General features: G+C 43.9%; 1 protein-coding gene and 1 long non-coding RNA gene across 5 annotated transcripts; one reads left to right on the forward strand and one right to left on the reverse strand.

Moving 5' to 3' along the window:
- Positions 1 to 50,055: 50,055 nt before the first annotated feature.
- Khdrbs3 (KH RNA binding domain containing, signal transduction associated 3) lies at positions 50,056 to 228,354 on the reverse strand. Of its 4 annotated transcripts, XR_009227193.1 has the most exons (11): positions 228,199 to 228,354; positions 177,761 to 177,879; positions 147,293 to 147,409; positions 141,076 to 141,222; positions 128,613 to 128,752; positions 122,208 to 122,403; positions 101,809 to 101,891; positions 60,769 to 60,827; positions 58,850 to 58,999; positions 57,407 to 57,464; positions 50,056 to 51,283 (listed from the first exon to the last, which is right to left on the reverse strand). XR_009227193.1 is itself a non-coding variant. In XM_046449199.2 (9 exons), exons 1-9 carry the CDS (start codon positions 228,284 to 228,286, stop codon positions 58,908 to 58,910), a joined length of 1,041 nt encoding a protein of 346 aa, XP_046305155.1. In that variant the 5' UTR covers positions 228,287 to 228,354; the 3' UTR covers positions 58,388 to 58,907. The 4 variants fall into 4 exon arrangements, 3 of the variants coding, with proteins under 3 accessions (XP_046305155.1, XP_046305156.1, XP_058436851.1); XM_046449199.2 differs by lacking the exons at positions 50,056 to 51,283; positions 57,407 to 57,464 and having other exon boundaries at positions 58,388 to 58,999; XM_046449200.2 differs by lacking the exons at positions 50,056 to 51,283; positions 57,407 to 57,464; positions 228,199 to 228,354 and adding an exon at positions 227,794 to 227,877 and having other exon boundaries at positions 58,388 to 58,999.
- Positions 228,355 to 238,186: 9,832 nt separating this feature from the next.
- LOC124095700 (uncharacterized) lies at positions 238,187 to 242,942 on the forward strand. The gene is made up of 3 exons (XR_006852581.2): positions 238,187 to 238,363; positions 240,151 to 240,223; positions 241,742 to 242,942. It is a non-coding gene; the product is annotated as an uncharacterized LOC124095700 (long non-coding RNA).
- The last annotated feature ends 45,416 nt before the right edge of the window (positions 242,943 to 288,358 follow it).

Genomic DNA, 288,358 nt, shown 5'->3' on the forward strand with positions numbered 1-288,358 from the left:
CCCTGCCAGGAGTTCAGATGCTGAGAGGCAAAGCTTCTGTTTTTAGGTGTGGTTTTGAGAAGAGCTTTTAGGACATTGTTTTAAGAATCTTTTCTGGGAAAACTCACTCCCAGAGAAAATGCCTTTCCTCAGAGTGGGAGAAGTACGGGGGCGGGGGGTGGGTAAATGGACTCTGATCTCATCAGCCTCGTGGGCCACCTCTGGGTGGCCTCTTATCCCCCAGTCCTTATTAAGAATGTTCTCCGCCCTGCACCCGGATGCTGCACTGTGGCCACCAAAGGGATGTCACCTCTGCCCTTTGCTTTCCCAGTGGAAACCAGAAAGCAAGACCCTGAGGCAGAGCTGGATGGAGGGTTCAGGCTGGGGCTGGGTGATTGGCTAGAATGAGAGGCTTGCATGGAGACCCCACAGGAGGACAAAGCAGGGGCAGGCGAGCAGGTGTTGATGAGGCGCACGCCCACTCTAATGCGCTGGATTGTGGCCCTGAGAAGACACTTCTGAGTCCCAGCTCCAGGGTTCCTGTGAATGTGACCTTATTTTGAAATAGGGGTTTTGCCTGTAAAATTAGGTTAAGGATCTCAAGATGAGATCTATTAGGTTTAAGGTAGACCATAATCCAATGACATTTGTCCTTATAAAAGAAAGGAAAGGGGAATTTGAGACACAGGGAGGAGGCCACGTGAAGACAGAGGCAGAAGCGATGGGGATGGGTCTACAAGCCGAGGGACACCAAGAATTGCTGGCAGCTGGGGGAGAAGCATGGTGCGGATTCTGCCTTAGCCTCTGCCTTGCCTTGACTTTGGACTTCTGCCTTCCCCAGCTGTGAGAGAATGGATTCCTGCTATTTTAAGCCACCTCGTGTGGGATCCATTGCCTCTGCCTTAGGAAACCTACACCCCCCCCAAGGCCTGGAGCCAGATGCACCCCAGGTCTGCATCAGGCTCTGCTGGCTCCCCTGGGAGAGGAATAAAAGCAAATACCCCTCCCATCCACTCCTTCAGAGAGGAATGAAGGGGGTTGGCCCTTCAGTACTACATTCCATGCAGTTCCTTGACTGCATGACCAGGACACAGCACACACACACACACACACACACACACACACACACCCCTGGCAGGTCCAGGTGATGCAGGAGTGCCACATGGGGCTCAGGAGCCTGCCCTTTTGCTCCTATCTGCTCAGACACAGCATCTTCTGTTGTGACAATAGGACCCAGACTCAGCTCCCCAGCCTGTGAGCTGGAAGCCTTCTATCCTGGCTCCGCGGGCCCCTCTAGAGTTTGTGAAGAAAGGGACTCAGGACTCAGCCCTGGTCCACAGCTGGGAGGACACAGCACTGTGTAGGCTTGGCCTCCAGCTCGGGCCGCAGGGCAACCCTGGACATCCCCTCCTGCTTCCCCAGGCTGCTTAGCTCAAGCAAATCCAACGCCTGCAGGGACAGACACTGGATCCAGGCCTCTGCTCAGCCTGGGTGCCCACACCACATGCTGTACCTCACTGGAGCTTCAAGGTCCCTGGAGAGGCAGGCGGGAGACAAGAGCTGGCCAGGAAGAGGCACGTCTGCTTGTTCAATGCCCCAAAATGAGAGTTGCTTCCCCCTGTGCCTGGTGCCCTTCCTCTTCCTCCTCTTCAGTTTTCTCTGCCTTCCTTTGCACATCACCAGCCCCTGAGTGTGCAGCTCAGCTCGTCCTTGTGTGACCTCTGCACCCCTCAGCTGGCTTCAGTGCCCCCCTGCATTGTTCCTGCTGACAAGTGAACTCAGCTCAGAGAGGCTGAGTCCCTTAGCCAAAGGCACACAGCCAATTTGGGGGGATTAAGACCAGCTGCTGTGCCCCACAAGACATGGTCTGCGCCTCTCCTGCTCGTGTTCTGGTGTGAAAAGGAGGAGCCATAGAGGTGCACGGAGAACAAGTCCAGGTGACTTGTCAGAGGGCTGAGAGCTCAGCTGAGTCCAAACCTTCTGCAGCTGGAGGTGAGATGCCACATGTGCCGGACACAGGGACACCGACCTGCCTGTCAGAGGGCAGGATGGAGCCTTGAGGTCCCTCTAAAGCAGGGATTGCAAACTAGGGCCAGCAAGCCCACATGACACCGTGCATAGTTTCACGGGACAAGCAGGTCTGCTGGATTACAGATAGCTGTGGCTGCTGCCCTGATTCTATGGCTGAGCCATGTAGTTGCAGCAGGGCCTTATGACCCAGCCTTCAAACCTGAAACACTTTTTATCTGGCCTTTTACAGAAAAATGTTTGCAGCTCCTGGTTTAGAATAAAAGCAAATACCCCTCCCATCCATTCCTTCAGATAGGAACTCCTACGGCCTGTCCACCCTCAGGCGAAAGTATGTCCCCTGCCTATTACCCTCAGGCAGGAACACCTCCCCAAGCCTGTCACCCTCAGGCAGGGCTCACACAATCCAGGCTTAAGAGAACTCATCAGAGGTCTTCCTGCTCTAGCCCAGTGGGGGCCTACCAGCAGACCAGGCACGTGTGTCTGTCCTTTCCAGGATGAGGCAGGTCATGGGGCATCCAGTGACCTTGTCAGCTCCGCCCATCTCTGTGTCTCTGCCTGCCCACCCTCCTCCAAGACACTGACTTTTCCCCTGGGAGCCCTGTGCCCTAGGATGGGGTGCTCCTATTGGCCAGAGCTCTAGCATAGTAGCTCCCCTTTTTTAGGCCAGAGAGGCTAAGTGAAGGTCAGCTGAAAGCCACACCTTGCAGATTTATCCAGGCCACGCAAAGTGCCAGTGAACACTGCCGCAGTCTGGCTGGGCACAATCAGGAGCCACTTGTCAAAAGAAACTAACTTTATTTTTAGAACCACACACGCCAAACAAAACAGCCTCTCAGGAAAAACCCTCAGAGCCTCAACTGCCACCACCGGCTTTCCCCAAGCCTCTCTCTCCCACACAAGCTTCTCTCCACCTCCCACAATCCTCCTGCTCTTGAGGCCCATTGGCTGGGTCACGTGGGCGGAGCCAAAAAAAGTCCCCCAATGAGCAGCTCCGTGGTCTGAAAGGGCAGGGAAACAGCCCAATGAGCATCACCGCAGAGGAGCCAATCAGCTAGATGTTGCTGGGGCCGCTGTGAGCCAATCATCAGCCGGCAGCTGGAAGTTTGCTGGCAGCTGGAAGTTTGCTGGGGCCCCTTCGGCTGTGGCTCTCAACAGAACACTGTGCCAGGCACATCCGCAAGCATTTTTCTCAGAAGCAGGGTGATCGGCACCACCTTGGTGAGCACCGCTGCACCAACAGCCATCATTCTTTCATCTCACAGGTGACTTCTGAACACACACCATGTGCCAGGAAGCACAGTCAGGATGTGGTGAGTCCCCATGGAGCTCACAGGCTCAGGGGGAAGCCTTGAACAACCATCCCAGACAGAAAACCAGAACACAAGGACAGTGTTGACTCAGTTTCAATTTCCCCCAAAGCACACCTGAGCTAGGACTCACGTGTACCGGATTGATTTGGAAGATGATCCCTTCCCAGAAAGCAGGGCAGGAGAATGGGGCAGGGAGGGAGGAAAGGCCAGTATAGGGAGGCCTCTACAGGGCTGCTGCTGACCCCCAGGGCTCAGTGCAGCTGGGACATCTGAGCAGTGGACAGAACAATCCCAGTGGTCAGGAGACCAGCATCACTCTGGCTGCACCCCACAGCGCCAGGGCACTCCTGGGCAATGACCTCAATCACAAGTCTCCACAACAAGACTGGGACCCGGCCCCTCTGAGCCAGCCCGTCAGCATGAGCCACACCCGTGACTGTGAATTGTCCCTAGACTGCAGCTGAATCAGAAGTGGTCCTGGCCATGTGATGGCGGCCCCACACCCACTGTGAAGGCAAAGGCAGAGGCAGTGAGGGAGCTGGTCTGCTCCAGCTGTGTCCAAGAAAGATGAGACTGTGGTCGAGTCACTGGGAGACACCTGAAAGAAGAGGAGGACATGAGCTGGAAAGAGAAGGAAGGGGAATGACCGGGCAAAGGCCACTAGGCAGGGGACTGCAGATGGGCTGGGCAAGATGCAGCCTGGATATGCAGCCGCCCCAAGCCAGTTACACCTGCACCTCCCAACCTGGAAGTCAAGAACTGGCCTGCTGGCCCTCCAGACAGAGGGAAGCAGGTATGTGGCCCCAGCTTCCTCCACCACGCACGCTGGGGTGACTCAGAAAGAGGGGACACCTTTGGCAAAAGTACCAAGCAGAGCAGTCATGATAGGGTGGCCTCTCCCAGGGGAGCTGTCATGCCAGTGATCATCATCCTGAAGTGAGTCCCAGGCCCAATTCTTTACCTCTCAGAGACTCTGAGAGCTACACACCATTCATCAACAGATTCCTCTTCTACAGAGAGTATTCTGTGGTTGCAACTAAGAACTTGCTTCAGAGCTTTGGAGACTACAGTAAGTCATCAGATACTGCCCTAAGAGCAATGCAGACCCGACAGCTCCATGCCAAGGGGTGGCAGGAGTGGCGGGTGCCCCTAGGGCTGCACGCAGGGTGCACAGCTGGAGTTGGAGCATGGAACTGGGGACGTGCTGGGAGTTTTGCTTTGGTGGCAGTTGTCATAGAGACAGGGAACTGACACAATGAAGGAAGGTCATGAGGTTTGCTGATGGATTGGAAATGGGGATGAGAAAGGAGGGGTCACCAGTGACGCTTTGGAGTCCGGCATGCATGGCAGGGCAGGAGGTGGCAGACAAGAGGAGTGACATCGGGAATCAGAATCAAGTCACAGAGGACTCGATTGCCTGGGGACTGTTGCCTGGAAGAGGGAGAAACAGGGAATCTGCATCTGCAGAGAAGGATTAAAGGAAGGAAAGAACCCAACCTCGTGGTCTTTGTGTCTCAAAGCACAGACCTCTGGCTCCTGTCTCTCCCTCCTTCCCTCCTGCCTCCTTTTCTACCCTTTCTTCCTTCCCCACATCATTTTATTACTTGTGTTTTACAGAGTTTTGAGTGACACAGTCCCCAGGCCTCATGTTCCCTTTTCTAAAAGCAGCAGATGGGTCAGTGGCAGCCTCTGTGAGGCCATGTGAGGAAAGACAGATGTCCAGACATGGCTCTGTGTGGCCAGCTGATTGGGGATTGGCATGGTTGGGGACAAACTCAGACAGCTCTGCAGCAGCCCCAGAGAGCCACCCAGGGAGTGGGCCTTGTGGGAGTCTTCCCATAGTAGAGGACATGTACTGAGGTGATGGTAAGTGGAACAGAGAGGCCACAAGTCCTCTGGAAACACTGGCATGTCCACAGGAGAGCAGTGATCTTCAAGCCTGGCTCAATCCACAGGCTTTTAGCCATAAAGTAAGAGCATGATAGACACGGATGCGTTCACAGTGTGCTGACCCACGAGTCCAAGTAAATCACTGTCTTGCTTAATTAACATTGGTCACCAGAGGAGAAAACTATAGAGGGTGAAATATAAAAATATATTCTCACACCCTGTGGGCAGGTTCAAACTGAGGTAGAAAGAAAGAAATGCAGCTCCTGTGTATCCAAAGCCACCGCAAATTAAAGCGATCAATCCGAGACAGTGATGAAAGCCAACTTACAAAGACTTCTAGCCAAGGTAGGTTTTGAACATGCCCCACATACACACATACCATGCACACGTCACATGCACACACACCACACACATACCATGCACACACACACACACACTCCCGTTGCCTATGTCCCTTCTGCTTCAGCAGGGCAAGGTGTGCCATGAAAACCTGGGTGAGAATCCTGGGGGTTGAAATGTTGCTTTTGACATTCCCGAGTCTTGTCCAAGTCACTGAATAAGGTGAGTCAATTTACTGATCTGTAGAATGGATATAATGATGACCGATCCCTGGCTGTACCAGGCAATTAAAAAAAAAACAATTTTGAACCCCCAATGGAAAATTATAAAGCTGCTATAAATACCAAATGCTTTTATCAATATTATCAATCAATTTCATTGAATTGAAGCCTGATAATTGCAATGGTAATAATAAAATAACTGTTAACACTTAAAGCCAATTTTTATAAGGACTAAAAGCCCCTGCTCATGCAGAACTGTTCAGAGGTAAAGTGATTGGATTGTGAGAGCTGTGTCCTCGTCAGTCCACCCCAGTTGGAATGGACTGACTGGGTGGTCACTGTGGACAGGTGAGGTATGGCTGGAGCAGGTGGGGCACTGAGGCTGCCCCTCCCCCTCTCTACTTCCTGAGACCACCAGGAGCTGAGCAGCCTCCCTCCACGGCGCCCTTCCTCCATGATCTGCCTCACCTGAGGGCCAGAGCGATGGAGGCAGCTGTCAAGGGACTAAAACTGTGAGCCCCAGATAAATTCTCCCTCCTCTAAGTTGTTTGTTGGGCCTTTGGTCATGGTGATGAGAAAGCTCCCTTTAATGCCTATAAAGCCCTATTTCAGTGGTAAAGCTAACAAGACTGCAAAGCATGTGAGATCAGGGCCTCCACACACCTTGTCCAAGTTGTGCACTGCCCAGTCCTGGGGGTACACGGACCACTGTCACCAACACAGCTTAGAACACTCTCTCAGCAGATGGCAGTGACCACTCTTCACAAGTGGTCAGCCCTTTCTTGGTCTCCAAAAGATGCTGCTTGAGCCATTGGAGGGGCTGGTCTAACTCCAACATAAAGCAGACCGCAGCCTTCCCTCCTGTGGCCCTCCCACGCTGTCCCCAGCAGGGCTGCCCTGTGCAGCAGCCTGGAGATGGGGACTGGGAGGAGGAGCTGGGTCTTCCTGCCCATCACCCCCACCATGGGCAGGGCAACACCAGATGCCATCGAGAGCCTTCCAGGTGGAGCTGGAGGACTACCATGTGGGGGCCATCAGTTGGTCAGCATTAGGGTGTGCAATCTGCTTCTTTCCCTCTCTGTAAAGTGGAGATGATGCAGCTTCCCCCTCCTGGGTCACGGAGTGCAGGACCATGCTCAGCACACTTTCTGGCATGTGCTCAGTAATCACTTGTTATTGTCACAGAGTGTGTGGCCCTGGCACCTGGCGATGAATAAGACAGGTAGCCATGCAGGAAGCCTAATCAGCAAAGATGGACCTCAGGTGCTGCAGGAGCTCTAGGAAGCCAGGTCAGCCCAGACCCAGGGTCCCCCGGACAAGCCAACCATGAGGTTGTGCTGGCTGCCAAGCTCTGCACGTTGGCACCCCTCAGAGTGGAACCCGCCTGCTCACCACGGGCCCCTCCAGGGCCATTGCAGCCCTGCCCCTCCACAGGCCTGTTCTCAGCATTCCCAGGACTCACTGTCCCCACACTCAGTGCCTCTCTGCCTGACCTTCTCACCATCTGTGCCTGGGGAGAACCACCTTTATCTCACCATGGTTTGGGAGCAAACGGGAACCACTTCAATCCTGGCCCCATCGCCTCCAGCTGGGGAGCTGCAGCACAGGCCTTCACCTCGGGGGACCCCACCCCACAGGGCTGAGAAATCGCAGGAGCAAAGGATTGCTGAAAAGCTCACCCCCAGCCCCTCGGAGCCCCAGTTCACCTGACACTCAGGGATGAGGAAATGGATTTTAGGAGTGTGAGAACTCTGCCTGGAACACGGCTAGTGCCGGTGCGCTGTCATCATCAGCATGTGATGTCATCGATCCTCCAGTCCCAGTCATCTCTCCTCTCCTTATTTGCTTCCCACGGGACTGCTTCTGTTCTAGAGTTTCTGAGCACCTACTTATGGCAGATCCTGAGATGTCTTTAGAATGAGGACAAGTGAGGTCTCAATCCTAGAGGAGGAAAAAACTCACAGGCAAATAACTGTCCTACGAGGTGGCCATCACTGTCAGCTCTCGCCCTAACCGTGCTGCCTAAAGAGCACCCTCAAACCCCCACGGATGGGCACCAGTTCCCCACCCTGGGCTCTGAGGAATGGCAGCCGCAGGGCAGCTGATCTACACTGGTGTGGCTGTGCCAGGCTCCGCTGCAGGATGGCCCCAGTCCACTCCATGCCTCTCGTCCTCCCTGAGCCAGCAACCTCCTGGGACAAGCTCTTCTTGGCAGATGGCCAGAGCTCAAGAGGCTGAGCCCAACAGGCAAGCGCCTTTCAGGACTTCACATGAGACTCATCTACTAACAGCCCAGAGGCCTAAGGTCACAGGTCAAGCCCAGACTCCAGCTGTAGGGATTACACGCAGGGCATCCACTTAGGTCCAGGCAGGCAGGTGGATGTGAAATGTGCATGTGCCAAGACTGAGCTTCCCCCAGGGGACTGTGGACTTCCATTCTGCATGCAGTGGAGGTGTGCGGCTTGGGTGCAGCCTGAGTCACACCTGTTATGATGTCATCATGGATCTGAGAAGGGAGCAGCAGGGAGCAGGACACTCGGACAGTTGACCCTCTGGGTGCTTCGTACTGGCCCTGGGAGTGAGCAGGAGTGAAGGAAGAGACAGATGAACTTGAGAAGCAGACTGGACTCCCTAATGCTGAGAGCTGGTCCCACATGTTTTCCAATAAATGAAAGTAACTCCCCGAGGTCACTTGATAGCATTGGTGAGATAGGTCAGGAGGGCGAAACGATTTTTCCAAGACTCCATTAGCGAGAATCAGACGACCACTGGGATGAGCTTTACCTTCCATTTCTCACTCGTGTGGGTTCCCCAAGCTCCCAAGGATGACCGCGCTGCAAATGCAAATTATTAGTTGCCATTTGAGAAGTCTTAATTATCTGGATCCATTGGAAACCGTGTCAGTTATTTGAAACCGAGAGGTCGATAACTCAGATCAATGCCGGACCATTAAGGCACCGCAGGCTCAATAGAAGCAGCCCCTGCTCCCCACTCAGAGCTCACGTGGTGCCCGAGGAGGCTTCGTTTTCTGAAAAGAGAACAGAAATCTCTTTAAGCTGGGCAGTGTGGTCACTGATGAGGCCAGCCGAGGCGGCCACAGCTGTCAGGAGAGCACAGAATTAGATTAAGATCTTTCATTTTAGGAGGTTGGAAAGTTTCTGCCTTTTGTCCCCTTTGGAAACGTGTTTATTTTCAAAGTGAGCCAAACCCCAGGGTCGTTTCATCGTCTCCCTGCAGCCCATGGGATTCCAGACAGCCTTGGCTGGGTGGAGAGCTGTGCCCAACCCTGGCACTGCCCTGGCTCTGCTGGGAGACCCCTGTGCATATTCAGCACCCCCGCCCCTTGGATGTCCTAGGGGGACTCAGACAAAGCACCCCTGAGCATACCCCTCCTCTGGTCTCCTCCACCTCAGTGAGCAGCAAACCCACCTGCCCAAGGGTTCTGTTGGCTCTTCCTCCAGAAGGTACCTGCAGCAGCCCTGCTCTCTGTGGCCTTTGCCCCCACACTGGTCCAGGTCTCAGCCCCTTCCTGCTGTCCATGCTTCTGTCTCTCCTTCAGAGAGCACGCTCTGCCCAGCAGCCACAGGGACACTGCTAAATACCCACTGAAGGTGGTGCTCTGAGCTGAGCTGTCTCCTGAAACGATGCTGAGGTCCCACTCGCACCTGTGAATGTGACCTTACTTGGCCTGCCACGCAGAGTTAAGATGAGGATAGGCCCTACCTCCAGTACACCTGGTGTCCCAGCCTAGGAGACACAGGTGCACAGAGGCTATCTGAAGACCCAGGCAGACTAAAGTGATGGGCCACCAGGGGTCCCAGAGCCTGCAGGTTCCTGCTGACACCTTGATCTCAGTCTTCCAGACCCCAGCCTCTGTGAGCATCAGTTCCCGTTGTTTTAAGTACCCGTCGGTGGCGACTTGTTACAGCAGCCCGAGAAGCTGAGACAGAGGGGAAAAGAACGACTTCCCTGGGAAAATGCAGGCGTTGCCCTATCCTTGAAGACACGAAGGCCAGCATCACCAGTGGCAGGTCTCACCGAAATCACGTCCTCTCCCATATGATGCAAGAAGAGCCCACGTCACCACTGCTTCCCCTGAACCCATGAGAAACCACTAGATAAACCCGAGTTGGGGACATTCTGTGGAATGCCTGACTGCTGCTTTTCAAAAGCACCAGGTTGTGGAAACCAAAGATGGCCCAGAAATTGCCAGAAACTGGAAGGACCGACAGAGGCATGATGAACAAACCAGTGTAGGGACAGAAGAGGGACATCAGTGGACAAGCTAGCCAGTTCTGAATGAAACCTGTAGTTGGTAAGAGAGTTGCATCAATGTCAGTTTTTCAGCTGGACAGATGGGCCGTGGCTATGTAGGACGTCCACAGGGAGAGCAGCCAGGGAAGGGCAGATGGAAGTCTGCACCGTCATTTCAACTTTTCCATAAACTTATTTCAAAATAAGTTGTTTTTCCCCAACATCAAAAGCTTCCTCTTGCACTGAGAATATGGCCAAAACTCCTAACCATGGCCCACATCTCCCCTGCCTCCTTTGTGCAGTTCCATGTACCCACCCGCAGTGCCACACGGAAGCCCTGTTCTCCAGACAGCGAGGCCGGTTCCCACATGAGGACCCCATGCTGTCTGATCCTTCCAACCCACGTGCTCACCCTCCAGATTTCAGGAGGACTGGTGCATTTCTCTTATTCAATCTGAATGCTTTTACCTGTATCAGCTCATTGTCCATTGCTCAGACAAAATTCCTGAAGCAGGATAATGTATAAAGAAAAGAAATTTTCAGCTCAGTTTTAGATATTCAAGAGTAGGGTGCTGATATCTTCTCAGCTCTGCTGAGGCCCTCCTTGGCTGTACCACATGGAGGAAGGAATCCTGTGGAAGCATGTGTGGGAGGAAGAGATGAGTAGTGAGACAGAAAACCAGAAAGGGCAAACAGTCTCATTCTCCTAACACCTTAGTCTCTCAAGAACTGACTAGCATCCCACAAGAACCATCTTCATCTCTCCCAAGGGCAGCAAACCCTGTGGCCTCAAAGTTTCCACCACCACAAAAGCATCATGCTTCCAACACTTGAGCCCCTGGGGGACACACTCAAGCCATATGCACACCACAGCACTGATTCCTGCACCACTCAGCCATTCTGTGCCCCATCAACCAATTTTAATTGTCTGGGTCATATGAGTTCCTGACTCCATGCTGGTGAACTCATCAATTATTCATCTCTCTTCCCTAGAACACAAACTTGATAGTGACAGGGATATTCTCTAACTGGTCCGCATTGGTCTCTCCATCAATGAGGAAGGTAGATGGTTCATAGTAGGGGAGCAACAAATAACATTCAAGTGGGTGAAAACATGAATGATTCTGGGGAGCCTATAGGCTCTCTGAGACCACATTCTCATCTGCAAAGAAAGGCAGTGAAGATTTTTACTTCCAGGACTTCTTTCATGACTGATCATACAAAACATGGCAAAACCCAAAGCACAGAGCCAGCACACCCTTGGCCTGCTCCTTTTGCCAGTCCAGACAGGAGACAGTCGGCTGAGGACAATAAGGAGAGCTGAGACCAATGATCTCAGAGCAAAGCAGACAGCCGAGGCTTCTCGTGCAGGTTTGGAGCAGTCCGGAGCCTGTGTAGAGAAAAACAGGGCTCTCCTGGAAGAGAAGCCCAGAAAATTGCCAAGGGGTCAGACAGAATGAGGAGACCCACGTGGAAGTGCCAATAATCAAGGACATGCTGACTCTAGCAGTGGTGTGGGTATCACTTACTCACTACCCACAATCGTGGGCTTCTAGTCACATTTTCATCCCAGGGCGCAGGGAGGAGGGTGTGAGAGAACAAGGGAGATTCCCCAGCAGAATCCGGTCCTGGGCAGGAGAACTTCAGGAACCCTATCGCAGGACTTCCGCTCTGTCTCCTTGGCTGAACCTAGTCACATGGCCCATCCTGACCCAGGGTAGCTGCAAAATGGAATCTCCTAACAGGCCATCACTCCCTTTAACAAAATGAGGATTTTATGATTCTGTTGTTAGGGAAGAACTGACATGCGTGAGTGACCAGCAGCCTCTGTCCCGGGCAGCTTCTGCCCAGGCAGATCTTGCCAGTTGCCATCCTGCCTCTGATGAGCAGGGCCAAAGATGACCAGGACCCCAGGCAGAAGGAAGAAATACACCAGGGCCAGGCAGGGCCTGAGCCGGGGAGAGGGGACCAGCACAGTAGTCCAGGGCCTAAGAGGGGCCATCATCTGGGCCGAAGAGGCCTGCGCAGGACCCCAGCGGGGCTGAGCTGCAGGCTGATGGACAGACAGACCTGTGTGGCAGCAGCGTGCTGGCTGAAACTGCTTATTAGAAAAGGGGACTAGGATTTATGTATGATGTGTCAAAATGCTTCCTACTGTCATGTACAACTAACTAGAACAAATTAGAAGAAGAATTGTAAAAAAAAAAAATGAGAGAAAAGGGGGCCAGGGAAACAGTAATCCTGAGCACAGGGGAGCCCCAACAGAGAGCTGGGTTCAGACACAGTGACCCCACAGCTAGAGGACGTGCATCCCATCAAGAGCTGGGGACAGCTCCAGCCCTAGGCCCAGCACAGGGGCAGAGTGGCCTGAGCCCGGAGAGCCACTGTTCCAGGGATAGAAAGCAGCGTGCTTTACACTCCAGCACTTTCAACCAGAGTTTCCTCCATTTTGAAATAAACTAACCATAAGCACAGCTGAGCCAGGCAAATGCCACTAAGTGCCCCGTTCCTAAAGGGAATCCGAGCATCAGAAACCTGGATGCCAAGAAATGCGTGGCTCAGACTCCTCCTGCTGCCCGCCTGCTCCGTCTTGGTCTGGCCCTGGTTTCTGTGTCCCAGGGCCATACCTACTGCCTCCCAGCTGCCCTTCCTGCCTCCTCCTCACCCACCAGGTGATCCTCCAACTGAGGCCCTAAAGTCAAGGGTACTGCAACTCCTGGGAGCTTGTCAGAGATGCTGAACCTGGAGCCAGATCCAGGGCATCTCCAGCTGAAACTCCACACTGTCCCCAGCTGTTTCAAATGCAGCTGGACTCGAGGAGCATGACCCTAACCCAGCCAACCACTCTGTCTCCACAGCCTCAAGGGATGGAGCCCAGACTCCTGCACAAGACCCCCAGCCCATGCACCTGCTCTCAGTAGCCCCTCCCTCCACTCCTCCTGACAGTGGGCTGCTGACCATTGCTGCCTGTCTGCACACTGGGGCCCTCATTCACTCAGCTGTATGGATTCTTTCCTCCCACAAAGATGCTCTGGGCTCAGAGTGGGATGTCCATCCTCACGGACCTTAGACTCTGCACGGGAAGACACACATTAATTGATTCATTATGCAAATGCTGTGAAGGTGTTCTGGGTGAGAAGAACACGCTTCCAGACCCCTTATCCCATGACAAACCTCTGCTGAGGAGGTGTGAGAGGAAGCAGGCAGAACAGACCCGGGCCAGGCAGAGGACGGCATGCACAAGGGACTGATGGAAAAAGTCAAGGAAGCACAGAGGGGTGTGGCCCGGGAGGCTCTCTTGGTCACCCTGTGAGGCCTCAGAGGCCACAGAAGAAATCCAGCCTGAGAGATTCAGTTGCTTCCCAGAAGCCCCACACCCAGTTTTCCCATCTTCAAAATGTTTGGACTGAGGTTTCTGAAATGCCTCTTTCCAGGAAAGTCCCCTGGCTCTCCACCCCTCACGGAGACGACTCCAAGTGCCCTGGGAGATATCGTTGGGTTTCCCTATGGTGTCTACAAAATAGCAGCCATTGCGCCTGTCACTTGGGTGAAAATATGGCCATATGTATGGAATTGATTTACTACCAGAGACAGGGGCATTAATCCAGCTGCAAATTCTCTCTGCTGGGACAAGAGGTGGTAAATTTCAGCTTGCTGGCTGCAGCTCTGATTCAGCATGAAATATGGTGCTTATGCTGTGTGTGTTTTAATAAAGGGAATTCTTCCTCAGATTCTTAATTGACAATCACATTTTCTCATCTAAAAACCGTAGCAGATGATGAGATCATAAAAACCTGAAGCAAAGAAATGCCTCTTCCCTGCCTTTATTGACACTTCAAAACACAAGAGTTAATTGAGTGAGCCCTTTCGCCTATAGTCAGGACATTCCTGTGTTTTTTTCTGTATCAGAAAGAAATTAACTCAGCCAGAATAATTTATTGAGCACTTATTATAAATCCAAGGTTGCTTTCTAAGAATGAATAATAATAATGATAGCCATTATTAGTAGTATGATTATTACCACTATAATTTATTCAATTCCTACAATGCCCAGGTCATGTCATTCAGCTTGCTCCTCTAAATTTTGAACCCTGAAGTCAGAGTATTATTATCCTCTACTTATTGATGGTGACCCCTGTGCTCAGAAGGGGTCAGTGGTTCATCATGATTACACAGTCAGATTTGAACCCAACTCTATGTTTTCTACTAGGTTCACATAAATTAGACAAATTTTAAATTTGACACATTGACTGATATGCTAAGGTGCCATGGTCCTGGTGGGAAGTCCTGGCCTCACCTCAGCTGGTTCTGCACCCACAAACCCACTACTGCTACCAGATTTCAGGGAAGATTTGGTAAAGCTTCTGCCTTAAGTCCCCTCTCTACCCTTGTCATGGTTAATTTTATGTGTCAGCTTGACTGGGTTAAGGGGTCCCCAGGTTGCTGCTGAAACATTTTTCTGAGTATGTCCATGGAGGTGTTTACTGAAGGACTCACACCTGGATCAGTAGACTCCACAAAGCAGCGCACCCTGGAGGCCACCCTGGAGGAAGGATCTTCTCAGGACAGTTTCAACCCACTTACCTCCTGGGGTGGCCATTGCCATGGATGGGACTTCACACGCCCTTGCTGCACCAGTGACAGGGATCACCTGCTCTTGCTTCAAGGCTTTCTCCTCTCCCAGAACTGTGGAGGGAGGTGGGCACACACCGTCAGTCCCCCCAGCCCCACCAGGAACAAATGTCAAGCTCTTCAAGGGGCCCCCTTACAGACCCTCTCACTAGGGTTGAGGGGAAGGGGAAGGAATCCCTCCTCTTCTTCCCTTTATTTTGGAAGGGGGTGGAAACACCACAGAATCCCCATTGCTGGCCAAAGGCTTGCGGGCACCCGCCTCCCTCCGTGTCTTCCCTGCCTCAGCTTCTCCTGCTTTATCGTCTCTGGAACCCTTAGGCAAGTCTGAGCTGAGGGTGCGGTGACAGGTTGAATTGTGTCCCCTGAAGGACACACTGACTTTGCACTGCTCAGAATCTCAGGACGTGGAAATAGGGTCTTTTCATAGGAAGTCAAGTTAGAATTGAATCATTGAGGCGGGTCTTAATCCAATATGACGGATGTCCTTACCAAGAGGATTCAGACACAAAAGAAAGAAGCCACATATGGGTGGGAGGGTGGAGGGAGGCATCCACAGGCCAAGGAATGCCAAGGACCGCCAGCAAGCCAGAGGGAGCTGGCGAGGAGCAAGGAAGGACCCTCCCAGGGCTCGGAGGCAGTTTGGTTTGGGACCTCTAACCTCCTGACCTGAGGTGTGGCCAGGTCCTTCTGTCATAAGCCACTCAGTTAGGGCACCTGCTGCACCAGCCCGGAAGCTGGTGGTGCCCGGAAGCTGGTGCAGGCCACAGAAGCAGTTTTAAGTGCCCTCCTCCTTAGCTCCGCGCATCTGATAACGTCATCTCTCTCTGGAATTTGGAAATGCCAGCCACCATTGGGATTCCAGACCGTTGGGACATTTTGTTATCTATCAATCCATTCAAAATAGATTTGTGTGCTGGATATTGAGATAGATGCTAGGACACACAGGGAACAAAGGACATAGTCTGTCCTTGTGAAGCTCATGATTTCTTAGGAAGGCAGACTCTGAACCATAAGTAAAGGGCCCCTCACCTAGTCCAGGGTTGGGGGACAGTTTGAAGTATGCAATGTCATTTCCTTCTTCCTCTGTCCTAGCATAGGGTGTCCAGCAGCTCATGGTCACCTCTGTTCAGGTAGAGACATCTACACCTGCCTGAAGTCCGGGGCTGGGAGCTGGCTGAGAGGAGAATGGAGTGGGGCCCCAGCCCAGGGACTCTGCTTCATTGGCTCAGGCTGTCATACAAATCTCACAGGTGGGTGGATTAAGCCCTGGAAGTTTATGTCTCACAGATCTGGGGACTGGAAATCTGAGATCAGGGAGCCAGTGTGGTCAGGACCTAGAGGATTTTACACGTGGCTGTGCTGTGCCTCATGTGGCAGAGGACGGAGAGGGGAAGAAGCCCTCCCAGCCCTGCATAAGGGCACGTCTCTCACCGAGAGGACTCTACCCCCAGACATTGTCTCCTCCCAATGGCACCATCTCCAAACACCAGCCTACAGGGAATAGGGCTTCCGCACAACTGGGGCACATTCAGTCCAGTGCAGTTCACTCTGAGACAGCCCCGTGGGGCCTCAGTCTCCGCAGCTCACCTACCCTAGCTTTCCAGTCCCGAGGGGGGGGCTCCCCCATACATGGCCCAAGTGCTGCCTAGCGGGGAAGACCACTCCCTGACATACACTCAGCTTTGGAGAAGGGGGAAACGGAGAGCAGGGACGGAGATGGGCAGGAGGCCAGTGGGGCCACAGCTCCTCTCTCTGAAACTTCTCAGGCAGAGATTGTCCACTCACCTGCCAAGAAGGATGTGCGGCTGGCTCTGTCACCCATTGGGTATGACAACAAAATAGTGACAGGTGCTGGCATAGGCAGGTGCCAGGCTTGGAAACGTGCTTGGGGACAGCCCTGGTGAGCGGAGATGCACAGGCCGCGGCTGGAAGCAGGGTCCTGGACAAAGCTTGGGGAGAAGGGAGTTGGTACCAACCACAGCCCCCCAGGCACTTGGCCCAGAGCATGAGCCATGCCAAGTTCATAAAGACTATATTGCATTCAATCCTCAGGCGATCAAGCAAGTCCATCATGTCCTAGGTGCCAGGGACACAGGACTGACGAAACCACCCGCCCAACAGAGCAGACACCCCAGAGGGTCACAATGTGTGGCCAACACACACAAGGCTGGCTTTTGAAGCCTGTTAGGCCGTGACATGGGGAAGTGCTGAGTGGCATGAGGGGACTTGAGGTGCTGGGGGCACAGGTGGCAGTATTGCACTGGGTTGGCGGCATCTCAGGGAAGGGGAGTTGGAGCTGCATGCATATGTGGGGGAAAGTGCTCCAGGCAGAGGAGACGCTAGTGAGGAGGAAATCATTTTCCCAATTCACAAATGAGCAGGCTGGTGCCGGGGACACAGAGCCACTTCTCCCATGTCTCACTAGCTCCTGAGTGGCAGAGCTGCTTGCTAAACATAGGAGAGCTCTGGCCTCCTCCTGAAACACCATGTCAGGGTCTCTGGGCTCCAAATTCACTCTTGTACCTCTAAAAGTTGTGATGCACTGTTCCATAGGACTAGGTGGCAGATGGCAGGAGATTCGTCCAGCCCAGGTCTGACTTACGAGCTGTGTCTGAGGTCACTTCACAGCTCAGCCTCCTCTCCCATGAAGTGTTGGGGGGGATGCCAGCGAGTGGAGCTGTCGTCCAGGGCAACCAGACAGCAAGGCAAGAACGGGGGTTGCAAAGAAAACGATGCCCACTGCTCTGCAGAGGAAGGACGTTGGACTATCAGAGGGGACAAATGTCCACAGCACACGGCATTACACAGTCCACAGTGTGAGCTCAGCAACTGTTAGCTTTCACCCAAGTTTTTTTTCTCTTCTTTCTTTTTTCTAATTTTTTTTGGGGGGCGGGGTACCAGGGATTCAGCCACCGAGTCACATCCCCAGCCCTGTTTTGTTTTTTATTTAGAGACAGAGTCTCACTGAGTTGCTTAGTGCCTCACCATTGCTGAGGCTGGCTTTGAACTCACGATCCTCCTGCCTCAGCCTCCTGAGCCACTGGGATTACAGGTTTGCACCACCGTACCCAGCCCCAAGTTTTTTTGTAAAAGTTCCATGATCAACACTGTCCCTGACAAGCCAGGACACTGTGGGGGATCCTGAACAGACCCCAGAGCCTGCCCCCACTTTCAGTACCACATTCCACAGATGCTGCTGATTTCAAAAAGGAGAGAGGGAGAGGAGCGAGAGGGAAACCCAGCCCCTCACTGCTTTCCCTCAGCAGCCAGCCCACGAGGAGAGAATCAAGCAATCCATCAAGGAGGAAATTAGGACACCGAAGTCGGGAATTGAAAATGAAACTGAGACTGACAAGAAAGCAGATGAAGTATGAAAAGAATCTCTCTTTTTTATGCATTTATACATGAGAACATCAAAACTATCACTTCTGAAAGAGGCCACATTTCCATTTGCACAGTAACTGCAGGACTAAAAGTCAGGGACGAAAGGTCACTAGGGCACCAATGATGTGACCTGAGCCCCTCTGCAGGTATGTCCATGTGCACGCATGCACACACACACACACACACACACAGAGTTATGGCCTGATTCCTGGGCTCCTCTGTGGCCCTCTGGTTTTCTGTTCCCACTCCTCATTGCATCCTCTGTGGGTTCTTCCAACACACAGGTCTGGCCTGTCTGTCTCAGGCCATCAGGCAGCTGTTAGCCTTCCATTGTCCCAAGGACAGTGTGTGGGACCTGCACTTGGCCTCCTCTCCAGCACCCTCCCCTGGCTTTTTTCTGCTCATCAGTGTGACCCACTCCAGCTCCCATCCTCCTCCCTCCCTCCTCTGTACCTTCCCTGTGCTGTCCTTCCTTCATTTACACAGCAAGCATTTATTGAGTGACCTCTGTGCACCTGGCCCAGGGGGGCCTGTTTGCGGGGAGCCTGGAGTGAGAAGCTGAAGCCCCGGCAGGGAGAGGAGGGCAGCCATGCATGGGAACAGGCTGGGGAGTCACAGCCACAGAGGCTCTGAGGGCGTCTGGGAGTGGCAACTGACATGGGGGAGGCTTTGCATGCAGAAGGGCTGATCCAATAGATGACATGTTTCAGGGTGGAAGCCAGAGTTCTCATAATCAGAGAAGGACTCACAAGCACAGGTGTGACAGCTAGCATAAGCCCTCTGTGGACTGGAAAGGGACACATCAGCACACATCTGACACACACAGTTAGAGACAGAAGCAAATTTACAAACATGCCACCACACTTCATCAACCCTGAGCACCCTGCACCCTGACTTGGCTTCTGGAACATTCTCTTTTCTTTGACAATTGACTGTCTCTAGGGCTGAGACAGAAAACACGTGTGCCAGAGACCAGGCAGTGATGGAAGGATGATAGGGACACGTCCAAAAGGCACAGAATCCTACATAAAGGGGCTTTCTGGCCAGGTCAGAGAGACCAGCACCTTCAGACCAGTGTTGACCACACGCCCCCAAATCTACACTCACCAATTGTTATGGGGCAGACTGCTCAGAAAATGTACCAAGTCCATTTTGTCCAAATTGGAGGGTCTTTATTGAGCTGGCCTGCCGGCAACTACTCCCCACAGAACCCTTAACTGTCTCTGCAAGAACAGCCCAGTGCCTGAGCATTTCAGGGTCTTTAAAGGCAAAAAATGCAAAACCCACATCTGGGTTGACATAGCTGCAAGCAAGCAGGAGTCCAGAAGCTGAATTGAGCAGTTAGTGAGACAATGCAGTGGGCACATTGGTATTTCCCATGGGACTTTCCAGGTTGGCATAGCAGCAAGCAAACAGAAGGAAAGTGGGTCAGAATGACCCTAGTTGAGTCTAAGTTACAGAATGGCTGCTAACATTGGAAAATCAATCTCTGACAGGGTACATTGCCCAAGAAACATGGGAACCAAAGAGAGAACACTTTTACATTGTATCAGAATTGCCATTTTGTGTTGCTAAACATACTATGCTAAGCAACTACTGATAGGTCCAGAGGCGGGGTGTTCCCATAGGAGAGGCATTTCTTATATGACTTGGAGTCTCAGGGTAAAATGGAGTCTGTTTGGTCATTGCCCATACAGCCTGGCCCATAACACAATGAACGAAAGAACTCACTGGGGCTTCTCCAGGAAAATCACGGTTTGCCTCTGCCCCTGCTTGCAAAGGGAAAGAGGTTTCACAGTGGAGCAGGCCATGCAGGACGCACGACTTTACTCAAAGGTGATGGGGGACACGTTGAAGCTCCCAACACAGCATTGCCTCAGGGATACTGCTGCCCAAAGTGCGTGGCCTAGGTGTGACCTTGGAGAAACACCAAGGAAACCTCAGGCCACAGAGAGGGGTATCCCACAGAAGGTATGCCCTGACACTCTGAAGAGTGACAAGGCCACCAATGTCTGGGAAAGAAGGAATCTCAAGAGACATGGCACTGAGGCAATGGGTGACCCCTTTTCTACCAGGATGTACTGGGATGATAACACCAAGGTGGGCACCAGGGCCATACCTGCTGATTTTGATGGGTGTGCCATGATTCTGCAGGGGAATGTCCTTGTTTGTAGGGAGTACATGCTCCAGTACTCACAGGTGGTGACTCTCATCTAGGACAGACCCCCACATGGTTCCAGAAGTACACCCTGGACTCTCAACCCTCTGTGAACTTGCAGGTGTTGATTGGAAGAAGCCTGAAGAGCTGCACCGTTGGGCTGGGCAGAGGGGTTGCAGGGAGGCTCCGGCAGAGCCTGGTGGGAGGTGAGGCCTGAAGTGCAGCTGGCAGTGTGACTGGGAAGTCTGAGATGCCACTGTGGGCCAGCTGCCCCTCAGCTTCCTAGGGCCCCAGGAAGGTACACCAGCTAGCTCCCTTTAGATCAGCCCCTTTCCTTACTCTGAGTCCCAGAGGCCCAAGGCCCGAGAAGGCCACCTGGTGAGTCATCAGGGACAGCATGGGCATGGCCACACCAAGGAGCCTTCTTCCATGGCCACACGGCTGCTCGCCTCCCTTACAGTGACTCCAGCCAGCCTCACATCCCCAGATCTCGTGTGCTTGGAGCTCTGGGATGCCCCCACACAACTTTCCACTTTCCCTTCCCTTCCTCTTTTCTTCCCTCCCTTCCTCCTTCCACTCCTCCCCACCCTTACGATTCATTCATTCATTCATGCCCCAAGTGGTCGTGCCAGGATTGCATTAGGTGCTGAGCCACAATGATGACCAGTGACCTCCCTGTCTTCAAGGCCCAGTGGGAAAGCTAGAGGCTAAAATGAATGCAAAGTAACCTTGAGAGCACCAGAGAGAGGGATGTGGAGACAAGAGGGCACATTATAGAGAATCGACTTGGTCAGGAAGGATAACAGCAGAACCCCAGAGGAGAGGAAGACTTCAATGAGTAAACTGAGCTCAGAGGATTTCAAGTGAAGGTTCCAAAGCCCTAAATATGAACTAGTCAGGAGCAGGCTGGGCTGCTATAACAAAAAGGCCCAGAGACACAGAAGTCAAGCAGGGATGTGTTTCTCTCTTGTACTGGAGGTGAGTGGTCCAAGGCAGTCATTGTTCAGCTCCACATAGAATTCCAGGGCCCAGAGACTGTCCCTCCTGTTGCTTTATCTTTTTTCCCACTATTGTCATCACTCCTCTGGTGGAAGATAGTTCACTCTGTCACACCTGAGTCCCAGCTGGAGGACAGAGATCTCAGAAGGCAAGCAATTTCCTTTTTTAAAGAAAACTGTGTACCCCAGTGGCCACACAGTTCGGTCATGCCCACTGGCTGTGCTTTGTCCTGTGGCCCATGGGAAATGAGGCTCAAGGTGGGGACCGTGGGGTTCTGTGAACCTAGTTGCTGGTCTGTTTCCAGGAGGCAGGAGGGAGGTTACACCGAGACAGGTGCTTCCTGCTAGGAGCCACCCTACCCTGCAGCCAGACCTGTCAGCAGAGGTAGCCCACATGGGGTTGGTGGCTGCTCTGAGTACAGGACTAGCAGGAGGGAAGAAGAGTGGCAGTGTGGCAGCAATGGAGACAGAGCTCCAGCCCCAGGTCACTGTGGAGTATAGGAACACCTGTCACCCACATCCTCCTTCCTCCACCCCTCCATGAAGAGACACCATGGGCTGGGAGCCAGACAGCCTGGGCTCCCACCCTTTTCAGGCCCTACCCACCCTGACCCTGGGTCAGGAACCTCATCTCTCTGTGACCAGTTTGGTCAAGGTGAGATAGGGCAGAAGCATCTCCCTCCCTGGTCTGCAGAGCACCACCTTCCATGACCCTGGGACACCATAGCAGCTGGTAAACATCATCCAAGCTGATAAACACCTGTGGGCCTGTCTGCTCACTGCAGCGAGCCTGGGGACCACGTCTGCCTCTTTCTACCATGAGCCCTACATTGTGTTTTTGCTTTTTAGTCAGTAATTTTTTTTTTGTCTGGTGGTCTCACCATCTCACCAAATCCTCCCCTTCCTCCCTGCCATTCACACAGGGCTTTATGCCCTGCTATGCAATGTGCTTCCCTGATCAATGGCACCAGCCTGGCTTGGAAGCTTGGTAGATAGATATGCAGCATCTCAGGCCTGCCCAGACCTCCTGGTTCAGAATCCTCATGGTGACAAGAGCCCTCTGATCATGGGCACGCTGACATTGGAGAAGCCTGCATACTTTACAGCTGCCCTCCCCTGTCACTTCATAAACACTCCCACTCCCAGGGGTAGCAGTTGTCATCACCATTTTAATGCTGGGAAAGAGTTAACTAAGTCCAAGGGGTGGAACAGGGACTCAGATCTGGGACTCCTGCCTGTCACCCAGGCCCCTGGCCCACCTTGGCCTGCCCTTCCCTCTTGGTGGTTCAGAAAGCTCTGCTGTGGACCCATCTGTGTCCCAATCCACCTCCTAGGGCCCCTGAGACTTACTTATCACTTTGGGTCATCTGGTTTCTACCTTAAACTAGGTCACCAGGGGAAACAGAGACATTAAAGAGGCCAGCAAGGAAATAATTGCCAGGCAGGGAGAATGGGTAATTGCCAGGTGACTGACGTGTGTGGAGAGCAGGGGCTATGGAGATTGGCTAATTGATCTTCTTGACACAGTTAAAAAACAACATCTCCACATGTAGCAATGATTGCCAGGGTTTTCCATGCCGAGGGGAAGCCAAATGAGGTGCACAAGTACATGGCGTCCTCCTCCACCCGCAGCGGTGCAGCAGGAGGCTCAGGAAAAGGCTCAGGTGCTTCATTCACCCTGTGAAAGTGCTTGCTCATTCCGAGTCCCACCTCTTTTCTATAAAATATGTTTAGTGATACACATGTCAGGTCCTTTGCCCATTTTTGACTGAATGGTTTTATTTTACTTTCATTTTTGCTATTGAGTTGCCTGAGTTCCTTATGAACTTTGCTCGTTGCAGCTTTTATCCCATAATAGCTAAGATATGGAAACAACCAAACATCCATTAACAAATGGTTAAGGGAACCATGGCGTATGTTCAACAGAATATCATTCATCACAAAGAAATAAAAAAAGAATACCCTGCCATTTGTGACAACACAGATGAACCTGGGCGACCTTGCATTAAGGGTAATGACGTTGACACAGAAAGATAGGATGGCGTTTGCAGGTGGAATCAGAAGTAGTGAGACCTATAGAGACAGAATAGGAAGGAGGGAGCCAGGGCTGGGGAGCAAGTTGGAGGATTCTGGTCAAAGGGTGTGAACTGGCCCTTGTGAGGTGAATAAGCTCTGAGATCAGGTGTGCAGCTCTGTGACCATAGTTGGTGACACTGTATTGTGTAAACACGTTTCTCTGGAAGAGTAGATTTTAAGGGTCTCACCAAAAACAAGGTACCTAGGCGAGCTCATGGACACATTAATAGTGATTAATTAGTAATTAGTGATTGATTGGTAATTAATCGCTTCACAATGTTTCCATAGATCTGAACACATTGTACACCTTAGGTATACATAGTTTTTTGGTCAATTTTATTGCAATAAAGCTGGAGATGTTTATAAATTAAAAATCACAAATATCATAGGAAAGTAGAAGCATCAGACTACAGGCTGTGGGCACTGCTGCAGGATGGGACGGCCCCTCCACTCCTCTGTGGCCCTCTGTCTGTTTGCTCATGAGCGGAGGTGATGAAGAGCACAGTGGGGGAGATGAGTCCAGCGAGGAATAGCTTGCTGATAGGGACCACGCAAGAGTCCAGCCTTCTCCATGAAGCCCCCCTGGCTTCTCACACACTAGCCCCACCCACCCACCATCTCTCTTCTGCTGCTGGGGGGCTGGCTGCATCCAGACCCAGGCTCACCATCACCATACCACTCACCTCCTCCTGCTGCCCAGTCCTTCTTGCTGTCCCTACTCCTGGGACATGACCTCCAGAGCACTCCCTGACAAAACTCCTGCATGCTCGTTTCCACTCTAGATCTGCTTCCTGCGAGAGCTGCCCTGCAGTCCCCACGTGTCTCCCTGAGATGCTGGGTCCTCCTTATGCCCACTGACTGTTGCCCCTCTCTCCTGGAGCTCCTGGCTGTGGCTCCCCTTCCTTGGGTGGTCCTGTACTCTTCTGACAGCCTCGTTAGCAAGCAGTTACGATTTATCAGAAGCCCTGCTAGTTTCAGTGAAAAAAAAAGCACAGATGTTGTTCTTGTCACCGTGAAGCTTTCAGATCAGCACAGGAAACAAACATTAATCAAGCACTCACACATAAAGTATCTTGGTTTGAATCATACGAAAATGCCAATATCAGGTCCACACTTTCATTTTGTTCAAGCTAAAAATCATAAATTATAATAAAGCCCCAATATTGACTTCCCCAGCATAAGCAAAAACCAATACTGACTTCACCCCATTCATTATGAACACAGGTGCCCAATGCTCAATCCCAAGTCCTACCTTATTTTGTTGTTGTTGTTGTTGTTTCACTTTTACCCTTGCCACTTTTTTAAAAATAAAGTCACATGTCCCCATGAACCTGAATGGAACATTGACTCTCTCTCCCTTTGCTTACCCACATCCCATATGTTGCATCCAACACTGAGATTAAAATTGAAAAGACAATTTGGAAATTCAAACCAGAGCTGAGCAAAAGAGGAAATAAATAAATCCCAAACGGTGCCCGGTGGCTCCTGCTGGTGGGACTTTCTCCTGACCCCAACAACTAGCTTTTGATGGCTTTCTCTCGGCCTGCCCCCACCCTGCTCCACCGTCAACCAGTTTAAGGATGACACAGGGGAACCCTTGCTGACAAAAGGAGGTGGGACTCTGTGGGGGCCAGTCCAGTGCCAAAGTAACTTTCTAACCAAGACAAGCGATTGCAAAGTTCTCAGGGGACCACCCATGGCAAGCTTGGGTGGGGAGACGTGGGCGTTCTCAGGATTTGTACCAAAACAGGCTGAATGAATGGACTAGGTGGCCGCTGATTGGCTGTGGAATTATCGGGAGAACAGCTTGTTCTCTTCCAGGATGGGCTTGTGCATCCTTGTCTGTGAACACTTTCCAAGTGTCTGCTAAAATTCAGGTACCCTCCAAGGCAGAGAGGCCTCAGAATCCAAAGGACTGAGCTCAGTGGAGCCTAAGAGGAGCTGATGATGTGTCCTAGACCTTATGTTCCTGTGGCGTGGGGCAGGTCCTAACATAGATGGAGACAGGGAACACAGGCTGGGCCTCTGCTGTGGTCTTTCCCCATAGCAGACCTGAGAGAGGGCTTCCCTCTTCGTGATTTCCCTTGAATGTGACTAAAACATTCATCATACCTCTGGTGAGATGGATGTCATGGAGCAAGAAGGAGCAAGGGGACTGAATCCCAATCCTGCCTGTGACCAGAATGACTGTCACCAAACCCCAAGAGAGACCTGCAGGGAGCTAGGGAAGCCACAGTTACTTTTACTTTTTTTCTTAGATGCATGCATCATGGCTTACTCACCCAATGAAGATTAAAAGATGGTACAGAAGAGACAACGATGGTAGGCAGTGAAACAGGAAAACTCAGGTGAGTCCCAGGAACAAATTGTTGGGCCAAAGAAGCCAGTGAAAGAAGGATACATCTAGGATGGTCACATTTATGTAAAGCTTTTAAAAGGCAAAATCAGGCCGTGTATAGTTGGGAGATATATGAACAAGTTATAGAAAGTACAGAGTCAAGGAAGGAGGTGTTTGTCGTGGGCACGTGGGCACATTCACACACTCATGATCAAAGCCTCCTCTGGGCGGGAGGCATATGGTGTGAACTGGACGGGCAGGCAAGGGCTTGGTAGCCAGGATCACTCCATCATGGGGCTGGGAAGGAGGAGGAGAATGAGCCACTCAAAACCACAATCAAAACTCCTAGTTCCCTTCTGTTCTAAGATTCTAAAATTCTCAAGCATGTCAGGAGTTATTGGAGCAAAACACACTGATCTTCCTTGGGATTAACTGGGAGTCCTCCACCCTCCTCCTGTGGCAGACAGACTTTCTAAGATGGCCAAGGTGCCTGCTTCTGTACACACCCTGAGGTTCTCCTAGTACCAAGCAAAACCGGGCTATTTCCAGTTTGCGACACGCCGTGCAATTGTGGGTATGATTGTCCTGGACTGCTCGTGTTGGCTTTGAAATGCTGTTCACAGGTTGGCATTAACCTGCTGGCCATCATATTTTTAACTTTTTAAAGTAAAACAAGGCCTTTGTGAAGGTCTGACTTAAGTAACTACAGAAATGTCAGAACTCAGTGAGTGCTTGGGCCTGGGTAGGTGACGTTATGCACATGCTTGGTCGTGTTTGTTCAGCACCTACCACTTGCTAGACACCATCAGGGCCGTGGGGAAATCTCAGGGATCCCAAAAGACAAGATTCTGCTCCTCTAAGAGCCAACGGGCAATGGGAGAGAGAGAAGTACCTCCAGAGTGAATACAGGACATTAAATGCCAGAGAAGGACTAGCACAAGGGACCCCAAGGCTCGAAATAGCCACAGTGGTGTGTGGGAGGGTTCACAGAGACCCAGTGGGAGGAGGTCTGGGGAAGGCTGTGAGGAATGCATTTAGAGGGGGCTTAGCTTTGGCAAAGGCCAGGAGGTGCAAAGATTTCAGTGTTCAGGGAACTACACGTATGCAGGTTGGTAGGCCTGAAACTCAAGGTAGTAGAAGACACCAGTGAGACCAGCCCAGGAAGAAGAGTCACCTATGAAATGCACTGTGGCTAAGTTAACTGTCTCCTAGAATAAGGGTCAGCAAACTTTTTCTGTAAAATAGTACACTAGTCCCCTCTTATCCACAGGGGATATGTCCCAAGACCTTAACAAAGGCCTGAAACTGCAGTCAGTCCTGAACCCTACATCCACAGCCATGCTCCTCTACATGACCATGTTTTTGTCAGCGATGGACCACACACACAATCGTGGTCCTTTAAGATTAGGTCACATGATGAAGTTGTAGCCGTCTTAGTTTATGTCATGTGTCCATGATGTTCTCACAAGGACAGATCACCTAATAACACTTCTCAGAACATATCCCTGTCATTAAGCAATGTGTGGCTATACTACGTTTTTTCTTATATTACACACTATGAAAAACTTTAATTTATACATTAGCCACAATAAGATATTAGCAATAGCTAATGATGAAAAAGAACAATTACAATGGTATATGTAATAAAATTGCCAGCATCACCTCTTTTAAACTGAGATATTCACTAAGTGATTACTGGGCAGATAGCATATACAGAGTGGATGCACTGGAGAAAGGGATGAGCCACATCCTGGATAGGATGGAATAGGATGGCGGAAGATTTCATCATGTTACTCAGAAAGGTGCACAATTCAGCACTTTAAGAATTGTTTATTTCTGGAATATTCCAATTAGTATTTTCAAACTGCTGTTACCACATGTAACTGAGACTGTGAAAGCAAAACTGGATAAAGGTGGACGACTGTAATATTTCAAGATAGTAAGTATTTTAGGTTTTGCAGCCCCCCAGGGCTTGGTCTCAGCCACCGAGCTGAGAAGGCAGATACTGACAGTACGTGGACAAACAGGTGTGGCTGTGGTGCCCACACACTCCAGCGGGCACAATGTGGACCAGCTCAAGGCAGGCCATTGCTTGCTGACCTCTGTTCTAGAAGAGTCAAATTGTTTGCGGGCTGTGTATTCTCTACGTGGCCCCAATTTGTGGCAATGAGAGGCCATTTACCTGAACATTCTGCAAGCAGCTCGAGATTTTACGGTGATTTTCAATTGTGATGAGTGCAATTACCCGAGGGCAACTCCACCTTGCCCGGCTGGACTTTCGTTGTCACAGGGACGACAGAGTCTCACTGGACAGAGCAGACCATCAGACGTTGGGGCCAGAGCAGTATAGGCACTGTCCAGTCTCATCTATTTTAAAGATGAGGAAATGGGGATCCAGACAGGTGAAAGGACATCCCTTAGGTGCTAGAACTGGCATGGCCCACACAAGGTGCCAACCAAGCTTGTGCTAGTAGAATGCCCACCTGGTGCCAGGGCCTGGGGTAGGCGCTGTAGAAACATCATTTCAACGCATATCCAAGGCATGGCCTCTCATCCAGCTAGTTCTCAGAGAGGGGACCTCAAGGGCACTCGGGGTTCTGAGACGGTATTGACCGTGTCATTGATCATCCTAGTTCTGACATTTCCTGGGGTGTGACCCTCCATAAGGCACTTAACCTCTCTCAGCCTGATGCCCTTCCTCTGTGACCTGGGGATAATGGTATCTGTCATGCACTCTTGCTCTGATAGTTAAAGAAGGTCATTGCACAGGTCTCTCCTGCTGGGCACAACACCCTGGAATCAGTCACCCAGAGATGGAGCCTGGCCATGGCCTTGCTGGCTCTCCAGCACCATGATAGTCACAGCACCTTCCATGCAGGATGGATTAACAACTGGAGATCATAGGAATCGTCCACTGTTAGTCGAGGCCTTCAGGAGCTCAAACTCCATCTTCGTCAAGTGATTTAAGAAGACTCTGTTCACCCATGAGATTCTTCAGAGCACATTCGATGAATGTCAGCCTGGCTCAGGAGTCCCCACATTTGACTGTTCTGTAAAATTGCACCCACAGGGGGTGCCTGTGTGGTGTGGGCCCCGGTGCCTGTCCATTGGTATCAGGCTGGAGCTCAGCCTCGAAGGACTTCACTCATCTCTCTTGGGCTAGCTTGGAGCAGCTCCTAGGTGCCTTCCATGTGCTGAGAGTTTTGCAAATATTATCCCCCATGGTCCTCATCGTCCGCTGAGGGTCAGTGTGGTGATTGAGTTTAGATGTCAACTTGGCTGGATTAAGGGACACTTAGATAGCTGGTAAAGCAACACTTGTGAGGGTGTCTTTGCAGCTATTTCCAGAAGAGATTGACGTGAGTTAGTGGTACCTGGGGAAGACCTGAATCCCACCAGACAATCTTCTGGGGGCCCAGAAGGAACAAAGACAGAAGAAGGAGAATTCTCGGTCTCTTTCTTTCTAAGTGGTGACTTCTCCTCTCCTGGTGGACTTCAGAACTCCAGCCTCTCCAGAGTTTGAGCTCTGGGATTCAGAACAGTGATCCCCAGCTTCCCAGGCCTCCAGGCTTGAACTAAAAGTTATGCCTCCCTGGTTCTGAGGCCTGTGGGCTTGGATGGAGCTGAGCTCCCAGCTTCCTTGGTTCTCATGCTCTGGATGGCCTCTCATGGGACTTCTCAGCCTCCACAATCTCATTAACAATTCCCCCCAAATCCCCTCTCATCCAGCTATCAGATCTATCTATAAAACCATCTTTTTTCTCTCTGCACCATTCTGTCCGATCAGAGAGGCCCAGCAACTTGCTCTATGTTATAATGAACACCACAGAGGCCAGCTTTGCAGGCAGGAAGCCGGACCCCAGACACAGGCCTCTTCCCAGAGGAACTCTCAGCTGAATGGGAGAAATAGACAGCTGAGGGGCTCCTGTCATCACAATGGAGCAAACTGGAACTGAGGAGAGACCCCGCTCCACCTGTGGGTTCAAGAGACCTTCCTGAAGCAGGAGGCCCTGGGCTAAACCCTAGAAAGAAAGGGGTTGGGCTGTTGCCTCATATCTGTGCTTCCATTGCCTCGTCCCTGCCATGTGCTGATAATACAACCTGCTTCAGGGGACTGTCACCATGACTAAATGCTCTGAGACCTCAGAAGGGTCAGCACATGCTCACTATTCCTGGAGAGTGGTGGCATAGTCAAATGAAGTAGGGCAGAGCCATGCGCCTGAGTAGGTGGTTCATCCTGCCTGGGAAAAAGGTATAAGCTGGGTTTCCAGCAGGCACTGGAGGAAGGGAGACCATTCCCACTCACAGGCACATCTATGGCAGTGTCCCAGAGCTCAAGTCTTTTCCCCTCCACCAGGGAACCATTGCTGACCAGCATGCCATGGCCATGTCTGTGCCTGACCACCACCCTGCCAGAGGCAGGTAGGTGCCTAGCTGCTGGATATGGAGTGACCCAGGGATCCTCCCCATCACTCAGAGTCGGAATCTTCACCTTAGGCTCTAGAAAGCCTCCCTTGTACAGATGCCCCGTGCAGGTGGGTCTCTGTGGTCAGCATCTCACTGAGCCTCAAGAACCTCCAGACCCCGCGCCGCCCCCAGCTCAGAGCTGCAGGCCTGGTCATCCTTCATCATTACTGCCTGGTTGTCCTGCCCTCGAGACCCTGCCCGGGAAGCTTCTGAACGGAGCCAGACTCTGACTCCTGGATCGATTCCACAGCCTTGCCTGTACTTTCTAATCAGAGCAACACTGCCTGACACCAAGTCCAACTCTCTTAAAACACCTGGGGCTTTCTGAAAGGTGTGCAGATGATGATGAATCGGGGCTTGGGCCCAGCCTAATCAAGCCCATGCGTCTTCATAACCTAGGAACGGAGCAGTGGCTGCAGAGAGATCGGGGCAGGAGCGTGGCTGTTCTGAGAGGCAGGTCCATCTGTTCTGCTCTGGGCTGAGCTCAGTCTGGAGTTTGGTGAGGAGTTTCCTGCACAGGCCCCATAACCAGCCAGGAGGGCGGGACCACTGGAGTGTTACAGGGAGGGGACCTGAGTGAGACTCTGGGCTCTCCTTTGCCAACTTTGAGACCATGGCTATCTTTCACATGAAAAGGGTGATAGAGATTGTGCTTAACCCATAAAAAAATCAGGATCGAGTGAGGAGTGAGGTAATCAAGGACAGCCCTTAGCTCAGCACCTGGCTGGCAGTCAGGACTGAACAAGTTTAATCTGAGAAAGAAAAAAAAAACAAGTGTAGTGCCCACACAGGCCTGTGGCACATGCCATCTCGAGTCCCATGTCCCCTGTTCAGGTGTCCATTTGAAAATAAACAACAGTAAAAATTGATGGCTGTGGTTATCATAGATCTTGTGCTTCCAACAAAATAATTATGATTGCCATGTTACATGTACACAAATGCTTATTGGTAAAGTCAACCTGAAGCCCTGACATGGTTCCTGGGGCACATGTGGGCACAGCCTGCATCTGGGAGGACTCATTCACCTGGCCACTGTGTGTGGGAAGAATCTCTGTCTGTGAGTTCCACTCCCAAGTTCATGCCAAGCGTCCAGCTGAGCTGCTGTGGAGGGCCCTGGGTGTGTGGCCTTGTTGCATTTCTGTTTGGGGGAGGCTAGAAGCCACTTTGTCACATAAGTACCAGCAGTTTGTCTCAGTGCCAAGCACTGCTGACCTTGTCTACTTCTGAGCGGGTGCCCAGCCCCACCACTCTGCTGCTATTTTGGAGAGGGGGCAGCTCTTCATGGGAACATGCTGAACTTATCTGTAGAAAAACCTGCAGGAATTGTCCTTTATTGGGCAAATTCTCATTTTTCTCTCCTCTCTAAGCTCCTTTAAAAAAATCCCAGGAGCCGACTTCAGTGTGAAGGTGGGAAAGGGAGCTGCCGTGGGTGTCAGCATAGTGCTGTGGCAGGTTTTGAGCCCTTTCCTCTTGCAAATGGTCATCCAGTCAGAGCTGGCAGAGCCCTGGTCCTTATTGGAAGTCCAGCCTTACTTTACAGGTGAGGAAACTGAGGCTTGGAGGTAAGGGAACTTCACGAATATCACACTTCTATTTAGCACCTGATATACCAGGCTCCTCGGCCCTTCTTTCTCTCTCCCTGTTTTCTCTCCCTCTGTTTGTGCTTAATGCGCACAAAGGTAACCCACTGACTACCAGTATCCATACCCATCTTCCAATGCTTTCAGAATCTTGATGCTGGATCTGCGGCCTCAGCATCCCCTGGGGTTTATCAGGCATGCGGATGCTCAGCTCCTCCCTGACCCACTAAATCTGAAGCTCTGGATGGCCCAGAAATCCCTGATTCCAAGCTCAGATAATGCTGCTGCAGCTAGACTTGAGAACCACTCCTGACAAGGGTTCTTGGGTTTCCACTGCAGCTGTGCCAGATGTGTGCCGGCACCTCTCTCGGCCTGTCTGCCTGGGGTGTGTTCAAAGTCCGCAGTGTGGAGGGGCTCAGGCTCCTGCAGCCAGGGGTACAGGAGCCCACTGCACATGCCCTCTCCATTGTGGGGTGCCATCTGCCAGCTTCACAGCAGCAGCTCAGGGACATGTCTGTACTGTTCTTTTTCTGTCCACAACTATTCGGCGGCAGACGTGCGATGGCCAAAGGTGCTGTGGACTTCTTCTGACCATGGGAATGGGAGCCATCTGCTGAAGTGCCAAGGGCTGCAGAGCAGAAAGTAGAAGATGCTGAGGTCCCTCCAATGTGGTGGGCTGCCGCACCACCAAGCACATTCTGGACACTGGAAACCCACTTCACCTTGGCTCTGCTGTGAAATGCTGGGAGTTCCCTGAACTCTATGTCTCCATTTCCTCATCTGCACCCCGGAGCTGTGAGCAGCTCCTTCCTCAGACAGTTGTTCTGAGGATTAAAACCAGTGATTAGACCTGGGATGCTCCTCCCCGGCTGGGCTTAGTTCGTGCCTGCAAGGGCTTGTCATTGAGACTGTCATGCCATCTCTGGACCAGAGACCCCCCAGGTCCAGAATAGGAGACAATAGAAGACTAGCTTGTCTAAATCGATTGCTCAGGGTTCTGCAAGGCTAACAGGAACAACATGTGTCCCCAGTTCTTAAAGGAGCCTATTCCAACTATGAAAGGACGATGGCAGCTCCTTCTCGAGTGCCTTCTGAGCTGTTTTGAAGTTTTGAAGTTACTGTTGTGTGTTCATCTTCCAGGAGGCGGGGCCCTGAGCTGTCTATTAAACTGGAGCTGACATGGCCTTCTGAGGTTGCAAGGCAGAGTGCAGTCAGCAGGGCAGGCTCCTTGTGGGCAGAAGCCTGTCCAGGTGCACAGTGGCCATCCTCCAATTGAGGGGCTGAAGAGAGATGGACAAGACACTAGCCTCACCAGAAGGACTGTGGGATGTGAGCTCCAAGGAGACAGGTTCAGGTTTCCTGCTGGTGACACTCAAAAGGCCTAGTCTAAAATATAGGGGGTGTGGGCAGAGAAACTGGGCCCTGTAGAGGAACTGGCATGGGCTGCCAATCTCTGGGCACCAGCAGCGGGGAAGGTGCGGCCAGTCTAGCCTGCAGAGGCTGGTGAGGGGAGGGAGCTGCAGGCATGTAGGAGGAGTTGAGCCAGGTAGGAGCAGGTGAAGGTAGAGGACAGTGGCCAGGAGGGAGAGGGGACCTGCATGCCCAGAGGGCCTCCCAATCAATGGACTCAACCAGGAGGCCTAGAGGTCATCTTTCCAGGGGGCATGCTGAGCCGAGGAGGGTGGGGAGTATCTCCGGGGCAGAAGGAGCAGAGCTAACCTATGCAGGATCAATGGGGCAAGACCCTCAGGGATGGATGGTTCTGTGGTTTGAGAAAAGCAAGTTCCCTGCCACTGGGGGTCTTGGTGCAGACTGGAGGGGCACACCAAAGGGTGCCACTTGGGGATTCCCAGCCCAGTAGGATGGATTATCAAGTTAATGGAATCATATAGGAGACTTTTGAAGATTCCAGATGGCTGGGCCTTAGCCCAGACCTACTGAATCGGTGCCTTCCAGGCAGAATCCAGGTCTGGGCCAGCTCCTGGGGTGCCAGGATGGAGCATTGGGCCAGAGACTGGGGTGAGCACAAGCCCTGCCCAGGGCCAGGAAGGTGGAGTTCCCAGTCTGCCATGCCAAGGCTTGGGAAGGGTCGTAGGCTTAGACCCCCACCTCTCTCCTTCAGAAAGAGGGTTCCCCACTCACCCCAAGCCATCAAGTGTGGAAGGAACCAGCCGAGTGTCTGGCACCAGGAGCAACACCTGCCCACCACTTCCCTAAACCGGCATCTCGGCTCAAACCTGCTCTGACCCTTACTCGCTGTGATCAGTGTACAGCGAGTACTGCCTACCCTCTCTGCCTCATTTTCTCATCCATTACTTGGCGGTGTGTAAGATCATCCAGCCTGCATACCGAAGGTCCCAAGATGTCATTCTGTAGAACGTTCAGACCGACACAGGGAGGGGTGACGGCTAGTGTTGCTGCTGCTGTCCCCACAGCCCCCTGGCCAGAAGGAGCACAGGCAGAACTCCACACACAAGGACAATCAAGGGCCTGCAGATACCAAACCTGGAACATATTTTGAGGATCAGAGGGAGACTGTTGCCTTCAAATCCTGGGATGATTGTCCAGTGGAAGGGATGAGCAAAGGTCACGGGGTGGGAGCAACAGGAAAGCAATTTGGGGGGCAAAATGAGATGCACTCATTTTCCTCCATCCTTGATTCTCCTTGTCCCCACCTTGCTTCAGCCACACACGTGAGGTGCAGGCCAACTCCTTGCCAAATGCACTCCCCACACTCCTACTGCCACAGCCCAGCAGAGGGAGGCAGAACCCAGAGAGCCCTTGCCCAGGTCAGCAAGGGCTGTTCAACTGTCCTGCCCGAGCTGCACAAGAGGGACCGAGTACCTCGGGGAGATGGTCGTCTCCCCATCCACAGACTACAAAAGGCCTCTGTGGTGCTGGTTTAGAGAGGGGACATGATGGCCACTCTGAGGGAGAGGCTATGGCTGGAGATGGACAGCGTTCCCTGCACCTTTCAGGTCCTCATCCTGTGATGGTAAGCAGCCCCGTGCCACAGGTCCGGAGAGCCCCTCTTATTCCTCGCCTTGGGGCCCTTCATCCCATCTTCATGGCTTTCTAGGGTCCCGTATCTTCCCTTGGCCACATGCCCAAGACCCACTGAAGGGCCATTCCTCAGGGGGCTTCTCCTCACACTCCCCACCCTTCCTCCTCCATACAACCAGACACCCATGCCCTCCCTCCTTGGCTCAGGATTAAAGCCTACACTTGGGAACAGCTCTCCAGTGGCCAGCGTGCCCAGGGGTGCTGGGAGGAGGAGCATCCACCAGGACCAAAGGCCTTAGGCACCCTCCACTCCCCACATGGCTCCACCAATCAAAGAGCCACTGGGACAAAAGAGCCATCTGCTCTTGCTCAGAGCCCTGTGGGTGACACTCCTGACACCATTCTCAATCACGGTAACAAGGTCAATAAATCTGCAACTTCGATATGAAAACTGCTGACAGTCACACATTCTCTGGGACATGTGTTCCCCACAGCCCTTTGTGGCAACAGCTGGGGACCGCTGGACCAAACTTTTCCCACGTTCTTCGTGAGCCCACCTTAAGCAACCCACGCTGCAGACAAGGACACCCTGCGGAGTGGAGAAGGAGGCGCCAGAGCTTGGGTCCCACCTGTCAGCTGCAGCCCAGGCGCCTGACTGCCTTCCCCTCCGGTTTCAGCTCCAGGCACCTTGCAGCTAAACGAGCAGCTCAGAGGCAGGGACAACTTCAGACCAAGTGCTGGGTGCATAGATATTTTTTCAGCTTTAAAGTGATCTTTATTTTGTGCAGGTTTTTTCCTGCTTCTTTTATATGTGTTTTAATATTGCAAGATTTCTCAAAGCCTTTCTAAGGGTAGACAGACTATAAATGATAAATGAATAAACACATAAATAAATAAGGATGATGTAAACATCTTTTCCAAAGAGATTTTTCATTCCTTCATGGTGTCAGGCCCTCAAGGCAAATGTTATGCTCATCTTCTGGCCCCAACCATGCCTCCCTCCCAGTTCATTGCTCACCCAGTGTGCAATAAGCACCTACTATGTGCTGGTGTGCCAGGCCCTGGGACACCCTGGTACCCAGAGATAGCAGGAGACAGGGGAGATGGGAGGGAGACTCTGCATCTGTGATGAAACCTCACCTGATGACGTTGGGGCCATCGGTGACCCCTGGACTGAGGGTTTAAGGATGTCCCATTTGGCAATAGTGACTTTCCAAGTTCAAAGCAAAGCCTATAGCATCTCCTGATTTCAAGCAGGGAAAGAACCTTCCAGAACAAATCTTCCAGAAAGTTGGTAGAACTGTATCTGAGAGAACATCAGAGAAGGGAGACCCTGTGGTCACAAGCCTGATGTGACCCACAAGCAGGAAGAGACCACAAGTGGGCTGGTCTAGTAGTTAGCCGACTGCTCTTTGCAGCCCGGGAGCCCAGCCTTCCCCAGAGTGGCCTGGTTTCACCAGTTGTTCACATTGGTCAGATTTTCTTAGGAGAAAATGTTAGAAAACTGCTGGCCTTGCACAGCTAGCACGAGAGGCAGGAATCCCTGCCCTGCCAGAGGGCACGTCTGGCTCCTGCTTAACTCCAAGGTGGTCAGGAATTGGTACAAAACCCTCAGCTTGCCCCATCCAAGCTCAGAGCTGATGGAGGACTCAGAAGCCAGTTGCATGGAGACCCTGATGGCTCCTTCTTTCACTTGCCTTCCTCCCGATAAAATACTATTTCAGCAGATTACTCCATTGAAAGATTACGTTGTCCAGCCTCCCTTGCAGTCAGGAGGTTGTTAAGTATTGGCCAAGAAGATCTAAATGAAAATACTATGCCAGACTTCTAAGGGGGTTGCAAGAGGAGCTGATTTTGCTGGGTGGGTACCACATTTGACCTTCACAATGCCAGCAAGCAATGTGGAAGCAACTTTAGCAGCCATCTGGGCCTGTGAGGGGACTTCCAAGATGAAATCCTGCATTTTAAGTGATACAGGGAGGCTAGGTGACTGAGGCCCTGTGGACACATGACACCAGTCCTATGGTATCTGACATATTTGTGGATATCCTTTATGAGAGAAACAAACTTCTATCAGTTTAGATCATAATTACTTGGGATTTTCTGCCACATGCAACTAAGTCTGTCCTTGTTGGTAGGCATGCTTAAAAGAACATGTGACTTTCTTAGGTATGTGGCTAAAAGAACTTGTCAACACTCTTGCCTTCCCCATGACCCACGTTCAGAGCTTGAGACAGCCACTTCTTGCAAGGACCGCTTGCTCTTCCAGATCACAGCTTCCCTTGCATCCTGACTAGAAAGGGAAGAAAAGACAGAGGGCTCCAGCTGAGAGTGCAAAAGGGACCCTTCTCCTGGGGTTCCAGGAGGACACTGTGTTCCACTGTGACTTGGGTCTGTTCCTGGTGAGGGACTGACTCATTTAGACCCTGGACAACCCTGACTGCAATAAGGCTGTTCATCATCTTGAGCTGGAGAATCTCGGTCCAGGGGGTGATGCCCAAGAGCTCCACCCAGATCTGCACAGAACCGTGCTCTCTCCTGTTAAAGGGTCTGAGGAGGCTTCAGAACCAAGGGAGAGCCTAGATCATAGGACTGTCCAGTTAAACACAGTGCATCCTACTAAATCTGAGTTTTAGATAAACCGTGAATAATGTTTTTATAAAATATGTCCCAAATATTGCAAAGGACATATTTATACTCAAAGACTTATTTGCTGCCTAGCTGAAATTCAAATTAAACTGGGCATCCTATATTTTTGTTTGCTAAATCTGGCAATCCTAGCCTGGAGGCCCTGGATTTCCACTCCCAGATGAGCTGTACTCGTTGTTGAGAAAGAGTGTGAGGCCAAGTGAAGGCAGAAGTGGCTTATCTGAGGCTTCCACCTGGGAGGCCCCCCTCTCCCTGCACTTACCCTCTGGGCTAATTCTACCTGGGCCTTGCTCAGCAATCCGTGGCCTCCACCAACCTTTCCCTGTGGACTCAAGCCCACAGGGGTCCCTGATGTGCTCCGTTGTTGCCTCCAGTGCATGAGTGCCCCTGACATCAGCCCTGACCCAGGGTGGGAGGGGAGAACTGGGCTGAGCTCATCAGTCTCCACTCTCCAGCAACAGTGATTGGCTGGGAACCTGGCATGTGACCCAGAGCTGCCCAATCGGAATGGACCGTGAAGTGGGCTGGTGAAGATGTCCAGATGGCACCCTGGAGGGACACAGCTGTCTTGAGGCCTTGGGGGGACAGCCATGTCAGGAATGGTGCCTGCCTCCAGGGACCAGATCCAAGACAAAAAGCTAGCTTTACTCTCTGCACTTTTCTGCTTACTTGAATCAATAATTCCCCTCTGGCTGCAAGCCAGCTTGTTCTGGGTTGTTCCAACACTTGCAAACAAAAGACAACTGACCGATACAAATCTAAAAAACTGGGGCCGAAACTGAAGGAGGCAAGAAAATCTGCCCCTCCCCACCATAGGCACCATGCTGGGGTTGTTGTCAGCCCCTAAAGACTCTGGCTCCCCTGCCTGGTTCGGGGCTGGCTCCCGGGTGCCTCCACTTCAGCCTTGCTGCAGCTCTCTCTGGTTCCACAGACCAGGAAAGAGCAGTGAGCGCACTCCCCAGCCCCGGCCTGTGTGCCAGGACATGGAGGTCCCCAGTCATGACAGCACCGTCCAAGCACCCTGGCCAGCCCGGAGCTGAAGTGGGACTGGAGCCGAGCAGTCCAGCTCTAGGGCCTGTGCTCACCCTCAGAAGGGGTCCGTGTTCGGGTGCCAGGGCTGGCTGGGACAGTAGCAGAGGCTGTTGGCTGGAAGAGGCAAAGAGAACCCACTCTAGAAGCTGGGTCACACCCTGGCCCCGACCCACACTTGCCTGGGAAGGAAGAGGCAGCTCACCCACCTCTCCTCATCCCAGTGTGCTCCCCTCCTCTGTTAGGAGCCTGACCACCGGCTTTCCCTGGGCCAGCAGCACACAGTATGGGGAAGAGGCCGAGGGCTGTCAGGAGCTAGGGCTGGTGAGTGCTTCATGCTGCCCATGCTCAGGAGAAGGGAAGGTGGGCAGTGAGTGGGCAGTACTACAGCCAGCCAGCTGTTTGACTGTCTTACAGCAGTGCCTATGGCAGTCCTTCCCAGGGATGAGGAGGCTGTGGTTTCTGGGTCTGGGGTCTCTTCCTGGGCTTTCTGACTGACTATTGCTGGACAAAGGGTCCCTCCATATTGTGGGGAACATGCACCGACTGCCTTGGGCTGGGGCTCTGGCAACCAAGGAAGTCGGGTAAAATGATAAAAATTCACCAACTTCTATGGGGTTCAGGAGAACCTGATGCCTCCCTGGCTTCTGTCCTCCAGCTTGCCCAGCAGACAACTTCCACATGGCCTGGGACAGTGGGACAGCAATGAGCCGCAGATTCTGATGAATGTTTCTCTGGCAGGCCTGCGCTAAGGGCCTTCCTGGAGCGCCTCTAAGACATGGGTCCCGTGCTGTCATGGCCCAGACTGAACCCCAAGGGCCCTTGGCTACCAGCAGGGTTCAGTTCTAACTCCTGGCAAGGTGGTGAGGTGCTCCTGGACTTCCTCCCCTTACCTTCTTACAACTGTGAGCCTCTGCCTGTGTGCACTGCGCCCCCCAAATCCCTTTCTCCACCTGACATGGCTCCTGCTGTGCCTCTAGCCTCCCTCTTCCTTGCTCACTCTCCTTAGAGAAGCTCAGGCTCAGACCTTGCCTCCAGGAAGCCTCCTAGGCCCTACCCTCCTGCCCTGCCCCAGGCTGGTGGGTCCTCCTGTGTTCTTCTCTGCACTTGGAAGGATATAACTTGTGAAGACCAAGCCTGACTGTCAGTCCTTTGTGCCTTGGCTGCCAGAACGCTCCGGGGCCCATTTAAGTGAGAGAAAGCACAAAAAGAAGTAAATTAAAATGATAAAAATCCACCAACTTCTATGAATTCAATTAAGTAACTAACAGGAACGCTACATTTCTCTGGAGAGGTCCAGAGATGGTATGTTTTCTTCACTCACAATGTAAAATGTTGTTAGTATTTAAGGGAAATGAAAAATAAATCACTCTGGCGTCTTCCTACCACTCACCTCCTGTTGAGTCTCCTCTTAAGCAAATTTAGGAATCACCATGAAATGCAAGTCAGGAAATCAACAGAGAGGTTGTGTAATGAACATCTGCCTTCCAGCTAGTTGGCAAAGCCAGGAAGTTTAAAGCAGGACAGACTAACTCCTGAACTTGAACTCTCCCTCTCACACCAAAGGACTGCCTAGGTGGTCTCAGATGGGTGTATTATCTTCCTATTGCTGCTATAACAAATCACCACATGCCTAGTGACTTAAAGAAAGTGATTGTGTCTTAAAGTTCTGCAGGCTAGACATTCATACGGGTCTCATTATCTAGGATCATGGTGTTGGTGGGTTCCGCTGCTTCCTGAGGCTCTGGGGCGGTTCGTTTCCTAGCCTTTTCCAGCTTCCAGGGGCTGACGCATGTCCTGGCTGTGGGCCCTTCCTTCATCACAGCACGCCACTGCAGCCCCGGATCTGCCCTTATGTCTCTGCTCTGCCTTGGACTCCATTGCCTTCCTCTTATGGTGACCCTTGTTTATAACCCTGGCCCACAAAGATAATCCCAAATGACTTCTCCATGGAAAAATCCTTAATTCACCTATATCTGCAAAATCCCTTTTGCTGTGAAAGCAAAATATTGCAGCTTCTAGAGATTATGACATGGACAACTTTAGGGGGCATTATTCTGTCTACGATGGCTTGTGTTCACCTGAAAGCAGATCCTAAGACAAGGACTGGGAAACACACAGTCGATGTGGGAGGTGTTGGCTGGATGTCTGGCCAGAGAAGCTGGGGGTGCACGAGGCAGGAGCAACGCAGAGACAAGGTGTGTTCACCAGCCGTGTCTGCTGGAGGCGCCTGGGCTCAGCTCTCTGGGTCCTTCTGAGAAACTGGATAATCATGCTTCTGAATTTTTGCAGCAAAAGGCAAGGGACATGATGAACTCTCCTAGCAGCTGCCATCCCTTCTTGGCTGAGAACTTCTCGTGGGGTATCCACCGCGGGCCCTCTGCTGAGCCTCAAAGCTCATGGTGTAAAGGGGTCATCTAAGGGATCTTCTGGGGACCTCAAGTGACTGAGGGATGTTAGGATGGGGTCCTTGAGGTGCCTGTTAGGTTGGTGCTGGGGTGACTGAGCCTGAAAATGCGCAGTTAGTGCTGGGAAAGGTGAGGGAGGGGAGCTGAAACTGCAGAGATGATGTGGAGAGGGGAACGAGCCCTGCCTGCTTCCCTGCCCCCCTGCCCCCTCCACACCCTTCTGCTGAGTGGTCCTGAGACTCCCAGAGTCCACAGGCAATCAATTTGGATGGGTTCATAGCAATCCCTCCAGTTTCCACAAGACGACTGGACTCGGGGTGGACCTGGCTCAGCCAGGCCTTTCGTAGAAGCCGTGCAGTGTCATTAACCACAGACCATGGAGGGCGCACTAATGAGCCCAGGTGCCGGAAAAGATAAACCAGGCAAGAAATCCTCATGAAGTCCTTTTCGCTCGCACTACGGTTGAAGTGGGTTGGTGGACACTCCTGGTAGCCATCCAGGCTCCCCCAGGCATGTGGCTTTGTCCTCCTGGCCTCTGCCAACTGACAGAGAGGAAAGGGGACTGAGATGGCACATCTTCCTGAAGTGCCTTGTCATAGGCACTTGTCACTGCCCCTCGCTGGCCATGGTGACAGGTTCCAGGGACAGGACACATAATGCAGCCCATCAGGAATAAGAGGGTCCAAGGAGGTGAAGCAGCACCCATCCCAGCCTGGGGCCAGGCAGTGGGGCCTCCAGTCTCCATTCACTCTCCCAGGGATCTTGGACTGGCCATTAACATCTCAGAGGGTTGGGTCCCTCAGGAATCAAGCATGACCACGTTCAGGCCACTAGGGCTACCATGGGTCACATCTAAGGCAGCAGGTGGCCAGCTCAGCACCTGCCCTCGGCAGGTGTCCAAGGAGACTAGGTCCCTTTCTGCTCCTCATGGATCTGTCCTGGTCTCTGTGTATCCTGCTGGGCTGGAAGTGACCAGTTTCTTTCCTCTTTTATGGCTACATTTACTGCGATTTTGACAAAACTGGGCAAATAGCTTTTGTGCAGAGACGTCTTCAAAATGGCCACAGGAAAGGAGACAGACCGGGGCTGCCACCCCACAACACTCCTCCATTAGCTGATTTTCTCCAACTCGACACTCAAGGCCAAGTTCTCCAGAGACAGGAGGCGGAGGCCCTGCTACCTCACCCACCCTCTGCCCCGCCTCTCCTCTGGTCCCCCAGGATGGCTCCGTCTATTTTTGTGAAGCGTCTATTTACAAAGCAGGTCACAAACAGAGCGCTGCCATCTAAAGATAGAAAGTCATTTCAGAGCAAACGTCCGCACTTGCCCTGCGGCTTCGAGGCTGCCTTGCCCCCTCCCTTGCTGCTTCTCTGCACTCCACTAGGTCTCTTCTGCCTCCACTGCCTACAGCTCGAGGGGACCCAGGGCCACTTTTCAGAGACAGGTCTGGACCACAGGGTAGTGCCTCCTGCCCTGGCCTGCGCACGTGAGGGCCCGTGCTTGCCTCGCCCAGGTTTCCTTTCCTTCCTTCCACACACCCTGCTGGGTCACTGCTAATATTCCAACTTTTCAGTTGAGAAGACTGAGGCTAGAGGGCCACGGGGCTGGCCCCAAATCACAGAGGCAGGATGTTAGAGCCAGTGGGGTGGCAGTGGCAGGCTCAACACATTATGGCACTCTGCGTCACATCCACCAGAGCATCAGGTCTGGAGTGAGGGGCCCCCTCCTCCTGCCCTGTCCTGTACAGCCAGTCCTGAGGTGCGGCCCAGTGGTTCCTGTACTGAGATGTGACTCCCACATACTAGCACCTGCAGGGCCCAGCTCTTAGCAGAAGCAGGTCTGAATGCCTGGGAGATGGCAGGTGGCCCATCCCGGATGCATGCCTGCCACCACACTGTGGCTCCAGGCCTCTGAAAGTTCCTAGTCCTCATCTTGCCTCTCTTCACAGTTTCCCGCCCAGTCTCTTCCCCACCAATAACACCTGAGCACCACCTGAGTTCTGGAGTGCCCCACTGCAGGCCCAGCTATTCACAGGTTCATGGTGAATCCTGGACCCAGGTGTAGGCAGTGCTCTGCGAGTGGTTCAAAGAACCATCCTGCTGTGGTGGTCAAAAGACTCTGGGGTGTGACTTCTTGCTAGTTGTCCCTCCACCTTTGTGCTACAAAACAGAAAGCATAGAGCAAGGCCTCACTGCTTGGGCCTAAGCAAATGGAAATACAAGTGTGGCCCAAAACTCCCAGGAAATTAGTGAATTAGGTTGGGTGGAGGGTAATAAAGGACAGCAGGGCACCTGCAAGATGCCAGCAGCAGACCAGCTCATGCGGAAAGCAGCCCGCCGGTGCAGATTATCTGCTTTATCAGGAGAAGACAGAAATCCAGTTGTTTGTGTGGGGTTTTGGGCAATCAGTGAAAATAAGCTAAAGCACACTGAGGGACAAAGGAAACAAGTCTTTCACATGTGGAAGGAGAAAAATAGGCACCTTGTTTAACACTGTTTAATGAAAAAGGAAACTTCTTTCTAAAGTAGCTACAATTCGACCTCAGTTGTTCGGTACAATAGATTGGTAGGAAAAGGCTCTGAGGGAAACAACTGTCCTGTAACACGGCTGCACCCCTTGGTTCAGACGGAGGCATTCAGGATGGAAGAAAACAGCTGGTTTCAACCAAGCCTGCGTGGTCCAAGGGGTGATGCCTGCAGCAGGTTTTCCAATTCGAAATAGCTGGTGGTGCCCACTGGGAATGCTGGACCCTTACGATCTGGAGTGTTCCCAGTGCAGCGCCCTGCCCAGGATTCAAAGTGGCTTCGCCCTGACCTTCACAGCCAGCACCGCATCCCCAGCATCCCCTCGCCGCGCCGCCCTGCCCTCCTCTCTTTTGAAGGCGTGTGCTCTGTGATCGTCTTTCCACAGCACTGAAAGCTTAAGTTCACAGGGGTGGCTCCTGCCCAAACAGGGAGTCAGGGGCAGCCCCTTGTCTGCACACTGTTCAGGTACAAAAATGAGTTTTCCCTGGGCTTGGACACTGGTCTCCCCTTGACCCTGTGGGAGGCTTCCTGGGGCATGGTTTTAGAAGTTGGGGTGGAAAGTTAATTAGCAGGTCAGTATTTGGTTTGAGATGGTCCTGGGTTTTGTTCAGCTGAAACATCCTATTAGACTAGAAATCTAAATGCTCTTTCTCTGATTTCTGGTTTGGGGAAAGAGTGTGTGTGTGTGTGTGTGTGTGTGTGTGTGATTTTCTGCTCCAGCTTCTGCCCTGCTGAGTCTGCCCAGCTCAGAGCAGGCGCTCCAGCAGCAGTTGGTGAACCGAGAAGCACAGTGGTGCCATCCCGTCTGTCCACACTGGCCATCTGAGAGTCTCTCCAGTGTTCTAGAGTCATTAGCAAGGCACGCCCCTTTTATAGATGAAAGAAATGAGCTCAGAGATGGAACTTCCACATTGCTTAGCTGATGCAGAATGAAAGTTGAAAACAACCTGGCTCTGCAGAACCAGGGGATAGAACAGAGAGGCAGAGAGGAAAGAGGGCTGAGATGGCACACTCAGTGTTGGAATCTAAGGCAGAAGAGCTCTTGGAGTGGCCAATGGCTCCTGTTGATTAGAGGAGCCTGGCAAACAGCAGAAGAGGAGGTAGGTATCCTGGGAAAAAGAAAGGCAGAAAGAGGGCCAGGCCCGGGGAGTAAGGGCTCACAGCCAGCAGGAGGAAAGATGGAGAGCAGCAAGGACTCCTACCAAAGCCCAGCAGAACGCGAGCCTCAGGGAAGGCTGGGAGTCACATGGTGTGCAGTGGCCAAGGCTGCCCCAGGCATACCAATGAAGGCAGGCGGTCATGGGGCAGACTCTGGGCTACACCTGCTGGAGGGGGGAAAGGCTGCTGAGCATCCCAGATCACAGAGGGAGGCAGGGTTCTGGGGACAGCGTTCAGCCCAGGAAGCCACCTTGCTGTGGAGGAGGCAGTACAGGGCGGGGGGCGGTGTGGGGGGTGCCTATGGGCTACTTCCACAGGAGAGGAGCATGGGATACAGAAAGCCACCTCTGAGGGATGCGGGGTTTTTTCCAAAAGGACAAGAGTCCTGGGCAAGCCAAAGGGATCCATGCACACGGTAGGGTGAGGAGGGAGACAGCCCCTCTGCAGAACGGCAGCCAGAGGCCCTCTGTCCACCCTGCCTCCTGGACAGACAGTGGCTTCCACAGCAGCCACCACAGCACCAGGGAGCATATCTCCCCTTCCAGCCCTGTGTGGGTGCTGGGTCTACAAAAACCCTGACTACAAAGACAGAGCTACTAAAATGTAAATGGCTCTTAGAAGTGGCTTTAGAGAAACCCCTGGCAGTGTGGCATTTATTTTATGTATGTACCTATTTTATTTCTCCACTCCTATTTGTCTATTATCCCCATAGATTCCAAACACAAATAATGCCTCCAAACAGATCAGACTTCCACTTCCCATGTCCGACAGCAGATGTCTGGCTTGGCTGGCAAGCTCACTACTTTGTCCTAAGCAGCCCCCGTGCTGGCTGTGGGCATGTGGGAGCTTGAAAGGGATTCAGAGCAGTCCAAGCATCACCCATCCCCAAAGCCTCAACGTTTTCTGTTCTAAAATGATCTGAATGATCCAGGGAACATAGGAATCATTTCTGTTGTCAAAATAGCTGCTTCTATTAAAAGAGTACTTCTTTGTGCTCTAAAAATGCATCTAGTCTGCATGGCTATTTTCACCCCAAAAGAGTGCACGGTGCTCCTCCTAGTCCCGGCTCCACCACCTCCGCAGCCAGCCCCAGGGCCTCTGGGGAGGGAGCTTCGCACGAGTCTGTTTTGCCTTCTTCAAGTTCAGGCCTACCCAGTGTGGTTCTAGGGAGATGCTCCTGCTTCACTGGGGTTTGGAAGGAGCTTATCAACACAAATCCCTTCTGCTTACACACCCTGCAGCCAGCTCTCCCTACCTGGGCCAGGGGAGGCACCTATGGGGCATACAGCCGACTCCAGGTGCTTGGCTGGGGCAGGGTGGACAAGCAAGGCAAGCACCTCAGGGCAGAGGAACAGCCCTCCAGTTGGTGGGGAGCAGGGAGGAAGGCGCACCTCTAAGGGTCCAAGGAATGCAGACTGCAGTGGACCCAGCATGTGTTGTGACAGGAGCAGGCTGTTTGCACAGGCGAGTCCAGCGGGCCTGGAATGCAGGTACCCAGGGGAGCAGCAGCGGGAGAGGGAGATGATCCAGAGGGAAGGGCCTGCAGGGCTGACTAGGGGGCTCGAACAGGACCCTGGAGGCAACTAGACAGCAGCAAAGGGGTGCGAGTGGTGAAGGATCGCTCCTCAGGTAGTTCACTCCATCGCAGGACGAAGGAAAGTACAGCCAGGTTGAGAGGGGCTGGGAACCGAGGAGCCTCAGCAAGGATGCTTCTGCAGCAGCCACCCGCAGAAAGGTCTGACCTCCCCCTGAAACACGAGGGGGAGGAGGTCATGATGGAAGACCCAGGGTCTGTGGAGCGGGGGACTGTGCAGGGGTGGGGTGGCTGCACTGAAGATGGGTGGGAGAAGAGGTGCCCTGAGGGTGGCAGAGCGAGAGCACTGAGGTCACCGCGTCAGGCCCCATCTGAAGGCCTGGCGTGTGAGCTGGGACATTGCAACGTCCCTAGGATGTGGCTCCACCACCCACATTTGTAGGTGAGGGCTCTAAGGCACAGAGGTATGGAGGACCCGCCTGCCCTCCAGGAAGAGCCCCCAGGGCCGTGCTTCTCCTGCTCCTGGCAGAAGTGAGGGAAGGCACTTCTGCAGCCAGGATGTGAAAGTCTGTGCCTTCTGCCTTGCATCCCCCACTCGTGGACTCGCTCTTAGACCAGTGGCTCTAGGGAGGCCACTGTCCTGCTGTGAGGACAGTCAGGTGGGTTGGATTTGGAGAAGCCCTCGAGGCAAGGTGTGGAGAGCTGTGGCAGCTGCCATGGGGGTGAGCTGTGTAGATGTACCCCGCCCTGGGCCAGCCAGTGACTGCAGCCCCACTGACAGCCTGACTCTGCCCCTGAGACTGACCAGGCCCAGGCCTTAAGGAAGTGGACGCGGTAACAAACCTTCATTCTCTTAACTGTGGAGGTCTGCCATCACTGTCACATGGCATCGGTGGCTCACACACCAGGCACTAGCCTTCATGGGACCAGTGACGCCAGATCTGCCCTGGGAAACGCTGTCACGGTGACCTCCAGGAGCTGAAGTGAGGAGCACAGTTTGAGGATGAGCATTTGAGGGCCAGGGCAGGACAGTGAGAGTGAGCGGCCGGGGGCTGGAGGGGCATTGATAATACACATTTGTTTAGGTGCTGTCTGTGGACAGGTGGGTGGGGACAGGTGGGCCGTCAGGGAAGCGGTCAGAAGCCCGGTGCGGGGCTGCCAGAACACTCGCACTGCAATTCACAGGGAGCAAGAGCGCAGGGGAGGGAGGAGCTGCGGGGCCTGCAAAGCACCCCTCTGCCAGAGCTCCTGCGTACTCAGGGCAGCCTGGCCACTCTGCAGAAGACTGGTCACGCTGAGGCCAGAATCCTTAGGCTGCAGTAAGGAGACAATCTCTTGGTGTGGTAGCAACAGTAATTCCACAACTTCACGAAGGCGTCACCTTGAACGTGGCTGTAGAGTCTGATATAGTTAAATAGACGCCGAAAAAAGTCTTCAGCTACTATTTTTGAAACCATTTGAGTCACTCGGATCCTTTAAGTCCAAATATTGGAGTAGTTATTTTCAGCCTGTGGAGACTGAAAACTGTTAATAAGAAGGAGAGAGGATGTCAAGGAGGAACCCTGGTGCTCTTGGACCGACCGAAATCAACTTAGCCAGGAAGCCGGGCTGCGACACGACTCAGAGGCTCTTTCCATAGTTTTCTTCTGGCTGAACAACTCCTCCTCACCCACCCTCAGCTGCAGGTGGTGGACTGTGTGTTCCTGCAGCTATTCAAAGAGCACTTGCCCGGGTGGAGGCCCTGAGCTGAGACCTGGGGATGCAGTTGCCTAAGGCAGTTTGTCTTGAAGGCTGCTGTGGCCCGGATGTCGATAGATATCCCTTCAAAACTCATTTCCTGGAGCCCAGTACTCAGGGAGACAGCAGCAAGAGGAGGACCCCCCTTGGTAGTGGGGTTCCTGTTATAATGAGATGCTAGAGGAGGTTCCCCTTCACCATGTGAGGACACAGAAGGGGCTGTTTAGGAAGCACAGAACCCCCAGACACCAAATCTGCAGTTCTCTTGATTCTGGACTTTGCAGTCTCCTGGAAGGTGAACAATAATAAATAAATTACCAGTGGATGATGATTCTGTTATCGTAGCACCAGAGGATGCACACAGACTGTGAAGGTCAGTGGTGGGACAGAGAAGAAAAACAAGAAACCAGTGATCAGCAGTGTGCATGATGGTGTGGGCCTGTGGCAGGCACAGGTCAGCGTGTGACTCCAACCCATGGATGTCCTCATGGGCTGGGTGTGGGTTAGAGCTTCTGGGGGTGTCATAAAGGATGGCATGAATTCCCTGGAAATTTGGAGTGTTCCAAGATAGTTATGGGGCTTTGGGTGGGTCTCAGGTACACAGAGACTGATTCCTCCAGCTTTGGGTGCATCCCTGCAGGGCTGGAGAGCCTTGGCCCCCCTCCACGTAACCGAGCAAGTTGTGAGTGTATCTTCATTCCGTGTGTGGCTTGTCCTGACTGGCTAAAAGGATGCATGTAAGAGGTACCTAGGAAGATTCAGTCTATGTGAAGAGCTATGCAGAGCTCCTGGGCCCCAAGGAATGTTCTGGCCAAGTGGAGAGGCAGGACTTTCATATCCACTTGGTGGCAATGACACCCACTGTGGTGGTAGTGAAGCTAGTGGGGAGCTGGGATGCAGGTGCTCCACTGCTGCCCTCTGGGGCTAGCTCAGGGAGGCCGAGTGGAGAGAGGATTTTTATCCACTAGTGCTCAGCTATACGCAGGCTACTAGGCCCTCACTGTGCCTGTGGAGTCAGGGCAGTATCAGCAGAGGCTCCTGAAGCCAGAGCAGCCCTGCTGAGCAGTAACGAAGCACCTCCTCACCAGCAACGGTGTCAAAAGAGCCCAGTGTGGAAGCAGAACCAGCTTCCCCCTAATCCACACCCCAACAGCAACAGGCTGCACCTCCTTTCCTTTGCTGAAGCAATGCCTGAGGAGACTAGCTAAAACAGGTTTCCCTTAAGGGCAAGGAGACCTGCTGGCACAGAGCATGCCCATCTGCTGGCCTCTGTCCCATGCACCGGCCTCCTGCCCCTCCCCTTGCTGTGTGGGCCCCACACTCAGTTCTGCAGCCTCCCCTAAAACTTTGCAGAGCAGGACCTTGGGAGAGCTGGCTGAACAACTCTTCTCAACCCCTTCTCCACTCTGCTCCAATCCTTCACTCTAGAGGTCAGTCAAGGCCACCAGCCATCTCAGTCCTTGCTCACTCCACCCACCTACTGCAGAGGATTACATCCTTCCCCCTAGACACCCTTCCCTCAGGAGCCTCCTCCCAGGGCACTCCCCTTGGTCCTGTCCTCACCCAGTGGCAACTCCTACTTGGTGTCCTGTTTTGGTTCCCCTTCATCTTACTGGCTTGGGAGTGCTGTAACATCCCAGGGGTGTGTTCTCTGATCTCCACACTCACAGTATAACTTCAAAGGACATCAACATTCTAATGCCTCTCGAACTTCTATCTCCCATTGAGAAATAACCCCCCAGATGTGTACCTCCCACTTAACGTATCACTGGCTCCCCATCATCTTTTCTGCTCAGGAAGAGGCAATTCTATATTTTCAGAGGCTCTGGAATAAAGCCTCTGCATCACCCTGGATTCCTACCCCTCTGGGCCACTTAACAGGTCTCTCCCCCTTGCTCCACTACAGCCTCTTCTCAGTGCCACTGCCAGTGATCCTGGGTCATGTTGCTCTTCTGTCTAGCTCCTCCATCCCTCAGCAGCGGCCACAAAAGCTCACAGAACCCTCAGAGCGCTGGGCTGCAGCCAGCATGCCTGTTCCCTTTTACTCTTCTTGGTCCCTGCTCACCCACCCCTCCTGCACCGGCTACTTTGCTGTTTCTCAAGCTCCTGAGCATGCTGCTACCTCAGGACCACAGCACTTGCCAGGGTCTGGACTCAGCTCGCTTCTCCACTCTTTAAGGTTCCTGCTAAAAATGTCACCTTATACCACCTCCGTTAGGTTTGTCCTGATGCTCTCCATGCCTTTGAGGCTGATGGCCTTTCCTACCACAGGCATGTACGTGTCTCCAGGAGGGACTCCCTCTGGGTGCTCAGTTTTCCCTCTCCTAAGCAAGACAGCCCCCAACAGAAGAGAGGTTCTTGAAAAATGTGTTTTTAATGAATGACGTCATGTGGGCAGTAAAATAAGGGGCCAAATCCAGGTATGAAGAGTGAGATGGAGGGAACAGACAGTTGGTGCACTGGCCCTTCAAGTCCAGGGGCTTTCTCATAGGCTGATACCATTTCAGTGACTGGGCAGGTGAAAAGGTGTCATTCACAACAGTCCACCCCTAAAGTTCCTATTCATTAAAAGTTAATCCAAGCAAAAGGGGCACTGTGTGCTCTCACAGCCCTCCTGAGCCAGCCCTCTCCGTCTGCTCACTGCAGGCAGCGACGGTGCCCCTTCCAACAGGCAGCCTTCCCAGGAGAAGAACTGCACCTCCAGCAAATCTCAGGGTGCAGACTGCAGGGGCAGCAAGCTGCTTTCTGGATGCATCACGAGACAACAAGAGAAAGACCATTCCAAGTGGTCCTGTGGTTAACCAACAGTAGCAACGTGGTTCACTGTAAAAGGGGAAGCCTTGAGGAGCCAGGTCTTTGAGGCAAGAAAGTGACAATGTACCAATGCGCAAGACTGTTCTCAAAATTCCAAGATCAGGCAGCATGTTGAGTGAGCCTCCAGCAAGGGAAATCAAGCTGATTCTCTGGGGTGCACTGAATTAAAATCACAACCCACCAGTGAACGCCCAAAGCGCATACAGAGTGACTCCATCCAGAGGGACTGCAACCTGTGTGTCCCTAACAAACCAGAGAGGCTTGGAAACTAGGCTCCTCTCTGTCCCCGCCACTCTGCTTCCTACCCCAGCCTCTGTAATTAACCTTTCATGTGACAGGAGATTTTGGCCAAATGCTTTCATATTTATTGGCTCATAACTGAGATGGACAAATGGTTTTCAAGTCCGGAGTCTGTGTGGCCTCCCGCCTTGGGCAGTGGGTGGCGGCTATTCACAGCTCTCCCGAGCGAACAAGAGGCTTTCTGTGTTTACATGAAAGCAGGAGAGACTTCCAAGGGCAGCCTTTATTAACTACTATACAAATCATTCTTTTCCTTTGGTTCTGAGGATTTCCTTTCCTTTTTTTAAAAAACAGCCCTTACAAATTAAAAAGCTTAGTATTTAGTTAAAAACATCTAACAGGACACATATTTGTGCAAAAATCATAATAAATCAGGACGATTTTCAAGTTTCCAAGTGGATTCCTTTACTGAGTAGGCACGGTGGTGAGTCGACTATTCCTAAACCGTCCAGAAACAGAAGGGAAGCTCCTGAAAGAGAGAAAACAAAATGTATTTGTATACGTTGAAAAACTACTAATAACTATATGCTGTCTAGAAACTGCAGAATTTAGGCAGAGCAATTAGGTAAGGAGAAATTTAACATTATTTCTGCTAAATTTGGGAAACAATGCAAAACAGAATCATTGGAATTAAGGGCACAGAACACATGTTCACAGTGAGTACCAGTGGGTGACCCACAGCAGGGTGATGAGCACACCACTCTCCACGTGACGCATGGGGCCTGACTTGGGACAGCAATGCCTGTCACACGGAAACTCAGATATTAAAGTATGAAATAAATTCTCCTGAGTCCACCTCGCAAGGTCCTCCCGTCACTGATATCTGTTAAGAGGCTAAACTTTCAGACATGTATAAAAAATCTTTCATTAACTGACACTGGAAGACTTATTTTGATGTACCATACAAAGCAAAATTCCATTATTTTGCAAACCAGGTGGCAATCAGAAGATCAGTCCCACACATGGAGAAGTGTCCCTGCTAGGCTTGCTTCCAGCCTGTTCCCAGACACCACACTGGGGGCTCACAGAAAGCTGGGCCCGCAGACACCTGTCGCAGTGTTCACGGCTCCCAGAACCAGCCCCTTCCTGTCTCTTCAGATGCACATCCCTCCCTCAATCTCCTGCACCTTGTAGTCCAGCAACTGTTTCCAGGTGCCAAGCACTGCCATTCCATATCTTGGTCACCACCCCACAGCCCCGCAGCCCGTCTGTCATGTCTAGTATTTTTCTCTTCCCTGGCTGCTGGAAAGATGGTAACTTCCAAAACACCATTCCGGTTTCATCTTGTCCTTCCTCAGACCAGGCCCATCCCCTTCCCCTGCACCATCTCTGCCTCATCTAGCCTTCTATTTCTGCAAAGATACCATGAACATCTTGGGTCCACACCAGAAAGCAGCACTACTGCTAGGAAGAATCAGATGTGAACTGATTAAATTTAAAGACTAAAACCTTAAAAAGTCAAACCCTTAGTATAGTAAATCTATTGATCCTTAATTAATCAATGGATATTTCTTGAAGGGCTTGTGGCTATGTTCTTTAAGGTTTATAAAATGTAACAGACTCCTTTGTGACCTTACTGAGGGAGGAAGGACAACTCACAGCTAGCAGCTCAAAATCAGGCAGTCCCCAATTGAGTGCTATCAGTCAGTAAATGCAGGCAGAGATAAGGGGCTATTTTGACTGAGGAGAGAGGGCAGACCTTTGAGAACCAGCAGGATTTAGATAAGCAGATATGAAGAAAAGGTGACAAAGATACTGTGGAGGGAAGTGCCAGTGGGGGTCTCCTCTGTGTCCTTCACCTGGTGCATCCAGAGCTCAGCAGGAAGCTGGCCACTACAGAGGCCAGCCCTTCCAACACCCCTGCTGAGCCCTGTGTGCTCACCCCTGGTGAACAGGCCCAGGAGAGACGTGGTCCTAGGAAGAGTGAAGACATGAACAGCCAGCTGAGGGTGTCTGGAGGTGAGTGGGGATTAAAAGCAATTTTCCTTGGTTTAAAACCTCTTCTGGAGGTTTTGAATTTCAAACACATGTATTACCTTAAAAAAAGGGCATATTTTGGTTTTCTCCTTTTTCTATTGAAAAAAATCAATGGTTACAGAAGTAAATATGTCATTTCCACTAAGAAAGCAAACTAATCCCAAGAAGTACCCACTATTAGTGCTTTAGGAATTTCAGTCCACTTTTTCACTCCTTCCCTCCTCCAGGAGCACCTGGTCAGCTCTTGCCTCTCTCTCTCTCTCTCTCTCTGTGTGTGTGTGTGTGTGTGTGTGATGCAAGGATTTGAAGGTCAAATTAAACAAGATGTGGTTGCTTCCTGTAGGAATAAGATAATCAAGTAGAGCGGAGGTCTAGTCCAGCACAACAACGCTGCCCTGTGTACCTCACGAGGCTCATCTCTCCATCTCCCTGTTTTGAGTGTCAGACACCAGAACTATTAGGTAGCAGACACACAGATCCTGCCAGTAGTGGTCAAATGTCACATGTATGATAGAACTTAATAACCTGTGACACAGTAAGGCCAAAGACGTCCCAGTCCATTTCTTTGCACCACAGGACACTGTGTCACCTCACAGAGTGACCTCCTTCACCACTTTGACTGCTGTTTCACTCTCTACTTACCAGTCACATGACAAGGTATGTTTATATTAGATTAGATTATATAAAAGTTTATGTTCTGATGAGGGGAGAAGAGGGAATGGAGCCAGTGACAGAATCCTTGGGGTTGAAGTCATACAGCTCTCTGAGGGTCCTTGATTAGGGACTCCATGTGGAGACAAGGGGCCAGGGAAGGGCTTCTGGGTGAGGGATATTTCAAGTTTCAATTGCAAGTGTGGATGGGCCAAATGACTAGCCAGACCCAGACAGGACAGGCAAGGCCCAGGATGCCTGGCACGGAGTGCTGTGCCGAGCCTTCCTTGGGGCAGGCCTGGGTCACAGGGAGGAGTCCTGGAGAGGCAGGCAGCAAGCGCACACAGGGCCTCCACCCAGAGCCCAGGTCTGTGAGCCACATCCTGAACACCACTGAGGCTCATCACATGAAGACCCAATGAACAACGTCGTCAGCAGTGCGTGCCAATCACTGAAACAGACAGCTGAGGTTCTCGACACAGGAGCTGATTCAGAATCAACTTCAACTGGATAGGGGTTTCCATTAGGTGAGGGAGGGTGAAATTCAGATTGGAAAATGACCCACAGCCTTTTCCAGTCAAAGTTAGAAACACTGAAGAAGAAACACATTAATTTATGTAAAATGATGGATTTATTCCTTTTTATTCCCCAAACACTGATCAGCTATATAAACAGTATATTTGCCTAGAAAGAAACATTTTATTATTTATATTCATCACATATATTCTATAAAGTGGCTTATATTGTGGTTAACTTTTGATTCTATAATTTTTCTTTAAATCATCAGTTCTATATGGGACCTGTCTCCATACAGTGACCAGCACATCTAACTTTGAGGTGAAATGAGGGAGTGAGACTTCTGAACTGTAACAATGGCCACAGGCTGTGTCAGTCAACTGCATGCTGCCATCAGGAATCACACTGGTCATGTGACCACGTCTTCTCCTCTCACAGACGTACTCCCTGGGAGGGTGGAAGAGTTAGGGCCCCTGCCTTTGTCTCTCAAGTCACTCACTGACAGGTGGGCTATAGGTCCACTAACCAAAGTGACTGATGGTTTGCACAACGTTATTTCTGGAAGGCACTCAGTCTAAGGGGGCACTGCCTCTGCCTGCAGGAATAGAGCAGGGCAAGCTTCAAGGCACAGTGAACACTACACAAGGCAACGGCCGCATGTTATTTATTAAGCTTCTTAGCAGGACCTGCGAGACCCTTCACTATGTGTCCCTTGCCGACCAAGTTATAGCATCTTACTGTCTCTATCTAGTATAACTGAAGTTCCCTAGATGACCATGTTTTAATTCCAAAAAAAAATTATGGAAAGCAACAAATTAAAGCAAACACCTTTATTTGTGCCAGGCATGTTTCTAATTTTCACAGCAATGCTGAAATAGGTGCCACCACTGTGCCCATTCTATGGGTGGGAAAATTGCAGTTCAGGGAGGTGGAGTCACCCAAGCTACAAAGCTAATGACTGACAGCTGGAATGTGAATGCTCCATGTGGTCATCTTCTCTTCATGGATTCTAATACCCTGCTTGGCACCTTCTAACCACCCTGCCTGGGGTATGCTTCCCTCTTCCATGCACCTACAGAGCACCAAATATGTACCCGGCACAGCCCTGTGGACGCCTCCCCTCCTACATGTTCCATGGCAGACTACGGCACCTTCAAGGACAGGAACCAGGACTTACTAACTGTACTCCTACTACCTGCAGCAGAGCAGAGACTCAGCAAATGTTCTCAGTGAGTGCTGACACACTGATCTGCTCAGAACTTCTTGAGTACAGACCAAACCTAAGTTAAACCAAAGACTCTCCATGAAGGAACCTGGGCAGCTGCAGGACAGGGGCAGAGAGGGTCGGTTATCAGTCATGATGTCAGCTGATGCAATGTGTGAGAGACTCCCAGGGATGCCAAGCTAACAGGAATGAAAGCACCTCCTCTTAAGAAGCCTTGAACAGGGGCCAGTGCAGCCAGACCCCACAGTGGAGCTCGAGGACTCTGGGTCAAGGCAGACAAATCTCAGCTCCCCTAGTCACCAGGTATGAGGGCTGTAAGAGTGATTTCAACTTTGAAGCTTACACCTGGGAAGGGAGGGCACTGGGCTGAGGATCCCTTCAGGTCGGGGTAGTTTCTATGAGCAAAGGAATAGGGTTTGTTAGTCCATCACCTCCATGAGGTCATGAAGAGAGGGTCCGATTTCTTGTACATCTATGTATTCCCAATGCCTCCTTTGCATCTGGTATTGAATTCATACTTAATAATTGCTGTCATATGATAAAAATGGATTTTGGGGGGGAAGCAATGGCAAGGAGAAGGAGACTTGGGAGGAATGCTATGTTCCCCTAGGGACCCGAGAGGACTGGCTCCCACAGAGGGTCTTCCTGTGGCAGAAATCAGGCAAGGCAAAGTCTTTTCTAAATCAGAGGAGACTGTCACAGGAAAGCAGGAGGGAGGGCTCCTACTCCACAGCGCTTGGGACCTTCCTGGGCTTACGACAGGCTGAGGAAGCTGGGAAGTCTTCTAAAAACTGAGAATAAGCACAAAGATGTATGATAACTCCCTGAATTAGCTCTGAAGACCATCTGGGCAATGGCCCTCTGCCTATCTCTAATTCCTGATTTAAGAAACTGACATTTATGGAACAACAGAGGTGGCAATAAGAGAGGATCAGATCAGTACTGGCTGGCTCAATGGGTGGAGGAAGGGCTCATGAGCCAAGGAATGAAGGTGGCCTCCAGAAGCTAGCATCGACTGGAGCCTCCAGAGGTAAGAACAGGGCACTGATGGTATTTTGATTGCAGTCAGGATTATATTTCTGACCCACAGATCTCTAAGATGTATTTTCACTGTACAAAACACCAAAAAAGATGCCTCCATTTGTTATTTGATAAAAGTCAATTCCTAAAGCAACATGAAGAACAATAAAGACTACCCATCCCGTGCTCAGGAGACGTGGCACAGGCTGCGTTCCCTTTCTGTGCAAGGAGAGAAGTCCAAACCCAACAAGGACAATGGACTGACTTCTTGTGGTCTAAGAGAATGATGAAGAGGATTATTTTCATTTGAAAGTTCATCTAATTGTTTCAGTTAAATTTGGCTGATATATTTCTCATTCATATCAAATATGTGAATCCCATCTGGCAAGTGAACTTCAGCTGCATCATTTCAAGTCACACAGCTCTCACATTATCACCTCACTTAGACGTATAAGGATGATGAGAGATGCAAGCACCCTTCCTACTGCGCTGATGTAGAATCTAGCAAGATTTGCCCAGAGTCACGCAGGAATCATAGAGCTCAAAAAGCAACACTTAGAAAGCAAAACTGTCAACAAGATCAGGGCCTGCACAGTGTTTTTGATGGTTCAGAGCCAAGCAAGAATATCTGACCAAACCAAATTAATAATCCCTTTCCTTTATCAACCTTTCCTTTACTATCTCTGGATTCTGTTGAAGAATTTTGAAATAATTTATGAAGCACCTTTTATAACACTCATTCTATGAAAGTGATATTTTGTTTTGCAAAATTCAGAAGCATAAAAAAATCAAAAAACTTTCACGAGACTAGGATAATTATTGTCAAAAACTTCCTGCAGACCTAATTTTTTTTTTTGCATGTGCGTATATATGTACAAAAATAAAATTGGGATCATATTATACACAAGGTTAGAAAAATAGTTTCTGTACCACTTAATAATATGGAAAACCTTTTCATGTTATTGGCCAGGCTACTATGTTTACTGAAGAAATTGATCCGAATATCTAAATACTGTGAGGGCCTGAGCCTCCAATCTCCATAGCTTACAACATAGCTTCCTGGGCCTGACTGGTTTAGATGCGGGCAGCTTCTTTTCTGGCCTGAAGAGTCAATCTGCTAGGTCACTGGTGTGGCAGTGGGAACCAGCATGGGGAAGACCGCCCTTCCCTACAGCTCGGGATCACGCTGCAAAGGACTCTTACCTCGGTTTGCTCCAGGTCATGACCGGTTCCTCTGATATTCCAAGGCAGCTGATATTTCCTAACAAAAGAAAAGATCTTTTTACTCAAAATAAAGAGAAGAAAACCTTTTGAAAATAAAAATTAACATTTTATATAATCTACAAACAAAAACTTAAGCCAAATGATTTAAAGAATAACTTTATAAATCTGTCAGTTTTAAGAATGCCCTCAACTACTAACCAAATAATGTATTACAATAACTAGTTATGAGGTTTTACATTTATTTAATAGGGAATAATTGGCCCCAATTAAACTGACTAAACTAAGGCTTTTTAGATTACTAAAACAAATTAAACTTTTTAAAATGAGAATTTAGGTGATCTTAAAGCCTTTCTAAAATGGATACTGAAACTTGCTAAGTTGTAATCTCCCTGGTTTTATTAGTTATATTAAGATAAATTAAGTGAGATTAAAATCTTATTTGATTTATTTACCTTTGAAAATGAAGACCGTTTAAGGGTTACACATCCTCAGCCTTGGCGAGTGGACCTCAATTAGTCCAGTCAGAATGTCTTTAAAAGCTTTGTGCTTATTGCTTCCAGCATGGAGCGAGGTGTTCATTAAGGAACCAAAAGTTTCATAAAAAATCCAAAGTTGCACTAGTGAAAAAACGCTCAACAAGATGAAAACTGATCACATCTTTTCCAGAAAATCCAGTAGTTATTTTAAAACCAGTTTTTAAACAAGATTTGGTTTTGCGTAGTTTTAACGTGCCACTCAAGCAGCTTGATACCATTTGGACTCTTTAAACAGCATTTAGATCTACGGTGAGCATATAATGGTACATTTAATTTTATACCATTTTTAAAGTAAGTTGTACAATATTTAGTGTGACCCTTTTATGACAAGCATTGTTAAAGGAATTCTTTCCCTGTTTACAACTATTTATGAAGGCCTTTTTAAATAAGAAAAACATAAAATTGTTAGCTCACACACACGAAATTTCTTTCAAAAGTTTATTTAGTATCAAGCAAGAGGAGACTTTGCTTAACACTACAGAACATTTCAAGACTTGAGTTACAAAAGAATACCACATTATTTGCACTTATAATTGGCTTCCCTTTTTACGCATGTTGGCAAGAGAAAAAAAAAAACTAGCATATGGCTAAAAGATAAAATAACTAAATTCTATGGAAACCTTTAAAATGAAAGGTGAGGCTTATGTTAAAAGAATGGATTAACATATTTAGTAAACCTATTTGTTTTAACACTAGTTAATCAAAGTTATTTTTTTTTCCTTTTGATGACCTATTTTTTCATATACAGACTGGAAATAACAAAATTTTACATGTCTTTTTTTTCCTGCCCAAGTTGATGTTTCAACAAAGTAGTTTTAAGTTCCATCCATTCATATTTTAAGCATTTGATTTATTTAAAAAGGGATTGTTCATAGAAAAAAATTACTTTGAACAGTATACAGGACGGGTGGAGATTGGCTATTTCACAACATCAGACAGTACAATCAGTATCTGCCATATGGCTGGTCTCTGTAGATGCCCTTCGCTGTCCTCGATGAAGGTGCCTTGTGTCTTGAGTTAGTCCACTCCTCTTGCCCTGTAATCGGGAAGATGAGTCACAATTAGTCACTGCCATGGACCTAGTGGCCTCATCTATCAGAATGTGACTTCGCCCCTAAACCAGTGGCAGATGTCACAATCAAGAGACACACTTCTGAGGCACCCATAGAAGCAGCCCCAGGGTCTCACCTTAGGAAAACCACACACACTGGAAAACGACCATCTCACTAGAAAAGAATCACCTGGGAAGGAAAACGGCTTGCACCTGATCTGCCAACCGCCTCGGCAACCACAACCACAGCTCACAAACCATGCAAGACTCAACTGCCCTTGGCCGAACACGGAGACATCTATGAGTGGGAAATGGAGGGGTGAGGATCACTGCAGCTTCTTCAAACAGTGACAATGAAGAGGGAGAACACAGATAATGTGTGAAAACAGAAGGAGAAAAAGCGGAGAATGAAATGGGAGCAGGAAGATTGAGGGAGAGAGAGGGAGTCTCGTTCCTCTCTGGCCCTTTCATAGAAAGACTAAAGGAAAGCTGCCCTGGTAGGAAGTAGGCCTCCAGAGGACCGCCTGGGCCCAGAACAGGCCCGACACCCACAAAACCCCACTCACTCGTGGATAACCAAAGACGTTCTATGATCTTTTCTCTTGGAAATAAACACCTGCTCCTCCTCGGGATTCTCAGCAAATTATCTACAGGCCTTTGGCATCAAACAGTTAACTTCCTGCTGCAACACACAGCAATTTAAAAGCCATGTGTCCACAGAGACCAATTTAAGAAGCTGTGAAAGAAAAATGCTTAAAATGACCTCTTCTTTTGATAGGAACATGCAATCAACGTCATTCCCGCTAGCTAACTCGCATCAATTTAAGTAGACAGCAGTCAGCAAGCTAATGTATTTCTCTTAAGTGTTTGTTACAAATAAGAAGGAAAAAAAGGAAAAGAAAGAAAGAAAAAGGAAAAAAAAAGAGGCCCAGATGCGGTCACCACAGCTCTGGGCAGGTGACACAACAAAACCTACTTCAAAAGGAACACTGGAAACGGCTTTTCATAACATCCATTAGCCAGGATCTTGACTCACCTGCACCGGTACAGCCTTCTCAGAGCTCGGCAGCCGAGAAAGCCCGGCTTCTCTGATCTCTTTGCCCTGCTACAAAGGCGCTTCTTACTATCATTTTGTTGCTGCCACCGATTCTCTTAATTAAACCTGTCATCTTTATGCACATTGAGTCTCAGGACAAGAATTCCCCAGCAGCTCTACTAGCTCCCACTGAATTAGAAGGACTTGAGTAGTTTGCCTACGAGCTTGATAACTCTCATCTCTCCTTCCTGGACCAGTGCTTTTGTAACCTTTAGGAACAACTCCCAGTGGGATTTTTTGAGGCCTTGAACTAGGAATGAATGAAAACATACAGATGGGGTGGGAGAGTTACTTTAGAGATGCAGCCTCAGCGGCTTCATTTCAAGAAGCAAAAGACACTTCCAAAAGACCCACAACACCAAATGTCCACAGTTCAGTTCACTACTCTATTAAACTGGATCAGCACGTGGCTATCGACCCTACAGAAATCTAAGCTCAGAATCTGAATTCATGCAACTTTCTGTAAGTCTTTAGTTCTCTTTAAATATTACATTTAAATGCTAAAGGAGCCTCTGAAAATAGATATGCACAGAGGAACTATGAGGAGGCTGTGGTTCCATAGTCAAGACAAGTACGGATTTTCGCCCGAGTTATGATCTCCAAGGTCTTTGATAGCTACCTGCCCTATCTCTATACTGCTACTCTGGCCCTTACTCACCATAGGAATCATAAGTCTCCTCACTGAGTCCGTGTCCATAATCATAGTAATCAGCACCACTGCACAAACAAAAGAAAACACAGTTAGCACAAAATGATTTGGCAGCTTTAAGTCATGTCCAATGAAGTATCCTAAAAACTAATAAAGACCAGGGCTGAGAAGTCAAAGAAATTCCCCCTGAGATGACAGTCCTAGGACAGAGCTTAGGATTATCAAAGGTACCTCTCTTAATTCCCAAATTTTAATATCCAATAAAAGTGTTTGGCATTTTAACTATAATATCTGGTCAATCAACACAGAGTGCATGCGAAACCAGAGGTGGTACTTGCCCTGGAAGTGTGGGGGTCTGCAGCAAATAGGCTGCCTGGGTTGTGTGGACAGCTCTGGTCCCCTGTGCTAGGTGCTGTGTGGGTGGGGCAGGCAGCCAGCACCTCTTATCTCCAACAGAAGAAAGCTCCAGTTTTTCTTTGACCCTTAGGTTCCTACTCTACAGCTTGGTGCTGTGTGAATTGTGGGCACTTCTCTTTGTAAGATATTACAAACAAGGACCAACATCAAATGTTTCATTTCATCAGTGCTATTACATTATCATCAGAATGGTGGACAAAAGGTGCCTGGTGTCAATGACTACGTGCAGTAGGGCAGCAACATGGCCATGAATCTGCCGTCACACAGGCTGAGGATCTGTTCCAAGTACAGGAAAATCTACGTTCTGATCTACGATGTCCTTGAGCTAGCAAGAGGGAGAGAGCCTGTTACCACTGCCATTCTGAATATGCAAAAACACGTACACAAAGCTGAAGTACCATAAGCATCTGGGTATCTGAGGAAGAGCTTCCAATCACATCCCCAGGCTCCACTCTTTTCTACTCAGTTTTGTAGGAAAACAATCATTTCTACCATTTCAGCTTCAAAATAACAAATAAGGAGTATTCAACATGGAAAGTAACCCAGTTGTTTCACACCTGGGACAGCTGGGATAGGAAGATGCACTCCCTGCCGACTTCTCCCTGGGCAGTGTGGGAGCACCCCAGCCCCAGACGACCTTCATCCATCTCACAGCTAGGATATTCCTCCCCTGGAAGGCTGGGCAGCCAGCCCAGGATCTCACGGAGAACAGGATACCAAGTCTACTTGATGACAAACACCCTGACCCTGGGTTGAACCTAACCTGCTGCTGCCTCATGCTCCCTTTCTCAGGTAAATGACTGATTTCCAGTTCCAACCACCATGTACGAGCCAGTGGGGATCAGTCCTCCCACATAATAGTCTTCTGCCAGCAGGACTCTTCTCCTGTCCTCCAGGCTGTCTCCTGCTTGGACTTCAGCCTACTGCTACCTGCAGAGAAGCCTCCCCGTCAGGGCTGGCCGGCGCCCATGACAGCATGCTTTCCCTCTTTCTCATCCCCCAAGCCTGCCACAGGCCCTTCCAGGCATGTGTGGAGGAATGGTGCACAGAGAAGGGGCTCTTCCTCCACTCCAACGTGCCCCGGACAGCTGCTTAGAGAAAGCAGTGCTGGGGCAAGTTCTGAAAGGCCAGGAGGGTTTAGGTGAAGAGAGGCCAAGGAGAAGGAAGGGACAGAGGCAGTGGCCACAAGGGCCGGCTAGGCAGAAGCAATAGTACGCACAGAAAGCAGAGGCTGGAAACAGGCTGAAGTATCTGTGTGTCTGAGTAGTTCCATCAAACAGAGCTAGTAAGTTGACAGAGTGCCTAGTCCTGAATAGTCCTAGTACAGTGTGCCTCCTCCAGGTACAGAGCACAGGGCACACCTTGTTATCCTGGTTTAACTGCATCCTTACAATTAAGTACACACAACGTAACACACTACAAAGTCCTATTTCTCCCTAACCAAAGCTTGCTGGAATGCGCCGTGTTAAGCGCCACTGGCTCTTTAATACTTCCCAGGCATGGAAGAGTCACCGCTACCGCTGATTATCATACTAAATGGCAATGTGCACTTTTTCCACAGAGCCACATGTAGCTACAGAATTTTTTAAAAAAAATGGTCTTTGAATTGAGGGTGGCATTCGCAGAAAATTCAGAAGCAAGGAGGGGAGTCTGAGAGGACCTGGACTGCACCACCACGCCCACCGCCTCTAGTGGACAGGCCCTCACTCCATCTACAAGCAGGGATTGGTCTGTGTGTGGAAAAATGACAGAGTGAATGAGGACATGAATGTGAGAGATATTTTTGAGGTCAAACTGCCAGGACTTGCTGACCAAATAAATATTAGGATGAAAAAGACTTCAAGGCTTTTTATTGCAACAGATGATCAAGTACAACGTCCTTAAATGAGAAAAGAATGATGGGGGACTGTGGGCTCGTAGCAGAATTCATTCATTAACTTCATAAGAACATCTGCTCTCACACACTCAGCCCTGAGGCTTAGGCACACAGCTCCCAAAGCTCGGGAGGGAGCCACTGCCTTGTGCTGGACCTGTGCCGGAGGGGACTGCTGTTCACTGTGGCGGACAACATATGAGATGTCCTACTGTCCTCTGCTCTGCCATGTCACTCTTCCAGAAGTTTCTTCTTTGCTCCTCTGGGGCTCAAATGGAGCTTCTCCTCATGCTCAGAGCAGAAGTCAGAGCCCAACAGTATCGCCTGATTACAGCAACTTGTATCAGTTCTCACTGCCCCAAATCCCTCCTCTCCCTTTCTGTGGTCCTAATTTTCTTTAGGGTTAGGAAACACAAGTGAGAAAAAAAGGTCTCACTAAAAAAAGAGCAGATAAAATTTTTCAGACATCTCTAGCAATTAGAGAAATGCCTATCAAAACTACTCTAAGATTTCACCTCACTCCCATCAGAGTGGCAATCATCAAGAATACAGGCAACAATAAAGTTGGTGAGGATGTGGGGAAAAAGGCACACTCATACTTTGCTGGTGGGACTGAAAATTGGTGCAAGCAGTATGGAAAGCAGTATGGAGATTCCTCAGAAAACTTGGAATGGAACCACTATTTGACCCAGCTATCCCACTCCTTGGGACTTAAAAACAGCATACTACAGGAACACAGCCACATCAATGTCTATAGCAGATCAATCCACAATAACTAGACTATGGAACCAACACAGGCATCCCTCAATAGATGAATGGATACAGAAAATATAGTGTATATACTCAATGGAATATTACTCAGCTTTGAAGAAGAGTGAAATTATGGCATTTGTAAATGGTTAAAGTTGGAGAACATCATGCTAAGTGAAATAAGCCAATCCCACAAAATCAGAGGCCAAATGTTTTCTCTAATATGCAGATGCTAATTGACAAATAGGGTAGGGGGTACCAGGGAAGAATAGCATTACCTTACATTAGGTAGGGGAAGTGATGTGAGGGGAGGGGAGGGGATGTGGGGATAGGAAAGAGTAGAATGAAGCAGACATTATGACTGTATGTATATATGTGACTGCATGACCAATATGGTTCTGCAACATGTACATTCAGAAAAAGAAGAAATTATATCCCACCTATGTATGATATATCAAAGTGCATAAATGCATTCTGCTGTCATGTATAACAAAAAATAAATAAAAAAGATAATCCAACAACAATATGGTTTTCCTACATAAGACACCATAGCTTTAAACACTAGGATGCTTTTATAGAGTATTTTTCTTGTCCTGAAAACAGAAATTCAGATTCTGTCCAGTCTTTTGATACAACGTTGATGGTAAATATCAGTCAAGACACCTGAGTCGAAGCTCCAGCCTCTGCAGGGCCACCTGGGGAAGGCGGCTCCTGCTCACCAGGTCCTGTGCGTACACATCCAGGTGAGGGGCCATCTAGATGCCCCCACCCTCTAACAGCTCCAGCATCCTGCATGGCTCACCCATAGCATCTGTTACTAAAGTAGTCAAATAACATCTAGTTTTGTTGAAAATAAATTGGCTCATGGTTTTTAGAAACCCAATACTAAATTAAAAAAAAGCTTGGTATTATTTCCAAAGGTCAGAATAACATAATGGCACCTCAGGCGAAGAAAACTGGTATTCTTGAGAATTTTATCTCTGTTGCAGATCTGAGAATAACCTTTTCATGAAGCTGAAAAGAACTTCCTTTACTAAGTTCTCAATTGTTTAACCTGAAATTACAAATGCACATTATTGAGATCAATAATCAGAAGGGTCTAACAATAACTTGTGGACATAACTAAGCCTCCTTTAATAAATGAAGTAAGCAGTAGTGAACATCTGCATACACTGGAAATTTGCCTGTGAAATGCTTTATCAGAGCTCAGCATAAAAAAAGTGGGGGAGGTGCAGCAGGCTTTCCGATGAACAGGAAGATAAAAGGTGGTGTAATTTGGTCTAGCAATGGTTCGGTGATAAGACAATCTTAGTTTTGACAAGTGAAAACTTGAAACTGACATTTGCTATCATTTCACCCAGTTTCTGATTATTTATTGCAAGACTGTCATCAAGCCAAGAAGCTGGGAGCAGCTGAGCCCCATTCTCCCACCTGTCAGTTCCATCTGAATTGCTTTCACAGCATTTCATTTCCTGCACCTCAAATGTCTATTAACCAAAGATGTGTCCTATTTCCCAAGGATAAGCTAAAAACCCAAGCTATGGCAAAGGAGAAAAAACTCTAAAAATCTCTCCATTAAAGGATATTACTTATAATAGTACTAATAGGTAACAAAAAGTGAGGCTGAATACTCCTCAACTCTATCAAAAGGGACTGAGGGGCAGCCCCTCCCTCAGGAGGTCAAGGGTGGCCTTCTCTTACATGTGCTATGGCCATACCCCAAGCTTTTCTTCCTCTTTCCACATAGATGACGTGATCAGGGGTCAAGGGAAGCCTGAGGGCTCAGCACGATTCCAGGCTGCAGTGGCTCTTGATTCCATCAACCTGAATTAAGAAACAGCCCTGAGCATTAGAAGATGATGTGTCCCTCTGATCCTCTCCTGCTAGGAGTCAGGTACAAGCTGTAGCACTGGGAATAAGCCCACATCTCCCGAGGCCTTGTCCCTCTATCTAGGGAGGAAGCAGGAAGACCACAAACTGAGCAAGACTCCAAGTAGCATGAAGCCCCTCCTCCCAAGATCACCCCTTCAGAAAGTCAGCAAGAAACTCCTGACAGTTACCTCCATCTACCCAACCTCTTGGCACCTGCCCACCAACTTCTACTTGAAAGCCAGTGGAACCAATCTCACCAGGCACCTCACTTCCATTCATGTCAGTTCAGGAAGCTCCAGACCATAATGTCACTTCACTGCAGCGTGCCTGCAGTTCTCCACATCCCCTGGCTATCCTTATCCTCTGCCCAACTCTGCAACTCCTTCTACCATGCCTCTGAAATTTATGGCTCATTAATGTCCAATCCTTACATTCTGTCTCTGAAATCTTCTTGGTCGACGTAAACTTGATTTACTTCTAGTTACCACTCTTCCTGGCAGCCCTTTCTAGGTCTCCGCCTCCCAAAACAAAAGTACCTCGGGGCCTAGAGGAGGGTGAGCAGTCTCCTCACTAAGCCCTCCCCTCCTCCCACCCAGGTACACCACCACCACTTCCAGAGCACCAAGACTCGTGCCTCCGGCGATACCTAACTGTCAATCTGCCAACAGCAGCACCATCCTGAGTCTAGAGGGTTTGGCATATGGCAGAAGATCCTTCCGGCAGGCAGGCCTCTTAACCCCAGGTTACTCTTCTTGTTCACTGATCTTGCTTCCTGTTTCCATCTGTTCCCATAGTATACCCTAGGATCATATCATCAACAAAAACTTGAATTTTCAATTTCATATATGTTACTTCCTGTGATTTTTCTTTTAGTTTCTAATATTATTTTGTTCTTTCAAATCCATTGCAATCATCCTTACTCCTCCCCTTAATCTTCCTATCCCTTGTCAAGGTAACCGATCCCTAGTGCTCAGGGCGCAGGACTACTTGGTAATTTTTAGACAGACAGGATGACTCCTTTTGACATGTGGCCTCCAGGACAGTCCAGCACTTGGCTTCCTTTCCTTGTCACTGGCTTCCTGAATCAGTCGATCTGCTCATTCCTCTTCTCCCTGGAGTCGGAGTGTCCCAGAGTTCAGACCCTGGAGCCTTTTCCTTCGTTATTCACAAAATAAATCCCTTGGTGGTGTTGTAACAAATCTTTTGACTTGAAATAAACCTAAACAGCACAAACTCCAAATGTGTGGCTTCTGTATTAGGTATTTTTCCTGAGCTTTACATTCATGTTCTAACTGCTTACTTAATATCTCAACTTCTAAGTCTAACAAACAGCTCAAATTTAACAAGGCCAAAATATACTGAGCCTCTGACCTTATCCCTAAGTCTGCTCCACTCAAGTCTTCTTACATTTCAGTTGACAACAAATTTATCTTGTGTGCTGAGGGCACCAAGTTTGCAGTCATTCTTATTACCAGCTGTTATCTTTGCCAGGAACACTTTAACCTGCAAATATATGCACGGCTAACTTCACCTTTCTCACCTGTGTTCCAAAGATGCTATTTCAGCAAGGTCTGCTTGGATGAAACAGTGCCCTACCCTGGTGATCCTGATCCACTGCATGTGCCTCCTTCCAAAGACACCATACATCCACGTATGATGTGTATTCTCTAAGGGAGGGGTTTGTGTCTGTTGTTTTCACAGATATACCTCAACTCCCTCAGAACAGCCTGGAGTACAACAGACACACTCAGTAAACACTTGTTTAGTACACTGACTGGAATACAACACAATTGTTGAAAAGCTATGCACCTGTCTCAATTTAGAAAAGACAAAATATTAGTGGGCCAAGTTGAACAAGGGGCATCTCCTTCTCCTCCAATTCTCAATGGAGTAAGATGGGAGGGCTGAAAGGCAGTAACTTTTGGAATGCTGCATAGACTTAAAATAAAAAAGCATAATGAAGTCCTGAGCTAAAGTTCCATCGTGTGTTCAGCAAATATTTCTGGGTTCTTACTATGTGCAAAAAATACTGTGTTGGAAAGTGCAGATGCAGAAACAAATATGGTGTTGATCTCTGGTATCAAGAATCCACTGAAGGTGTGCAAACACCCTTCAGCAGGACAGATGAAGGCATCAGCACAGAGGCATGCCCAGCACCCAGGTGTGCCTGGGGTCAGAGTCTGATTCTGCTGGGAGGCAGGAAGAAGGTATGAGGGAGGAAGATTTTTAACCAAGGTGACCAGAGTAGTTGAGCAAATGAAAGAGGAGGACAGCCATTGAGAGGTAAATGGGTCAGACTGCAAAGTGTCTTGTCGGCTGACACATAGAAGGCACTATTACTATATTAGTTAGTATATTACTAACTCGGCTGACACGTAGAAGGCACTAGTATATAGTTCACAATTATACCTATAGTTCATAATTATCACATCTTAATAATGCAAACATTTCATATGCAAGCATTTCATTTAACCTGAGGACAATTCTATTAAGTGGACATTATTCCAGCTCCTTTACACACAAGAAAACAAAGCCCTCAGAGGTTTGAGGACTCTCCATAGAAGAACTGTTGGGACCAAGGTCATAAGGACAGTCAGGCCTGTTTAACACCCAAACCAGGCTGCCTCCTCACTGGAATGTTAAGGAGTCAGAGGATTATCTTTTGTTTGTTTGTTTGATCCTGGGGATTTAACCCAGGGGTCCTCTACCACTGAGCCATCCCCATCCCTTTTTGAGATGGGGTCTTGCTAAGCCTCCCGAATGGCTGGGATCACAGGGGTGTGGCACCATGTCAGGTGCATTTATCCTCTTGACGAGAAAGCTGGGCAATCTGTTCCCAGCACTGGTCTCCTCTCACCTCCCCTGTCCTCCCCAGTATACCACCAGGTGGGAGATGCACCCACTGTAGTCCCGCCTCTTTTGGCATAAACTAATGCCCTTTCAATGTGATTGATAAACTCTCTTTCTTTAGTTTATGAATTTGTCTTTGCAAAAGTCCTCTCTCCTCCCTTAGTTAGCTTTGTGTTCCTGTTCTAGTAATCTAGTGGCTCCTGTCTGGAGTTCCGGCTCCGCCTTCCCCCTGCTCCTCTGCCCTGTCCCTCCCAGCTCTCCATCCACAGCCACGTATTGACTTCTGAATTCCCAAGTTCCCAACTGGTTGGGCCTTTATAGATGCTCTGTCTTCTCATCCATCTGGAGGATGGCTTCATTTGTAGTCTGTCATTTATTTCTGCTTTTAGAATCTTCTGTGAGATCTGTTCACTTGAGGTATCAATTTTTAAACGCTTTGTAAATTCTAGATATAGATTAATTCTTGCTCATGAGATTCTCATCTGCTTGTCTGTGGATGCTACCCCTTGTTTTAAATGCTTTTTCTGGTGGCTATGGTAAGGGACAGAGTACACCACTGGGTGGGAGATGTTAGTAACATGTCTGTATTTGGGGCTCCTGGTTCCCCCTCGAGGGCGGTGCCCTGTGAGGTTTGGCCTTGCGTGGCCACAGCTCTCCTCTGGGCACACTCTGCCTGCACTGCCCCAGAGGCAGCTCTTCACTGGCCAGGAGCAGGACGCCCCGGGGCCATGACACTGGGGTGTGGCCACCTGTGTGAAGCTGTCTTCCCTCAACCGTGGCTGTGGCTGTGGTTGCGGTTGCGGCACCCTCCTCCTGGAGAGGTTTCATCTGATTTTGCTTGCTCATAGATCTGGTTTTACCTGCTTCCCTTTTCTCAGGAATCTTTCACACTTTTCCCTGATACTCCACGAGATTTCAAGGAGGCTGGGTGGAGCATTCTCAGCCCTTTCCTGCAGCTCGTCACCCAGGAGTTCCGGCCTGGCAGTCCGTAGAGGTGGCTGCGCTTCCCAGGCACAGGGAGCAGCCCTCTGTCAGAAGATGCACCTGGGACCTCCACAACTGCAGCAGAGAAGTCAGTGATGGCTTCAGGGCTTCAAAGGACAGGCTGAGTTTTGCCAGGTGCTAAGGCAGTAGGTTGAAGTCAGTGTCCACTGACCATTCCCCAAACCCTGGGGCCCTGAAGGATTTTTCTACACCTGCTCTGCCTGTGCTCTGTGGAACGCCACAGCCTAGATGACAGCACATCTGCTACAGCGGGGTGTACTGAGTACTTTAAGCCCACTCCTGAGACTGAGAGATTCCATTCAAAGTAGGACTGCTCACAGACAATGCACCTGGTCATCTTAGAGCCTGGGATGGAGGGGTACAAGATTAATGTTTTCATGTCTGCTAACACTACATCCATTCTGCACCCAGGGATCAAGGAGTAATTTCAGCTTTCAAGTCTTATTGTTTAAGAAACTCACTTTATAAGGCTACCGTTCTGCCATAGAGATTTCTCTGATGAATTTGGGCAAAGTAAATTGAAAACCTGAAAAGGAGTTACCATTCTAATGCCATTAGGAACACCTGCGAGGAGGAGGTGACGATATCGACATTTTAATAGGGGTGGACGACTTTGAGGGGCTCAAGACTTCAGATGACCACTAACTACAAATGTAAAGAGAACCAGAATGAGAAGAGGGGCCTAGTGAGGCGGCTGAGTTGCTGCCTTCTCGTGACAAGACATAATGGACCAGGAGTAGCTTCTTATGGATAAAAAAGCAAAGGGAATGGTTTCCTGAATTCAGTCCTGGTGAAGATGCTCTGAACACAGCTGAAATGGCAACAAAGGACTTAGGATATCACATAAACTTAATTCACAGAGCAGCAGGAGAGTTTAGGAATATTAATTCCAATTTGGGAAGACATTCTACTATGGTTAGGCCATCAAACAGCATCATGTGATACAGAGCACTCTTTCAAGAAGAATTCAAGTCTTATCACTCAAGAAATCCATTTTGTAAGGCTATGGCTGCCACAGATAAGGTGCTGCTTCTTGTGGAGGCAAACTGCATGCTGTCTCGTTTGAAGAGACTGCCACAGCTACCCCGCCCCTCAGCAACCACCACCCTGGGCAGCCAGCAGCTTGCACCAGCTGAAAGATTATGACTTACTGATGGTTCAAAATGATTTTTTAGCAATAAAGTATTTTTAATTAAGGAATGTATGTTGCTTTTTTAGGCACGATGCTACTGCACACTGAATAGAGTACACTACAGTGTAAACATAACTTTTATATGCAACGGGAAACCAAAAGTCTGAGTGATCTGCTTTATTGAAGTATTCATGTTACTGGGATAGTATGGAACTAAATCCACAGTATCTCCAAGGTACGCCTACAACTGGAATATTTAAATATTTTTCTATTTGAAAGGTTTGTATTCCAATCTGGAGATCCCTGTCTTTATTAGGCACAGGCAGGGTGGTCTGAAGTTCCAGTTACAGAACTTTCAAACTGGCACTGAGAGCCTGGCTGTAACTGTGAGGTGCCACTTGGTTAGAACACCCATCATACAGGCTGCCAGGGGCAGGGTGGGAGAAGAAAACCTGTAAAATAATTATGCCATGTTTCTTAAGCTATGAAATAAGATTTGGTCAACGGCATATGTGAAAAGTAGGGTCTAAAACAATAAGGAATTATTTCTACTCTCTACTCAATTAATCAGAAATTAACAAAAATTCTAGTTCACTGCGGGACAGGACATGTAAAGGAATTCTCTGTATTTTCCTCTTTATTTTGCTGTGAATTGAAAATTCTACAAATGCAAAGTCTTTAAAAATTATAACTAAAAATATATCCCTCACTTTTTTCAGAAACAAAATAATTTTGAAATGACAGATGAGAAACACATCCTTTCCTCCTTTCTCATTTATAAATTAGTAACTGAAAAATGACAATGAATATATTTAAATAATTAATAGCCACCTTGTTTTGTAAAACTAAGGAGTATTAAAATCTGAATTTTATTGTAGCATTATTATTAGTTTTCCTGTATAAGTTTCTCTAAGGGAAGTATACTTGCCTCTTAGGTTTTATGATAAGAGAAAGTGTGCACTCATAGGGGGTCCCCCGTACCTGTGGGGGTGGGTTTTGAGGCTCCCACCAGATGCTTGGACTGCGGTTAGTTCCAAACCCTGTGGTATACCCTTTCTAGCTTAACTGACCACCATTATCATGACCTGTGGCCATCTCTCATACAGTTTGGGATGCAGCTGCAAAAGTAACAGGGATCTCTATCTCCGGGACAGTTTCATGGGTAGAAGGTACAGTCTTCCTGGGGTTCAGCAAGCTCAGCAGGTGCATTTCTTTCCTCATTACTTTTGAACTCTCACCTTTTCACTAAAAGGAGATGCTTTATGTCTTCTCTAGGGCATATCCGGCCTTCTCTAGGCAAGCATCACTACTCTCACATTTCAGGGTCATTTTCGGGTACCAAAAGGGTCACTGGGACACAAGGAGAGAGGATCTGATAACAGAGACAGCCACAAAGTGACATCAGCATGGACAGTGTGGAGGCACCAGGCAAAGGTGCAGGTGGAGACAGGGCTGCATGGCTGTCCCACACACAGCAGTGCACAATTTGAAATGCATAAATCGTTCTTTTATGCAATTTTTCATTCAAAATTTTCAGAGCATGGCTGATAGCAGGTAACTAAAAATACATAAAGACAAACTGTGTACACACACAAGCACACATATGTACATAGGCACACATATTATACCTCATGACTCTGAAGTAGATCTTATAATTCCCACTTCACAAATGAGAAAAGAGCGACCAGCCAGCACTCCCTGGCAGTGAGCTTCCTAACACCCAGGGAAAGGGAAGCACAGTCTGCTCTGCTCCACACGCCCTGTGGGGCTCTGGCGACAATGGCATGTGCTCTGCACCAGATATGCCTCATCCTCCGCGACACAGCACCTCGAGGCTCCGCATCTTATGGAGGCCACCTCTTAGCAGCCTGAGTCCCGAAACACATGTGCCCCTGCTGCCCAAATCAGTGTCTGCCTACTGCTACCTGATCACAGCTGCAAGATCTCACCATTATGTTGCCTTTCCCGGGTCTCATTCGAGACCTTTTCAAAACCTTCCCCAAAGCCGTCATCTGGGTAGGTGTGCTGCAGTATGACACCAGAAGCCTGGCGGAGGTGGTGGGGGGGACAGGAGGACACAGTGCTCTATGGGGGATAGCACCTGCTCTCACAGCACTTCCAGGACCCAAGTGCAGATACTGCATGGGCTCATGTGGTCCAGGCATTCCAAAGGGCCTATTTCAGCCAGTCCTCTGCCCCCTGGCACTTCAAACAGATGACTCTCCTTTCACATGCCATCTGTTTCAAATGGCTGTGGGAGGATCAGGTAAGACTATATAGGAAAGCATTTTATGAACAGAATCAATTATGATTATAGACACCCAGTAGAGCTAATGATTAAGAGCCTGGGATTTGGATTAAAGGTCAATTAGTTTGGAGTCCTCTTCTTCCCTTTTAAAGCAGTGTAATTTGGGTTGGCAGTTAAAACTTGAGTTCCATCTTCCAGAAGTGTCTCAGATATAAGTGGTGATCAATAAAAAAAGTAAAAGAAGAAATAAACAAATGAAGTATGCGGCTTATAGTTACTGCTTGATGAGTAATTCCTGTAGCTATGTCTTATGAGATAGGGTGATGAGGAATGAGTGATAATTCAATGAGTTCACATACACATAACACTTTCATTGGCCTGCCTTTTAATGCAAAATAAAAGACGGTTATTATTCTCAACTCTATTGTTAGTATTTTGCAAAACCCAATTTTAGATGTTAACAATCACTTCGTCCATAAAGTGTTTTAAATGTGGACACAGGTTGGCCAGAGAATTGGAGACTCATTGGCCTTTTACAATTCTTCTTTTCCTCCCTACTATAAATTGCTTCTAAATTTTACCTCAATGACAAAGTGCAGAACTTACTGGTACTTTGCTTCATTGAAGGGAAGAAATTCATCTTGAGAGGTCATGTGGCCCATCTGCTGGCCTTCAGGCTACACTGTCTTGAGTTCAGGGTCACGTGGAACTTGGGAGATTTAATACATTACGTGACAGTTATCCACTCTCTCTCATGAGTCATGTATTATGCTAAGTATTCCACACAAATTATCATTCATACTTAAAACAAATGTGCAATGTAGCTATTACATCTATTTATAAACACAGGTTGAAAAACTCCTTTCTACCACATAAGAAGAGAGAAACTCTCTCCTCTTACATTATCTTTTGTGAGATGATCATGGCAGGAACTTACCCACCCCCTCTTCATTCAATACTGTTCAACTGGTATTTGTAAAGTACCTACGAGGTGGCCTTGGGAGTGTGGTCTTTGTGATGAAACATGATGGGTCTTGTGTGCAAGTCAGCCCAGAGGAACCAGCGAATGGAATATGATGGTGCTGAGGACCTGGAATTCACGGAACCTAGAGGCCGGCTGCCTAGATCAGTTTTAGGGGACACGGAAAGGTTTCTTGGAGGAAGAGAAGTCTAAAATGACAACTAAAAGAAAAACCAAGGTGAAAAAGAAAAGCACTCAGTCTGATGTGGCAAAAAGAAATTAGCTAATAAGAGACAGAAAATGATTCTAAAGACGGCCGTGGAGTGAGGACAAAAGCCGACTCACTCTGACTTCCTACCAGAGATTCTTTCCACCTACCTCCTTTTCACTATCATCTAATTTAACAATCTGTAGCTATAATCTCAGACTAAGAGGAGATATGTCTGGGCAGTTTTCAAAAAGCCATATAATTCAGGAGGACAAAAGGAGATCATTGGAACTAATATATCTCATAATCAGGATCTAAGGAAAAAAATCAGAGAAACTTCTGAAGTTGGGAATGTTCTCCTGCTTATGTGGGTGTATACATGTGGGTGTATGTGTATGTAAAGATGCTGAACTATTTGTTTCAAAGAGGTGTGAATATCTTTCCTGTATGTACATTATATTTTAGTAAAATAAATTAAAAAAGCGACAACAACCCTATTTCATATGTAACAGGGGAGAACAAGCAACAGGCATTTGTTGCCTATTTAACAGGCACTTTCTCCTCCTTCCTACCAACAGATCCCTGACAAAATGGGGAGGGGTGCTAATGATAACACATTAATCCAGAACACTCTGTTTCTTAGCCCGTTTTGCAGACTAGGTAGTCAATGAGACATAGGAAAATTAAGGAGTGAACTTCCAGGAAATTTCCTAGCAGAAGATCAGGCATGGAGGAGGTGCGGCTTTCCACTCTTCCTCTTCCCTCCAACCTGAACTCCAACTCAGCCACGAGAGCACTAGCAGTGTGACTGAGATGAGCCTGAACAGAGAAGGGCAGGAGAGGCCGGGACCCTAAGATCCACCCAGAGTCGTCAAACTGGCCCAGAGCTGCTTATAATGCTGCAGAAAGGCTTCTGACTTGACTGATTTTAGGTTAACTCAGCATTTAACCCAGTCCTAAAAGACAAGATACTGCACTGTGAGCTAAGGGTGCTGGGTATCATTGTATTTTTCTGATGGAGACCTCTAACCATGCTTCCTTATTGGAACAAAAAATAGCTGTCCTGCTACTACTTCCCATCAAAAGGTTGCAATGGTTCTACATAATTGAAAAAAAAAAAAAAACTATGAATTTTTATTAGATTCCGAGAAAACCCAGAGTAAACAGAAAGGATTTTTTTGTATTTACAAAAACCTCCCTAGTGCACAATGTGCCTTTCTTCTTCCTCCAGTCACATGGTCACCCGTGCAAAGCAGTCTTGGGGTTGCTCGGCGTGTGGGCTTCACAGTGCCTGTCATGGTGTGGCCTGTGCTGCACACACCTGCCACGCCTACCTCCCTCCCTCGTACACTCAACCTTCGCCTAAGCAGGCTTCCCCATCTCACCGTGACCATCTGAGAAGACGGACGGGACAGAATTAGCAGTCACAGGGAGCAGGCCTTGGAGCCAAGCACACCTCAGCACATACTCTGGGCTACCTTAGGCAAAGCTGAGTCCACGTTCTCGTCTGCAAAACTGTTTTAAAATGACGTCTTTCTTAGGACTGCTGTCAGGCTTCAGTGAAATGGGGTGCTACATCTGCATATCCAGCTTGTATTCGAGAACAGCTATTGATGATGGCATTAAGAGTAGAGGTCCCCAGCAGGCTCATTTGATGCCACCCATTCCATTCTGCCAACATTCAGTATTGCCTAAAGAGTAAGGGCTCCCATTAGTGGCACTCGCCTAGCAAAATACAGCGAGAGCTTCCTTATGTTTACACAGTACTCTGCAATTTCACAGAATCCCAGGAAGGTGGGCAACATTCTGTCTACTCCATCAATTAAACAAGGTTTCACAGGGGTAACTGGCTTCTCAAGGTCACCCAACAAATAACAGAGCTGGGATTTAAGTCCAGACCTGGCTTTTGGTTCAAGCGTCATTATTTCTTCTGTGATTGTCTGTTAATTTCAATAATAAATCAATTTCTCAGAAACCCTATCCTAAATAAGATTTCTTATAAGGAAAGATATCCACTGATTATAACTGATTTTTTTCTGGCAAAGGATGATTTCATTGTCATTAGACACCACAATTAAGTTTACCAAGAATTTCTTGCACAAAGCATTGACACTGCATATTAGAATTTTCAGTTGGGACAATGACAAGATGTGATGGCACAGACGGGTCTTGTGGAAAGTCCTGAAGTTGGGAAAGGGACGGAGGAGGCTTGGATGTTGTTCTGAATGAGTTTCAGGAGAAATAAATACAACTCAAGTCCAAAAAGTATGAAAACATTTTGGGGGAGAGAAGGTCAAGCTTAACTGAGCCTGCGTACTTGTCTGTCTGGTTTGTTTCCCGAGTCCAACTGAGCTGGGTGCCGAGGAACCTAAGCTTGCAGGAACCTAAGCTTGCCACGCTGGAGTCTCTGGCTCTTCCAATAGCACCAGAAATGATCTGTTGGCGTTTTATGAGCTGTTTTGCAGCATTTCATCGAATCACTCATTAATCTTGAATTTGGTTTTATAGCCAATCCTTCCATCTGCTATACTGAAGTACCTTTTGGAGGAGATTTATGATAAATACAGGCAATTGATATTTGGTTTCAAGGTCATATTAAGAGATCATTGATTGTGATCTATAATATTTACATATGTGAAATAAGTCTGGAAGAAAGCCTCATGAATTTTTTATTTTTATTTTTTTAAAGAGACTGTCAGGATCCTCATAAGAAAATTTTAGGCAAGCAAATACTTTTCAGTATTTCTGTGGAATCTTGTGGCAAACTAACTTGTTCCAATTTGCGTATCTAATTATTCAGACCCACTCTTCAAATACACAGAATTAAAATAATTTTAACTTGACTACCTGTAGCATTGTATTTAAATTCCTCAAGAAATCCAGACAAGAATATCTACGGATATGAAGTAAAGCTCTGCCTCTCCATATTTACTAAGCATCTTCTGAGCTCTCTATCTGTCAGCACTGGGCCAGGCGTGGTGAACAGACTGGAAGGAGATGGACATCTATCAAAGACTCACTTCAATATAAAAATGTAGTGGTGAAGGGAAATTGTTTGGCATTATGAAACCATGATCATACAGGAAAAAATCGTTTTGGCTGCATTATGGAGAAGTGATAGGGAAGACTCAAGTGGAAGCAGGGTAGGCAGCCACTGGGCTCCTGGGGCTCAGAGCAGGATGGCGCGAGCTTCGACTGGCATGTGGTCCCGGGTACGGAGAGCACATTGGTTTATAAGAAGCAGACAATTGTGTGGACCTCTTGGGCATGGTGTTTAGGCCCACCACACAAATGGCCTCTGCTGATCCTTCTCTAGACACTGCTTGCACCTTCTTCTGAAGCATGCCAGGGTGATGACGTCTGTCACGTCAAGCCCTCCACAGGAACACTGCACACGCTGTCTGTGCCTCCTTCTGGTTTCTGGTTTGTCTGGTAAAATGGTCACTATCATTTGATAGTTTATCTATCTATATTAGAAGTACCACAGTGTCTGCATAACTGAGTTCTGTTAACCCTGGAAAGCAGCAGAGTATTCCCATTTTGCTCTTCTTTATTAAGATTGTGTTGGATATTCTAGGTCCTCTGAATTTCCAAATATTTTAGAACCAGCTTGTCATTTTCTAATCAACAATAACAGTACCACCACCATCAAAAAGCAGGCTGAAATCTGATTGGAAATATGATTTTACAGATAATTCAGCGGGAGAACTGATGTTTTAACAATATTGAATCTTCTAATCCAAAAACATGGGCTGTCTCCACTTAGCTGCCACACTGTTTTCCATATGCAATGTCTTAACAGTTGTCTGTCCAGAGGAGTTGCACTTTTTTTTGTTAAAATTATCCCTAGCAATCTTTATATTTTGTGAGTGGGATGTAAAACAGTATATCCACTTTGGAAAACAGCTGGGCACTTCTTAAAAAGGGAAATTCAAGTTTACCATTTGATCCAGCAATTCAAATTCCTAGTCATCTACAGGCATGTCCACACAGAGGCGTGCACAGACATTCACAGCAGCATTATGCAGTAAAAGCTAAGAAGCAGAGACAAGCCCGGTGCCCACTGTCCGAAAGTGGTACACCCCAAACAGAGTCACGCAGCAGTGCAGGCTCCGTGCTGCCGAGGGAATGAGCCCCAACGACCAGGCCAAATGGGACGCACCTCAAGCAAAAGACCCAAAGGTGTCCAGAAGAGGAGACTTCCAGAAACAAAGGGGGCTAAGCCTTGCTTAGGGCAGTGGCTAGGAAAAGGGAGCCAACAGGAGGGATGAAATGTCCCCAAAGGAAATCATGTAAGTCGCACAACTCTGTCATTCACTAAAGATCCCTAAAGATTTAATTTAAATGAATTTTATGGTATTTAAAAAAAAAAATCCTTAAGTACTTTATGTCTTTTAATGCTATTTACATGAACTCTTTCAAAGATTTTCTCCCAGGTATTAATTGCTAAAATATAGAAAAAACTGACTTTCATACTGACTGTGTATTTAGTGACTGTTAACTTGTTGCAGTAATTTTTCAGTAGATCCTTTAGGATTTTTTTTTTTTTTTTGAGGTGGGATCTTTTGTTGTTGTTGTTCTTTTCGGGACACATGACATTAGACTGTATTTGACATATTATATATACATGAAGTGTGAGTATTCCATTAGGATCCCATTCTTATGGTGAATTCTCAGTTCTGGGAACATAAGCACAGGGTCTCCTGCCCCCTTCTCTGCCTGTGCCTCTGGCTTCATCCTGCTCACCTTGCTGCACTGATTGTGTTTCTCAGAGTGATGCTTAACGTAGGTGGTACGGGCAAAGACTGCCTGCTCCCACTCCTAGCAGAAAGGCGCTCAATACTTTAGGCAAGTACGATACAAGCTGGACGTTTTTCATAGTTTCTGTATTTTCTTGTAGCTGCCTTTTATCAAGTGGAGAAAAAACTGCCCTATTAATCAGTTTGCTCAGATTTCTGATTGTTAATCTACATTGCTTTATCAAATGTTTTTCTCCTTCAAATGAGCATGTGATTACTTAATGTGGTGAACTGCATTAACTTTCTTGTAATGTAAACCTTTCATTAATGAGGCAAACTGTACCTGATAATGATGACTTATACTTGTCACACGTCACTGCATTGGATCTGATACTTTGGTGGAGTTCTGTGTCTGTGGCTGTCAGAGATACTGCTCTGGAGGTCTATGGCTGTCTCCTGGCCACTTCTGGGTCGTGACGGCCCTGTCAAGGAGTCAAGGAGTGTCTCCCTCCTCTATTTCATCAAGGACGGTGTGATGCTGCCGGCAGCCACCAACAAAGACGTCCGACCTGCAGTTTTCCTCAGCCAAAGGAGTCTTCTTTCTACTTCCACTTCATCCTGGATGTTAAATTGCGCAGGTTTTCCATTCCTTCTCATGAAGGTTTTCATGAACAATTGAAAGGAACTAACTGACATCTTCTCAGTTGACAGTTACACAGGCACAGAGATGTTCACAGCATTCTCTGTCACATCTACTTGGAAGAGGTATCTGCAGTGATGCTGACACTGATAATCTGAACGTTTTCTTTTTTTGATTAGTCTTATTCAATTTATCAATTATAATTGTGTGTTAAAATGAATCATGTGTTAAAATGAATTTTGCTTTAATGAATTTCTTTCCTGTTACTTTTCTATTTCATTAACTTCCAGTCCTATCTTTATTATCTTGTTTCTGCTACTGACTGGCTTAACTTGATCTGCCATGGAACTTAAGATGGAAAAGCAGACTCATGATCGTATGTCTCCCTCTTTCCCACTGAATGCTGAAATTTCCCTTCTAAGCAATGCGTGGCTGTATCCTACAGAGTCAGACATTTGTTCTTACACCACCACTCAGTAAGCAAAATACTTCCTAACTTTCCTTGAGATTAATTGTTTGACACATGGATCATTTAATAGTGCATTCCTTAAACATGAGATTTTCTACAAGTATCACTAATTTCAAATTTAGTCTGATGTAGTCAAAGATCATAGTCTGATTATTATTATTATTATGTGAAGTCTGTTCATTTCTTTAGTTTTTATCTAATAGTTTTTTTCCTGTTCTAGGATGTCCAAGGACACCACAGAGCTGATGGGAGCTCTGGAGGAAGACTTTAGAGAACGCAGCCCGTCCCTCAGAATACATCAGCAGAATGTCACCAAGGGGAAGTGCCAGTGCCGAGGTAAGCCTGCCCTGGCTGAGGTTCTGCTTGTCAGCCTTCTCCCCTGCAGAGATGTTAGCTTTTTCCTCTTTAAAATACTACATTCCTTGAAAAGAGAAATGCGCCAATTCCTCAAAGTGAGAAAAATTCAAAATAATTTCTCCAGCTGGGTGTGGGGCACATACCTGTGATCTCAGAAAGTCGGGAGGCTGAGACAGGAGGATCACAAGTTTGAGGCAAGATTCAGCCACTTAATGAGGCCCTAAGTAACTTAAAAAATTAAAAAAAACTCAGTAACAAAGTACTCCTGGGTTCAATCCCCAGTAACCCTCCAAAAAAACTTATGCAGGATACTCCTTGAGGGAATAAGTACATTATTTGGAATTCTTCTGCATGAGAGATTTGTCAGAACCCCTCTATTTATTTACTGAAGTGTTTATCTTTATCAGAATTTCATGGATATCTGTTTTGTAAACTGCATTATAATCAATAGGCCAGAATCTCCAAAAGACAGAAACCCCAAGTGCCATAATCCCAAATGTTGAAATCCTAAAAGATTAAAATCTCCAATGTCTGAATTCTCCCAAAGTCTAAAAAGTCTTAAGGATCAAAATCCCAAATCTACAATTGTGGAAAAAAAATTGAAAGTATTCTTTAAAAGACACTTATTTGCATTTTTATAGGAGGATTTGAGAAACAAATAAAAATTGACAAACACTGGGTTTACAGGAAGACAGGTGATGAGAACACACATATTTTTTGCAACACTCAACTACATTAACACTTGCATGGGTGTGATACGCATTAGCAGGTGAACCATAACCAGAATGAATAGGTAAAAAGCAAAATGTTGACACATCTCTCCATGGTTAGTAACACAGTTGGTAACAGAGCCTTATAACCGCAGTTACAGGTGGAGCACAAAGGGCACCCTAAGTCCCTCAAAAAGATGGAATAAAATGTGTGATGGGCCATCGCTGCAAATGCAGCTGCCCGAAATTCCACAAGTACAAACTACAAAAAGGACATCTCTTCGTTTTTGGAGGAGGTTTCCATGTTTCTATGTACGCCCACCGCACTCGCTCATGAAGGCAGCGCTGTCGCAGTGCACTTTCACAGAGCATGTTTGCAAACAGTGCAGAGAACGAATGAGAACTCTCTGAAAGTCCTTGTGGGATGGAAATGACGTGGAGATGAAGCACAGAGCACAGTGAGTTGCACGATCTAATGCTGACAACTCAAAACAGTGGGGAAAAGTAAAAAACAAAACTCTGTGGAGGAAAAAAAAAAAACATATGAAACGGTATCACAGGGATGGAGTATGGGTGCTGCACAGAGTGGGTCCCAGTATGGGTTTCATGGCCAGTAAGTATTTTTGAGGTACTGCATCATGATGAGTATTATTGGTTTTTTCTTTTTCTTTGAGGGCATGGCTTTCTTCAGAGAATACATTCATATTCTTTTTCTAGGTGGCATGCTCCTTTTGAAATTCTTCTAAAATTCAAACTGAACTGACACGAGCTCTTCCCACCTTCTGTGCTGAGCTTCTGGCCCAAATGCAGTCCCGTGCAGGCCTCAGTGTGTTGGGAACAATGCGAGACACTGCTGCGTGTTTCTCATTCCACTGTGCACATCACTAACTTGTCCACATAGAAACTGCAAGGGCTTCCTCAGCCAATACAGCTCCTGGAACTTCATCAGCTAGAACGTCAGTGCAGCAGATGATGACTCTCTGCTGAAAGCCCTGGGCTGAATGGACAAAACAGACTTAACCGGTAACACCTTGACACTCATTTTTAGATTGATCACACCTAATTCTAAATTCATCATTATAGTTTGGAGATTCAATTGAAACCCATTTTTGGGGGGAAAGTCCAGTAAATCTTCAAATAAACATTTACTGGGTATTTTTTCCAGTCATTAATATAAAAGTAAGAGAACAAGTTCTAGAGTTTTCAGAACCAACAAGTATGTGGTTTATATAATTTGGCAGTTATGAAGCGATATATCATGAGTGCTGAGAGTGAGGCATGGGAAATAACAGTGAAGTACAGAAGTTTTTCTATGTTGTAGCAAATATGAAAAGTCTGTGCTCTCAGACAGCCAGATCTCTAGCCAGGGTTAGTTCACCACCTAATGAGGAACCTACCTCAGCAAGTGTCGGTTTCGGAAGGTCTCCTAGCTGGGCTGAATTCCTATTATTCTCTCATCAAGCTCAGTGCTACCAACACACAACTGAATCAAACGGCCCCTGTCCTCCAAACAGAAAATGCTGGCCATTTCTACCCCTCTTACCCAGTCTTTCAATGGGAACGCAGTTGGTGGAATTCAGTTTCCAGGACTTTATCATTCAGGACTGTGCTTTTGTTGTGACGGTAACACTTGGGATCATGGTGCTCTGGACTGGTACTGATGATCAAGAACCGCTGCTGCTGTTGCTCCAGAGTTCTAGTTGTGGCCACTGGGACAACTAGAGTTGCATGATGCGGAGGTGACATGCTGTCAGCATTTGTTTCTTTCCTTAGCACTGATCTCTGCCACCAGGAGAGGCCTCAGGCTCATCTCGTCCATTCCCGACTCCCTGGGACCAGCCACCCTTTACTGACAGCAGGGTCAGAGGCCGCAGCCTGGGCTCCGGGTGCTTCCTTGTTATTTTGATCCTCAGATATCTGCTGAGACTCGTTTTCCTGCCCACTCGTTACCCACGTGATGAACACTCGACACACACTCCACTCTTCTTGAGTGCAGAGGTCTACTGCCATTAGGTCAAGGGACTCCTGGTGCCTTTCAACATCTCTATGCTTATGGTTTGTTATTTTATTTTCTCTGCTCACTTGTTGATCACTTCTATCAACCTCTGACAGAGAGGTCTTAAAATCAACTATCACTGTGAATTTGTCTATATTGCATTTTTTGCTCTTCCTCTTACTCAACTTTGTGGCTTGTTATAAGTACATACACATTTTATCAATCTGGTTTTAGTTACTAATAACACAATGCCACAGCCTGGGAGAGGGATAAATAAAGTTTATTTTGGCTCACAATTCTTTCCAAAACGAGGGGATACCACTGGATGGCATATGCCACGGCACCCAGCCAAGTATCTATCTTCTAAACAATACGTAGTTAGATGGTTCTTTCCTTTTATTCAGTTTGACAGAATCTGCTTTTCAATTTTGGTTTTTACTCCACTGATTACTGATACATTTTTATCCAAGTCTACTGTCTTAATATTAGATCTCTAAAGCTCTAAACTGCTCTGTCTTGTTCTATTTCTCTTTCTGTTCTTATTTTTTGCTGAGAGTAAGCTGAATAATTTTTTAGAATTTTATTTTTTATTTAATTTTTTTTTCAGTGCTGGGAATCAAACCCAGAGCCTCATGCACATCAAGTAAGGACTCAATCCCTGAGCCACATTCCCAGCTAGTATTTTATTTTTGTTTATTCTATTGACTTTTTTTAGTTATTCTCTATTTTTTTTCAGAGTTTACTCTAAAAGTTACAATGTGTACCTTTAACTTATTCTAACTTTAATACATGTTTATTATTATTATTTTTTGCTACTGAGGATTGAAGCCAGGGGCAGTCTTTCATTGGGCTAAATCCCTAACCCTTTTCATTTTTGGTTTTGAGACAGGGTCTCACTAAGTTGCCTAGGTTGGCACTGAACTTGTGATTCCCCTGCCTCTGCCTCCAGGGTTGCCAGGAATTCAGCCATGTGCCCTGCACCCAGCTTGTCTTCAATGCATGTTTAAATGCTACACAAACATGCAAGAATTTTCAACAGTATGCTGTCAATTACTCCATCTCTACTGCCTTACCCGGCCTTCCTCTTCCACATAAATCACTATCAATTTTACTTTCAACAGATAATAGTCTGTAGAGGTTGAAATATAAATAAATGCATATGAGCACTTCCTAAAAAGGTCTCATGTCTTCTGTCCTTACTTCACCAGGTGTTCTTCACCTGGGACGAGCCTCCACCTTGTGTCACTCCCTGGCACAGCAGGGCAGCTGGATGTGTACTTCCTTTCAACCTTTGATTCATTTTCTTCTTTGAAAGATATTTTTTCCACATAAAATTCTAAGATGACAAGTGTTTCTTTCATCACTTTAAAGATAACGTTCCAGTGTCTCCTGGCCTCAATGCTCTGAGACAGAGGCCCAATGTCCTTCTTATTACCCTTCTGCATGGAGCCATGGAGCACCTCTGCTTCCATTAGGTGCTCTCAGGGTTCTCTTTCTAGGTGTTTTTCTTTTAAAGCAGTTGGCATATATTGGGCCTCGGTATATATATATATATATATATATATATATATATATATATATATATATATATATATATATATATATATATTTTTTGTATTCGTTCTATTTAGGAATCTGAGATTTGTGAATTTGTTTTAATTTTGGAAAATGGTCATGTATTTCTTCTATTCCAAGATTTCTCCCTTCTTACCATGGGACTTCAACGACACAAGCTATGACTATTTTATATTGTCTCAAGGTGCTCACACACAGTGTTCCCTTTTCTCTTGTTGTATCTTTTTGGATAATTTCTGTTTGTCTGTTTTTTTTTTTTTCATTACTTCCTCTACTGCACACAATCTGCTAAGAAGTCCATATGCAATAATTATTCATCTCTGATATTATAATTTGTTAACCTCTAGCACTTGGCTCTTTTAAATTCATTTTTTATTAAACATTACAGTTATACATAGTAGTTGGGTTCATTTTGACAAAACCACATGTGTGGAATTTGAGTCCCATCCCCATTTCTTCTCCTTATTCTGATTTCTCTATCCATCTTCCTTTCACTCATTTATTTTTGAATGGTAATTTCCACATATTCATAAAATTCCCTGCAGTATATTCATATATGCATATTAAATGACTTCGCTGAATTCATTCCATATCTTCTCCTCTCTCCAGTCCCTCTTCCTTTTTCTTGGTCTCCTCCTACTATACTGGATCTTCCCTAACTTTGTGGTATCTGATCCCCCCATTCTTTCCCTTATTTTGCTCTAGCTTCCACATATGAGAAAAAACATTCAGCCCTTGATTTTCTAAGTCTGATTTGTTTTACATAGCATTATGTTCTCCATTTCTATCCATTTAGTGACAAATGCCATAATTTCATTCTTCTTCATAGCTGAATAAAACTCCATTGTGCGTACATACCACATTTTCTGAATCTTTTCACCTATTGGTGGCATTGGGGCTGATTCCAGAACTTGGTTATGGTGAATCATGCTGCCATAAACATTAAAGTGGCTGTATCACTACATAATGCTGATTTTCACTATTTGGATAAATACCAAGGAGCTGGGTCATATGATGGGTGGCTCCATTCCTAGCTTTGTGAGTAATCTCCATACCACTTTCCAAAGTGGTTTTACTAATTTGCAGTTCAACAAATAATGTATGAATCCACCTTGTCACCCACATCCTATTATTAGTTGTGTTCTTAATAACTGCCATTCTAACTGGAGTAAAATAAAATCTCAGTGTTGTTTTGATTTGCATTCTTCTGTTGCCAGAGATGTCAACTGTTTTTTCATGAATTTGTTGGCCATTTGTGTTTCTTCTTTTGAGAAATGTCTGTTTAGTTCTTATTGATTGGATTTTTTTGGTGTTTTTTGAGAGTTTTATACATTTTGGATATTAATTCCCTGCCAGAGGAGCAGGTGGCAAAGATTTCTCCCTTCTGTAGGCTCTCTTTCATGCTCTTGGCCACTTCCTCTGTGGTATGGGTTTTAATTTGATGGCATCCACTTCTTGATGCTTGACTTTTCTTGAGCTTCTGAAGTCTTGCTGAGGAAGCTGGTGCCTGCCCCAAGATGATGATGCGTTCACCCTACATTTTCTCCTGGCAACCCCAGGTTTCTGTTCTAATTACTAAGTCTTTGGCCATTTTATGTGTCATTTGTGCAGTGTTGAGAGAGCGGGATATAATTTCTTTCTTTGACTTATGGATTTCCAGTTTTCCCAACACCATCTTTTCTCCAACATATATTTTTGACTTTTGTCACCTATTAGGTTCATTTTTCAGAATTTCCATCTCAGCAATACTCCCATTTGTTCAGTCTGCCATTGTGTAATATCTTTGAACATATCCATTATATCAGTTTTTAAATTCTTGCTTGGAAATTCCAGTACCTAGGCTACCTCTATCTGGTTCTTTTACTCTTTTTAATTTAAAAAAAAATATTTTGGTACCAGGTATTGAGCCCTCATCCTCAGTCCTTTTTATTTTTTTATTTTGAGATGGGATCTCACTAACTTGCTTAGGGCCTCATTAAGTTGATGGCACTGGCTTTGAACTTGTGATCCTCCTGCCTCAGCCTCCCAAGCTGCAGGGATTACAAGTGGCAGCACCATGCCTAGATGTCTGGTTCTACTGATTATTTTCTCAATTGACTATTACATTTTCTTATCTCATAATTTTTATTGAATATCAAGTATCTTATGAAAAAGAACAGGGAATTTAAGAAGACATTTACACCTGCGAAGGATGTATCTCTTCTTCTGCCTGTTAGTTGTGTTATTTTCTATTTTGCGGGGGAGGGGGTACTGGGGATTGAATTCAGGGACACTCAATCACTGGGTGACATCCCCAGCCCTATTTTCTGTTTTATTTAGAGACAGGGTCTCATTGAGTTGCTTAGTGCCTCGCTTTTGTTGAGGCTGGCTGTGAACCTGCGATCCTCCTGCCCCAGCCTCCTGAGCTGCTGGGGTTGCTCAGGTGAGTGCCACTGCACCCCGCTATATTTTCTAGTTTTGCTATAACAAATTATAAAGTTTAGCAATTTAACACACATTACTCGTCTTCAGTTCTGTGGGTCAGAAGTCTGGCATGTGCCTCGCTGGATTACAGTGACTTTGTGGGCAGGGTTACATTCCTTTCTGGAGGCTAGAAGGAAGAACCTCTTTCTCTGCCCTCTCCAGCACCTCAGCCCGATTCTGTCCAGCCTGTGGTCATTCCCTCCATCTTCAAAGCCAACAGGATTGAATTTCTGTGGGCCTTTTTTCACAGCCACTTATCTTCTGACTCTCCTCTGCTGTCACAAGCCGCCAAGCCAGAGAGCCTGCCTGGATCCCGGCCTGTCATATCTGGACACCCACCCCCAGAAGACATAAGTAAAGAGTGCCCAAAGGAAAGCTGACGTTCATGTGGTTCATCTGACTGAGGAGAAGAAGCTGGGGTATTTCTCTCTGGGCCCTACAGAAGCAGAGGTTTCAATTTATAGAAAGAGAAGCCAGGTGAAATGTACTTGTAGATCCATTTAGCCAGAGAATGGCTTTTCCATGACCAGGGGCCAGTTTTGTATTTTCATACTCAGTATGAGGAATTTGGGGAGGTTTTTTCTTTTCACTTCCTCTTTCACTTTTATGATTACAAATGGCCTCTCATATATTCTAGGATAATCTGCCCAGTGTAGGTCCTTACTTAAACACATCTGTAAAGTACCATCTACAGTCAGGTGGCATATCCACCGATCTGGGAATCAGGGTGAGGACAACTTTGAGAGCCATTATGTGACCTACCACAGTTGGTTACAGGCCTAGAGCAGGTCAGTCGTCTTCAATGCCATAACTTTAAGTTCACACACTCTTCCAATCATGCTAGTATTAATGTCAAGTAGAAAATTATTATAACACATTCTTTAAAAGTTATTTTTTTTACTAAATATTGTTACAAAATTTATTCTAAAGGGAAACAAAAATTTCTACTCAGAAGACCTAAAATGATGAGTTCAAACAGAAGGAAATTGAAAATTTAAGGGTGACAGAATACTGCAGACATACTCCCATCAATGGGCTTTACAGGGACCACTGCGCCCACAGATGTCCCCTTCAGGAAATCTCTGAAACCTCCTTGAAATATTAAATCATCCTGTCCACGAAGCTGAACATGTCCAACATAATCACAACTGTCCGAATCAGAATTTAAGCTTCCTTAGGACAGGGATAGTTTTCCTATTTGTTTATCAATACTTCTTAAGCAACTAGGATAATTTTTGGTACATAGTAGGTATTCTGTAAGTTGCCAATTGAACCAATGAATGGAAGACACTATAGAAATGCCAATAATGTATATATTGTTTTTGGGAAAACAAATATTTAGCAACTATCTGCTAGGCTTTCTATATGTTCCCTCATTTATAAAGTACTTACTAGTCAAGAGGAATGGTTCTCAACCTTCACTGCCTATCAAAATTACTGTAGAGTTTAATAAACTCTACAGATAGCTTATCAAGATACAGCTTGAAAAATAAAAAGTACAGGATGTTTTAAAGGCTGCAAAAGTTTTCATGCAGTCACAAGAAGGACACCTGCTTTTCAACCTGCCATACTTCTCCCTGTAGCTTTCTACAGAGGCTTCAAGGACAAACGCAGATCCAGAAATTATCAATTCAACTGAAACACAATTGCCTTCCTCGTCAGTACTACACTAGGTGTGGGGGACAGAGAATTAAGTACAGGAGGCACCCTGTCACTGAGGGAATCTTTACTCAAAGAGGACACATTCTCAGCCATCTAGTAGGTCCTACTGAGAGTAGCAGCAAGTTCAGAGTAAAGACAGGCTTGTGCAACACGGTGGAGGGGATGTGAGGTGAGGAGAATCAGGAGGGGTTTTGGATGATGTAACTACCAACCCTAGGAACTACAGCTCTGCTGCAAGCAATCTGGCAAGGACTGAAATATACAGGAAAGCACAGTGGCCACTCTGCATACCACTCTGGGAAATTCTAAAAGCCATATTAACTTTTAAAATGGCATGTAAGCCAAGTGCAATAGCACATACCTGTAATCCCAGTGACTTGGAAGGTTGAGGCAGGGAGATCTCAAGTTCGAGGCTGATTTCAACAACTAAGGGAGACCCTCAGGAACTCAGTGAACCCTGTCTCCAAATAAAAAATTAAAAAAGCATGTAGCTTAGTAGTAATGCACCCTGGGTTCAGTTTCCAAGCACTTACTAAATAAATAAATAACAAATAAAAAGCGTATATGAGGAAAATAACAGGAGGGTCCATGAATTTTTTGTATTAGTAATATTGTTACACGGGATAACACCCCCAAGACTGCATGCCATTCTCCTTGCCCCTAACCCCCGTTTTTCAAATCACCACACATGTTTGCATCCTTTTACAGTCCAATTTTCCATGACCATACCGCAAATCATCCAAGGGGCAATCACTGTCTTAGAGAAGAGGCACAGTCTCCACTGGAGTTGTATTACCGTATGATATGTGCCAACTGTCTCCACATTCTGAATCTAAGACTTTTACCTAGGGGGGTTTTAGATGAAGATCTCAGAACTTGAATGACAGCTATTATAGCATCTACAGTATGTGAGGCCCCGTACTATAATTTTAAGGAGTTCTGTATATGAACTCCTTAAAATGCATGACAACCTATGATGCAGTCACTATTATCACCATGCCAGTTTACAACCCAGGCGAAGTGAGTTGCCCACAGTGACACTGTAGTCAGAAGGCTGACCTGTGATTCTGATCCAGGCAGACCAGCTCAGACAGGCCAAACTCTGCATTTTTATTAACTAAGCCTCGATTCAGCCATAACTCAGAGACTCTTTTATTTCTAATACTATGGCTAAGTTTTTCCAATACCTAAAATGCTTTATCAGGCTATATATCTACATGTATTCTTTGTGATTTTCACATTAAATGTCTCTAAAATTCAGCAATACCTAAGACTACATCCAATTAAAAAGACTGCAGCTGGATTTGAGAAATATTCCATTTTGCAAACTTTCTAATCAACAAGGATTCATCTTTATGTTGTATAGCACCCCTTCTAAGTGGTAAGGTTTAAGGAACACGGGGACATTTTGATGACTGATTCCTGACTTTATGTCTACTCTTTGATCCTTTATAGAACATTACACAAAAGCATTAGAGAAAGAAGTGACCAACATAAAAGTAGAAACCATTACTGCTTTTAAACACACAGCGGAGCATGATCAGTCAAGGTGGGTGCATCCGGCCACCGTCACTGCCGCTAAGCACCAAGCAACTGCCCAGCAGTTGCAGGTGAGTGATCCAAGACACCACTGATGCCTGTATGATGGGCCAGCCTCTGTTCTCAGCTGCTCAACCGTATTCTCTCATTTAAGCCTCACACACATCCTATGAGGTAATAGGCATGCTACTGTTCCCATAGTGTAGATGGGAAACTGAGGGTTAGTGAAATATCACAAGCACAGCTACTAACTGGAGAGGTCTGGTCTGCCTGACTCCTAAGTGCATGCATTTTCATCCTAACTCTTTATGTATAGCCGGGAGACTGAGCATCCTATCCTCATTTCTAGGAGATCAACTGGGTAAAAACACTGGGTACATATACTTTTGGATACTAACAAGAGAATAGCAAAAAATAAATGTACAACTTGGTGACATTAAAAAGTTGGAGGTAAAAATTTAACCATGATACTATATTGGTAACTAATGAGAAAAATGGGGATAGAATAACAGCTACTATTTGGATAGCCACTTATCAGTATGCAAAAAATTTCCACATCAATCATTTAATGTGATTGTTACAATTCCAAAGACATCTCCAATTCAACATGCCCGAGAGTTACTTTTCCCTAAATCGCATTACCCATTTTAATTGATTACATCACAATTTACTCAAAGGTAAATAAGAAAATAGATCCAACACCTATTTCTCTTGCCTTCAAATCTTCAAGAGCTCTTAAATGTACTCACTGTTAACACTCAGTGTAGTACTGTGAGTTCAGGTACTTCCGGTGGAAACACTGAGTCACAGGTTAGAGACATTTTTAAGGCCTCTGAGGTAAACTCGCACATTATCTTCCTGAAGAAATGTCCCTTCACAATGAAAAGTAAGAGGGGAAAATACACTCTGTACCATGTCAGAGCTATTTCAGTTTCTATAGCTGTGAGTTCAATAAAGGAGGTATGAACAGACTAAAACCTTCAAGCACTGGCATTCTCTATCATAGACCATCCCTCAAAAGTAACTTCAGGCTTTGACATCAAATCTATGCTTCCAACACATTTCAGGACTCTAAATAATTTATTATTACTGGGGACTGGATGCAAGGGTACTTTACCCCTGGGGATGTAGCTTTTTGATTTTTAATTTTGAGATAGGGCCTTGCCAAGCTGCCCAGGCTTTGTGATCTTCCTGCCTCAGTCTCCCAAGTGGCTGGGATCACAAGCACGTGCCATTGTGCCTGGCTAACCAATTTAATCTAAATGAGCCTTTGACCACTTTTTTGTTTCACAAATAAGGATCAAAATAACATGTCATAAATACATTTCTTCAGATTATTGGTTGGGATTTTTATGAACTGGAATCTTTCTCAGGAAAGACGAGTAGTTTCTAGGGGCAACAGCTGACCTCTTGCAGCAAGAGTTACTCAGAGGTAGTGCAGCAGAGTGCTGAGGCTCCGGGCCTCGATTTCCTCACCCGTAACATGGCATGATAATAGTATCAACCTGAAGGAGGCTGTGAAGGGCTGGGAACAGTGTGTGCTATTATGTTCATGACATTTGCCACCTCAATCACAATTTTGCATGTCAAATATTATTGTTACCACTCTACAGATGAGGAAAGACTCAAGTGACCTGATTAAATCATCTTGTCATGTATATCTGAAAAGGACAAATAAAAAATTGTATAACTTGAGTTAAAGAAATCATCAGCCAATGAACTAATGGGACAAGGCTTCAAGTTCAGGTTTGCGTGGGTTTATCGTCACTGTTTTCTCTGTCAGGCCACCCATGTTGAAGCATCAGAAATTCTTAAAAAACTTACAGATAAAATAATTATTTCACCAACAAAAAAATTGTTAGGAAAATTGTTTTAGAAAGCAATACACATTTTAAGAAGGCTTCAAACATAGAGGAAGAAAACATGGAGAGACGTATTGAGTGAACTTTATCTTAGACCTTAAACCAGGGTTTGGTAACCAACAAATGCACTCTTCTCAGAAACCCTGTCACACAATCTGCATTTGCTAACAAGCCTCTTTTCCTGGTGCTCGCTCTGCACGGCATCTGTCACTGCTGTGAGTGGATGATCACAAGTGCCACTGTAGTCTTCTCCATGCTATTAAGCAGATGGCAGCGCTAAATCCAAGTGATGTAGTACATCCCCCGGTGGACGCTGTTTTCATGCACTGCCATTACTCGACAATGCCTCAGTGATAGATCTCCTGTATCCTCAGGAACATTGAGGGGTGAGCCGACAGCAGCAGCTGACGTATTGCCACTAGCCTGCCTCCGCCCGTTGGTGCTCCCGGACACGCCCGGGGATCCACCACAGAATCCGTGTGGCCAGGCCAGCACTTCTGGTGCTCCCTACACTGAGAGCATCCCGATTCTTCTTGTTTTACTGCTTGCCTTCAAGTGAAGTAGAAGAACAGGGAGGGCAGCTGGTCATGAAGCCCACCTCTTCTCAACTGCGGGGCTTTGGTCAAGTACAAGTTCATTGCTTTCCTTAATCATAAAATTAAGGACTGACAGTTCTACCAAGGGACTGGGAAATTAAATGAAAGGACAGGCATGAGAGCACCTGGTGAGTACTCCCAGATATTTGATTCCGTCAACATTTATTAACAAGTCTTGAAAAAAAATCCCTTTCTTTTCCACAAGCCTAACTCTAAGGGATTCCCTGATGAAGGTACAAGGTTTCTTTGATGAATTCCAGGACAATGGAGTATCAAGTGTCATGGTGGGGGCACAGGGTGGTCCTCACATTGATTTAGTAAGCTTTCAGGAGAAGCAGCAGTCCCTTATCTGGGTGTGGTGTTCGACAAACCTCAGTGTTCGTGGACTACTCTTAGGACTTCTGCCATCCATGTCTGAATCTTACTCTCTATACTGACTTTCTTTAATTTTAATAAATTTACTATGATTCAGTTATAGCAACAATATTCATAAAAATCACATTAGTTAGCCTCAGCAACTTAGATTCTCAACACCTTGGTGAGACCCTATCTCAAAACAAAAAGAAATGAAAAGCACTGGGGATGAAGTTCAGAGGTAAAGCATACCTGGGTGCATTCCTAGTGTCCTCACCTTGCCCCACCCTGAACCCTTGCAAACAGAAGACAAACACTAGCATAAAGGAAAGAAAGAGAAGCCTGAAGTCCATAGTGTCGTTAAGTGTGTAACTTGAGCAACTTGTTTACTCTGTATTTTCTCAAGAATAAAATGTGATATTAATATATACCTCTTAGGGTTAAAATTAAAAGCAGAGGAGATACTTCATTCTTAAAGTGACTGATACACTACAGGAGATGGTCAGTGCAGGGTGATAACGACTAATATCAATACCTGTTAACATTGGCTTTGGGCTGCTCCTTCACTTTCCACCGTCAGTCCTCAGCATCTCCTAAGCCCATCTGCAGAGTTCCTCATAACCTCAGGATCAGCACTCCACACCTCTGACAGTGGTGGGCTCCCTGTACCCACCCTCCCCAGGGATCGCATGCTGGCCTGGTCTGCTCTCAATACTAGTCCTCCCGAGTCATTAGACTGGATCCTGTGCACTGTGACATTTCCATGCATGGACATCCCCGGGTTCCTGGTTGTGAATTCCCTCGTGCCCACGTTGTACTCGCACTTGAGCCAACCTGTCTCCTCTGTCAGGTCCCTACATCCCTCACAAGGGTACCAACAGAGTCTCCTTGCCATGCTTCGACAGCGTTATTGGAAGCTTTCTTCCTTAAAGCAACGAAGCATCAGGTTCTCACCACTGACCTCCATTTTTACTTTCTACTGAGAAGGAATTTATAGGTCTATGGTATAATTCGGTGGTATCTCTGCTTTTTGACACTAACTAGTATTGTGTTAGAAATATGTTTGTTGATAGCTTATAAGGCTCAGCTTGTGTCAACAAGTTCCTGCAGTAGTTGTGCAGCCAGCTGCCCAAGATCCAAATGATCAGATTCTGTAAAAGTACGTTTGATGGGCTGGGGATGCCCCTGTGGTACAGTGTGTGGTCGGAATGTGTGCAGCCCTGGGCTGGCTCACTAGAAGGGGGAAGAAAAAGTTGACTTGACCAAAATTTTACAAGGATGATTGACAAAACTTTTAATCTAGTCCAAATCAATAGATACTGCTTTTTAAAAGTCCTAAACAGCTAATCCCTAATACAAAGAGTATTATTTTCCCAAAGACAGTTTTACTAATGTTTAAACGGTAACATCTTCAGTAAAACAATAGGTTATCACTTCCAAAGTAGAAAATCCCAATTATCTTCAGACCTCCATAGGCAAGCTCTTGAGAAGACCTAATTGGATCCACAGTGCTGCAGCTGCCAACAGAAACAGCCAAAAAGGAGAGAGCGGCACGTGGTGACACTGATCTCTGTCTCATTGCTCTCCTGCACTCGTCTGAAAATACACCCAGAGTATTCTCAGCTACTGACAACTTCCATTACCCTATTCTATTTGTATAAAGGAACTTTATCCAAAAAATGGTGTTGCTTTGTCACTAAACAAGTCAATGATTTTAAAATATAAAAATTTTTCTTAAGTGGCTAATCAAACAAAAAAACACAGACTCAAGTACTTTTCTGTTGTGTACTCTTGAGAAAGCTGTCAAAACTCTCAATTCTCAGTTTTCTCATATGGAAAAACCAGCCAGGCAGGGTCATTATGAAAACTGCAGATAACACATATAAAGGACATGAGATAGCTGGGCACTAAGTTCAACAAGTTTAATAAATTCTCCAACATAATAGCTATTATTCTAAATTATTTTTTCAGGAATTTAAAATATTTTCATGGGGCGAAGGGCTAGGGAGTGATATTGACCAAATTGTACTGTGTGCATGTATAAATCCCATCAGTATGTACAACTGTAATGGACCAATAAAAAATGTGGGGTGGGGGAGGAGAGAAAAAGAACAAACAACAAAAAAAGTATTGTTCATGAAAACCACAGAGATTTAATTTAGAAGGACAACATCCTTAGAGATCCCGTGGAGCCCCCGAGTGCTAAGGGAAACACATGGCGTAGAAGTAAACCAGTCCAGAAGCTGATGAATCACAACCACACGCCCTCAGGGACGTTGGACACTTTCTTGAGAACCTTTTTTTCTACTTACTTTATGATCATTATACGAGCCAAACACTGCTTTGGACACTTTACAATTACTCATAAACAGACTAAAATATTGTGAGTGTTCCTAGATATACAAAGAAAATATCGAATGCAAACTAATGCCACCGAGTTTAAAATGAAATGAATGCATTTATAAGCCCTTTCCAGGTGTCAAAGCCATGCTATCATGAAGGTTCAGTCAGGAAGGAAGGCCAGGGCAGGGCCCTGAGGGCTGAGGACATTTATCACCTGCTCCTCCTTAGCCACTGAAGCTGTGTATCCATAGGAAGTAGTCAATGGCTATGTTTGATCCAGTGTGTATTAGAACAATTCCAATATTGTAAAGACCTTTATATACCTATTCACAGTAAGTGTGTCAACGTCTTGTTATTCACTAAATGTGTGAAATCAGATAAACAATGTTTTATTTTACACAACAATATCAGCCTTATCAAGGTCATTACAAAAACCAATGGGGAAATGCAGCTGAACTATAGTAGATTTTTTATCATTCTGTTAAGACTGTCATCTGTATTCTAACACATGGCACTTGAAAATTTGGAGAAAAAAAATCAAATTTGTAAAACCACCTGCAAGAAACTTTCTACAACATGCAGTGTCATAAGATGATTAGAAAGTAGGAAATTTAAAAGTGATTTCTGGCTGAACATAGTGGCACAAGCCTATAATCCCAGCAACTCAGAAGGCTGAGGCAGGAGGATCACAAGTTTAAGAATAGACTGAGCAATTTAGTGAAATCCTGCCTCATAATAAAACACAAAAAGGGTCGGGGTGTAGCTCATTGGTAAAGCACCCCTGGTTCAATATCCAGAACCAAAAAAAAAAAAGTCATTTCTGAAAGGAACCCACTTCCACACGACAGGTAATAGACATCGGGGAGCCCTCCCCTGCTGTCAGGTGGGTTATCCTAACTCTCAGTTTATAGCAAATATAGAGATGACCGCATGCATGGGGAGCAGTCCCCTTGGTCTCACGCAGCCCTTGAGAGTCATGACATGCATGCTCTGTGTGGCTATCTGGTCTGAAATGGAAGCAGAAGCCACGAGGAGCTGTGGCAGGGGGCAAGGCTGGGTCACACAGCTTCCAGTGTGCTACTGACATTACCTGACTCATTTAGAGAAAGGACAGCGGCGATGTACCTCCCAGACAACACGCTTTCCTAACTCTTTCAACCTCTGGGTCGACCCTCAAGTAGAAACCAGTAGTCAGGCTGGAGTGCAGCTCACTGGTACTGTGCTTATGTAGCATGCACAAGACCCAGGTTCAATCCTCAGCACCCCAAATAGCCCCCCAAAATAAAACAAAAAACTAATAGGTAAACATTGTATAAATTGAAGCAAAAAGGTCAGATAGCTTGCTCCAAATTACAGTCAGTAAATGTTAAAGTTGGGGTCTGAAACCATGTCTGTGGAGTCTTAACCACTGTGGCAAAAAATACGTCTCCAGATGTTAATAATACACCTCTATATGGAAGAAAAATATCTTTGAACTTGTAACTGTTCAGGGCCTATGTGCACTGCAATGGTACTGTGACATCTTGGAGTATAAAACAGCAAAATGAAAATTTGAAGAATATGAACACGAGTGGAGACTCTCCACTTCTCTGTACCCAGCAGGTCACCTGCCTACTCTGGGTGGATGTGCCCAGCCTAGGGAGCGCTCTGCTATGCCGGAGTGCCAGAAGTGGGCTCATTCAACCCAGTCCTATCTAAGAGAAAATAGCAGCCACATCTGTCATTGAAAACTTTCTATTAGCCACATTTTAAAAACAGTAAAAATAAATGGGTAAAATTAATTTTAATGAATACGTCTATTTAATGATACATCTATCTTTTTCTTCACATGAAGTCTCTAGAATCTGGTGTGCTTTATACTTGCTACACATTGTATTCTGGGCCATATGCTGGGTGCCCCACATTCATGCTACTGGAACCTACGGGGGACAGTGCAGGGCCAACATCTGCTCAGTGCTGTCCTATAGCAGGCCATGTCAGGTGACTTCATAACAGACTTGCCTCTAAAAGGTAGGACCAACTAGGAAGTCCTCAACTACACCCATAACGTAGGAGGCACTTTCACATTTTGAACAAGGAGAACTATTAAAGTATGAGACCAATTTTACAGACAATGAGTATCAAAATCAAGACTACAGATATCAAGTGTTACAGGGTATTACATGGTATTAACTACCGCTTAACCCCCAGGACCGCATACTCCTTAGAGCAGGGGCAGGAAATATTACCTGTTGAAAGGATCTAATATAAAGTGGGAAAAACAAAGCTCTTAATTTCACTAGTTTAGCCTACAACTTTAACATGTAGTGTGAATGAAATCCTATGTTTGATTAAGACAGTCCACGTCTGATAAGGCAAAACTTCCAGTTTGGGTTAAAGCATAATGCCTAAAAGATTTAAAAGCATCATAAAATATTAAGTACTTTAGTACCATATGAGGGAAATACAAGTAGGAATTAGCTGCAGCAACTGAAATCAAAACTATGGTGAGGGGGAAAGGAGGCGAAGGAAAAGAGCACTCAAGAGAACGCTGGGGCAGACAGATTTGCACCACTGCTCGGCCTCATGAGTTTTTATAAGCAACATGACCTCTCTTAACTTAATGACATGGAATGACATGTTCAGACTGAAGAGAGAGACAATTTACAGAAGTCCATGAAATAGTGCCAGTCACAAAGTAAACACCCCATGACTAAAGATGACGGTGGTGCTGAATTCCTTGTTAGTGCCTACTCAAAAATACTAGGGATAATTTGCGAGGCATTTACACAGGTGATTTACATTGAAATGAGGTCCTTAGGGGTGGATTCTAACCCAATTCCACTCTTTTCTTTTTTTTTGAGAGTAGAGTCTATCTTGCCCAGGTGGGTCTTAAACCCTCCTCCTTCCTGTCTCAGTCTCAGTCTCTCCAGCAGTTGGGACTACAGATGTGAGCCACCACCCCCAGTTTCTGACTGGAGTCCTTATAGGAGAACATGTGGATAACAGACATAGATGCTAGGAGTGCACACACAGAGGAAAGACCACGTGAGGACACAGGGCAAAGGCAACTGTGTGTAAGCCAAGGAGAAAATCTCCAAAGAAACATACCTGCCAACACCTTGATTTTGGACCTCTCAGCTCAAGAACCATGGGAAAACAAATCTCTGTTATTGAAGCCACCCAGACTTAGCATGGTTTGTTACAGCAACACCAGCAAGCTAATAATACTACAGGAAGCCATTTCTTCACCCAGCTCCATAATGAGGGTACTTGCCTTCAGTTATCACACGGTTGTCTGGATCAAGCCGAGAGCACTATGCAGAAGAGTTGTGTGCTGTGTGCTCACGGCCCGACAGACCTACTTCAGAGCTGCTCCTTTGCTTATAAGCAAATGATTTCAAGGAAATTAAGCAACTTAAAAAAAAAAAAAGAGCAATGTCTATTGTACATATTACTTGGATTAATGAGCGAACAGAGTGCCCTGTGAACAGTGGTCTCTGTGCTGCTTATGCATGCAATGACCATGTGATTTCCTGCTCCTTCTCGTAGCAAAATCTGCAAGCCTGAAAAGATCAGTCTAAAATGGTAGATGAGATATCATGCAGGGAACTTCTTCTAGTGAGTCTTTTTGACACTTAAAGGTCTTATAATTTATAATGCACACGCTTCTTCACTGGTCTTAGCCCCTAGGCTCACCATCTGCCAGTCCAAGATCTACAATGTCAGCTAGTTAATTTATCTAAATTCAAATCTAAGCACATCATTTGCTTGCATGTAACTCTTCAGGGCCTCTTATGACAGCCTTGAGTAGGGTACACTTCCCCTCTGGCCTCCTCTCACTCTCCCCACTCCTCCTGGGCCTCACATGCTCTAGAGAACATGCCCCCTTCTCTTTCCATGCATGCACACATTGCTCATAATGAAATGACGAGTACTTCCCACATAGGACATTTCATTCCATGTCTCTATGCTGCCTAGACTTGCTCTGTGGAACTCGCTTCTATGTTTGTCATTTGGGAACTTCTACTTATCCTTCCACCTTGTCAGAGACATGCCCCCAAATTCCAAATCAGAATTCAGCATTGTCTTTTAATGGAAATACTAAATTTCTCCTCAGAACTTATGTACTGATTACCATACTGTATTGCATTTAAATATTTGCACTTGTTTCCTATTAGCCAGTGAGCTTTTCAAGAATAAGGTCTCTGTCTTAATCTTTACACTCCAATCATCAAGCACATGCCTAACACAAAATGCACATTCAACATATACTGGCTGAATGAATGACCAAAGGAATGGGAATGGACGCTTATAATTAACCATGTTACCATATTATCACAGATTAAGTGAAAAGACCACAAGCTTTACAGGTCCGGTTTCCATTTGAGATTAGTTATTTACGTCCCTGGGCCCCGGTTCCTCATGTGCATTAATTCTTGCTATTGCCATTTGGATTAAACAAAACACTTCACATTCCATGCTTGAGAACAGGCTCCGAGTAAACGCGGCTCCGTCTTGTTCTCTGTTCGCTCAGGGTTAACACTGTGGCGTCCCTCCTGGACAGATCGCAGCACTCAACAGGGCAAATGCTATAACCCTGGTTCTTTATGTCAAATACCAAAACACAAAAGACCACGAGGAACTATACTCCTGCCCTGCACATGCACTTCATTAAATGCTGCCCCTCAGCTTTCAGCTTCTCAACACAGATGACCCTTGTTACTGCACAGGAAAGGAATGGAGCTCATGGGGGTCAAACTGAAATCAAATAAAGCACCAGCACAGCATCTGGAATTCACCAGGTCCTTAAACCACACATACAGTTCAACCAATGACACGCATTTGAACCTGAAAGTCAGTGCACTGAATGCTAGAGGGACATGGGGACAGGCTAATGGAGAGCCTGGCAATATGCAAGGAAGGAGCCGGAATTAGGAAGGGGCTCTTGGAAGCCACAGACAGTTAGTTACCTCTTCTCAGCTTTAGTCACAAGTCCTGGAACACCTCTGTCATTCAGCCTCCTTGTCTACAGGTGTGAATATGCCTTACAGAACCACGGTCAGGAGTGCCATGTGCATGTGAACTAGACTCATCCTTTATGAAACTTAACAGTACCAGAAATGCACTATGCACGTAGCATAGTTATGAAGGAGAATATTTGTTTTGCCAGGATACTTAGACAAAAACTCAAATACTTGTGAATACTTACGTTATTAAACAAAATCTGAGGATGACCTTACAAGAGTACAAATCTTTGAGTTAAAAGATCTGACTTAGAATTTCATCTTTGCACTTACTGTGTGATTTTTAGCAAATGATCTAATTTAGTGCTCCTTTCCTCCTCTATACAATGGGAGGAGCACCCCACCCTCTACAAAGGTGTCGGATACTCAGATACAATACTGTGGGGAGTGTTTCCTTCAGTGCGCATGATGTGCCAGCCAAGGGGTTGCCAGGCCCCAGGAGGGCTGCTAACCAGCACACTGCAGGGGGCAAATGTGATGCCAGACTTGCACCAGAAAGAGCAGCTGTCGGCCAAAGCCCGCCTCGAGGCTGCGGCATTATCCTAAGTTACAGAGGAAATGCTTTGTTGAGCACAAAACCAAATATCCCTGTCTGCTTGGGCATTACAGTGAACAAGTAAGAGAACCTGGGTGTTTCCAGCTTGCGTGCCATCATGTAAGTTCAAATGGGAATTTTTCATTCATCAAAATAACCACATGGTCCATGTTATTTATATTGTAATAACTGTAAACGAATATTTTGTTTTATGTATGACTATCTTTGTCCTCCTCTCAGAATTGTAAATTTGAAGTAAAAGGTTTCTAGGCATTTAGGAAAATGTTCTGCACAGAATAAACATTGGTCTTGCCTACCAATGAACACACCAAGGGATGTCTCCAGGAGCGGCAACTAAAAAACCTATTCTAATTCTGATGATACTTATTTCTGGGTAAATACTTCTTTATAAAAGCAATCGAAACATACTCACTAGGCACAAGGGGGAATTTGAAGTTGTTAGGAAATAGGAGCATTGCTGCTAAGAAATAAAAAAGTTCTATGACTAGGAAACAAAATGTTAGGCACCTTCATCTTCAGGCACAAAGACAGGACATTTCTACATTTCCCACATTATTTCAGCCTTAAGGCTGAAGAGTAACATCCTTTGAGGCTGTTCCTTCTCATCAGAATACACTAAACACTGAAGTCAAATTTTTATAATAAATAAATTTTATTTCCCAAGCAAGAATGCTTTCACAGAAAAGTAAATGTGGGTAGGTCAACACATGCTAGTTGGTAAAACAGACAGTGATTCTCTGATTATCAGAAACAAAAATAAAACACGGCAAGTCAAATCACCCTTACCAGCTGCCTGTCACACTGGCCCAGAGTACAGCCAGGTGGAGGGCACGTGTCTGTGACACTGGTAGTGAGGACTGACTTACCTTTGAGCTGGTGCACTGTAGCTGTTATCATAAGAATCATAACTCTGCTCATCATATGCAGTGCTGTATCCATCATCATAGTCCTAAAACACAACAGAAGCACAAAGACATTCAGAGAACTTTCTGGAAAAAATCATTATGCTTTTAGTTCATTTTAGTTAAACCAGCTAATGCATGTCTAATTTTAGTGCAAAGAATAATATGACTTCAGCACAGATGGTAGAGTAAGAAGCTCCAAAGTACCAAAGCAAAGAGTTAAAAAAAAAAAAAAAAAAGGTCAGGATCACCACTTTCAGGATGATGAAAATTAATCATCAGACTGTACAGATTTAGGGAGCATTTTCTTTCTTTCTTTCTTTTTTTTTTTTTTTTTTTTTTTAAACAAATGGCTGAATGTTGGTGAGAACAGCAGTGAGCTTTATGATGCTCTAACCTGTGCCCCACTTGGAGGAGCCTTGTATACCCCAGGCCAGAATGGGAGCAGTACGGAGGCCAGTGGAGGGTAGAACATGGAGCATGGCTGGAGCTCCTCCAAAGTGACACCCAGAGAACTGTCTTTACGGGACCCAACTCAGAGCTCACACTGGGCAAAAAAGCCTACCCCCTAGGGGTATCTGAAGCAAACAGTCAGAGGCAATTGTTTTTAGATGTTGGCTGTCTATGGCAGTGAAGAAGAAGTGGAAAAGCAGGCTAATCCAAAAACTTAAAAGGAAAAGAGGGGAATGAAATATCCACACAGACTTTAAAAAGCTCTGCAATAATCCCAAGAATGTAGAGGCCACATCCACACCCAGGGAAGACCTGACAAAACCCAGAGGTCTCTCTCCTGACTGATGCTGAGATTCAGCACCAGCAGGAAACGAAGGCTGAGCCAGAGCCAGCTGCAGACCGACTAGGGAGAACTGGGTACAAGGGCCAGTGGATATCCACAGGCCCTTGGCAAAAATACAGGAAGTTTTTATGCATTTAATGAAATCTCCCTCCACTCAGCAGTTGCGCACTAAACTTCAGAGGCAATACATGACAAATAAAGATTTTACAGAATTGGTTTGGAGAAGGCATTAATAACAAAAATAATAAGAAACCCTGTAAGAACTTAATTTTAGAATTGATAAATTATATTGAACAGTTTTAAACATCAACAACAACAAAAACGAGACGTGAAGAAACATGAAAAAATGGTTTCTACAAAAAATTCAATAAAAATTGTCCCCCAAATGCTTGGACTGAATTTATGAGAATTTAATGTAGCTATCTTAAATTGAGAAAATCTATCAGCTGCAGCAATGCTTTGAAAAAGATACTGAAGGAACCGATGTGATTCTGCAATTTGTATTTGGGGTAAAAAAGGGAGTTCATAACCCAACTGAGTCAAATGGATGAAAGATGATATATCATGAGCTTTGTAATGTTTTGAACAACCAATACAATAAATAAATAAATAAATAAATAAATAAATAAATAAATAAATAAATAAAAGAAAAAGATACTGAAGGGAGTCCTTTAAGGCAAAGGCAAGGTCAGTCAGCAGCTTGAACTGACATGAAAAAACGAAGAATACTGGAAAAGGTAAATACTTAGGTAAGCAGAAAAGAGAATATGAATGAATTTTTTATTATAATTCTTCTACCTTATTTAAAATACACCTGTATGAAGATATAACTGCAGCACAGACTGGAACAATAGTTGGAGAGAATGGAAGTGTACGGAGGCAAGCTTTCATGTAGTGTTAAAAATTAAGTTGGTAAATTAAGCCTAAAATCTCCATCATTCTATAAGTTCAGATGTAAATTATAATCCCCAATGCATGTTTAGGAAATAATGAGAAAACAAAAATTTATAAAAGTAACAAGGGAAGTAAAGTGATGCAGTAAAAGAACAAAACAAAAAACAAAACAATAACAAGCATAAAAGAAAGCAACAGGCTACAAAAAGAAGACACAGAACACAAAGAGACATATAAACAGATATAAATCCTATCTTATTGGTAATTACAGCAAATATATCTATATCTATGTATGTATATATAGGGTGTGTGTATGTGTATGTGTATGTATATATATGTATGATTAGATTAGCTAAAAGGCACATGAAAAAAATTATCCAACTACACATTGCCTACAAAAGGCATGTTTTGAATTCAAAGATAAAAACAGGCTGAAAGAAGGAGAGTGGAAGAAGATATACGATGGAAATATTAACTTCCCAAAAGAGCTTGAGTAGCTATAATACTAAACATCAGACAGAACAGATATTAGGATAAAAATTGTCACTAAATTTTCTAAATGATAGAAAAGTTTACCCATCAAGAAGATAAAACAATTAGCACAGATATGTAATAACATAAGAGTATTAAAATGCATTAGGTAAGACCTAGCAATTCTGAATAACAACAGAAACAATCACAGCTGATAGGCATCTATAGAACGCTACACTCAATAAAGGCAGAATATGCATTCATCTCAATTGTACATGGAACATTCTTAAGGACAGACTATACATTTTTCCAATTTTCAAAATTTATAATAAACTAAATTTGTAAAATACAAGGTAGTATTGGCAGAAACATAAGATCAGTAGAATAAAATTCATAATTTAAAATATATAATATAAAATATATTTAAGCATGTGTACACTTTCCAGCAAAATGCCTGACATATATGAAGAGTCTATAAAGGAGAGCTGATCTTATTATTCATTCCAGTGCAGTGTCACCCATGCAGACTTCTCCCCTGGATTTCTCTACAGGTCACAGATGAATATCTGCACCCACTGCTGCAAGGGTACCAGCCAAATGACTAGTTTTGAGGGATTACCTTACTTTGTTTCAAAATTTAACAAAAATTAGCTGAGATACAATAATTGTATAGGATACAATGTAAATATTCAATATGTTTGAGGAGATGGACATGCTAATTGTCCTGATTTGAACATCACACATATTCTCTTTAAGAAGCATTTATTAAATAATCGACCTTAACTTATTATTTGCTTTAGGAAAACATAAATATCTAAACAGAATGTTAAACTGTAATCCTTCCAATTTTATAAAACAAATACTAATGTGAAGGGGTAGTGCTATCTTTGTAGGATTAAGACATAATTTATAACTGATGCCCATATGTTAAATATATTTTATAGCAAAATGTAAACATAAATTCTGACAAATTAATAAAATTAAAGAAAGTTGGCATCTCCTAACAAAAGGAAAATTACTATTAAAAAAAAAAAAAAATGAAGTCCTCATGTAGCACCCTCACCAGTTTCTGGCAGTCAGACCCTGGATGGAAAGCTTCTACACAGTCAGTGAATTCTCTGGCATGAGATGGGGTGGGACAGAGATAACAGACAACTAAAGAGAAAACTCTAATTCAACATGTCAAAGGTAAGCACTGAGGTGGGACACACCAGCCTGGTTGGGGGAAAAGGGACATGGGAAGAAAATTTCCTAGTAATGTCAATGCTAGAGTTTAGTTCAAAGAACAGAAAAGCAAAAGCCGCAGGGGAAAGTCATTAAAGATCAAAGTTAGGCAGAAGGAAAAGCAGGTATGAAACACGGTGGTACAGAGCAAACCCTTCTCAAACATGGAGGTACACAGCTTGTCATAGGTATGTGGTGAGACGCAAGTGGAAGAGAGGAGGAAGAAGAGAAACCACAGACAATGCCATAAAGGACCAATTAAAGAAGGCAGGTCTCGATTCTCAACGACATAATTCACTTGTGTTTTAGAAATTTCTCTCCATGGTATGTGGGCCTGGAGCAGAAAGGGCATCTAGAAGGCAAACTTCCAATGAGGTCACTGCATCTAGCATTCAGGATGGCAAAGTGTGTAGATGATGGCTTCTTTAGTAATTTGTTGGTAGTTTGGAAATATGCTTATTAAAAGAAATAAGACTGTAAATGACTAGAATTTCAAAAATTCATTAAAATACTAAGCACTACATGATTTTAACTCTACAGTTACATCATTTATTATCTGCTCAATGAATCTGCTATAATGCTAACAATTTGTTTAAAATTTTGATTTAAGTCACTGACTTACTAACTTCAGTATTTTATATTGAAAGTATTTTTTTTTAATTTATTTACTCTAATTCAACATGTCAAAGGTGTTGATTACTTGTGAACAGATATAGACACTTGTTGAATTTGATTTTTTGTTTGTTTTTTAGTTGTAGTTGGACACAGTACCCTTTTATTTTATTTTTATGTGGTGCTGAGGATCGAAGCCAGCATCCCGGCACGTGCTAGGTGAGTGCTCTACCGCTGAGCCACAACCCCAGTCCCTGAAAGTATTTTTTATTAAAAGATTAATCTGCAGTTTTCCCCGGATTTCTTTCATCATGATTTTGCAGTTGGACTTGGCCATGGGGGATGAATATTTTGCAATCCCTTCCATTATAACAAGTATTATTTGTTCAAAGGACAACACAGGAGAAATTTAGGGAAGCATTAAGAAGACTGTGAAAGGAGAAAAGGAACAAAACCTAGCTGACTGCAAATAAATGTAAGTGTCTAGGCAGGGGATGGAGGAAGTTATTCTTGACTTTCTACTGTTGTTATTGCAAGGCAGGAGATGAAGTCACTGGCCGAGAACAGGGCAAGACTAAGAGAAGTGTAGGAACCTGGTATTTACCTTATAGGAGCCAGGAGAAAAAGAGCGGATACTTTGAGCATAGAGCACTAAGTTCAGACTCCACTGTGGTAGATGAGCTGGAGGGATGTCCAGAGGGGGAAGCCCCAGATGGCCCATGTGCCAGCTGGGATGCCATGGTGGTCCAAGGGAGAAGCTCTCAAGGACACTAATGAGCCTGATAATCCCAAATGAACCTAATGATTCGCCTTGGGCATGGAGAGGAAGGGATGGGTGTGAGAGATTTAGGAGGTAAAAAGTAGACTTTGGGGCTGGTTGGAAGGATAGTGGGGTGGTGAGGCAGCAAGAGCTGCTTCTGTGCTTACAGAAGGGCCTCGGTTGTGCCATGGATCCTGAGCAGTGCCCTGCCCACGGGTTCAAGACACTGTTCCAGAAGTGCAGGGGCCAGGTGGTGGCAAAAGGGACTGCCTGCATCCTGACAGCAAGGCAGCTCTGTAGGCTTCTTCCAGAGGAAGCTGAGTGGGCAGCTTACCATAACTGACATGCCCGGTTTCCTGTTTCCATCACGTGAGGGATGGCTAGAGCTCTGAAGAAGCAAAAAAAAAAAAAAAAAAAATCCTCAGGACAGAGGAGGAGGACTGGGTGGAGAGGACACCGTGAAGACAGGCGTGCAGTCTCACTGTCCATGATCAGACACACACACTGCCTCCTGGGAGGTGGGCCACAAGCCAGCCACACGCAGCACGGGAAGGCAAAACGTGTGTCAGGTCCACTGATGGCATCATGCAGGTGCCACGGCCTGTCTGGGGGCCCTAAGAAGCTATGACAGAACTGAAGGTTCTCATTTGAGCTGCATCCCTGAAAATCCACTAGCCAGACAGGGCAAGTACCGCGGGAAGCAGCACGTGAACTGAAGAGGCACAGGCCACTTGGCAAAAAGGAAGCTGACGCGTATGACATGTCACCACATCATAACCAGGAGTTCTCTAAGAGAACATATGGAAATGTGAGAAGTGACACTCGATTTCCAGTGTAAGGAAAATCTTTTAGCATACTGGAGCAGTGTCAGCAGTGAAATGAAGTCAGTTCCCCATGCCAGGCTCTGGCAGGCTTCTTGAAGAATAGATTCTAAACTTAGATGAGTTTTTGAACTAAATCTTTAACATCCCCTTCTATACTGTATTTTATTATTTCACTTGGTTATATGTTAAATTATAACAATACTCTCACTATTTTTTAAAATTCCTCCATTAGCCATGGAAGAACCTAAAGAGGAATTTTTATAATGTTATTATATAAATAAGAAAAAATCGTCTCTTTTGTTCCTGACTACCCAGGGCCCATGTCAGTTCTGCTGCCTGCATGCTTCAACACATCACCTTGCACAAGCCCTGGACAGCTCTGAGTGCCGCGACCCACCACTTTTGCACCTCTCTGCCCTCCCTCATCATCTTATTGGTCAGCCAACCAGGACTCAAGGTTGAATTAGTCCACTTCTTTGTGCCCACCTAATAACTGGCAATGTGCATTCCATGGCACCACAGTTATTTTATGCGTCGTTTCCATCTCACTACTCCAGGTCCCTAAGGGGGTAGGGACCAGACTGCGCTCTTCTTCTGGCACACAGGAAGCACATAGTCATGTCTCTTGAATGAATGAAGAGAAAAACTAATTAACAACCCAATGGCAGGAAATAATTCTTGGAGATGATTGTGAAGTAAGGAGCTACTGCACAAGAGCAGCACTTATTAAAATACTGTACATTTCGGTAAGGAGATCTCGCCTATGAAACATTAAATATCAATCTTACATTCTTTTCCCCAAGGAGAAGAATTTCCCTTCGGAACTCTGTGTTTATTCTCTTTCTGAAAATCAACAACATTATTAAAAGTAGTGAATAACCAGATGTGGTGGAGCACGCCTATAATCCCAGCGGCTCAGGAAGCTGAGGCAGGAGGATCGAAAGTTCAAAGCCAGACTAAGGCAAAAACAAGGAGCTAAGCAACTCAATGAGACCCTGTCTTTAAATAAAATACAAAATAGGGCTGGAGATGTGGCTCAGTGATTGAGTGCTCCTGAGTTCAGTCCCCGGTAACCCCAGCCCCCCAAAAAACTGAATAGCAAGATGTAGTGGGGCACACCTGTAACCCAGTGACCCAGAAGGCCAAGGTAGAATGATGACAAGTTGCTGACCAGCCTAGGCAAATAAGCAATACCTGATTTCAAATTAAAAAATAACAAAAGAAAACTTTGTTGTAAAGTGCCCTGGGTTCCATCCCTAATACCACTCTTCTATGTTGCCACACACAAAATATAGAATACACGTGCACTAGGAATTAGTACTACGGGTTCTCGCCTTATTACAAGGACCAAGCTTAAGAGGAAGCTACACATCCAAGTTTTCAGCTTAGAAATGATACTGAACTGGCAGTGGTGACCTGGACAGAGGGCGGATGCCATGCTACAGGAAGGGCAGACATGTTCTAACCCAGGCAGAGTCTCCAGGTGCCATCCCTGACTGTAAAACTGAAACCAGTCCATGACCAGAGAAATCTTGGATTGAAAAGAAGAGCTCTTCTGGGATGAAGGAAATAGCGTGACCTATTTAATTCTATTTTGGTCAGGAGAAAAATCAAGCACAATAACTAAACCAAGGAAAAATCATTTTCATGTATTTTAAAGTCATATATAAAAATATGATTTCAGTGTTGAATACTTTTAAAAAGAGGTAATCATGCTATGTGATATAAAACTTCACCTTAATTAGGGTAATAAGTGGTTATTTCAAAATGTAATAAGTTTTCATATACAATACACTGTTAAAAGCTTAGTTGAGTCTTACAAGTATTATTTTGAGTTAACAAAACAAAAAGCTAAAAAAGCCTTCAGAAATTTATTTTAGCTGGGGTTCTGTGTAATATCATCTTTGTCAATGTAGTATAAATTATGAATATCATTAGTGACTATAAACATATACACCAAGCTATTTTAATAATTAAAAAATCATCGATTAATGATTCTAAGTAAGAACTCTTTCCCATGTCACTCTAATTCAACACGGTTTATTTTCTTGAATCATATGCCCAGGAGCTTATTATGGCTGTTAGGAATGTACTAGTGGCTTCTGAACGAATGTCACTGCTTCACGTCATTCTTTGGAGTAGGTGACTGTAGCCTAAGTCCAACTCTGCCACTTACTAGCTGCACAACTTTGAGAAAGGTCACTAACCTCTCTAAACCAAAATTTTACAATTTCAAAATGGGAATTAAAATGTATGTTTCAAATGGTTGTGGGAAGATCAACAGACAAAAAAGAGTAAACTATTTATTTCTTCAGCTGTGTCTAATCTTCTATTATACTCATCTACTTAGTTTTCTTTTTTCTTAATTTTTCAGTTCAAAATGTCTGCCTTTTTTCTTTTATCATACTGAGAATTGAACCTAGGGGCACTTTACCATTAAGCTACATCCCAAGAACTCTTTATTTTTTGTTTGGAGATAGGGTATTTTGTCAGGTTCCTGAGGTTGGACTCAAACTTGAGATCCTCCTGCTTCAACCTCTGGAGAAAATGTTTATTTTTTTCTATATTTTATAATTCTCTGCTTAAACAATCTATCCCTATTTTAAACTTTCTTACTTATGATATGCACAGTTAAAAAGATTAGTTACTATCTGATTCTACTATGGCTTTATATTCTTTTTCTTTTCTTTGTCATAGTGATTTCTTACATGCCTATAATTTTGGATTATTTAAAACTATGCATGAAATTATTTTGAGATCCATGTAGTTGTATTTCACTAGAGTGAATTTATATGTATTTTCTGAGTATCAGATAAATCAACAATTCCAGACTATCCCTCATCCTACACAGAACAGAGATGGAGCAGATGAGTGGCTTCCTCTGAGAGTATAGCATTTTGGGTTCCAACCCAAAGCCTAGGGACATCAGCCACTTATACCAAACTTGCTGGACCTTAAAGGTCATTTTTTTTTTCCACTTTCCCGAGCTCTAAATTTCTTTGAAGACTATCTTCAGCTTCTCTGCTACCTTCTTTAGGAATTGAGAGAACCATAGCCACCTTTCTCAATCAGGGTTCAAAAGAGAAACAAGCCTGATGTCCAAAGGCAGCCCTGTGTATAAAATGAGAGTATCTGGTCTACCAGAACAATTCTTTTACTTACAAAGTGATCATTTTGTCAACTTTCTTATTCAAGCATAAAATAAGTCAGAAACAGGTATGAATGTGAAGCTCACAGCTTAAGAGATTTTCACCAAGTGAGCATGGCTGGTTACCACCAGGTGTGACTAGCACCAGGATCAAGAATAGACCATTGACAGTCCCCATAGCACTTCTTGCATCTTTCCTGTTAACATCTGCTTCCAAAAGTAAGCACTATCCTGCCAATTGCACTGGTGAGTTCTACTTGCTTTTCAGTTTCATGTAAATGGAACCAGAGTGTCCACTGTTCTGTTGTCAGCTCTCTCTCATTCAACCTTGTTTGTAGGATCCATACATGCTATTACATACAGAAACAACTGCTTTCTCCTCACTGCTTTAAAACTTGCTGTCTGTGATGTTTTATATCCCTTCTACCATTGAAAGACATTTTGCCCACCCCACGCTGACACAAGTGCCCGACACATGTGCAGCTCTGCGAGGCCCTGGGAAAGGGAGTGCTGGCCTGTAAGAGATGGCGGCAGACACTCTGCCCAAGTGCTGTGTGAATTGGTTTTCTTACACAGTGTAGGGAGAGCCTCCTGGGCTTTCCCCCAGCCAAATCCTTTCTTAATACAGATTAAAATCCTCTCTCCAGTACCAGCCCTTCTGTCAGGTGGGGTGTGAATAGTCCCTGATGTCATGCTTTTCACATGCTAACACCTGAGGACCAGTAAGGATTCTCCCTGAAAGACAGAGTTCCACTGGTAAACAAAATTAGATTTCTGGTTTTACTTTTTAAATATTTTTGTTGCATTAGGAATCGAACCCAGGGTCTCACACATGCTAGCTAAGCAATCTACCTCTGAGCTACACCCCAGCATGCAGAATTAGATTGCTGAGCCAATGATAACAAAAATACTCCTTTATTACTTTTATGGGTCAGGTACTATTCTAAGTGCTTTCCATATGTCAATTCATTTAACTTCATAACAACCCCATGAGATAAGCACTGATGTATACCCATTTGTAGACTAGAAACTGAGGCACTGAACAGTAATGCAATTTGATTGAGGTTATACAGCAATTAAAGGCAGGGCAAAGACTTGAAAAGAGTCAGTGTGGCTCTCCAATCTGCCTGTTACCACCAGGAACAGCTTGTCTACATGGAGCAGACTTAGGCCTGTGCTGCAGTGACTTCCGCGGCGTGCCAAGACACACTGCTAGCCAGCGGGTCTTCCACGCTACTGCACAACACAGCGAGGTGCCTGCATCTTACTGCTTCATTTTACTTTGTTCATTTTAAACCACAATAGTCCCTAAGGATCTTTTAAGAGTCCATGTCCTTTTATGTACCTCACACTCCAATCTACCTATAAATAAATAAAAATAAATGTGTAAGGATAAAGATGATAATGTCTCATCAATAATTTACAACTACCAACATTCTCCTGGTTGGCTGCAGTGCAGCAGAGCTTTCCATGGGTGTGCACCTGTGAGTGTCCACGGGGGACATCCCACCAGCCCTTTCTGCCTCAGTGCCACAGTCCTCTCACCTGCTGGGTTCAATGGCACATGTTCTTTGGTCCCTCTAAGTATTCTTTGCAAATAACTCAATTACATGGGTTCTTATCTTGAAGGTTCAGTGGGTTCTGCCTCTGTATGGAGACATCTAACACTTGAGTTCTTCTTATACATTGGGCCCTGCAGATAAAAAGACACACCCTGTACCATCAATGACTTAAAATCCAAGGGGAAACAATGAGACAAGGAGTAACTACATTGTTCTAAGACAAGTACTCTGAAGAAGACATGTACACCTGGATCCAGAAAATGGACCACCCACCTAAAATTGACAGGGGGCTCTTCAGAGGATCCAGAGGAAGAGGGAAGACCATGGCAGGAGACCACATATGTCACCACGTTAGCATAAGAATTATTTTGAGCTGAGGGCAAATGAGAACAAAAAGATCTAAGCAAACCTCTCTGCCCTACCCCATCTGGAAGTTAGACATGAGTCTACAAGTGTCCCTCCTCTCTCTATCAGCAGGGACAAAGGTTGATCACTAAAGACAACTCAGAGCCTTTTGAGCCTGAGATGGCACCAGAGGAATTTACATCACTCTACTCCCACTTATTTGCCTTGCCCCAAGTTGCTGCTCTCAAGACTCAAAGTCCTTCTCTTTTGTCTGGTTGCTTCCTAAAAATGCACTGTTGCTTATTGAAGTGCTATATATAAGCCACCTCTTCAACAGTCACTCATTTCCTGGGTATTTCCTATGGAGACAAGAAGAAGACATGCTACTGAAGTCGACTGCTCTTCTTTAGTTACACAGGTCCACCCCCCGCCAAGAACACGGGGCAGGGTGTGGGGGACGATCTTTTCTTCCCTGACTCTGTTCCTCTCCAGACTCTGTTTCACTTGAGGACAGAGACTGAGTTCTATGAACACTACTTAAATGCAAAAGAAAAATGATAAAATCAGGATGCCTGGTTCCTGTAGAAAACCACTAATCTAGAGGTTCTCAAGTGCCCCTGCATGCCCAGGTCTGATTTACCTGATGGATGTGAGCCACTGTCACATTAGCTTAAATGCACCACCACCACCTGGCTAGATGGAAATGGGGAACCTGATCATGAGGGCAGACAGTGTTTCCATGCTGCAGTGACAATGTCATTTTAGAGCCCTGCACTCCCTCCCTACATGAGACACTTTTTGTTGTTGATTTTGCTTAAGGTGAAAGAGGTGTGTGTGGGGGGGAACACCTTTATACTCACATATTTAAAATACGGAATTATTTCCTACAGTTTATTTGAATTATTCCCCAAATAAGTCAACCATTCAAGAAATTTAGGAAAAGACTGACTCAGGAGGCTCTCGGTAGACATTTCCAGTAAACTACATCCTGCTGTTCTTCCCCTTGCTTTTGGTAAAGTGAAAGTAAAAAATTATAAAACCTTCGTCTTTTTTTATCTAAAATAAAAAGGTGTCCCTAGGCTTTTCAATTCACATTTAAAATGCATTTTCATAAATAACCTTTTCACAATCTGCACTGTTTTAATTAAATTTCTCACTATGGAAAACAAGATAATTGAAGCAGTTTAGAGATTAGTTAACTGTCAAAAATCATGCCAGTAGTCACTGTACTGGGAAAATCAGCTGGTGGTACAGCCCTCATCTTTATAAAAATCCCTGAACTGGTCATATAATTAAAACTTCAGGTGAGCTCTGCCTTTGTAAAAAGAATGAGGAGGATTATGACCTCACTGAGTCTACACAAAACCCACATGAAAGAATAACACACACATTTAAAAACGACACTTGGTTTTCCCTGAAGGCCACCTCCCATGTCCCTTGTTACCAACATTTCGGAGTCACAATGGAGGCAGTGATGGCCCCTGTGTTCCCATAGGCAAATCTCCCCTGGTGACTCCTCTCACAGTGCCTAGGTATCATGAAGCCAGAAGGCACAGGGAGGTATACCTGCTCCCGGTGCACAAGGCTCAGATCTCTGCTTCTGTCCCCAGTGGTCCGTGACTCTGGGAACCTAGATGAAGTCTATTCTCAAGGGTGTACCGTCCCTTTACGATGAAGCTCTGTCTGCTCCTCATACCAGAGGTGTCTTTAAACTCTTTCCTGGGGCATATCAAGAGCCTAGAAGTCCCAGTGTGGGTCTCTTCTGCCTCCCTGAACCCCTTATCATGACAATAGCCACTCTTACCTGTTTCTATCATTATTAAAATGCTCTCATTGTTTATTTTATGATGTTCTTCTCAATAACAAGGTTTCTATTTGATTAAAATAGTTTTCAGTATAAAAACCATCCTTAGATTCTCAGTTTCAACAGAAAACACTCAATCCATTACAGAATTTTCAAGTTGGAAAGAACTTCGTCGAATATAACCTGCAGACCTACTAAGCTCAAAAAAACTAAAGCCCCAAAAGGCTAAATAATTTTTGTTAAGAATGTATGAATCTAGATAAGGAACATGGTCACCCTGAGGAGAACCATCAGAAACCATGCACTGTGCCTCTCAGAATGACAGCCTCTTTACTAAGTATACTGTCTCTCATTTATTAGCGCACTATGTGAACCATATTGGTTTGTTAAAACTGGCTTAAAATCTTTGATTTGACTTCACCAGGTGTGTGGGGAACACGATGTAAGAATTAGCTGGCATTGATGAAGCCAACTTAACCATTCTCACACGTATTTCCAAGACACCAGCCCTGCAAAGATAAAACACCTCCTGCCTGACAGGAGCCCTCAGTCCACTGGAGGTGAAGACTAGCAAGCACAGAGACAGTGACAAGGCTGAGATGGGACAGAACGTGCCCCTGCTTTCCTTATGAGCTATGGGCGGTTGGTGTTTTGGATGAGAGTCCACAGGAGGACCCAGCAGACCAGTCGCCACACTGAATGTCTGCCTGACTGGAGAGAAGTGAGCCTCAGAAGCAGCTGAGTATCCCCAAACAGGCCAGTTCCTGCAGAATGAACTCCATGTCCTGAATGGCTGTGAGCCTGAAAGCCTCCCCTGGCTGACCTCAGTGACCACCGAAGTGACCCTGCTCTTCTGCCTGCTCTCTGTCTTTGTTCCCAGGGCTGCCTCTTGAAGCCCTCTCCTGGATTCTCTGTAACGCACACTCCAGCGTGTAAGACACAACGCTCGACTTGAAAGTTATCGACACCAGTGCTTATGACTGGAATGAGATAAAAGAACTTGCAGTTGCCTCAGTCATGATGCCAAGGGAACCATTCATATTTTTAGTGAATTAAAGTGAATGAAAGGAACGTAGCTTGTGAACTTATTATTATTCAATAAATTCTGACAATGTGGAAAGGCACACCCAAACATGTCTAGTCTATGTTAACAGCATAGCTGGCTCACAACCACGGACAAAGTAAGAGAGGCAATTCAGAGAATTCCAAGAGCACATGGAGAGAGACAAAGTATGGAAGTAAGTCCTGCTCCTGTGTAAGTGCTGAGGGTAGGAGAGGAGCAGAGAGAAAACAGGAGTTCTCCTTGTGGCCATTACTAGCATGCATGTTTGGGTTGTAAAAAACAGAAAAACTACATTGAAAATGATATCGAAATCACCTTTCAAAATGGGGTGTGTGTGTGCTAAAAAGGGCTTGTGTGAGATTCTAGCTGCTGCCTGAAATGTATACTCTGGGCCCCTTCGCCTGTGACCTCAGACACCTGCAGCAACCTAATCACGTATATAAGCACAGGGCACCTAGAGTTTCCAGATTACCGAGGTCACGGGACACTTCCATTCCTCTCATGCAGTCTTTCTTGACCTTCTTTGGCATCTTGGCCTCTGCTCCTTCTCACCACACAAGCTCCCACACTTCCTGCCCTCCTGTGAATGACAACTAGAGCTATCTCGAAGATCCCACCTCTGCAGTTTGAGATTTAACTGACTGACAAGGTTCTTCAGAGACGTGAATACAGCTATGAGGAGAGTGTTGGAGGGACACACATGTACTCTGATTGCACGTCTGTTTGCATGCTGACCCTACAGAATGCACCAAAAACTGTTCCACTTTAGACATCTATACATGTGTCTTTCTATATAATTCCACCACTGTTTAACTCTGAAAGTACTCTTAGTGAATGCATTCTTGGCTACACTAATTTTCCAGTTATCTAATTATCTGTATTTAAGTAATAAATCAATGTCATTTTGGGAAACGGATGCTTCTTGTTCTCAAAGACAGATGAGTTACTGTAATTATGCCCAATTTTTCTAAGTTAAAAGTAGACCACAGGCCTGAGTTTGTACTTGAATGCTTAAAAAACACATCCATTGTCTATTTTCTTCTTTTGGGGAAAAAAAAAAAAAAAAACCTAATCATGCTGAATTACCTCGTTTTCTTACTTTTAGATGACAAGTGCTCACAAGAAGAGGATTTGGTCTTGCAATGGCTAGCCTGCTCTAGTCAAGTGAGTACTGTGGAAGCCAAACATACTCTTAGAACAAGCATCCTGTGGTCAGATACACTTATCTGCCAATTGGTGTTCTTCTCCATGACCAGCACTCAGGGAGTCTTTTGTGACAGTGACTGATAGAAAATGACTAGTTCAGATGACATTATGAAGGATCACATATCTCTACCAACTCACTTTGAGAAAAATCAGTTCACCTTCTAGAGGCCCACTGCCTGCGAATGGCCAGACATCTCAGCTGGGCTAAGGAAGCACATGCTTTCAGTGGGTGTTAGCTATTTGCCAAAAAGAAGTAGAACACATCCTGTCAGCTGTGTCTTTCCTGGGCCTAGGCCTGCACGAGGATGCTTTCCACTTCAGGAGGGGTGATGTGAAGAGCAGGATCTTCAGCCCTGATATGCACACTTTCTCACAAAGTAGCACTTGTGCCATGAGTTCAAAGAACAGAATTCCTTCCCCACTTTTCTGTTTTAAATAAGCAACTATGAGATTTATTTTTCATCTTTTATTTTGGAAATAATGGCTTTGGACAGATGTTATATCAATGTTTAAAAGGACAGCAAATGGAGTTGTTAAATATAATTATACCTGTTTTATAGAAGTAAAATTTTTACTACTATGAATGTAGTTCAAGAACCTCTTTTTTGGCAGTGCTAGAGTTAAAATCTAACTCAGAGCCTGCCACAGCTATGCAGAACTAAGCCCCCAGCCTCAAAGACATTATTAAAATTTGCATTTCTGAGTTACAAAGAAATGACAAGCCCTTCTCAGAGACGAGGATACGCTGAAATTTATTGTTTTTCTATGTGATCCCGGATCAAACTCAGGGCCTTGCACACGCTATGCAAGACAAAATAAATGTAGCTCACCAACTGAGCTACATTTCAGTCCTTTTTCTTCTTAATTTTACTTCTGAGACAGAGTCTTGCTAAGCTGCTCAAGCTGGCCTTTAACTTGTGATCCTCCTGCTACAGCCTCCCAAGTAATTGGGATTATGGGCATGTACTACTGGCTGAAATTCTTAAATAGTGAAAATGTTATTTTTATTTTTGCTGATATGTGTAGTGATAATTCTTTGTTGTTGTTGTTTGTTTTTTAGTCCTAACCCCATACCCTTCTTCTTAATAGTTCTCTCATCTATGTACTTAATTAAGATAGTTTAAGCAGAGAATCATGGTGATCCTCATGAGGAAAATGTAGCAAGTCTCTGTATAAGGCTGTTTACCCTGAGAACATTACTAGTGGGCCAGGAACTGCTCAGAGCTGGTGAGTCAGTTGATGAGGGACTCGAACCAATGCTCTAGAGAACGGGCAAGCGCAGTGACTCGCCACCCAGCCACATGCTGGACTGTGCACAGACACTGGGAGGAAAAGGGACTCGCACAGCAGGCACCTGGCCAGCTCTGCAGCAGCCACGTTAAAGCTCAGAGCTGAGGATGCTCCATCCTTCCTTCCCTCACAAACACCCACTGAAGACCTACATGGTTCAGTGTTCTCTGTGTCCCTTGCAATTCAAGAATTCCTAGCTTAAACAATGTGCTGGACATTGTATTAGCTGCTGCAAATGAAATGGTGATGGTGGGGGAGAAGGCTCCACCCTAACAGAATTTAGAATCTAATTTATGATAAGTCTGGTTCAGTGTAATACTTTCCTAAATTCTTTTTTTTATTGATTAAAAAAATGACAGCAGAATGCATTAGAATTCTTATTACACGTATACAGCACAGCTTTTCATATCTCTGGTTGTATATAAATTATGTTGACACCAATTTGTGTCTTCTGACATGTTCTTTGGATAATGATGTCCACCACATTCCACCATCCTTGCTAATCCCCTGCGGCCTTTCTCTCCCTATCTAGAGTTCACCAATTCCTCCCGTGCTCCCCCTCCCTACCCCACTATGAGTCAGACTCCTTGTATCAGAGAAAATATTTGGCATTTGTTTTTTTGGGATTGGCTAACTTCACTTGGCATTATCTTCTCCAGCACCATCCATTTCCATGCAAATGCCATGATTTTATTCTCGTTTATTGCCAACCACTTGGTATAGTCACTTCTTTGTGTCATGGGATCCTTTTCTTTTTCTCTTGGTACTGGGGATTGGACCCTGGGGCACTTAACCACTGAGTGCACCCCTATCCATGTTTATTTTATATTTTGAGACAGGGTCTCATTAAATTGCTGAGGCTGCCCTCAAATTTGTGATCCTCCTGCCTCAGCCTCCTGAGTTGCTGGGATTACAGGTGTGTGCCACCATGCCTGGCTAGATTCCTTGGCTTTCCAAATTGGTATCTTTTTGCATACCCACCCTAGCCACAGAAAACATAGCAACAAAATAAATACTTTTCTAAGTTTTATTCCTGCCCCCCATCCACCTTCCCAGGTGGCAAAGCTAAGTGTGTTGTGTCAGTACCTCCAGGAGTTCAAACAGTTTAGACCAATGTCTGGAGGTATGCCAGAGACTGAAAAGCCATCTTAGAGGGGCTGGGAGGAAGGAATCCTAACACAGTTTGGTCAGGAGAGGAAGATGAAGCCAGCAGGGTACAGGGGACAAACAATGTTGCTGAGGGCAGGCAACTGTGAGTGGGGTGAGGGGTCTGTCTACTCCTGACACAAGTTCCTAAGATACAGTGTTCAGCTCTTGAAGCTTTCACAACTGTGCACAGGGGCTTACAAAATGCTAGACTGAATGGTGAAAACCCTTCTTCTTGGATATTAATCTCAAAAAGCGTTCTCAGGGATACCATACACTACACTGAGTGCGTCAGTGATAATGTTTACCATCAGAACCCCCCGTAGCAGAGATTCACCCAGAGATTCACAGTGAGGGCTGTGATAGTGTCTGCCTTCTGTGTCCCATAATGCCACCTAAAGCACACATGGAGAAGCGAACAGCATGGTTTAAAGTGCGGCAAACACTGTCAGTTGTGTGAGCTTGTGAAACTGCCCCTGCTGCATACCAGCCAAATTAAGGTAAGGAGGGGTGATATGGCGGCCTATGTCAAGGGACACCAAGGTGGGGCAGCAAGAATGCTGGCCCTAGGCTGACATTGCAGTTGCACTGATAATCAGTGCCTAGAAGTGTCAGCTGTGAGTTCAGGACTCAAAACACGAGGATTTCCTTGTTCAGAGCTCTTTGTCTGCTCAGCTCAAGTCCTCTTCTACAGGGCAGCTCCCTGGTAGCAGATGGGAAGGAAAGCACAGCAACTCAGGAGATTATTTTGCAATTCAGTTGTTTCAAGGTCTTTCCTATTATTTATCCAAAATAAATAAATAAATAAATGGACAAAGAAACATCAGGCATGGTAGTGCAAGCCTGTCATCCTGACTGTTCAGGAGGCTGGGGCAGGAGGATACAAGTTTACGGCCAACCTGAGCAACTCAGTGGGACCTGCCTTAAAATAAAATGAAAACCTGGGGATGTGGCTCAGTGGTAGAGCGTTTGCCTAGTATGCCCAAGTCCCTGAGTGCAGTCCCTATTACTGCAAATAAATGAACAAATATTTAAAAATCTGAGATATTTTAAATCAACAGCAAAACCAAATCTTTTGAGTTTCATTTGCTTTTCCTTTCCTGGACAATAAAACTTTGAATTTATTCATTTAATTTATTTATAAACTAAGTGCAGAGGCTAAGACAGAGAATATGAGACATCCAGGAGTCCCCACTGAGTAGAAGGGTCAGTTAATCCATGTAAAGAAGGCAATGCTACTCCTTCTGCAATACGTGAAGTACAAAGCCACATGTTCAATCAAATCGCCTCACACCAAATTCATGGCAAAATGTGGCCCAGTCTGGCTTCCAGACACTTCTACTACCTGCTACACTTCTATCTGCTACCAGGAAGTTGCCCTGTGGAAAGAAACAGCCAAGCCAAGGCGGACATAAGATGACAACGGGTCTGCCTGAGGGGCTCGGAGAGCAGCAGCCCTCTATCAAAAGCACTTACTGCTTTTGGAAACTCAAAATCTGGGGAAAAATGTGAAGTATGATTACTGTCAGATAAGAATATTAGGAAGAACATGTTCAATTGTAAGATATAAAAAGAGAAGAGTTAGGGACCACATTCTTCTGCAACTGAATAACAAAATGATGAAACTGTGTATTACGGACTTTGTTAAATATAAGTCATTGAGCTCTCAGTATGATGTCTGTTAAGTATAAAGAAATAAAAGCTATCCACCCCTGCACTACCAGAAGTTCAGTCTAGGTGTGAGAGAGACATCATGTAATAACCGTCGTAAAGCCCAGTAGGCTAGCTGCTACCACTTTTGAATTTCTCTAGCAACAGCTGGCCTAAGTCTAGAAGGAGAAAGAAGAGACAGTCAGAATAGGAGAATTTTTTTTTTTAAAGAGAGAGAGAGAGAGAGAGAGAGAGAGAGAGAGAGAATATTTTAATATTTATTTTTTAGTTTCCGGTGGACACACATCTTTATTTTTTATTTTTATCTGGTGCTAAGGATCGAACCCAGCGCCCCAGGCATGCCAGGCGAGCGCGCTACCACTTGAGCCACATCCCCAGCTCTAGGAGAATTTCTTCCAGGCTGAGCAGGCAGCATGAGCCAGTTCTGGAGGCCTAGGAGGACAGCATGTTTGGGGAATTATAATACCTTCAGTATGTGCATGACAAATTGGTTACAAATAAAGCTCAAGAGGTTGTTGGAGGCCAGGGAATTACCAAAACTTTCTGGAAACCACGCAAAAGGTGCGAAGGACCTAGGAAGAGACCTACAAAGAGTCAGAAGGGAGACTCTGCCAGGTCTTGCCTGTTACTATCACAGCTTGGTTCTCAGTGACCCCAGTTCTCAGCGTCTCCCTTCAATATCTTCAATTTAACAATACCAGCCATGCAGCCAGTTTCTGTTTTCCATGTATGTATGAGAAACTAGGATGCTACAATAAGAATCCCAAGGGGTCTATATTCTCTAAGAATTCCTATTAGGCATGGTGGCTCATGTTTGTAATCCCAGCTCCGGGGGAGGCTGAGGCAAGATTGCAAGTTAGAGGCCAGCCCAGACAACTCAACAAGACCCTGTCTCAAAATAAAAAATAAAAAGGGTGGGGATGTGGCTCCTTGGTTACGTGAACCTGAGTTTAATCCCCAGTACCAAAAAGAGTCTTTTCTGTTTCCTTGCTTTTCATGGATCTATTTTTTCATGGTTATATTTTTTTTTTCCTCTTATGTTAAGGCTATGAACTACAGTAAAGAATTAACAGATAAATAAGTTAAAAAATGATTTGCATCAATTTTAAAAATAGGGAATTTTTGTTTTCTTCATGGAAAACAACGAGTCTCTACCTAGCAGACACCTAAGGGAGACCTGAGGGCAGGACCATTGCAGAGTCTTTGGGCAATATTCTTTCTAATGACTGACCTGCTCAGAGGCACATTCATGGTGGAATAGGAAGGCCTGTTACACTGAACTTAGGGCTGAGGACCCCTCTGCTGGACACAAGTGCTGCAGCTCCCACACTCAGTTCCTTCCCAGGCTCAGGATGAGGCACAGGCCAGGCTGTGTCTGTGTCTCTAGTACCAGGGGCCTACTCAGCCTCCATGAATGTTTGCTGCACTAAGGCACAGTATTCAAGAACTAAATAAGGTGAGGGTCTCCACTTTGCTACACCATCCAGAGCTATGTCTAGACCGAGTCATCCTGACCAACAAAGCTGTCATTTAACACTGCCACTCACATACTCTCCGTAGGTCTCTTGTGTCGGGGGTGGTGGTGGAGGTCTGTACCCAGTGGGGGGCACCCCTCTTGCTCTGGGAGTGAGAAGGCCTCTTCCCCGATTCACTGGCCCCCGGGTAGACAGCACTCCTCTGGGAGCTGGAGTGCCACGAGGCACACCAACACCAACTGGCCGGGCGGTGACTCCTCCTCTTCCCCTGCAAATGAGAGGTCAGATTAGCAGCACTTGTTATATTTTCTGAGAGTCTATTCTTCACATATGTTCATAGATGAAACAAATTACCGTTCTATATTTCCATAAAAGGTAAAAAGGAAATCATAGAAAAGAGCCAAAACAAATAAGAAGCAAATATCCACCAAAAGGAAATCCAGCTACTTGGGCAATCCAGCACAACATGGTCACATCAAAGAGATGGAGACACAGACTCCGGTTCATAGAAAGAGCAGGCCACTGTGACCTCTGGGGAAGCCATGACTTCAGTTTGATGTCATGCCAAGACCCAAATGTCACTCTAACACGAGGTAAGCCTCACCTTGCTTATCTCTGGAGAAGGAAACTGAGACTTTCAAACTGCCTGAAAACAGGTAGCAGAGCCAGGGGCCAAGATATATGCCACAGTTACACCAGGGAGAACACAAACCAACCAGTGGTTTCTAAGGGAGAAACAGGAGGGAGCATCCCTGAGGGTGCAAAATCACCTGGTGCCAACCACCACACAAGCAGGAGAGCACAGGGCAGCACGGCCTGCGGGGGAAGCGGGTGACACTGCCCAGCGGCTGCACCGAGGGCACTCCATCCCGTCTGCGTGCTGGAGCAGGGAAGGAGTCGGGAGGCACTGCCAGGGCACACAGGGGGCAAAAAAGCCTCCTGATGGCCTATACTGAGGCAGAAGTTCAGTGCTCTTATTTGGAACTCAAGTGAGAAGGTTTCACGAGAGACTTGCGTTACTTCTCACTGTGGGATTTAATTTTCAATTGTTTACACCCTGTATCAGAAAGACATCCTAAAGTGAACAGTGGGACCACTCGTGAAGACCGCATGCAGTAAAAACATCCCACCACGAAATTCCCAAGCAGTGACATCTACGTGAACACTCCCACAAAGCCCAACCCAGGCAATTCAGTCATAAACAGAACAAGAACTGCACTAAGGAAAGAATATTTTAAATGGTCAACACTTGATCAGAAGGCATACAGAAAAGTGCTACTGTATTTTCTCATTTACTAAGTGATTATCACATGCCAGGTCTGAGGGACACAATGGCTTTTGCAGACTAACATTTTAATAAGGAATAACCCAAGTGAACAAATAGGGCAATTCAGTTTGGAAAATGCTACAAAGTGACTGAGACAGGGTGCTGAGATGGCCACCTCAGAAGACCACCACAGCCTTCTTTAACAAGGGAACACGGTGCTGAGAAGGGAGCCGGACCACTGACAAGCAAGCCTGCCAGGGAGAAGGAGGAGAGCCCAAAGACGTGGGAAGAGTGAGCAGGGCCTGTTTACGGGACAGGAGGAGGCCAGCGTGGCGGAGGGAGCAAGGAGAGTGAAAAGGTGGAATGAGACACAGGGAGTGACAAGAGTGGCCAGAACATTCAAGTACATACCAGAAAACGTGAATTTTCTCATAGCTGGAACATGAGGACATTTTAAATTGTCCTCATATTTTAAGTGAGGACAAGATATAATCAAATTTAATATTAAATGGTCATTATGACTGTAAATAGAAAACAGAGGACTAGTGTAGGTTAGATTGGGAAGGATGGCAAAGGTGATTACAGAAAAATAAAATTGAGGTTTATTTTACATGTAAAATCAAAATGACTTAATGAGGAAGTGGATATGAAGAACTTTATTGAAAATAATATTTTAAAAGTCTGGTGCAGGGGTGCAAACCCATAATCCCAGCAACTTGGCAGGCTGAGACAGGAGGATTGCAAGTTCAAGGCCAGCCTCAGCAACTTAGCAAGGCCCTAAGCAACTTGGCAAGCCTGTCTCAAAATAAAAAAATAAAAACAGCAGGGGATACAGCTCAGTGGTAAAGTCCAGTACTTCCCCCACCTTCAGCAATATTAAGTCATAGGGAGACTCGTTTATGAGTATGTCCAGAAGATTCTTCATACATCTCAGGATTAGAAAGTGCTAGGCTTTGATGGTATATGTTGTTATTTGTTTGTTTCTGTATTATCAATGTTTTTGACATTTAGGTACCATGAACTCTGTACCCAGCTTTGGCCACAGGAAATACAAAGTATAAACTAAAGACCAATCCACAAATTCTACAAAATGTTACAACACGTACTAACCTTTCCTGAGGAGTCTATGCGATTTTCTACCCTAATTTCAACATCAACTTATTTTATTTTCTTATTCTATAGGATGGACCACATTTTTGCAAGTTACACACGTGGTTTCCTCTTCATCACAGTTGGTATTAACATGTGTCATAATGAAAACATAAGAACAGTGCCAGAATCAAAGCTCCACAGGAAAAGTGGTGGGAGAATGGAGGGAGGAAAAGTATTTCCCTCCAGGCGAAAAACACAAGGGAAGGATCACACCCAGGGGAGCAGGTTGGATTGTGGAACCAGAGGGCCTCGCTTAGAGGCTGTCTCTGTCAATCACAAGCTGTGTGACCTCTGGCAAACAACTGACCTCTCTGGCCTCCCTTTCCTTGTCTGGCCTTCCCATACCATCTCAAAGATCATCATGAGGCCTAATGAGTTAACACCTCTGAAGTGCTTAGAAAAATGCATAACCCATAGCAGGTACTCTGCGCTTGCTAAGGTAAGTTCCAGGTCGGGCAGAAAAGGTAAGTAGGATTTAAACACTTGAGAGGAGCAGAGGGAAGAAAAACAATTGCTGACAAAAGAAATCAGGAAAACAGAGACCTGCGAGGGTGCAGCACAAGCTGCCGAGGCAGAGCTTAGAGCCCAGAGTGGGCTGGAGGCACAGGAAACAGGGCAAAATAATCAACAAAGAGTGACTTGGAGACAGATTTTGAGAAAAAAAATACACAGGGGCTTTAAATGTCCCTTTTAAGAAAATAAACTTTTAAAACAAGGAATTTAAAATGTTTGGAACCAAGGAAGACCAGAATCAAATGGAAAAATGGAAACACAGAGTGTGTCCTGAGGGTGCCGAGCACACAAGCCACGTGGTTTCTTAAGTACACGCACCCCTTTAAGGCCAGCTCTACCCACCAGCACCCCATGAACTGAAAACCAGGGTCTGAGACGTGAATGTGAAACGAGTCTCATCAGGAATTTTAGCAGCTTTAAACATAAGCAAGGTAAGGCCACGATCAAGGAAATGGTTTCCCACGTGGGCAGGTGAAAGGCGTTTCTCCAGGCTTACATTCCAAAATGAAAAAAGCGCTTGTGGCGTCAGCTCTTGATATTTTCAACTTGACAGAAAGTGACAGCTAAGTTAGGACCTGTCTTCAGGCACAGTGGTTGCCTGAGCAGTGGCACTGACACACTCTACGGCAACTCTGGTGAGGATACCATTCTGCATTTGCATTTTGAAAAAGGAATGGACAAAAACAACCTAAGTGAGACAAGTAACACTGGTTGATTTTATTGTATATGTATATAAATAGAGATATGTAAATATTGAAACATATTATTTTTAATTTTAATTTTTTTGGTACTTGAGCTTGAACTCAGGGACACTTTAGGCTGCTGAGCTACATCGTCAACCCTTTTTGTTCCTTTATTTTGAGAGAGTCTCTCACCAAGTTGCTGAGGATCTCACTAAGTTGCCCAATTGCACCTCAAACTTGCGATCCTCCTGCCTCAGTCTCCCAAATTGCTGGGTAACAGCTGTGCACCGCTGTGCCTGGTCACAGAACATTTTTATATACTACTTACTTAAACAAGCTATACATCATGAAAATGAAAGCTTCTGTACATACCCACAGATATAGAAACATCTACCCATCTACATACAGTCACATCACTTAATGACAGATGCATTCTGAGGAATTCATGTGTAGAGGGTTGTGTCACTGTCTACACACTGAAGAGTGCACTCACACGAACCTAGATGGTAGGACCTACAACAAACCTCCGTGTAGAACTGGCAATGCAATAAGGTTGTTTAGATCAGCACTGCCACAGACAGATGAGCAGTGAGTCACATTATCCTGTTACCATGGCTACTACATTGATAGCTCCAGGCATTTTCCAGCTGCATTACAGTCTAATGGGATCACCATTGTAAATGTGGTCAGTCACTGACTGAGGAGATCTATGCTGAGACTGTATCTCTGTACCTACCTACCTACCTGCCCACCTTCCTATGTCAGTAAAAAGAAAAGAATGCTGGCATTGTGTAAGTGTCAAGTCTGGAAGGCTGTCTCTCTTTGTATGCATCTACATGTATTTTCTGTTCTCTTTTGAGAAGATTTGAATACGATGAATGATGTGAGTCTGACTACCTCGCAGGGTTGCAGAGACAGTTGCTTGGCAGGGCGTTATGTGTGTGCCACACCAAAAGGGAAAGCTCCTAGCCATGAGCACAAACCACATGCTCCACACATGGACAAACAAGCAAAGTCAGTGCCAGAGGGAAGGTACAAGTCTTCAGACGTTGAGAATGTTTAAATATATTATTTGACACGTTATGCATTTTGGGAAAACGTGCGAGCTTCCATCATAACAAAGTTGAGACTAAGGAGTCAAACCTGTACGCTAAATAATATCAGGCAATTAACCACTATGTGATCCCAATCCTTGTGACCTGCACAGCTTACCTGAATCAGAAAAAGGGGCCTTGCAGCTAAGAGAAGGATCTTGAGATGGAGGTCCCCTGCATTATCCTGCCTTGAACTACCCTATACAACCACATGAACCCTATAAAGTCAGCAGAGGGAGGTCAGGAAAGAGAAGGCAGTGTGAAGAAGTGGGAGGGGTCACTGTGATGGGGCCACGATCCAGGCATGCTGGGCTCACCAGACACTGAAGGAGCAAGAAAAGAACTTGCCCTCAGAGCCTCCAGAGGGAACACAGCCCTGCCAACACCCTGCCTCTGAACAAATGATAACTGGTTTTAGTCATGTGGCTTTCATAGCTACAAGAGAATATATTTTTGTATTTTTTATTTTCAGCCACCAAATTTGTGGTAATTTGTCACAGCAGCTAGCAGCAAACTAATATAGTACATAAGTAATTTCTTATGATTTTAGGTAAATTTAATGTTGGAAGAAATAGAAATTAAAGAGGCAGTTAGGGTTTGCCGAGTACCTACGTGTACCTTTCCATGAAATCATCAATTAAACCTCTTTTTGACACAGAAACCCCACAGGCTCAAGGCCTATTGCTGACTTGATATCATAGCAGCACACTCCTGCTCTGACATTGCTCCAGCTGGCAACTCTCAATAGAGGAAGGAACTTCTCGTTCTCCCAGAGGAACTTGGAGATTTATAAGAACAATATATTTAATAGTTTTATTCAAACTTCTACCTGAAAAAAAATCTATATAGTCACATGATTAAAAGAAAACTCTATTTCTTTATTCCACTGATTGCTTTCAGAACAAAAATGGGAAAACTAAACATAATTTCCAAATAAAATTGAGAAAGTCATATCAAATTTTTGATTCTCTTTAAAACATTTCCTCATAGAATTAATCATAGCTGGGTATAGTGGCATATACCTGTAATCCTAGCATCTTGGGAGTGAGGCTAGAAGATTACAAATTCAAGGCCACCCTCAGCAACTTAGTGGGGCCTTAAGCAACTTAACAAGACCCTGTCTCAAAATTTAAAAATAAAAAACAATTTTAAAAAGGAGTAGGGAGGCTGGGGATGTGATTGAGTGGCTAAGTGACCCTGGGTTCAATCCCTGGTACCAAAACAAACAAACAAACAAATGTAATCACAAAACAAAGACAGAAATAACAAACAAACAAGCAATCAATCAATGTGTGCCCGGACCAGCCCAAGGATTTCTCACATGCTACAGCACTTGTAAAGAGCAAACTGACAACAGACCTTAGGACACCCACTAGATGCTGGACGTGTCAGAGCACTGGAGGTGTGGCCAAGAACTAGGCTCCGGAAGGGGGAAGAATCAGGGCAAGGCACAAGGAGCCATGGCTCCAATCTGCATATCGATGATATTACTTACACATCAAAAAACTGTCATTTTAAAGAATGAACCTTAGAGTGGGTAATAATTTGCCTGAAGTGATTAGGTGGTAAGTGATAAAGTGATAACAGTTAAGCCTAGGAATATCTCCCTCCAAGGTGAATTCCCTACTTGTGACTTTCAAAGTCTGAACAGTGGCTTCCTACAGATATACTGATAGAGGGGTTTCTGGCTACTAAGATAAGACACGTTGAAACTGTTGCCATGGCACGCAAACCTTAAGGAAAAGTAAGCCAATTAATAAACACCTACCTGGTAATTGCTGGGGCTGGCACACCTCTTGTCCGTAGGGTGGGTTTCCCCCTAACCACTGGGACATCCGCATTTTCTGAACCACCATTCAAATATGTTAATTCCTGGAGCTGGGCTTGTCTGATTTCATCATTGTAGTCCTACACAGGAAAGAGAAGACAGCATAATCTGTGTCATGTTAAAAATTCTAAAGTATTTAGTGCAAATAGTGAAAAATATCAATAAAAAAGATTGGGAAAATAGTTAAATTCACAAAACAAGATATGAATTTCTGAAAATTAAAACATATTAATAAATTTCTCTAAGAAGGGAAAAGAGAAAAAAAACAGTACTTTTCCCCAAGCTAAAATTTCCTGCAATCAACCATCTTTCCTTTCCCTCGGCATGGTTTCCAGGTGAAATGCCTAGGATAAGGTTAAAGCACCAAAAGCACTGTCTGGTGGCTCTGCTCCTTACAGCTCAACTCCCTAGTGGTCACTGAGCATCTGAGGCGCCTCAGGGACAGGAAAACAAAGAGGAGTCAGCCACTGTCCTACAGCCAAGGAACTCACTCCAGCAAAGGAGAAAGACACACCCAACATGGCAGCTTCTCTGGTGCACATTCCTTTGTACATTTCCCCTGGGATACTGCAGGAGCTGCAGGAGAGTCGGCATTTTGAAAATGTGATACATAATCTTATTCCTGAAAACCTGCACTTTGATTTCACCTTACATGACTATCAAATGCTCAATTTGGAAACGATAGGAGTCAGCCTTGATTCCTCCCTCTTCCTGACCGCCCTCACTCCACACAATAACCAACAGTAACATGTACAAATATGTCAAATTGTCTCTCGTGTTTTACAGTAAAGGAAGTCCAGGGCCAAAAGTTGAAAAAGAAAACTCACTGAAGGCAGCTGTTGCTAGAAGAGTGGGCTCTCTACAAGAGGTGTTATCTCAGATGAGTGAGGACTAAGCCAGGAGGGCCTCAGCAGAGGACAAAATGATTAAAGACTCAAGCAACATTAAATACAGGAAATCAAAAGAGTGTTGTGAGTACTATTTGGATGAAATATGAAAACACTAAAGGGAAAGGGAGAGCAGACACAAAATCATATGAAGCTTTAAGTCGATTTAGAGGCAACTTAGAACGTTCAGAAGGGTACTGAGAAGTCCTTAATGATTTTAAGGAGGTAAGTTGCATATTTAGGTTTGTAAACTATAAAGATTAATCTAGTATTAGTGAGTACAAATAACATAGGATTGAAAGCACAGTGGATAAAACACTGTGCCCACAGACGAAGCATGCACTTAAGTGCAAATGGAATAGTTCCAAAGACAAACTCTAAGCCAGGACATCTCATAGGCCTCAATAATTTTCAAAGGTCTAAAATCATTCAAAGTATATTTTCTGCTGATATGGAATAAATTAGAATCCACTGAAGAAAGAAATTTGGGGAATTCACAAATATGAAGAAATTAAAGAAGGTAATTTTTAAAAAGATCCAACAATATGTTGGCTTCAAGAGATTCATCTCACAGGAAAAGACATCCACAGACTGAAAGTGAAAGGGTGGGAAAAAAAATTTACCACTAACAATAAGCAGGGATTTCCATCCTCATAAAGAACTTAATTAAAAGTAACTTAATAATCATTAGATCAAACTAGAAATGAAAAGAAAAATTAGAAAATATTCTGAGACAAATACTAATGAAAACAGAGCATATTAAGACATATAAGGGTATCTAAAGCAGTACTATGAAGGAAATTTATAGCTTTAAATGATTATGTTAAAAATACAAGATTTCAAATCAATAACCTAAGCTTTCACCTTTACTAAATATGAAATAAAAACAAACACAAAATAAGAAAAAATAATAAAAATTAGAGCAGAATAAACAAAAAATAAGAGCAAAATCAACAAACTCAAAAGTTGACTAACTTTACAAGATTAATAAAATGATAAACTTTTAGCTATAGTAACCAACAATAAAAGACGACTCAGGTTTCTGCAATGAGAAATGAAAATGGGGTATCACCTGAACATCAGGAGTGACAAGGGGAAGCCAGACGTGGTGGCAGACACCTGTAATCCCAGCAAGGGGGGAGGCTGAGGCAGGAGGATCAAAGTTCAAGGACACCTCAGCAATTCAGAGAGACCCTCAGCAATAAACAAAAACTACAAACGTTTATCAATATAGATGATAAAGTTATCAAAAAATACAAAGCCAAATCCAGTAAAAAAAAATTATATAAAAGAACCAAGTTAATTTATTCCAGAAGTGCAAAGTTCACTGAACATTTGAAAATCAGTTAATGTAAGTTCACAAAAATAAGGACAAAACCACATCATCTCAACAGATAGAGAAGACAACTGTAAGAAAAGTCCATCACTCTTTAATATTAAAAACACTCAAATAGGAAAACCCACAGTTAAAATCATACTTAAAAAGCAAAGGATGAAAAATTTCATCATAAGGTCAGGAAAAAGACCAAGAGGACTTCTCTTACCATTTTACTTGAGGTTCTGGCCAGAACAATTATGCAACAAAAACCAACAGCATTCAGACTGGAAAGGAGAAACTAAAAAATACTCTGTTCAGAAATGGCTTAAATCTGTATACAGAAAATACTAAGGCATAACACACACACACACACACACACACACACACACTCAACTAACAGAGCTAGCTAATTAATGAGTTTTAGCAAGGCTACAGAATACAAGATCAATATATGAAAATAACTTCCATGTCTTTAGATCAGCAATGAATAATCAAAAAATAGAAATTAGAAAAACAATTCCATTTACAATAACATCAAAATAACACACTTGGGAGTAAACGAATAAAAGATGTGTACATTGAAAACTATAAAACACTATTAAAACAAACTTCAAAAGATATAAATAAATGGAATGATAGCCAATGCTCCTAGATAGAAAGACTCAGGGTTGTTACAATGACCATTTTTTTCTAAACTGATCTTTCCAATCAAGGAAATAATACCAGCTGACTACTTACAAAAATGAAAATGTTGAGTAAAATTAGGAGAACAGAAATAGCAAGAACAATCTTTAAAATAAAAAGCAAAATTGTATAAATGGATGTTTTCCTATTGCAAGACTTAACTACAAAGCTACAAGCAATAAAAACTGTGTGGTGGTGGTACAGACATAAGCATCAATGGAATGGAAATGCAAGTTCATACATAGTTGCAGTGAACTAATTTTCAAGTAGTCTCTTTTACAAATGGTGTTGTAGCGAACTGATATCCAAATCAAAAGTAAATAAATAAATAAAGTGGGATAGGACCCTTCCTTCAACATCATATGTAAAAATTAGACCAAAATGGGTCAGATACCTAAAGGTGAGGGCTAAAATTATAGAATTGTTAGATGCAAACACAAGAAGTACATTTTCTCAGTAGACAGCAAAAGTGTGTTAAGAAACTGAATGACAAGGAGATAATACAAAGTCACAGGAAGTGAGTACAGCATTCACATTCCCTCACTCATCCATATGTGTAGAATTTACTAATAATAAAGCCACTAGTAACATCAGAAGTTGTAGTTCTGGGGAAAGGTGAAGTTTGAATCCATTTCAGTGGAATAAAGAGTAAGTACAAATCACAGCACAGAGAAGAAGTTCCTCCTAAGTAGCATGGCTATAAAAAGAAGAGTAAGGTTCAGAGCTTGCAGGGAGGAAGGGAGAATTTCAAGACAGAAGAAATATAAGGATATTTGTGCATGAACAGAAGGTTCAGAGGAGAGAGTTTCCTGAACTATTTATAATTTAGAATTAAAAATCTGAAAGATATTTAGTAAAATTATAACAAAACCCCACTGATCTCCATTACTATTCAAAAGTCCAATGTAAAAAAAATGTGAAACTTGTAGAAGGCATTATGAAATAAGAAAACTAATATGAACATCAATCAAAAGGGAGGTTGAAATCTAATACTTGCAAAAGCAAATGACAACTAATTCAAGTTATTTTGATTAGCATAAAGAGTTTAGGATTGGGGGAGGGGGGGTCTATAATTTACTGTAAACAGAAACTCTTCCCTGGCCTCAGAAGTCCTCTGAATCTTTTGATTGTAATTTCAACTTCTCTATCAGAAGCCCATTAATATGTTCCTAATGATACTAAAATAGCTAAAGATTAATAAATTATTTGCAAATCATGTAAACAAAATGTAGATATTTGAGCAAGGTATTTGTGCAGTTAAAAATCGTTGAGAAATTTGATACTTGGTCACATGCAGCTAAACACAGATAGGAAAAAAGGATATGGCTGAGGCCCTGTCCCAAAACACAGTAAAAAATTTAACAGTAAAAACGAAGCACTGCTTTAAGTAAGGCTGAGGTCACTATAATGGTGTCATTGTTATTATGATTTTCTTGGTCTTAGAAATAATGCTTTTAAATTAATAGAGAAACCAAATCATGCATGATGGCTTACAGGCTAATTTCCCCCATTGAAAAACAAGACCATTATAACATCAACATTTTCATCAACTGTAAAGAGCAAAGGTACCACAATTCTAATATATATATATACACACACACACACACACACACACACACTCACACACACGTAGGATTTTCCTCCTCAGTGAATTTACAATCTACTTAACTCTATGTTAATGTGGAGACTGGAAAAAAAGTTTTTAAATTAAATCATTAAAAGTAACTTATTGAAATTCAGTGGGTTCTCTGTTAAGCCTTTACATTTCAGATACATTTTCCAAAATATGACAGTACTTAAGGTTAATGTAGGGATCACTGTTTACATTATAATCCATAAGAGACAATGGGAACATTTATAACTTGGAGGTGTAGCTAACTAATGAAATGTGCATTATGATACTATTTAAATATTAAAAAGAATTAAATAAAACTTCTTATGTTCATAAGGACAAAATTTGAACACTACATAAGTCTAAAATGTACAGGTAAAGACTGGACATGGGACTTCTGGAAAAGTGGGAGCTCAGCACAGCCTCCCTGCAAACACCAATAACAGTCAAGAGTGGTGGCATATCCCGTAATCCCACTGGCTCAGGGGTCCTAGGCAGAAGGATAGCAAATTCAAAGCCAGCCTCAGCAACTTAGTGAGGCCCTAAGCAACTCAGTGAGACCCTGCCTCTAAATAAAACATTAAAAATAAAAAAGTGGCTGGAGATGTGGTTCAGTGATTAAGTGCCCATGGGTTCAACCCCCAGTAGCAAAACAACAAAAAAGGAATAACAAAAACTGACAGAATTGTGGGGAAAAAAACCAGAGTCTGGAACCTCATGGAAGGTATACAACCAACTGAAAAGAAATAATATAATAATATACTCATGAAAAACAGCTAACATGAAGGTAACAAGAGGAAGAGCCTATGGCATTCCTGCCTGGGCATTCATCCCTAGAAGGGTGCTGCATTAGTTCCCCAAGGGTGGGTAAAGCCATGAAAATGCAAAGCTTTGCTATAGGAGGCACTAATTTAGAATAAACGTCTAGCATCACTGTTAATGAATTGACAATTCACAGTTGTTTTATCAATTTTAGTAGCAAATAAACAAGGAAGACCAGCAAATCAGGCAGCCTAATGTTGTCTTTGGCTTATGAGTCAGAAATGTGAGGATCAGGAAATAAGAAAGCTATGGAGGGCCTTGGTCAGCTCTCCACACACCCTGGCCTGAAGGTCAGTGTGTGCACAGGCCGAGATACCACGGGAATCCAGCACGAAGTAAAAGCCAGGGCAGACATGAAAATGGACTACTGTGGAGGCATGACCCCTTCTACAAGGCTAGGGAAGCCTCTGACACAAAGTTTTAAGCACAACCACTGAGAGATCACTGGCTGACCACTAAGCAATATAGACACTCCTGACAGAATAGGCTTAAAAATACATGCAGGAAGAAAAAGGATTACAAGAGACAGAGACACAGAATTAGTTCAACTAAAAAAAAAAAAAAAAAAAAAAAATTTGGTACTGGGGATTTAATCCAGTAGTGCTTTACCACTGAGCTACATTGCCAACCCTTTTGGTCGATTCTGAGGCAGGGTCTCACTCTCTAAGTTACTAAGGGTCTTACTTGTGGCTGAGGCTGGCCTTGAACTTGTGATTCTCCTTTCCCAGTCTCCTAAATAACTGGGATTACAGGCATGGACCACCACACCTTGGTCCAACTAAATTATTAAAGAAATGGAACACAAAACAGAAGCAATAACAAGCTCTGGGACCAATCCACAAAATTACAGCTTTCTTATATTTGATAAAGGGGCTAAAAGCATGCAATGGAGGAAGAATAGCATCTTCAACAAATGGTGCTGGGAAAACTGGAAATCCATATGCAACAAAATGAAACTGAATCCCTTTCTCTCGCCATGCACAAAAGTTAACTCAAAATGGATCAAGGAGCTTGATATCAAATCAGAGACACGGCATCTGACAGAAGAAAAAGTTGGCTCCGATCTACATATTGTGGGGTCGGGCTCCAAATTCCTTAATAGGACGCCCATAGCACAAGAGTTAATAACCAGAATCAACAAATGGGACTTACTCAAACTAAAAAGTTTTTTTCTCAGCAAGAGAAACAATAAGAGAGGTAAATAGGGAGCCTACATCCTGGGAACAAATTTTTACTCCTCACACTTCAGATAGAGCCCTAATATCCAGAGTATACAAAGAACTCAAAAAATTAAATAATATGGTAACAAATAACCCAATCAACAAATGGGCCAAGGACCTGAACAGACACTTCTCAGAGGAGGACATACAATCAATCAACAAGTACATGAAAAAATGCTCACCATCTCTAGCTGTCAGAGAAATGCAAATCAAAACCACCCTAAGATACCATCTCACTCCAGTAAGATTGGCAGCCATTATGAAGTCAAACAACAACAAGTGCTGGCGAGGATGTGGGGAAAAGGGTACACTTGTACATTGCTGGTGGGACTGCAAATTGGTGCGGCCAATCTGGAAAGCAGTATGGAGATTCCTGGGAAAGCTGGGAATGGAACCACAATTTGACCCAGCTATTGCCCTTCTCGGACTATTCCCTGAAGACCTTAAAAGAGTGTACTATAGGGATACTGCCAAATCGAATTTCATAGCAGCACAATTAACAATAGCTAGACTGTGGAACCAACCTAGATGCCCTTCAATAGATGAATGGATAAACAAAAAATGTGGCATTTATACACCATGGAGTATTACTCAGCACTAAAAAATGACAAAATCATGGAATTTGCAAGGAAATGGATGGCATTAGAGCAGATTACGCTAAGTGAAGAGGGAGCCTACATCCTGGGAACAAATTTAGCCAATCCCTAAAAAAACAAATGCCAAATGTCTTCTTTGATATAAGTAGAGCAACTAAGAACAGAACAGGGAGGAAGAGCATGAGGAAAAGATTAACATTAAACAGAGACAAGAGGTGGGAGGGAAAGGGAGAGAGAAGGGAAATTGCATGGAAATGGAAGGAGACCCTCATTGTTATACAAACTTACATATAAGAGGTTGTGAGGGGAAAGGGGAAAAAAAACAACAAGGGAGAGAATTAAACAACAGCAGATGGGGTAGAGAGAGAAGATGGGAGGGGAGGGAGGGGGGATGGTAGAGGATAGGAAAGGTAGCAGAATACAACAGTCACTAATATGGCATTATGTAAAAACGTGGATGTGTAACCGATGTGATTCTGCAATCTGTATTTGGGGTAAAAATGGGAGTTCATAATCCACTTGAATCAAATGTATGAAATATGATATGTCAAGAGCTTTGTAATGTTTTTAACAACCAATAAAAAAATAAGCTCTGGGAAGTAAGTAAATCTGAATTCAAATTTGCCACAATATGTTGTGTAAAGTCCAGTTTTCAAAATAAATAAATAAATAAGAGACATGGAACATGTGACTCACTCTGTGGGACCACTAATAAGAAACCATCTTGGAGAGGGCCAGATAGTGGATGTACACACAAAGAGAAGAAAGCCAAGTGCAGTCAATGGCAGACTCACAGAGGAGCTCAAGGCAGACGTGAGACAGTTACACTGGTGAACTTGAAGACTGTCAATCAGAATGGTCCTGTCTAGAACACAGAGAAAACAGGGGGAAGAGAAGCCAGCCTGAGACTTAGGAGACAGCAGCAGCTGTGCCAACAGCCACGTCACAGGAAGCCCAGGTGGACAGGAGGGAGAGACTGAAAATTTCAAAGAAATAATGGCTAAAAGATTCCCTCATTTAAAGAAAGTCATAAATCAATGGATCCAAAAACCCAGCCTAAAAGTAGAATAAACGTATACATCAAAATCCAGTTACTGAAAACCAAGACCACAAAATCTTGACATCGGCAAGAGATAACAAGAGATCATGTGCAGAAACACAATTAAATGGTTAGTGACTCTCTCATCCAAAGTAACAGAGCCAGAAGGCCACAAAGGGGCACATTCCAAGTGCTGGGGAAACTGTCAACTAGAATTACACAACCTGCTGTTGGCAAAATAGGTGGAATAAAACTGTTCTCAGAAAAACAAAACAAAAATTTTTGCTAGCAGATCCAGTTTACAAGAAATGCAAAAAGAAGCCCTTCAGGTTCAAAAGAAATAGTACTATTTAAATACCAGAAATTGCAAATGTTTGGGTTAATGTAAGAATATTAAAAAAATAAATAAATAAAAGAAAAACTATTCTAAACCATGTCTTCTTCATGATTATAGATGCAAAAGTCCTTAACAAACTATTGGTCAACTATATCCAGCAACAAATAAGGAGAATTATACACCATGACCACGTGAAATGCAAGTTTGGATTTACATATAAAAGTCAACAATGTAATATATAATTAGTGATATAAATGAAGGAGGGAAAAACTTGTGACCACCTCAATGGGAGAAGGAAAGCATTTGGCAAAATTCAACACCCCTGTTTACACCATTTATTCATGATTAAAAACTCAAGAACTAGGAATATAAAAGAATTTCTTTAACATGATAAAGAGTAGCAATAAAAATCTGGCAGTTAATGCTGACAGGCTGAATGCTGTCCTTTTGATTTCAGCAATATTATCTCATAGAAGGTTCTAGTCAGTGAAAAGATGAAAGGTTCCAGTTCAGGTAATGAAAAGGGAAGGGAAGGGAACTACTAAAGGCACACATCCTGTATATGCCTTTAGAGGAGAAATAAAACCATCTTCATTATCAGATGACAGGATTCTGTATGTCAAGAAATCCTAATAATTGTGTTAATTAGGATTGCATTTAATCATGCTCATGTTTGTATTATAAAACAATGCACTTGATCTAATAAACATGTTCAACAAGGTCATAAGATGGAAGATCAAAATGTAAAAATCAACTGCATTTCAGGGCTGTGGCTCATCAGTAGAGCATTCGCCTAGTATGTTAGAGAAGCTGGGTTTGATCCTCAGCATCACATAAAAATAAGTAAAAATAAAATAAAGGTACTGTGTCCAACTACAACTAAAAAATAAAATTAAGAAATTATTTAAAAAATCAACTGCATTTTAACATAAGTGACCATCTGAAAATCAAATCTAGGAACAATTCTACTGCCAGGCATGGCGGCATATGCCTGTAATCCCAGCCACTTGGCAGACTATAAGGCACAGTAGGATCACAAGTTCAAGGTCAGCCTTAGCAACTTACCAAAGACCTAAGCAACTAAACAAGACTCTGTCTGAAACTAAAAAATAAAAAAGAGCTGATGATTTGGCTCAGTGGTTAAGTGACCCTGAGTTCAATCCCTGGTACACCCCCCCCCCCCAAAAAAAAAAGGAGGAGGAGAACAATTCTACTTAAAGAAGCATCAAAAAAACACATAACATTTAGAAATTAATTTTACAAAATAAATGCAAGACTGGTACCCTGAAAATCAAAACATTGCTCAGATATTAAATAATACATTTATTATGCTTCAGATATCAAAAGGTTCATGTGTTGAAGGTATGGTCCCCAACCAGCAGTGCTTAGAGTTGGGCTCTTGGGACATGATTAGGTCCCCAAGGCTCTGAACAGGAGACTGATCCACTGAGGGTTTCTTAGCTGATGGCATTACTGGGAGGTGGCTGGAACTGCAATTGGGCCTACAGGGAGGAGGTAGGTCGCAGGAGCATGCCCTGAGAGAATATTTCCCTCCCTGGCGGCTTTCTCTTCCTGGACACTGAGAGGTGAGCAGCTGGCCTCTGCTCCACACCTTCATAATGATATTCTGCCTTGCCTCAGGCACAAAGCACTGGAGGCAGCCAAGAAAGGACTGCAATCCGGAGCCAAAACAAGTCTTGCCTCCTCTGAGTTGTTTTCTCAGGTACTTGTCCGGACAAGGAAAAGCTGATTAACACAGTCTTTAAAAAAATATGGAGAAAAGTTTCATATTCATGAATCTGAAGAATTAAAGATAACTTGATCTACAGTTTGAATACAGCCTCTATTAAAATCACACTACGCCGCCTTTTTATGGAAATTGACAAACTGATCCTAAATTATATATGGAAATACAAAGGAGCCAGAATATCCAAAACAAATTTGATACAGAAGAAAAAAGATGGAGAACATATACAAACTGGATTCCAGATTTACTAAAAGTATAAAGTAAACTATAACAAAAGCTACTGTAGAGCTGGGAATGGTGGTGCACTCCTGTAACCCCAGTGGCTCAGGAGGATGAGGCAGGAAGACCATAAATTTGAGGTCAGCCTGGGCACCTCAGCAAGACCCTGTCTCAAAATAAAATACGAAAGAATGAACTAGGAATGTAGCTCAGCAGTAGAGCACCTCTAGGTTAAATCCCCAGGCCTGAAAAAGAAAGAGTAGGCTGCTGTAGTAAGGATGGGAGGGTAAGTCAAAGGAACAGAAGTGAGTATCCAGAAATAAACCCTTACTTTATTTTTAGTTTATTTTCAATAATCGTACCAAGGCCATGCAGTGAGGGAAAAGATAGTCTTTACACTGTCTGGTGCTAGGACAATTGGATATCTATATGGAAAAACACAAACTTAGATCACAACCTCACACAACATACAAAAACAAAAAGTAATCAAATGAAACAACACTATAAACCATTTAGAAGAAGGCTGCAGAAAACCTTTGCGATCTTGAGTTAGACAAAGACTTATTTTGGCCAGCCCAGATTCACGGTAGGGAAATCAGACCCCATGTCTTGGTGGAAGACTGCAAAGGTCATAGGACGGAAGGTTTACTGTAGACAGCTCTGCCACTTCTTTCCCAGGAAGGTCACAGTCTTGCCATAGTTGTGTTTTACAGTCATTTTTATGAACACATGATTCATGCCTCTCTCTCATCACACACTAAACTCTATCAGGGCAGAGATCAGATCATGTCTTTATCAGTTCACATGTGTCTACCACACAGTAAGCACTGTTCATAAACTAAATGAAGAAATAAGCTGTCATATTTGCTTGTGGGAACTAGACAGAATAATCATTTTCAGGTTCCAGGTTATTAAATAACGGAACTTCATATCATGGCCTTCTGAAAACAATCAGGACTTAAAACAGTCTTCCTCTATAAATGCAATCCTTCTTTTCCTCACAAATGGCATCATCACAATTCATACGCCTCAGTGCATAAGTCAATCTACCAGCTCAGGATCACTGAGGACCCAGTCCAACCCAGTAAGCTGTTCAGCAGATGTGTCAAGCTTTTCCAAAATAAATTTCTGGAGAGACAAAATGTCAAATGCTCTAGTTTTGTGGAGGGTTTTTCTGTTTTGTTTTGTTCTGTTTTTTAATCATGAGCATGCAAATTACACAAAAGTTCTCTTCATCACTGAGATACAAATCACATGAAAGACTTACATTAACTTTTGCAACAAAGGTAGAAATGTATTCTCTTTAATGAATGACTTTTCTAGCAATGTGAGGGTGTCTGAGGGTTAAAACAGACTACCAGTTGTTCACAGGAGAGGAAATGCCTGGCCAAAGGCAGCTACACATGTGCACAGTGTGCTTGCCATCTGCTCACTGCGGTCACATCTGTCATCATATTTGCCATGTGCTGGCATTATCTGTGGGTGTTTCCGCCTCCCCTAAACTACATATTCCTTGAGTGCAGAGGCTACTTTTATTCATGTTTACAGGCCCAACACCAGCACAAGGCTATGTTGTGGAAGGCACCAATGGAACTGGGAAGAACAGTGCCCTTGGGAGGTGGTCTCAGGGTCATATAAAAGCTTACAGCTTGGAGTGGTTAACCCTGAACTAGTGGCTGTGCTCTTCACACTCTCCAGCCATATAAACCTAGCAGTGCTGTTCTCTCAAATGCCCTAGCCCACATATAAAGAAGAGAGAATCCCAAGTAATTCACAAAGGCACCTACTTGACATGACCAGTTTGAAGCTTTTTAACAGCTAAAGAGCAATGCAAATAACAACCACTGGCAAGAATTATCAAGGACTATAATAAAGAAACAACTTTAAAGTACCAGTTAACCATCAATAAGATTTGTACTAACAGGAATGAGGAACTTTTTGATTTCTTCCAAGGCATGGCCCATCCGGGCATAGGCTTCTGCTGGTGGGGCAAAGACTTCAATAAGGACATGGAGATCATCATTGAGGTGGAAGTACTTTGCTTCTCCACTTTTCCTCAATTCTTCTTCCTGAAGAAAGAATATCAGGTTTAAAAATGTGTCATTATAAGAAAAGGAAAAAAAGATGAAAACTCCCCAAAGCTTATCAGAACGTGGCTGTCACAGAAGATTCACTTAATAGCAAACACTGTCCCCAAGACAGAACCTTTACACTGCACATCTGATCCTGCCACCCCAGGACCCACCCCAGGCCTTCTTCGTGTTCTTCAACCTGGCTGGACTCCCACTCCCTTCCACCCTGGCTGTGCTCTGTGCCCCACAGCATCTCAAAGCCTTAATGTTTCTTCATTCTTTTCTTCCTCCCCTCCCTAGAAGGTGATATCTATGGGACAGAAACCATGACTGATTGTCTGATGATGAATTTCTCATGTCTAGAAAAGTGTGTAGAACCAGGAGGTGTTCAACAAGTGTTTGCTGAGCGAATGGCTAAACATCATCATTCATTCTGAATTCATGGGCACATTCATCTCCATGCCAGGCACGATGAGAATAAAATAGTAAAATGTATGAAATGCAATTTTATACTAAGACAAGGTTTGAAAACTTTTAAAATTTTATACAATTATGAGAATATTTGCTTAAATTTTTGTTTACATAATGAAGTTCAAGGAATATTAAGGTGGAGGAACACCTGTTTAAGGGACTACTGATTTGGTTCCATTACCCACCTTTTCCTAACTGTCTATTACAGTTCCTGATTCAAGAATTACACTTCCAGATTTCTAGAATCTGTGTCTTCCATTAGTCTTTCTTTAGTGTATCTTCTTTTTCAAAAAATCTATCCCATAAGAGAATCCCAGGAGTTCCTGCAACAGTTCCTTTTAATTCCAACAGGAGCTCAGGGGCCAATGATGCAAATGCTAGAGGAACATGATTTCATCCCTTGATTCTGCCCTTTAAGGTTTTAACTTTGCTTAACTAATTTAAATTATTATGAAGAAAACAAAGATTAAAAACTAGAATATGAAAAGGACATGAGATTTAATCAGATGCTCCTGAATCTTTGCTATCCTGGTCACCAGCTAGGTGAGGTTAGACAGATTATATGTGATCCCACACCTAATTCACAAAATGAGTTTGGTGGTGGTAACACTTGTACGTCAATGTAGAGCCATTGAGAACACAAGGGATACCATTATATAAACGCCTGTAGAAAGAAGATAGTGTGTCTACTGTCTAGTACATTGCATAATATACAGTGGGCACTCATTCATTCTAGTTTCCTTCCCATTTTATGGAAAGTGAATTAGAAGTTGAAAAAAAATGGAGAATAAATATAAGCTACCATAATATTCAAAACACTTCCTTGGAAATTTGTCTTCAGTTTTATGAAGAGCCTATTCTTTTATGTCAACTCTTGGTTGTTTTAATCAGAACATTCCAAACATTTGACCAGAAACTCTTCTGTTTCATAGCTGCAACTTTAAAACTTGGATTCTGTCCACTGTAGTTCATTTCTCCTAGCACAAACTTCTGGGGAAAAAAAAAAATTATCTTTTCCTAATATGATAGCAAAAAATGATTTAATTAGAGATTATAATTGTTGGTTTTATATTCTCCTTTTTGTCACACACTCAAGCTGTAACAGGAAGGATGTCTTAAAACTATATTCATTCCTCAATCCCACAGTAAAGAGTTCTCACAGACCATTCTGTGGACAGAAAACAGGGTATTGTTTGGGGAAGAACACAGACTCTGTAAAGACCTGCATTTAAAGCCCCAATACATCATTTACTGTATGATGCTGGTCAGTCACTTTATCCTCATCTTACAGGAGTGACTTTAAATGGGGGTAAGCACAGTGTAGTATCTATCTCACAGGGTTGTTAAAATAAGGAGTAAACACACACACACACACACAAAACCCTGAGAATCCTGCCTAGCAGATCAGCCTCCATTAAGTGGACATGGAGAAGTACAGCAGTGATGTGGGCAGAACATCCAGCAGGATGCTTGGCACAGACAGAATCCCAACAGATCCCAGCACTGCTGTGCTCTCAGGCTACACAGTCAGCTGAAGTCTGTCCATTGAGACTCATACGATTTTTATCAATGTAGCAAATAAAAGAGGAAAATGAATTAAGTTCTGCTTAGACATTTTAAAATAGTGATCACTCTGATAATATAAAGGGATGAGATACTTTAGAATGAGATTTTGATAGTAATGTGATTCGCATTAGAAATAAACATATTATTAAGTGAATTTAATTTCTGCAGATGAAAATTGAACCAGTAAAAAGGACCAACTGAAATCAATATTGAAGAGTCTAAGCAGTAAGTATCTCATTATAATATAGCAGACGGAATACTGGTAATATCCATTTAAGTAGTACACCTGTTACTTAAGCTGTCACCTGTGGTCATATTCAGTGAAATGCTTTCAAAGGTTGGAATAATGTGCAACCGTAGAGTGTGACAGGCCAGAGTAAAAAGTGCTGGGGTGGAGTGAAGTGGGATGTTTCTTTCTGTATTCAAGAGTTTAAAGGAAGAAATGAGAGACTTGGGCTTGCTATGATTTGGATCTTAAGTGTCCCCAAAAGCCTGTGCATCCAAGACTTAGTGTCCAGGGAGACGCTACTGAGAAGCAGTGGAACCTTCAGGAGGTGGGCCTGGTTGGACACCATCAGGTCACTGTGTGCATGCGTGAAGGACAGAAGAGAACACAGTCCCTTCGACTCTGTTTTCCTGGCCACGAGGTGAGTGGTTTTTCTCTGCTACCACCTCTAGTCATGATGTGTGTCTGGTCACAGAGCCCAAATGAACAGGGCCAATCATGGACTGATACCTCCAAAACTGTGAACCCAAAATAAACTTTTCCTATTTTTAAGTTGATAATTTTAAATATTTGCTATAGTGATGGAAAACTGACTACTACAGGGCTTTATTTTATCATTCTAAGATCAGGAAAATCCTAGAAGGTCTTAGTACTCATAGCTGAAGGCTGATGGAGCCCTCACTGTAGAGTCCAATCTTGTATAATGTGAAAGACGACACAGGGACCAGTCTCTTCTCTTCTGTGAGTTTAGACCATCCAAAGCCTAAGACCCCACAGAGCTCCACACAGCAGAAGCGTTTCTGGTAAGGCTCTTCCTACACTGCCTGAACAGAAGGGACAGTCCCTGAAGGGAGACGGCCATTCCCATGCTTCATTCCCACTACTCCTTACCACCTCCTGGCCTGCAATAAGCTCCTACCTACCATACTCTTGCTCCATGGTTCCAGAAAAGAATAACTGAGTTAAATCCAGAACCACTAGATGTAGTACTAGTAACTGCCACATCTCCTAGTGAGTGACACTTCTTCCTAGTCTTCCCAACAAGGTTCTGAAACTTTTTACTAGAGTAAGTATATAATGAGAATAAATAGACAGTGTGAGTACTAACAGAACTGAGTCTGACCAAATGCTGCTTCACCAAGGGCCACAAGTCAGAGTGGGGAGTGTGAAGTCAAGAGACATGGATTTCTGGTCCTGGTCCATTGAGAGTGGGCAGAGTCGACTGTAAATCCACAATATATGCTATTCCTCTAGTTGCTGGGTGTCTTGATGGAGTTAAGAATGATCAGCTAATGGAACCCTCCTTTTGATCTGGTGACCCATGTGGTCAAAAACACAGAAATGAAGGGATTAACGAATGAGTGATAAGTGATGTGGAAAAGAGGTCCAATGTGTAAAAACAGGGTGTCCCAAGCAGATGCAGAGCTGGTCCTCAGTGACCACATACTCTAGAGGACTCACTTGGCATATGCTCAAGTGTTTCACTTTCGATCCATCTCAGTACTGTTCAGAGTATTCATAAACAAAGGGACCACAGAGACAGGGATAGTGTTTATATACTATTTCACTACCAACTCTCTTTTTAAGGATGACTGGCTACTGACATTACTGAGTGCTCTATATGCCAACAGCACAGAAGAGCCACAAGCCCTTGATATGACAACATAATTGAAAGGACACTAAATCCTGACAGCAAGCTAAAAATGTTTAGGGTCCCCTTTGTATGGGAATAGCCAGGTACTAACTGTAAATTGGACCCACAATCTAGATAAAGATTTGCCTCCCTCACTTCACACAAAATACTGCTTCTGACACAGATCTCCCTCAACAACAAAAATGTGGAACAATGGACTCCCAGGTCTGTGGGCTTCACTGCTCATGTCATATACTCATGACCAGACGGCCTCACTGAGAACTGAATCAGGGCACCAGCAAGTGTGGAGTGTTTTCCTATAAGACATACACAATTTCTCATAAACTGGCCAAAATATGGTTACGTTTTCTCCTACTGCAACAAAAGATGATTTAGGGGAATTGCAGTACCATCATTCAGGACAGCAAGGCCCAGTGAATAGTGAAGAAAGCTTAGGCATGCATTAGGATCATTCCAAACAATTTTTTATTTTTTTAGTTTCTACCCTAAATATGTCTGGGAATCTCTACTTTTTTTCCCCCTAAAATCTTGAGAAGTTTAATGAGGTAGAAGTTTAACAATAGTGAAAACACTCTCCTTATGAATCTAAAAAAACGTATCTACAAACTATTGGTCATTTCCTTGAATTGTTAATTTTTTTAATTTTTAATTTTAATTTGTTCTACATGACAACAGAATGCATTTCAATTCATGTTACAGATAATGAGCACAATTTTCATATCTCTGGTTGTACACGAAGTAGAGTCACATCCTTGGTGTCTTCATACATGTACTTAGGGTACATGTATGGCCTTCACATTCCAGAGTCTTTCCTATCCCTACACCTGCTCCCTTCTCTTCTCTCTCCCTTTCCCCTTTGCCCTATCTAGAGTTCATTAAACTGTTTTCCCATGGGTCTGACACATTTTCCATTACTGTGGTGGAAAAACTGGCATAATGGAGTCAGAAGAACATGGTTTTATTACCTGTGAGGCAAATAATATAATGAATGTCTCTGATTAAGCTAGATAATAACTTGAGTTCTCTTTGTTTTTTTTTTATATGTGAAATAAGAAAAATGTTGTCTTCTTATATTTTTTCCCAAAGCAAGCAAAGGCTGATATATATAAAATGTCTCATGCTGTGCCTGACCCTCAGTGGCTCTTCAAAAAGCATATAGTGGCTGTAGTTATTATAAAAACTATTACTTTAGATGGACTTTGTGTGTGTGTGTGTGTGTGTGTGTGTGAAGAGACTGGATTTCATCTAAAAACCTTTCACATCTAATTCTCTCATTGCCTGACATTTCATGGTAGGTGATCGTGGAATGTGGATTTGGTTCTTGGTAATATAAATCTTTTAATCAGAAGAAAACAAGTGACAAGAGAGATCAATGTAAGTGGCACAGATTATGGTCTGTGGAAATATCTTTCAAATTTTTAAGAAAGCGATCAATAAAAATAACTCAGTAACTTTTAGCTTGTTGAGAACAATTATGTTTTAGAATAGTAAACAATAATAGAAACATTTCAAATCAATTTTAATAACTTCATAAAATACATAGGATATCAATTAAAGGTCAAAAAGAAAAAAGAAAGCTATATACACTATAAACTCAACTATACTTAACTAAACTCATGCATTACTTAACCCAGGGGTAAATTCTTAGAAATGCATGGTTAGGCTTTTTCCTTATGCAAATGCACAAAGACAACCACAATATCACTAGGGAATATAATCTCAAAGGACCACTGTCACATGTGTGGTTCATCATTGACAAAACATCATTATGCAGTACATGACTGTGAAAAAGTCCTAAAGGAACTAGTCTAAGCTGCAGTGATGGAGAGACCACAGGTAACATTTATTTCTCTTCCTGGTAATTCTAGTACTATCATACTACCTACAAGGTGACATAGTACTCTTGAATAAAAAAAGAAAAAAGCATTACCATTGTTACAAATACAGGTTTAAGATACCACCTATTTTTAAATTGGTCAGAGTGACTTCACTTTCTAAAGAGCATCACAAATCACCTCACATAAAATTTTCATATAGTTCCAGCTGAGACCCCTGGTTAGCTATTGCAGACCAGGTATTAACACGATGGATGATCTAAAGGCCCTTGACACCTGCCCAGGAAAGTGGCCACTGTGTATGATGCGCATTACCTTTGACTTGTCTCTCATGGAGCCTTTTCCCAGGATGGACATTTTTGTCAAAGTTTCTTCTTGTAAACGCTTCAGAGAATTGCCACGAGGACCCAAAAGTTTCCCCACAAAGTTGAACTAGGAAAAACAAATCAACCAACCATATTTGTAACATTCATATCTTAAAGCAATTACCAAACTTGAACATGAGGAAACACTATATAGTATGTGACATATCACTCATTAATAACCAGTACTTACTTCCTGCTATGTGCATCATACTGTGATGTTTTCCACAAACCATATAAAGTGGTACTGAAAACTGTAAAATTTTAAGAGATATAATTTATGCCCATCGCTTTAAGTGATGCCTTTATTTCATAAATTGTGAATGGACTTAATTCCCCAGAATTTCTGAATCACTATCCTGACTATCAGAGACCAACAGTGCTGGGAATGCAGATGAAGAAAATGATATCAGGTTCACTGTGATATGCACTAGCCTGGTCACTATATAAATTCAGTTATCCAGCCAATGTGTGGACGGATCTAGACGAGTTCTTAGGCATTCAGTGGCAACAGAAGCTTTACAACAAAATCCATTAATCTCTTCCAAAATAACTAGATATGAGAAGGCGGGCGATTTATTCAACATAGATGCCTACAGTTTACTTAACAAGCAGAGTAGAAATAAATTAAGAGGATGACCTCTGAGGTTAAAATGTCATGCCTTAAAACTGGCTTTTCCACTTACCAGCTAAGTAACCCTGGGCAAGCCACCTAAACCTGTCTGTGTCAGTTCCCTCATGGGTAATATAGGAATGACAACAAGACTGACTTATCCTCCTAGGGCTGCTCTGAGGACTAAGTGTGCCGATATCAATCAACCAATTTCCCTTAGAACAATACTTGGCAGATAAATACATGCTGAATGATAAATGAACTTACTGTTTTGAATATACCAGGGATTTAACCGAGGGGTGCTTTACCACTGAGGCACAGTCTTAGCCCTTTTTATTTATTTATTTTTTTTTAATTTTGAGACAGGGTCTTGCTAAGTTTCTTAGGGCCTCACTAAGAGGCTGGCCATGAGCTTGCAATCCTCCTGTCTCAGCCTCTAGAGTTGCTAGGATTATAGGCATGAGTCACCACACCCAGCTTTAATCAATATACCTTGAATAAAATAATTTTTATTAGGAATTACATAAAAATGTTAAATACTTTACTATAATCAAGGTAAATCACAAATGCTTCTGGCTCCCAAATAGAAACTCAATCTGTTTATCAGGAGAAAACTGTTCCTGTTGCAAGATTCTTGATTGTAAACTCAAATACAGTTGCCACTTCTTCAATGATCTATGCCACTGTTGTGTTTTGCTGTTTTTAAAAAAAATAGTTCCCCAGTTTATCTAATTATGACACTTGAAATAATTTTCTTGAAATTAATTAATACTTTAAAAAATCAAAATGCTATTTTTCCTTACCTACTTTTAGTTTTTTTTATTTTCAACCAAAATTCAAATATATATTTTTAACCTTCACATAAAAATATTTTTTTTGCCCCTTTCAATGCTTTATTCACTCAATTACTCAATACAATTTTACTCTATAGGTTCTTTTTATTTCTTTTTATCATTAGTTGTTCAAAACATTACATAGCTCTTGACATATCATCTTTCATACATTTGATTCAAGTGGATTATGAACTCCCACTTTTACCCCGTATATAGATTGCAGAATCACATCGGTTACACATCCACATTTTTACATACTGCCATATTAGTAACTGTTGTATTCTGCTGCCCTTCCTATCCTCTACTATCCCCCCTGCCCTCCCCTCCCCTCCCATCTTCTCTCTCTACCCATCTACTGTAGTTTATTTCTCTCTTGTTTTTTTCCTCTTTCCCCTCACTTCCTCACACTTCAGATAGAGCCCTAATATCCAGAGTATACAAAGAACTCAAAAAATTAAACAATAAGATAACAAATAACCCAATCAACAAATGGGCCAAGGACCTGAACAGACACTTCTCAGAGGAGGATATACAATCAATATACAGTACATGAAAAAATGCTCTCCATCTCTAGCAGTCAGAGAAATGCAAATCAAAACCACCCTAAGATACCATCTCACTCCAGTAAGATTGGCAGCCATTATGAAGTCAAACAACAAGAAGTGCTGGCGAGGATATGGGGAAAAGGGTACACTTGTACATTGCTGGTGGGACTGCAGATTGGTGCGGCCAATTTGGAAAGCAGTATGGAGATTCCTGGGAAAGCTGGGAATGGAACCACCATTTGACCCAGCTATTGCCCTTCTTGGACTATTCCCTGAGGACCTTAAAATAGTGTGCTATAAGGATACTGCTACATCAATGTTCATAGCAGCACAATTTACAATAGCAAGACTGTGGAACCAACCTAGATGCCCTTCAATAGATGAATGGATAAAAAAAAAATGTGGCATTTACACACAATGGAGTATTACTCAGCACTAAAAAATGACGAAATCATGGCATTTGCAGGGAAATGGATGGCATTAGAGCAGATTATGCTAAGTGAAGCCAGCCAATCCCTAAAAAACAAATGCCAAATGTCTTCTTTGATATAAGGAGGGCAACTAAGAACAGAGCAGGGAGGAAGAGCATGAGAAGAAGATCACCATTAAACAGGGATGAGAGGGGGGAGGGAAAGGGAGAGAGAAGGGAAATTGCATGGTAATGCAAGGAGACCCTCATTGTTATAAAAATATTCTTTGCTTTTCATTATTTAAATATGCTTCTATGTCAACGTTAAACTCCACAGAGTTTATAAACTCAAGAGCTACTAGAAGGTGTGTGTCAGGTGGGCAGTGTCCTCACCCACCCACCCATCTTATTCTTGCTTCCCATCTCCTCTGCTTCATCTCTCTGCCACTTACATTATGTAGATACTAGACCTCCCGAGTTAGATCTCTAAGTTTCTCTCTTATTTTTCCTGATTCTATTTTATTTTCTGGAAGATTTGACTCCATTTCTTATATATCTACAGATTCTCTCATTTCTGCAATCAAATGTTAAAGCAATAGTACGACTTTGCTGCCATTGCTTCCTTTTATGGTATTTTATTTTTATTTTGCAGGAAAAAAAATAGAACTTCTTTTCTTTCTGCAGATGTTAATGTCAGGGCCCCTCTATGCCTTGGAATTTACAGAATGTGCTTCTTCCTTTGGATTCCTTCCTTCCTCCGATTGAGAGTTGGCTCCTTATACCTTCTGGACTGTCCTGGAATGTTGGGTGATCCTCTCCTTCATTCTCTTGGAACACACGGAGGCTCTAAAATGCTGACTGGGTTCTGCTGTCATCCACAGGGCTGACAACTGGTAGACTACACTGTGAATGTGCAAGCCCATTTTTTCATCAAGAGCTGCTCAAATTCAGTATCTACACTTCCCTGTCCTGGATAATGCATTTCACTGAAGGGAATCCCCCAGTCTTCTGAGAGGAGGCATTTACCTGGCTGCCAGATCCTGGGAAGCCATCCTTCAGCATGCAAGCTATTAAGGATGCAATCCCCCTGCACTCTACGTGACATCTCATCTAAGCCCTCTGTCCTATTAGGGTGGAAGACTTCTCTACCTCGACCTCTTCAGAAAACCCACTCTGTCCTTTACTAGGGTGTGGAAAGGCAGACAACTGGCTTCAGAGATGGGAAAATGTCTGGCAGTACTTCTTGTTCCAGTGCTATCCTCTAAATCCACCTTATAGACTGAAATCTAAAGCTCCTGAGTCACTGCAAAGTTCCCCCAAACAGGGAGCATGCTGTGGCTGCGCATGGCAAGCTGAGGGCACCCAGTTCTCCATCATTTTGAGACGTGACCATCTACCACAGGTTTGCAGGTACCAAAATTTTACTGACATTATCTTTTGTTGTCTCACTCGTCCTGTCTATCTTCACAGATTCATCTTTTTTATTCATTTATATTAATTTTAGAAGGTTCAAGAATGGAGTAAAAATAAATTTCTGTGATTATACAGTCATATTCACATTATGTCCTAAATGGCCTAACTTTATTAACTGATAAAAATTAAGAGGCATTAGAAAACATTCAGTCTACACATCTAAGTTGATAATGAAGAAACTGGTATATACAAAACAGTATGATTTGATCCAGGTAACTTGAAAAAACATAGGATTCTGGGTGAACATACAGAAATCAGTAAACACGATATACCACATCAACAGAATGAAGGATAGAGCCCTATGGCCATCTCAAAGATGCAGAAAGGCATTCAATGAAATTCAACATTCTTCATGATAAAATCACTGAAGAAACCAGGTGCAGGAAGATTATCTCTCAGCGTAACAGAGGCCATGCATAAGAAGCTAACCTTACACTGGATTGAAAAAAAAAGCTAAACACTTTCTCTCTAAGATCTGGAATAAGACAAGGAGGTTCACTTTCGCCACTTTCATTTAACATTGCATGAAAATTCTAGCCAGAGCAACAAGGCAAGAGAAAGAAAGAGTCAAACTGCCACTGTTTGTAAATGACATGATCTTATGGAGCAAATCCCAAAGAATCCACCAAAAAACTATTAGAATGAAAAGGATTTAGCAAAGTTGTAGGACACAAAACCACTATACAAAAATCAGTAGCACTGCCATAAGCCAACAGCCAATTATCTGAGATAGAAATCAAGAAAGTAATCTCATTTATAATAGGTACAATAAATAAATAAAATTCCTAAGAATGAATTTGATCAAAGAAGTGAATGATCTCTATAATGAAATTACAAAACATTGATGAAAGAAACTGTAGAAGGCACATAAAACCAAAAGTTCATCCTGTTTATGGATTGGAAGAAACCATATTGTTAAAATGTCCGTAGCACCAGAGCAATCTACAGATTCAGTGCAATCCCTGTTAAAACACCAATGACATTCTGCACAGAAAAAGGAAAAAAAAAATCCCAAAACTTGTATGAAACTTCAAAAATCCCCAAATAGCCAAACAGCCAAAGCCATCTTGAGCAAAAAGAACAAAAGCATGATGTATGACATTACCGCCTTCAAAATTTACTACAAAGCTATAGTAATCCAACAGCATGGCTATGGCATAAAGGCAGAAATAGGAACAAAGTGAACAGAATAGTGAGCCTAGCAGTAAACCCACATCTCCAGCCAGCTGGTCTTCACCAAGGTGCAAACCCCACCCAACAGAGGAAGGACGGTCTTTCTAATAATCGGTGCTGGGAAAGTTGGGTATCTAGCTGCAGAAGGAAGAAACTAGACCCCTAACCTTTACAGCTACAAAACCAACTCAGATGGACTAAAGACTGGAGTGGAAGACCTGGAACTCAGACAGCATTACATGAAAACAAGGAAAAGCTTCGGGACGTTTAAATGGGCACAGGAAACAAAGCAAAATACCAAATGGGATTATATCAGAAACCTTCTGCAGAGTAAGGAAAACGATGATCGATGATCAGAATGCAGAGACAAACTAAAGAATTGGAGAAAATATTTGCAAACTATATTTCTGATAAGGGTTAATACCCAGAATATATAAGGAACTCAAGAAACTCAATGGCAAAAACACCTGATTAGAAAATATTTCTTAAAAAAAAAACAACATAAAAATGGCTAATAAGAAAATGAAAAAATTTCAACATCACTAATCAAAGTCAAATTAACCCACTTTGGTAAGAATAACACTGCATACTGTTGGTGGAAATGCAAACTGGTACAGCCACGGGTACTGAGGGTTCTTAAAATGCTGAAAATAAACCACATAAGATTCCCTACTGGTTCATATCCAAAGGAAATGAAATCAGTATACAGAAAAGACATGTGTGCTTCCATGTTCACTGCAGCACTATTCACGACAACCCAAGTGTGCATCAACTGATGAGTGGATAAATGCGGCACATTTATGCAAAGGGACACCAATGAGCCCTCACAAAGAAGGAAACGCCAAAACATCCATGTTTTGTCAACATGGATGGAAAGAAGTACATTTTGTTAGGTAAAACAAGCCAGGAACAGAAAGACAATGCTTCATGTGGTCACTACTGAGGAACAAAGGCCAAGGGATGGGAAAGGTTTATTATTTACTGGTATTAAGTTAAGAACAAGACTATGTGATTTTTTTTTTTCCTATCAGGGATTGAAACCAGTGGTGCTTAACCACTGAGCCATATCCCCAGCACTTTTCTATATTTTTTTGAATATAGGGTCTAATTGACCTGCGTAGGGCCTTGCTAAGTTCCTGAAGCTGGCTTTGAACTCACAATCTTCCTGCTTCAGATTCCCGAGCAGCTGGGAGTATAGGTATGTGACACACAATGCACCTGGTGTGATGCATGTTTACAATAAAGGATACTTTGTTTTTAACCATAAACAAACAATAAGTGTTTGAGGAGATACACTTAATCTGACTTGAACATTATACAATGTGTACATGTATCAATGTATCACCTGGTACCACCCCATTAATACATACAACTGTTAGGTTTTTACTACGGACAAATAAATTAATTTTTAAAAATACCTTTCAAGAATTGATTGTCCTCCAGTTTGGGCCATTATCAAGATGTCTACAAAAGTTTTGATGAATAAAGTTATATACTGATGGAGCAGAGAGTAGGGAGAACATTGGGCTAAGTATAAAACTAATGATGAGTCAACTGTATTTCATTTGTTGCTGTAATAAATGTTTTACATAATAAAAAAGCCATAGGATTCTATGTATTAAAGACATAAAATCATTTTATATGATTTTATAAACCCTTAGGATTTCTTTCTTCATTTAACTACTAGCCTTTGTTTACAAAAAAAAAAAAAAAAACCCTAAATGAGAACTTCACTATCAGAAACATTAATGCTTTCTTTGTTCTTGACTCTACTCAACCCTACACTGTGTGTCAGCTGGAGCTCTCTAATCAGATTAACCCTCCTAAATCTCAGACCTTCAGTCTCCAGCACAGGGATCATGTATGTACCATGGGTGTTTGTTGAATGAACTAAGTAAGAAAATATATAAAAAATACCTACAAGAAGAGCCAGCAGATTATCTAAACTTAAAATGTAACAGACCAATGAATTTAACTACTGTGGACATGTGGAATTTTCTCTGAAGACACCACCTTATACTGAGCTGACTTCCCTCCATCCATAAAGCTACTTAGGGAGCCAGCACACCAACCAAAAGGGCCAGGCCCAAGCCACTCGGGGGTCCAAGGACCTGATGTCTACTTGGACGCTTGGGATTCTGAGGCTCAGATTTTTTATGTAATTTTTTTTATTAATATAAGACAGCAGAATGCATTACAATTCTTATGACACATATAGAGCACATTTTTTCATATCTCTGTTTGTATACATAGTATATTCACACTAATTTGTGTCTTCATACATGTACTCTGGATAGTAATGATCATCACTTTCCACCATCATTAATTACCCCATGCCCCTTCTTTTCCCCTCCCACCCTTCTGCCCTATCTAGAGTTCATCTAATCCTCCCAAGCTCCCCCTCCCTACCACACTATGAATCAGCCTCCTTATATCAAAGAAAACATTTGGCATTTGGTTTTTGGGGATTGGCCAACTACACTTAGCATTATCTTCTCTAACTCCAACCATTTACCTGCAAATGCCATGATTTTATTCTCTCTTATTGCAGAGTAATATCGATTGTGTATATATGCCACATTTTTTTTATCCATTCATCTATTGAAGGGATCTTACTGTGCCCACGTCCTCTGAGCTGGGCCACACTGATGGCAATGTACTCAACTGCTCACTCATCCCTCAAGCTACAGGTTGCATCACCTCCCTTGGGCATTTGCGAATAAGTAAGTTTGTTTGGCTAACAACAACTGGGGTCGCTATTGGGATTTAGTGTACACCACGGCAAAGGCCTTGATGTCACGCATCAGAAATGATGAGCTGCCCTGCACAAGGGAGCAGGGCCCTGTATAAAATGCCAGCTGTGCCCATTGAGAAATTCTACTCCGCAGAAGACTCACCAATAAGGGTCACCTCCTATTAGATTGGAAGCTCTCACTACTGTCCTCTTGGTTCATAAGTTCAGTTCCTCAGTGGATTCTATAAAACACCCTAATATAGTTAAAAAAAAAAAAAAAAAAGATTAAACTTGGTCTGTGAAGCAAGCCTGTAAACCCAGTGACCTAAGAGGCTAAGGCAGGAGGCTTCCAAATTTGAAGGCAGCTTAATCAACTTAGCAAGACCCTGGAAATGGAGCTCAGTGACAGAGAGCAGCAGGGTATAATCGCCAATACTGCAAAACAAAGGAACATCTAAAACCAAAAACCAAACTAACAAAAAACCTTGAGAATAAAAAACTTTACAAAATCCCTTGAGGTAGCCACAGTCAGCATTCTCAAGAAAAGTCATAAGCAATAGTTGGACCAAGAGAATATTCTAAACTCTTTAGATGTCATCTCCCCAGCCATGGGTCCTGCAAGCCCTCCTCAGGGCCCGCTGCTGTGGACTTCTGAGCAAGTCGCTGGGATATGTTCTCCCTCTAACCAACGAGCATATAGTAGTTCCAGGGCTCGGTTTCACCACATTTACTGGTGTGGTGGCTTGTGAAAGCCATTAGACTTCAGGTTGCTGGGGAGATGAAAACATCAGGCAATGTGCTGAGTACCGTGACACTGCTGAATGTCACCTGAATTCGGTCTGTACTCGAGAACAGCAATGATGGTTCAGAGAGCTCTTTGTGTTCCTGGAAACAGCTTACTGCAAAAGACCTCTTCCCCAGATGATGGGACTCACAGCCATGGATTTACTTATGACAAGGCGAGCCACAGACCCTCTAAATTCCTATTCTTTGTCCCACAGAAAAGTAGATACAGAAAAGGCTATATTCTGTGGCTTGACTAAACTTCAGTTTGGCTTCTCTGCCCAGTTCCCTGAACTATGATTTACCCACAACTTGAGCCAGTTGAAAAGCCCCTTGGAAAAAGGGCCAAGTTCAGGATAAAAGACTCTGACTGCTGCCGCATCCTGCCTCAGCTATCCATTCATCCCACCTGCCCACACCTGGCAGCCTCCTTCACTTCTCCCCATAAAAGCCCTGTCTGCTTGCCTCTGAGAGGTGCCCTATAGTCTCACCCTCAGTCAGGTCTCCCACTGTATTAACCTCTTTCGCCGAGTGCAGAGATCCTCTCTATGTTCTAGCAATAATCCTTTCAAATAAAGGCTCTCCTTATTTAATTCCAGATTTATGTACTTGACAACTATATCTGCAAGATAGATTGTAACAACTTAATACATTTCAACATTCATTTTTATAAATAATTTCATGTGTCTAAGTAAATTCATCACTCCATTAGTCAATATGCATTTACTAATAATTTCATTGGTTCATCTGCATTGAAAGTGAAATGTTATCATTTCTAAGACCAATGGTTTTCTCCAGATGCCAATTACTAAACAATATAATCATACTCAACAAAACTAAAATTGTAAATAGAAAAATTTTTAAGTCATTACAAAAACGGCAAACTAACAACTATAAGCATATTTGAGTTTCACTACAAAATCAGACTGCCCTATATATATAAGCCGTGATTGTGATATTTTTCATTGGCAAAGACCAAGTGCCTTTCTGAACTATTCTTAATTGAGCTAAACTCTATTTGTGGCTTGACAATGTTCCCTGGGGAACAATTAAGTTAAGCTGTCATTTCACAAACAACTCAACCCGAAGAACATGGCATGGTCTTCACTAAAAGGTTCCCCTTTCCCTTAACTGGGTGCTCATCAAAAAGCTGATAGTGGAACAAAGGGATGCTTTACTGATCTCTAACTCAACACCCAAGGCAACTTGTAACCCTCTCCACCCCAGCTTCAAATCTGTTCTTCCAGAGTTCAGCGGCCAGCAAAGGTGCCCTCCACACAGTAACTCATACGCAGACCAACATCCTCTCGGAGCAATGGCCTGGCCTTCCACGTTCATGGCTCTACTCTAACACCTGGCAGGAAGGCTACTAATTCATGCTCAATGTACTAACTGGTTTAAATCTTAACAATTTTACCTATGAATTATCACTAAAAATTATCCATTTTTCTCTTCCCTACACCACCACCCTAGTCCAGGCCACCATCTCCTTTCCGGCAGACCACTGTGGAGTCCTCTCTGCATCATTGCTGTCTCCTTCTATCAGCAGAGGTCTTTCTGAAACTCCAGGCTGACCTTACTCTTGGCTTAGACCATGTCTGTCCTGCTATCTGATGTCCTGTTCTGGCGCTGAAGCCCTCCTGAGCAAGCTTGCTCACCTTCCAGTCACTGCTCCTGCCTCTGACTTAAGCCATTCCAGACTGTTTTCAGTTTTTCAAAACCACCCTGCTCCAGGAACAGACATTCAGTTCAGATGTAAAGGGCTGGAAAGAACGTCAAGTCACTCCCACCCTCAAAACAGTAAAACAAACAAACCAAAAAAGGCTGCATAGAATACAAATTAATGCTAAGTCCTAGGGCAAATACTAACCCCACATATCTCCAAAAGACATCTTGCGGGGCTAGCATGAAAGCATGAAGTCCTAAAGGCCCTGAATTAGGAGGGCTGCACCATTTTTAAGGTGTTCTCTGCAGGACTCCCTTGAGCTGCAGATGCTCCCAGGGAAGATCAGGAAGCATCCTGAAACCCCTCCCTGTGAGCTGGTGGGCCAGAGGAAAGCACCACTGCTGATGCTCCCCTGGACTCATCCATTCTGCCTCCCTCCTGAAAAAAATAAAATAAAAAGCCTTAGTCTACAAAAGCAACAACTGTTTCATTTTATTCTTTGTAATATTAACAAATTCAGCAGAACTCTCCTCAGGCCAGTGCACAGCCCTCAGCTAGTGTCATTACAGTCCCAGGGGGAATATGCTCTAGGTGCTGAGTAGAGACAAAGGCAAGAACTTGTTCTTAGGACCTATGAGAGCTACAGTGAGAGGAGGCAGATGATAAGTAAAACGTGCTTAGCAGTAACAATGCCTGCTAACTAGAGAAGGGAAGCAACAACAGAGTGCAGGACCCCCGGACTGCAGGGACAGTTACAGAAAGCTGGCCTCTGTGAGGCTATCGGGAGTGGTGCCCATGCCAGGACCTGGAAACAGAGTTTCCCTGCAAGGTGAAGGCAAAAGCCCTCCACACAGAGGACCTTCTGAGAAACACAGTGACAAGGCTGGACTGAGTGGAGGAGGAGAACAGAGGAGCAGAGACTAGGGAAGAGCAAGAGACACACACCCAGGGGGCTGCGTGGCACCAGGGTCAGTCTGGATTAAAACACAGATGAAGCGCAGGTGGCTTCACTCTCTTTGTATTTGGTCACAGCTTATATGTTCCACATTGATATGAATTTTAACAATGGCAGAAATTTACATTAAAAAAAGAACAAAATCAATTGCTTAAGTTCATGTGCAGCTCCTTCCCTACAGCGCCCTCCCCATCAGACTGCCCTGAGACCTTCTCCAGACACCTCTGCTCACATTCTGAACCTGCACTCACTGTCCTCTGCTGCATTTCTCTTTTGGAGAAAAAAGAAGAGGGCAGGATGGTTGTGTCTGTCCCAGGAAACAGCCAGGAGAGGTGCCTAGGACCCACAAGCTGGAGCACTGGGAGTTCCACAAGGCAGACCTGCTGAGGCACGTTCCCAGTCGCAGTGATCTGGGTGGGAAAGGGAGAATGTTTTGGTACCACAGACCACCCACAGACAGTCCACAACCACAGGTCCCACCCTCACAGACAGCCACCAGGCTCTCTGCCACTCTGAAGAGGACCCTGTGGAAGCAGCAAGTATAGTCAGAGTGATAGTCCGGAGTCCACATCCTGTGCTTCTGCACACCATAGAAACAGCCAACAGACACAGCACGTACCCGAGAGTATCCAGCCTCAGGCCCCTGGGCTGACTGACTTAGAACCAGCTGTTGGGAAGTCCACAACAATCAGGGCAGTTGTTGGGGGGACCCAAAAGTGAAGAGTGACGGACATGTTCTAAAGGCTTTTGGAGGGACCCAAAGCTGAAGGCTCCAAATCCTGATGAAATCCAGACTGAGACTCAGTAAGAATTTTCTTCAACTTGGCATGGCTTACTCTAAATAGCTCTTCTGTCAACTATGATTGTGTATATATTACTCTTCATTTTTATTCCATAGTTGTTACCCTAGTGTTCAATACTGTGCTCTCAACCCATTTACTTGTATTTCTTGTAATGTTTTAAAGCATGAAATGAAATCATGCTGTTTTTGTTTTCCTAGCCTGGCTTACACAAGCTCCTCCTTCCTCCTGTCTCCCTCTCACATTACCCACTACTGCCTGAACCCCGCCCGCATCCATCTTCTTCATTTTACCGTGGTGTGTATTAGTTTTTCCACCTTTTCATCTCTCTTCTTTTGCCCAAAATTTCTCTTTTCCCCTTTTCGGTTCCTATTTAATGTTATGGCAATTTTATATATCTAAACTAACTTTTCAACCTATTGCAGAACATTATTCCAAGTTTATACCTAGACTAAAGGAACTATTGAGAACAGAACAACAAGTTTTTGGTTTTTCCTAAGACTGAATAGTATGTGGCTTTGCTTTGAAATGATTGTAGTAAAGAGAGTTTAGAGTCTTTTCTCTAAGTGAGACAGATAATGGGAATAGTAGAGGACACGGATTGTGTGAAAAGTATCAATACCTGGATAGTCACCTGATCAGGGCTCTTAAGAAGCTCAGTACTGAGTCTGCTGCATAAAGAAGTGATAATCATCCCAAGAGATGGATAAGCTTACAAACAGTATGTAAAACCAAGTGAGAAGACCAAAAACAACCCCCAACACAGCAAATATTGACCCCATCGACACCACAGTGGAGGAAGTAAATGTTGGAGAAAAAATTTAGAAAGTTCATAGTTAAAATGTTCAATGAGCTAAAAGAAAATGTCACCAATTATCATATAATATATATATAAAGTGAAATATCACTTGAATAAAGAGAGATTTTTTTAAAAAGTACCAAACAGAAGTGCTGAATATGAATTACTCAATAAGTTAAATTAAAATTCAACGAAAAGCATCACCAATAGATTCAACCACTTTAAAGATAGATTCTCAGGCCCTGAAGGCAAATTATATGATCTTGAAAATAATTTAATCATAAAGAAAAGATTGTAAGAGACTATGACCACAATGTTCAAGAAACCCAGGAAAACATTAAGAGACCAAATGTACAAATCACTGGGGTAGCAGATGACTCTGAAATATACACTACGGGAATGCAAAATTTTTATCAATGAAATAATATAATATTTTCCAAATCTTGGATTTAGATGGAAATCCAAACACAAGAGGCATAATGAACACTAAATAGATAAGATCAAAAAAGATCCTTGGGCTGGGATTGTGGCCCAGTGGTAGAGAGCTCGCCTAGCATGTGCGAGGCCCCGGGTTCGATCCTTAGCACATAAAAATAAATCAAATAAAGATATAGTGTCCAACTACAACTAAAAAATAAATATTTTTTTTTTTTTAAAAAAAGATCCTCTCCAAGACTCACTATAATGAAAATGCCTAATATACATAAAGAGAATAGAATTTTAAAAGGTAAAAAGAGAAAACTGGAAGGTCACATTTAGAAGTAAGCCAATTCAAATTTCAAACAATTTCTTAATTCAGACCTTAAAAGTCAGCACTGACAGAAAATGGGTGTCAAAACCAAGATGATGTTGATGATGATGATGATGATAATGATGATGATGGTGATAATGATGATGATAATAATAATTATACCCAGCAAAACTATCCTTCGGAATCACAATGGAAATTTAAACTTACCATGATAAACATAAACTAAGAATTCATAACAACTATGCTTGTACTACAAAACATACTCAATGAAATATTTCATGTAAAAAAATATTTCAGGTAGAAGAAATGAAAAATAAAACGAAAACCAACACAGGAATGAAGTGAACTGGAACAACAGTGAATTAAAGGAGAATCAAGCCAGAATTAAGCATTAGAAATAAATCCAAATGTCAGAAAATAAAAATCAACTTTCTAAAACCACACTGAAGGTAAATGATCTAAATGTTAATCAAAAGGCATAGATTGGCATATTAGATTAAAAAACAAGACCCAACTACATCTCGTTTACCAAAGTCTCACATTACAGGCAAAAACACCCATAGCCTGAAGGTGAAGGAATAAGAAACAATATATCATGCAAATGGAAACCAAAAGAAAGCAGGGGTAGCTACTCTTACAGCAGAAAAGTAGACTCTGTGCTAAAATTAATCAGAAGAGACAAAGAAGATCAATCATCTAAAAACAAGCTATAATGATTATATATATTTATGCCCTAAAGAACAGTGCATTTACCTACATAAAACAATTTCTTCTCAATATAAAGAATCAAATAGACCACAATACAATAATATTTGGTGATTTCAACACACCTCTCTCACCATTACATAGGTCTTTATTTACTTTATGTCTGTATGACCTAACAGATATCTATATAATATTTCATTCACTAACAACAGAATTCACTTTATTCTCAGTGACACATGGAACTGCCTCTAAAATACATCATGTTTTAGAGCACAATCTTAACAAACACAAAATAGAGAGAGGAGAAAGAGAAAGGGAAAGATAATCCCTGTGTCCTATCAAATCATAATGGAATGAAAGTAGAAATTAATGACAAAGAAAAAAAGCATTATAGCACCTGGACATTATATAACACACTTTTGAATGAGGAATAGATGACAGAAGTAATTAGAAGAGAAATAAAAAAAAAATTCTTAGAAATAAAATCTCAGGGATCAGTATATAGGCATTTCTAAGAGGAAAGTTATAGCACTGAGTCTTTACACTAACAATAGAAAGATATTAAATAAATAAACCTAATGTTAGAGCTAAAGACCCTAGAAAATGAAGAACTAATACTAATAATTAAAAATGGATTATAATCAATGGAATTGAAAACAAAAAAAGTACAAAGGACCAGTGAAACAGAGTTGGTTCTTTGAAAAAATAAACAAGACAGATAAAGCCTTATCCAAAATATCTAAAAGAAAAATATAACTTAACCTAAATCAACAAAATTAGAAATGAAAAAAGAAGATATCAACACAGCTACTTCTGAAATCCAGAGGATCATTAGAAACTGCTTTGAAAATTTATATTCTAATAAGCTAGAAAATATTAAATTCCTAGACATATGTCCTACTTGGGATGAACCAGCACAATACAGAAAACTTAAAAAGACCAATGTCAAGTAATGAAATTGAAATAATCATTAAAAGCCTCCCCACAAAAAAATCCAAGGACCAGATAAATCCTCACCCAAATTCTAGTAGATTGTTAAAGAAGAAATAATGCCCATCCTCCTCAAATTATTCCATGATATAGAAAAGGAGGGAATACAAATTCATTTTATGAAGTCAGTCATCCAGATACCAAAACAAGACAAAGACATCAAGGAAAGAAAACTTCAGACCAGTTATCACTGATGAACACAAATGTAAAAATACTTAATAAAAAATTGGCAAATTACATTCAAAAACACATGAAGAAGATAGTACACCATGATCAAGTGGCTTTCATCTCAGAGAGGCCAGGATGATTTAACATAAAGAAATCAATCAACACAATTCATCACATAAGTAGAAGTAGGAAAAAAAAAATCACATGATTACATAAATAGATGCAGCATATGCATTTGAAAAAGTCCAGCACCCACTGAAAACACTAGAGAAACTACAGATAGAAGGAACTTATCTCCCCGATGCAAAGGCAATCTATCTATATTCATATATACAATGACAAACCTAAGGCCAACATCATACTTAATGGAGAAAAACTGAAAGCATTTCCTCTAAAATCATGAACAAGATAAGGATGTTGACTCTCACCACTACTATTCAACAGAGTCCATGAAACTCTAGTGAGAACAATCAGGCAAGAGAAGGAAATTAAAGGGATACAAATAGGCAAAAAAGTCAAATTACCTGTTTGCTGATGATATGATCTTTTACTTAGAAGACCCTACAAACTCTACCAGAAGACTTTTAGAAGATAAACAATTTAGCAAAGTAGAAGGATGTATGATCCACATAAATAAAAATAGATTTATTTTTATATATAAATAAATCTTTCCCATACTACCAAAAAAGAATCTACTAAAAAAGAAATTAGGAAAACCATCCCCATCACAATAATCTCAAAAAAATTAAGTAAAATACTTGAAAATAATCTAATGAATCAGGTGAAAAACTGATACAACAAAATACTGAAGAAATAAACTGAAGAAGACTTTAAAAAATGGGAAAAAAATTTCCATGTATTCTCATAGACAGAATTAATACTATCAAAATGGACATAATACCAAATGCAAAAATAGATTCAATGAAATTCCCATTAAAGCACCAAAGATGTTCCTGACAGAACTAGAGACAAATAAACAAACAAAAACGTTCTAAAATTCATTTGGAAGAATCAGAGACTCAGAATAGCAAAAGCATTTTGGAGCAAAAAGAGTAATGCTGAAAGCATGATGATACTGGACCTCAAATAATGCTGTAGAGCTATACTAACAAAAACAGCATGCCACTGACACCAGAACAGACAGGAAGACACAGAGAGACACCCACATGGACACAGTCATCTGATACTTGACAAAGGCAGCCTTTTTAACAAATGGTGGTGGGAAATGGATATACTGATGAAGAATGAAATTTGATTCCTCTCTCTCATCCTGAACAAAGTCAACTCAAAATGGATCAAACCTAGGAATTAGACCAGAAACTATATAACTGCTAGAAGAACATGTAGGCTCAACAAGCCAACATACTGGCAGAAGCAATGATTTAACAAGACTCCTAATGTGGAAAAAACAAAAACAGAGATCAACAAGTAGGACACCAGCAAATTTAAAATATATACATATATGTACATCAAAGGAAACAAAAAAACAGAATAAGTGATCTTTGCTACCTGGCAGTTAGACAGGGGATTTATATCCAGAATATATGAAGAACTCAAAAAGCTCAACACCAAAACCAAAATAACTCAATAAATAAATGAGCAAAAGAATGAGAGACACTTCTCAAAAGAAATACATATGGCTAACAAATACATCAAAAAAACATTGAACATCTCTGGCAATTGGGATATTGCAAATTAAAAACTACACTGAGATTTCATCTCATTCCAGTCAGAATGGCAATTATCAAAAATAAGAAATAATTACAAATGCTGGAGAGGATGTGGAGAAAAAGGTATACTTATTATACATTGTTGGTGGAACACTGTGCAAATTAGTATAACACCTATGGAAAGTATGGGAATTTATCAAAACCTGAGCATGGAGCCACCATATGATCCATCTATCTCACCCCTTGGTATATATTCAAAAGATTTAAAATCCTTACACTACAGTCACAGAGCTGCCTCAATGTGTACAGCAGCACAATTCACAACAGCCAAGTTATGGAACCTTCCCAGATGCCTGTCAACAGATGAAAGATTTCAGAAAATTGTGGTATATATACACACAATGGTGTTTTATTCAGCCATAAAATGAATTATGGCATTTGGTGGTAATTGGATGGAACTGGAGAATATTATGCTAAGTGAAATAAGCCAATGCAAGAAGTCAAGGTTTGAATGGTTTCTCATATACAAGGAAGCTAGACCAAATTAGGGTGCATAGGGGAGACACAGGGGATGGGGTGAATTTCATGAAAATAAAAGAGAGATGAGTGGAGCAGAGTATATGAATCAAGGGAGGAGGGTGAGTAAAGGAAGGAATGATAGGATTGTTGGGTCAAATTTATTCTATGTACATATATGCATATACCAGAATGAATTTCAACTTTATGTATATCTGAACTGCATTCACAGAAAAATTAAACTAAAATAAACAGAAGAAAAAACAATGGAGTAGAGGAAAGAGAACAGGGGGAGAGAGGAGGAAAGGGTAAGTACTGGGTATTGAATTGGAGCAAATTATATTCCATGCCTGATGAACAGAATGATGAACCTCAACATTATTCATAATTAGAATGCACTAATACAAATTGAAAAAAAAAACCTATGCAATATTTACTGACTTAAGGATTTCAACACAGTGTTCATGAAGAGAAATGTTAAAACGCATCCTCCAATTAAAAATGAATTAAAGAAATATGTGTGAAAATATGTTTAAAAAGTCATCCAAAACCAACTGTAAAATAATGGAGTAATGTATTAGATAGTATTAAATTTCTCTATAGATGGTCTGAAGTCAGTTGATAAAAACAAAAGAGAGTATATAAATTTTTAAAAAAATGTTTTTAGTATTGTGCATTGAACCCAGGAATGCTTTACCAATGAGCCACATCCCCCACCCTTTTATTTTGAGACAGGGTCTTGCTAAGGTGCTCAGGCTGGCCTCAAATTTGTGATCTTCCAGCCTCAGCCTCCCAAGTCCCTGGGATTACAGGCATATGCCGCCATGACTGGCTAAGAATTTAAAAATATACATATTGGTTACAGTATAAAGTATATATTGCAAATTAATTTAAGAACTAAGAACTTGTGAGAAAGGAAGGAGACCAGAGGGAAGCAGGTTCATCAGTGCATTCCACAGCAATGGCAGGAATAAATGTTTCCTTCACTAAGTTACAACTTCAAATGTTCCTGGGCCTTACATTAGTCTCCTCACCATACTGGCCTTGCTCCTTCAGTGTGACCATGTGTATACAAGCACATCTGGCTGTCTGTCTTCTGTCTAAAATCCTATACCCCTTCAATCACAAGTTAATAGAGCACCACCTCCAAGGCAAGAGACTCCCCACTTAACAAATGGGTGTAAAGACACAGTTCCCAGTGAGAAGAGTGTTCTCATCGTATTTATGATTACACCTAGGATTCTTTCTCTAGAAATAACTCTCCTCACTTCCCTAAATTCTGCCTGCCTACCTCTCTTACTCTAATTCAATCTTTACCTTATATAACTTAGTAACTAACTCGTGGTTTCCCGGGTTAGTTGATTAATTCTTTAGAAATAAACAGATACATATGATTCATTATTTTCCCTATATAATGGTTTCTCAGAAAAAGCTTGTGGAATTAAAATCATTTCCCCCAAATAGCACTATTCAATAAAGTTTCCATTTATTTTCTTTGCTGCAGAGATTACTGTATATATTAAAACTATACATAAATACTATTATTTATTAAATGTACTAATTTTCCCATCACAAATCACTAAGTTTTATTAGTGGCTGAAATTAAGAGTTCCTCCCTTGAGTGTAATTTTAGCATGCTGTGTGTTTCTAAGTGGTGAAGAGGCCAAGTAATATAGACATTATCAATTTTAAAAATCAATGAAATGGACAAACACCTTTATTCCATGAGAGATTATATGGGCAAAACAGAGACAGACACACACTCCAAGTAATACACAATCTTCTTTGTTTTCACCTCCATTTGCTCAAGGATGGATATGCCAGTGGAGGAAGAAGGAAGACAAAAAAATTGAAATTGTTAATCTAGAAAATCCCAGATGACAACAGTCTGAGGAAGAATATGGAGAATGAATTGGATGAGTTAAAACCAAAGGCAAAAAATTTATATGTGAAAGCGGTTCCTACAATAGACTGGGTGAGGGATCAGTGTTCTGGCAATGTGACAAGGGACGCACAGAGCCTGCAGTCCATGTAGGAAGCCCATGCACGGTCTCTGAAGGACAGCAGGGAGCAGGTAACCAGGGAGCAGCAAGGAGGAAAAAGCATGACGTCCTTGTTTCTGGACAGACACTCGAGTATACTGTGCTGCTCGTCACTTACTGAGGGAAGAAGCACAGGGAAGGATCTCGATGGGCCTAGACGAGCAGGCGAGAAGTTCAGACACATCCACTCTGCGATGCCTGTGGGCATCCAGACAGAAGTGACCAGTAGTGGTGTGCGTAACAGTACGCCACGGGAAAAGAGACACACACAGTAGGTCCACAGAAGAGCTGAACACCACATTAAGTCAGGCTAGACCTAAACCAACCAGACTTCTGTCCACTCTGCCACCAAGCTCTGGAGTGCCCTTTACAGGGTGTGGCCCTTGCTTCACGTATCAGTTATTTGTTCTGACAAAAGTTCAGTCTAGTCCATGGTATGAATTTCTCTCATTTTCTTCCAAAGGACTGAGAGGTGTTTTGATACATTTTCTGTTGCTACAACAGCATAACCCGAGCAGGGGTGATTTATAAAGAATGCATGTTTACTGGCTCATGGTTCTGGAGGTTGGGAAGTCCAACAGTGTAGCATCAGCATCTGGAGGCATCTGGAGGCAGCCTTCCTGCTGGCTGTGGCATGACATGGTACCAGAAGTACTTGACATGGGGGGACACAATCAGAGTACCAGCTCAGGTCCTGCCTCCTCTTCTCAAGAAGCCCTTATGCCACCTGACCTCATCTAATCCAAACCGACTCCCCAAGGCCCCAACTCCAGTCACCATTAAGATGAATTTGGGGAGTAAACAAATTTGGGGGTACACATTCAAACCATGACAAGAAGTGATTAAGTTCTGTCCATATTTCCTATCTCCAATACCAGCACAGATATGTAAATTTCAGTAAATCTACTCAGGTGGTATTTATGAGGTCAAGAGCCAAAATAAATGTATAGCAATACTTAAAGATATTTAACCCAGTAATGTGGGCTCAACAACAGATTCTGAGGTAAATTCTCTACCATGTTCCCCTACAAGTAAACAAAACATATCTACAGTTTATATACAACAATATTTACCAAAGAAGTTAGTAATTTCTAAATTTAGTTCATTGTGATCAAAGTACATCTATGGAGAATTTGTGGGTTTTTGAATACAAGAAGACTCTATGGGACATATAGGAAGATTGTATATCGGCAAATTTTGTAATTTCTCATTTAGTTCAGAAAAATTATTGCAATAATAATAATAAATCTCCAAAACAATGTGAATAGTTTCTTTCAGGAGTGCCTTGATAAATGGCTCTTTGGGGACTACACTTAACAAATCTAAGTTCTGAAGGTGATTTCTGACGGGGAAAACTCAAAAGTATAAAGTAATATTTGAAATACTACCAAAATATTTCTCAAATGTGATCCAATTTATAGAAAACAACTTTCTCATTATTATGATAGGCGTCATATGTACAAGAACCCAGAAGCTGAAAGACTTCTGAGAAGGAAACAAATCAATTTCTGAAGATGCCTCCTCCCATAGCGACTGACATTACCCCCCCCCCCCCCCCAGTTCCTGCTACCCCCTGTAGGCTGTCAAAATGAGTGGAGAGCTAAAGTGGAAGGGGCCATGCATTTTAAAACAGCAGCCATTGTGGGCCAAGAGTGTCCCTGAATTCCTCTAACCCAGGGTGGCCTTCCTACTTCACCCGAGGGTGCCTAGATTTAGTGAACATGAGGAAAGACACTCCAAATGACTCCATGTGACTGACAAAAATACATTTATGTAGCTTAGGTAATTGCTTTTTGAATTGGGCTTCCCCAACACCAACAAGTTTCCAGACCCCTAACGGCCAGCTGCTGTGGTTTGAATGTGTGCCTGGCACTGTGGTGTTGGTAAGAGGTGGGGCCCCGTACAGCAAGTGCCAGAGTGTGGTAGTACCATTTTACAGGGCCGGAGGGAGTGAAGTCAGTGTCCCCCTTCTACCTCTGCCAGGAAAATGCAACAGCAGCAGAGTCCTCCCCAGACACCCAAGGCTGGCTCCTGGACCTTGGGCCTCCCAGCTTCTAGAACTGAAAAAAACAGATTACTGCTCTTTATATCTAAAACAATTCCACCAAAGTGCACATCTGAAGGAAGGAAAGGGTGTCTGCCCGCCCACACCCACTGCAGCATTGTCCACAGCAACCAAGTTATGCAAACAATCAAAACGTCCCTCCACCCATCAAAAAGTTTCAAAAATATGATATCTGTGCAGAATGAAATACTACACAGCATTAAAGAAGCAGGAAATCCAGCTGCCTGTGACAACGTGAATGAAACTGGAGGATATCATTCTAATGAAACACACATGGGTATGCAATGTGGACAAATTCGACTCAGATCGAGTACCATGGTTCTTACAGAGCCTGGCTGGAGTCGGGGGAAGGTAGACAAGGAAGAGAGATGCTGACCAAAAACGGAAAAGCTTTGGTTAGACAGGGGCAATAAGTTTTTGTGATTTATTCCACAGAATGTATCACAGCTAATAATGTGTATTTCAAATTAGCTAAATGGAAGGATTTTAAATGTTCTTACCATAAATAAATGTAAATATTTGAGGTGATGCACTGTTAAGTGGCCTGATTCAATCACTCAGTGTCTGCTATGTCATGCTGTGACCCCACATGGGGGCCTGGGGTACATCTCAGCAGTAGAGCCACTCTTGTCATGTGTCCTTACATAAACAAATTAGCAAATGAACACTTAAAATAATGATTATTTACACACAAATCCTTGGGAAAAAAATTTTATGTATCTGAAATCAAGCAGTAGCTATAAAAAGGGCATTTTAACACACCTATATGTCCATGAAATATTTATTATCATAGGGACTCTTTAAGCTCATGATTCCATGGAATAGGTTTCCACCAAGTAGCAAATTTATGGATTTTAAATTGTCTGTAACATTCAAGAAAAAAAAAAAGTAAGACAACTATTTAAAAAAAAAAAAAAAAAAAAACCAATCCTGACACTCCAGGAGCAAATGGATTCCAAAAGCACTTCTTTCTGTTCTCGTGATCCTTAGCCCAAGAGCCTCTGTGATGACAGCCAACACACCACATCTCAACACTCACACTGCAGGAAAACTTGATGTAGGGAACCAGGCTAGTCAAGACAAAGCTACTACTCACAGAGGATGCCAGGATGCTGGGAAGTTACAAGAACTACCACCAAATCATCAAGAAATGTAATAAACTAGATCAAACCTACAGCTTTTAATTTTACACTAAACCTTGAAAATCGTAACCACACTACAATATCTCAAATCACACATTCAAATAGCTTCTGCCCCCAAAATGAAAACCTTTTTTTTAATTCTAAATTTGTACTAATTAACTGTTTAGAAACTGAAGTGCAGAAGCATGTAAAGTGGAAAATCCTGCATAAAATAAATCTCCAGAAGATAACTGCTCTTAAAAAGAGTCTGAAAGGTTTTTCCAGAAAATTTTCTGTGTTTTATGCCTTCTGATATGGTTTAGATAGTAAGTGTCCCCCAAAAGTTAGTGTGTTAAAGACTTAGACTTCAAAGCAGCAATTTCCATAGATGGGCTCCTGGGAAATGAGTGGATGGGGGCTCTAACTCTCCAGTGGATTAATCTACTGAATGGATTAATAATGTGACTGCATTACAGGGAGGAGGTAGGAACTGTTGGGGTGGGGCATGGCTTCAGGAAGTAGGGCACCGGGGACCCTGGACTCTTTCTTCCGCTGGTTCCTTCCTCCCTCTCCCCAGCCCGCCCCTTCCTGGCTGCCAGGAGCTGAGCAGCTTTCCGCTGCCACCTTCTTCCTCGGGATGCTCTCCCTCACCTCAGGCCCACAGCGATGGAGCCAGCCTGCTATGGACTAGAACCTCTGTAACCAGAAACAAAAATAGATCATTCCTCCTCTAAGCTGTTTGTGGCAGGCATTTTGGTCACAACAATGAAAGCTGACTAACATGCCTGCCTTTTTCTTTTTTTCCGCTTGATAACACAAAATAGTACCACCCATTTATCCTCAGTTTCTCTTGTTGAGAGTCCAGTTGCCTATAATCAATCCTGAACCAAAACAGTAACAGGAAAAGTCCAGAAATAAACAATTAGTAAGTCTTAAGTAACTTTTATCACAGTATACTGTATAATTATTCTATTCCACTAGCTATTACAATTATTCTCTGTACTTAATTTGTAAATTAAACTTTATCACAGGTATGTATGAATATGTGCATACACACACACACACGGAAAACATCTTTCTAATGGGGCCCTTTATACGAAGTTCGGCACTACATGTATTTTTAGGCATCTCCAGAACATCTTGGAATACTTGCTCCAAGCACAAGGTGGCCACTTTGTACATGTTCTTACAGAGCATCATACACAGACAGAGCCCGTGACATTTAATGTCACACCTCAGCTTCTACAATGATCAATATGTCACTTGGGTGCCACTGCTTCTCCTGAAACGGTTCAACTACTGACCTGGAGAACCCACACATCCTCCAAGAGATGTTCCACTCTCCACTGTAACCTTGCACCACCATGGACAAACCCCTCATACTCTTATTAAAACCTGATATTTTACTGAAACTCCTCTGTTTAGCCAAAGGAAATGGTTTTAATGTCTCCAATAGCTCTGGCACACATACGGTGCTCCTCTGTTGTGAGGAATTCCTCAGCTTCTCCCGGTCTTCCTCCTGCCCTGACCCAGCTGGCCTCTTCAGAGACGGCCTCCTCCGAGCAGCACTCTTCCAGAAGGTCAAAACGATCTTCCTCCCTGACCTTCCAGAACACTCTATAATTACTGTTCGCATCCCCCACAAAACTGTGAGTTTCTTGAGACCAAAGACTGAATCTTAATCACACTGGTTTGTCTACGATGACGCCCGGCCAAGCAGGATCCTCCATCACTATCAGGTATGTGCTTGGACAGACAGACACACGGATGAACGAACAGCAAATGAAGCACAAACAAAAACCTGACCGCAGTGCCCCTGAGTTCCTCACAGAGACCTGCACCCAAGGTTGGTTGACATGGCATCTACGGGACTCTGCTCAGCACAGAGATCAGGGTTTATTATCAGGAAAACTACGAGAAACAATTCCCACGGTTTAGAAACTGGAAAAAGAAAAAAAGACACCAGAACAGAGTGCCGTGTGCTCACGTTGAGTCTCACACCTTACAAGCTCAGATACATAAGAGAGCAAATGCACTCCAAGGTTTGAGCACTGAACAATCCATATTATGTTACCACTATCCCACTGATGGTTCCTTAAAAGAAACTGTTCCCCAGGAGTGTGGCACATGCCTGTAATCCCAGCCAGCGGCTCTGGAGGCTGAGGCAGGAGGACTGCAAATTGAAAATCTGCCTCAACAACTTAGTGAGATCCTGTCTCAAAATTTAAAAAAAAATAATAAAAAGAGCAGGGTCTGGGGATGTGGCTCAGTAGGTAAGTGCCCCTGAGTTCAATCCCTAGTACCGAGAGAGAGAGAGAGAGAGAGAGAGAGAGAGAGAGAGAGAGAGATATTATTTAATGAATGAAAATCATTATTTAATGGAATATTACAAGTAGCAGTTCTCTCCTCCCCGGCAGCTGAAAGCATCTGGCCAGCACGGACACCACAGCAAGCTGCATTCCATGAGCCACTGCAGAGGCCAGTGCAGCCTCCACTAGCCCAGCCTGCGAATTGACACAAGCAGGAATGCTTCCCCCAGGAACTGAGAGCCACAGGAGCTTTCACACAAAGCAGGCTTGAAACGTGCATGTCTTACGATCCTTCACCAAACTGTCCTTCTTCAGTATTCTGAAAGCAGTGGCTCCTAAGCGAACTGCCCCAGATATGGCCAGTGCTCACATGGACTCTGAGATTCTAAACAGAGAGATGATGACGTGTCGTCCTCTAGATCAAGGTCAACACTGGAAAACTGCATTTTTTATTTCACACACTGTATTCATCTACTGTATTTCATATAGTAGCTTAAATACAACAAAGTATTAATTTCAGATTAATCATCATCTAGTAAAATAACCCAATTAAAGAGGGGCTCTATCTGAAGATGTTTCTACCTACTGCACAATGAACATACAGAACCTACTGAGCATAAAGAATCAATTCGCAAAAGTTCCCATGGGCCATACTTTGTTTAATAATGATTCTATAAAATGTTCATCACTAGTTTTCTGTTTATAAAAAAGTACATGCTCAGTTCTGTAGGGGAGGGTGATGACTCACCCTTACCTAGAAGTGTCCACCATAAACTCTTAGGCTCCAAACACAATATTAAAGCCAACAATCGGAAGCCTGGAGTGGTCAAAAATAAGGCAGATTCTGAGAGTCAAGACTGAAACAAACATCCTAGGACAAACTAATTTCTGAGCTTTTTAAAAAAGACTGAGTAGCAGGGTTCAAAGCAACCATAATGCTAAAATTTGAGGAAGAAATTCTAGAAAAGAAACAGAGTTGAGGATTCCCAAATTTGGTACAAAAAATTTATTAAAATCCCCAGCTGACCCCAGAATTATGTATGCCAAAAATTAAATGCAAAAGTCAGACTAAGGAAAGATTTGAATTCCTACCAAAAAACGAAGTTGAAAGACAGCTTAACAAAGTTAAGTAGATGTTAAAACAAAGATACCTACATCCTTCAGAGAAATAAAACAAAATCCAGGGTTTCCACAATATACATTCATAAAATCCAGTAACGCAATCCAAAATGAGTAGAATGTGAAGAACTAGAACGGAAAGGCTCCCTGTCAAGGCAAGAGAACGTCACTGCCTCATAAAATCAACATGGCCTGGACTTCAGAACTGAAGGACAGACATTTAAGCACCTATTTTAACTGTACTCAGTAAAATAAAGGCAAACTTGCAATAAATGAAAAAACAAAAAATTCAAACAGAAGGAAAATGTCTCCCTCACTTCTCATACCCCCCCAATAAAATATCAATACTGAAATAGGAAATTACGAAACAATAATTATGACACATGGCATAATAAACTTCACTGATAGAATTAATAACAAAATGAACATAACTTATGAAAAAAAACCAAGCTTAAGATCTAGCAGTAGGAAGTGGGCACATGCCTATAATCCCAGTCGCCTGGGGGCCTTAAGGCACAAGGATCTCAAGTTCAAGGCCCGCCTAGACAACCCAGTGAGACTCTGTCTCAATGTGAAATTTGTAACAGTGCTACTGGAGGTAACAGAGCTCTCCCCCAGCATGTGGGAGGGCCTGGGTTCACTACAGTACAGCAAAACTGAATAAGTAAAAGATGTGCAGCAGAGCAGCAATAGAAATCATCCAATCTGAAAACCAAAATATAAAAATAAAAAACAAAATCAATAAAGAAACAGAGGCACAGAAACCCAGTGTTCTCATCAAAAGTTCAAATATGTGTATAATTAAAGTTTTCTAGACAGAAGGAGAGAAAAAGGGTCAGAAGACATATTTGAAGAAACAATAGCTGAAATCTTATGAAGATCTGAGAGATCCATTAAAAAAATAAAATTTGCACAAAAATTGAAAGAGAAAATCTGACTAGTGTTCTATCAATCAAAAACACTGAATACATCATCAAATTCCAGATGGCTTCACTGGTGAAATCTATCAAATGGTTTCAAGGAAAAAACACCAATATGACATACGTTGACTGAAAAAAAGGAAAAGAACACTTCTTCCCTCAGTTTATGTAACCAACCTAACCCTAATATCACGAATGTCACAGAGGGCCTTAGGCCCATGCCAGGCAGAACTCAGATGCCAGTGATCATCACCACGTGAGTTCAACATGCTGCTGCCAGCAGTGTCCAAGGAGAGGCACGAAGGCCACCCAGAAGATCACGACCAAGACTCCCTCAGTAAAAGGAAGCTACACCTGTGTGCCTTTGACGGCGCAGAAAAACAGTCAGGAAACCTCACCATCCATCCAGATCAAAACGCTCAGACGTGAACAGCAGGGGACTTCCACCCAATGACTGGCAGTGGAAAGCATGCAGCTGGTGTCAATCTGATGACAAAATACTAGGAGCCCCAATGAGGAAGCAAAAGGGCAGAGGGGGAAGAGGGAGGAAGGAGCAGGAAAGAGACATTAAAAAAAAATACTATGAGCCCTCCTCCTCGACTGGTAATGAGGGAAGGGCTCCTCTCTCACCATGTACTCAGCGTCACACTGGAGATACCAGCCAATACATTACTGTCAGCAAAATAAATATAAAGGCATAAAAATTGTAATGGAAGAATTAAACTTATAAAGCAGATGATATGATTATGTACACAGAAATCATAAGAAGTCTACAAAAATCTAAAAGACTAATGATTTCACAAAGCAGCTCATATTCACAATGTGCTAATTTCATATTAGAAACAAACACTTGGAAAATGAAAATTTAAAAAGATTCATTATTCAATAGTGTCAAAGCATAAAATAACTAGGGTAAGTTTAACATAACATGTAAGACCCATACCCTACAAGAACCCATACCCTACAAGTACCCATACTCTACAATGCTGTCAGTAGAAAATAAAGAATATCTAAATAAATAAAGACATATGCCATATTCAGGAAAGTGCTCAACAGACTCATTGCAACTGCAATCATAATCATAGTCATTTTGTTGAAATTAACAAATGGATTCTTAACTTTGTTTTGAACTATAAAGGACCTACAGTATCTAAGCAATCATGAAAAAAGAGGACACAATTGGAGGAACACTACATTATCTAACTTTCAGGCCTCACTATACAAAGCTACAGAAAACAAGACACAGTGGTACTTGTATAAGGATCCATGAATAGATCAATGAATCAGAATAAAAAGCTCAGAAATACACCTTAATTTACTCAGCCATCTGATTGCCATTAAAGGTGCTAAAAAATTAGAGGAGAGACAACACCTTTCAATAAGCAGTTCTGAGAAAAATAGACGCTCATGTGGGAAAAAATGAACCTGAGCCAGGAGCAGCAGCACACACCTATAATCCCAGTGACTCCGGAGGCTGAAGCAGGAGGATTGCAAGTTCAAAGCCAGCCTCAGCAACTTAGAAAGACTCTGTCTCAAAACTAAAATAAAAATAAAAAGGGCTGAGGATGTGGCTCAGTGGCACTCGTGGAGTCAATCGATGGTACCAAAAAAAAAAAAAAAAAGAAACTGACCTTTGTCTTAATACATTTTCTGTTGATATAATAAAATAACTGAAACTGGGTAATTCTTAAAAAAAAAAAAACATAAGTTTTTTTTGGCTAATAGTTCTGGAGACTGGAAAGTCAAAGAATATGGTATCAGCATCTGCTTGGAATTCACTGAGGGCCTTCTTGCTGCCTCATAACATGGAGCAAGACATTTTGGATGTCACTTATTATAAAGTTACTCAATGCCATCAAGGTGCCCCACCCTCATACACTAATCTAACCCTGACTACCTCCCAAAGACCTTATCTCCAAACACCATTAATTTATGAACAGAGCGACTGAATTCCCAGCCCATGAATTTTTGGAAGATGCATTCAAACCACAGCAAAACTCTATGTCATACCATATGCAAAAATTCATCTGAAATGCATCACGAAACAGTAAGAGCTAAATGATAAAAAGCTTTCAGAGAAAACACAGAATATATTCATAACTTCCCAAGAACTCTAGTATTTCCATAAGGTTTGCAAAGATTTTTCAATGCACAGAAGGCAATAACCATAAAAGAAAATACTGATGAATCTGGCCCAATCAAAATTGAGAATGTGGGCTTATCACAAAGCCATCAAAGAAACAATAGGCAAGCCATAGACTGAGCCAAATATGTGCAAAGAGCATATCTAACAAAAGACTTATCTCTATGATATGTACAAAACTCCTGCCAATCAGTGATAAAGACACACAACTCATTTACAAACAGGTAAAAGGTATAAACCTCACAAAAGAAGATATGTGAATGGTCAATTAGTATATGAAAAATTGCACAAAATTATGAGTTGCAAGTTGACATTAAAAAAGGATACTGACATACCATAAAAATAACTAAAATAAATTTTAAAATGACAGCACCAAATATTGATAATATAGGGCAATCACAACTTGCATGCTTTATTTGTAGACATGTGACAAGTTATGGCCACTTAAGGAGGAAAAAAAAGCATGTGTCTTTCAAAAATAAATACACAGAAGTGATGACACCGGTACTTTACCCAGGAGAAGTGAGAAGATGTGTCTCAAAATTATTTGTATAGAAATGCCCACAGCAGTTCAACTTTTAACAATCTAAAGTGAAAACTATCTAGGCAAACAGATGAGATAAACTGTGGTAATATTCAGCAACAAAAAAAAAATAAATAAATTACTGACAAGTGCAACAGCATGCACCAATAATGTATAGAAAAAGACAAAACAGAAGAAATTAAAATAACATTAGAATACATGACATTTTGAACATATATGCACTAAGCCTTGTTCTAAGCATTTAACACGGATGATCATTTTAAGTTCTCACTGTCCAACTTCATATTGCCAATGAGAAAACAAGTCTGACCTCTGCCCACGCTGACAGCAGGACTCATAAGTAATTTCCTTGGGGGCTCCACAACTCACACAAAAGTCAAACAGAAAGGAGAGAACCACTAAACCCGCTAAGTTTGCTGTTACACTACTTATTAACTTAAAAACAAGCTTCTAATTATATATACATGGGGGGTGTTGAGAGAAACATCTCTAGAAAACACCCAACAGCATATAAACCAACCACCCACTCCCCGGGTTGAGTCAATGCATCTGCAGCGTAGACCTCATGGTCTTACCTTAGGAAACTGTTTTACAGGAATCAACACCTTCTGTCCCAGCTTCATGTTCTTATTAATCACCACGTCAATGTACTTTTCTTCATCCTTGCCTTCTCCTTTTTGAAACTTTTCTATTTCTGTAGAGGCAAAAAGATAACCATGAAGCTTATGACCCAGAATGGCAGAGGATGGAATTTATGGTTCAATGCTGTGATATGAAATCAAGTTCAAAAATGTAGACTCTTAGATCCCCATGATTTTTCAAGTAATGACACATTCCCTATGTTATCAATGAATCCTCATAAATAGAAGACATTCATATACAGTGGTTCTACAAAGTCAATCCCCACTGCCCGTGCTAATAGAGGGGAATAGCAGGCTAGATAACAAACACAAAAAAATAAAGACACCCCTGGGGCCTTCTGGAATCCAGAGAGAAGCTGATCAAATAAGGAAAAGGCAGACGTGATCTCAAGTCAGCACTACAAACTGGCTTTCCTGTTTCTATAGCAGACCTGCCTGGCTTCTGAAGCATGGGCCGTCAAGGGCTGACTCCGCGATGGCACTGAAGGCCCAGCCTTACCTCCTCACACGGCAAGCAACTGCAGGCAGTGTTCTATGTGACACTCTGAAGACCTCACCTCCATGCTCCTCCAACACTCATCTCATTAAATCTCACTTTTTCTGAGCAACTGAGTTTTTCCTCAGTGGAGCAGCAAGAATGCAAGAGTGGCTCTTTCTTTCCCAGGTTGATGCTCACAAAGCACATCACGTTCAACTCTATGCTGCCCTTATGTAAGAGAGAACATCATACCTCTCCCACCAGAGCAGACTTCTCAGTGGGATCTTTCTTCCTTCAACAAACATCAACTACCAATGACTTTCTATGTGCAAGTTTCAGAGCCTAAAATATATCAGTACACTCTTCATTCACCTCACGGCCTGGAGCAGGTGGTTGTACAAGAGGCACCCATCAGATGCTCCAGCGACTGCTGAAATGAGGGTATGGACTGCCACCTCCAAGCTACAACTGCAAAACACCAGGTGCAAAGGAGGGTCATGGCCTGATGGAGAAGAACCCAAAGGTGGCATCGACTGAACAAAGCGGTTCTTAAATTGATCCATTTTGCTTATTAAGCTAGAAGCAGTTCAGAAATCCACACATATCATCCCTGGACCAGGCACCTCAGACTCGTGACATTATTCCATCCTCAGGACAAGAGGTTCAGAGAGGTGACTTGACCAAGGCAGCCAGGAGAGGTGGCACACACCTGTAATCCCAGCAGCTCAGAAGGCTGAGGCAGGAGGGTTGTGAGTTCAAAGCCAGCCTTAGCAACTTAGTGAGGCCCTAAACAACTCAATGAGACCCTGTCTCTAAAATAAAATATAAACAAAGTCTGGAGATGTGGCTCAGTGGTTAAGTGCCACTGGGTGAGTGAAGCAAAGGCAGGACTTACACCCCAGTTCTGGCTGACGCGGAACACAGTGTGCCACCGCAGTCTCCCGCACTGCTTTTTTAGTGTAAGGAACATAAGATTGCCATGGGCAGCCTGGGATAAGCGGAGGACCCGTTAAAAGGTGGAGGCTTCAGATTTGGGACTTCCATCACCACTAAGAAGCCAACGCGCCTCACAAAACCACTAGGGGAATGTCGCTACACCCACGGTTGCACCTAGTTGTTGTCTATGATAAAAAAAAACAAAAAACTGCTATGATTCAAAAGACAAAAACATTTCAGGATCCCAGTCCTAGAATGATTCTATAACAGGACACCTCTTAGGACTCAGGTTCTTAACGTGTAAAACCAGAGTACCTAGGACTTGCTTCTAAAATGCTGGGATCTTTGTGAATCAGGGAAGCTCAAAGAGACTCTCTGCTTGACAAACTGCAGCCACAGTAACCCAGCAGTCCTCCTGAGTTCTGTGGGTCCTCACAGCACACACCAACCTGAGGCAGGGGAGGAGGAAAAGGTCGAAAGAAAGGGAAGCCTGCCCAGCGAAGGCGACAGCCACCTAATCTGCAGCTCCTGTTTTCTTGACCCACACTGTGTGTTTGCTGCAGAAAGCACAGCAACAACATGCGCAGAAACACAAAAGCACACTTAACTTACTGACGTTTTCTTCTATGAGAGTAAATACATACACGTGGTAAGGATCTGAAGCACTGTGACGGGAAGTGCTCCCTGTATTTCAGCCCATACCCACACTGAGGGACATGTGTGCACACAGTCACAGATACATGACACACAGGTTGATCCACATATATGATCTCGGGATTTTCTATAAACAAATACCCAGAGTTTGAAAACTATAGAACTAATGGTATAAATGAGCCAAATTTGTTTTTTTGTTTTTTCTCAATAAACAGCAGTAAGTCACACATCAGTTGCTTTGGCAATTATAATAATTCATGACTTCAGCTTTAATTAGTAAAAGAAAGTAAATCCCATCTTTCATTATCTACTTATTAAATCCTTGGAAATACTTTGGGCACAGCTAAAAGAGTCAATGAAATTAGGAACACCAAAACTACTTCTTCGGGGGAAAAAAAAAAGGATTAATGTGTGTGTGGACTTCCATCAAAATAGTTTTAATTGCCTACTTTCTTTTCAAATGACAAAGAAATTTTTAAAAATCTAGAAATCACAATAGATGCTCAATTTAACATTTAATTCCATAAAATCAGAATTTAAAATACTCCTTTTATACATTAGTGACATTTAACATTTGAAGCAATAAATAGTCACACAGGCAAGCTGTAAAAATTAGAAAAATTATATATTCTACCTTATATTAATGTTTGAGCATACCTATGATTTTAAAGAGGAAAATAAAAGAATATCTAAAACAAATACCTTTTGTCTCTTTATACACACATAGTTATTTTACAAATCACTGTTTTGGCTTAAATAAGCTTTGAATTAATCTGGGGATTAATATTCACTATTAAGATTTATTTTTTAAAGATGATTTGAGCCTGAGGGTATATTCACTGTTCCTAAGGCACCACAAGGCAATGAACCCACGCCCTGCCACTGCTGTCAACCAGCCCTGGTTTGAATTAAGGCTGCTCTGCTTTCCTCAGGCCCTTGGGCCTTTCAGTTATTGAAGCCAAAACTGATCAAAAGTTATTTTAGGGCTGGGCTTGTAGCTCAGTGGCAGAGCACCTGCCTTGCACTGGGTTCAATCCTCAGCACCACATAAAAGTAAATAAATAACAACAACAAAAAAAGATGTTGTGTCCACCTATAACTAAAAAAAAAAATTTTGAAGATTAAAAAAACTTGGTTTATAGACACTATTCAATCAACAACTTCACATTTTTTTAATAACTAGTACATTTTGTTTTCTGGTATTTTCATATTTTTAATTGGTTCAGTATAATTGTTCATAATGATGGGATTCACTGTTACACATCTGTAAATGCACATGATATAACAACAGAATTGGGCCAATATCATTCCCAAGCGTTTCCTCCCTCCCAGGGTTCCTTTCCTCTACCCTACTAATTTCCCTCTGATCTCCCTGAGATTCCCCACCACACACACATACACACATAGCCCTTTCTTTTCCTTTTTCCTTTCTAGCTTCCATATTTAAAAGAAAACATATGACCCTTGATCTTCTCAATATAGTTTATTTCACTTAATGTTATATTCTCAAGTTCCATCCACTTTCCTGCAAATTACGAAATTTCATTCTTATTTTTGGCTGAATAAAACTCCATTGCATACATATACCATATCTTCTTTATCCGTTCATCCAATGACAGACATATAGGCTGGTTCCATTGTGAATTGTGCTGCTTTAACAAGGATATTCATTTATCTCTATACTAGGTTGAATTTAATTCTGTAGGATAGATACTGAGGAGTGGTATAGCTAGGTCATTTGGTCATTTTATTCCTGGTCATTTTAAGAACCTCCAAACTGATTTCCATAGTGCTTGTGCTAATTTACAATCCCATCAACAGGGGTGTCCCTTTTCCTCCACATCCTCTCTAGCATTTATTACTGTTGGTATTCTTGACAGCTGCCATTCTGACTGGAATAAGATGAAATTTCAGTGTAGTTTTGATCTGCATTTAAATTAAACTATTGTTTTTAAGTTTTAAAGAATTTTTTAAATACTAAAACTAAATAAAACAAAAATTTATACCAAGCTAGCCAAGCTTATATTTACACATTGTTGGGAGAAAATCTATAAAAGTTTCACTCTCTTTGGATAATTCATTTAAGTTCTTCATCACCCTTTCATTGAAATTATGATGGAGAATTTACCTGACATTCATGTCTCACTTAAAGAACAGATATGTTTGAAACTTAGATATAAAACATTTTGATATTTAAATACAATGGGGTGTCCTGTGATGGGGAAACGCTGGTATCTACCCAAAAAAAGAGTGAGTTCTGATACATGCAGGAATTATACTAGCTGCTGAAATAGAATACAGAATGTGAACCACATAAACAAATATAATATTATGTACAAAGTGCTGCAGAAAAGGGACTAAGAGGTCCAGAATTTAAAAATTACTTTAAAAGCTGGTAAATCTGAAATATGTGCTAAATTCCTCACTTATAAGGAATAAAAACTGCCAGGCTTCAGGAGCATAAATAGTCCTCTGCAACACTACTTCACATTCACTCGTCTGCACAGTTAATAACTAGAGTTTTACTAAGCTATTATAATCTACCTTTTTTCCCCTTTACTGTTGTTATCAAGACAAGATAGAAAAAAATTGGGCAGTAGTAATGATAAAATTTTCACTTACAAAGTCAGTAAATGAACAGGCTTAAACATGAATTGATTTTTTGACCCCAAGTTCTGGGCTCCTGCAGAAAGACTGGACAGACTCAAAGGAGAAGGGGGGTGATTCAGTCAGGCCAACAGGGAGGAAAACTAAGGACAAGTAAATAGAGGTCCCAGCACTGACATAGGAAGGAACCCAAAAATGATTAATACAAGGTTAAGTAAGTCAATAAAAGAATGCTTTAAAATAATTGGAGCAACTCCATAACATTTATAAAGAGCTGCTCCTCACTGCTGAAAAGTGCTCTTCTAGAAGTCATAAGTTGTTTTCCTAAAGAAACACTGAATAAAATTCATAAAAGGTCCCGAAAAGGGTGGTTGACTGATGGAGACCAGCCTGCACCATGAAGCACCAGTGTGAGGGCCCTCCTGATGCAGAGCCCCTTCACCAGGTACTTTGGCTCTTCTCAGCTTTAAGAAAAGACAGGGCTTATCCAGGTCTACAATAAAGTGAATCTCCATGCGGCATGTCATATCAAAATCTGCAACAGTCCAGCTGTGGATTAGAACAGATCCCAAAAGATATATAAACAGCATTCATAGCCTTTATAAATTCTATTTGACAGACTACTAAAATGCTCCTGTAGCTGCTGGTATGAAAGAGATTTTTTAACTTTCAACATGACAAATGCTTTCACTAAGAAATTGTTTCATTTAAGCAATTCAAACCTAACCCTATTACATTCAAACCAGAGACAAATACACTAAAACCTGCCCAAACTAGATTTGAATCATTAAGCCCATAATCTTGCAAACAGTGTACCTAAGCAGAAGTAAATGGCCCAGCAGAGGAGAGAGGCATATCAGTGTCTAACAAGAATGAGCTCATCACAAATACATAAACACACACACACACACACACACACACACCACACAACACACATATACACACACCATCAAATGAGAACAAAATAATACTCTAAATATTAAGAATTCTGAAAGTAAACTATTTTCATAAACACAGGGTATATCATTATACAAGAAGCCCTTAACTATGCATACGACATATTGAAACACACATAAGTAAATGGCAAATTCCTTCAAGAAAGAGGATAAGGAATAAGCAGAGGAGGATGAAATTAATTAGTTGTACCCATTATGAATAATTAATAAAGATATAGCAATGGTATTTGCAGCTGGAACTTATTCAATGACTATGTTCAGGTATTAATCCCTGCATGGTGCCACCAGGCAGATATAATCTTCATTGCTCAGGAAGGAAGTGCCCACTTGAAGACACTCGGCTAAATTCCCACACCACCAGGACCCAGGATTCTGACCTGTGTTTATCTGATTCCTTAAGTCCATGGTACTTCCATTTTCTTGGTATTACTGTATAAGTGGAATCTTAATTTTGAGTGAGGAAAAGAAAAAGTGCTTTGGATTATTATAATATTTGGAAAAAAACTCACAAAGTTATTACAAATACTAAAACAAATGTCTGTCAAAATGCTTTGAAAATTGTAACACATAATGAAAATATAGGTTGTTATTACTGTTTACTTATTAAAATATCTAATTTGTACTGGCTTATGTACTCTCTCAAAAAAAAAAAAATTAACTACAAAGCCATTTGCAAAGATGCCTCCAGGGCCTCAGGCACTACAGGAAAAAGCAACCCAGACCAGACTGCGAGGTCCTCATCCAGGTAGTGGGGATGACCCTCAGCTGGGAGGGACCCTTTCCTGGGTCCACAAGCATCTCTACCATGCTGCCCTCCAGCCACTCAAGATCATGTCCTCAGGTCTGGGGACCCCTGAGTACACACCACATTCTCTTCACACAGTCATCTGTTGTTGGATGTGTGGGCCCAAATCCTAGTTGCTATTAACAGTCATGCAACAAACAATAGCCTGCAGCCATCTCTCTCACATGCTGACCTCACTTCCTTCAGATAAACAGCAAGCAGTGGGGAAGTACTAGGTCACATGGTAGTGTTATTTTTAATTTTCTGCTTTTCATAGTAGCTATACTAATTTCCATTCCCCCAACAGAGTGTCAAGGTTTCCATTCCCCACTTCCTTGCTAACACTTAAGTCTTCTTTTTGTACCATCACCTTAATTTCTCCTAACTATATACAGTTATTCACCAAACAATAGATACCATGGAAGAAACATCAAGATATGATGTGGTCATCTGAAGCCTCAGCGAAATATGAATGTGACCCCTGAACAAGGGCAAATACTCTAAGGCCTTCAGCAATGAGCAGGTCACTAAATTCTGGAGCTGATTTCTAACCATTTTAATATAAACAAATTTTAAAAGTTTGTTGGCATTTTAAAACAAAACCAAAAACTAGAAATCAGAGACGAGATGCTCCTTAAAACTGGCAGAAGAAATCTAATTGGCTCAATAAGTAAGTACAGTATTCTAGAGGTACACTGTAGGCTCTACATATACTCATTCCTTGTAATTTCTTAGACAGGACAAAAGTATCAACTCCAATTTTCTTACACCTAATAAGTGACAGGGCTCAAAGCTGGACTCGGGATTATCTGATTCAAAATTTTGCTTGTTCCCCAAATCACCAGCCAACAAAATGTTGACTCCAAGACAAAACGAAACCTTCCAACCAACAAGTAAACAAAATAGGTTAAGCATCACCTCCGATAAGTATAAGGACATCTATGGGGATGAGCCACTGCATATACTGTTTGCTGAGAAGTGCAACAGAACCAAAGGAGGAAGTTAAAAACACTATGAGTGTAGAAAAGAGCAGGTTATATGCACATGGTGAGGAGGAGGATTGACTGAACTCAGGTTTACCTACGCTTTATGGGTCCCAATGGTGAACACTAGCACATTCTTCTTCCATTGGCCCATTTTCACCTGGTAGTAAGAAATGTTCTGAAATTAATATTTACTGAAACACTTGGGAAGACTAGTAAAGTGTCTACTTAAATAACACAAAAGGACAAGCAGGAAGACAGACCTAGACAACAGGAATAAAAAGGATGGGACATTTGTGTTCCTAAAGAAAACAATCACTTGTTTATTCCAAATGACTGATGATTGTTCCTTAAAAAATCCAATGCCCTGCTCAAATTAATATCCTGCAAACCCACACATGAAATGAAGTAACCAAGGCACTAAGTTAATTCATGCTAATAAGAACTTAAGTCAGTAACTACTGGGAAGAGAGGATAAGGTAACTATTAGAGACCAAAAAATCCACTTTTTAATTATACCTAAGGGTTAAATCACATTTCTCACTTTTAATTGAAAAACACAATTAATATAATGCAAAAGACCAGCTATCTTATACAATTATCAGGCTCCAGAGGTCACCAATTAGAGCCCTGCAAGGATTTGAATTTAAAAAGGTTTTATGATTAGGTGAAGTAATGACCCAAGAAGAGATGAGCCCTGTTCAGGCTGCACTCATTATCAAGCCCATTTCCTCAGTGTGCCCCTCCTCCATCCCACAGGCATCACCACACTGAGAATCACGGCTGCACTCACAGAGTTCTACAGCAGCCAGATGACAGGAGCATTCGACTCTTTATTACTTTCACATCCAATAAGATTGTAAATGAACATTTTTCTATTGGTTAGATGTACAATAATACAGTAGCACACTATTTAAAACAATATCCAAGTAGAATTGCCATACATTTTTAGGTTGGTTTCATAATCAGTCCCTATTTATACAGCAAAGAGAAAGAGTAAATGGGTGGCGGGGGGGAGTTCGAAACACCAAGACGTATTTCTGTGTGATTATCTAGAAGGGTCACTTAAGAAAATTAAGAAAAACAGCATGATCAAGGACTGCAAGTACATCCCAAAGAACACATCTCTGGTACTGTTTAAAAGACATCAATGCAACCACAGGCCATATGCCAGCACAATAAAAATAGTTAAAAATCTCAACCAGAAACACAGCTTAATGTTAAACATACACAAATGCCTAAAAATACCATATTTCTCTCCTACTCAGTGTTCTTCCTTGTCACCTGGAAACTGCCAAGCAGGTATGAAACATTTGTTAAAGGCAAAATGCAATTGCAGCAGGAACATACATCCTATCACTCAGATTTAATGGTGATGTAAAATTAAGACTTGGATGAAAAATAAATTCATATTTAATAGTCACAGCCTCTGAGGACATAAATAGTCTCAGCGCAGACCTATATAATGAAAATTAAGGCTATCTTCCCATGTCAAATTAAAGCCAGGAGAGCTATCCTACTAGGTCATCCCCAGTCATATTTTATGTCGCTTGGTTTATGCTTTAGAGGCTCTCTCTCACAGTGGACATCCTCATGGGGTAGGGAAGGGGCTCTTTAAGGGATGTTGTCAAGTTAGGTACAGATCTCCACATTCTAAACCAAGTCATACACTGAAATTATTTAGGGATGCTATAAAAAAATAATTACACCAAGGCCAGTCAGTGGCACTCAGTTGTTTCCACCATGTCCTTCCACAGTGGAATATTTAGTTCAGTGAGTGCACACTAGGGGTTCCACATGACAGTAGGAGCTCCACTTCTCAGATCTACTGACAATGGACTTACTTTTAGGCTGAATACAGAGGCCACATGTTGGTTGACAGAACAGTGCCACATGGCCTGTCTGGGCAAATGAGACAGAACCAAAGACTCATGCAGAGCTTTGATTCTACTGATGCTAACAATAAATACCTGAGGTGGACAGCTGACTGTCTTTTATGTCCTTGTCTTAAACACAGAAGGTGGGGTAACTGGATCTGTGCTCTGAATGAATGGCCAACCAAGATGACTCGCTAAGATTAAAAACATGGCCAGGAATCCAGAGAACTCCATGAGATCAGTTTTAAGAATTTACTGATAATTGCAGCGACCATCATTGCCGGCTCTCCAAAAGCTAAAGACACACACTGTCTGAGGTATTGCTATTTTTCGTAAGGGGAAGAACTAAAGGAATGACAGTGAGGGAATAAAGTCTACAAAGGCTCTGGAGAAGAGGTAATGATAGAAAAAGCTGATCAGCCCCGTCTAGCAAAGCAGCTGAAATCACTGAAAAGGATTATCTTAAAGGAGAAATGATACACACAAATATTTCTGTACATCATGTAACATGGGAATTAAATTTAGACAGTGAAAACTAAGGGCAAAATTAGGACCAAAAGGAAGAAAACACAGAAAAAGGAGCTCCTACTCAAATTATACAGATGAAGGTTCCCATATGTAACAGGATTTGCCAAAGCTGGACCTGGTTATTCGTCAGTAGAGCCCTGACCAGCACAGTCTGGCAGGAATGGCCAAATCGGAAGGTTCCTTTCAACCCTGAGCTTTACCCACATCTTCATCATCTGTCTCACTGACCTGTTCTTAGACATATAAAGCTGTTTTCGTCACCGGAAGTCCAGCACCTGGTTCTGTATCCTGAACATAATATGCATTCAAAAGATACTTGTTGAGTGAATGAATGAATAAATGGTGATATTCTTCGAGGGAGGCACCATGAGACCTGATAAACATTTAATAGCCAGGGTTTGAATAAACAAAAATGGAAGTCACCTGTATCTTTCATGGCCACAAACCAACACCTCCACCAGTTATGAAACCACGGTCGCTTAGCTCCATACCTACCCTTCCACACTGTGCTCTAGAATGCTGGCGGGATTCTGAACACCTGTTTTCCAGCCCAGTTTCCCTCAGGTTCTGACAATGGAAATGCTAGGGCAGGGGAAGACTGATGAACTGGTTCCTTCCTGTTTTGTTTCCAGTTCCTGGCAGCACAGAAAAACCATGATTGTAACTTCCGGATTTTGCCCCATATTTCCAGACTACAATCATGGTACCTCCTCAGCAAGGCAGGACCTTTTTGCTCAGAGGTCTTAGTCCTAGCCCTGTAAGGTCTCTCTTCAAGTTCCTAAGGTAACAATACTAAGTGGGTGGTAGAACATTTCCTGCAAAGTACTAGTTCCCCTAGTCAAGGAGGATGGTTTTCTGTAGTCCTGTGGCACTGTTTTTTTTTTTTTATATATATATATTTTAAAGACTTAGCATCCCCCAGTCACCCAGCACCTATCTAACCAATCCTTTATGTTAAATCCTCCCAGCTAGTGTGATTTCTGTTTACCTGATTCTGTTTACCTGACTGATCTTCCCTCTTAGTAAATTCCTGAGGAAATCCATAGAAGGAAGGTCTTATGTTTTGTGGCAGGCACAATGCTATGCACTGTGAAGGGCACTCAAGGGTCCCAATGTCCACAGTCGGAACACTACAGTGGCAGAGAGGACATAGGCATGGGAAGGGAAGACTGAGTTCAAGCAGGAGAGAACCAAGAGAAAACAGCTGGAAAAGCACTTTGCCTTGATGAGCTTAGTTTCTCCCTGCCTAAAAAGGGGAGGAAGCCCCCTAACTGTGTGACCCTTCCACCCTGCGGGACAGGAGTCACTAATCTAATAACATCAAGGCCCTTCTGATTTGTTTCTTCTAGTCTAGTACTGCTTGGAACACTAAATAACAATGTTTCTAGACCTAGGATTTATTAATGGTAATAAGGCCAGACAGGTGTTCCTGGGCACACAGCCTGTTTTTGCAGCATCTCTCTGAGAAGCTGAGAGTGCTTTCCTGCTGAGTCCTCAATCTCAACCACACTTTGGAGGCACAGGAGTAGAGCCAGCCGAAGTGTTGCTGTAGTGGTGAGTCTGCTTATCACCCACTCCACCCCACCATCTATCACAGTGATCACCAGCAGTCTGGGAAAATGGTGACCAGGTAATGACATTAGCACAGGTGGCACGGGTGTTCTCTACACAATGGAACCATAATGAATATTCCTGGAGGCAAAATTATCTAAGCTAAATTTCTGATTTCCCCTGTGAAAAGCACAGGAAGACAATATAATCTGGGAATATGCAATTGCAGGTGATGTTTAGCTTTAGAAGCTTACCTATCGGCATTCTAATTTGAGAAGCATAGAGTAAATTTCTATAAATATATAACCATTCAACACATTATTCAAAGGAAAAGTGTTTATCATCTTCAAAACATTTGCTATTCCAAGAACTAATTAAGTTTACAAACTGTGTTGTGAATACCAGAAGGCAGTAGATGTACAAATCATATTGTTAATTATGCCTCTGACAAAGAAACTGTACTGCAGGTATTACATACAAATGCTCCAACAGCCAAGTCCTTTAAATTCTTCCATCTCAAGCTCAGGAACAAATGAAGCCAAAACAGAAGCATAAGATGAATGTAAAATTAAGCTGCTAGAGGAAAATGCAAAAATAGCCCTAAATGAATGTTAAATCTTGTGTTTTGTCACCTGTTTTTGCTCATGGCATTCCCAGAACAGCATATTAACCTACAGCCTCCAGACAAGCACAACTGTCTGGCTTCTCGACACCTGCAGTAATATAAATTAATGAAAATATGGAAAAAGGAGCTTAATTTTACAAGATTTGAAGTTAATAAAAATGTGTGTTCAAATCACAGACCAGAAACTTACAGTATAACACTGAAACAAAAAGAAAAGTCAGAGGGCTCTTGGGCACCTTGACTCTCGTTCAGCATGCTGATACCTACCTCTGAAGCCATAAGGCTTAATGGAGTATACCTCAAGTGCAAAGCCCAGAAACCACACAAACTAACTCTAACTTTCTGCACCCCATGTTTCTTTATATTAATAAGAAAAGAATATATAAAAAGGTCAATAGAAAATAATTAAAACTTTAAACACTAGTCTAATTAGAATTGACAATAAAAATCCCAGACATAGATTAAGGAAGAATCATAGTAAGTCCAAATTTTCTGGAACTCAGAAAACCAACCAACTATATAGTCCTATCACTGATAAGGACATCAGCACGGTAAAATTAGAAATATGTCTTTAAGATGGAAGGTTCTAGATGCTTTTGTTATAACTCACTCCTCTCTAAGGTTTGTTTGGTGAGTTATTTAACTTCTGTGAATGTCAGTTTCGTTAAGCGTAATATGGCAGTCATCTTCTACCTCACTCTAGGTGAAGTGGAAATCAAATGAGACCATGTATAGATAATGTTGAGAACTTCAAAGAAATCCTCGAATGTCTGTGTGGCCCCAGAACGGGTCTCAGGAAGGGAACCTGAACAACCCCAGGATATTACAGAAAGAACTGTCCTTGCAGGGAAGTTCTGCAACCACAGTCAACTAGGACACGGCACACAGCCTTGCGCTGGCAGTGACAGCATGGCTAGGTCTCACAAGCTCAGAGCTCTCAGAGAAAGAGGCCTGCTCCCTCCACGACCAGCCATGGTGGCAAGCTGGACAAGCAAAGCTGTGCTGAAGCAACTGAGAGAATGACATATGCACACTGTCCACAGAAAATTGCTTTTGGAATCATCTACCAGATTGCAACCAAAGCCATTTGCACCAGCACTGTCCAGAACTATCTATGGTGAAGTAAATGTACTCTACAGGGCAGTTCAAAATAGTGGTCACTAGCCACACATGGTCACTGAGCACTAAAAACACAGCCAGTGTGAGCAAAGAACAGAAGTTTTAGTTTTACTTCATTATGAGCAATTTAAATTAAAATTACCTCCAATGGCTGGAAGTTTCCTGAGCATATATCTAGAATGCAGTTAAAGAACAGAAAAAGGCATGTGAAAAAGTCATGTGACCAGCAGAAAGAGGTGCCATGAAGTACAGTACAGACTCTGATTCTTTTGTTTAACAAGAATGTACTGAGTCCCCACAACACGCCCTCAACATCAACATTCCTGATCCATGCTGATTCCAGGCAGCATTTTGACTAGGTGGAAAATGGACACATAGATGCACAGGACAGGCAGCCTGGGCTCAAAAGCGCAGTTACTATATAACTACTACGCTGGCCTATCTCAAAAAATGTGTATGCAGTCAAGACCACAGGTGCACACTCACAATGCAAAGTATAAATTGGAACATTAAGTACAAATGAAATATTACAAAACTCACAGGAGACAACAAACACTCCTAAGTCAAACAATTAAAGGGAACTTCAGAATGAGTGGCATTTTAGCTGAGATGAATAAACAGTCTGGATATGTGGAAGGGGCGTTGCATGCACAGGGAACAGCATGAGTAAGACTCCGTGGGCACGCCCACTGTAATATGTAAGCAGCACGTGCGTAACACAAGCATAAGGTCCAGGAGCAGGATCCAGTGACAAAAGGAAAAGGCACAAAAACTGAAGAGACACTGCAAAAGCCTTTTAAGACCATGTATTTACATAAAGCAGTGGCAGGGAGAGGCTGATGGCTCAGAAACGGAGAACTTCAGGGCATAGCAAGGGCCTTACTGTTCCCTTCTGCTGATGACTGAGTATCCATGCTATTTATGTTTCAGTTAAACTAGTTTAATAAACAAAGATGTCACAAAAAGCCTATACAGGAATAAAAAAAAAATTGAATATAAAGTGGTTTTAAGATCATCAATAGGCCCTTGTAATTATTTATATCAGAAGAGTAGAGCAAATTTTAAAGATTCAATAATGCATTATGTGCTAGCATAAAATTATATTTATATATATGGAGGCAGAAAAATGCAGGGAGGGTCTTTTCTTGACTATCAAACTAATAAGTGAAAGAAATATTTTTATGGCTATTACGTTCTTGAGTGGGAATATTAATACAAGATATATAATACATACTTCTACTAATTCTTAGCTAGTCATGTTACTCATTTTTCAAAAGCGTTCACCCCATGCTACTTTGAAGCATTCACCATAAATTATCTAGATTGTCTTACTCTGTTCTCAGGTGAGTGCCTTGAGTGTAGTGAGCATTAAATAAAAAAGCAAGTACAGAAAAAATATCTTGAAACCATCACAAGAGTTCCTTTTTGCTTCACCATGAACTTGACAAGCAACCTTAACTAAATCACAAGATTTGCGGCACTTACTAGTTGATATTTACTAGGCCTCCCACCTCTTCCCATGCACAGCCAGCCAGGGTGTACAGTGGCCAGCCAGCTGCCTTCTAAGGAAAGGGTGGGGTGGACAACTCCTCTTCCAAGTGGCCCTTGTTTCTGCCTATTTCAAACCTCCCTGCTAAGATAGCTAAGTTTTATTCCTTTAGCCAAAGTGGTTTCTACTCTTTGGAAACAAAGAACTCACAAATACTGTCACGCAGGAACTGCTCCACTATTATTTCCAACCTCTTTAAAAATAAAAATAATTAAATAAATAATTATAACCAGACTACCGTGTCCTGGCTTACAACACCTCATGATGACCCAAGTTTTCTCTCAGTGGCTACTCTACTAAACATTCATCTCATTCTGAAATCCTCTTGGGGCTAAGGCAGCCCGTCAGCAGTTGCAGTGATTTTCTGAGATCAGTAGTGTACTTTCCTTAATTCCGAAATGAGTAGTAGTATCAGAAAATATACAACATGATTTTCTTTTTAAAAACAAGAATGAATCTCATCTTTATTTGCATGTGTTTATACATACAATATTTGTTTAAAGGCATGAATATTACATGCTTATATACATATACATACATAGATACATATACACACATATCACAGATAATACACATGAAAGTGCATTACAAATACATGCATATGAATTGGGTAAAAACCTCAGAAAACAATTCCAACAAAGACATCATTCAGGAAGTGGCTGGTCTGTTCCTCATGCTCTGTTTCATGTTTTTGTCTCAGTTTCCAAAGAGCAGCTGTGCTCATGCAAAACCAATTTGTAGAAGTGGAAGTGAAGAGCATCTTTCATCTGAAAGACAGGTTATCCTTCTTGGCATTACAAACCCTACCCATGAAAAAGGTGGGAACAGGAGTTGTAAATGTGGGATGCTACCAGCCAAGGTCTGAAGAGCAAGGTGAAACATGAAAGGACGTGTCTCAGGGCTGGGAGAGTTGTGTGAGCCAAAAGTGTGAGAGGAGTGCACTGCCCTAGCTGGGCTTCTCTGTGGAAGGAGCAGAACTCATCTGGATGCAGTTAGAATTCACAGCATCATACCCATGAGCCATGTTCTCCTCGCTTCTCAGGAGGTTAGAGAGAGGTGCAAATAGACACCATTACAGCTCCTATCAATTGGCTGCCCAGAGCTGGCCATTAGGAGAGCATCAGATATAAACTGTACAAACATAGGCACAAAATTCACAGTAGAATGGGGGTTGCTCGCCTCTCCCTCCCCCTCCTTTTCCTTCTCTGCCATTCTAGGGATGGAACCCAGGACTCACATGTGCTAAGCAAGCACTCCACTACTGAGTAGCACCCCAGCCCAGTGTGGGGTTTTCTTTAGCTTGTGAAGAGTGTTCTAAAGGTTGGCAACTGCTGGCCCAACCACCTGGACACTGACATTCCCAGGTGAAAGGCTAGTGCTCCACTGGAGTGTGGGACCCTTGGCTCCCACAGAAAAGTCTGCTTTCACTGTTCCCTTGAAGTCCTCCTGTTTCCCCTCTTTTCTCAGACTCCTAATTCCCAGTGTGTCCTCTTAACACTGCCTTTCCTCTTTCCGACGTTCTTAAATGGCCAGTGCTTAACTGAAGGATTGTTCTCATGAACAAGAGCATTTTAACACAGGATTCAGGGAAATGCAAACATATTCTGCACCCAAACAGGAAGAGAGAGCTTAAATGGAATGGACCGGAGACTGGACAAGAGAGAGGTCATGCCAGGTCCTCTATCCTACAGGCCTTCTTCCCATCCATCCTCTCACCCCTTTGGGATACCATTTTTACACCATTCTACAAAGGTCATAACTGAGATATTGAGAATAAGGTGAGAAGCTGTCTGTGGCACTTAGTAAGAGGCTTATCTTGTACTCAGATTAATGCTTCTCTAACTCTCCCTGGAGAATATGATTTCCTATTTAAAAATTGTGAAGGTTTTAATTGTAGCCATTATATATTATCTCCATGACAGGACTAAGGGTAAATGATACCCTAAATGTAACAAAACAAGTACTCTTCTGCTTCATTTCAATTTTTTTGGTAGAAGGGGTAAGAAACTCCAGCCTAAGAAGGACCACATAAAAGGAAAGTGAAATTGTTAAAAATTAATCTTTCACTGCTACTTAATACAAAGTCTCTTTGATCAAATATACATTCAGAGCAAATCTCTTCCTGACAAAGTTTACAATTCAGAAAGAGAAAATAAATTTGATAAATGAATATACAACAAGCTGATGTTTCTAGAGTGAAAATTAATAAACTAAAAATTACAATAAGAAGAAACTAAGAAATGAAGATAATATAACAACAAAAAAAAAAAACTGCTGGCTATATTCCATACCTAAGATTTAATATCTTCAAAAAAGGAAACTATATCGAGAGATCAAGTTCCAGATTAGAAAAGAGTTGCAATCTATATTTTGTATAGATAAAAGAACACAAATACATATAGCTGGGTCTGAAAGTTACTAGTTTTAATAACAATAAGATGAATCACCAGAAAGATTAAGAATAGGCAGAAGTAAATTTAAATCACAGCCCTGTTACTTAGCAGCTTCATGACTTTAACCAAACTACTCAATCTCTGAAGCTCTTTTTTTTATTGAAAAAATACAGATTATAATGTCTAACATGCAGGACTGTTTCAAGGAACTAAAACAGAAGCATATATACAATGCCTGCTAGCTTGTACATACGGGTATTAACTATTAATATTGTCATTACATTTCATGTATGCACTTTGAAGTAGGGAAAAAAGAGAAAGAAAGGAGGTACCATGGACGGGAAGAGAGGGGAAGGTCCTGAAAATAAGTCCCATTAATACCATCTCCTGTGTTCTTAACTATTATCCACATTTCACCTGTACGGTCACATGCTTGCCCACTAGAGTGAACACCAAAAGTGCCTGTGATTGTAGGGTAAGAGAAATACGGAGAGCAAATCAATTCTTAGAGTACATAATAATGAGAAAAACCATTAAAACAGACTTAACCCAAATATATAATAATGAATTTTTTTAAAAAATGTAAAAACCATACTACTCATCTCTGTCCAGGACTGGTATACTACTAGTCCAATGCTTTGATAGCATTCACCACAAGTAATTGAGCCTCAAAAGCAGATCAATCTCTTTACTTCCATATCCTGTGTGCTTTAGAGCACAAACTCAACATATTTTAGATGACTAATCATGATTACCCTGTGTGTGTATATTAAAAAAAAAAAAACAGCTAAACCTTGACCAATATTTGAAAGCCATTTGCATGTGTCCATTAATCGAATTCCTTTGATATTGTCAGTGCCTGACATGGAACTAGGGTTCTTCCAGCAAAAAGAAAGGCACAGTTCTGGTGATCAAGTAGAGCAGGGAGGTAGGACATCAGGGAGCAGACCAAGGGTAAAGAATGCTGGCAGGAGGGTGAACTGCGTGTGAAAAGAATAAGCAGGAGGACGCAACTCATGCACTTCAGGCCAAAATGGACGTGGCAAGGCTTCCTCCATTGGAACCAGGTGGTCAGTGGTGTCAGCAAGAACACCCCAGAAGGGTGGTGCACGACTAAGGGGCGACCCCTGAGCAAGGATGACAATGGCCAAGACTCTCCTACCTGCCACCCAACAGTTCCCCACAGAAAGTGTGTCTTCTGCAAGACAGCTTCAATCCTGGGGAGCAGTTCAATACAGGTAGAAATAACTGGTTTCCCCTACCATCCATTCCTTTCATGCAGATCATGAAATATCCTTAAATGAATAATGAGCACAAAAATCAAACTACAAACCACATTTTCCCAGGCAGTGTAAAGCCAAGGAAGTACAATGTAATCATGCCATGATGATTTGGTGCCAACAGTCAGGACTGCTTGCTGTTTTATCGCAACATATAAACCCCTTGATAGTGCTCTAGTTATTAGCAGAATAAGGAAACATTCTTGAGAAGTCAGACGGGAAAGTACAAAAACAATGTCCAATTTCTAGCTGTATGATCTCACGAAAGCAACTTGCACATTTGGTTCAAACTTTCCTCATCAATAAAAGGAAAGAAAATACTATTTATTTCTCACAGTTACTGAAAAAATTAAGTTTGGTGCATAAAGAGTGGCAGTGAAGCAAAGCATGGTACTGGACACAGAGCAGACACTGATCACTTCCTGCTGCTCTAGATGCATTTATATAAAACAGACTCTTGATTTATTTTGTTATGGTACTTTATTTGTCCTGATGACCCTACAAGCTAGGCCTGTGAATCCCCTTCCTGCCAAGAAGAAAAGCTTTCAGGTATGTCACTTTCTACTAGTAACAGGCCACAAGAGAGGCTTATGTTAAAAGGTAACAGGTGAATTCATGCAGGAAAGTCAACATTTACAAACCCTGGAAGGCTTGAAAATACCCATGAAAATGTAGCAATAAAAAAGAGAAAAGACATGTACAAGGCGGGTGTTGATGTAATACCTCCCTCCTCCCCAGAAATATTCTTCTAAAACTACCTATAGGACCTGTGGAGATTTCTGGTGTATCTACAGTTGACAGATCAGTTGATATTCTGAAGCCCCCAAATGGCACTCAGAGCTAAGCCTGGGAGTAAAGTATGGAATATAGAACTGGAAAACTCACTGTGCTCTAAAGGCCAGGGTGGCTTAGAAAACAAGAAAACCTCATCTGAGTTCATCACAATTCAAATAATAAAGATGGCTGCAATTTCTCTGCTGCTTTTCCCAAGATATGAGGGCTTCTGATTCACTTTCCTTTCAATCTGGTCTCACTTCAGAGCCCAGGGTAGCATAAAGAAAGGGAAGAAGTCACAATCATGTCATGTTGACTTAGTGCAAATGTGTAGGGCTGGTTCCCATTTTATCATCACAGAATGTGGTGACAGTGGCATCGTGGGACTTTCCAGACAAGGACTTAAGAAGCATTTCATTCCCACCTAGCCTCTTCAAGTGCCCACTCCCAGGCCAATCCCTCTGGAAAGCGTCTGCCTGTGGCTCTAAGAAGCCCAAGCCAAGATGAGGCTATGGGCAGGCAACTGGCCCACCACTCCAGCTTGTCCCTAGCTGAGTTGCCAGCCAGTGACAGCCAGCATCGCCTGGCAGCCACGGGCGTGAGCCAGGTGGACCTCCAGACACGGACTATTGCTCATCTAAGACTCCACGTGAGAACTTCTGAGTGAGTCCTGTCAGCCATAGAACTGTGCCAATCGACCACACACTGACTCAGGCACTATGAGTTCAGGTACTTTACAACACAGCAGCAGACAAAATGTGGATTTAAGTACCAAGCCAGTCACTCGCCTGAGCATTACCCATCCTCCCCAGGTTCAGGGTAGATACTTACTTTCTGACCAAACCAGGTGCTTGTTTTAAAAGATGTTTCTAAAGAGCTTTCTTTAATTTATTATCTATCTATTTGCCAGGTTCTAGGTATGTATGCACTTATTTATCTCACGGCCTGCCCATTCCTCTACAGTGTTTCTTCCTATTTCTGCCCTCTACCACCCCCTCCTGTCCATACAGTTCTCTATCTGCAGTTAAATGGGCCCCTTGCTCAAGGTTAAATGCCTTGTGTGGCCCTCCGCCCCTCTGCAAAGACTATTTTTCACTCATTTCACTATGGTACATACTTACAGGTCACAGGGAATTTTTACTTGGTTAAACTACACTTTGCAAAATGTTAAAAAAAAAAAATGCCACACATCTGCACTTAAAACAGAGTAATATACTCTGCATCTCAGAGAATCATCTCCACATTCTCTCTAAGCATCTCCCTGGAGGTGGACATTAGCTTCCAAAGCTGCTCTTCTCACCCTTTAGTCATCTATTTACCTAGCTCCAGTGGCTGCACCAGGTGCCTCACCACCTTGCAGCCATGGGAACATGATCAAGACCACTCCTGTCTTTAATAAATTCTGATTTTGGTAGAACAAACAGACTTGTCAAGAAAAAAGTCATAAAATTATATGACCAATGGCATAAGAATCGCAAAATGCCAGCATATTCTACGGCAGACAGGGAGTAAATCTGCTCTTCATTGGCACGAATTCAGACCATCTCACCTGACTCATGTGGTGTGCCAAACTCAAGTCCTCCATGATGTACCTCCACTACTTTAAGTCAGCTAAAGTATTAACTTCTGGTTCTTAAAAGCTTAGCAGACTGAGATTCAACCTCTACTTAGAATCCAGAAAACAACAAGAGAGTATTGCTTGCCCCTTGACAATAAAAAACATTAGATATCTACAAAATATTTTTTGAGCCCATCCAAAAGCTGAGGTCACAAAACAAGGTGAACTGAACTCCTGAGGGCAATATGTCTCCCCAAAGACAGCAGGGATGTAGTTAATACTTCACCTTTAGCCTAGCATAGATGTGAACGAAACAGCTAAAATTTTAACACATTCTTAGACATTGAATGTGTCCTTGACAATTATTTTCCACAAGCCCCCACTTGGATGATCACAGTAATATTGAGGAGGGAGCAGGAAAATAAAGAGAGCTCGTTGAGGTAGTACATTAGATGCCAATGGGAGACGGAATGAACAAAAATTCTACTTGTATCCCAGACCCTCTCTTATACAAAGCAAAAAACAACTGCCATTTGGGCAGAATAATCAGTCCTCACCAATGCCTTCCTCCATCTTCCCTGGTTCCAGCAGAAGGATGGAAGCAAACTCAAAGTAGAAGGTTACTTGAGGGAGCTCTGGTGGTAGGTATGATCCACTGGGGAAGAAAGGAACCCCCAAGCCCATGCACATACTCCACTCACAAAAGAGGAACTCGCTCAGGATCCTTCACCAATACAAATAATGTATTAGAAAGAAGAAAGGTCTCCATACAATAATTAATGCTTTCAGTTGAAGAAACTAGCAAAGAACAAACTCAGCACAAGAAAAAAGAGCAGCTATCAATGAAATTATAAACATTAAAAAATAGAGAAAAACCAATAAAACCAAAAGCTGGTCAAAGATCAATAAAGCCAGATTTATCAAGAAAACATAGGTGTTTATATCAGAATAAGAGGAAAGCAATACATTTATCTTATGTTCATTATAAGAATAACGGTAAAAAATATTTTTTTTTTTTTAAAAAGAATAGTATTGACATTTTCACGCCAATAAATTAAGGAATTCAGGTGAGACATAATTTTCTTCATTGAAAAAAAAAATATCAAAGGCCACACAAGTAGAAAAAGATGGCATAAACAACCCTATATTTTTAATTAATAACAGAATTTACAGTTTAAAAACTCTTAAAGAAAATCTTAGGCCAACATGACTTCACTGGTGACTTCCACCAATCGTGGAGGGCAGAAGAACACCAGTTCCACACAGTGTCCCAGAAGAGAGAAGGGTGAGCAATCCCAGCTTGTTTCGTTACCCTAACACCAAATCAAAGAGTTTACAAGAAAACTATCCACCAACATTCCTTATGAACATGATGAAAAAGTCCTAAACAAAATTCTAGCAAACGGAATCTTGTAATATCCAAATAGGTTAATGCATGATCACCACGTATGGATTATTTCTGTAAGCTAAGTTCATTAACATTTGAAAACAATTCAATGCAGTTCACTGTATTAACAAACTAAGACAAAATAGTAAGATCATCTGAATAGATACAGAATAGCATTTTAAAATAGTAAACGTTCATTATATTTTAAAACTTCCAGCAAAACAGGAGTAAAGGAAACCTCCTCAGCTGATAGAGTATATCTATGAAAAATCTATAGACAACCTCATAACTAATGGTGAAGCACTGAGTGACCTTAATGGTCAGGAACAGACAGAAACATCCTCTTTCACATCTACTCTACGCAGGTCCTGAGCAGCACTGTAAAAGGTAACAAAGAAACAAAAAAAGTTATTCAGATCAGAGAAGAAAAACCGTCCTCAACCACAGATAAATCTGGAAAATCACAACTAATCTGTCACAAAGCCACCAAAAATAGCAAGAGGGGAGAAGGTGCTGGATATAATTGGATATAATAAGGGTACTAGACAACAATCACGTATATTTCTTTGTAGTAACAACAAAAAATTAGGAAGTGAAACTTAAAAAATAATATTTCAATAGTATCAAAAATAAAAATAATGGTAAATTTAACAAAATATGTGCAAGACCTATACACTGAAAACTGCTAAACACTGCTGGCCAAAGCTTCAAAGACCTGAGTAAACAGTGATATATAACACTGTCCATGAATCAGAAAACTCAATATTTTTAAAATAACAATTCTCCAAGAACTGATTCATAAATGTTTTGCAACCCCTAAAGGCCCAGTAGATTTTTATAGAAAGGCATAAGCTTCTTCCAAAATATATATACATATGCAAAAGAACTTATGTGAAAAAGAACATAGCTGAGTCACACTACCACATGTCAGGAACTGACCAGGAAGTCAGTGATCAATACGAAGTGGCACACAGGGCAACAGAACAGAAGAGTGACCAGAACTAGACTGATTCTGGCAAAGATCCAAAGGCAATTCCAGGAGAAAAGGAGGCATTTCAACACCAGCGCCGAGCACTTGGTATGTACATGTGAACCAAGGAATCTGGTCCATAGCATGGAACACTGGCCCGAAGTGGAAACTGATCTCTATTCCCTTTCTGCTTCCCGTCTTCTTCAACACATCTTAACTTTTTCTCTAGACATAAAGCTCCAAAGTGGACAAATTCCACAAATACACAAGTATTTTAATTATTGTCATGAAGTAAATGTGAAATGCATTTTGCTTTAAGATACACAAACTTCAGCAAAAAAAAAAAAAAAAAAAAAAAAAAAATATATATATATATATATATATATATATATATATATATATATACACACATATATGAATGAAGTGGAGCCAAGTCCTACAATGCACATATCTAGTGTCACTAATCCTGGTGTCTGATCAGCATCATTTATTACTCAAGCTGCTTTCATATCCATTATCTCACAAGTACTGTATCAGAAGAATCCTTAGCTGCTGGCAAATAATTACCAGCATTGTAGTTGATACTTTCCTTGAGACAACTAACTACCATGGCATCAAGAATATGTGCTATAAAGGGAATATGGACTTCCCTTTCTGCCACAAAATAAATAAATAAATAAATAAAATGCACTGAAAGACTTACAAGCAATAACATCAATGATTTCAACTGTTCTATCAAGGATATTCTTAAGTGAAACCAGCTTTGTTTTTCTCTTTGTTTTTGTGGTTTGGGCACTGGGAACTGAACTCAGGGGCACTCAACTACTAGGCCACATCCCCAGCCCTAATCTAATGTATTTTATTTAGAGACAGGATCTCACCGAGTTGTTTAGTGCCTTGTTTTTTTTTGCTGAGGCTGGCTTTGAACTCATGATCCTCCTGCCTCAGCCTCCCCAGCCGTTTTTTTGTTTTGTTTTGTTTTGTTTTGCTTTTAAGCTATCAGCACCTGGAAGTGAAAAATATAATTACTTAGTGCCTTGATTTCTGCTAAGGGTCCATAAGTTTTACCTGCTATTGGCTTTTGCATCATCAGTAAGAATGTTAACACAGACAAAAATGCAAAAACAATACCTTCTTAGAAAACATCAGGTTGGTCGTGAGGGTTCATGGCCCACATTGATCTACTGCACTAATCTACTCCTGCAACCCTGTCAGTTCTCCCTGACTTAACAACCAGGGCAATGAGTGCCCCATATCTGATGGGGCTCTATGGACCTCAGCTTTATAAACTAAAGCAGTTTCCTTCTACCTTAAGTTCAAAATAAAACGGGAGTGGGTTGGGCTCCATGCTTTTGTGATCATATCAAGGTGTAACCTGGTGTTGTATCATAACTAAAAAGAAATAAATAATTAAAAAAAACTCAAACTGAAGTTCTCTCTCACACATACACACACACATAATAAAAATGTTTGCCTTTACCAAGTACTTCTTATTTAGCCAAATGGAATAAAGCTTATCTAACAGAATGCACAAATTTCAGATTATTTTCTTCAACTCTTTTCTTGTTTTTGATGAGAAGAGGATGTTTGTTTTCCTTAAAATCTAAAGAGTTCTACTCTGTGGTCAGAGAATAAGAGATCATACACACACAAGTAGACATATTTAGGGATATAAAATAAAATTGCAGATATTGCCTATTAATCTTTCTCTAAATAAAGGTAACAGGAAACTAGAGAGACATAGAGATACACACTCAAAAACCCAGACTCCAAGAGCTCACAGACTACTGGGGAAAAGCAGCAGAGGGAATCAAAAGCCTTGGTATAAATATTTACCCATCAATGTACCAAAATTAAATGAGCAAGATGGTAAAATTCTCATTCTCAGCAACACAAAGATACATACATCAGCTGGCAGTCTGAAAGTTTGCTGGGGCCCCTTCGGCTGTGGCTCTCAACGGTGGCTCTCAACATACATACACCTAAATCTCTATTTAACAAACACATACACACAAAGACTATGACACATAAATTACAGGCAGAGTTGAAGAAAATAATGCCAGATAAGAATTCCTGGTTTCTGAATTAAATGTATTATAAATTTAGAAATGGAGTACCCAACGGAGACTGGAAGTTCTACCCAGAGCAGCTTCAGATCCGGCCAGAAACATTTTACAAGCATGTTGCTCCATGACTCCCTATTAACACTTTTGTCCCCTGTGCTTTGGTCATCTAACCCTTATAGTGTCCCATTAATTATCAAAAAAAAAAAAATCAGAAACTGGTCTTATGATTCATATCACATATGGAAGCTTCAGAAACTGAAAGAAAACTGTGCTTAAAGTTCAAAGAGAAATTTTTAGTTTCTTTTTTTTATAAGTCATATTATTCTTTTCATTTATTAGTTTTATCTGAAATAATATTTTATATTAAGTCAGAAAATATAGCTGTTAATATTGTCCACACTATATCATCCTACTGTTTCCTACTGAATTTTAAACTTGAGGATAAAACCTGGTTCCAAGCTTTAATATGCACAAGCAGCCTGCAAACACGAAAAAGTGGCTTTGGAACCACAGAGACCCCACTGCAGGAACTTCCCTCTGCCAGACAGGGGATGGCTAAGCAGGAAGACACAGCTAGTAATCACGTGCTGGGTTCTAAACACAGGGTTTGCTGGGCATGAATGCTCAGAGATGTTTATTAAGCGTCAGATCTGAGCAGGAATTCGCAGTATGCTGAGTCCACAGTAACAATCAAGACGTGTCCTTTTCCACCTACTTTGTACTGATACACTATGCAAAATGAGACTTTGAGTAGTCTCAAATTGAACATAGGCTCTTTTTGTTTCTGGCAATAGCCAGGCTCCCAATCACATAAAGAAACCCATACTATAAATATTAATTCTGCTTTTTCTTCTTGGTATACTTCTCATCTATACCTGATGTTGAGAATAGCATGACTTTTCAAAAGGGCACCTGCTACGAGTCTGATAAGACTTGCTATCCTAAACTTTCATCTCTAGATGCTCAATCCAAATATAAACTTGTATAGCTAAAGGTATAAATTAAGCTTTTGTTAAAAGTGTTTTTCCTAGTTGGGCACAGTGGCACACACCTGTAATCCCAGTGACTCAGGGGGCTAAGACAGGAGGGTCACGAGTTCAAAGCCAGCCTGAGCAACTTATCGAGGCACTAAGCAACTCAGTGAGACCCTGTCTCTAAATAAAATATAAAATAGGGCTGGGGATGTGGCTCAGTGATTGAGTGCCCCTGAGTTTAATTCCCTGTACCCTCCCCACCACCACCCCCCAAAAAGAGTGTTTTTCCTAATAAGCTGAATTTGGAGTAGGCCTCCAAATTTCTTATCTCTGCCAGGCTACAGTATCTATTCAAAATAAAAAAGTTATTTTAACAGCTCATTAATGGAAATAAACTGGGTCCTTCAGAAGCCTGTCATCTATACCTGATAGAGCTATTTGTTCAATAATTGGGTAAGAACAAATTAAATGATATAAAAACTTTTTATTACCTCTTTAATTCTGTTTCTGAGACCAATATGGTACTAATCTCCCCTTCACCAAGGAGCAGCATCAGCATGTGAAGAGGTTAAAAACAAATATATATAAGCACATAAATGTAAATAACTTTAAAATCAAATACAAATAATCATGATATAGTCTAGTACCACATACACAACTTCTATGTAAACATATTCATATGCCACAGAGACATGTCCCTTCTGAAGATTGACAGCCTACACATGTGTGCATCTACCTATGTACACACACTAACAATTTCTGAAAACAGTATGATAAATTCAAGATAATATGTGAACACAGAGTTTTTAAAATGGGTTAGTTTTGAAGCACTACCATATACACTAAGGTCCACTAATGTTCAAATCCTTTAACCCTAACTTTTAAAGAGTGAAAGTCCTCATAATTCTGGAATCCACCATGGTCTGTCAGGCTCCATGACTTTGCAGGTCTGTGATCTTTCCTCTCTTACATCCAGTCTCACTGAAGTCTAGAACTTGATCTCCAATGTGCCACAGAGAGACCTGCAAGGCACACTTTCAAAGGCTCTTCTAGCACTTAGGCCCATTCCCACCAGGACAGTGTCACATGGATAACACTTGCCTAGTGTCTTTTTCATGTCTAATTGCATCTTGAAAGCGGAGGGTATCATCTTATTCCTCTCTCCTCTATCTATCATTATGCTTAACACGATGTGCAAGTGATAAATTTATTCCACAGACATCTGAAGCCCACTATGTGTTAGGAAATGGAGAAAGAGAAAGACAACATTGACCCTCTTCGATCTTAAATACTAATAACAAATATGTTAATGACCATTGGCAAATGATGTCAAAGTGAAAAAAGGTGGAAAGGTTCAAAATCAAAGCCCCAACTATTTGGGAGACTAAGGCAGAAAAACTGCAAATTAGAATTCAGTCTCAATACTTAGCAAAAATCCGTCTTAAAATAACAAAAAAAAAAAAAAAAGACTAGTGCTGTAGCCCAATGATAGAGCTCCCTTAGGTTCAGTTTCCAGTACCACAAAAAAAGAAAAAGAAAAAAAAAAAAACAACCCAAAACTAGAAGAGAAGCCATTTTGATTCTTCCTCATCAGAGACACTTCTGAAAATAAGTAATTGTGTTAAGTATGATTCATGTTTGGTCAGATCTGATAATGGTATTTCTGCAAGTCAATTTCTGTCACAATTAAGTACACCAATTTTAGATCAATGCATGCCACATAGATAAACACTACCATTGTTATTCAAACTGTGTTAATGCATTGAAAGCAACTGGAAGAGGACATACAAGACCTGCATATCTAAATGTGCACATATTTCATGGAAACAACAACTACTAATAGTCCTTTCTGATGAAGATGAAGAAGCATTCTATAGACCTGGGTTCTGAAAGCATTTCTGCCACTTACCTGCCTCTCTGAACCCTGGTCTTCTCATTTAGAAAATGAAGACAATATCTGCCCTGCCTCCTAGCAAAGCTCTGATTTTTGGAGCTGTCAGTAAACCTCCCCCATCTCCCCTCTATCCACAAACAGGAACTCATTAAGGGTCAAGGAAAATGGACTACTATAAATAAAATCAGACCTATTTAGTTCTTTCACACAAAAGGTTTGTTGAGTATTTGGGGCATGTCCAGCAATGCTTTGGCAGCCTGGGATCAGAAGTAAATAACACAAGGTCTGTGTCCTCATAGAGCTTCCATCTGGAGAAGGGATCGTGCCTGAAGAAAGGAAAACAAAGGACTGCAGATGGTCCTGGAAAGGGACTTGGGCTCGCAGGCCGCCACTCCATTGACCTGTTTTCAATTCTGCTTCTCAGTCCTTGAGGGAGTCAGGCTGAGAGCACCCCCTGCGCATGAGTAGAAAGCTAAGAGGGCACAGGCACAATACCCAGGGTGCTACTCTGTATCTTCTAGACCCAGGCCTAGCTAAGTCATAACAAAGAGGAGCCAAGGTCTTTAATGAAGTAAGTGCCCTACCTCTGAGCTATACCCTCAGTCCTAAACGATGTGTTTTCAAGGCCTAGGCAAAATGAAAAACATATAGAAACAAGAGATGCCAATCAATCCCAAATACCAAATAGTGCATTAAGAGGGTCAAGTACAATACCATGCGAGAGCAGTCTGGTGGAAGCCCTATAAAGTGCCTGTAAATACCATCACCATCATCTGCATTATCCTTATCACTATTTCATCCTATTTACGCTTAAATATAGCTCCAAGCAATAGCTGGTATTTTAAAAATCAATTTATGCAAAAAGTTGAAGCTATTCTATAAAATCTTACATTTTTAAAAAATAAGTTTCCTGCAAAAAGCAAAGCAAGAGTCTAGATGAAAATATAAGATTGATAAAAAGAGACCAAAACAAAGAGTTCCTACAAGCTCTGTGTAAATGAGCCCCCACAGGATCTCTGTGGGCAGGCACGACCCCTCCCCTCAGGCCTGCCAGACTTGTGTCTCTCCCTCTGCTCTTCTCGCTGCAGACAGTCCAAGGTGAGCAGCACACTCGCCCTCAGGAGCTCTCCTGTCTTGTCCAAGGGAGGTCACGCTTTTCTCCTCAGTGACCCAGAGCACTTCCAGCATTGCCTCACGCAGTATCTTTTAAAACACCTCTTACATGTGGGTCACTGTTTCAGTTACTGGGGACACAGCAATAAGAAAGCACTGTTTCCATAGAGTGTATGGTCTCTGGGGACAGATGATTAATGGATTATATGTCAGATGACCACAGAGTCCTTCCTGAGGAGAAGTGAGCTGAGCACAGAGGGCAGCCGAGGAGGAGGGCAGGGGTGTGGTGCACACGGCACTTTCTACCCGCACATGCAAGTCTTCTGCACACTCCCCAGTGACTGGAGTTTCTCCAGTCAGGAACCAACTGTATGCTACCGTCTTCAGGCTCCCAGCACAGCATTAACAAATCCCAACTGGAGAACCGTGGTGATGGCTGACTGTACTGACTGCTACTACCTGTATCAGTGACTGCTTCACACATGTCACACACTTAACCTTTACAGCAACACTTTGAGGTGATTATTTTTACTACAGGCTTCATTTTACCTCAAATAAGGAAATTAAGACAAGGAGGGCTAAAGTTATTTGCATCAGGACACACAGCTAATAAAGTGGGGATGATGAGACAGTTTTAAGCCTCATTCTTAATCACCTGCAATACCATCTTCCCCAAACAGTGGACATTCAAAGTCATCTTACATCAACACAAACTGCAGTCCCACATTTATGCTCCAAAATATGTCTACAAGTGTCCAGTACAGGCCCAGAGTCAGAATCCTGGCAGCTCCAGGTATGGAGAGAGTGAGCTTGCCGTGAAGTCTTCACACATCCACTGTTTCGAAGCCTCGGGCGTCTGGAAGAACATGCCCAGCTCTGGAGGCAGCATGAGGCAAGTGCAGGTGGGTGGCAGAGGCAGGGCAGGCACAGTCACATAGGAAAAGCCAAGCAGTGCCTGAACTCAGAATGTGGCTCCAACTCAGTGCTCCAGACTACTCACTTCCAAAGACTGACTAGTTTCAAAGGAACCAAAGTACAGATAATCCCTCTACCCAGCAGCCTGGACAGCACTTTACCACTAACAGCAAGGCAACCTCAGTCAGCACAGCAGCTCAGACCCACCAGGAACTGCCTTTCCAGCCACCCTGCCATCCCTCAGGTACTGCTGGGCTTCCTGCTGCACCACAAGCCAACCACAACAATCACTGGTTTCAGAAGGTGTTTTCAGACAGGTCTGACCATTGTGCCACATACTTCCTGTAAAAGAAGAGCTGGCCCATAAAAATAACAACATCTTGCAGACCTGGGCCAGGGCTGAGATACTTAACAAGTAAATACAACACTACAATAGAGAAACCCACCAAGTTTGGTCCTTCTTTTAAATGGGATGGGGGTTACAGACAGGAGGAGAGAAGAGAAGGACTTGATGTCTAAAAATGCTACGGGAGGGGAAAATCACCAAAACATGAACAAGCCCAAATCAGAAAATAAGATACACCCTTCAGGGCTAAAGAACACAAGTCTTGAGGTCAAAACAGCTTGGTTTTAATTTGATCTGCTGCATATTAGTAAACCCTAAAGCATCAGTTTCATTATCTATAAAATGGGGGTATTGATATCTATCTGAATAAACCTGTGGTATAGATTAAATAAAATATTGTACTAAAAACAGAAAAACAAATTTTGGAATTGTATGTGCAATAAATGGTAGCTACCAATGACATCACTATATGTTTTATTTCTTATGGTGGAATATCCCAGGACAAGAGACGTGAACATTAGTACACAATGTCTTCTCCTTTGTAAGTCATAGCTTACTGCCACAGCCTAACACAATCATCCTCTCTTCAGCTTCCACTTTACTGACCACTGGTGTAAGTCACCTGGCAAACAGTCCCTGACTTCCAACACTTGATCTACAGTCATCTTTAATGCCATCTACCATCTTATTCTTTTATAGCTTGTTTACCCATTTAATGTAAGAAATTATTAAAGCCACGAACCACACAGCTTTAAAGCAAAATGAATACAAACTGAAGTTCTCACTCATCTTTACACTAGGTAGCCTGAGGAAGTCTTAGCACTTCTGATGCTCAGGGTCCCATCTACTCAGTGGAGACAGTGATGTAACCTACAGGGGCTGAGAAAGCCAAGTGCCATGCCCCAGCACCACATAGAGAGCAGGGCAGAAACGCAGAGCTGGTTTGTCAGGGAAGCTTTCAACTTGCAGTATTTCATAGATGAGATTCTCCTTGAAGTTAAGGATGCCGATTTACTCTTCACAGACAGCAGCACATTAAGAGTAGATGAGAATATTTGGGGGGAAAACAAGAGCAGTAACTGAGGATAAGCACTATAAATATTCACTAAGGCTGATATGGTCTATCAGCATCTAAAAAACAGAATGGCGGCTGGGGTCACAGCTCAGTAGTAGAGTGCTTGTCTAATATGTGTGAAGCGTAGGGTTCGATTCTCAGCACCACATATAGAAATAAATATCCACTGACAACTGAAAAAAAAATTAAAAACAAAAAGGAGAAATGATAAAGGGTAGGAAAAAAAGGAGAAAAGCAACCCAGTTGGCTGATAAACTACCTGACACTTTATATTTGATACCAAACACCCTTCAACAAATACTCTGACAGATACTCAGAACATATCCAGACAAAACCTCACTGTGAAATAGGAGGCAAGAGAAATTACCTCTTAATCCCCTGTAATTCAACAGAAAGAATGTGGATCTGGAAATGGGACTGATAGTGTCCACAGTATTCGGTTACAAGCTAGCCCAGTGACATCAGGCCAGTCACAACTTCCAGGAGAGCCTGTTTTCTCACCTGTAAATGAAATTTATGTCATTCATCTCAGAGGGCTATACTGAGGATTAGAAAAAACACGGTCTATAAACCCCCTGGCACAATGTATGATGCTCAGCAAAAACTCCACAAATCATAGCTCATTATTAGTAGTGATTATGTGACAGTGACAAATCATTTAATGTATCCAAGACCCCTGATGTATAATTTGAAATAACATAGCGCATGAAAATCTCTAAAACCAGGCTGCAGATACAGCAGACACTGGATAAACACAGGTTCCAGATACAGGCCCCAAGTCTCTGTGATCAGCAGAACAATGGCTCCCCTCAAAGACATGTGTGCCCTAATCTCCAGAGCCCAGGAATATCGAGTTGCAGGGCAGAAAGGAGCTAAACCTGCTGGTCAGCTGGCCCTGAGATGGAAAGATCATCCAGAATTACCCAGGTGAGCCCAGGGTAGTCACAGGACCTCAAAAATGGGAGAGAAAGAGCAGACGGAATAGAGAGGTGCAGCCCAGGAAGGACACAGCAGTCGGCGTTGCAGCTCTGCAGAGAGGAAAGGCCACAGGCCCACTCCTGTGGGCAGCTTCCAGAAGCAAGGAGAGCCCAGGGAAAATGCTCCCCAGAGCCTCCAGAGAGGAACAGAGCTGTGTCTACACCTTGATGCTCCGCAGACTTCTTATGTCCCAGACTATAAGATGATAAAGCTACTAGACTTGAGACAATTTGTGATGGTGTGCAAAGAAACCAATCGCTCTCCCAGCATTTTAGTCTCTTATTTATTTGTTATTGGGACTAGGGATTGAAGTCAGGAGTGCTCTACTACTGAATTCCATCTCCATCCCTTTTTATTTTTTATTTTTTATTTTGAGACAGGGTCTCACTAAGTTGCCCAGGCTGGCCTCAAACTTGCCATATTCCTGTCTCAGCCTCCTGAGTCACTGGGATTACAAGTATGCACCACACACCTGACTTCAGTTCCATTTATTTTAATGGGTATCAAAGACCATCTGAATATAAAAATTTTTTAAAAAATGAAATGTTCCCTCTAGATAGATGCTTGATCTTCTTGAGAAGATCACTTCTTACTCAACTGAAATTAAGGTGTGATTTATTTTTTTCCTAACGGTGCTTGATTCCAGGTCTTTTCCATAAACAACTTAGAGGATGTAACATGATATATAAACTGAGTCATGAACATTCTAGACCAACAGTGTTAAATAATTCACAGCCCAGAAGTTCTTGATACTATGGGTTATCAGAAGCTACATGGGACACCAACATGGACATCGGGCAGCTTGAAGCACACTGCAAGTCAGGTTTATTGCAATTTGGGTTATGTTTTTGTCTTCCAAAGGCTCAAGTTCTAGAACTTAGGCCCCAATGTGGGAGTACTGATGTTGTAGAAACCTTTTTCTTTTTTTCTTGGTAGCGGGATAGTGGAAGATGATTGACTGGATCATGGGCTCCACTACGAAGAGATCCACGCCACCTCTCTGGAGTGCGTTAGGCGTACTGTGATTGCATTAGTTCTCTTAAGCTTAGCGTGGTCTGTTCTAAAGCAAGGCCACTGCAAGCACTTAGCCCCTCGGCATGTAGTGGATTCCCTTTCTACTTCCCCATGTTGTGACATAGTCAAGAGATCCTCAGCAGGATGCTGGCACCAGGCTGGTTAGGTTCTCCAGCTACCAGAGTCATGAGCCATATATCTCTTTACTTCATAGGTTATTCAGTCTCAAGTATTTTGATATAGCAGCACAAAATGACCATTAAAGAACTCAAAGCAAAGTCTGTAGTTTGGAATCTATTCTGAATATCATGTCTTTGATTAATCAAAAACACACTGTTTTCTTTATATGAATGTGAAAACAGTTAAGACCAGTATTTTCTGAGTAAGGACTCCAAGTCAAGGTAGGTAGAAAAGTTTATTATTGATGTTTCTCAAACAGATGGCAAAAGTATCCTGAAAAGGCATCTTTTACCAGCTATTCAAGCAGAAACTGTCAACCTGAAACTGCATTATATGAACTATGAGACTGTTAACTATGAACTAACAATTTACTAACTCCTATGGTCTAAAGGCAAAGGAACTAAAAACTCATCAGTAATTTGGTCAAGTCTATTAAAGATAACAAGAATCCCTGATGTTCCCCTCCTCCCCAAAACCTAACATCACCACAAATAAGAAGGAACTAAAGACACACTCATGGACGTTTCTGGACCACCACACGCTGGGCCAGGATACTACAGGGTGGCTTCCACATCAGAGTAGACAAGAGGCTAAAAAGCTATCTTCTGAAAAGTGACCTAGAACTAGGAAGTAACCCTAGAGAGCAGCAGCGTGAAGCAGACAGTGGGGTCTGCTCCCTCGCTGAGCCCTACCTGAAGGGAGCTGGGGAGTCTTCTGCTGCAATTGAACTTCAAAAAGCTTGCAGCCAAAAGACCTTCGATAATGACAAGTGTCTACCAGTCTAGAATGCTGTCCCTACACTCTATACACACTGCCAGGGACCCTGTCAATCATGACATGGCCCTTGTTCCAGGACCTGGAGATATGGGGCCAACACAATCAGCTGAGATGCAACCAACCAATCAACAACATTCACAAGGAACGAATCAATTTCCTCAGGGACACGCTAGTGAGGACCAGCAGCCACAGAGCATGTCATTTTAATGTCCAGGAATGTGTGAACCCAACTCCAAGTCAGATTGGAAGGCCTGTGTTCACTGGTGAAGAGAAGCTGTCAGAAGCTGTCAAGCCTATGAGAAGTCTCCCCCATATCCTGAGCTCTTTGTATCAAAGGATTGGGAAGAAATAGAGGGTGGATGCAATTCGGTGCATAGTATATATGTGCATGGAAACATCACAGTGAAAGTCACTAACTGCACAATTTATGTGACTGGATAATCATGATAAAAAAAGAGCATGCAGAGATCCTACTTTGCCTCAGCATAACTGGAATCATAAAATTCAAGTTTCCTACTTAAAAAGAGAAATATATCAGCAAAAGAGAAAGAAAAAAAACTTTTAAAACAAACAATTTTTAGTGTAATTTACACTGGCAGGGTCACACACTTTTGTTCAATTGCTTTTTATTTTGCAGTACTAAGGACTGAACCCAGGGACTTGTGCATGCTACACAAGCACTTTACCACTGAGCCACATCCCCGCACTTCCTATTTTACTAAATTGAGACAGGGTTTTGCTAAATTGCTGAGGCTGCCTCAAACTTGCAATCCTCTTGCCTCAGTCTCCCAAGTACCTGGGAGTCCAGGTGTGTGCTACCACGCTGGGGTCACACACTCTTTATGAAGTCACTTAACTCACTAAAAAAATGACTAAGGATTTCTTTTCGTTTGCCCAACAAACACTTCAACGTTCATATGGCTGCAAGGATTCTTTCCCTTGAACTTTTCTCTTTTGACCCCATATGCTCCCTGGGTGAGCTCATCCTCAACCAGGGCTTCAAATACAGGATGGTGCCTTTCAGTGAAAGTAAATTCCAGAAAGACCACATATGTAACTGAACTCACACATTTTAAAACCTTTTCAACCTGATTGTTCGGCATCCCAAATGATATTTTCAAAAACCCAAAGCTGACCATATCAGTCCCCTGCACTGCACTCTTCAACCATGTTTCCAGATCCTAAACTACACTCTCACTCCTTAGCCATCCACAAGGCCCTTTGCATTCTGGCTCCTGCCTACCTCTCTTGCCCATTTCTAAACCTCTTTCTGCTTTCACCTTATACTCCAAACAAAGGTGCCCTCACATACATTGCTCATTCAACAAATACTGAGCATCTATCATAAGCCAGGCGTAGTTCTGGGCACAGGAGATCTAGCAGCCAGTCCAAGTCCAGCTCTCAGGAGCTGAGGATGTGGTTAATGTCTTGAAGCATGTTGCTAAATGCTCACCACAGGTCTGGAAGGTAGTTGGAATCATGCCTCTTTATGAGCTAGGACGTGGGAGCTCAGAGAGGCAGCAGGGGTGACCACCCACAAAGTTCGGGGCTCAGACCCACAGCCCAGCATACTTGTCTGAGAATGGCAGATCTCTCCTCAAAGTCAATAGGTTGGAAACTCAAATAAAAGGCAAATATTCTTTTTCAGTTTTTCTTTACCAAACCATCCAAGGAGAATGAATCCATTGCCCTAATCCAAAGGAAGAAACTTAGATTAACTTGCTATTTGTTCCACAAACACTGGGGGAGTGCCCACTAACTCCCAGGCTGACTCTAAGTACTAAGCACTGCAGAGTGAACCAAAGATTACAAGTCAGAGTTCCAGCCTGTCGGGGGCCTGGGTTTCCATGGGAGAAGCAGCTCCCAGCAAAGCACCATGGTGGAGTGGGACAAACGCAAAGATGGAGGCCAAGAGGACGGCACTGCACCAGGTCCTGGGAATGCAGAGCGGGACAAGAGCAGCACAGGCACCACACATTCTGCACCAGGACCCACAGTCCTGCAGTCTCAGCAATGCTGGGAAAGGGGCTATGAGAAGTGAACCTCCTCAAATCATAGCTGCATCACTCTGGTGCCCAGGGTGTTTCACTACTACATCAGGAGTCATTCCTAAGTCCCTCTTCCTCCCCCAACTGGAATAGTGCACAGCTCTTAAGCAGGGCCACAGAACACTACGGGCTTGTCTTTGTGACAGCACTTACCACTCTGCAATAAAAATGTCTTTTAATTTGGCTACTTCATGCTGAGAACACTTTAAGCAGGGGCGAAGGATTACCCAGCCCTGTGTTCCAGCACTACCCAGGATAAGCACGTGGTCCTCACCAAGAACCCAACACTGCTCCAGTCTGAGGAGCCTGGAGAAACATCCACCCTAAAGCTTTCCTCCCAGAGGCACCCCAGGAATCTGAAGTCGTAACCACAGATCATGCTCCCCTTCCACCTTATGGCTCACTCTCGACCACACAAAACTCCTTTCTGCCACCAGCCCTTTTATTGGGAGTAAAACTGTGTGGACAAGTGGGGAATTCATGTGCACTCTTCCAAGTGCCCAAGAACCTGAGGAGCATCCACTCTGTGGCCAGTGCTCTGTGCTGGGCTCCAAGAGGAGGGAAGCAAGACATGTGTCCTCTGGCCTAATGACCTGGGGAAAGAAGTGACCGACTTTTGAGTACTGAACAAGATGTCAGGCACTTTGCACATATCCCGTGATGTGTGCAGGCAAAGGACCTGAAGCTTGCTGAGCTCATCACCAAGTCACACACCATTTGAGGATGGGGACCCTGCCCAGGGCAGAAAAGAAAGCTCTGACAGAACCATCCAGAATCCTACAGAGCATTACCAAATCATGTAACTTCTTTCTTCTTGCCCCGGTCTTCTGAATTATTGTAGACTGCATAAATACAGGGTGGGGGATTACACGTCCCTCTTGCCTGAATTAGGGGTATACTAACTGGTAAGCCTTGTGTCCAAAAGAGGAGAAACTCCTTTCTCCATGTCTCTCTTAGAGAGACAGATGCTGAAGAATAAGTTCCTTAGTACTTTACATAAACACAAGACCCCTGGGGTCCTTGTGTTGCTCCCTCAATCCAGCCACACTTGCTGTGATTTGTGTGGGTGGCATCCAGTGCACCAAGCCACGTGGGGCACCTGTGTGGCCTGCTTGGGTTCTGCTGAGGAAAGGCTGATGTGAAATTTACGGCACATGCCTGTGCTTTGTCTACATAAATCATTATTACCAGCAAGTTTTGTAACTTCCCTGTTTTCAAAATTAAATAGTAAAAATTAAAAAAAAAAAAAAAAACAGTAAAACTTACCAAACAAGGCAAAATCTCATAAGGCACCTCAAGACCTAGAAGACAAAATCAAAGCAGAAGAAGGAGCCTGCTCTCTCTCCCCCAGGAACATGAATTGTCCTGCCACACAGACCTTTGAGACCACTTCTCTGGATTTTAAAGGGCCAAAGATGCATCCTGCTGTCTCTAGTATGCACCACAGCCCGTGACACACAGAAACACTGCTCACCAACAAGTTTCAAACAGCCCCACATTTCTGGAATTAAAGAAAATATATATAAGTGACCATTAAAAGCCTAACTTGCTTTTGAATCACCAGAGACCCCAAGCTGGCACAGCTGCACAACTAACTGCATCTTGACGTGGCACTGCAGCCATCTGCTGCAACGCACCAGGTCTTGGTTTCTTTGTCCGTGTCCATCAGCACCTCAAGGGCTGGTAGCAGGCATCACCAAGAGGTGGCCATTCCCAGGGACACTCTTCTCTGAGAACAGGAGCACTCCCTGATGAAATCCTTCTGCCACTGCTGTAAAGGAGTCCTTTTCTGAATAAGTTAGAGCAAGAAATTACATGAGAAAAATCGTGAAGAAACAAATCTATCCTGTGACAATAAAAGGAGTATGATTTTGACATTTTTCACACGATCACTTGACTGACGCTGGAGCCCGGTCTTCCAGCTGAGGCTGCAGGAAAGCGCCTGATACCAGACCCCAGGAGGGGCAGGTGCCAGTCTGCACACACAGCTCTTCCTCCAGGCAGGCATTCCGAACAATGGGCAACTTTCTATCGTGGCAACAAAAATGCCCTGGTGAGTTTATGAACTTATTTTTTTCTCATCATTACTTTGCATATTATACTTTTAAAAGACTTTCATCTTATAAATAAAGACCTTAGTAAATTGACAAGTCACAAGAAACTGATGACCAAAACACTTTTAAAAGAGAAATGAATGGTCTATACTAGCAAGAGCTCATAAATACCATTATAGTATTTTTATTATGCCCCTATTGTAGACAGCACTGATAAAACAAGATTTTACCAATTCAGTACTCAAACCTTGTTCTTAGTCTCTGAGAGCAGGGTGGGGTAGGCAGGCTCAGTCAGGGCCAAAGCCAGCATGCTGCTTGTTTAGGTTCAAATTTTATCAGAACACAAACACACTCATTCATTTATATAGTGACTATAGCTCATTTTCTACTATACAGGTAGATACTGAATACAGTGTACACCCCCAGAATATTTACTCCTTAACCTTGACCAAGAAAGCTTCTGGCTCTAGGCTAAGAGCTAAGCACAGAGACAGTGGAGACCTGCCAGTCACACCCCTGCTATCTGATGTCCGAATAAACGGCCTGGAATCAGACATACTCCAGCCGCCCAGACCTTGGTGTATAAACAATATTCCATTCTAAAATAACCTGGCATCTACCAAGGAAGAAAGAGTTGACTCTAGAGCCTGGGCAGAGCATAGAGCCCTAGAACAAAATGTTCTTAGAAAGTAAAACAAAATTTGAAAAATTAAAAATACAGAACTCTCTGGTATCCTTAAAAGATGGCTTCCTGAACTGCCCCAAAATACCAGACTCCACAGATACTCAGTTCTTATATAAGATAGTATCTATATTTATACATAACCTATGCAACCTCCCACATCCTTTAAATCATCTCTGTGTTACTTATAAAACCTCATAAAATGTAAATATTACATAAATATTGTCATACTTTGTTATTTAGAGAATAAAAATAAAGTCTGTACATGTTTAATAAAGACCTAATTTTTCCCCAAGTATTTTGGATCTACTGTTGGTTGAATACACAGACGCAGAACCCATTCATCCAGAAGACTAACTGTGCTCAAGTGTGTGAGGTGATCCTGTCAAAGAACACAGGAGCCAGAGATAAGGCCCTAGTGGCCAAATCTGGGACAATCTGAGCATCAACTTATATAGTGATAATAAAGGATTATAACCCATTGAATTAAAAAGAGGATCCATGAATTCCTAATACACACAAGATAGGTGATCGATAAACAGGAGGAAGGGAAGGAAGGAGAGAAAGGAGAGAAAAGAGAAAGAGGTCTCCTGTCAGCAGAAAGCCAACCAATAAAAATGAAGGGAGGTGAAATGAATGAGTTAGAAACTGCCATTTTATAAACACGGGGTAACAACGATGTTTCAGGGAAGCAGCAGTAACTAAGAGCTGATAGAATTTGTGAGAGACTTTAATGAGGAACAGAGTTTTCCCTGTCTCAAGGTATCTCTCCAAGAAAGTGCTAATTCATCACAAAAGAAACCAGCTACTTTAGAGTGGAGCTATTCTGGCACCAGAGTGACCAACTGACCAAACTGACCACCAGTAACAGGAGAAGTGACACTGACACCATGTGCCCTGGTAGGTCGTTCTGAGAAGGACCTCTCCTCTGCAGCATCCCTGCCCAGAGTGCAGAACAGGAGACATCAGACCACCCAACCCAAGAGACATTCCACAAAACCTGGCCTGGGTAGTTCTGAAATGCCTGTCACGGAAGGCAAAGGACAACAGAGGAGTCGTTCACGGAAACCCAAGGGGATCTGACAACTGCATACAACACGTGGCCCTGCACTGGACCTGAAAGGGGAGGGGATAGCAGGCGACCTCAGCATGCGGACAGTACCTAATGGTGCTTTGTTGCTGCTCAACTTCTTAATTTGATAATCACACTATGGTTATGAAGAAAAAGGCCCTTATTTTTAGGAAATAAACACTGTGGTATGTAAGTACGTAGTGGGTAAAGAAACCTAATACTTGTTCCCTCCTCTCACCCAAGTCATGAGAATACACACACACACACACACACACACAGAGGGATGCCAAGGCAGATGTGGCCGTGTAAACTGGCAAATCCAGACAGATGGCTGTGAGGGGTGCTGAGCACTGCTCTTCTAATTCTTCTCTAAGTTTAAAATTATAAAACTTTCAAGCCACCAGGTGCAGTGGCGCACTCCTGTAATCCCAGCAGCTAGGGAGGATGAGGCAGGAGGATCACGAGTTCAAACCAGCCTCAGCAATTTAGTGAGGCCCTGTCTCAAAATAAAAAATGAAAAGGCTGGGGATGTGGCTCAGTGGTTAAGAGCCCCTTGATTCAATCCCTGGTACCACTTGCCCCCAAAAAATTAACACCAAGAAGAAATAAAGAATAAAGGTCTTAAAAATGGGAGGGAAGGAAGGAAACAGATGAATACCTACAATACACCACAAGAAGGAGGACCTTGAAGAGTCATGGAGACAGGAGAGACAAAGCCAGTGTTCTGCAGGAGCCAGCGAGTGACCTGCTGCTGCCCAGGTTGGCTGCCTGCCCTGCAGAAGTTCTGCCTCCAGGTAACTCTCGCTGAAGAAGAAAGCCATCTTGCTCCTGGCAGGCCCAGACCCCACTCTGAGCCCCCACTCTCCACGTCTCTTCTAGCTTGGCACTTAACACTCTTAAAACTGTCCTGCAGACATGTTTGTGTCCACCGCTGGATCACGATTTTTTTTTTGATAAAACATGCTGAAGAAAACAACAGCAGCAGCTCTTCACCACGTAGCTATTACATGCCAGGCATGTCACCAAACTACCCTTCACACCACTGAATGGCATGAAAATCCAAAGGAATTCACTCTTTGTTACTAACTTTTTATCACTATTTTGCAGACATGAAACAGGCTGAAAAGGGTTAATGCAACCAACATCACGATACCAAGACGTGGCAGAGCTGAAATACAAACTCATGTTTTCTATCATAAAACTGTATTATTATTATTCTTTAGCAAATAGTCTGAATCTGAGTTCAGTATTATTTTCAATTAACCATGGCTTGCACATAGTAGGCAAGCAAATGGTAAAAGGGATGTTTCTAAGTGTTAGATTTGTTTGTATTCTGAGTCACTCGAACTGAAAACAAAGTACAGAAGACAGAGGAGGCACAGATGGTAGAGAATCCAAGCCTAAAAAGAAAAGAAAAACAAAACAGATAATCTATGGCACTGGTAGCTAACCATGAGCTGAAGTATGAAATTCAGATATAAAAGAGGACATGAGGAAGAGAAATGTGTGATAATATCATATTCTCATTAGATATCAGTGTCACTTCACCTCAATGGCGAGCCATGAGGTGGGCATCACTGCCATGTGCAGCGTGGGAAAGCAGCTTAGAGAAGTAAAGTCACTGATGCAGAAGTAAAGTAACAGTTAAAGTTGGAAGTGTTAAATATTCAAGTTCAACAAGTAACAGTTGCATAAATGAATGAAACTTTTAAAGTCCTGTGGATTCTCGATCCAGTGATCCCTTCTTCTTCCCTGGTAAAAAATTAATGAAAACAGAATGATGGCTCTATCCAAACTTTTTCCTGGTTTAGATACAGACAAGTCCCTTAGCCCACTAGCAGTCAAGTCAGCAGACAACAGAAGGCAGGAAGCAGGGCTTTCCACACCAGCTGACCAAACTTTTGTTACTACTGTTGCATCCTTAAACAAACCAAAGATTTTGACATACAGTCCAATGCAAATTAATAGTGAGTATTATAATTTTCCCTCCAAAAATCATATTACAAAGCCGGTAGCCATAAGTTAGACTACCCTAACATATTTGAGAATGTTTTTTCTTTAGGTAACAGTGACCCCTCTAAGTTAGCTCCATGACCTTGAACAAGTAATATAACCCTCTAAGCACCATTTCTTTATCAGTAGAATGAAAACAACAGTAACTTCACACGACTGTCACAAGAACCAAACTGCAGAAATGGGTGAAAAGGAATCTAGCAACAGTGCACAGCACACCTCAGGAACTCAAGTCAGTACTTACAAAATTAAAATGTCATGGCTTTCCACAACGAATATGAAAGATGAGTACAATGCATGGAATCCAACACAAGGCAAGCTGGCTGATCAGGATCTGCTTCTATACAGGAGCAGCTCCTGCAGTGGATGGAGAGGGTCTCCTGGCTATGTGGAGCGCCATCTAGTGGAGGAAAGGCAGAGCACCCGGGTGTGAACAGCATCGCAAGCTGAGGAGGAAAGCATGCCAAAGTCCCCTTCTCCTCTCCTTCGGAGGAATTTCTCAGTGGGCACTCAAGCCAACAGTGACCCCAAGTGTAAGACTTATACCAAAAAGAAAGTTCAAAAGGTTGCTGTCTCATACTCACCCCCTTTATCAAACTAAGGAAAAACACCAATAATTGCCAGGTACACCTTTAAAAACCCTCAAAGAGTAGCAGAGGCTGATTGGTGAATAATAAAGAAATTTTTTTAAAAAAAAGTATAGAAATTTACAGCTTAAAAATTCAGAGTAAGACACCCTGTGCTTGTAGAGGCTGCTAAGTGTCCAGACAGGCTTTGAGCTTTGTAATCATACAACTGCTGATGAAACTCCACTTGCTAACTGAAGCTTCAGGTGCTGTCTCTTTAGCGGGATAATAAAAATCAATCAGAGATGCTGCTCATTTTGATATAAATGAAACAAACTTCCTAAATAAGGGATTTATTCTTCAATATTTCCAGGATAGGAAAATAAAATTATTCTAACATCATAAAATTACTCCAAGAATTACAACTAGACGATTTCTGTATTATTAAAATACACTTTATGTCTGGGAAGTGGTGCCAATACTCCTAACACCTGCCTCAGGGCACTCTATAAAATAGCAAGTAATGTTCACTAAATACCTATGATGTGTTAGATGCTGTGCATATGTCTGAAAAGCAGCCTCAGAAAGAGACACCAGACCCTCAATCTTACTCATGGTAAAACTAAGGCTCCACGAAACTAACTTGCACAGACTAGAAAGTTGTCACCTCCTGCAATCACGTGGCACTTCTTACATTTATTCCTTGTTAAGCAAGGCTTTTCCCCCAAGTAAATTCCATTCCCCAGATTCTCCATGTGGGCCCTGGTCAAAAAGTTTCTGTCCCTTGCCATGCCAGGGTCTGTCCCTCTGTACAATATGCAATCTGTACTGCTCACCAGTCCATTACTAGGAAGTTAACCTGAAGAACTGTGTTATCAGAATTCCCCACAAAAACCAAACACATGAAATCAGAAAGTTTCCACCACTACCTGGTGCTCACAGGTATATTGCATAAAGTTAAGCAGGTGAGGATCTGAATCCTGGTTCACCCCTTGCTAGCTGTGTGATGTTGGGTGAATTATTTGATCTTTCTGACCTCAGTTCTCTCATCTGCAAAATAAGATAAAATGATTTACACTTTTAAGAGTGCGGAAAGAATTAAATGAAAGACTATACATAAAGCATGCAAAGCTCTTGATAAATGGTAGCTAATATTATTAGCAATTATAAAGCAAGTACATTTAAGCCTAATGTCCCTTCTAGAGAGCCAAAAACCATTATTTGCAGGAATTATTTGCTCTTGTATGTTGACATTTTTTGAGTCTATTTTCAGAGGATGGAGAATTTCTAAATATACCATAAACTGACTATAAATCTCTGATATATTCTCAACCATTTCCATGATAAGGTATTAAACTACAAAGGGTTCTGTGCCTCTGAGAGATTCCCTCAAGGTAAACAGACCCTTAGCAAGAATTTCACTCACAAACGTTCTATACAGGATGTTTTTCTTTTTTTTTTTTTTTTTTTTAATTTTTTATTGTTGGCTGTTCAAAACATTACATAGTTCTTGATATATCAAGGATGTTTTTCTATTTTTCTCTTTGACCACTGAAATACATACATAATTAAAAACCATTACCTGGCATGCCTGCTGAAGACTGGAAAATATTGCTGGAGAGCACAAGAAAAACAGTGAGCTTGCCTTTTTGGTAAAACACATTTTCAGAAACCTTTTTTAAAGATTCATCACGAACTGTGGAAATTCCTAATGGCTTTCTACTACAATGAAACTTTTATTTAAAAACAAACAATGTTGAGTACAATATCCTTTCATCTCTTTTATTAAAGTATCCTATCAGAACACTCTAGAATTGATTTAAAATTTCAGCCTGACTACTTACAAGCTGTGCACCTTGACTAAGCAAGTTACCTTACATTTCTGAGCCTTAGATGCCTCATTTGAAAAAAATAAAGGAAGCTGGCAGGAACTAAAGCCACCTACCTTGCGAGACTACACCTAGCACAGGAGAGGCCCTCCCTGTGATAGCTTTTATTATAATCATTATCCCCAATGCTGAGAAAGACCCTACTTTTACTTTTACTAAAAAATGGAAGCCATTCTCTCTTTGCTCAGTGAGGACTGGACAACAGGCAAAGGGGTCTTTTGATATCCACATCGCCCTTGGCATTAAACTTCCAATTTCAATTGTTTCTCTGGCTTTGGGTTTCTGTTTAGCGTCTGACATTGCAGATTAACTCCTTCAATTCATAAAAAGGCTTACTTAGCATGTGACAAGGGCTTCCAAAATCTGGCTTTTACTCTGTCAAATAAATAAATAAATAAAATTTCACTATGGGTTTAAAAGGGAAGAAGAGCTAATTGTACTAGAGGGCAATGGCTTAACAAGTTCCTCAAGAAAGAATAAAAGTATAATTAAAACAATTTTTTTTTTAAATTGTTTAAAGAATAAAAGTAAATAAACATCTGATTCAAAGCAGGTCTGACAATATCTTCTCATTATCTTATAGAAAAGGACCCCTATGGTTGTACCACAGTTAAGTGCCTTTCATTCAAATCCTTTCACTGATATATGTGCACAGCTGTTAAATATTACATTCCAGCCCCAGTTCCGGTGCTCTAAAATGTTCTGGCATAAGGCTCTTGACTGATTGCTGAATCCCATATAGACTCTAATTCCCCTATGTTTGTGACAATTAAAAACAACAGAGGAAAGAAGACTGGAGTTCTATTCACAAGACTAGGCTTTCACACAGAGATGTTAGACCAGGCGCTTCCTCCCAGTGCAGACAGAGAGATCCAAACAGTGTGTCAAGAACCATACCACAGGAGACTTAAGCCCTGGGTGCCAGGCGACACCAGAAAATAGGCAGTGCAACCCATTACAGAGAAAAGGAAGCGGTCAGAAGAAAAGCAGCAATGTGAGGAGCTAAGTATAAATATGGATGCTGTATCATTTACCTTGCAATCTGGCAAGACCAGGAGCAAAGCACAAACTGCTCATCATGAAGCGCCCAAGGTTTTCTTTCATTCTCCTCCTGTGGCTAACTCCATCACCACGATCTGACTAGTAACTTCACATGTAGACCTCCCTGGGTTGGACGGCACAGGGAAATGAACAACAGAGACTGCACCTGTGCACTGACGTTTTATAAGCATGCCACCTTGGGCATGTCACTCTAATTGTCAGTCTTGTTTTCTACCACTGAAACAAACGCTGGCCACACGCCTCTCCATTCTGGGCTGTTACAAGTATTAAGATTAGAAACATGGCAGGGTTAGAAAAGTGCTCAGACATGTCCATAAACTATCTCAGTTAAATACAAATTATCTGGCCACTAAATATTTCAGAAGGGCAACTTGATGGAAATAACGAAAATTCAACACAGAATTTAACAAGAATTCCCACGTCACACCAATTTCTCATATAAACAATTAAAGGATTAATAAGATGTTCCTTAGGAAAGAAAGTACCTATAAACATGAAGCTCCTCCCCTATCACAGAGAGGATGACACTTTCTCAGAAGCAGAGACTGCTTTCCCTCTCTACCTCCAGGACCAGCACAAAAGCCCAGCATGGAAAGCTATCCATAAACACATAATTAATGTCCAAACGCCAAAACACTGTAACTCACCTTCACTAATAATACACTATATAAAACTCAGAAATGGACTACCTAAAACTGAGTCATCATATCTATTTTCTTACAAAAACATAGCAAAAAAATTAAAAATATAAAACTGATAACAGAAGAAAAACAATTAACATCTAACCACACCCCCCTCTGGATGCAGCACAGAATCACACATCATAGCATGAAGGCATCCCACTCAAACACAATTTGGAGATTCTCCTTGCTTTACTAGGCTGACAACATTCAGGCAAATCAAAATTGTTTTCCAAAGGGATCTCCCAAAATAAAATGTTAAGCCACTGTGTCTTATAGCATGTGCATTCCTATGTTTATGCATTTCCCCTTTATACATCTGAATGCCCCACATATATCCTAGCACTTGAGATGTAATGTTAAAAAAAAAAAAAAACTTATTTTGAAATACCAACAAAGAACTTTATGAATCTGAACAAAAATAGACCACACTTCCTCCTGTAACCAAAACTAAATGTGACTTGGCAGGGAATGAGCTACCAACCATATATTACATCAGATAATTAAAACAGTGTTATGTCATCTTATTTAATGGTTACTTGGCTTGGATTGAAAACCATCCAAACCAATACTGAAGAGTTGGATTAAATTACAATGCATAGACATTTCTTCAGATGTTTTTAGTAAGAGTCAGCACAACTCCTACTAGCAGACAATACTCCTACGCAACAATATTCTCATCTCCAATGAACCTCCTTAGCAAGAGACACAATGTCAATTCACCCTATAGGCACCTGGGTCAGGGGTGCCCTGGGAGGCAGGCAGTGGACACAGAATACCAAAACCTATTTGCTTTGATTCCATTTTAGCATCAGGTAAACATTAAATTTTTGTTAGAGAAACAAATTCAATATTTAAGGGAGGTAGAAGAGAACCAGTTATCCTGAGAAATAAAAATAAAATCAGTAACTAATGCCCATCATGAAACACGAATCTGGGAAAAGTAAAAAGGTCAACCTATACTGAATAAGAGCACATCTCTTGATGTCATCCATCATCCAGCTCAAGTCTTACGTAAAGATTATTAGGAAAAAATAATTTAGCCAGAAAGTTGATCGATGTTTATGAATACTGAATATCAAAACATGATAACTCATTTGTTATCTCATTACATCTCATTTATTATTTTCATTACCATAATTTGCTGATTTGTAAACAAAAATACTGGTAACAGGCAGGCTTTAATTTAAAAGCGCCTGTTGACCTGATATTAAAATCCTGTGCTCTAATGAACATTTGTTTTGTCAAAGACGACAAGTACAGGAAAAAATTTTTAAAACTCAGGATAAGTTTTCCTAAAGACACACATTATTTACCTTATGTTAAGTCTACCAGGAACAATCATATTAATTTCACTGATTTCTACAGGGTTTTTAATTAGCATGTGCAAAGTGCTTCATTCTGTCTTTGGAGGAAGACACAAGGACAATGACCTCAGAGAAAGACAAGTTTGGGAACAAATTGGGGGTAGTCTAAAGCCATATAGCTGTCTCCCTGGGAGACACCAATATCTTGACTAACAGAAATGTTAAGTATGAGATGGAACTAGATGCATGTGTCAAAGTGCCTTGGAAATTTTAAAACACTAAGGGAACATAATGTTGTGTCACCATTTGGAGATGTTAACTGCAAAATATATCTACTACGTGTCACAACACAGTAAAATGAAAGTTCAGAAGGCTGACCAATCATCACTTCAAGATTTTTAATGCCAGCATAAGATTTAATGCTGGGATAAGAATAACTTCTGGGGAAAAAGGACTTTCCTTAGAGGAAAACATAAAAACACAGCTAAATGAGAATAAAAGTCCTTTCATATAGGCAATAACAGGATGCTCATCAGATATAAAATCAAACTTTCCTAACTAACATTCAAAGTCTGTCTTCAGACACTATGCTTTAGAAAGGCACTTGTAATTTTGGAGTTATGTAACAGCATAATTAATATTTTAAATGACAGAGCTTTGCATTCTGGATAGCAGCCTAGAATTTAAAGGAAAACATTTAGTTCAAAGCCATCTAAATTAACAGCATTAACAGGAACATCTCTCCCTTCAAATGGGAGAGATGCACTTCTTACAAGAATTACACTTGTGATGAAAAGTAAGGTAATCAAGCCTAACACCCCCAAATCACTAAATGGCAACATTTCCCCAATATCAGTTTAAAGTAAGTAGAAGCCATTATCACTAGTAAGAAGAGAAACCAAAAGAAGTGTGAACCATATTACCAACAAAATACTGTGGCAACATGGCACAGAAAATAATGCTGACTTTTGCAGTAAGATAATTCATTACACTTTTAGTTAAACTGGTTCCTTAATTGAGTATACTGTAACTTTGATTCAGCTTCTTTATTAGGAAAACTGCACTTGATGCCACTGTCCAGAATATTTCTAATGCTAATGATCTCACACAATGTACAAAGAAATTTCTTTCACAGGGCTGACAGCCCAGCAGGCAACAAAAGATATATGTAAATCATAAAGAGCAAGGAGTACAAACCTAACTGCAGAACTGCTCAGAAGGGCATGGGAATAAAACTCACATTCTTTTTCTCTTAATTCAGGAACCTGTGCCCATTGCTTTTTCAAAAGCCCTTTTTATTAAAGAAATAAGAATAAACATTCAATGAAAATAAAATGGGAGAGCTCTATGAACCTATTTCTGTTCTACAATCCAAATATGCTTAAATTGTTGGAGACGGCCAGAGTCTCTCCATGAGCCCCACCAGTCAACAGCTCAAGCGCTACTTCTACTTGGTAGAACTGGCTTCAATAGGTACCGGAGGTCGTAGTTTCAAAATCTAGTGCCCATATACAAGAATATGTCTGCCTTGTCTTTCACTTCCAACAACAACAAAAGGCAGGGCCAACAATAGGAGCAGAAGCCCCGATTTAAATAGGGGACCATAGACTGTCACAGCACAGAGTGATTCATGCAAATGGTGACAGATCTGACCAGATAATATTTCTGTCATTTCCCAGAGAAAAGCAGCCCAGTGTCGCCAGCCCATCTTCATCTGAAGGGCAATGCCAGATACAGGAGTAGTGGACTGCCCCCGGCAAGGAAGGCTAAGTTACCGTCCATCCCTGCAGAGGATTCAGGGCGCCAGAGCAGGAGCACGCCAGAGGAACCCTGTCCCGGTAGGCGTGCCCCGTACACCCAGGATCCCGTGCTCAGGCGCTTCCCCGTGCCGGTCACACCGCGCTGTGTGGCGGAGTGTGCGAAAGGCACAGACGGCACCGGCTCCTCTGCCTGAACCCCAAGACAGCCGCCAAGGGGGTCGCCCACCCGGCGCTTCCCAAAGACTGGAGGACAAGCCCAGAAGGGCTCCCGCCGCCCGCTGTCGCTCCGCCGCCGAGGGCCGCCAGCGAGCCGGCTGAGCACGCGGCCCGGGAGCGCAGCCTGCCCCGCCAGGGCAGCCACCTGCGCCGGGCACCCGGAGGGCGGGCCGGGCACTGGGCTTCCCCTGGGACCCGGCCTCATTCCTCCCCCGTGCGGGAGGTCTGACCCGAAGCCTCTTCCGAGGTCCCCAAACTTCACTAACAACCCAAGCACCTGTTCCCTTCGCTCCTCTGCATCTGATCCCCTCACGTCCTTCCATTTTCCTGCAGCTCTTTCTCCAGCTCCCAGACAAGCCGAGCGCCGGTTCCGAGTCCCCCCTCCCCTCCAATGAGATCATTCAACCTCCTCCCCACTGAGCCCCCACCCAGAAGTTTCCCCTGGGTATCCCCGAGTCCCCAAAGATTCCCAGCAAGTCCTGTCCCGACGCCCCAGCCTCCCGCGTCCTCCCCGAGCCCCAGGTGCGCCGCCACTCTTCCCCAGGCGTCCCGCCTTCGCCCGGGCCCCGCCCAAACGCCTGGCGACCGGGTCACCGCGGCGCCCCGAGTCCTCGCACGGCAGCCCGGGCCTCTGCCTAGGCGACCCGCAGCCCCGCGGGCAGCTGACAACCGGCGCCCTCACCTTGGTTCACCAGGCGCAGGGCGTGCGTGAAGGAAGGGTCCAGCGAGTCCTTCTCCGCCATCAGCTCCGGCAGGTACTTCTCCTCCATGCTCGCCGGGCACCCGGGCCCGGGACGCGGCCCCGCAGCCCGACCCGCGCGCGCCCCAGGGACGCGGACCCGGCCAGACGCCGCGGAGGCGGCCGAGCCCGGCGGGCGGGCGGAGGCGCGGGGCGGGCACCGGCCGCTCAGCCCGGTCCCCAGGCGCCCGAGAGCCCGCGCGGGCAGCCGCCGCCTCCGGGACGCGCCCCGCGCTGCGGGCACCGGCGCGGTCAGGCGGGCCTCGGGCCGGGCGCGCGGCGCGCGGAGACCCCGACGCAGGCAGCCCCGCTCGCCCGCCAGCGGCGCCGGCCCCGAGCTCCGCCGCGACCCGCTCCGCGCGCCGCCCCGCGCACTCTGAGCCGCCGCGCGAGCGCCCCGCGCCCGCGCCCCGCCCGCCGCGCCGCGCCTGCGCGCTGTCGCCCAACCGCCCGGCGCGCGCCGCCTCGCGGGCCGCCCCGGCTGCACCGTGGGCTGGGCCGGCGAGGAGCGCAGGCCGCCGCCCGCCCCAGGCCGTGGGCGCGCAGAGCCCCTGGATACTCTCAAGGCCTCGCCAGCCGCGCAGGCCGGGAGACCGAGGCCCGGAGAGGTCGGGTGGGGCGCCCAAGGTCACCCAGCCAGCGATCCCGGGCGGCGGGACAAGGGCCGAGCCGAGAAGGGAGCCCCGGGTTCGCCGCAGCGGCTTTGGGGAAAGACAGCGGACGCCCTGCTCTTTACAGCTCGCTGGACTTCCCCAACTTATGTCGCTTTGCTGTCCACCGATATTTGCCAGAAAATGCCGCCCCGTCCTTCCCCCATGCCCGGGCTCTGAGCGCCATCCTCCTGAGACCCGTGGCGCCGCCGAGGTCGGTTACATAAACGCGCGCGCCCTTCAGTGCGCCTTTGTCATCCACGACTCGCTCCGCGTTGTCATTCTCTTCCGCCAAAACAGCTGTGCCTGGGCTTGGATGGGCGAGCAGCGCCGAACTGTCCCCAAGTGGACACGCCGCACGTGGGTGGTGGAGTCCTCAGTCGCTGTCTGCTTACCCACCCAACCGCCAGCAAATGCTCCCCCAGCCCGCTGCAGTTTTTCCGAGGGGTGTGGAGTAAATGTCTACAGCCTCTCAAGGACTCCCCAGTCCTTGTGCAGACTCTTCTTGCCCTTAAATCCCCACCTCAAGTCCTGTGCTCAATGTCATCTCTGGATAGCATTCCAGGACTTCCCAAGTACAGCTGGTCACTTCTCTATCCCTACAGAGGTCATTTCACAGAGAGCTACAAATTCTCTACTTTCATTAAACCAAGAACATCTCAGAGGCAGAGGTAGAGTTTTAGGGTTCGGGGGTTGAAGGTGCTCGAGACAGGTGTGGGGGACACCACAAATATTTGTCGAAAGAGTGAGGTGGGGCATGCTGCTCTAGCCAGTGGCCTGGGGCCAAACCTCATGGCACTGAGACAGCCCCTGTGCTCTGAATCTCTAAGGAGTCCAAGGTGCTCAATTCCACCACCAGCCCCAGCCAGCTGTGGCCTTTCAAGTACCTGATGCCCTGCTCCAGCCTTGGTCTGACCTGATTCTAGGTGAGGTGCCACTTCAAAGTCCCTAATAAGAATAAGCCTCATGCATCTCTTTGGTCTGAACTTCCAGAGAAAGTCAAAAGAGAAGGTTAAATGCATGGTGGTTGGTGCTGCTCAGCTGATTCTTGAGCAAGTTATGTCACCTGTGCCTCAGTTCCCTCATCTGTAAAGTGGAGAAGACAACCTATTTAACAAGAGGGTCATGATGATCAAATATGTTAACTCATGATGAAATACCCCGGTATCCAACACATAAAGAATGTTTAGCTGTTCTTCTCTTTTTCCTCTTAATGTCTGCTCTCGGGATCTGCACTCATCTTTCCTCCAGCTGTAACTCTCTGGGCAAACATCTCTTGTGGTACCCTCACTGCTGAACTGCTGGATGTGGAGCATGATCGCAGCAGACTAAGGGAGAATTAAGGACACCCGTTTCTGTCCCTGAGCCTAGAGGCTGGTAAGGCAGGAGGGTGGGTGGCTGCTGTCCAGCTCCACCCTGATGCTGTGCCAGCTTGCCAGCTTTGTTGATTAGCCTGAGGTCAGAGTATTAGATGTACACCTCCAATACTCAGGTTATGCCAGGAGTTCGGGAGGGCAGCTGGAAGATTCACAGGGAAATGTTTTCTCCTTTTACAACTGAATGGAATGCCATACCTCTGGCTTATATTACTCTCACAGAACTTGCATTCTAGAGTGTGATTCCCTGACAGCTGCTTGGAAAGGGAGGAAGCGGGGGGTGGAGAGTGTATGGGATGAGCCCCAGGAGAGGAAAATGGGGACCAGATGCTCAGCCTCTCCCCTGTGAACACTGGTCTGAGACTCTCTTTTCATACAGCTCTTCTCCCTCTACATCTTCCAATTAGACCTTCTGCCCCACTGACAGTCCAAACCTTGAGTAATCACTGTTTTTATGAAGCATTTACTAAGTGCCAGGCACTGGGCTAGCAGCTTTGCATACAGTTCTCTTGACATCCTGCAGGAAAGATTCTATTTATCACCCCTTACATAGCAAGGAACCAAGGCTGGGAGAAGTTTAATATTTTGCTTAATGTCCCACAGCTGTCAACGGGTGATCCCAGGACTGCCTGATGCTATCTCCCTCCTTCTCTCCCTTCCTAGTTCTGCCTTCCCAGGTGGCAATCAGGCACACTTGAGACTGGCTCTCCATCCCGCCCCCATGCAAACAGTTGGCAGAGTTGTCCCGCCAGCAGCTGGGGAGGAGGGTTGTATACCAGGAAGCTGACAGCAAAGGCATTGAATCTTTTGCTCCAGACCCTCCTTCTCACAGAACCTTCCAAAAGGGCAGGTGCCCAGCGCTGTGAATGCCCATACTAGGTCCTCCAGGGAGGAAGGAGACGGATGTCTCTGTGAGATGATCAGGAAATTGTCTCCACCTACCAACCTGGCTGAACCATTAGATGCAGGGCACCTGCACGCCTTGCTGCACACTCTGCTGGTGTGAGATTGCCATCCTGCATGCTCTAGCCCTGTGGTCCTCTTGAAAAGGAGAAAATTGAGTCTTGGGGAAAGTGATTTTCTTGTGAGCAGCTGTTGGTAGTCAAATGCAGGTCCTTGGCTTCCAGGCCAGAGATTTGTCCAGAGTCTACCAGTGCTCACTGAGCACCTACTATCTTCAAAGTCTGCTCTGGAAACAGGGGAGATAGCATGAACATAACAGACTTCTCCAAAGCCAGTCCAGGCCTAGGACACTGGGCCATTGTAGTTTCTGTCTGTATACTTGGTATCTACCCTGAACTCTATAGACCTTAAACTGCCATAAGGAACTCAGGCTGCCTTGTCCCCAGATCCATGTCAGCAGGAGCCTTTCGGTCCCTGCAAGAGAAGGGGCACCTCCCAAAACAAACTCACCCATCATCTCCAGGCCACCTCAGGGACCACAGCAAACCCCCAGCCCTAACCAGCCACCACCACAGCACTGTCCTTCAGAATTCTCAGCTGCCTCTATCTCCCACAGTCTTAGGGAAAGACACCAAGCACAGTAAGTCACCAACTGCAGCAACAACTAGGAGTGATCAGAGGGTACACCAAATGTCAGGCATGTGCCTATGAGGTGGTTTTCCTGACTATTCAGGTTGCTGCTCACACCACAAGCTTCCCCTTCCTCTGGTAAACCTGACTCCAGTACTTCCACACCTGCAGCACCAGGGTGGGGAAGTCCAATTCTGACTGTGCCAAGGACCCAAGAAACTCAATTCATCTTGCTTCCTGGCTGTGCAAGCTTGCATTAGCCATCACATCTCTGGGCACAGGGAGAGGACAGGGAGAGATCTTTCAGGATCACTGAGTTCGAAGCTGAAGCTGAAGCCAACTTGCCATAGGCTCTAAGTCCTTTTTAAAGCTTTTTCACTTTCCTTCCTCTTGGCTCAATAATCTCTGAAAACTTACATTCAAAATACAGAACTATATATGGAAGGAAACTCAGATCAGACAGCTCACAACCACCAGTTTTTCCCGCATGTGCACACACACACACACACACAGACAAACGACTTACATATCACTCTCAATCTAAGGATGGGTGGAACCAGAGACCTTTGGGCCTTGTCACTCACACACCTAGAGACACCTAGCCTCCTGTCTCTCATGTGCCCTCCTCTCCTGATTTGATGCATGGCAAGTCCAGCTCCTCTTGTGACTGACCAGAGCCGGAGCCATCCTTCTGTTCAGCACTAAGAAACCACAGGTATTGCGCATACACCCCCTTGTGGCCAAGTTTGGAAGCGCATGTCCCCGAAAGTGTCAGCAGATAACCTCTGGGTTTGAGCTGTTTGTACTCCAAGGAAAAGGAGCCCCAGTAGGACTGCGATGCACCCCCAGGAGGAAGGATAGTGAAATGTGATCTTAAGTCAAAGAGAATGAAAAAGGGATATGGTAAAGACAAACGGGAAAACAAAAAACTAGAAGGAAAAAAGAGAACAAAAGAAGTAAAAGATACAGAGGAATAGAGAGATCTCGAGAATAAGGAAAGCTGAGAGGAGCAGTGTTTCTCAGTGGTAAGCCTTTCTCTGTTTCAAAGGTAAACACGCAAAAGTAATAATGGGAAGCTTCTGACATGTCCAGAGTTAGCTGGCTGCCCCGCAGCAGCCAGGTGGGCACAGAAGAGCCAGGCAGGAGAGGGGAGAGGGACCCCAAATTTGACCCCATCACCGCCTGACCTGGTGATCTTTCCAGATCCAAACCTGTGTCTGTATTTCTGAGCTTGTAAAGGGTGGCTAACAACAGTTACTCTCTCCCTGTTTTATTGAGATCTGATGAGAACAATGAAGACTTGCAGAGAAAATCCTGCAAATTGCTCTGAGCTCTCAGATATAGCCACCATAGAAATGTATTTTATTATTTTCCTTGATGCAGCAGCCACCCCGATCCTTTGCTTCCTAGTCTAAAAGTTGATATGTGCTGCTGGACTGCTGAAGCACTTGCTGTAGTTCAACAATGCATCAGGTTATCACCACCCCTGGTGCTGTGATTTGAAAAGCACTGTTGAAATGTAAAACATTATTGCCAGAGTAGTAAAAATACCCATGTCCATCTCCTAACCCACTATTTCTTGTCAGGAAGCACAGAAAGATACACAATACAATTCCATCCGCATTAGTAGATTTTTTTTTTTTAACCGTAAAACTGCACATATCTGAGTTTGACAAAATAATCAGGAACAAAATATCTCTGGCAGTATCAAGTTACCCTCCATATTTGAACAGCTACCAAGGGGGTGATAAAGTTTTTAAAGTCCATTGCTAAAGTGAACACATCCGGGTCTCATATAAAAATGCTGGCTTGTGCTTGTGTTTTTCTTTAGTTAAAACATGAAGAGATAAACCTAATAAAAATGACTGTGGAAAAACAACAGATATAAAATTGAAGTTGTGTACTCTTGCAAGATCATTGAATTATAAAACAGTATTCCAAAACGAAAGTGAACCTATCAGTGACCATCTGTGGACTCCCTATCACTGTAGATTTCATTTACTTTGTGTTCTCTAACATGACACTAGCCTTCTCAATAATCTCAGCCATTAACCCTACTCTTCCTGTATTTATGCCAGGGCAATATATAACCCCTCATTTGTTGTTAGTGGGGAGAGAGGGAGGGTACTTTGCAATATTTAGGCAACCTTGCCAACTGCTTCCCCTCTCAGATGAAGGAATGCAGGAATGTGCAGGCTCAGAATCAACCCCTTTAGCTCTCTCTCCCTCCCTATTCTCACTGGAAACTGCTGCCTACTAACAGCAGCAACTTTCATTTATAAAAACCACACTGGTCTATGCAAAATTCCACATGGTAAGTTATCCCTGAATAATAAGGTAAGTTCTTCTGTACAATGGTACTCAGCATGTGAAGAGGGAATTCATTTTGCCACCCTAAGTCAGTGAGGCAGAAAGATGGAAGGAGTCTGGCATGGTAATGACATCTTGCAGCCACACACAAGCCCTGGGCACTTACTTTTGGGATAAGACAAGAACACATTCATTCAGTTAAGCACAGACAACTTCTCTTCCCATGAATCTCTTCGTCTCAGTACAGTTCAATACAATAGCCATTGGCTACATGTGGCTAGTGTGTGTTTTAAGTGGGGCTAGCATTAGTGAGGAACTATTTTTAATGTTATTTAATTTTAGTCAATTGAATTTAAATTTTAAAAAAGAAGCAGCATCCGATTTTTTTTTCATTAAATAAAATATTGTAGTTTTGGTCAGACCAAAACTATACTTTTTACTTTAACTATTGAAAACTTTTGCACTGGGTTAAGATGTGCTGTAGGTACAAAATACCAGTTTACAAAGACTTGCTGCAAAAAATGAGCAAAAAAAGTAAGTTCTTATTAATATTTTTAAGTTACTGATTACCTGGCTCTTTTCACAATGTTAACTGGCTTCTTAAAAACTTAGTTATCCAGGTGGCTCTCATTATTTTTCTTTGGGACAGTGCCATTTTACTGACACTCTTCCTTTGCTGTGCCCATCCAGGGCTGGCCTCCCACTGTACTGACATTGAACTCATGGAGATGGGAAAGACACCATCAATGGGGAGTGGTGCTACCTTCCCTTTACAAGTGGGGAAACAGAGGTCTGAAAGTGGGGACTTGCCCCAAGGCACCCAGCTGGCTAGGGGCAGGCTGTGTGGCTCCAATTGGTGGCCTTAGCCCTAGGTGCTCAAAGGAACTCCACTGTGGCCCCACATCTTAGAATGTAGCTGACTATGGCCCATGGAATAGGACAGAGGGGACAGTGGGACAGAGGACCAGGCTGCCTTCCTGCACAGGCTGTGTTTTCAGCGAGAAGTCAAATTTTCTGGCAAAAAACAGGGAGGGGTTCTGCCTCCCTCCCATACCTCCTATGTCTCAAGTTAGTGGTGGATGTGGGAGAACAGCCCCACCTAACGGAGGTGGGCCCCCAAAAGATCCGGGGACTAAACACCCAACCTCACTCTTCTACCCTCAGTCCACCTTCAGGTGCCTCCCATTGGCTGAGTCCAAAGGAAGCCTGTGCTCAGGGGAAGCTGACTGATGTGTTCCATCGTGATTAACCTCCCATACCACAGGATTGGGCTGACGGGTGGAGAGAGGATTCAGAGGGGCAAGAGGACAGTGGCCACACCACTGTGCAGTGAGCCACAGAAAACTATGTCGCCTTAAATATCCAGCTCTGACTGCTGGGTTGCTGATCGGGTTCTCTTTTCTCCTTTTGATGTTTGATGTCATATACACATGGCTTCTGGCTAAGTGGGCAGAGAGACAGAGAGGCCTCATGTGCCATAGATTCTCTCAGTGTGGGCACACACCTGTATTCTCAGCAACTAGGGAGGCTGAGGCAGGAGGATTGCAAGTTTGAGGCTAGCCTGGGCAACTTAGCGAGGCCCTAAGTGACATAGCCATACCCTGTCTCAAAAATAAAAAATTTTAAAAAGGCCTAAGGATGTAGCTCAATGGATAAACACCCCTGGATTCAATCCCCAGCACTGAATCAAACAAACAAAAAATCCCCCCCCAAAAAGGAAAGCATAGAGGTCCTTGAGTCGCCCAGAATTTCACACCATGCCTCTCTGGCTCACTGACCACATGACTTAGGCAAGCTCCAGGCTGCTCTGAACCTGCTCCCTAAACACTGTCCTGGGGGAAACGGCTGCCTTGCTGGCTGGTTGTGAACACTGAATGAAGTGGTGTGTTCCCTATACCTTTACCACCCCCTGGAAGCTAGAGACGCCAAGCAGAGACTTCAAGTTTTCCAGAGAGCAGGTATGGGTTCAAATATCAGCGCTGACTCTTGATTTTTTTATGTCTCTGCACTAATTAATTTTTCAGTTTCTTGGTTTTTTCATCTACAAATGAAAGGAAGTGGTCCCCACCATGTAAGGCAGTTATGAGCACTGAATGAGCTGTGACATGAAAAGCACTCACCGTCCCCCACTGTGGTGAAGCCTGAGTGCACAGGTGAGCTCAGTCCATGCGGGATCTCTTCCTCCTTCCCCCTAGGGAAGGGCAGGAATGGTCAGCACCAAGCCCATGGACAGCGCCCTCCTCACCTCCAAAAGCCTGGCTAGGGATTTCTTCTTTCCCCTTTATACATGAGAGGCAAGTACTTTGGACATAGCAGCAGGTACAAAGGATACAACAGGGTCCATACTGGGGGGCTCTTTGTCCTCAGAAGGAAATCACAGAAACCACACCCCCATGCTTTACCCAAGAAATAATGGGGCTTAGTCCAAGGATCGTGCCACTTGGTAGTTTAGATCACAGCCTAAAGAGCCTGCTTCTCGGCTGTGTGACCTTGAGCTAGTTACTTAATGTCTCCACACCTCAGTTTCCTCAATTGTGCAAAGAGAAAACTGTGCAACCTCTTCACTGGGTTACTATGAGGACGATTTTTAAGTTAAAATCCGAAAGTGTTTAGGATAGGATGAGGCACATAGGAAGTGCTTTATAAAGGTTTCTTAAATAGACAAAACAATCTCAATTCAGTAAACAATTTTTCCCAGTTGATTGATTTCCTTAGTGTTGGGTTCTGGTTTAAGAGCCAAGGTCAAATCAAAACTGCATTTGTCCAGGAAAGAGAAAGAGTTTAAGTCAGCAAAATCAAGAGGTCATTTATTGATACAATTCACTCAGATCCACTATTTAGCATTCCATAGCCAAAGAAGATTTTGTTTTGTTTTTTTTAATCTCAGACAAAACAAAGCCCTGCCAAGACTCCCTGATCATGGACAACAGCATCTGTACACTGGAAATGGAATTCTGCTTCTCTTACATGTGACGTTGTCAGGTTATTTCGCCTTTCATGAGCCCCCATTTCTCTCTATGAAGTGGGGTGATTCCTGTATTAGATATCCCTGTGACCACAATAGCAACTCAGTAAGTGGAGTGGTTTCCTTCTGCCTTTCATCCTGAGACTCCCTGAATGACAAGGACTAGTTTGGGGACTGGATTCCAGGATGGTATCATCAGTTAATGAAGCATCAATGAATGTGAAACCACGTGTCTAGCAGGTTTCTTTTTTCTAGCTAAGCAATGTGCAATGATGCTTCTTGCATGTGTAAGAAAGAAGGCTCTTTTTCTACTTTGAAAGAAGGGCTAATACCTAAGAGCCTGTATAAGCTGAATTAGACCTCTTTCTGTTGCTGGACCTAATACCTGAGGATTTGTAAAGAAAAGAGGCTTACTTAGTTTATAGTTTGGAAATTAAAAGTCTCTGATCAGGTAGTCCCACCAGTTGAGCGTCTGGTGAGAGCCTGTGGCAGATGCCATCATGTGTGCATGCAAAAGAGATCAAAAGCAGACAGAAAGTCAGAGGGTGGGGAGAGGCAGTTTTGTTCCTTTATAGCAACCATCTTGCAAGACATAACCAGGGTTCCTTAAGAACTGCCTCAGTCCCTTCCAAGGGTTGTGCCCATGATGACCTGAAGACCTCCCACTTGGCCCCACTTCCTAAGGGTTCCACCACCCCTTAATACCACTAGACCAGGGACCAAGCTTCCAACACATGGCGTGACACACTCAAGCCATATCCAAATTACAGCAGAGGCATAGCAGAACAAACATCAACTTTAGAGCCCAGCTTTCCAGTTCCAAGATGTGTGATAGCCTGCATCATGTGACTTCACTTTACTAAGTCTCAGTTTCCCCAACTGTAAATACCTATACCACAAAAATATGGACGTTAAGTAATATCATATTTTAAAAATCGCTTGCATGCAGTAGGTGCTTAGCACATGATAACTGCTATGGTAAGTTCATGTGCTCCTTGAGAAAAAGTAGGCTTCTCATCAAATCAAACAGCCATGCAGAGTGGGTTTGGAAAATCCATACAAATTGCTCTTGCACTGATGATTTATTTTCTAGATTTCCTGAAACATAAGGAGGAATAAAACATCATACTCCAAAGAAATAATGGCACTTCTGCTGAAGAGCTTTTAAGTTTTAATGATCTGAGGGCAATTTCCTTCAAGTGAAGTCCACTCTGAACCCCAGTGCTGTAGAAGTTGCTTCTAAACAGTCCTTAAAACGCGCTGTGAGGCACAAGGTGAGTGGATGTTGCTGTCATTGAATAGTTTCTCCAAGGTGTTAAATTTGCCTTTTTGTTTTTGTTTTTGTTTTTTGGTACCAGAGATTGCACTCAGAGGTGCTTAACCACTGAGCAACATCCCCAGCCCTTTTTCTTTTTCTTTTTTATTTTGAGACAGAGTCTCACTATGTTGCTGAGGGTCTCACTAAGTTGCTGAGGCTGGCTTTGAACTCACAACCCTCCTGCCTCAGCCTCCCAAGCTGCTGGGATCACAGGTGCCGGCCACCACAGCTGTCTCACATTTGCTTTTATAACAGACCTCTCAATTATTCTGAATCCTTAAAACTTCCCCTGATAAAACATTCATCGTGTTGTGATGAAGTCGTCATTTCCTGGTACCTAGCCTAGAGACTGGGAGCTTTGTGAATGTTTGTCAGCTTTGAGTTTGACTCCGCGATGTGGGACAGCCACATTTTTCTGCCCTGGATGAAGTGGCCTCTCCAGGGCTCTGAGAGTTTCCCCATGCACATTGCTGTCCATCCTACCACAGGGCTATGTTTTTCTGGAGCCAAAGTCCATAGGCATGCAGCAAGTGTTATATGAATACCTAAACAAGTGACTCATCACTGTCATAGCCACGAGTCAGTGCCAGTTCTTTTCATGTCATAGGATAAAAGTGTACCTTAAACATGAGCTATTTAAACCCTGCATGCTTTCGTATCCAACATATTTATACTGGACTGTTATTTCCTGAGCTCTGATAGTTTCAAACACCAAGCAAAGGAAAACTAGTTATAAGTAACTAGTTTCAGCATTCAGAAAAAGTTATTTATAGCTAATAGAGAACTTTTACGGGGGTAGATGTGGGGCAGGCTTTACGACAGGGCATTCTTTCCCTGAACTCAAGAGAAGCATCAAGTCTTGGGGCTTTAACAACTATGAGTGTGAAAACAAGTGTTGAATTACTTAGTAGTGTGTTGTATATGTCAGGTCCAGAAAGGCTATTACCTTATAAAAAACTCCACATCTATTTGAGTAAAATTGAAATCCACGGGTAATGTTTTTTATCCTCCAGTAGCTGATACTTAGGAAGTTCAGGTGGTTGTCTGTTCCTCCACTACCTTAGAATTTGTTCAGTCATTCACAAATTATCGAGGACCACGTGCTGAGCACCGAGGGGGAGCATGTGGGGTCACCTCCTCTCCTCCCCTGGGGAAGGCGTGTTAAATGACTAAGCTCACGGGCCAGTATGGGACTTACTAATGGTGACAAACGCCCTGAGTGAGGAACAGCAGTGACCGCTTCCATCAGGTGGTCAGGAAAGTGAGGGGCTAGACAGGGTCACTTGGCCTCAGTCCTCATGGCATAGGTGGCAAGTGTGGCCAGTGCTCACGGCTCTTGGAGGGAGGCTGGGAGCAGACAGCAGGTGCAGTCGCCCCTGCCCCAGTACAGGCTGCTCCTCTCACCTGCTGTGTGCGCCACGCACCTGTCCCCCTTGGCCAGCTCATCTTCACAGAGATCGGCTGAGCCAGGGTGCTGCTAAGGTCTTTCTGTCTCAGGCAGTGCATGGACTTAATTTTTAAATCCACTCAGATGCATACCCCTCAAATATTTTCCTTTTTTTTTCCTGATGCAATTATAAATCATGGTGACTTCCTTGGGGAATTACTTTTATCCTTTACATCCATCTACCCATCTGTGTGTACACACACACACACACATACATGTTTTCTTGTAATATTTAAGAAACTCCATTCTTCTTCCACCACATGATTTATTCCTGAAATAGAACATCATGTTCACAGGTGCAGTTGCAAGACAAAACAATTGATTGAAGACCCATGGGGGTGAGATTGTGGAGAAGAAAAATACAGCCAGGTGAGCTATGCTTGTCTTAATATCTATGTAACCAGCATCTATATGCAGAAGAGCTTTCTGAAATAGTCTAAAATAATCCATATTTCATGAGGTAGCAGTGTCAATAGAATGGTATTGTCAATGGTCTGGTCACAGAGTAAGTTCTCTGCAGTCTGCAAGTAATTAATCAAAATTACACTTGAAGGTCTGTTGGCAGGGTCTCAACACCATTATTCTAACATGAAGTGCCTTTCTCATCATGCATCTGATCCTTCAGTGCCCCCGCCCTGTAGTGTGCCTGCAGAGAGACCCCCACGATGGGTGGAGTCATGGTGCCACAGCTGTACCTATCTCTGCCATGTGCCTCAGATCCCCCAATACTGTCTTCTTGCACTGACTCTCTTCTGAGATGTCCCCATGGTGGCCTCATCACCTTTCCCTCCCTCTCTTTTTCTTTCTTTCCTCCCTTCCTTCTGTTCTCCCTCCCTTCCTTCCATTCCTTCTATTTCTTTCTGTTCCTTCCCTCTCTCTCTACACCCACCCATTCTTGTCTCCCTCCAACCCCAAGTAGCAGAGCACCTCAGCATTTCAGGGGGACGCAGGAGCAGGGAAGCGTTGCCCCTTCTGTCCTTCCCTCTCCTCTTGAGCTGGCGGGGCTACAGAGCTCTGGACAGGATGACTCTCAGGCTCCACTCACCCAGACTGCAGCACCACAGAGGCTGTCTCCTCTCCCTGTCGCTCTGCACAGTGCCTGCATCAGCTCCTGGTGCCCTCCAGCCACTTAGACAACCAAGACGTAGAGCCCGATTTGAGCCAGGCTTGCTGCTGGATTAGGACTCTGATCTGGTCCTGCTGCTCTGTCTGGCTGCTGAGGAAATAGTCATTTGGGTGGAGATGAGGCTTCTCCTCTCTTGATGCAATGGGAAGTGTCAGGCAAACACCGCTCAAATCCTGACTTTTCATTCATAGGAACAGAGCAAAGTGGGACAAATCATTTCACGCTCATTCCTCCATGTCTTTATCTGAAAGGAGGGGTGCCAGTATCTCCTTGGGTTGCTGGGGGATGGAGATGGGCTCACACCCTGGTCTCTCTAGGCTCTGACACGTCAGGTGTTGCCATTTGCAATTGCTGCATGGCCTCCACCTGGAAGTGGAGGCTGTGGGTGAGACCCAGAGTCTTGCATTGCTCCTGAAGGTTCCTGCCCCTGCATTTGTTAAGCACCTGCTCCACCTACAGGCTCGATGCTCCATGGGATACAAGAACAATCTACAACAGGGCGGGAGCCCTTAAGGAAACAACCCTCTACTGTTTGGGTAGATCATTTAATCCATCTCATTATTTGGTAACAAACTGGGCCAGCTGCAAGCTCCCCTGGATGCCAATGGAAAGAAGGGTAGAAACAGTTTAGTTCAACAACCTGCCTTCGTTTTTCTGGAACATTGGTTAAGAAATAAGAACAACTGCTGCCTCATCTTCATGGCCCATCACCGTACTAGGTAAGATAAGAAACCCACCAACTCTTTCCCACTTTCTCACAGGTTTAGAATCTGCCATCAAAGCCACACACCCATGTGCAGAATGTTGGCTGAACAGGAATCCCAGCTTCCTCCCAATGTCCTGCTTCTGAACGCACAGAGTGAGTGACCACACAGGGTGACACCTCTGGCCTTCCCTGCTTCACAGTCATCACTTATTCCCACATGCTTTGATTGACACACTCATTCAGCTGACATTAATCAGCTTCTCCCTTGTTCTGGGTGCCATTCAAGATGCTTTGCCAAATTACTGTCAACCCAGACAGCAAACCTGTAAGACAGTTACTATCACTCCCATAGTACAGATGAAGAAATGGAATCTCAGGTGGTTAGACGATAGGATCAGATCTACACCATTAGTGAGAAGCAGAGCCCTACTGCAGTTCCCAAGTAATACTCCTGTAAATAATAGTTGGCTTCCTCAGGATAACACAACTGTTATCCTAGCTACTCAGGAGGCTGAGGCAGGAGGATCAGAAATTCAAGGCCTGTCTCAGCAATTAGTGAGACTGTCTCAAAATGAACAATCAAAAGGGCTTGGGTTGTATGTAGCTCAGTGGTAGAGTACCCTGGGTTCGATCCCGAGTACTGCAAACACACACACACACACACACACACACATTGGTTTATTTATGGTGAGATGAGGGGCTGCCCTCCAAACCTGCACACCCTGCAGTTTTTCCCATCCCAGTCCAGATGCAAGTTGTTTTTTGTCATACTCTTCCCCCTGTCCTTCACAAGACCATGTTGCCTTTGCCTTCTAAGTTAAGTCCAGAGTTGAGGCCTCCTCCTTACCCACTGCTGCTGACTCAGCCATTCCCTCACCTCCCTGCTTTGGCCTCTGCTCTGGCCTCTGCCCCCTAGAGCATGTTCTCAACTCTGCAGCCAGGGGGCACTGTTGTAAACAGACACAGTCTGTGTCCATCTCCCAAGTCCCCCCACCTCCGTCAGAGTAAAGGTCAGTCCAGTCAAGGCCTGCAAGTCCTCTCTGGTCCCAGCTCCTATCATCAGGCCCTGTCCTGGCCCAGCCTTCACATTGGCCCTTCCTTCTGTCCCGACTTCTCCATTGCTAGAGCCCACTTGGCCTGTACTCTGCCTCTCAAACCCTTGCTTCAGTGCCATTTCCACCTGCTCTAGAGAAATTGAATGAGGCTGGCAGTTTTTGTCTTCTGTACTCTCAGATGTATTCCCAGTGCCTGCTGCATAATAGGTGCTTAATAAACATGTGTTGAATAAAGGAATAAAGCTGAGATGGGTGCTATTCAGTGTCATCAGCATGATATTGTGCCCAAGAAATGCAGGAACATCTGAATGTCAGATCATGGGCATTCTCCACGGGGGAGATCTGCACACAGGAGCTGTGGAAGGCAAGAGTTAATATAATACTTTATTACCAGCTGATATGGGCTCCAAACCCCTCAGCTTGGTCATCACCTGCAAGTCAAGGAAAGGTGTCTATTACTGCTTCTGCTGCAGGCATAAGGGAGGAATGAGAGGAAGAATTCATTCAGTAAGGAAAAGAGAAAGAAGCAGTAGGGTCACAGTTGGGTCCTGACTTTTAGAGTGCAGCGAATCAGCAACCTGGAATCTGACTGATCCAGTTAGCAGACCTCCCTCCTGAAGAGTGGGGCACAGGAGGTGCCCGTTCCCATTGGCTTCAGACTTCATTCTGAATCTACACAATTTTATTGCATTTTAATACTTCATTGAAATATAAGCATTATCCTGTATCACTAAAGATTAATAAACCTCATGTGTAAGAATCACTTAACATTCCATCCTACTGGCTGAGGGACTTCCTGTCACTGGCTGCCAATACTCATGTCTCTGACTCAACCCACAACCCTGTGGAAGAATGTATTGGTCGGCTGTATACTTGTTCTTTTGGATCTGGTGTGTGTTTGTGTGTGTGTGTGTGTGTGTGTGTGTTTTAAAGGTCAGTATCATATGATCCAGCAATTCTTCTGGGAACATACCCAGAAGGGTTGCAAGCAAGGATGTGAACAGATACTGTACCCCCATGCTCACAGCAGCACTATTCACAATAGCCAAAGGTGGAAACCACCCAAATGTCCATTGGCAGATGAATGGATAGACTGAATGCGGTAGCTGTAATGAACTGTCAATGTCTCCAAAAAGAAGGTGCTCTGACACTTGCTATGCCACGAATGAGCATTGAAGACGCCAGGCTAAGTGAGCTAAGTCAGGCGCGGAAGGGCAAGCGCTGCATGATTCCACACACGAGGTCGGTCCTGGAGTACTCAGGCTCACAGAGACAGAGAATAGGGTGGTGGGAAACGAGTGTCAGTGTGTAAAGGGGTCAGAGTTTCAGCTTGGAAGGACGATCGGTGTGTTAGCCACCTCTCATTGCTGTGATCAAAGACTGACAAGAGCAAGATAGAGAAGGGAAAGTTCTTTTTGGCTCATGGCTTCAGAGGTTTACTCCAGGGTCCACAGAGTCCATGACTTTGGGACCAAGATGAGACAGGACATCGTGCGGGAAGGGCATGGCAGAGGAGTGCTGCTCGGCTCAGGGCAGTCAGGTCAAGAAAAGGCATCGAACCACACCTCTGGATGTGAGAGGCTACCTTCATAGACAGGGAGGGACAGGACTGAGGCAGACTGTCAGAGAGAGTGCTCCTGGATGATTAAAATAAAAGTGCAGGCTGGGGTGTGGCTCAGTGGCAGAGGGCCCCCCCGCATGTGTGAGGCACCGGGTTCAATCCTCAGCACCCCATAAAAATAAATAAATAAAATAAGCTCTTGTGTCCATCTACAGCTAAAAAAAAAATTTTTTTTAGTGCAAGATGTCCTTGCATAGACATCTTGAGAGGGCCATAAAGCCCAGGAAGAGGGTGATGTCAAATATTTAAATCTTTGTGTGTCAATATAACTGGGCCTCCACATTAAGGCAGTGAGTCCAGGAGAGGAATAATAGGAATGGGCTGGAGTTGGGGTCACCATGCATATCAGGAGATGGGGATTTGGGGTCCTGTGCCTCCAGTCTAGTTGCCTGGGGCTTTGCTCTCATTAGTGGCTGAAACAGTAGGGGACAGGGTCAAATGAAAACGTAGCTCTGGTGCGGGTTGATTCTGAAGTGTTTCATCCCACAGTTCATTGAAGTAGCTTCATGCAGGGTTGAAGAATAAAGGACGTCTGTGGGCAGAAGCCTGTTAGAACACACCCCTCAAAATTAAGGAGGTCGATGGCTAGTGTGATCAGTGCAGACAAGCCAAGAGAGACATTGATTTCAAAGGTAATCCAGGTACCCTATGTATCAAGTCCCTCATGTGGCTGCTGTCCTCTGGGGGAACTCAGCATGTGCAGGGCAGGACAAAGGGCATCCTCCTGGGGTATAGTTGTGTTTAATATTAGTGAATTAAGCATAACTGTTAAGGCAAACACTGAGATATTCTTGTCTATTGTACAAACTGAATTATTAAGATAAACTTAACAATTCAAAAACGGTTCCCTCATTGGTGGCTCATTTTGTCTTAAGTGCCCACCCTGGTCAGTCTGACTCCTTGGTTGATGGTTCCCTGGCTGCTACTTGCTTGCTATCCCTGCTCCACCAAGCCAGTTCAGTTCTGCTTATTTTTTTGTGACTAGCTGGAGGCAGTACTGAGAGTGGGTAAGAGCACAGGCTCTGGGCTGCTTCCTTTACCAGCCAAGGGACTTTGGAGTGGCCCTACTACTAGCTGGCTTAATTACCATCTCTGAACCTCAGCTTCAGGTTTCAGTTTTCCTAAAACTAGGGTGAATACTGGTAGCCCTTTCATAGGTTGTGATGAAGACCGAATCGTAAGTGGTCCAATACATATAAATTAGCGTCATTATCATCTAGGAATACAGCATTTTGCTCTCATGTCTCTGAGTCTTTGAACATGCTAATTTTCTGTCTAGACTCATTTCCCTACGTTGCCACCAACCTTCCCTAAAAGCTCAATCTCCCTGTCACAACCCTGGGAAACTTGACCTAACCTCCTTCTACATGGCCTATCCCCCTGGTGACATTGAGGTCAGGGATTCTCTTGGCAGCCCTCTGCTCCATTCTCTCCTAGCATGTAGCCCACTGAACTCAGAGAAGTAATTGCTTCAAATGCTACACACACACACACACACACACACAATTATCTTGAGCCCTTGAGCTTTGGGAGGCAGGGGACTCAGTCTTGGAGAGTCAGTACAGTATAACGATGAAGAGTCTTGGGGAAAAGACCACCTGAGTTTAAATACTATGGATGCCTTTTCTTTGAGAGTTTGGGCAAGTTACTCAAACTTTCTGTGCCTTGGTTTGCTCATCTGTGAGAAAGGAGGCAATGACAGTGACCTGTACTGACGGACCCCAGGGCAATGTGGGCCCTGTGCTGTAAAGAGCCCTGTGTGACAACAGACTAGGACAGGAAGAGAAGGGGAGGAGTTTCCTTTGAATGTGGGTCTCAGCAGCCTCTTAGGTCATTGTACTAAATGGATTCATGCTCACCACATGCTAATGACCATAAGTGTTCACTGAATTTGTTAAGTGAATGAATCAATGACGATAGCAGGGAGAAAAAATTCTCAGTGTAAAATTACAAGGGCAGTGTTGGAAGGGGAGGGTCAAGTGGGAGGCCCTTGTGCTCCGCTGGATGGGTTTTAGGGTACAGATTGATGAGGACACGCAGGGATCGGGGCTGAATTGCTCTGCATAACAGCACAGGAGAATTGGGGGTGCCCTGGGGCGATCCTGGGGGATGTAGTAGGGAGGAGAGAGGGCAGAAGGGAAGAGTGATGGGGAAGTAAGAGAGCAGAGAGCCACGTGTGTGGTGCCACCTCGTGCAGCCACCAAATCTCACCAAACCCATGGACGCTACCTGTGAGCAGAATGGGTGCTTATGTGTGCATTAGTCTTGGTTCTCAGGGCAACAGAACCTGTAGTGTAGATTAGAGGAGATTCAACAGAGTTGGCACACGCGATTGTGGAGACCCAGAAGTCTCACCCCCAGCAGCGGCAGGCTGCAGACCCAGGAGAGCTGGTGGTACAATTCTATCTGAGGCCAAAGCCTGAAAAATTTGAAGCCACTCAAATTCTATTTGAGGTTAAAGCCCAGAGACTATGAGCTTTAAGGCCTAAGGGCCAGAAAAGGGTGCTTCCTCACAAGAGGCTAAAAGAGAACTTCCCCTTCTTCCTCCTTTATGCTCTAGATGGCCCCTCAAGGGATTGAGTGATGGCCCCCAATGTTGGTGAGGGTGGAACTTCTGCAGTCTACTGACTCAAATAATAATCTCTTCCAAAAATGCTCTCATAGACAGGTCAAAAATAATATTTTACCAGCTATTTGGGCACCCTTGAGACCAATCAATTGACCCTTAAAGAAACCACCCTCGTGTCTGCTTACCTGACTAAATCTGTTCTCTGTTGCTATGGCAGAATGCCACAGGCCAGGTAATTTATAAATAATCGAACTTTATTTGGTTCACACTTCTGGAGTCTGGAAAGTCCAAAAGCATTGTGCCAAAAGCATCTGGCAAGGGCCAGCATCCTAAGGTGGCAGATGGCAAGTGAGCATGTGCGAAAGGGAAAAGAAAACCTCACTTTAAAGGGGGCTCTCCTGTGATAACAGCATTTGTGGGGCAGAGCTCCCATGATCTGATCACCTCCTAAAGGCTCCATGCTTAATACTGCTGCAGGGGCATTTCAACTATATTGAACTTCCACATGAGTTTTGGAGGTAACATTCAAGCCACAACTCTCTCGGTGTGCACACACAAGGTGTGAGGAACAGCTTGCTTTCATGCTGGTCAGCAGGGTGTAGAACAGGTTCCACACACAAGTGAAGCCTAAGAGGATGAAGCAGCTCAGAAAAGGGGCACCCTGGACTTGGCCAAAGTTGCACAGGTAGGTGCTCAATTTCAAGAAAGTAGCAGTCTGATACCATCTCACCTGGGTCTCCCAGATGCAAGCGACCATAGCTGACATCTGAGTTACTGGAGTAGAGAATCCAACACTGATGTTCAGGGTCAGTCTGGAGCAGAGGACATGAGAACTGGCCAGGAGCTCACTGAGCCATGATCTCAGGGCAGTGCGGATTGAAGGGACACCACCAGGGAACCAGAAAGACCTGCTGATGGCCCTGGGCTTGGAGCCTGGTGAGAAGTGTAGCTGAGGGTGTGCAGAGAATGAGGAGGTGCCTCCTTATTACTTGATTTCCTTGGTTATCATCCCTCACAAAGATCTCTCTTCTCAAGACAGATACAAGATCACATTCATCTCTGTGCTCCTGGGGTCTATTAGGATGTGGGCAGGCATTGAGACACTGATAAGTGTTTGTGGAATGAACAAATTAATGGAGATTTTTTTGTATATAAAACAAGATATGTTTCTTAAAAATTCAATTTGTGCTCAGGTTCACAGATGCACATCTGTTTCAATAGTTGGCTATTTTAATTACATTCAGCTTTTTCTTGTGGCATTCGTGAAGTGGATGGTGGAAGTAACATAATTAGGCTGATTAGTGTAGAAAGCTAAATAGGATCATCCAAGGTAGATTGTGACCCTGAATTATATGACATGACTGTCATCCTTCAAAACATATTAAGAGGCAGTGTGGTCCAGTGGGAGAACCCGGTCCTTCAGAACAAACTACCTTGGTTCAAATCCTGGTTCTCCCTTTCCTATCTTCCTGAACTTGAACAAGAATCAAATTCTCCCTTGTAAGATGAGGAAGCCTCCTAGGATGTGGGGCAGAAGTGATGATGGGCGAGTATGAACGTGAGACGGTCAGCAGGAATTCTCCATTCAGGCAACATTGCTCTGGAATCCAGACCTTTAGTGGTGGTGGACTCGTGTTGGAGACAGGAAGTTGCTTTTGGAATCAGCTCCCACCTCAGATTCCAAGTACCACAAATGACAGGTTGGTGAGGGTGGAGCCTTCACTCTGCCTGGATTTAATTCAAATCCCATGCCCCAGTGTTCAAATAGATTCAGGATGAAGTTTGATCCCAAGCACTGAAACAATATTTAACATCAGCCCTTTGTGCCACTGGGTTCTGCCGTAATCTGCTTTCAGATCTGCTGAAGTTTTCTTTCTGATTTTATCAGCAATTATTTCAGATGAAATCAGCACAAGGCAATTGGATTATTGGATCATTGACGCTCATATCCTGGTAGACGGTGAAAAGTCAATGCAGTTTCACAGTGGTGTGTCAACTCCTCCATGTCACCACAGGGAGAAGCAGCTCTGGCCTAGAGAGGGGCTGTGGGAAAGGATCCCTGCATCCCAGCTCTTGCTTCATGCATTGCTTTATGTTTATAAGACTTAAAAACCAGAGAGTTTTATAAATCAGCTCTTTATTGTTTTTGCAGTGAGTATTTATACAAACTTCCCACCACTAATGAAAATGTGTTCTTACACATGAACGTCAGCCCTTTGAGATGACATTTTATCCTCCCTGTAATTTTCCAGCATCTGAAAAGTGGTGATCTGATCACCAGAGAGAACTGGACTTGATATTCACTTCAGCACCCCCTTACCTCCTTTGTAAAGTGAAAACTACCTCCTCCCTGGCAAACTAGCAATGAAGACTAAAAGAGGCAGCCGTGGACAGAGCCTGTCCCATCACTCCAACTCCTCCTCCTTGTACAGATGCAGCTCATCTATTCAATAAATAATATTCACGTCAGACATTAGCCTAGGTGAGATAGATTGGATTATTCTCAATTATTTGCTTTTTTTCCTATGGAAGGATTCTATATCATTTTTTCCCATACTGGGGATTGAACCTTGGGGTATTTTACCTCTGAGCCACATCCCCAGCCCTATTTATTTATTTATTTATTTTTGAGACAGGGTCTTGCTGTGTTGCTAAGGGCTTCACTAAGTTGCTAAGGCTGACCTCAAATTTGTAATCTTCCTGCCTCAGCCACCAGAGTTGCTGGAATTCAGGTGTATGCCACTACACCAGGTTAAAGAATCTATATCTTTCCCTCATCTGGATCTTTGAATATGAAAACATGTGGAAGAGACTGTAATCCAATCTGCAGCATGCCTTAATGCATTTTAACTCACTGAGATTTAGGGTTGTTGATACCATAGCAAATGCAGACTAACACACTTTCTGCTTCATGAAAGCTATAATCACATGAGAAACACAGATATTAGACAATTAATTATTGTTAATTATTTCTGGTTTGTATGAGACCGAATTCTCTAGAGAAATAAAAGCAATAAGATGGGTATTTATGCATGTGTGTGTGTGAATCAAGAAATTTATTGCAAGGTATTGACTCACGCAGATATGGAGACGTGGTGAGTCCAAAATCCAAAGGGGAGGAAAGAACTAAAGTTCAAGTCTAAAGGCAACCTGCTAGTGAATCAGGAAGAGCTGACGTTGTAGTTTAAGTTAGAGCGCAGTTTGCTGGAGAATCCCCTCTTGCCTCTTATTCAACTCAAACCTTCAAGTGACCTGAGAGGACAATCTGCTTTAGTCAAAATCCACTGACTTAAATGTAAATCTCATCCAAAAACAGCCTCACAGAAACATCTAAGATACTGTTGGGCCACATATCTGGGTCCCTAGGTCCAGCCAAACCAACACATAAACCCTGACCAGTCACAGGGTTCCATGAGGGGCCAGGGAGGGCTGTGGGAGTACACAGCAGGGGACCTCCCCCAGCCCAGTGGGCCAGTGGCCACACATGAAGCTGCTGTCTGTCTTGACCTGTCCAACACACAGCCTGAGCTGGGATCTATATGGTGGGTAGAACAATGAGCCTTCCAGGATGCCCACGTCCTAGTCGTCCTAGTCTCTGAAGTCTTAGGCTACGTTATGTTACAGGCCAAGGGAATGGAGTGAGCAAGTAGTTAGCATTGTTAATCAGCGGACCTTAGAGAAATAATCCTGGATTAGCTGGGTGGGCCCCAAGTGGTCACAGCATGCTTTAAAGCAGAAGAGGAGGGGCCCAGGGTGACCACAGGGTCCAGATAGAGCCTAGAAGACACCACACTGCTGGCTTTGAAGATGAGGAAGCAGCACAAGCCCAAGTATGTAGGAGCCCAGTGGCCAGGCTGGGAGGACTAGGAAACAGTGGCCTCCTGGAGCCTCTGGAAGGAGCCCAGCTCTGCCGACTTCATCCCCGTGAGACCCTGGAGGATTTCTGACACTTCCAAGTTGTGAAATAATAAATGTTGTTGTTTTAGGCAACTTAGTCTGGGTTGCCTCATGACAGCAGCAATAGCAAACTAATACAGTCCATCTCTATCTCCACAGCTCCTCACTTCAGGTTCTTTGAGAAAATACTTCCTATTTTTGCTACAATGTGCTTTCATTTGCTGTAAGCCCTTCCAGAGTCATGACTTAATGTGAACACCAAGCCTACAGGATCAGAGGAGCCACGCTGCGTAGAACCCACCCTCTCACTGCCCAAGTTATTGGTTCTGTGAGCAGCAAGAGAGACTCACCCCAATGACGTTCACCAGGATCACCCCAATCAGGATCACCCAGCACCTCACATCTCAAAGATGGGCAAGGAGGGTTCAAAGAGGGGAGGAGCTTGCCCACAGTGGCAGAGATGGGCAGCTGGGCTGGACCCCAGCCACTGGACACCAGACAGAAGTGCCTTCCTGCAAACCCCACTCGGGCCCTCAAGCAGATCTCCCTTCCAAGCCAAGTATGGGGCACCAGGACGCTGGTCTTCTGGAGGCCACAGAGTGCTGGGGGCAGGCAGGGAGGTGGGGACACTGACTCCATCTGTCTGAAGGGCTGTGCGAGTTCCCAGGGGGCCTTGGAAGCCCCAGAGGCAGCTTTTCCCCTGTAAGGACCCCCGAAGGGCCGTGGCAGGGTGGGTGTGAGGAGGCCTGCCCAGCAACTCAAGGTCCCTTGCCCTCACCTACAGGTGGATTGGATGCTGGAAGGTCAGCCCCCCTGATGGGTCTTTAAAGCCCAGGGTTGTCTCTTTCCCCAAACCTCCCCAGCCTTCGCCTTGGTCAAACCAGCAGGACAAGCCCTCAACTTTATGCCCTGTCACTTCAGTCTTTGAACCTTTTCCTCCTTTATTCCAGCTGCTGGAAGATATATTTGTCTCGCTTCAAAGGCCCCGAGCAGTCAGTTGCTTTGGGGTGTCGGGCGCCACGCCAGGGCCAACCTCATTTGCCAGCAGCCCTCCCTGAGGTTCAGGTCGGCTTGCTGGCCCCAGCCGGAGCCCCTGTGGCTTCCGCTGTGCTGTCCCCACCCTTCCCTGTCATCACCACCTTTCTCTCCTGCAGAAGAAAGGCTCTGGTGGCCCTGTGAGCGGGGCGACTGGACAAACCCCAGCGATCATCAGACCCTGGCTCCACGGGGTCATCTCCACGCCACTGCAAAAGACTCAGAGCAACCTGGGAGACCCCCTTGATGTTCTGCAGGGCAGGGGGGCCTGGAGGATTAACCCAGAACATCCAATTAACACGAGCCTCCAGCCAAACCTCCCAGGGCCTCAGATACCACTAATGCACTTCACATGTTTTACTTATCAAGGAAAATAACAATTATGGCCACATTGTCTTGTTTTTCTACATGAGAAATTCTTGTGTAAGGTGGTGGGCAGACCCGGCAGGAGTTCTCTGTTAATCTCTGGCACCCAGAGGCCAGCGCCTATTTCAGTAGAGCAGCTGCCTTGATTTGCAGCCTCCTTCAAAGACCCAGTTTGCAAAAAAGGCCAGGGACCCTGGTTTGGGTTCATGGATCTGTTTTCTGTTTTGCATTTGGGGCCTTGCTCCATGTGTAATTTTCTTTCTTCTCTTTTTTGTCGCCTGCGCAAGAGGAAAGAAGACAGAGACAGAAGGAGGACACAGCAGGGCCCGTTCCCTCTTGTTCCTAAACAAAGTCTCTGGTGGAGAGTGGGGTGGGGAAGTTTTCACATTTGTAAATTGCAACTGAAAAAAAAAAAAGAAAAAGAAAGGAAGACAAATCCTGATGGGTAGGGATGTGAATATGGTTCAGAAATAAAAAGAGAAGGAAAGGAGATTTTTTTCTCCTAGATGTTTTGAGAAAAAATAAAAAGGAATTAACCTGGGCTTCGTAGTTGTTTATGTAAGATGCAGAAATCACCTGAGACCTGCATGTTTTAAATTTTATTTAGAAATTGCTTTTTATTTTAGGACATTGTCCTTTTCAAGGTATTATTTGCACAAGGATAACGTAAACAGCCATCTTCTCTGGCCTCATCAACACCCTCTGGGAGGAGGGTCTTCCTGTCAGTCTGCGGTGCTGTGGGCTGCGTCCTGGAGGGAGGGGAAGGAAGTAGGTACCAGGCATTCCCTTGCTGGTGCAGCACTGGTTCTCTGTGCACAAGCCCTCTCTGGTGTTTAAGAGAGGAGAGCGAGGCTCTGAGAGGTTAGATTTCTCACCCCGGCCCACCCTGTGAATGCATGAGCTTGGTGAACCGGACTCCAGGGTCCATCTCCTGTGTGAGCCAGCGGGCTCCCGCCTCTCTATTCACCTGGTCAACATCAATCTCGAGTTTAACTGGTTCACAAGTGACTTGATTTTCTCTCCCCAGTCATCCCGTCTCCAAACATTGAGTTATCTATCCCACTCGAGTTATCTATCCCTGCTGTTTAACAAACCATCCAAAAATTTAGTGACTTAAAATAGCCATCATTTCATTATATCACACCATTGTGTGGCCCAGGAATTCAGGCAGAACTCAGCTGAGTGATTCTCCTCTCAATGGGGCTTCCATGGCAGTCGTAGGTGGTATTCAGTGGACGGGCTGTCCTGCAGGGTCCCAGATGCCTGGATGGAATGGGGCGTGGGGTGCTCCTATGTCTGGTGCTGGGCTGGGGCTAGCTGAAAGCTGGGCTCCTGCACTCCTGACTGGAGTATTGATGCTGCCTCTCCAGCAGGCTCTAGGAAGCTCATCAGGCTTCTTATCCGGCCATAGCTGAGTCCTCCTAACCAGAGGCCTTAAGAGGTTTACTTATCTCCCAAGGCAACTGTATTCAGAGGTGGGGCCTTGGGGGAGTGATTAGCCTTGAAGGCTCATCATCCTGGATGGTATGAGCACCTTGTTAAAGAGGCTTGGGAGAACCTTAGGCTCTTCTGCCATGTGAGGATGCAGGAAGGGCGCCATGTTGGAAACAGAGAACAAGCCCTCACCAGACCTGAGTCTGCTGGCACCTGGATCTTAGACTGCCCAACTTCCAGAGCTGTGAGAAATAGTTGTCTATTGTCTATAAATTACCCATGCCAAGGTACTTTGTTATGGCAACACAAATGGACTCAGACAATGCCCACATATATGGGCTGGCCTTATGCCTGGCTTCTAATGAATACAGTGAAGCTCTGTGACTTCCAGGGCTTCTTAGAAACAGGGATACAATTTAGACCTAACTTACTCTCCCAGAGCACAGCTTGGAGTACTGGACTGATACACACATGTTTGCTGACACTGAGGCTGTCCTGCTAGAGAAAAGCCTTGAAGAGACTACTTAGAATTAGAGATGCCCAAAGGACCCCAGCTGCTTGAGCCCCAAATGTTTCCGTCTTCCCAGCCCAGGCAGTAGCCACAAGTAAGAAAGATCAGCCCAGGTCCCAGCTGCTGAGCCATCAGGATGGCCCAGTGGTGGTGAGAATTCTTCATTGTGTCCTTTATGAATTTCTTCGGAATTCCTAAGCGTCACACATGGCTCCTTGATACCACTGGAATTTTGTGTCATGTGCTTTGTAGCCGTGACCCGTAGAATAGTGGCAAGTCAGAAATCCAAGAGTATGCTCCCCTGTGGAGAAGAGGGAGTTTTCCTAGTCTGCTATGACCTGGCCTTGGAAATCTGTCACTTCTGCTGTACTTTATCAGTGACAAGAGACAAGGGGACATGAGACAGAATCCATCTCTTTATGTGGGGAGGTAAGAGTGTGCAGTGGTTTTAAGGTCCCCACAGCCAGGACAGCAGCTCTTCAAGCTGGAACCCTGGGGGACCACCCTTGGGTCCTCCCTCGCCCTCATCCCCACATCCAATCCACCCAAATCAGCAAACCTGGCTGAATTTCCTCCAGAGCTTTGGCAAATTCATCCACATTTTTCTGTTTCTTTTCTACTTCCCTGGTCAGAGCCACTGTCACCTCCTGCATGGTGTATGGTCATCGCCTCCTGACAGACCTTCTGCTCCTCTCGATCCCCAACATATTAACCCCGCAGCACCAGAGGGATATTTTTAAAAATACTGATTGTGTCCTTCAGTGCCTTTCCCTCTAGTGAGAAGCATCTAAGCTCACTGTGGCTGCAAGGATTTAAGTGATCACTCCTTGTTTACCTCTCTAATCCCATGCCATGTCTCTGTCTTCCTTTCATCTCCTGTCTCTCATGTTAAGCTCTTTCCCACCCCAGGGACATTTTGCATGTTATTCTTTTTTTCCTATAATTTCTCTATATTAGATTTTTTTTGTGTGTATCTGGCTAGTATTTTGGCCTTAAGGTCACAGCTTAAATGTTCCCATCTCAGTAAGAACGGTCCTGAACATACTAGCTAATATCTGCTCCTTTTTTTCATGATTCTCTCCCTCAAATCTTGGTCTTGCTATTGTTTATACAATGAAATTAAAATTGACACACTATATCTCAGATGTGCAAAATGATCGCTCAATTTTTTTTTATCTGTAGATAGGACCCTCTTGTCCTTAGGACCCTCCTTATCACAGCTGTTGGAGATAATAATGGGTAGTCAGCAGGGTGGAAAGTATACACTCAATGTCTTCCAATGTAAAAAAAAAGTCCAGTCCTATTTTAGGCAAATTCTTTCCCTTGGGAAAATACTCCATTAATTCTAAGTCCAAACTCACCAACGGAACAATTCCTTCCCTCTTTTAGGTGTCTCCTTCCTCCATGTATTTGGTCATACACTGTCTAGGTACTCAAGGAAGCTTTCTTCTTCCCCAGTGTCAGGAGAAGGAACTTCTCTGGACTTCCTGCCTTGGTGTGGTCAGTTAGGTCCAGTGCTGGGTTACCAGTCTTTGCCCTTGTGTCCTCTGAGGTCTGGCTATTTCTGCCTGGACCTCACAGTGGAACTGCTCCAAAAAGGTCACATTACTAAGACCAAAACGACATTTCCATCCCAGATGTGGATCCTCCAGACATTTTTCTTGCCTCCTGCCATAGAAAGCAAGTGTCCTTCTTTCCCTATGGGCACACCCCTTGCCTGACATCATCCAGGCTCTTTATATTCTTGGTGCCTTGGGGCAACCATGAGTTCCTTGTAGATTCCCTCTCAGGGTTCCTGTTTTTAGTGTTCTAATCGTCCATAAGACAGTGGGTTTCTCTGGGTGCATGGGGTAAAAATAACTAATTATCTTTCAGTTCATATCTGAAGGGATGTGAGTTTGAGTTTGTGTGTGAGTGTGTGTGTGTAACTGTGTTTGTGCATGGATATGTGTGCACTTGTATGTACTGATATATGGAGATGTGTAAAATTGTCCCTGCTGTATCCACTTCAAAACACTTAACATGTTACTGTCTTGTTTGTTGCTATATTTCTATTGCTGGAGATAGTACCCAACTTTTTAGTGGTTCTCAGAAAGTATTTATTTAATGAATGTGAATGAGTCTGGATCCATATGGCTGGAGATAATTTGGAGCATTTCATGTGTGTGTTTTACCCTTGTTACATAGGTGTTATGGTTTGAATACAAAATGTCCTCCAAATGCTCCTGTTAATGTTGTAACATACAGAGGTGAAACAATTCAATAATAAGATCTGTAACCTAATTTGTGGATTAATCCCTTTGATGGATTAATAATCTGAATGGACTAATGGTGGTAAGTGTAGGAGGTGGGAAATGGCTGGAGGAAGTAGTCAGTAGTAGCATGACTTTGGGGTTTATATTTATCCCTGGTACCTTGCCCTTCTCTGCTTCCAGCTATCATGAGCTGAATAGCTTTCCTCTACCACACTCTTCCTCCATGATGTTCTGCCTCACCTTGGGTCCAGAGCAATAAAGTCATCCAAACAAGGACTGAATCACTGAAACCTTGAGCCAAAAGAAACTTTTCTTCCTCTAAATTAATATTGTCAAGTAATTTGGTCAGAGATGAAAAGCCAACCAGCACAGAAATTGGTACTGAGAAGTGGGGTTGTTGCTGTGGCTAACCTGACCACGTGGTCCAGAAGCCTTTGGAACTAGTTTGTGAAAGGAGTTTGGGAAAGTTTGGAGATGCAGGCTGGAAAAGCCATAGAATGTTGTAAGTAGAGTGTAAGGGACAAGTATGGTGGGTATTCAGAACACCAGAATGTCAATAGGAACGCTGATAGTAAAGATTGTGTTCATGGGGTCCTAGAAGGCAATAGGGACTCTATTGAAAACTGGACTAGAAACATCTATGCTACATTCTGGCAAAGAAGTCGTCTATATTTGGTCTATGTCCTGAGACTTTGGAAGGCTGAATTTAAAGGTGATGGACTAATCAACAAGGTGGAGGAAATTTCAAGGCAGTACAACATCCATGTGGCATGGGTGTTGTTGGCAACTTTTAGCAAGGTTAACTGTGAAGTCAGGAACAAAAAGCAGGGAGGAATATTTGAAAAACTTGCAGTTTGGCCAAAGTAGAAGCACATGTAATAATGGGACCAAGGAATCTGTGGCTGCTGAATAGACTACCACCATCAAAGAGAAGCTAAGTACTTTGCACAGAAACGATAAGAAAGAGGCCTTGAGGACATCTCAGGAATCAGCCAGACCACAGCCATCACAGGCTCAAGGGTGTAGAAGTGAAAGTCTTTAAGAGATCGTGGGGATGTCCTTCTTGCCCAAGGGTGCTTAGAAAACATTTCCCCCATGTTTTTTTCTCACTCAACGGAGTGCTCAACTCCCCAAGTACTCAGAAGCCACTGCAGCCATGATTCAAGAGGGCCTACCTACTGACCAAGCTGGCAGTAGAACTTGGCATTGTCCAAGTGGTTCTGCAGGAATGCGGGGTGCTGGAGTCAAGGAGTCACAGGGATCTGGGAAAGGCGTGGGAGGCCAGGCAAAGTGCAGCAGCACGACTGTAGTTTTCCTTCAGACTGACTCTGAGAGGGTGATGGATAAGGCTGTGAGGATGGAGCTGAAGTCGGACTGGAGACCCCAGGGATGGAGAAATGCCAGTGTTGTGGAACTTCTGCCAAGGAAAGCTGCTGACCACAGGCAGAGCCAGCCTAAGAGAAAGGCCATGATGGGGGGCTTCCCAATCCCTTTGGAAATCACATCTCACCACCATGTGCTCTAGGGGCTGAACCTGGAGTTACAGAACTTTGCCCAGATAGATTCTGGCTTTGCTTGCTTCCATCCTTTCTTTCTATGTTCCTGTTTCTAATGAAAATATTTACTCTGTGTTTTAGATATATCTTGCCTTTGATTTTTACAGGGGCTCACAGCCTGGAGTTTGCCCTGAGACTCAGATGTGACTTTGAACTTGGACTACTGAGCAGTGTGGAAACTGTTAAGATTTTTGGGAACTCTTGGAATTGGAATAAATGTATTTTTTTATTGTGACATATGTACAAGCTTTTGGGGGTCCGGGGCAGAATGCTATGGTTTGGATATGTGGTAATCCCCCAAAAAGCTCATGTGGGAACAGAATATTTGAAGCAGAAATTATTACATTATGAGAGTTGTAACCTGTCAGGGGTTTGATCCATTTGATGGATTGATAATTACTAGGTGGTAATTATAAGCAGGTTTCGGCTTATGATTATGGTTGGGAGAACTGCATCCCTGGGGGTTGTCTTGGGGATCATGTTTTGCCCTTGGCTCCTTCCCTTCTTTCTCTGCTTCCTGGCTGCTGTGACACACCCTTCAGCTTTGCTGCTCTGCCTCACCCTGGGCCCAGAGTGATGGAGTCCGCCGACCATGCACTGATCCTCTGAAACCAAAAATGTTTGTTTTCAATTGTTCTTGTCAAATATTTTGGTCACAGCAATGAAAAGTTGACTAACACATTGGTTTTATTAACTTCTGTAGTACTCAGGTATTTAATAAATTAATGAACAAAGGAAATACCAATGTTTATTGATTACGTCTTATACTGTGCTAAACATTTATATGAAAATCTCCTTTAACCCTTACAAATATCCTACAAGATTTTTTTAAACACTGATTCCCATTGTACATGTAAGAAAACAGAGGCTTAGGGAAGTGAAGTGACTTATCCAAGATCCAAGGGCCCCAAAATGACAGAGCTGAACTTGAGTCCATGTTGGTCTTACACAAGGAAGGTCCTAATACATGACCTTGAGAAAAGAACGTGTTTGAGATCTTAGCAGCACCTGCCTTGTAGTGAACACATGTGGACAGAACTATCTTGGCACTTTAAAGCAACCTTTTCCTGTCCCCCCCCCCCCCCCGCCCCGTGTTCTCCCACGTCTTGCAGACAGAGTCGAGAAGAACCCAGTAAGAGCCTCACCTCAGGAATCACAGTTAGAACTGGAGGTGACCTGACACTTTCAGAAGCTTATTATAGACCAGAGAAGGAGGCTATTGTTCCCTGAAGTCAAGGTCACAGTCAAACAGCATCTTCTTGTAATAGCCAAGGGAGCTCAGAGCAAGGTAGAGGTCAGGGCCAGGGTCAACAGGGCCTGCAAGCAGTTATTGCAACACCCAGTTTACGTGGTGCCAGAATGAACATGGCTGTCTCGGGAAGAGCAGGGCAAGATCTGGCTCATTCTCTACGAAAGGAACAACTCTCCTCTCTGAAGCGGCTGCCAGAGAGAAGAATCAGGGAAGAGGTTGAGGTGCAGGTGGGGTTCAGAGAGGAGGCCGGTGATGTGCTGGGGAGGGGCCTTGTTAGACTCAGGAGCCCCAAGTGGTTCTCCCAGGGGCATCTGTTGACCTTCCTACAGGTAAAGAGAGAGGACCACACCTTCCCTCCTCCTTTTCCATATTCTAAACTGTGTCAGGGATTTAAACTTATTTATTTAGCTGCATACAGGGAATGGTTCATATTATTATCTCCTTCTGCAAGCGGGAAAGAAAGTGGGGTCCATCTGTAGCCACAGGACTGGTCCAGAGTCATTAAAATGGTCTGTTTCCAGGCCCTTCAAAGAAAAGGGTCTCATCTTTTGATGTGAGTGAAACCAGAGACAAACTGACCATTGCAGAGCAAGGGCCTCCCGAGCAGGCGACCCCAGGCTGCCACCAGTGGGAAATGCACATCAAAGAGACTGTGGATGTCACAGAATAGCAGCCTTCCGAGGACCTGAGACATCTGCGCCTGAAGATCTGCAAACAAAGCTGCACAGCGAGGGCATGTGGAGCTGCCTGGGGGCTGGTGGGGCCTGTTTCAACCTTGTCGTTTCTACTTTTAGACTTTTCAGTTGGATCTCTGCTCAAGAGTTTGCTTGCCAAGTGGATTGTGCCATGGCGGTGTGAAATGTGCAGACACCCTCTGCTTGGCTCTGCCTGTGTGTGAGAGAAAAGTCCTGGACAGCAAAACTTCCCAAAGACAAGCTGTTCTGAGGTAGAAGGAACCCAGAGCCAGACCCTTAGGGTTCAGAAGAAAGCAAAGCAGCTGAGTCCCTTCCACAAGAATCCATTTCCCCTGTGGCCATGAAGTCATTTCCTGGTCAGAGCAAGTGGCTTGCTAGGACCTCATGGGCTGTCTCTGTCCCCAGACACCCCACCTCTGATGAATGCCCTTTCTGATTTAGGACCCTGGGGGAGGACCAGGAGGTATCAGGAGTTGATTAACTCAGATGAAGGACTGAGGAGCAGGGAAAAGCACCTCTTCACACATTTGCTCTCCAACCCCTTATGCACAGAGGTGCTCTGATTAGTCCACGGTCTCTATGACATCTACAATCAAACTCATTTGCTGACCCTAGGACTGATTCTTTCCCCATTTCCATGGTCCTGTGTATACGAGATAGTAATATTTCCATATTAATCCAACTATTGTCCTATTTCTTGGGAAGTAATACAGTAGCCTTAGGGGAATGCAGCCCCCTCCCACCCAGCCTCAGGTCATGAAGCATTCTGCACTGTGACAGGAGTCCAAGAACTTCAGAGAATTCCTTCTTCTTAATACCTCACTCTACCCAACCACGAGTGCAGCTGCTTCGTAAACAGCGACAATACTGATTTCATTCCCTACAAACTGAGGAAGTAAGAAACAAACACTTGAGACGCCAATTAAGAGGTTCAGTAGGTTTGGTAAAACTTTCATTATTAGCCATAAACAATCAGGTTTAATGAAGCAATGCATCTCCTCATAAAAATATAAGTGATTATTAGAATTGTAGACAAAACATTTCTACTCACAGAAGGCCCAATGGTATGAAAACAGTAATTACAATGCCAAAAATATTACTAAGTGTTAAATTTGACACCGGGAAAATGAAACACTTGGCTTAATTTTTGATAACATCACATGTGGAGACAAGACATGCCTGGCATCTCGATTGACACAAAACCTTGTTGTATTTTTTTTTTCCTCAAACACATCTTGTGCTTTCACACTCTGCTTTGCAATAGGATTTCACCAATTTTGGCCTGGCTCCAGTTGGTCTACAAAGCTTCACAGGCTGAAGTTATCTTCACTTTTCCCCTGTGCATTACCTAAACTCCAGAGTTTGGTTTTGCTGTTACGCTTTTTTTCCTTTTAAATGCAAGTCTAATTCTCTGATCCGAAATACTGTTGCTTACTAGTGTCAGCTCCTTGCCCAGGAGAATCACCATGTTAAGAACAGAAGGGGGGATCTGCGACCCACTGAGATTAGTTGAATCCCGCACCCTAAACCCACGTGCATGGGCACTAAGCAAAATGCTAAGTGAGAGTGATTGTATGTCTTGTCTGACATTTTTGGACAATCAAAAGATTACCTGGGAATGGTTTACCATTTCTATTTTAATACACCTCCTGTAATATATGCAGGTTTCTACAAACAAAAGGAACCCCACAAATTTCAGCCGGTCGACAGTCTGAAAGGGCCATCTCCTTGGAGCGCTGAAATCAGCAGCATTTGAACAAAGCAGCCTGTCCTTTTAAGAAAAACCCCTCTCTAGAAATGCTATAATTTCCCTGTTACAAAGGAGCCTTTTTCCAGGCACGTAAAGTGCCAGTTTGTTCAGTGTGACCTCCGCTTTCATTCTATCAAGGTTGTATCTGATTACAATGTAAGACAGATGAAGGGGATGCCGTTCCAGGCAAAGAAGAAAAAAAAAGTTTTAGTCTTGGGTCACTTGCAAAAGTGGTTCATCACTTTTATTGGCAATGTTTTCAATATCATTCTGGGGTGGGTCTGCTGTGTTAGTCTAAAAGGATCTGTCTGGGGTATACTTTCAGGCGCTTTGATGTGCTTATTGAAGGTTCACCTGCACAGCTGAACCCTGGGCTGTGTTGCTGGGTTCCTCCTGGAGAGCAAGGTACAGAGCCAGCCAGATTCAGCAGATGTGGGTGTCGGCACTGCCTGCTCCTAGCCACAGGGCGTTTGGTTCCTGAGCCTGTGCTGGTCCACAGTCCAAATCCTCCAGGAGTTGCTGTGCCTTCTGTAAAAGCTCTATAACTTAATAAAGAGCAATGCACATTTTATATGCGTGGTCACTGGAGACAGAAAACTATGATGGTAAAGAGTCCAACAGAGCTGGGTTTGAAAACCTGGTTCAAATTCCTAGTGATTATTGCTCTTCTGTATAATCTGTATTATGCAATGTCACTTGTAAGTGACCTTGAGCAAGTTAATAAGCTCTCTGAGCCTCCACTTTGGCATCTACTGCACAGGATAGATGCCAAGGGTTGTCAAAAGTTAAATGAGATAATATATATGATTCCCTAGGCACAGTGTCCAGGACTTAGTAAGTGTTCAGGAAATGTCAGGTATGGTTATTATTTGCAGTTTTAGTAGTTTTAAGAAGGAGGAAAAGACCTGGGAGTTTCTATCTCACTGAGGGTCATGAGGAGGAACGGAGTTTCAAGTTTAGTGCAATCAAGTGGCATGGTCATTAGTGTTGGGCTTCGTATCTTGTTCTGTGCAGACTTTACCTAAACCCACTTGTGACATGGAGTTTCTCAAGTACCAAAGTGGAGACAATCCTTCCACTTGTCTGACCTGTAGGACAACGTGTGGATGTCTGATGAGGGCAAGGATGAGATGACGCACACAGAACACGTGGCTGGGAGCAGGTGCTCTGCAAGGGGCTCTCAGTGTCCGGGGCTGGATTACTTCCATCTCAGTGAGAAGTAGCACTTTGGTCAGCTCTACTTGAAAGCACACCTCAGTCCCCCATTGTGCCCTCATCCAACCCTCAGCCCCACTGGGAGCAGCAAATTCCTCCCTGGGGTCCTGTGGCCACTCTGAACACCACCAGCGATTCCTCACCCTGCAGTGGGGATCATCCTAAAAATATGAGTCAAATCATGTGGCTTCCTGCTTTGACCCTCCTGTGGCTTCCCCTGTTCCAGAAAGAACTTGTGGCTCCCGACCTGGGCTGGCCCTGGCCTGTCTAGCCTGGCCTTCTGCCCCCTCCCCAGGCTCCATGGCACTCCATGTTCTTCTAACCTGTCGAGGCCTTGCTGGGCCCTCTGCCTGGGCTCCTCCACCAGGTCTTACCTGCTCCCCCTTTCTCTTCATTCAGCTGTCCATTCGCACATCCCCTCAGAGAGGCTCCTAGACCATCTGCTGTCCCCTCCACTCTGTCACCTCTGACCATCACCACATCCTGGTCTCCATGACCCGTGTCACTCCTGGATGTTCTCCTTTTTAGTTTTCAATGGGTTTCTTATCTATCCCCCTCCCCCAATTAAACCACTCTGAGATCAGGAGCTTCTCAGGTACCCTTCAACTTTGTATCACTCGTGCCTACCACAGACCCTGGCATATGGCAGGTGCTCAGTCAGTGCTAGATTAATGAATATTGATTACTTGCTATGTGCAGGGCACTGGTTAAGGTGTCTGGGATTCAGAGATGAATGGCTGTTTTGTTCTCAGAGCAGATAAATATTGCAAGAGAGATAAGCTTTGGATATTACAGGAGAACAAAGGAGAGACAAAGACACCTAAATAAAATGGGGAGGATGCTGGGGACAGAAGAACGGCCAGTAAAAACTGGATCTCGAAGACCGCATACCTAATCACAACGCCACCTCCTCAATCTGTTGTACCAGCTAGAAATGGGTTGTCTATGAAAGTGCTTTGTAACCAATGTCATTATTCTTGCGGTACGACAGACATCTTTTTGAAGGATATATACATTTGCTCTTGCTCCTCTGAACCTCAAAGCCTGTGTCAGTCTGGTTCCTTTCTTTACTCATGCAAAGAAAGCCCCAGGCCTTCAAACTCCAAATTCAAGCCACAGGTGGTGAGTTTAAAAGAGCAAGAGAAGCCGGCTGTGGGTTCTGCTCTGGGAAACAGCTTCAGCTGCTGCAGGAAGGTGATTCCTGCGGCCAGAGCTTGCCCACCCCTCACGGTGTCATCAGGGGAGCTGCTGTTGAGAAGCTCCCACAGAAACACACAAGAAGAATTGCTGTTAAAAATATTGTGACAAGTTATATGGCGCACCAAGGGACACTCCTGAGTTCTCAGGAGTGAGGCAATCGTCCCCACAGCCATAAAAGTGCCTTAGAAGGGAGGACAGCAAGTGTAATAAAAGGGGGCATGTTGTCTGAGCCCATAAAAGAGGGGGGTGATTGTGTAGTTACAGTCCTTCATAAAACCCTTCAGCACAGCAGAGGGAGAGAGAGTGGGCCAGCGGGCGGGACCACCATGGCGCTTGCTAACCTGGACAAGATCAGCTGGCTGAAAAACAACAGGACCATGTCATTATTCTAGAGAATAAAGGCTGGCCTTGGGGAAGTGACCTGTCATTTTAGATTCAGCACAAGACACAGTTCAAGAGTAGAAAACTTGCTGGACTATCGTCAAGAGACCTGAGCTCATGGCCTGAGTTGCTGTGTGGCTTGAGATAAGCCACTCAATGAGTTGGAGTGATTAACTAGTTGCTATAACAGATGGTTCCATAATTTTGGAATCCTAATATATTAACATTGATTTTTCTCTCACATCACCATTCAGCATGGGTCAACAGAGGACGCTCCCCGTGGTCATCAGGAACTCGACAATGGGTGCTGCCTTCTCTGGTGCATGACTCTCAAGGTCATCTTGGGTATCACCCTCCAATCTGCAGGTGGGAAAGAGGGAGATGACATGGAGGATCACAAGGGATATCTTAGGGATCCAGGACCTAGAAACTAAAATGATCAATCCTTCTTTCCTTCTGAGTACAAAGGTGGAGAAGGGGCAGAAATTCCACAGTAAGATCTCTCATGACGAGAAGGAGAGAAAACCCATGCAGCAGCTGTGGATGCATGGTGACAGGGACTCTGCAGGGCTGACACTGTGGGGCCTCCTCCCCTGGCAGAGCAGAGGTTCCCCAGACTTCCTTCTCTTTAGACTGAGGTACTGCTCACATTCTCCTCGATGGCCCAGGCTCCAACCTCTTGGGAGAGGGTTTTTCTTGATCTGCAGTCGGCACTGGGGAGAAGGTCTTCTTGGGACCTGTGCACTGTCTGGAGCCTGCCCTTTGCCCTTGGACCATAGGAAGACCCATGGTTCTTCTGTCTCAAATCATCAAGGATCTCTGAGTCTGAGCTTATGGGTTTTGCGGGGTAATAAAATGCTCTGCAAACCTCAGGGGACTTCTGATCTTTTTTGCTTTCAGTCAGTTCCATGTACCAATAACCATAACCAAAGCTGTTTCTGGGACATGCTTTTCAATCTATTATATTTCTTTCCTTCCTCACCCCACTTCCTTTGTCTCTCAACATCACTGCACATTCAGGCTGCTGCCAGAGTTAAATGGAGTGGCCACAATATTAATCTGATCTTTGTGGTAGGGTTTGCTCTGACTGCTTATTTAGATCAAAGATTTTCTTGGTTTTATTTCTGTCATTTGGAGTGTCTAGAATCAGCTCTTCTGATCCTCTGAAGTCCCACATTTCTGTAGTCTCTCTACTTTCTTTCATTTTTGCTCATAAAACCAGCTAATGGTCTCCTGAGTACATCTTGTTTTTGCAATGCCTCGTCAAACAACTGGTATGAGCCAAGCACTCCCAACATTTGATTTTCTACCAAAGATGAGGCCTTTATAATTTCCAATCTAGTCCACACAAGGTGCTCTGTTTCTTGGATCTATTCCTGAACCAAATAATGAAACAAGGGTTTCAGGAGAGGATAAATCCCTCCGGGTATTTTGAGCAGTAAGGGACTCAATAAAAGCAACTGGAATCTTGCTCAGTCTTTGGAAGTGCTGAGGAGAAAAGGTCAGGGAATCAGCTGTGCCCTCTGTTGAACCCTCAGAGATGGAGATGGACACATCTGCTGCTACGCATGTCCCATCAGGAGTGGTTCTGGGTACAATGAGTACACAGCTGCACATCTTGACATGGCCCAGGGAATGAGAATACAGGCTGCCTAGTGTCATAGCAGGAGTGCTACACAGTTCCAGGCACCAGGGTGTGGTGATGGTTGGCATCTGCAGGCCACGCTATTAGATGGTTGTCAGCAAAACTTACAGACAACAACAGTGCTCTGATTGAACTACAGCTCTGGATTCAAAGCTAGTAAGCAGAATGTTTCCTTTTCCATTACTTCCAAATGAAACCTGGACCCCTTGGCATGGCACAGGAGGGTCTTCATGATCTGTCGTTTACCTTGCAGCCTCTCTCATTGGATACTCCTCCCATGTTTTGCTGCTATCAGACAAAATTAATCTGCTTTTTTTTCAAATATGGTACACACTCTCCTTGCCTGGTTGTTGGCAGCCCACAATGCCCTTGCCTCGAGAGCTCTCCTCATCTGAACAAAATGTAAAACATATTTTGAACTAAAATAAAAATTAAAATCCAATTTATCAAAAGTGTTTTAATGCCCTGAAAGCCGTGTTATGAGAGATCTATTGTATTGTGTTCTTAATCAATAATCTAAGTTTACACCAGAAGAAACGGGAGAAAGGAAAGCCACTTAAGCTTAAAGCAGAAGAAGAGAAATAATGAAAATTAGAACAAAAATCAAGGAAATTGAAGGCAGGAAACCAATGGGAGAAAAATTATAGTTTGTGAGAAAGATCAATAAAATTAATGAATTTCTCTATTCATGCTAACCAAAGGGAAAAGAGAGGGAGTAAGATGGAGAGAGATTGATACATCGATAGAGAGAGACAGAGAATACACATTATCAGTATCAGACATGAGAGGTCATCACTACTGATCAGATGAATGTCAAAGGATAGAAAGAAATATTGTGAATATGTTAATTTGACGATTTAGACCAAATAGACCAACTTCTTAAAAATACATAAATTACCAAAATTCACACAAAGAGAAATAGATAATCTGAATTTGAATCAATAACTAATAACCTTCAAAAAGGGGGAAAAAAAGAAAGCACCACTGTCAGACTTTCCTGGTGAATTGTACAAATGTTGAAGGAAGAAATGATACCAATTCTCCATAGTCTCCTCCAGAAAATAGAAGTAGAATAACCACTGTCTAGCTCATTCCATGAGGCAAGCATGACCCCAATCCAAAACTAGATTAAGAAGTTACAACAAATGTACAGACCATACACACATGCAAAAATCCTCAACGAAAAAATTAGCAAATAGAGTTCAACAATGTAGAAGCAGAATTATCCAGAGTTATATAGCTTGACCAAGTGAGAGGTTTATTCTAGTTGTTAAAGGTTAGTTCCACATTTGAAAAAGCATCATTATAAACTACCATGTCAACAGGTTAAAGAAGAAAAAAAATCATACAATATTATCAATTGATGCAGGAAAAGCTTTTGACAATACCTATTCATGATAAAACTCTCAGCAAGCCAGGAATCAAAAGAAATTTCTGAACTTAAGAAAAAACAGCTGCAAAAGAAATGCAGCCAATGTGGTACTTAATGGAGTGACAGTTGGCGCTTTTCTGCTAAGGTGAGGAAGTAGGCAAGGATACCCTCTGTCAACACTATTCAGCTTCACACCAGAAGTCTGAGGTAGTGCAACAAGAGACTGACAAATAATCATAACAACAAATATTATTGTGGAAGAGAGAGAAAAGAAAGGAAATAAAATGGGTACAGATTGAGAAAGGAGGAAAAATGTTTTTGTTCACAGATAAAGAATAGCCAAACAATTCCTGGAAATCATCAATGATTATAGAAAGAATGCAATAGATTAATATAAAAAGTCAATTGCTTTCCTACATAGCAATAATGAACAATTGGATTTTGAAATTTAAAAATTAGTGCCACTTGTAGTAGCACCCCCCAAAAGAATTATTTAGGTATAAAACTGACAAAATACCTACAGGACCACAAACAGGACACAATGGAGAATGACAAAACTTTAATGAAAGGAATAAAAATATAAATTAAATGAAGAGACTGGGTTGCTCAGCTTTTTGTTGGTGGGACCAAAATACCCAACAAGAACAGCCTATTGGAGGGAAGTTTATTTTGGTTCATGGTTCAGAGGTGAGTCCGTGGCTGATCGACTGCATTACTCTGAGCCCAAGGTGAAGCAGAACATCATGTTCAAGGGTATGTTGGAGCAGAACTGCCCCATTCATGGCAGCCAGGAAGCAGAGACAGGGAAAAGGCCACAGGAAAGAGGCCCACATACAGTGTAGCTCCAAATGACCCACCTCCTTCAGCCATGCCCCACCTGCCTACAGTTACCACCCAGTCCATTCAAACTAGGGTGGACTGATTAGGTTACGGTCTCACAGTCCAATCATTCTACTTCTGAACTTACTTGCATTAACCCAAGAACCTTTGGGGTTCACCTCATATCCAAACCAAAACAGAAATATTCAGTTCCCTAGTTGGAGAAATCAATATTGTTAAAATGTCAGTCCTTCCCAACCTGATCTATAGATTTAATGCAACCTGATCAAAATCCCAAAAGGGCATTTTGTACATGTCTACGAAATGACTCTGAAGTTTATATGAAAAGGCAAAAAACTAGTAAGAGTCAACATAATACTAAAGAAGAAAGATAAGAAAGTTGGAGGGCAAATAGTACCCAATTTCAAGATGTACTTTCTTGTGGATGACTTTTTAGATATAATACAAAAAATGATCCATGAAAGGAATGATGGATAAATTGGATTTATCAAAATTAAACACTCCCACTCATGTATGATACTTCTAGGAAATTGTAAAGCCATACAATGAAAGAAAATACTTACAAAACACATATTTAATTTAAAAAAACTTGTATCCAAGATAGGCAAAGACCTCTTTTAACTCAACAAACAAAATCGAACAACTCAACTTTTAAAAATGGGCCAATAACCCAGCAATGAACAACTCAATTAAAAATGTAAAGGATTTGAATAGATGTCTCCAAAGAAGGTATATAAGTGCCAAGAAACTCATTAAAAGATGTCTCAAATCATCAGGGAAATAGCAATGAGATATTACCTCTCACCCATTTGGTCATTTACACACACACACACACACACACACACACAACAGAAGTTGGTGAAGGTATGATGGAGAGAAAACTTCTTTAGTGTTAATATGAACTTAATAGCACAAGTCACTATGGAAAATAGTATGGTGGATTCTCAAAAAGTTAAACATGGAATTACCTTAGTATTTAGCAATTCCACTCGTGAGTGTATACCCAAGGCAACTGAAAACAGAGCTCAAAATAGATCTCTATGCACCTATGCACACAGCAGTATGACTTGCAATAACTCAAATGGGAAATCAACTGAAGTGTTCCTCAACACTGATTGGATAAACAAACTGCGGCACATATACACAATGAAATAACATTCAGCCTTCAACATGAAGAAAATTCCGAAACCTGCTACAACACGATGAACTGGGAAGGCGTCACGTTAGTGAGATAAGCCAGACACTCAAGGCCAAATAGCGTTTGGCTCCGCTCACGGAGTTTCCTGCATAGTCAGATTCACAGAGAAAGTAGAATGGTGCTTACCAGAAACCAGGAGTGGGAGAGAAAGAAAGTTATTGTTAAATGTTGTTATGGTTTGGATGTGAGGTGTCCCCCAAAGGGTCATGTGAGACAATGCAGGAAGATTTAGAGGAGAAACTATGGGTTATGAAAGCCTTGACCCAGTCAGTGAATGAGTCCCCTGGTGAGAATAATTGAGTGGTAACTGAAGGTGGGTAAGGTGTCTCTGGAGGAGGTGGGCATTGGGGGTGTGCCTTTGGGGTATATATGTAGTATCTGGCAAGTGGAGTCTCTCTTCTGCTTCCTGATCATCATGTGAGCCACGTCCCTCCACCACACTCTACCGCCATGATATTCTGCCTCATCTGGAGCCCCATGGAATGGAGCTGGCTGTCTATGGACTGAGACCTCTGAAACCCTGAGCCCCCAAACAAAAATTTTTTCCTCTAAAATTGTTCTTTTCTGGACAGCAGTGAAAAATCTGACTACAACAAATGGGTACACAGTTTTAATTTGGCAATACTAAAAACATACTGGAGTTAGATGTTGGTTGCACAATAATGTGAATGTAATTAGTGCCACTGAACATATGCTTAAAATAGTTAAAATGGTGAATTTTATGCCATGTATTTTCTTTCTACAATAACAATGGACAAACACTTCACAAAAGAAAATATCCAAATGGGAATTAATCATATGAAAATGTTCAACATCATTTGTTTTTAGGAAATTACAAATTCAAGCAATCAATTGTCATTACATGTCTAGTACAGTGGTTTTTAAAAAGAACTGATAATACCAATTGTTGGCAGACCTGTGAAGCCACAGGAACTCTTCTTCATTATTAATTAGAATACAAAACAATACAGCTACTTCTGCAGTTTCTTACAAAGTGAAAGTCAGTCTTACCATATGATCTAGCAATTGTGCACATAGATAAGTAACAAAACTTATCTGAAAATGTATGTGCACATAGCAACCTACACATGGAGGTTCACAGCAGCTGTATTCTTACTCACCACAAGCTGAAAGCAGCCATGATGTTCTTCAGTAGTAGATGAATAATCAAACTGGGATACAACAATGATGTGGAATATTATTTAGCAATAAACAGAAATGGAGCAGAAATGAACCATCAAGGCATGGAAAGAAATGGAGGAACCTTAAATGTATTTTGATAAGTGAAAGAAGTCAGTCTGTAGAGGCTAAATATTATGTGGCTCTGCGGAGGGAGAAGATTAAATGATCAATAGTTGCCAGGAATTTCAGGAGGCACAGAAAAGTGATGGTTTACATAAGGAAAACACAAATTTGGGGGAGCTACTCTGTAGTGTTATAATGGTGGGTACATAAAATCATGCATTTTCCAAAACACATAGAACTTTACAGCACAAAAAAGAAACCCTAATATATGCAACTAGAAGTCATTTAGAAGGACAGCAGAAGACAGGGTGGTATGTGAATGCAGTATTCCCCAAAGACTGTGTGTTGAAGGCTGGTCCCCAACACAGCAACGTTCAAAGGCGGGGCTTTGGGGAGATCAATGGCTCAGGAGGGCTCTAACCTTATCACTGGATTAATTCATGTGATGGATTAATAATTGGAATGGATTATTGAGAGGTGGTGGAAACTGCAGGAGGGGGTCCTGGTTCAGGAAGTAGGTCTCTAGGGACATACTCTAGAAGGGTATTTCTTGTCCCTGGCCCCTTCCTCCTGCCCCCCTTCCCATTGGCCACGGGCTGAGCAGCTTCCTCCACCAGGCCCTTCTGCCCTGAAGTTCCTGCCTGCAGTCAGCGGATCATGGACTACACCTCTGAAATCATGAGCCAACATGAATCTTTCCTCCTCTAAGTTATTTTTCTCAGGTATTTGATGAAATGCCAAAAAGCCAACCAGCACAGAAAAACTGTCTTATAAATATATGAAATAACCTCCCAGAAGGGGTAGGGGAAAAGTTGCTGACTTGGGGCTTTAGAAACACTGGAGTCTGAAAGGCTGAGGACCAAAGAAACTGCACCAAGCGCTGCATTTTAGTCGATGGCGCTGTTTTCTATAGGGACACAGGCTAAAACCCCCAATGCCACCACTGTGAAGACCAGGATTTAACAATTAGGGAAGACACGGAGTTATGAACCTAGATTTAAATCTTCATGAGCTAATACTGATATAAATAAGGGATTAGGTAAACAAGGTGGGGGGATATAAACATTGTGAATCACTTCTGTAGATGGACTTGCCCTTGAGGAAGCAGAGCATGGCCCCCTTCCTCGGGCATGGACCAGGCATAGTGACTTCCTTCCAGAGGAGATGCATGGAAGGGGAAGCGATAATGTCACAGTGCAGAGCCTCCTAACACCCCTTCAGCCAGTGACCCAGGTCAGCCCCAGGTGTGGTGTCCTGTTGGTAATGCACGCTCTGGCATGTGATGGCCTTCTATCTGTGCAGTCTCCAAACCACAGCCCTGGTCTAATCATGAAACAAATACCAAAGAAATTCAAATTAAAGGAAACTCTTATGGGGTGTAGTGGCACACTCCTGTAATTCCAGCATCTTGGGAGGCTGAGACAGGAGAATTGCAGGTTCAATGTGAGCCTGGACAATGTAGCAAGATATTGTCTCAAAATTTAAAAAAAATGAAAAGGGTGGGGTGTATCTGAGTGGTAGAGCACCAGTCTAGCCTGCAGGAGTTGCTGGCTTCCGTCCCTAGAACCACACACTTACACACACACACACACACACAAAAGAAATTCTACCAAACACTCTTCAAAACTGTCAAAGTCATCAAACACCAGGCCAATGGAAGAAGCCCTCCCAGCTGAGAGGAGCCTGAGGAGGCATCCTGGGAGGAGTCCTGGGAGGGACAAAGAAATCTGGGGAGCATGTGGACCTCAGCTGACACTGAGGTGTCCCTGCACACCCTTTCTCCCAGAGGCAACGGCTCAGAAGGATGCCACATTAGAAGGAGCTAAGGCAATTCTCTGTTTAGATCATGTGGCCCTTGAGAAGACTCGTGGATTCCTCGGGATCCTCAAAGCAACTTGAAGGTACTGGTCCAGATGGTTCAGATGATAGGACGGACATGTTAGAAGAACTTCAGTCTGCCAGCCAAACTCCTAAACACATCTTCTCTGGTTTCTGTGGAAAGGAGAAGGTAAGGGAAAGATGAGTGTGGTCCCTGGGAACCACACCCCAACACTGGCATTGTGCAGTGTACAACCTGAAGAGTCATGCACAACAGCCCTGAATGGGATATGCATCCAAGTTAAGTCCTCGCCTTGCTTTTCTTACAAAGAATGTTCTTTATCTCAAATTGAGTCTTTCTACCTTTGGGAATTGTGGGGGGGGAATTCTGAAAAATCCACTTTGTAGTATTACCCAGCAGAGGTTTTCTTCATTGTTTGATTTTTATGTTCTCACTTTGCCAAAGCACAATGCTGGAATTCCTATGTTTGTTTTAAAAATATTCTTGGAAATGTTGCAGATCCATCAAATACCAGAGTCCCCAGTCCCCTGATTTAGTGTAATCCATGTGTGGGCTCCATCTACTTCAGTGGCACAGATGGGGTGTTCTCCTTTGCAAGTCGAACCTGAACTTGCCTGGCCACTGTCTGTAGTTCAGGAACAATTGGAGGAGGGGGAGGTATATTTATAGTGGAAGATCTTTGGCTTGAGCAGAAGAGAGTCTTGATTATAATTCTACATTTGACACTAAGAAGGTCAATAAGACAGGAAAAATCACAATAGCTTCCACAAGGGCTTGGTGAGGTTCAAATAAACTAACAGATATAAGTGCCCACCAGATGTAAAGCAACTTAGAAACGCAAGGATTCCCCCCAAAAAATTGTCAAAAGTAGCAATAACAATATTGTGCTCATCACTACTGGGGGCTTTCCTGTGGATTTCAGGGACACCTGCCAATCTTTACCCACTGTGATCCCACCAGTGTTCTCTGAGGCTGAATCTGACTCTGAAACCCACTCCACGTCCTTGTCTCTCCTTCCACAAAGTCAAATGTTAATATGCTGAGCTCCTTTGTGCTCCTTGTTAATAGAAGTCCTTGTCTTTCAGCAGTGGCCTTGCTGTCATCGGAAGGGACAAGTGGGGACGTTTTGCATTACTCCAAGTGACAGACTGGAAGCACATCCCTCCCTTCACTAGCCTTGGGTTCACTTTCTGGCAAGAATATCTCAGAAGGAGAGCTTCAGGGCTCACCTCTCAGTTCCGTCCTTGAGTCCCACGGCGATGGAGCACACTGAGCCTGCTAAGCAAATGCATGAACCAACGGTGGTGGTGAGGGGTGACGAGCACCTCCCACGTCCCAGCACACTGTTCCCAAATCTCCACACGTGTCAACGCGGCCAATGAGGCTGGCGCATCATCAGCCCCACTGTGCTGATGTGATCCAGGTTCACAGCTAAGAAGCTTCGGGGCGGAAATGTGAGCCCAGTAGTCTTGGTCCAGAACCCAGGCAGGAAGCCTCTGTGTTATGCTGCCTCATAAAGAAAGGATTTTGAAGTGGCTTGATCCCACGTAGGATGTCTGCTTGGTCGTCCCAACTTTCCTTCTTCAATCCTTCTGTTCTGGCCTCAAGGCCCAGGGCGCAGCTCATGGTGTTCTGAAGGTGCCCCCTCCCTTACCCAGAGTCTTTGCACACGCTCTTCCTTTAGTCTGGGGGACGACTGTCCGGATCACCTGGCTGAGGTTTAACAGCCTCAGGACAGCTCACAGGTCGCTTCCTCCAGACCACCTTCCCTGGGTGTTCCCCCAACCCACACTCTGCCTCTCGCAGATCTCTGTGTATGTTCTGGGGATATGAGCCGTGGGTAGGCTCTGGAACCTGCTCCCTGAGTTCAGATCCTGATCTGACCCTGCTGGCTGGGTGATCTTGGAAGGTGATCTAAATCTCTTTGCCTTGTTTTTTTGTTGTTTTAATCTGTAAAACAGAACTGATAATGCTGTGGGAACATAGTAAGAGCTTTAGAGTCCTCACCACTCAACCCCAAACACCCTGAGGGTGGAGACCACGCATTTCTGAACTCCCCGTCCTGGCGCAGTGTCTGGAATGCAGTGGACACACCACAAACATTCATGGGCTAAATGAAAATATGTGCAAACAGCTCTTGGGAGAAGGCAAAAAAACTCACAGGCTCCCCAGGAGACTGATGGAGCTCTGACTGTAGCATCCCGGGGCTTTCGGAAAAGCTGTGTATTGGCTGACTGCTGCTTACCAGACAGAGCCCAGGAAGGACGCTGCTTGGGAAGGACGTTGCTTGGGAAGAGGGACAGTCATGGCTAATGCAAAGGCCTGTGCCTCCAGCTCTGCCATATTGCCATGCTTCAAGCAGTCCTCGCCTCTCGGTGCCCGGGAGGTCTTTGTTTTAATTGGGCCGTGGTGTTGTGTGGAGTGGAAGGGGCAGCTCGTCAGCTGAACATGAGCACCAGGGGAATCACAGATGGCGCCCTTCTCTGGGTCTCTTCCCAGGTCTCCTGCTAGGATTCATAGATCAGCTAGAAGTGTGGAGTGGAGGTTGCTGACCTGAGTGTGGCTCCTCAAAGAAGCCGTCAGAACCGCGGGCTCTTCTGCCTCTCCATCCCACCATCAGTCTCTCCACTCCATGCTTGTCTTTTCGTGGTTGCAATGTGGTTTCTAGGACTTGTAGCCTTGTTTAAGGCAATAAGGAGGAAGCAGGATCAGTTCCAAATGGCGAGGTCCTTTTCATAAGCTTTTCCAGCCCCCCTTCCCTGCTGTCTTCTCTTTATACCCCACTGACCAACACCTCATCTGGAGTCGCTCCTCCATGCAAGGGAGGCTGAGCAAGCATTTGGCTTCCCAGTCTCCAGGTTGGAAGATGGAGAGGGAAAGGGGGCTGGGATCCACTGTGGGCCAGCCAGGTCACAGTGCCAGTCCTGTGTGTTCTAACGGCTTCCAAACTATTCCTCCGCACACTTACTACAAAAGAATTTAGAAATGATTTGCGTTAATATTTCAAATGGTGGTTTTACATTTTTAAATGCTCCATGAGGGCAGAATTGGCTCCACACATGCACACTTCCCAGCACAGTGCATGGTCAACTCATCCGGTTAATGAACCTCTTCTCAGACTTACAGTACGCTTCCCAAGTTTGCTCATTTTCAGATTCCACAATCCACTTATTCCCTGCTTAGTTAGGTTTTTCTCACTAGTGCCCACTTGAGCTCCCTCCAAGGTCCACTGCTCTTCTCCCCTCTCCCACTGTCCCTCCACCCAAGGTTATGTGGGAACAACAGCCTCCTGTGACCCCATTATGGAACAGAATTGCAAATGGGCTGGTCTAGCAGGACATAGGCTGAGGAGCTGGAAGTGGGTTTGTTTTCCCTGCGCTTGGCTGAGTCAGAGGGCGAGCTGGGAGCTGCAAGGGTGCAGAGGGGAGGCGAGGTCTGGAGTTGGAATGTGTGGGCTCAAAGTGTTTTTTCAGGATGGGAAGAGGGGATCTAGGTTATAGTCAGAAGTTTAATTCCATCAAGGGACCAGGGTAAATACAAGCTTTAGGTTTAGGCTGGAGGTTTGGGGCAGGTTGTATGGAACACAGTCCTACCCCTGGGGACCAGTGAGTATTTGGAACAAGTGGGGATCAATCTGGTTAGAGAGAGCCAAGAACCATCCAGAGGCTACTTGACATGGGCTCTGCCCTCATGGGCTTATGGCAAATGAGGAAAAGATTAACCAAGGATAATAGTACAGGGAGGGTCATGATAGGCAATCACAATGTGCTCTGGGGACCCAAGGTAGTAAGGTTTTTCAACAGTCACTGGTATGTCTCCTTGGACATAGATTCAGGAAGGGTAGAAACCTTGGAAACTCTGGAAACAGAAGCCCTTAATGTGGGACTAAGGGCAAGGAGCTCTGCATGAACAATGTGGGTTCCTGTGCCCCCAGCTTATTCCAGCTTTTCTGTAGTTTTTTTCTAGAGAAAGAACTGGTTTTGAACAAACTCAAGGTTCTGATAGGGCTCTCTAACACCCTGTTATACTTCAAGACTTGAATCAATTCCTATTCAGAAATATCCACACCTTTAGCAAAGCTTCAGAAAGATAGTGCCAGGAAGAAATAACGAGCAACAAAGTCTGTCCAGAACATTCACAAGGAATTATAAAGACTATCCAGAGCAATCTCCAAGAGAAACAAAGTTGAAGAACTCACACTTTCTGATCTCAAAACCTACTAGAAATGTAAGGTAGTTAAGACCAGGTGCTATCAACAATAAAGATAAAATATAGATCAATAGAATAGAATTGAGAGTTCAGAAATAAGCCAATACATTTATGCTCCACTGATTATTGACAAGAATGCCAAAACAATTTAATGAGGGAAAGAATAGTCATTTGAAAACAATGATGCTGGGACAATCTTACATTCATATGTAAAATTAAGTCCTTTACTTCACATAGAAAATTAACTCATAATGGGTCGTAGACAAAATGAATCAAAGATCAAAGTGTAAGAGTTAAGGCTATACAAATTTTAGGAGAAAACATGGGCATAAATCTTTGTGATGTTGAATTAGGCAATGATTTCTTAAATATGCTCCAAAAGCATAGTAAGAAAATAAGAGAGAGAAATTAAACTCCATCAAAATTAAAGACTTGTATATATCAAGGGGCCATTGTCAATAAAATTAGAATGTAATCCAAAGAAAGAGAACAATTTTCAAATATTATATCTGATGAGGAATTAGTATCCAGAATACATAAAGAACTCTTATAAGTGAACAAAAAGAAGGGAAACAAAAATTGGTAAAGTCTTTAAGTAGGCATTTCTCTAAAGAAGACATAGAAATGGTCAAAAAGCACATGAATCCTGGAGTGGTGGTATACATCTATAATCCCAGTGACTGGGAGACTGAGGCAGGAGGATTGCAAGTTTGAGGTGGGCCTAAGCAACTTAGCGAGATGCTGCCTCAAACCAGAAAGTAAAAAAGATTAGGGATGAAGCTCAATGGTAAAGTGCCCCTGGGTTCAATCACACACACACACACACACACACACACACACACACACACATGCATATGAAAGATGCTTAACATAATTAGCCATTAGGGAAATGTACGTCAAAATGATAATGAAATACTGCATAGCCACTAGGATGGTTGTAAGATAATATAAAACATTGGTGAGGACGTGTAGAAATTGGGACATCATACATTGCTGGTGGAATGTAAAAGGGTGCCTTTGTTTTGGAAGCAAATTTGGCAGTTCTCCAAATAATTAAACATAGATTGTTTAAAATCACCCAACAATTCTACTCCTAGGTACATACCCCAAAAGGATTTAAAAGAGGCCATCCAACAAAAACTTACTATGAATGTTCATAGGAGCATTATGTATGATAGCCAAAAGGTGAAAGCAAAGCAATTTGTAAGTAGATAAATAAATGTAATATATTTACACAACGAAATTTTCACCCACAGAAAATTGAACTTCTGGTACACGGTACAACATAGATGAACTTTGATGACATTATAGTAAAGAGAGAAGCCAGGAAAAAAAGACTAGATAGTCCATGATTTAATTTATCTAAAATGCCCATAGTAATCAAACTTGGAGAGATAGAATGTAGACTAGTGGTTGCCAGGGGGTGAGGGGAGAGGGAGAAACTGGGGCTACTAAGAGGCTCCAAGATTTATGGGGCGTGGGTGGTGGAAATGTTCTGGAATTAGGAAGTAGTGATGGTTGCACAACTCCTAGAATACATTAAAACCCAGTAAACTTTGCATTAAAGGGTAAATTTTGTGTTATGTGAATTATATTTTAACAATAATGATAGTGAAAGATGTTGTAGGATAGAGCCTCTCTGAATTTTGGATTTGATGAATTTTCAATGTTTCAAGATTATTTTGATAGTGTCATCATTTCTTTTATAAATAAGATGTTAAAGGGGAAAAAAAATCCTACTATCTATTGCCACCATCATTTTTTGAGTGTTTTGGCAACCTAGAGTGGGAAAGGCACTTTCAGAATAAAGTTTTTAAATCGACTGAACTTAAAAAGTAAAAAAATAAAAAAGAATAGGGATGAAGCTCAATGGTAAAGTGCCCCTGGGTTTTAGAAAAACTTTCTGCATTGATTCATTCATTCCAAACAAACTTGCTCAGGTGGTTAGCACGTATCAGGCAGAGTGCTTGGCTTTGGGCAAGCTGCTCTCCGTGGGCACCATGTGCTGGCCAGAACCACGGGACACCGATCAGGACATTCATGCCATGCCAGCTGTGAAGCATTTTGAAACCTGCCTTTCACACTGGACTCACAGAAACAAACAAACTGAATGTAGTCCTTTCCCTGTGGAAAGACAGTCTCCGAGGGCAGGAAGATTAGGAAATGGGAGAACTTACACATAAATCTATAACCAAAGATTTTGAAGCTGCTTGCATCCAAGGTGGACTGTCCCCTTGTCCTGCGCTGCCCGCCTGCGGACTCTTCCAGAGTGAGAAGCTGGTCTGGTGGGAGCAGCTGGACAAGAGAGAGCCATCTGTGGCTTGTCACCATTCTCGTCACCCTTTCCCTCACTCTCCCAGGGAAGCCAAGAGACCTGGCCTAGCACCTCCCTGTCCTCCACCCAGCAGGCGCGGGGATCCTGCAGCTGAGGATGGGAGGAGGAGACAGGAAGGAGGGCAGCACCCTGCCAGGCGCCTGTGCCCTCTGGGTGCAATCTGCCCTCGACTTGGTGACTCTCCTAGACGGCAAGGCGGGGACTGGGCTGGGCTGAGGACTCCTCAGAGAGATTTAGCTTCTCTGAGATGAAGGCTCAGCTGGAGTTGGAGGAAGGCTGAGAGTGGCAACGTAAACCAAGGCCACAACTGCAGGGAAAGCCAAGGTCTCGGCTTGGTTACATGCAGAGGAACTCCACTCTCTTGGAGGTGTGTGTATGTGAGGCTGAATTAGGAGGCTTAAAGTAGACAGCCTCACCCCAATCACAGAGGATCAAGTAACTTACACTCCCGTCCGGGAACCATGCAGGCCTGACATGATTCAGCAAAATAACTGGTTGACACTTAAATGTGAACGACAAATACCCAAGTCCATCCACATTAACAAGATAACCTGTTAGGCTGGGGTGCCCCTCAGATCTGATCCAACCTGTGGCCGGCTTGTGAACAGTGTGATGGGAAACCAGCCACACTACTCGCATAGGGACTGTCTGACTGCTTGTGTCACCCTGGCTGATGAGCAGTTGTGGCAGAAACCATGGGGCTACAAGGCCTCAAAATGTGCCACCTGAGCTTTCTCAGCACAAGTGTGCGGACTGATGCTCTCCACATTTGATGCACTTAGTTTCACCACTCAGCGCCCATAGAGCCCTCACTCACGCAGCACATCCTGACCGAAAGCTTGCTTCGTGTGTACCGGAAGGCGAGCGCTGGAAGGTCCAGTTCTTGTCCTCTGGGAGCTCTGTGTTTAGGGAGGTGGGGCGGATGATTGCTTTGGGGTGGTGGTTACCACGGAAACAGTAAGCAGAGCAGGCTGATAGCCCAGGTGGAGTGGGGTGAGAAGTTGGGGAGCACATCAGGATTCTGTGATCTGGGTAAGAGCTCCCCAAAGGCCCATGTGTGAAAGGCTTGCTTGAGAGACTGTGGTGCTATTGAGAGGTGGTGGGGTCTTTTAAGAGACAGTCCCACCTCTGCCCAAAACGCAGGACATGGGCAGGTTTGGGACCTTCAACAGCCAACACTTGCTATGGACTTGGGAGAGCCAAAAGGGTGTCTTTGGGTCAAACCCAGACACAGAACACCATCAACACTAGGTATCTCCATGATCTTTTGCTGTAACAAACCACTCCCTAAACAGAGAAGCTTAAAACAACCACCTCCATCCTCTCTCACAATTCTTTGTTTGACCTGAACTCAGCGAGATTCTTCTCCATGTGATAGCAGCTGGGCTGCCGCCAATAAGAAGGCTCATGGGGGACAGAAACCCAAGATACCCCTCGAGCCTTAGCAGCCGGTGTGGGCACTGACGGGGAGCTCAGCTGCATTGTCGAGGGCAGGGCCTTGGTCCTCTGCCACGTGGCCTCTGTACATGGCTTGGGACCCTCCCAGGTGGCAAGAGGGAAACTGCAGGCATCTGCAAGGCCTGCCCGGGAAGTCACAGGGCGTCATACCCGCTCCGTGCTCGGTCAGCCCCAGGGCAAGCCCAGATTCAGTTCTGAAGGGGCTTTCACAGGCATGGAAACAGGGGGACACAGAATTCATCAGGGACCCTCTGTGGAGACCTGCTGTTTCCCAGGGCAATGACCTGGGCTGGAAGGGGGAAGTCGTGAGGATCTTCACTTGGGGAATTCACATGGCAGTCAGGAATGGGGTCCTGGATCCTGTGAGCATTGAGGTGGGTTCCATTTGGCCATGCCTCCAGGAGGGAGGGCTGTATATATTTCTTATCCTTATTTCCTTCTCTCTGCTTGGCATACAATGAAAACAAATTCAACACATCGTTAAATTCCACACATCATTGAACTCCATACATCATTGTTGCATGAGCGAATGAATGCACCATCTCCAACACATCAAACTGGCTTTCAAGTTTTTTCATGAACGCTCTTCCAGATTGAATGAAAACCAAGTCTTCAAAAAGTGTATTTTTAAGAGAATATATATGGTTCCCACTCTTCCCCAGAGACAGATCTCTACTCGTCTAAATAAAGTTTCCATCTAGCTTTACACCCTGCATGGAAATGAATCCAAATGCTAATTTTGGGACTGGCCTATGTGCTTCTACCTGTAAAAAGAAATTAGGGCATCCTACTAAGAAATAAGTCTGTGGCCCAACTGGAATAATCACGCAGACTTCACAGCATGCTGGTCTGCTTGATGACTTTTTTATTTTGTTTTCATCTTGTTATTCCAGTTTATTTTCTCCTTGCCCCAGTTTTCTAATTTATTTTATTTTTTATCTTGCTGTGCTATGTGTAAAAACTTCCTCAAATTATTTTCAGAACGAGGTTGAGTTTAAACAAACACACAATAAACAAATGTGTCCTCTTGGATTCACAGTGGCATGCACTGAAGGCCACTGTGTTCCTCAGCCTTTCTAGCCATGGTCCTCTCTCCACCCCTACAAAGACATTAATTACCTGCCCTTGGAGCTCCTGGTGAGTTCTTCACACCAGTGACTGTCATTGTAAAGTACAAGGTCCTGTGACTTTACACGGGCCATGAACTGGCTTTGCACCATGCCAGAAAGTGTCAACTGGCATCTGTGTTCCTGACTTCCAAGCTTCTAGTCCCAGAAACCTGAAGAAATTATTCAGCTGTAAACGCAAACTCTGGGGCTCTTATTTATCAGTAATTCTTTCACTGAGTTAAGATGATGAACCTTTATTCAATGATAATTCCATAATTAATTGGTATTTTCTGCAAAACAAATACATCATTTTTATCTCTTTTTGAAAATTTCTTTGGAACTGAGGTAATAAGTGTTATTTATAAAAGCTGAAGTTTTTTAAGATTAGTTTTTCTATTTCTTTGGCAACTGCAGTCTCCTATCCTATCCCCTCTCCTGGAAGAAAAGGTAGTGTGTCCCATGATGAGTGTTCCCATCGAGCACTAGAGGGAGGACAGTTCTTTCCTGGTCTGGAGAGGTCTCTTCCTGCTCTCTCTCCCTCTCTTTAGTCCTTTTATCTCCTTGTCATCTCCAACCCTCCAGGCACTGGTCATTTAGCAAGTTGAAAGTGGGTCAGGTATCCACAGCCCCAGGGTATCAGAGGGTGTGCCCAGCTATGGGTTGGTTCTGGATTGACTTCCACAGCACCGCAATAACCTCCTGCAGTAATGGCCTTTACACACCGAAAGGTTTCCGTCTTATTTGCTATAATGAACTTCATACATGGCAAACAACAGCAAGCAAGGAGAGGGAGGAAAAGGGAAAAATACATATTTAAAATGTTAATTTCCTTATCTTCTGGATTTTGTGTATTACGAAAATTTTAATTAAAAGCTCATCTCAGATTCAACTTCTCTGTGACATGGGACAGGGAGATGAGAAGGATGAAGCACCTGCCTTCCACGGATGGAGATGTGGTTCTCATGATACTGCACCTTCAGCTACGGTGGTAACCCCGTAGTCAGCTAGCTCTGAGGATATCTTCTCCAGGTGACTTACAGGAGAATCAGCTTGATAACAGGGTGAGTTGGATTGTGAATACTCTGAAAGGAAAAGAAGAAAATCCAAGTTGCGCAGCTCCCAGAATTCCTCATCACAGAGTGGCAGGAATTCGCTCCTGCCCACCCTCCTGCCCTCCTGTTCATCGGGGTGCCTGATGCATCCTGCTGCAGCATGGGTTCTCTAATTCCCACCGGGATGGGCACCTCCGTGCACCTGGGTTTTCCTGAAGACATCTTTGCAGCTCTGGAAGCACCAACCTTCTTGACTCAGAGCTTCTCGGTGAGAAGGAAGGATAGATACTGTTATCTTTAACCCAGCCACCGTCCCAAGATGTGTGGTTTGGCAGACCTGCCTGCAGGCTCCAGCATGACAGGAATTGCAACTCCAAGGCACTTATGCCCCAAGAAGCCACTCTCACAATGCACTCGCAGAGCCTCTCCCCAGGTCCCATTGATACTGGTTTGGTGCAGATTGGGAGCAGCTCTTCTTCCCTGAGAAATGCCAAGGCAAGTGTAGCAAGAAAGTTTCATTTAAGAAAGTGATAGAGAGCAGACTCCCCTGGAGAGGAGGAGGGGGCCTTGGAGCCAAAAGCCCATGAGAGGGGTGCCACTTGGTGTCCTATAGACCCCAGAACCTCCTTTTTAATCACTGTCTTCTCTTTCTTTCCTATATATGTGACTAGGAGCAGGAGTGTGGAGATTAATTGTTAGCAACCCAGAGTGCCCAGGAGCACAACCTCAGAAGTTAGCCATAGCAACCCCTGGTTCTCCCTCTGATAACCAGCTGACCCCCATCATTCATTACCTACACTGACTGCCTGACCTTTGCCTCTGCCTCACCATCCTGTCCTGTCCTAAGTGCCTTGTGACCACTCTGGGTCCCTCTCATGAGCTGAAGCCCACTATCCTCTCCAAGCCACCTGAGAGAGATATTGAGAACACCTCTGACCCTTCTTGGGACCAAGTTCCTCTTCTTCCCCATCTCAGGTCTGCCTGCTGATGCCTCCCCTCTGACTTCAGACCTGATCCTGGCAGTCCTGACCCGTTCCTCGTGCATTGGACCTATATTGTTGTCTTCCAGGCAGAAGGATCCCAGCAGAATTCACTCAGCCCAAAGCAGTACAGGCCTCTTGCCGGCCTTCTCCGGGAGCTGGCTGACTCTGGTACTAAGGTGAGGCCTCAGCTGCAGAAGCCCGGTGCACTGTGGGTTCTCTGCCAAATGGAGACGGTGGTGAGGCCCCAGGGCACCTGTCCCTCCTGGATCTTCAGGTTCTCGATTCCTTACCTACAAAAACACGCACACACCTAGGAGCGGATCAACGGGTCCAAGGAAAGACACTAAAAGGGATTCAAATAGGAAAAGAAGAGCTAAAACTAGCTCTGTTTGCCAACGACATAATTCTATATTTAGAAGACCCCAAAACTCCCCTAGAAAACTTCTAGAACTTACAAATGAATTCAATAAAGTAGAAGGATACAAAATTAACACTCATAAATTGCACTCTTATTCTCCAATGTCAAATCAGCAGAAAGAGAAATTAAGAAAACCATTAAAAAAAAAAAAACCTTAGGAATCAATCTAAAAAATAGAGGTGAAAGACATCTACAATGAAAATTACAGAAGATTTAAGAAAGAAATTGAGGAAGACCTTAGAAGATGGAAAAATCTTCCATGTTCTTGGATAGACAGAATTAATATTGTCAAAATTGCCATACTACCAAAAGCATTATACGGATTCAATGCAATTCCCATCAAAATTCCAAAGGCATTCTTCATGGAAATAGAAAAAGCACAGTCATGAAATTAATATGGAAAAACAAGAGGCCCAGAATAGCCAAAAGAATCCTTAGCAAAAAAAGTGAAGCAGGAGGCATCACAATAACAGATCTAAAATTATACTATATATCTATAGTCATAGAAACAGCATGGTATTGGCACCAAAACAGGCAAGAAGACTAATGGAACAGAAGAGAAGATACAGAGACAACCCCCCCAAAGATCCAGTTACCTTATATTAGAAAAAGAGCCATAAACATACATTGGAAAAAATGACAGCCTCTTCAACAAATGCTACTGGGAAAACTGGAAATCCATAGATAACAAAATGAAATTAGATCCCTCTCTCTTATCCTGCACAAAACTCAGCCCAAAGTGGATCAAGAATGTAGGTATTGGACCAGAACCCTGTACATGGTAGAACAAAAGATAGGCCCAACACTCCAACATATGGGCTTAGAAACTGACTTCCTTAATAAGATCCCTAAAGCACAAAAACTTAAATATATAAAACAACACACAAACAACTAAAAAACTTAACACCTAAAAAAAAAAGCAGATAACCCAATCAATAAATGGGCAAAGGAACTGAACAGGCACTTAGGTACTTTACAGAAGAAGAAATATGAATGGTCAACAAATATATGAAAAAAAATGTTCAACATCTCTAGCAATTACAGAAAAGCAAATTAAAACTATACCAAGATTCCATCTGACTCCAGTTAGAATGGCAATTATCAAGAATACAAATAACAATAAATGTTGGTGAGGATGTAGGGGAAAAGGTATGCTTATTCATTGCTGGTAGGACTGCAAATTGGTGCAACCACTCTGGAAGGAAGTATGCAGATTCCTCAAGAAACTTGGAATGGAACCACCATTTGACCTAGTCATCCCACTCCTTGGTATATGTCTTAAGAGTTAAAATCAGCACACTATGGTGATGCAACCACATCAATGTTTATAGCAGCTCACTTCACAATAGCTAAGCTATGAAACCAACCTAAGCGCCCTTCAATGGATGAATGGATAAAGAAAATGTGGTATAAATACAAAGTGGAGTATTACTGAGCCATAAAAAATCTGATTTTATAACATTTTCCAGCAAATGGATAGATCTGGAGACAATCATGCTAAGTGAAGTAAAGAAAGTTTGAATGTTTTCTCTGATAGGTGGAAGCTAACCCATAATAAGTGGAGGTGGGGAGGCGAAGAATAGAGAAGTCCATTGGATTAGACAATGGGGGATGGAGGCAAGGAGTGGAGGATAAGCAAAGGAAAGACAGTGGAATGAGTCTGACATAGAAATAACACAACAAATCCTACCACCATGTGCATACATAAGAATGGGATCCTAACTAGAATAAGATACATTCCATGCTTGTGTAATTATATCAAAATGGATTCTACTGTCATTTACAACTAAAAAGAACCAATAAAAGAAAAACACCTTTTTCTGGAAAACACAGGTTATATGCACTTGTTTCTTCCCGGGATAGGTTCGTTGAGCTGCCAGGATGCAGAGCACTGTGAAACTCTCCACTGAGAAAAGGGTCTTAGCTGCACATGCACAGCTGTGGGCGGCAGGGAAGGGAGGGTGGGAAGGCTGCTGCTCCTCTCTTCCACCTGCAAGTAAGTTTCCCGGGGACAAGGGCCGTCTGCAAAGGTGAACTCGGTTTTTCCTCTCTTATAACAAAGACGTTCTCAAAGTTTGAATCAGCGGCTTCAAAGACACAGGACAATGAATTCGTTAAAGTCAATGCATAGATGCCCGTCCGCTCTGTCCCAGTGCCAGAGACACTCAAGAGCACTGTCCTGGGAGTGGGAGTGCACAGGAGCGGATGGGGCGGAGGAGGAGGCACTTCCCCTTCCCTGGTGTAGCTCACGGCTCCTGCTGCCTCTCCTTGGCCCCCTTACTCCCTCAGCGTGCATGTGTGTGAGCACACAGGAAATGAATCTGAGTCTCATCCAGCACCCAGATGTTTTCAGAGACCTGTCAGCGCATACTTTATTGAAAGGCACTTTCCCTCAGCACCTGGTTTTTGCTCTGTATCCACTCGGGGTAAGACCAAGGACTGGAAGGGAACATGTGGGTCCCAACATTCCAAGTCAGTCCAAGAGGATTCCTGATGTAATGCTCAGACTCGCCCTCACCTGGCTCGAGTCCCCTCTGCCCTGGCTGTGGTGGGTGGGCGTGCTGTGAAGGACTGAATGTCCCTTGTGCTTGTGCTTCTCCTGACGAGCTCAGATGTCCCAGGCTCTGGTTTGGGGACATGGGGGTTAAACTGAAAGAGTTGGTCCTGGAAGTGGCCTTAGAAGCAGACTCTCAGGATGAGACCCTTGAACTGGGTAGCTCGCTGACGAGAAGGAAATACAGTGGGGTGTGTGGCCGGCGATGACCACTGGTCTGCAGTAGCATCCCGATTCTGGAGACTTGCTCTGGTGGTGGACGGAAATGAGGGACAGGTGGAAGCTGAGTTGTGGCCTGTGTGTGGCAGTGAAGCAATGGTGATCTAATTTAAGAGCTGAGAATTGGCTGCTTTTCTCAATGGCTTTGTGACCTGGGAAAAAAAGGAAATGACAGGCTTTGGACCATCACCTGTTACCCGGGGCTCCCTGTGAAAACAAGAGTCTCTACTTCCATTGAAAGACGCCCTTATATCTTGCATCTATAAGGGACATTGAAACAAAAAATAGACTCAGGATTGAATTCTAAGGGTGAAAGTCTCCAGGCTGATCCCCACTCAGTCTTAACGGGTCTCCTGTGCTGATTTAATAACCTTGAGACCTCAGTCAGGTGGATGAATCCGGGAACTTCATTTGGATTTCTATGAAGGTTCTGAGCTGGTAGAAGCAGCCCCCTCTCCCTGTTAAAAGAGAAAAATCTCTCTTTTTGTCTAGAGACCCTGGAAACATGACATTCGAGACGGGTGTCTCACAAAATGACTGTTGCTCTCTTCAAGACCCATGAGGCTCTCATTGTTCCCCCCAAGTTAATAACTGAAAGAATTTAGTCTAATATCAGGGGAAGTGGAAATTTCACACATATAAAAATAAGGGGAAGAGCTAGCCAATATATACCATTTGATAAAAACTGGGAAGGCATGTGGGATGGGCTTGGGTGGGTACAGAATGTAAAAAGCTGGACAAGGAAAGTTCATTGAAATGGGAGAACTCTTATGACTCAGGGGTCAGCATCCCAGAAGATACTTGGAGCTGGTCCTAATCCATTGCTGGAAAGGTCTGTCAAGTTCGGACACCACAATGAGCTCTAGTAAACCGGTAGGGAATATTGAGGAAGGAGATAGACAACAGCTCTCAGAGTGGGAGTATTGGAATGGACTCTTTTGCAGGAATATGGAACCCACCATCTGACTATATTCCTTTAGAGAACCTAGGGGTACATCTTTTATTTAGGCAAGAATTGGGACAGTGGTTTACTGAGAATCTCTGTGGTGGCTACACTCCATGCTGGGGTCCACCACAAAGATGTTATCATACAACTAAGTTCCCTTATATCAATGGGAAAGGTCAAATTCTGAAACAGCAGAAATCAAACAGCAGCACCTAGACATCAGAGGCAAAGCCGTCCTAACCCCCACCCCTGGCAGAGTGCACCAGGGAGTGCTGGCTCCTGGGGACGTGGGGGAATAGCTGATCCATCAAGGTATTCCTGGTGGCAAGAGAGATGGTTGCTTGTTCCCGGCCAGAAGAAACTGAATGTTGGCAAATACAATGGGGAAAGCACGATCCCCCACCTGTTCCTGAGCTAAGTCAGTACATAGCTCCAGGCCCTCTCTCCCTCTCTCATT

The sequence above is a fragment of the Marmota monax genome, unplaced genomic scaffold (genome assembly GCF_021218885.2).
Source record: "Marmota monax isolate L192 unplaced genomic scaffold, Marmota_monax_Labrador192_F-V1.1 WCK01_AAM20220418_F8-fsc00073, whole genome shotgun sequence".
Taxonomy (NCBI): Eukaryota; Metazoa; Chordata; class Mammalia; order Rodentia; family Sciuridae; genus Marmota; species Marmota monax.

Bases quoted from the DNA above. Each gene is read 5' to 3' on its own strand.
- Khdrbs3 (XM_046449199.2), bottom strand. From the start codon at position 228,286: ATGGAGGAGAAGTACCTGCCGGAGCTGATGGCGGAGAAGGACTCGCTG. The intron at 177,880-228,198 runs GTGAGGGCGCCG...TTGCCTCTACAG, and splicing joins CCTGCGCCTGGTGAACCAAG to AAATAGAAAAGTTTCAAAAA. The intron at 122,404-128,612 runs GTAGGTGTTTAT...TCTCATTTGCAG, and splicing joins CCAGCCCCAGCAATTACCAG to GGGAAGAGGAGGAGTCACCG.